The following is a 288,358-nucleotide window of genomic DNA, read 5'->3' on the forward strand; positions in this document are numbered from 1 at the left end:
ACAAAAATGTTAGCTAAATTACCACTATCACTATGTAGTTATTTTTCTGTCATGTTTGAAAATGTTTTCCACTTTGTATATTGAGTCACTTTGACTCTTGACTCTAAAGTTATTCCTGGACATAAACCTTCTATTTTCATTTCGTATATAGCTATACATATATATGATGCACTTAGAATAGACTTTAAAAACAGGAAGAACTATTACATTTTTATATTTGCTGTTTCAGGCTTCAAAAGGTGCTAAAAATTATCCATATGTTCTTTATTAACAAATCTTAAACAGTTCAAATAGTACCACCTTCAAATTGTGTATATACTATTTTTACACATTTAATATGTGTAAAATTATAATTATTCAATACAATTGTAATAGCTTTTAAAAATTTGAATTTTTAAAATTTCTATTAAAAGTATTGTAGTAAATGATTAATTCCAAGGGTGGGGAACCTGCAGCCTTAAGACTACATGTGGCATTGTAGGTCCTTAAGTGCAGCCTTTTGACTGAATCCAAATATTACAGAACAAATTCTTTTATTTTCATTAATTCATTTTTTCATCTTTTATATTTTCATTTTATTTTTGAAATGAATGTATTTAAAATGCCAAAGAATAAAATAAGTTTCAAGAAAATAATGTTCCCAGATTGACTGGCACAATTAGAACATTAATAAGCCATAAGGGCTAAATTTATGGCTGCTACGCTCATAATTTAGTTCTAACTTCCCCTGCCTGACTGGCACCACTACTGCATGAGGCTGGTTGGAGAGAGTTTATGGGAGTTGAGTACACCAGTCTGGCAGCAGCTTCTGACAATGATGCACTATGTTTCTGTTTGAAGTGGAATTTGTGAATAGTTGCACAGCTCGACAGTATTTTTGTAACAGCCAATCATGTCAAAGACCGAGAGTATGCCGAAGGAAGAAAACATTTTTTAATGAGTATTGAACATTGCAATATTATCTTGTTTCTGCTAAAGATAAGATGATTTGCTTGCTTTGGGGGACTGCAATATCAACATTAAAGAAATCCAATACTCATCAGCATTGTAACATTCATAAGGACTACAAATATTTTAAATTAGAGGGAGAGGCACAAAAGGTTGTATTGCAGAAATCAAAAGATGAAAAGCAAAAGCAAAACATTCTTTCAAGCAGCAATAAGACCTGGAAATGATGCTACTGAAGCAATGTATAAAGTAGTTTCTCTACTGGGGGGGGGGGGTGGAAAAGGGAAGCCAGTGTGTAATGTAGAAATTGTGACAGAATGCATTGTCTAAGTTGTAGGATGTTTAGACCACCATAATGTTTCAAAGTGCAAACAACTGTCTCTTTTAAGGGGAACAAAAACTGATCAGTAGCAAGAATTAGCCTTCAATTTAAGAGAACAACTTCAAAAGGAAAATATATATTATTCAATCTCTTTGGATGAATCAACAGATACTACTGACTCGGCACAGGTTTTAAACTTCATTTGGGTCATAACACAAGATTTTCTTTGCTACAAAGAGTTACTCGTTTTGGGCACTCTTGCAAACAGAACATGGGAAATAGATATCTGCAACAACTTTCAAGATAAATGTCATGAATTTGGACTGAATTTGGTAAATTTAGTGAATGTATATACAGACAGGGCACCTTCCATGACAGGAAAACATGAAAGGTTTATAGCACACATAAAAAAAGTATTAACAGATCCAGATGCTCTCATTTTTTTTCATTGTATCTTGAATCAGCAAAGTCTCTTCGCTAAAGCTATTTAAGTGACACTTTGCAACAAGTTATAAGTATTGTTAACTATATTTGTGCAAATGCAACATGGTATCATCAGTCTTTTAACATGCTAAGGTTGAATGATGAGGTACTCAGTGTGGATTTGCTGTATTATTCTAAAGTGTATTGGTTATCACAGGAACAGGTGTTAGCCAAAACTTTATCTGTGAGAGAACAGATAAATTTTATGAAGAACAGAATCAGCACTGTGAATTATTGAAAGAAGATTTCTATGGGAATGCAGGATTTCTGTGTGATATCACGTCAAATCAAAATGACTTGAATGTTTCTTTGTAATATAAAATTAAGTCTATATATGATATGTGGCAAAAAAATCTAAGCATTTTGAAAAAAGATATCTTTTTTCAAAACACTTCTTCAAAAGAAAATTTCGGATGAACATTTTCTCCAGTTAGCAAAGGTCATTGAGCAGGATAATATATATGAATCATTTGAAGAATACACAGCTGTTATAGACATATTAATTGGAGAATGCAATGAAAAGTTCACTGACTCTGAGAATCATGATATCGCACTCAAATTAGCATTTCAACCTCACCTAGTTGATATCACCAAGGCACCTAAAGAACTATAGATGGAACTGATTGAGCTCTCAGTAGAAGATATGTTAAAGTCATTTTTTCATGCTAAGAAAGGTCCAATTGAAATATGGAAAAATGCAGTAGAATACCCAATCCTTCAGCAATGTGGCTGAAAAATGCTTTCTTGCTTTTCAACCACTTATTGCTGTGAATCCTACCTAACCCAAATCAAGACATCCTTAAGGTCACAAATGACTGATACCCAACTAGAGGATCAGCTGAAACTGTGAACCTCCAGGCTGCAAACATTCAAATGCTTTCCAACAAAAAGCAGACACAACAAAGTCATTAAAAGGTTAGTTAACTTAAAAAATAACAAATAGTTTTCATTTTTTGAAATTATTAGCTCATAGTAGTTAGATTTTTACAAAATAATATATACATTTAAATCTTTCTCATTGAAGTTTCTTGAATGTGGCCTTACTTGATTACAGCTAAATTAATGCGGTCTTCCAATATGGAACTGTTTCCCACCCCTGGTTCATGAGAAAGGATCAAGTCATCTGTGAAAGCCATTAGAAATCCCTCTTTTTGCTTTCAACACTAGAAGGTCCTCAAAGTACTCAAGGAAAGATACATCTAACTAGAGTTTTCTTTATCTGAAGTGACACATTGTACCAAATAAATATATTTTGATAATGGTGAAAGTGCCTTCAAATATGTAGTTAATATTTTTTATGGTCCCCTGAGCAACACATACTTGTGCTTAATTTCCCCAAAATACTGTTAACTGAATGAAATAATCTATCTCTCAGTACAATGAAGCTGTGATAGATTACTCAGAAAAAATCGAATTGCCTAGGATAAACAATAAAGCCAAAAGCAATGGTTCCATTGATATGGTTGTGCTTCAGTATTCAAATCAGTGGTGATTATTAATCTAATACAACAATGTTAACTTTTACATATTTAACTTATTATTTTCCCAATATTTCCATGCAGTATAATTAGCCATTCTAGAGTCCCAAATTTGAAGCTTGTCAAGTGAGCCCAAGATAAACAAATTTTATACCACTTTCTTAAAAGTACATATAAAAATGGAACGAAAGTGGTAGAAAGGCATCAAAAAGAAAGTGACAGTATCATACTCGCCAAGTTCTAAGTGTCCCAAAAAGCACTGTACATACTAAGAGAAAATAAATAGATCATTGTACTTCATTACATGAGGTCAATCCAAGACAGCTCATTCATTTTCCTTCCCACAGAGGGTCTCTCTGCTTTACTAAGACTGATAAGAAAGGGAGATGTGAGCTGAGCTCACTCACACCTTTTCTCACTGTGTTAAGAACTCAGCACACGTTATTCAGATAAAATAGAAAGTATGCTAAAAGATTCATATGTATGCTGAAAGGATTAACCATTTCACTTACTCCTGCAACTAAAAAAGATGTGTGTATGTAGATGTCTGTGCATGTGTTTATGTTATAGTGGCATTTCCATATGTCAGTATTTATCACATATACTGCAATAAATTATATCATACTCTATTGCAGGGCATAGATGTGATCCTGTCTCAGAAGTTTGAGAAGCTGCATCTCAGAAACTCTTTGAAATGTGGTCCTTGCAAAAAATAATGACTCAAAAAATATAATGACTCAAGACAGGGCCTTTATAATGGTCCCTATTAAGGACTCCAATTCTGTAAACACTCTTTCCTTTTCTTCAGGTAGAAAGGAGGGCTACTTGCAGATCAAATTAGAGTTCACTGTAATTCCTAGTAGACCCTTATCTGAACTGTTAGAACTAGAAAGTATTTCAAAAATTGTGTGGTACAACTTTTTTATTGGTACAAAAAGAAATGCTGAGAAAGAGGTTACAGGCAATGGCCTAAGTCTGCTCCAGCTTATTGCTACAGTAAGGGCTACAAACAATGTCTTCTGGAGGCTGCTTCAGAGTATTTTCCACCATTCCAAAAATTGTTATTTCTTTATTAATATATTCTCTACCCTAAAAGGGTTCTTTGAGGGATCTCATTAAGCAGTAAATTTCTTTATTATAGTTAAAACTCAGTTAATATACACATATTCTATGCTTGCAAGAGCAATGTGATTTAGACAGTGTGGCCAAAAAACCAGTGGTTTGGGAATTGGAAGAATTAAGATTTTACCTTGACTTTGCCAGTAAATAACTTGACTTGATCTTCCTTGTGCTTGGCCTCAGTTTCCTCAGATGCAAAATTAAGGATCTATGTTAGATTACATTCATATCCATTCCAGTTTGCTTTATGTCAATATCTAAACTTTTCAAAGTCACAATTTGTTAAAGATAAAACTCTAACTAAAACTGAAAGTAGCTCAATCAAAATGCAAAAGTATTCTTGTGAAACTTAGATTGAGAATTTTTATATGATGATCATAATTATTTTAATAATTAGTCAGATATTTATGTGCTTTTAGTCAAAAATTTTTAGAGCAGTAAAATTAATCTTTCTTAAGAATTTTGATGATGTTTCAGTGAATCATGGGAACTTTTCCCTCATAAAATATCCATGGACATTCAGGAAAAAGATTGCCCTTAAATTTTCAGTCTTTGCACCTTAGAAATAATGCAAATAGTGAACTATAGCAAAAATATATAAATAAGGCCACAGTGTAAAAATCCCAATTCTAGAAATGTCCTGCTTATCTATTTAAAATATTTGAGATTGTTTGCAGTTTAAGCCTTAGCTCACTAAGCTTACAATACTACCTAAATTTTCTATTCACATGAAGATCACATGAAATCTTTATGTTCAAATGTTTTCGTGGGAATTTTATCTTTATTTGTATTTTTTGGTTATTAATAAAGGCATTTCATGTACGATTTTATACAAATCAGATTCCTGTTTCATTTAATTTATATAAAATAATCTTTTCTACTTGTCTAATTAAAAATATAAGCCACATTTTTGGGCTTCAAAATAATTGACTGAGATAGTTATAAAAAATATCCCTGACAGTTAATGTTGCAGGTTGCCTTTGATCAATGCAAGCCCCGTTGACTTGTAAATATACTAGTGCTGTAAGAATCAGATTAAATCATTTGTTCTTTAGCTATGTTTCAAAATTTCATTGTCTGATAAATTCGGGAAGTTGTTGCCATTTGTTATAAATCAAATTCTCTTGAACTGTGCTTTTAAAACTTTATTACAAGACCAGCTAAGAATATTTTGTCCATGTTTACTTTTATAGGTTTAAATTTTGGAAAATTTATTTCACTGTTGCTATGTAAAATTGAATTATACCACTGAATATACTCTTTCAAACTAAGCCAGCAATCCATGTTCAAGAAATTCTAATGCACACACGCAGTGTAATCACTGCTCTATAACTTAGTTTTCCTAAAGAAACATAAACTTCTTTACAATTTCTTCTGTCATGTGAAAGCCAGTCTGCTTCAGGAGAAACTTCTTGTTAAAAGTCCTTTCTATTCTTAATCGTCCTTTCTATTCTTAATCAGACAGTGCCTCTGTGTTTTAAATTCATTGCACTATAGCATTTAGTGCTCAGACAGAAAGAGTCCCATCTCATTGATTTGAGTCACACGAGTAAATGTGATTCAGTTCCATTTATGTCAGTGCACCTAAATCTTAATATGTAACACCTCCATTGTTTGTTCTTTGAATCAGTCTGTCAATCATGGCTACATATATCAACCAAAATGGTGAAGTTCAAGATTTAAGAATAAATGATTATTTTTATTTTTCACAAAAAAATTATCATGATTGTTTGTATTTCTTTACATTCATTTACAAAAACATTTCAAAAGAAAAATATAAAATATCCAATATAAATAAATAAGCAAAATTATCTAGAAAATTTTATTTATTCTCTGTTTCCCATGTAATCATATTAATATGGGTAAAATTTCAAGCAATGCTCTTTGCTTAGCATTTTTATCAGTTGCTAATCACTAGTATTCAGTAAGTACCTACTATGCTTCCAGTACAGTGATTAGGGCTGATATTTAATGGCTAAATAAAAAACCAATCTTCTTTTTTATAGGATTATGCAAATTATACTTGTTTTGCAAAATGGAGATTATAACCACTTTTATTGTTTACTCCAAATTAGATTATTTTAGACTAAACTCACAGAAAAAGGCTTTTCACACAAAGCAATCAGAAACCAAGATGCCAGAAAGAGGGGAACTTAGTGATCGATAGATAGAAGGTCATTATTAATTTTATGCCAAATAAATATTCCATTGACATATTAGATAAAATAATTCTGTAATGGGAAGAAAACACTGTGCTTGAAAGAAACCAAAACTAAAGAAGACCAATGACATTATTTCTTTTTGACCTAGCATACTTTCTAATGAACCATTCACACCTCATGAACAGAAATGCCTCAGCAAGCTCCACTTCTGTTTTATTATACCATTAATAAGTCCAACATATCTTAGACATTTTGAAGTAAGCAAAGAACACTATTGTGTTCTATTTCACTTTCTGAGGTTTTCACACCAAGAATTATCATTTTCATTTTGCCTGTTTTCTCAACTGACCTTGGTGTTAAATTCAATTATTTTTTAAAAAATCATATTAATAACAGCATGACCTGAGAAACCAATTTGTGTCCTCAGAACAAAGTGAGATAATGGAATCATAATCGACTGATGAGGACAGAAGCATATCATGAAATGCAGTTTCAGATTCTTATTTCTGAGACTTTCTCTATTTATCATATAAAAACCATCAATAGATAAGATATCACTAAGCTCAATTTTCAGGAATCTTTGAAGGCTGCCAAAAATGCAAAAACACTGATATTCGTAGTTATAATATCACACTAGAATAGCCTCTTCATGTTATTTAATGGGGAAACCATACTACCTACACTTTCTCTCTTTCTTTCAGGTCTCATTCTACTTTAATTTTCCAGTTTGCCATTTATTGAGTCAGTGATAACATATGTACCAAGATAATAGAGATGGCATTGAAATGCTTTGGTGGGGATTGGCCAAAAGAAAGGAGAAATGACTTTTAAATTGGACTGGGGACTCTAATATATATACATATATATTTAATTTCTTCTTTGTTGATTACTACTGCTGCTCAAGTAGAAATATTGTGGTTCTGTAAACAGCAACCTGCTAACTAACTCCTTACTTATTCTGCCAATTACCTTTTTGTGTATACTTGTAATTAAACCCATTCTGGGATTCATGTCAACCTTCTTGCACAGCGATCAATACTAAATTGTAACAAAGGGAAAGGGACGATCTCTGTTGTTAGTAGATTTTTGCCTGTACTTGTACAAATAAGATTAGAAGCAGTATGTAGAGCGAGCTGTGAGTACATGACATTTTCCCAATAACTGTTTTTCGTGATTTTGAAGTGTGCATGAAACTCCTGCCACCTTGGATTTCCTCAATTCCGGCTACATGTCATTGTGGATTCAGCTTTGGTGGTTCTTCAGCTCTCTGACACAAAGCAACAACTCTGGCACTCGCTGTCCCCACCACCCAAAATATCAATGTATTCCAAAAGAATTCCAGAAAGCTGGGAGCAAGATAGCCTCTTTCAATGCAAATGTTTAAGATTAGCATGAATTTACAGACACAATTTCAACTTTTTTTAATCACAAACCAGACATACTATAAGCTTGCTTAAAACATGAATTCAGACATCAATAGAGATAAATAGATGTCTGTCCATAAAATAAAATGTTATCATGTAATGCACTGAGAAATATCTTTATTATTATGTTTTTCATTTATGAAAACATTACATGTTACCAATAATTTGTTATTTGGAAAAAAAAGTAGTATTTACAGAAGGTATTGTAATGTCACAAATTTTCAGAAAATGAAATAGCTGGCATCATACTCAAGAAAGATTTATGATATTTCCTTGAACACTTCAAAAAAAAGTTGGAAAGTACAATAAAGTAGCTTCAGTTTTCAAACAACAGCTGTGTTAAAATACCAACTATGGCTATAGCATAGTGCATGAGGTCAGTACTCACATTACAATTATCAGAATGCATAGTTTACAAATCAAAAAACCTTTTACCATCTATATTAAATTATCTTGGGTTAAAAGTATAGTGTCAGCTCCCTGAACTTTCCATTTCCTTGCTTTTGTTGGTTTTTATAAGGCTAACCCTTAGAGGTAGGGATACTTAACATCTTCAATTACAAGGATTTACACTCTTTCCTCAGTGTCTAAGATTTATATTCATCAATGTTAAAGGATGTTAGATGTATAAATCTCTGTGGATCAAGATAAGAACATACACCCAAAAGAGATTCTAAATTACCCTTTATATTGACTATTAATGTCCTTGTTACCATGGCTGTATGATTTGAGTTCACATGCATACATATTAGAATGGTAAAATATTAGATGTCACATTTCTTTCATTGCTCTTGAAACAAGATAAAAGAAAAACATTAAATATGAAATTTGTACTTAAGCAAGTTTAAATCTTTGTCTTTCATCTGTGTCCTAGCATTTAATTACAGACACCATTGAACCACACTCAGGGCAAGAGTTGCACTTCTACCTGCAGTTACCTGGCAGAGAGGAGGATGGAATTACACATACAGCCATTCTGAGTTTGTTATCCCAGTGAATAACACCACTGAACATAAAACTTACCCAAAAGTTTCCAACTAGAAAAAACATGTTTTTTATATAGAAATAAGAAAAACAATTGCAGAACAATTTCTTGGGTTCTATTTCTAACAAGAAGAACTATAAAAAATACAATCCTTTTTATTTCACTATGTTCTTTCTTCATGCTAGCAAAATAAAATACTATTCCATTTTCAAGCCCAAACAGTAGCCACTTTTATCCCTTTTATGCTTCATAGATTTTCAGTATTATTATAATGGCTACAAGACACGATTGCTTCCCACAGAGTATAAAGTGGCTTAGTGGACATCATAACACACTTTTATGAGTAACTTAGATGTCTCTGTGTTTTCAGTTATACAAAATAATTTGAACTATCTATTCTTCCTTCATAGATTGTCAGATAAAATGCAGGACTTCTACTTAACTGAATTTCAGATAAATAGAGAATGAATTTATAGCATAAGGATGTTTCATTCAATTTTGGGGCCATTATGTATACTAAAAATAAATATTTGTTCACTTAAAATTCAAATTTAACTGAGTGTTCTGTATTTTCATTTGCTAAACCTGGCAACTCTATTCAATCACCTATAATTCTTGCCAGTGAAGTGAGATTTTGGGGTATTATCTTATAGTTTGATTTGGTTTGGTTTTGTTAATTTCTGTTGCAGTAGAATTCAATGCAAGTTTAAAATGTCATACAAAATCAAAAAACTAAAAGGACAAACCTGTTTAAATTATCAGAATCTTTTGGTTATCTGAAACAAGGACAGTGTTTAAAATAATGTCACTTTTCTACTTGAAAAGGACAGTACCATGTGGGAGAACGGAGAGCTCAGGGGACCGATAATGAGATACAGGCCTTTCATTGGTTTGAATATAGCCCTAGGTGGTAGCAACTGAAAGTTTTAGCCATCTGGTCCCTGATCAGTGGATGATGTGAAGCTGTTGATTTCACTTAAAAAAAAAAATCAAGGCAAATAACAAGTGTTCTAGAAGAAGTGTAATTTTACTGTCCACCACACCTCTATAACCTTGACCAAATCACTTCACTTCTCTCGCCCTCAAGTCCTCCATCTCTGCAAAAGAAAATATGATACTAGTCATCCGTCTCTCCATCCTTGAATTAAAAAATCTTCTGGTATTATAAGAAAAATTGAAGATAAAACATACTTTATGTATTTTTCCTTTCATTTCAACTGGGAAATAGCTACAGTTTTCTAATTTGTAGTAAATAGAAATAAACTATTCTGAATGTTTTCAAAAAAGTAACCATTGAGATTTTTCAAGACCCCATTGTACTCCCAAAGTTGAATGTCCAAATCAATCAACTTGGTATTTGGAAAGGCTCTTAGAAAAGCTATTGAATGAGAAGCATGGAAGTATTTGTACCAGTGGAGTCCAAGACCCTTACTTTCCTCTCGTATTTATTTTCAACACTCTCCCCTGTTCAATTATCTTTCATTTCAGTTATGATGAAAAGAGGTACATTGGGTTTACGTAAGGAAACCTGAATTTGATACCCAGACCTGTTATTCTATGCTGGGCAACCTTGAGAAAGTCATTTAAGCTTTCAGAAACTCTCAAATAAATAGTATAATTCTTGCAATTATTTGTTGCAAGGATCATTTTTTTCCCTTCAAACATTAAAAAGAATTCCAACTTCATGCCTCTCTTTTAAGAAAATTTATTTGGTAATATATGACAAAAGCCTTACAGTTTTCATCTCTGCTGTAGACAGGGTGATGAAGAAAGGGAAGCAAAAAGGAGAAAAATACAGAGACATGAAGAGCCTGCTGTTTTCAGGGAGCTGTGAGCAGTGCAGAGTAGACAAAGTTTGAGATACCAGGTGCAGTCAAGGATTAACCTCAAAGGACTGCCAAGGACCAGACCAAGGAGGGTATTGTATTCCATACTAGGGATTTTGTATTCTATTTTATAGACAATGACAAGGTTTTTAAGCAATAGAGGAACTGTCCAAATTGAGGTGGCTAGATGGGAACAGAGCAAGAATAGAGGCAAAGGGAACTTAGAAAGTCATGGCAATAATAAGGTCAAAAAGGGTGAGAGCTTGAATTAAAGCAGTAATGAAGATGAGAAAGGTGGGGATGGACATGAGAACAATTAATGAGATAGACTTAGCTAGACAGTGACAAGATGGAAGCATGCAGTAAGATAGAGAGAGAGAGAGAGAGAGAGAGAGAGATGTTCCCTAGGTTTATACCTTGGGTTACTATGTAGATAATGGTTTCATTAACAACATTTGGGAATTTATAAATAGGTCTAAGTTAGTAGGGAGAAGACAATATGTTTAGTTTTCAGCCTGTAGGATTTGCCACCATTGTAGGTATATAGGTGTTGTAGGTATTATAGGTATGTAGGTTACCCAATAGTCAGTAACAATTAACATGTGTAGAGTTTAGAGGACAAGACTGAGCTGCAGACATGGATTTAGGAGTTTAATTTGTCAAGGTTCTTAGTTATAGACCACAAAATCCATTCCAGACAGGATAAGCAAAAAGCGATCTATTATGGGTTATGGTGCACACGCAGAATTAGTAGTCTAAACTTCTAGAAACAATTCCCTGAATAACATCAAAAACTTGACCCACCAGTTAAGTTTCTACATCTGCTAAGATCAGGAAACAGTAGAACCAGAAAACTTCCGGTGTATCTATCAGATTCAGAAATATGCCAATTCTAATGAAATTTGTCATTTCAAAATAGATGCTCTTAGCTCTGCCTTTGGACATCCATAAAGTTAGGGACCAAATATCAAGGCCTCTGTCAAAGACATAGCAACTTTGCTTGACGGAAGATCGATGTAAACTTTTATCTCACATCTACCTTGCAACCCTCACATAGTGAATTTTCTTCACAGAAGTTAGAGCAAATGCCAAGGGTTGCAGTGGTATCTGGGAAACAGTTTTTAGCTTTCTGCCCTTTGATAAAGCTTCTTAAATAGTGGTTTGGAATGGTGTTCAGTAAGTTAATCTGTCACAAGGAAGCATAAAGACAAAAATGATGTTTAAGGAAATCATAGTAGATGTCAGAAAAAGACAATGTATGGTATTATAAGAGAAGCAAGCAAACAAGTGAAGAGAAGATAGCCAAGGACAGAAACCAAAAAAAATCTATATTTTAAAAGTATAAGAGAGGGAGTAAATAAAGAAAAAAAATCTCTGGAGTAAATGTAAAAAAAACGGAGGGAAAACCCAGAAGTATTGGTTATCAAAAAAAGAGACATTTTCAAAAAAGAAATTTTCAAGTGTTATGCTGTCTAGAGGTCATAAAAGAATCATTATATTTGCACCTCTGCTAGAAGAGTGTTGTCAGAGAGGTGAGAGCAGAAGCCAGATAGCAGGACATTAACAAAGTCAAGACAGCTTGACTCCAAAGAGGAGAGAGAAAAGACGACAGGTAGACAAAAGAGAATAAAAGAAGAGATAAGGACTTTCACAGGTGGAGAAAGACTTGAGTTTTGCTTTTCTGTCTATGTGAAAGATGCATATAAGAGAAAAAATTGAAAATATGACATAACAATGGAATCATTGAAGGGATCAGGTCCCACAAGAAACAGAAAGTGATCAACAGTGTAGAAAGGAAGACACTTCTTCCTCCGAAAACTAAATTCCAGTTAGCAGGAAGGAGGTAGAAGGAAGGCAAGAACATAGCTATGTGGCTGTATTCACAGCTGAAGAAGGCTGTAAAATCGAGTCTCTTGCTGAGTAGCCCAGCTAAAATTGTGGAATTAAACTTCTGCCACACCAGATTGGGCCAGGCATTTCATCTTCTATTGTATCTTTTTTCTTCTTGCTTGCTAAATTACAATCAATGTAAACCAAAAATGGAAAAAGGCCACCCACTTTTCCAATTTTAAGGTAAATATTTGTTACTATTCTTCCATTTCCCCAGAGAGGACTCTACTTGGGTTCTGTTTGGGTGGAGAGGGAGGGCCCCTCTACCTTTAATCAGCCCATATCCCAGAGCTGTCCCAATTTACTGAAGACAATTCCCAGCACCAAATTGTTCTTACAGTCGGGAAATTTTTCTTGAATACCAGGTCACTCTGTTTTATTTTTGGTATTATCTTCAATTACTTAGATCAATGATTCTGCGGCAGCACCACTGTTAGGTAGACAGCCTGGCCTGTTAGCGTGTTCCTCATTGCTCATCCCTTACAAAGCTCTCTGTGTCTAAATCCATCATCTATTTCTTCAATCAACTTCAGTTGCACATCTCTGGACTAGTTGATCTGTATGTTTTGGATCCTGGAGGGCCAAATGAATGGAGCTTTTCTCATTGGTATCACAATATTATGTTTCCTTCCATTGACATCGTGTCATTAACTTCATGGAAGCTTTCAGTTTTATTTAAAGTAACAAAATAAACATGCATGTCTAAATAAGTAATGTTAGATTTGATTCATCTTTATCATTTTTATGCTGTTATTGGAAATAGATTGCATCTGTATCAGATAAAGGTATATAAACATTCTGTATTATTCAGTTTTGATTTTACCCCATGGTTTCACTCAGTATTGATCATAACATATTATGATCAGTGATAATGTAATAGGACCAGTCATTTTTTTTTCTTCTTCTAAGGCTCATGGGGATAAGATACTGTCTCTGAGCCCAGCCTAACATCCATGTTGTCAGGGCGCAGCCTGCCTGACTGATGGCACATTAAATTACACTCTGCCAGGTCTAGAGATTTGATATCAACTCTCTGACACTGATCCTGATAGCATGACCCAATACCCAGTTGGATAATAGTTTTTATCTAATTGAGAAAGAGAACTAGATGTTTAAAATATCACAATTCTGAAATGAATTTTAATTCAACCAGAGGTACCTACGTGCATATAATTTAAAATATCACTGAAGAGGCTTGGTACCTAGGAGAACCTCTCACTAAAAGGGATTTCAAAGCCTGAAAAATCAGTATTTGTCACATTATTTCTCTTTAGACATAAACACTTGACAAATGGTATTTGCTCAATTTTTATTAATAGCTATAAGGCAAACACAAAGTAATGATGAAATTAGTAATAGCAGTATTAGTAGTTAATACATACAGCATTTCTATGTGTCAGGCATTTTCATATCTTCACACCATTCTTATAGACAATATTAGTATCTCATTGTAAATATGAGGAAACTGAGGCACAGAGAGAATAAGTAACCTGGCCAAGATTACATAGCTAGTGGCGGAGCTGTAAATCAAACACAATCTGGCTCCAAAATTTGTATCCTTAACCACTGTGCTATAGATGTCTAAAGATAAATATTTTTAACAAGCTAATCGTCTTTCCCTTGTGACCAGCGATTTTTAAGAAAAATACAGGCAGATAGATGCTAATGAAGGGGGCGGTTTGAGACAAGCATCCATACCACCAAGATGGCAAGAAAGATAAACAGGAGCTCAGGGTAAGACACCGTGAAAACCACTGAGCCTTCATCTTAGAAATATTAAACACCATCTGTCTCCCAACAATTTCTTGATCATTCTTTGGCATTTTTATATAAATGCTGTATTTTCAATTATTTCTAGCCTATACATCTTTATAATGACAATAACATTCCCTGTATTTATGATGTTTTTGTTAGGTCAATTATATTTCTTAGTTTCTGTTGCTTGCAACACCTCCCAGTTTAGCACAAGCTGCAACGTTCCCCAATGTGCTATTCACAGATTCTTTTTGAATCATTAATAAATGATAAATGTTAAAAATGATCAGTCCTAACACCACCTTTTGTTGCAACCTCCTGAACACCTCCTACAGTTTTGCTTCATTGCCACTTTATTCTTAAGCTTTATTTATGGTCCAAAAAGCTAGTTTGAATCCATATGACTATTTTCACATCAACTCTAAATTTGAATCAATTTAGCAAATAACACTTTTAAAGTGTGGCATCAATTTTTTTCCTATAACCAAAACATTAAATATCTATTTCACTTACTTTAGCCTATATTGGCATATCTTTTAAGTTGGAAAAGGGAGAAATAAAAAATGTTTGGTCAGTCATTCATAATATTTACTGAGTGCATACTATTTATATTAAAACATACGGCTAGGGGCTAATGAAAACAACATCCTTACGGTAGCATGAAAATATTGTAATATTTTACACTTACATTCAACTAAAAAGGCACTATGTCCTCAAAATGATGACCACCACCTAAACAAAATTGGTCATGTATAGTGACTTGAAATAAATAGGCTTAACACCACCACCTCATAGTATAAAATGGAGCAAGTAACTAACCACAAGTATTTGATACTGAAAATACTAATAATATATAAAAAAGAGTAGAATAGCAAAAATATGTTAGTTACATGTGATTAAAATGAATAAGGTGAGAAATAATGCTATGGTAATTCTAGCTACTTTAAATATCAATTAAAATTTCTATATAACTTTTTTCCTACTTTATTGAAGTTATTGATTCACAAAAGTTGTGTCAAGCCAATAGTTTTTAAAGCTCTATATTCCCTTTCCATTGTACCTTTTAGTAAGCCATTATTGTTTTCTTTTCTTATTATTGGTTTCACTAGAGTAAATTATTGGAAAATATTTTAGGAATACAAGTTTTTCATAAACAAGGATTTATACAAGTAAAATAAGAAAAGGGGATAATTATTTGGAAACAAAATATTTAAATCCCAATTCCAACAAGCCCCCAATATCAAAATCATTGTGATAATTACACTAAATACAAATGTTTACACTTTCTAGATATTAAAAAAGGCATATTGTATAATTTTAGAGGTCAAGGCCAATATTATAAGCAATTATGGGAGTTAAACTCAGAATCAATCCTACTATTCAATACTCTCACACTACCCTATCTTTTTTCTTCACTAACTATAGCACTGTCATAGTGAATGTTATTTCTCAAACTATTTGCTTAACGTCTGCTAGCCTTAAGAAAAGTATAGGACATTTTAGTGCTACCCCAGTTGTCTCAGAAACCAAAGATTGAATAAGCCATATAAAAGGGAAATGGCCATGATAGTATATACCATATTTTTTAAAGTACTAAAAAAAATCAGACTTTATATATTCATTCAGAGACTGAGAGCCCCACATGTAACATCAAGGAAGTACAGATAAGAAAGATGCAATGCTGAGCTCACTCCACCCGGGGGGATCTTCCAAACAACACTGTGTAGACCCTGGCAAAGGCCAAGACAGTTTTTTTTCACATAATCCCTGAGTTTAGAAGGTGAGGCAACAGGGTAAGAGAAGGTGCCCTCTCTCAATTCAGCAGAGCCACAGTGGAAAACTATGCCATCTAGCAATTGGGAATTGGAGCTGGGTATATCTGCCTCCCTTTCAATTAAAGACAGAAAAAAAGGATTTGACTAAGTAGACAGCATTTAGGTTCTGCCTGGTGGCAAATAGTTGGCATGAACAGTTCTCTTTATTATAGGGTGAGAAAATGAGAAACAAAAATATTGGTTGAATATATTAATATATAAGTTTTATCAAATATTATGTATAACATACAAATGTTAAAATTCTTATTAAAATTATAAGTAAATTAAAATCAAGTAATAAAAATTATAATTGGGAAAAACAATTATAACAAATGAAAAATAATTATTGCAGCAATATATAATATTACTCCAAAATATGCCAAAGAGCAAGACCAAATACTGCACAAGAGAAGAAATATAAATTAGGAAAAAATATTTAACTGAAATATAAGCAATAATGAGTTAGGATGTTTTTATGTTTCAAACCCCCACTAGTGACAATATTGAGAGTGAGGGGTCCCTTGTATTCTGATGGTAAGAGAGTTCATTGAAACAACACTTCTAGAAAGCAGTTTGGGGTAATGTATCACAAAATCCTTTAAAAAAAAAAGATGGAGTATCACCATTTGACCCAATAGTTTCTAATTATTGCAGTATCTGGAATATAGTATGAACATATTAATGAATTAATAAATTAATTTTTTAAGGATCCCAATTATTTCAGTGCCAATGTTAGGATTCACTACAACAAAGACTTCCCAGACCATTACTTAAGCAGCCACATAAAATTCATATTCATAATTTACCACATCATTGGGAAATCAGATAGTGACACATCAATACTTGTCATTCAGTGAATTCCCATGAAATTATCCTGCCATTAAGAGCACTAAGAGTGAAAACTTATCCAAATTTCATGAGGCTATGTCTACATCACATCACAACCAAACTATTGTTTTGGAAATTGATTTTCAGCTCTGTATTCTGAAAATAAAGTGAAACTCTTTAGGAATGAGATCTATTTAATACTTTAAAAATATCCGTTTTGATCTACACATTCTGACCCTAGAAAATTAATTCACTGTAAGTGGAGTTCTTTTTTCAGAGAGGGGATGTGGTAGTACTTTAAGAGATCCAGTCCTTTCGTTTGTGTGTCCACAAAAATTTTGTATTCAAGTACAATCTTTCAGAGGCCAGGCTTCATAGGTTTGACTTGTACCACAGTAAGAAGTTTAAAGATTAGTTGGGCTAATAACATTATTTCATAATTAACTTATTCTAATTATAAATTCAAATTTCTTTTAGAAATCTTATTCTACAATACATCAACTTGTTTTAGGGGAAATTTTTCTGAATGCGATTGTGAGCCATGCCATGTGGGAGATTCTTTGGGAAACAACTTCCAAATCAGTTCCCCTTAAGTTGAGGTTAAAAGAAATCTCAACTTTACCTTCCTAGGGAAATTACTATAGAAATAAAAAAAGTTAAATTGATGTTAAAAAGCATGAATGAAGACATTTGGTTAATTTGAGCAGATAATGAATTTTTAATATGAAATGTTTTGCCTACCTATTACACAAAGTGTTACCTTATCTAAGTTTCTTTGATTAAATGGCACCAGAGAGTGTTCAAATTGGTTTCTGGCCAGTTTCATTATAATTCTTCAGAACATTAGGAAATGTATTAGATATATTCTTTGACCTTTTGAGTAACATATTGAATTCTAGAATGAAACACAGTACAAGCAGCAATAATTTTCTTTCATATTATTTGAGCTATATCACATTTCATTTTTCTCCTTTTATCCTGATGAATCCTTAGAAAAATGAATGTCCTGTGTTTAAAAGAAATGTAGAAAGCATTTCTCTTGAAGATAGAACACTTACAAATCAATCTCCAAGTATCAGGCATAAAGGAGGGCCAGTCACTATGTGTAAGTGGCCAAAGTGTTAAAAGAGATGTGTGTAGGATATTTAGATCACTGCTTCTCCAACTTCAGAGTGCGTGGAAAACACCTGGGATCTTGCTAAAATGCAGAGACTGATTCAATAGGTCTGGGTTGGGACCCCAAATTTTTTCTGTTTCTAACAAACTCCCGTGTGATGTCAAAGCTCTTGATCAAAAGACCATACTTTGAAAATGACTATTTTCAATCATCCAGTTACTAAAATTCAACTATGTGTAAGCACTATCCAGACAACAGAATAGACAAGGATGAGGTTCTCATCTGCATCCTTGAGGTGGTACCCACGTCAGTACAAACAAGTCCCCATCAATCCTGGAGCAGCTCTCTGCGAACTTTTTCACAGGCTTTTCAGCACTCTGTTGCTCATGAATACTCTCACAGCCTGGATACATGAACGTTGCCACCATAGTCACTGTTAACAAGTACATATCCAGTTATTTCACGGTGCAGGAAATGGTGATAAGAACACAAATAGAAAAGGAGCAGGAGGAAGCCCCTGTTCTTGGGTTCTTAAGATGCAACTGCAGACATTGGTTCCTGTTGCAGACACAGGTTCTGCCTTGCAGTTTTTGAGATTCCATTGCACAAATGCACCAAAGAGGGCAGCTATTAATGAGAGACTGCTCATGCCCAGGGCCAGCTGACTGGGAATACAGCACTTGAGTGTAAAGAAGAAAATTATAATGGAAGGAGAATGATGCTGACAAGGAAGAAGGGACACAAAGGAGGTGACTGGATACAGATCTTAAAGAAATGGTGAGACACGGTTAAAAAAAAAATGGATCACTTCCCAAGTACGTCTTTATAATGCATGTGAGCTATTGTATTCTGTACTTTCTAGTACAATCTTACAAAGAGATACACCTTCCCGCAAGATCCTGCTTAAATAGCCTATTCATTCTACAACAAGGCAACTGTAAAAGGAGAGATTAAACAGACTTCTTATTAAATGGGCACTTAAAAACTATCAGCCTTTTTCCTGTACCAAAAGTGAGTGTCTTTGGAGCACATTAGACTTTTCTGAATGAGGGAAAGGATGATATGCAAGGTAGACAGAGACGGCAGTGAGTCAATATGCAGAAGGAGCCCAAGCCTTCAGAGAGAGGAACTGATCCCAGAGACTGAAATGAAGGAGACCAGGATGTGGACCAGAGAGGGCTGATATGAGTCCTTCACCAGAAAAGGGCCCTGAAGATGCAAGAAGCTGGATCTGTTAAGAGGAAATTAGGAGTTGAGTTTGCAGATCTGGGCTCCTTATGCAACATGATGGCTTATTTGGGTGGCTGAGGATGGACTTTTTATAGACCCAGACACCCTAGAACAGTGGTTTTACTGAAGGGAGAAGCGGCTGAACTTGGAATATGAACTAACTCGAGCTATAGCCCTGGCCCCCAGAGTGAGGCACCACTGTGTCCTGAGCCGCAGAGAGAAGCCATCGTTCCCGGAACTCTGCGGAACTATTCTCTACACACCACGTATCCTCAGGAGCAGTCACTCTAACTGCTCTTGTTTTTACCATACTGATATTTAAAAGCAAAATTTTACCTACCCATCCCTAATTAAATGTGCCCCTCAAGTTCTAAAACAAATTATAACATCAAGGGAAGGCATCAAAATGAAGATACTTGAACTTCCTACTACTAGGACATGCATAATAATTAGAAAAATCAAAATGGTAACAGTGTAATTATATAAGTATATGTAACTTATAATTCTTTCATCCACAAATATATAAGGAGTGGCAGGCATGGTACTAAGTGCAAAGATTAAGAGGAGAACAAGAGAAGCAAAGACCTTATTTTTATAAATTTTACTGCGTTGCGAGCCTATTCATAAAGCCGGTCCCATACGAGCTCCCAAGCATTTATGGCTACCTGAGCTGAGTAGCTGCTGGACAAGAGCTAACAGGCACCTCCTAATGCCATGTAGAGACAGGAGCCCTCAAGCACATTACAAGCTCTCTCCACTTAGGTAAATGGATTCTGCTAACCCTGAAAAAGGTGCTATTACATATAGGAGAACATAGACCCACAGTCACTGCTAGAGAGAAAAATGAGGCTGGGAGTATTAAGGTAGTCACATAGCTGGTAATCTTTCAACTTCATGCAATATATACACAATCTATTTTTAAAGAATCAACTGAAATCAGCATATTTGTTATTTATGAAAACACCGGAGGATAAAGAACACATGGAGAGACCAATTTGCCTTACAGCATGTTTTGTCCACACACAACTTTAGTGACTAAGATAAACTGTGCATATTAAACTCTTTCATAGTTACAAATATTTTTCTTTCTAAGGCTGCTGCCATCAAATGATATCAAATAATTAGTGAACTCAGAAGCAGGTTTCAAACACTTGTAAAATGTTGGCCACTAAAGCACTTAATGACTGGCAGATGCTCAAAACTAATACTACACTTCAAGCTACAATTTAACAAGTTTAAACTAAATAAGCACAGATTATCTTCTGGGGGTGGTGTGTCCAAAAGCAATTTGAGCCATGCAATTTTTCATTTTCTGTGTCTGGTTTATATTTTGAAAGCATATCAAGTAGCAGCAGATAAGGAGGCATTATATGTTCTTTGGGTAAAAGGTTTGTTACATGCCAAGTTTCCACTCAATCTAAATGACTTTTATAAAGGTGTGTACTTACAGATGGATATTTCTTTTACTATATTCAAACTCAAGATTTTGTCGTTCAAGCTAAACAGCATATGCCATTCTCCAAAGTATGCAATATATCGTTCAGAGATAGAAGTAGGAGTGGAAATAGAGGGGTGGAAAAATATGTAGAAAACTGTGGTGGATTTTCCAGACCCATGTACTATTAGCCTTGATAATGAGACCAACTATGATAAGAATTCATTTCCATTTCCAGTGATCCCCTACTATCAAACCAGCTGGAACCAACACTCCTTTCATTAAGTGACACATTCCAATCATCACCTCAGAGAAAACTTACAGAACATACATACAAGCGTAAGTGTCTCTCCTTGGCCTTCAAAATATTCCATGGCCATGAGATGTAAAGGCAGCATTAGTACACAGTAAGTAAAGCTTATTGACTTTAAAAGTCTGATGCTCTGCCGACTGAGCTATCCGGGCTCTTAAAGCTTATTGACTTTAAAGTGTACACATTCTGTGTAGACACAATGGTCAATACAACAAAATTAAGTAGTAAGCAATTGTTTAGTTGGTGGATTATAAATTTGGGTTTTGAAGAGTTGATCTAATGTACGTGGGTCTAGGTTTGCCCTCGTCAAAACGATGTTGGTGGTGGCCCCAGTACCCCAGTGTCCCATTTGCCTTTTTTCATACTCATGGTTTTAATTGGCACCCAGGACTATGACCTGTCTACACTGCCCTAGTCCATCTGCAATAGACAAGAGAGTAAAATGTATATTGATTTAGAGGATATACTTTCCAACCAAACATAACTGAGTTCAAATCCTGGTAGAGCAATGTTGATTGACATTGCGTCAGTCAGTTAGCCTTTCTGTGCCTCAATACCTCGTATGTACAAAGGGAATAATTATGCGTCAGTGGGTTGGTACGAGGATCAGATGGGATAATAGACATGAAGCACTTAGCATAGTGCTTGGTGAATAGTAGTACCTGAGGAGTGGTGACAGTTTTTTTATTACAGCTCATTCTAAGCAGACCAGTGCTGCTCACAAGACATGTATGTACACTCCCACTAATTTTCATTTCCTCCTAGGTTTTGTGCCATGTCTCCAAAATTCTATTCTCTGTTGACGGAAAAAGAAAACAAAAATGGTGATCAGAAAATATGCCATATTATGGTTTACATGTTAGCAGTCAGGATTAAAAGCCTTAAAAACGTGCATAATTTTGGATGCAGCCAATTCATTACTAGGAAATAAACATGGAGATCTGTAAAGATTTTCTGTAGTAGTGCTAATTTAAGCATATTTATAATAGTAAAGCTTTGCAAAACAATTAAATGTCCAACAATATATGCTACCCTAAATAAATATGAAACACACACAATGGCATACTCTGCAGCCATTAAAATGACATAGAGAAGAATGTTTAATGACACAAAAAGAGGCTTAATAAATAAATAATAAATGTACCATTTGAAATTAACTTCATTTCTAAGGAAATTTTAAAATTTTATTTTCTATTTTTTTCTTGTTTTCTCATATTAGCCCTGCTTTGCTAGTGGTTCAAATGTTTGCTTAGCTTGCCCACTGCAGAAACCCAGCACTGGGCATCCTGAATAGTAACTTAATAATGAACCTATGATCATAATTATTCAAGACTAGTATTTGGGGGAAGGTAAGAAGAGAAATCTCCCAACCTCGTTACACGCTGCTCAGACAGGCATTCACCTAAATGTTCGAATGTGAATGGACTGTGAGTGGAGAAATGGTCAAACAGGAAAGAAAGACTGAAAGTCATATCCCCCTTTCCTTTGCCAAAGCCGTCATTCAATCAGCCACTGGAAGGACAGTCTCTTCTGTCAAGCAGCTACCACCAAGGGGTCCTTAAGTGTTCCACTTTAATCCTGGAGTCCTTTGAGATCACCTGCTTTCATAATCTTTTAGCAATGCCACTGAAGAGTAACACAATATTATGAGGTCTTATGGTTATGAATTGATTCTTTGGGGCCTATCTGCCCATGTTTGAATCCCAGCCTCACAACTCACTCTTTGTAGGACTTCTCTATGCCTCAGTGTTCTCATGGGTAACACAGGGTAATGACAGTACTTACTTTATAGGTTATTGTAAGGAATAAGGCAGTCAACAGATATAAAACAGGAAGCATTGCCTAAAACATACTTAAACACTTAGAACAAATGGGTAACCACTGGAGAGGGCAAATGGGAAAATGGCAGGAATTTAGGCCCTTGAAGTAGGGAGGATTTAGATAATATAAGGCTTTCTGGAGTCTGCCATGGAGTTTGAATTTTTTTTCTAAACATAATATGAATCCATTGCAGATTGAGGGGTTAAATTCAGTCATAAATGCAAGGTAACTAGTATAATGCCTAGCATATTAAAAGTGTGGTTTAAATTATATTCTTAACACTGTGTGTGTGTGTGTGTGTGTGTGTGTGTGTGTATCACCACACTGGCCAGAAAATAATTACTTCAGATTATCCAAGACCAAGAACCTCTAGACCAAAGAGAAAATCAGTTGGTGGACTCTGAGCCACACCATGCAGAGCTGAAATGACTGATTGCTTTTTTTACAGCAATAAGACATGGAGTAGTCATTTATCTGAAGATTCAGAAGTTGGATTCAGGAAACCTGCCTATTTACGTAAGGTTTCTGCCAATCCTAGTACAAGCAAAGGTAAATTCCATAATGTGAATGTCTACTCTCTCAATATGAACGGCTCCACAGGATCAAAGAAAAAGTGTTCTCTCTCTTTCTACTCAGTCCTTGACCGCAAATGCCTTGGGAACAGACGGCGTTACTGCTTCTGGAAAGTTAAATGGCATTCCCATTTAACATAAATGCACCTTATTAAAAGGTAAAAGAATGGCTATTTAGACTTATGCCAGTTACTGATTTAAAAGAAACCGTGAGCCCAGGGCAATCTGAACCTGCTGCACACCAAGACTCACCACAGGCAAGCCGGTCAGAAAGCGCCATGAGTCTCCCAGGCTGGCACTGCTTTCAATGTGAGAGAAGTGGTTGCCAAGCTGGGGACTGTCAGGAGAGAACGTGCCCACTTGGATTGTAGACACAGCCCCTAGTTGCTTACAAAACCAAACTTGTGAAATTCAGAAAGAAAAGGCAAGTCTGAGTTGCAATGCTTAAAAAAAAAAAAAATACATGCAAACATTTTAGTATAAAAATTATAGCGGGTCTGCCTAGCATATAAAGTAGAATTTCAGAGTGTTTCATCCTGGAGGTTACAGAAGAGTTTAGCCTCAGGAACAACCTGACAAATAAAACTTAGCCCTTTGTATATGTGTATATATGAAGCAGGATTATGAATTACCAGCAGCTAGCAAAGTATGAGTACAACTGATTTCTGTTAATCTAAAGAGTAAACTTCAGTTGTAGAGAAATGTGAGCATTGAAGATATTGAAAAGACAAACAGATATATTATACAGATGAGGAGATTATGCAGAGATTATATTTATTGGTATGAAAATTAATCATGTTTTGTTAAGTATAAAAACAGGTTACAGATCAGCACATATATCATATCCCATTTTTAGAAAATACATCTCTTATAGATTTGCATGGGGGGATGTCTAGAAGGATACACACTAAATTAACTTCTCTTATATCACAGAAATGGCACATCTGATCCTATTTCCATTTTTTTCTCTGTTATATACAATTTTATAATAATATGCACACATATTGATATGATGCAGTTAAAATCACAAATATTTAGATCAGATCATAGATAGAGATGAATCTAAATTATCCAAAAATTTTGGAAATCCAAATTCCCAAAGCAAATCAACGGGTTCGCAATCAATTGAAATGCCCAATTGCAGCAGGAAAATATCTTGGAATCCGGGTATATGTCACACTGAATGCAGATTGCTTCATTGCATATTCCTGTGACTTGAGCCTAGCGCTGGAACTAGTGATGACTGAGCTGTCGGGCGGATAGCAGCTGGCTGGCTGGACGGCGTGCTCATCTGGCCGTCTTGAGGGAAATGCTGTTACTGACAAGGCTGGGACATGCACAGAGTGTGAGCCCAGGCAACAGATCTGGATCAAGGCCAGCAAGTCCTTCTTCCCCTGATATCCAGTGAATGCTAAATTAAAACTTGCTGAATGACTGACTATTTAACCAAGATGTAATTGGAGACACCTTAGACATTGCAACAGATGTCCCTCTCCTCCAGTGTGCCTCAGAGGGCTTCGTGATTTCACAGGCAGCTGCCCATGCATGACACAGTCACAGGCTTTGCATCCACATCTACACTCAACTCTCAATGGCTTAAGTCAAAGTCTGGTATCAATGGAACACTGTGATCATGTCCACATCTTGCAGAACCCCCCATTACAGCATTGCTTACATACGCAAGCTGCGTCAGGCCAACATTCACATGCACATTATTTAAAGTCATTTTTCCATACAGCAGACTTCTATCACGACACCTAGAGAAGCCTCATTTCAGGATTTCCAGAAAAATACATTAAATGTATAGCAATATTATGGTATTTTACTTACATTAATTTCTTTTAATTTCAAAAATATAAAATTAAAATACATTTTAAAAAAATAAAACAAAACAGAAGTATATAAAGAAGAGTAAAATGTCCCCATTCATCCAGGACTGCCACTATCCTGAATAGTGACTTTGTGTGACTTTAAGATAAGTACCCCTTTCTTAAGATAAAAACCAAAATTTTAAATTAGTGCTCTCTTACACAATCTTAACAACACACATGTTTAGGTGATGCTTGAGTGTGGTTTAGACAAGGAACGTCCATACCAACCTCTCCACGTCAGCGAGGACGTGTTGCTGTGGTCTCCCAAGTGTGGACTCTGACAGATATACGTTGACATCTGACCCATCCGATCTTCCTGCTCCCTCCCAATCCCCTTAGCCAGAGATAACAGCACTGGACACGTGGTTGAAATCATTTTTAATTTGAAAATCAGTGAGACACTCTCTTTTGTATAGGTAAAGTTCCACTAGATCTACATTAAGGAAAGATATATTCTTTCACACAATTCTTTGAAAGTCCAAATGCCACACTCCAGCTTTATACAGTTATGAATAAATAAGTAAATAATGAATAAGACTTTTCCTAAGAATCCAAATGTAGAAAGTCTGGCATTTAAATTTTTCTGAGCTCTAAGAGTTGGTAGCCAAAGTTTTGGATAAAAATCAAAGTAAAACAAGAACTACTGATTCACAAAGGCAGATGTTAGCACAGCTTGTACTTTCCCCACCTTTGCTGGAAACACACTCACAAACTCAAAGGAGACTTTTCCATTCTTTATTCAAATGGCATTAGGAAGATTTTGCAGTACATGTCTGTATCAAATTTGGTGTGAAAACTGTGTTTTATGGAACTTGTGAAAACTCACATTGGAGGCATCTTTCTAAACAGGACCACGTGGGGCACATTTGATACCCACCAGGTTCCTATACTTGATCTCTCTAAATGACAGCATATGGATTTCAGACCAAATTAAATAAAATGCTTAGGTCTTCTTCACATGCATTCTAAAATTCTATATTGGTATTTTAGGAGTACCAAAGCTTAACATTGCATTTCTGTATGAATAAAATGAACTCTGTATGAATAAAATAGATAACAAATATTTCGTTTTACCATTCATTCCACGAAAGCATCAGAAACTAGTTTCAGATATAGTTTACAAATATAAGAAATTACTGAAAGGGTTGATCCTAGATGGAATTTCAAAAGAGCTCCTTTTTTTCCTAGGCCTCCTCACTAACCTCCCACAGCCATTCTTTCCCTGATTCTCCTCTGCTCTTCCTCCTGTTCCTCTAACCCTTCTGCTCACCTGCTCTTTCTCAGACACTGAGGGCCCTGACTTATGCAAGCTAATTCAAAAAACTAATTCAGATGGAGGCAACCCTGATAAAACTGTCAAAAGGTGTTACTGCTCCAACAACATGTAATTACACTTATCAGTGTCCAAAACTGTTTATAACCAAAAAAGAGAAAGCCATGTTGGAAATTTGGGGTCTTCTGAACATCTATGAGGAGAGAGATTTAAGGGCAAAAGGCTTCTCAGCAGGCAGTAGTTTACCCTGTGCAGTCACACGCATATTTCACACCACCTTCGTGGACATATCTATATTTCCAGCCCAGGAAAGGCATTGCTGCTTAAAAATCACAGCCAGTAATTGATTTGCACATGGCAAACAAGAGTGGAGGAGCTTCATGCAGTAGACATGGGTCCTGCAAACACAGTGAGCGAATCAAGGCCGAGTTTCCTAGGTGGCACTCAGCAAAAATGAACCTACTCTTCACAAAGGCACAGCCAGACACACCATTTAGGCTAATAATTGAAATAGATTGGACTCCTTTTCTGATTCAAATCCTAAATTCATAGAAATTTGGCAACGCCACTCAGAGTGCTGGAGAAGCAATTTGCTAAATGACACCCCAGTGGCCTGGAAGCAGGAATGTTTCTCCCAAAGCCCCAAATTTCCATCTAGGTATTTCTTGACTCAGTACCTCTCATTAAGTAGAAATGATGGAAATACCAGTTACTCTTAGAACCCTAATATCAATATTTCCTGATTTACTTTGATTTTTATCCAAAACTTTGGCTACCAACTCTTAGAGTTCAGTAATGTAGGTGAGTTATAATTGAAAAATTCAAATGCCAGACTTTTCTACATTTGGACTCGTAGGAAAGGACTTATTCTTTATTTACCTATTTATTCATCACCCAAAAAATAAAATTCAACCCCCACATTGTACAGTCTCTCCATAGAGTAGAATTCAAGGAAGCAAAACTCAGCTGTCAAACAATTAAAAAGGAAATCCAATATTTATTTCAGACTGTAAAAAACATTAAAGGTGATCCAATTTTTAACTTACAAAAACACTCAGTCAAATCCCTTTTCCCAAAATCCATTTCTTTTGTAAACCACAGCCACTTCAGGCACCATCACCCTACAAATCTCTAGGGCTTTTTACATTTTTTATTTTGCTCTCTCGCCATTCCCTCCTCTCCTTTCTCTCCACCATATCCACTTTCTCTGCCCACCTTAGTGCCCACAGTTTCCATGCCACGTCTGTTCTTCTTTCAAGCTACCCTTTCCCCTGATCATGTATCCATACATATTCAGAAGCAAGGTTGGCAGAGGGTGGGCACACTCACAGATTAACAAGGAAAAAAAAAAAATCACATCCGTGTCCTCCATTTTTAAAATGCACAACTTCAGTGCAAAGAGAAACAGTCTCTCAGGGCAGAATTCAAATCGAGCTCTGTCTTCAAAGTTGCTCATTATGTATCAGTCCTTTGGTCCTAGATTGCATTACTACTGACATTTACATGACACTTTTCACTTTTCCAAGTACTTTCTTGTCTATCATTCAGTAATCCTGTGAGGAAGAAAGGTATACACATTGTCACCTTTGGAGAGACCAGGCAACACCTGCACAGAGAGGTTCTGTGACATTTAAGCAGACACAGACATTACCCTGGAATTCGTATTTCTGCCCAATGGGGCTGTCTTTTTCAGCTTAACCCTTGCATGGAAGTTCCTTTACTTTTTTGCCAGCTAATTATGTCCTAATGGCCACCAAAAAGAGGTCAGATAAGGACAGAACAAAGTGGCACCAAAGCTGATCTTGATTAAAAAATGATTGCTCTTGCTAGAAAGAAAGAAAGACTACTTGGAAATGTCATTGATAGAAAAATCATGTGCCAAGAGTAAACTGGAAGCAAATACTTAAGCAAATTTTGAGAATGTTTCATACAGTCGTCCCCCCTTATCTGTGGGGATATGTTCTAAGACCCAGAGTGCATGCCTGGAACCCTGGATAGTACTGCACCTGATATGTACTGCTTTTTCCTATACATACACACCTCTGATAATTTAATTCATAAATTAGGCACAAAAAGTGATTAATAAAAATAACTGAAAATAAAGTATCACAATTATAACAACATCCTATCATAAACGTTATGTGAGTATGGTCCCTCTCTCTCAAAATATCTTATTGTACTGTACTCACCTATTTTAGGACTTTAATTGACCTCGGGTAACTAAAACCATGAAAAGCAAAACCATGCAGAAGAGAGAACCACTGTCCAAGCAGGGCCAAATTGTGTATGACATAGCAAGGATGCTCAGGAGTACCAGATCTACTCAAGAAGAAAATGAGGGCTAGACAACAGGCAATATTAGACTAAGCCATGCCTGGCTAAAGGTTTTCCCCCCATCTCTAATGAGGAAAACATAGACAACCATATAAGAACTTGAGAGTATATTAATTTCATAAGTAACTCTACAGGTAACTAGCATTACCCTGCTGACTTTATTCTACAGTGTGAGTTCAACCATGGTACCTAATGCTTCTCTTATCATCAGAAAGCCTTGAGCTATGAATTCTTTAAATTACGTTTAGTGATATTTAGATAAGATGGACTCCTCCTTATTTAACATCCTTGCAGTTACAGTGGACAAACCAAAAAAGTATCGCCCCTTAAAGACTATTGCTTTCATGACTTTTATTCCTTGAGTTTGCTGCATGTGGCAGAGTAGTGACTAGAAAATGAAGTCATTCAACAAACACTCAGTGAAAACCCACTAAGCCTACTAAGCCCACTAAGCTGGGCCTTATGCTATGTGCTGGGGATGCAGACATCAGTCCCTGCACAGCTCAGTGATTTTAAAGACGGACATGAACGTAGGTAATTTATAGTCTGAATTTCTAACTGCTATTACTGAGCTATAAAGGCAATGTCACATAGTGAACAGAGTGCAGAGTGACAAGAAAGGGTGAAAAGTTTTTACAAAAGTCCCAAAAAAGATAGAATATCACCCCATTTTATTTTAACCATAGCACTTAGCACCAGCTTAAATTATTTTGTTCATTTTTAAGAATAATGTGTCGTCTCTTACTCCTAGATTTTAAGTTCCTTGATATAGAGCTGTCTTCTTCCATATGGTATCTTCACCATCTAGAATCAGTGCCTGATATGTACATAGCAGGAGCTTGTTACAGATTAAACTTTTTCACACACACACACACACACACACACATACACACACACACACACACACACACACACACACACACACACACACACACATATATATGTTGGAGCCTGAGCTCCCAGGACCTCAAAATATGACCTTATTTGGAGAAGGGGTCTTTCTGAAAGTAATCAAATTAAATTGAGAGCATCATGGCGGGCCCTAATTCAACATAACTTGTGAAAATGGGACATTTGGACACAGAGACAGACTCAGTCAAGAGAAGATGATGTGAAGAAACAGAGAAGATGGCTATCACAGGCCTCAGAAGGAACCAGCCCTCCAAGACCTTGATTTCAAACTTCCAGCCTCCAGAACTGTGAGACAATACATTTCTGTTGTTTAAGCCACCAAATTTTTGGTACCTCGTTATGGCTACCCTGGCAAACTAATACAGAGCCCATGGTATGTTTGTGAAATGAAGACAGAAGGGAGATGAACTAAATTAGAGGAGACATAGAGAAAATGGCAGACACAAAAGATAGTTCTGACTGGACCTTGTGATGAACTGAGTCTGAGAAACTATAAAGAATGAGGAATCTGGTACAACTGAATACCAATTTTTATAGGAAAGATTAATGATACAGAAGAGAAACAAGTTTCGACTACCTATGTGATTATCTATCTGGGCATGTTTCTAGGTGGTAGAAGGCTCAGTGTAGGGAGTTCAGCTCTAGATAAGCACTTGCACAATATCCACATGAATATATCCAGCAAGCGGTGGGGAATGCAGGTCTGGAGGCAGGAAGAGGAGAAACGTAGATTTAGGAGTCCTCCAGAAGTCCAAATTGTGTTTGACATCGTAAGTGCAAATGAGAATTACTAAGGAGACCACACAGGCTGGGAATAGAAGTGGATAAGATGTGGGTCTTTCTGGGGAAAAAAACTTAACTATTCATGGATGAGGAAAAGACATAAACAGCAATCAAAGAAGACCAGAAGGAAAAGCAGGGAAATGGGAGAAAATAATTTGTAAGGCTTATATGAAGAGGGATTTTCTAGAGGTTAGGGGTTATCAATCGTATCAAACCCTGAAGTTGGGTCATGAAGGATTGGGACTGCAAGTGTCCCTTTAGATTGGATCATATGTAGAGTATTCGAGTCAGAAGCCAGGGTGGGGATGCCTGAAGAGTGAAGGGACTTGAGGAAAGAGGAATCACATCTCTAAAACAGAATTCTGAGAGTGCTAAATATATTGGCTAATAAAGCCCATGGCCAATTCATCAAAGAACCTCAGAATACACAAAGCAATCCTTAACTATTGCATGGTGCTCAATCTGGGAGATTCACCTAAAGTTTATGAACAATTCCAAAATGCTTAAAAGATATTTTTCTAAGACAATGCTTCATCAACTTTAGTTCAATATGTGAAAATGTTACGGTAATGTCATTGGAAATTTGATTGTCAGCAGTATATGTATTTTGCTAATTTTTAATGAGAAATTTTATTTCTTAATGTGGATAATCTGATTTATCAGCAAAGTTTTTCAAAATATGAGGACTTTGAGCAGGACATTAGAGAGACAAAATTAAAAAGATTTATGATTGTAAAAGCATTTATAACATTTTTTACTAGCTTCAAAATAAATTATTTATTACTAATAAAATTTCCAATAATAATTTTAGATAGTATGCTCCATGAAGGCAGAAACCTCATCTGCTTAGCACACCGTTATTTTCACATAACTTGACACAGAACCCGACTCAAAATGGGTGGTGAATATTTTGGTGCTTAACTCAGTTACACTGTTCATTCATGTGTACAATCTTGAATAGATACAAATTCTTGAATAGATACAAATTCTTTTGTTTTAGAAAAAGTGAGACAAACAATTTGATATGTACTATATTAAAATTAATGTGTGTCCAGGCTTATCTACTCAAACATCAGAAAGTATAAATGAGTATTTGTAGAAATTTTATTGGCATGATATTCCAGATAAAGTTTGCTAAAGCAGAACAATGTGAATCTAATTCAATTTTGAAACTTCAAGTTTCAATAAACAAAATTAAATGTTACTGCAACAATATCATTCTCAGCACAGTATGACTTCTTATAGCATTGCAGAGAAAGATAACCAAATTTGAGGTCAAAGAAGGTTTGTTTTTATTTTAAGCTTCATATGAAATCATTTCACTTAATACACTTAAAATGAAGTTGGTTGTTTCAGTTGCCAGTTTTTTCCTTTGGCTCCAAACTTAGTAGAAGACTTTAATTTCCAACATCTTTGATTTCTACAAATATTAATTGTACAAAAAGGTAATTTAAATATAAATATGAAAGAAAATGGCTACAATTTAAATTTGATAAAGTTGTTCAAATTTCATCTGTATACCTCTAAAGTGTTTTCAAAAGTAGAGATTGGGAAAACAGTCCACTTACACATAAGAGAAGGGATAAAAACTATGGGTGCAAGGACAAAAAAAAAAACCTCATTTCATTCTCTCAATGTATATAGGTAAAAATACACTAGAACAGTGAGTATAGTTAATAACAATGGATATATTATAATTTAATGCTCCAAATTGATCCTGGAATTGTTTAACTTTTTTAATGCTTTCTTTTAAAATAAACTAATATGATTACCCCATTGAAAATTTTTAAAATGCAAAATTCTCATTCAATATCAAAAAAATATGGGGAAATATATTACAAATTAGACAAACTTATTTACGCCTTTAATAAACTTTGTTTAAATTGACAGGTACGAGTAATTCTCCTTTATCCACACTTTCACACTAACTCGTATTCTATCTTTTCTGTGCACAAACTAGTATTATAGCTTTTTCATGAATGGATGCATTAATAATAATATGGCCATTTATATTCAGACTCTAGCAAACCTCACCTTGAGGGACCTTTTGTCTCATTGACTTGATTCATTATTAGTCTAACTAACAGGCTTCCAGTTTCTCAGTATCAGTGTCCTATTTAGTTCTAATTTGTAACATCATAACCTTTGCTTAACCTCTCATTCAGGGAAGTCTTACAGTTCCTCTTCTAGACTGGAAAATTGCATAAATATTTAAATGTTAATTCAGAGAGTGTAAGAATGATGTCAAAATGTCCCTTAGAGCCAAAATTTCATTGGATTTGGAGTAGTAGCATTATGATATGATCTAGAAATCCAAAAAGTGTCAATTCTTCCCCTCTGGCTGAAATACTGTTTGTTCATGAAAGATTTTTAAAATACCTTGAAGGTCTGAGGTTGCTCCCCCTATAGTCCTTTTGTTTTAAAGACAAATGGGAACTTGTCAAACAGTTCAGAAAACTGTGCAAATAATTATGGAGATGCCAGTCAAGAAAGCTGCATTTCCTCACTTCTCAAAATGTGGCTTTGATAAGTCAAAAAACTTTTCAACCTGCTTATCTTGTACGTGACGCCCACAAAATCCCTGAACTAATCATAGCTTATGAAATCATGTTGTCAAAATAAAAAAATTATAAAGGTATATAAACTTGATATTAGATTAATTTCAGCAGTCATTCAAAGTAGTAATTTAAATACCGAATTTGAGATAAATGCTTCCAGTATTAGGTAGAGATCTATTTTAAAAGGGTAGTATGAGAATTCTTGGCATGCCAAGAGATCAAATTTAAAAGTACTATATATGAGAGTTTTAGATTTGGCAGGATCGCATACTCAAAAATAAATTGACATTCCACTTGAAAATTTATTCCAATAAAAATAATGTTGAACTCAACAATTTTCCTTTTTTGTACTAACATTTCATAGAGTAAGAACCTTTTGGTTTAAGAGGTAATTATTGCCTCTTCTTCAATTTTAAAGTGTTGTTTCTCTTCATGTCTCTTTCAGGGCCCTAGATTCTTATGGAGCTAATTATGGTTTGCAGGTTTGAGAACTTGTGGTTTCTGTCATGAATGTTCACTCTGTAATTCACGTTGGTTGGTACTCACCAAAGTCCACCATGTCAGAGTCGAATGACAAGAGTTCAGCTGACATAAGAAAGTGATAAGATAGTATCATATGGTACAGAATTGTTGCAGAAGGATGAAGAAAGTACACTGAGGATTTGATAAGCGTACACAGGACACTTCAAGGTTTAAAAGGAAGTTAGCCCAGGGTGGCTAATTAACACTCACTCAATCAGATGGCTTAGCAAAAACTAGAATTAAACAATATAGTTAACAAGACACAATCACCTAAAATATCTAGTTGTAGTTCTAAAGCAGGAACATAAGTGAAAAACTCAAATGCTATGTTGTTGCCTCTGCACTCAGTACTGGACCTATTTCAGAAATGAAGAAATTAAGACACAGATACTCTCAAGAACACATAACTATTAATAGACAGAGCTAAATCAGCTGCAGTCCTCTTGACAGTAAGTTCACTGCTATTCCCATCAGACCACTTATACTCATTGGATTTCATGGATTCAGAAACTTCCCAAAAATATTTAGGAGGCCACCATCGCACTACTAATGTTTATTTTGCCAAGCACATTAAAATAAAAACAAAAAGCCCACCTACAAAAACGAAGGCCATTTTACTTTTTCAATTAAATAAATTTTTTGTTGTGTTAGGTTCATTTTTTTTCCTTTGTGTATGTGTGTGTGATGTTACCACAAGTTGATGAAAAGTCTACCTCAGAATGGACTGGCCCAGAGATCCCTATTGAGGGGCCCTACTCTCTCTCTCCCACAGCTACTTCCCAGAACCATCCCAGAACCTAGGTTGGGATTTTATTAAAGTTGAATCATCTGCAGGTAAATTTTTGAACACTCTCTAGAACACATATCAAATACTTTTTATCCTAGGGCACATTTTACATTTTAATTTTTTAAAATTGGGATGTGTCTAAAAATTTTCATATTCATATTTAATACCATTTCTTTTTCTCCACAAAAGCTATATCTAATTCAGCAATGCATCTTACAATCATTGATATATATCATAGTCTTGCACAAATACTGTAGGTTTTGAGTGAACTGATATATAAGTTTAGACGAAAAATAAAAAAACATTTAACAAGTCCCAATCCGCAATCCCCAGTGACAGGAGAAAAACAGGCACTCAATAACTGCCTGTTACTTGGAAGTGAAATGAAGAGACAGATTTCTATGCCTCTCAAGATACTTTTGCAGGATTCTAATTTAGTAACCAACATCCTCTAAAAAATTGAAGGGTAACAAAAAGCAGTTTGAAGTTGAGGTTTAATTTATTTATTTTTGCCTATAAATAACTCTCTTATCTAAGGTATCGGGAAATGATGCGTTCTGGTTAATCAAATATTCTGGTTAATAGATTATTACCCTATTTAATTCCATGCGTATATCACTGATTATGAAAAATTAAACCACAATGAAATATACTTAGCACAGAAATTAGACCGAAGTAAAATATTATCTTTTCCTTGATAACTCAAAGTGCACTTCAAAGCCTCAAATTTACTATTGTGAAAAATCAGGTGCTGCAGTGTATGGATGATCCAGGTAACAGAGCTCTTTGCTTGACAGGATATCAAATAAACTATATTTTTTTCACATTTCATGGTCTTTAATAAATTAATCCAAAATAACATTACAATTATAAAGATTATCTGATCTCAAAAAATGAATTTTCTTCTAAAGTTGTTTTCTTCTCTACATGTTTTGCAGAGACATAATGATATATTTTTATCCAGTATTTTTCACTGCATATTGCATCATAAGTATTTTTCCATGTTTAGCAGCAAATTTTTAATATTTACAACTTTTAATAACTGAATGATATTCCTTCAGGTTGATTTATCATAATTTAGTAAAGCTTTTCTCAATATTTGGCCACTTTAGTTTTACTGAGATGAACATCTTACCTTGCTTTATATTTCTTCAAATCACTTATCACTATCTGGAATTATTTATTTGCTTGATGAATTATTTTTGTCTTTCCTACTAGACTGGAATTCCCACGAGGGCAGGAACTATGTGTATCTTGCTCATTGCTAAATCCCCAGAATATAAGACAATACCAAAAACATCATATTAGACTCATAAACATCTGTTGGGTACATAGATGAGTGGATAGTGCATATTTTTGTTTAGGAATAGTTCTCAAAAATGGGAATTTGGGCCTTGTTGTTTTTTTCTTCTAGTTGCATGAGTATACTGAAGTTATAAAGTCTACATAGTAAAGTAGAAATCCTGAGTGATTTTTATAAGGAGGCTTATAAAACTCAAAAGTTGGTAAAGAAAAGTGAGATGAGAAAGAATCAGAGTGAGGATGAACAAGCAGGATTCTGAGACTGATAGCGTAAGAGCCTGGGGACACAATAGTGAACGAAATGTAGGGGGACCAAGGGGATCAGAGAATGGGAATTATCAATGAAAATGGAGTATTTGGGAGATAATTTCTGAACAGAATTAAATAGTCTGGAAGAGGAAATGGGGTAGCCAGGATAGAGAATAGAAAATTGTCAGTAAATCAGCTTGATAATTCCCCAAACCAAGCTGATTGTCAGAATCTCCTAGAAACCATGTTTTGCTTCTAATAAAAATTACCCAGCTTCAGCCTTGGAAATTCTTATTCAGAATGGATGGATTTTGGCCAAATAATTTGTATTTTGAAAATACCCCGGGATAGTAAATTAAATTTGATACCATTTATAACACAAAGGGTATGTAACAAAAAGAAACATAATACTAATAGCTTTATGCTAGTATTGCTAATATTTTTATGAATTAGATAGTACCTGAATTGTGAGAATTTTTGTAAGTATTGGAGAATTCTCAAAAAATATGATATCTATTCCTGTGTCTAATTGCCCAAAATACTCCTAGTTCTTTTATTCAAACTCTATTATGTATATCAAGTGTTAATAATTAACTAAAGGAACACTGCCATAGAACAATTTCAATTAGTCTCTTCAGTATGTGATTTTCTGAGCTCTAATTTGAACACAATCAAGTGTATTTTATTCAATTGACAGAAAAGCTATGATGGTTATCACAGTCTGTCATCAAATTTGTATAGACTGATTGCTTTAAATGTGCAACTTCAGTTAAAGTCAAAGAGAATTATCCCAATAATGCCTTAGAAAAATCTGAAAATGTTAATATCAAGTGCCTTGTAGCCAAACTGCCCCACTATTTGGTTGTTTTTGTTATCGTGTCTTGAAATTCAAATCATCCAGGTTACCTACCATGAAATATGAATTCTTGCCCGGTTCAAAGTTGTTCTTAGTCACAGATTGCTTTTCATTTACCTTCTCTAAAGTATCTAATGGATGGGAATGTGATGGTCTAGCACTGAAATCTCCTAGAAAAAAGCTGCTTTCACACAATTTGCAGCTCTATTTTGTAGACCTAAACATTTGGCTTTGCCCTGAATAAACAAACCCCCAACCTCTTAGAACCTATAAGGTGCTATCAATTTTTTGAAAATGGGAATCAACCTTACATAAGAATTGTTTTGAAATGATGATAGAGTGTATGCTGAAAATTAATACTGAGGGTTTAGAAACATTTCAGGAAATATATAAAACCCCTGCTTTAAACTATTCCTAGCCATTGTCAGTCTCAGAAAGATTTTTTGCTGTCTCTTTCATAAAGCCTTGAGATTACTTAATTGGGTGAGTGAAAACATATTAAGTTCTATAGAGAGCGAGCAGTATAAGAATTTTTAAAGATTACTCTCTCAAAACAAGAAAATTTTTCTTCCATTCCTCTTTTCATTTCCTATTGGCAGAGTGACCATAAATAGGGGTCTTTATGTCTGAGTCTCAGTGATTCCATAAGTAAAATGGGTATAAGTTCATCTGCGCTACCTAGGCTGGGTTAGTATAATGAAGATCAAATGAGTGGACATGTTAGGATGATAAAAATGTAAAGAGATATTCAAATTTAAGAAATCTTTATTGTCATGTTCTATTAAGGCAACATAAATGTGTGTTTTATCGAATTTTTTAGTGTGTTTTCACAGTAGATTTGATAGTGGAGTTTCTATAAGAGATTCTGAAATATATCAAGACTGGTAATGAAAGTGCTTTCATTAAACATGTGTAGTTCATTAAGTTATTCCACATGGCTCCCAAATCATTAGTATCTTAAATGTAGCAAAGAAGATTGTGAACTAGTGGTGACAGACATAAATCTACTGCAGAGACAGGGTTACTTTCCAGGGAGTAAGTATGCCACTAGCTTTCACTATGACTATAAAACGCTTCTATTTATTTGTTTGTTTGTTTACCAAGAGTGTCCATTTAGTTTTGAAATCTCAAAGAGTTTCTTTCCAACCTTAGTTGAATCTTGTTTTCTTTTTTTTACAAAAACACATGGTGCAAATTGACTGTTAAACATCCACCTCTAGTTCATTTAGCAGAGAGCCCTGAATTACTGTCTTGGCAATAATGAATTTGCTTTCCAGATTAAATCAAACTAATTATATTCTGGTTACTTGACTGTGAAGTCATATGACACCACTCTTAATTTGTTTATGCCATATTACTCATTGGTTAAGAGAAGATCTACGCATATGTTGTTCAGTGGAGAAGGTCGTTGCCATTACACACACATTAGCATACTCATGATTCAAATATGTTGCTCCTGATGGTTTTATTCCCTCCTGTGAGCAAGGTTTGACTTGAGATGCTTATGTCAGTGATAACTCTTAACTGCATAATTCAAATATTATCATGTGCAAGCTTGTAGCCATTTGTATGCTATAAACTTAAGTTAAACTTTGTCAATACTGCTTTCTATTCATCTAAAATAGAAGAGAAAGAGAGACAAAGTAAATTTATCATAGCTAATATATGACATGAACATCTGCTCATAATAAGCTAGTCAAAATTAGTTTAAGTCTATCAGGCACAAGGAGAATTTAAATGGTCCAAGACAAGGTACCCAGGCTAATGAAGAGACTGCTATAAGAATATCACTGAGATTCTTCATTTTTTTTTATTATCTGCCGGCCATGGCCTTCTCTTCTCCCAACTCCTGGGTTGAAACTGTCCCAGTGACCTCTCACATGTCTCTCTCAACTCCTTAGGCTGGGTACAGGACATGGAATTTTTTTAAAAATATTCTTCTCACATTTACTTTCCTTTTCATTTTGACTTTTTTCCTCCTTTCTAATTTAATCCTATGCTCTCCTTGAACTTTACCACAGGATATTTCCCACCAATCCATCATTTTTAACAAAGGCTGCCCTATCAGACAGTGACAGTTTCTCATAATTTGAGGGGACAGCTTTAGCCAAGCAATCCTTCTTGCAACCTTCCTCTATTCATGTCACTTCTTCCATGGCTTCTATCCTAAGGCTATTTGAGAGCAACACAGAAGACTTTCAAATTAGCCCCATGAGGTTTCAAATCCTGACATTGCTTATTAATTGTTTGTGGCCTTGGATGAGTTACTTAACTCTTCTAAATCTCATTTAATCATGTGCAAAACAGAGATAACATTCACCTCATAAGATGGCAGTGAGGACTAAAAGTGCTCACGCATGTAAAAAGCATAAGCATAATATGTGATATATAATATGTACTGTATTGGTTGTTGTCATTGAATTTGAAGTTAACACTCTTTCACTCAATTTGTACCAGTTCTCTTCAACTAAGAATTCAGAAAGATTTCTTGTAATTTAACTCACTATCATTTCAAAAACTACTTCATGTGTATTAATCAGCTTCTGATGTATAACGAATCATCCTAAAGCTTAGTTACTTAAAACAATGATGAATAGTTATTGCTCTTTATTTCCCATGATTTTGTAGATTGGTCAGGTTGGTCTTCTGATCTAGACTCAACAGTGTAGAATGGTCGCACTCAGATGCTTGGGCCTCAGCTGCAATGGTTGGTTGTGAGGGCCTGGTTGGAACAGCCAGGGCCTTTCTCTGCCCATGTCCTTATCCTCCAGTGGGCAGCCCAAGTTTCTTCACATGGTGATGAAAAGATTCCCATTAACAGAAGAAGAGAAGCCCCAGTGCTCATGTCACATGAGTGTTACATCTTTAGGCACAGAGAAAACACTCAAAGAATACAATATTTGAACCCTGACAACCCTAGGTTAAGATTCAATTTCTACTACTAATTCACTGAATCATCTTGAGGAAGCTATTCAGCCTCTATGTAAATCAGTTTTCCTCACCTGCAAAGTACATCGCAGAACAAGGTTAGTGACAGAGTTAATAGACAACATATATAATTTGATCAATTCAGCACCTGGCAAGTGGTAAAATAAATGTTAGTTTCCTTCTACCACCACCTGCCCTTTGAGTTTGTTTTGCTATTACCACCAGCACAATTACTACTCCTCCACTACCCCACATAAAAAGCCCAAGGTAGCATAATGTTCCTTGCCTAAGAACTAAAGATTGCTATAGTTATGAGATTAAAAATGTGTATCCAGAATCATAAAATCCATATTTGTATACCTAGAATAAGAAATAATATCAGAACTGCCCCTACTTAGTTAATATTAAATTTTCCTATAATTATCAGCTATTGTAAAGCTAGGGCTTCCACAGGTAAAAATTAAGGGATTCATGGCACAATTAAATTAATCTAGTTTCTCCAGTGCCTTTAAATAAATTTTATAAACAAGCCAGAAAGACTATGAACCAAAGAATTGAGAAATATTTTCTATATTAGCACTCCTTAAAGATACATAAATCCTTATTTTAGATACATAAATCCTTATTTTAGATACATAAATCCTTATTTTAGAACATGTAGAGATGCATTTAAGAAATATGGAGAATTATTTACAGATAATATAAGGTTACTGGGGTATTTTCTGTTAATGGAGTATTTCAGAACTATGAAAATTAATAGCAAAGAAAACAAAGGTACAAATGAGTAAGACTAATATTAAGGATATTTAGATATCAGTAATAATAAAGAGAGTCAAATTGTCCATCATTTTTTTGTAAACACATATTTTAGCATCTAATGGGAAGAAAAATCACTTTCCAAACCAGAGATGTCTTCCTTCTCTTCCCATTCCCCTGCCCTGCTTCTCCTCCCAGGAGGAGGAAAAACTAATCCAATTGGCCACATCCAGGACACAATTTCACTGCATTTACTAGTGTGCAGAAACCTACAGGTTTCCAGTCAATGGAACTGGTACACAAAGCCAAGGCTCCTCAAGGCCATGTTATCTTCTCCTTCTCCTTCTCAATGAAGACTAGTCCCTTGGGAGTTCTCACCTATGTGAGACTCAGCAGCTGAGTAAGAATGCAATCAAGGCTCAGGTGATTAAAAGAAAACTATTTGGACCATGTGCCTGAGGCAAATGCTCAGGTAACTGCCTGAGACTCAGCTCACCGGAGAGCTCAGCTTTGCAGCACCAGACTGCTGACAGCCCACGCTGTCTTGTGTGTCATTGTTTCTTGTGTGCATAGCTTCTTCAAGAACTTCCTGAAAAGAAACTTACTGACAAGGTCTTAGGCATTTTCTGTTCCCTGACTACAACACTGAGTGCTACCACAATCCCTCCGGTATTTATCAATATGTATTATAGACAACATTTTGATACCTCTTTAATTAAAAACAATGACTTATTAAAACATTATCAGAATATCTCATGACAAACAATTGTCTAGTGCTTCTAGAACTCCACTCTCTTACCAAATGATTTCAAGTAGTCAAGAATTAAAAGAACATCCAGAGATAAGAATACCTGGTCTTCTGAAATATCAATGTAAAGATAAAAAATATAAATTGCTATCATGGAAAGCTGGAAGGAAGTTAAAATCCCAGATTTTCATAAATCCCAGCAGTGTAACTTTTTTAGTCAGAAAACAAGGTTTACTGTGGAAAAGGCAGATGAACCACCTCCACAGAGCACTGACCATGAACCAGGCACTACTGTAAGACTCAGCTGCATTATGTTGTCCTTTACTCCTCACAAGTCTGTGAGGCTGAGACAAGGTTTTGTGATCAACCCAGGATTGCACATGTAGGAAATGGAGAAATAAGGATTCAAACCAGGGGTGGTCTAATTCTAGAATCTAAACTTTCAATTACACCCCAGTGCTACCTCTAACGAATATATCTTTCAAAGGACAATACTTACTTAATCATTGAATATGTAAGGATCTTCTATGTGCAAAACAATCTGGTGGATACTGCATAAAATACATTGATGCATAAGCTCTGGTGCTTCATCAAGAGGTTGATAAACCTGTAGTGCAGTAAAGCATCACAAATACCTGACATCAAAAATGTACACAAATATGAGTAACGATAACTAAGTGATGTAAGGTATGGAAGCGGAAAAGGCTATTGTCTGACAGGAGGATCTTGGCTAAATCCTCTCCAGCGATTTCCTTCAACATACTAAAGAAAATCTTAGATCATGAGTTAGATTTTAGCACAACAGAAAAAATAAATGACAGGACTTTCTCTGTTCCACAGCTGCAGAGTTGTCAGAAACATGCTTTATCCTGATAGAAGTTAAAAAGCCAGCTAGTCACTTGAAATTTGGATGGTTCAGCATATGATGACCACATGTGTTTTGAAGTATTTAATAATCAAATGTAAATAAGTGAGTAAGATCAAACTCTTCACTAGCTACTTGGCTTTGATGAATTTTCATCACTTACTTCTGTTCTCTATAAATAGATTAGGCACAATGACTTCAATTCAGTACATAATTATTCCACATCTACTGTGTACAAAGCACGGGAGTAAGTCTGGCTGCATGGCAGTAGGGCACATGAAGGTAAAATAGATCAGTGACTGCCCCCGGGGAGATTATACACTAGTCTAGAAGGCTGGGAAGTAAATAGAGTCATTTTAAACATTACCAAAAAAGAGACAAAAAGATGTCTACACTTGAAATGGTTGGAACACCATCTGTCTGTGTTCCTTTAATCTGGGCTGAATACTTTAGTAATTGGTATTCATGAGGTCATATTCTCAGAGTTCTTTGAATTCCACAAAGAAAAACATGATGTGAACTTTAATAAGCATGACTCGAGTGATTTGTGTGAACAATAAGGATGATATTACACGTATAACTATTCTAATTTTCATAATTTTCTTGAGCCAAAGGAAATTTGTCATTATTTTTAACACAGTTGCTTTCCAAGAGTTTGTTTTTGTCTTTGCTCTGTCCTGTGAGTCACAGTTGCGCTATTATCACCTCATTAGTTCTTTCTGCTTCTTAGTCATTACTTCCCATTTGTTGTAAACATGTCTTAACCCTTCCTTTTTCCATGATATGATGGCATTTCTTTCCAAATTTGGTCTGTCAGAATGTTCCAGACACATTATTGTTATTGTTATCAAAATAATAACAGCTCTATTATAATAATATTACTTGAATTGTCTTTCCAAGTTTCTAATTTCCTAAATTTGTTCAAATGTTGCTATAACAAATCAGTTGAATAGGTGTTAACAATGGAAACTAAGTATCCAGGAAGGCAATCAACTATTAAAGAGAGTGCATTGGTTGTTGCAAAAGGCAGGACAAGTCATCACAGGTGACTAGCATTTCTCATTCTTAAATGCCTCATCCTCATGATTCTCTCAAAAATGTTAAAAATAAATTTACCAGTAGTACTAAAGACAAGCTATTCTCACTATGGTATGGTGACAAGCTCAGGAAATACGTAGGTAGGTAGATAGATAGGTAGATAGATAGATAGATAGATAGATAGATAGATAGATAGATAGAATGTAGAAGAGAAAGGGAAGAAATGATTACTGGTATTCTATGAAGGGAATATACCAAGGGAACTATAAGCAAGTTTTATAATTTAATAGACTAGCTATTCAAACTTCCCACTGAAACATGTATCAGGAAACAGCCTGGCCCGGGCCCTGGTACCTGCTATGACCTAGAAGACAAGAACTGTTTTTCCTGAGTTTCCTCTCTTTGCTTCCATAGATCCTTAAAAAAAGATTTCTCTAGACTAGCAAATAGTCTGTAAACAATAGTTTTACCACTCTAAACAACCTATCATTATAATAACTAAAGAAAAATAATTCAAATGATCTAATAAGACAAAGTAAGCATATCTTGGTTTTATTTCAGTATAGATCAGATCAATTGTTTAACATTTTTCTATTAATGATATCTTTGCAACTTATTGTCCTATCTCTAGTTTTTTAAAAAACGGTAAGGCTCTTGTATAGCCAACTGCTTTGGAGAGAGAATTCCTACAAACAGGTTTTTGGTTTTGGGGGGGTTTTTGTTTTTATTTTTGTTTTGTTTTTGTTTTGCAAGAAGGGAGAAAAATTATTTACATTTGAACCAACTTCTATATAGTCTAGCCAGCTGAGTTCTTAACAAAGTTCTCTGGGCTGGGTTTGAAGAAGCTCTCTCTAGCTAAGAGTGATCTTTTTTGTTCTTGTCTGTAAAAATCAGTCTGCAAGTAGACTCAGGCATTTCGTAAGGGTGATTATTGATCACCAAACTTTTTGTTTGTTTGTTCAAAGATAGAAGGGGGATCAGCTGTATTTCGATATCTTTTCTATGGCTGACATTCTAATAAGTCTGAAATGTATACTTTGGATGATTTTGCTAATAAAAGAACAAGGAAATAGACACATGAAGCATAGAAATGAAGCTCAGCTTGGGTTCAACTCCTTTTGTAGGGGCATTTACATCTTTGAATCATCACAAAATGGGAACATTTCAGAACATTTCAGGAAAATCTCTGGCCCAGAGGAAGCTAGTTGACATGACGTTTAGTAATCAGATTACCATATGCCTTGATGAAGATCAGCAGCAAAGCAATCCTGCTCTTTCCTTAGCCAATGATGAAGCCTTATATTAATAGAAGGTATGTTCTCAACTGTCAAAATGACTCATTCCTTTACCTAATGGCTTTGTGAAATCTAATGAAAAGCTAGCTACAAAAACCAAAAATAAAAACGAAACCCAAAACTACCCCTGAGCTTCATGATACATAGTAGCCTATAAAAATAGAAACCTAAGATAATCTTATAAGAATCCATCATTAGTTTTTCAGTTGAACTTACACTAGAAATAATATTGCTATGTGAAATTAATAAATAAAATCATATATTGTGCATAAATAGAGCACCAAAAATGATACATGTATAACAGTAAAGACACTTCTTTAGTGGGAGGAAAAAATGCTAAAACAAGATTTCCAAAGATACTTTTCTTTTCTTCCTCTAGGGCTCCAAACTTGTCTCAGCCACCAAATACACTTTTTAACCTCAGGGAAACAAGCTTGTGGATGGTGCAAGATTTATAATTATATCAGTACTCAGAAAAATTCCAGATTGTAGAATGGAAAACAAAACAAAAAAGCAAAACAAAGAAAACTACAGAAATCCAGCAAATTACAATCATTATGGATGTCAAAGGAACAGAGGTAATGGGGGGGCAGAATATATATATCTATATATACAAACACCTGCAAGTAGCAAAAATGTAACCTTAAAAAATAAAGCTATAATAAAGAAACCTAAATCACGGGAAAAAAATCACTGATTGTGAATATACCTGAATCAATACAAGCTCCAAGAGAGTAAAGCCTGAATATAATCTATGCATTATTCAGATATTTCTCCTGCCTGACATTTTTCCTAGATCCTTCTTTCTAGAGAAGGATTTAGGCCACCATTAGGAAAGAAAAATGACACCCATTTACTCAAAAATTTCACTAAATTTGGTTTATACTAAATAAGGTCAAGGAAAAGAATTAGCAAGAGGGAATTTTAAGATCCCCAAGGGAACATTTTGCTTAGGAAAGGAGTACCTGAGATCTAGCCCACTAATAACAGAAGTAATTAAAGTAGCACTTAAATCACTGAGTATCACAACAAAGAAAAACTGAAGATAGGTCTAAAGTTTAAAAAGTTTTTGACACCAATTAAGGATTGAAGATGCTCATTGTCATTATTTTGTTAATTTTCTTCTTTTCTGCTTAATTGAAATAAGCTTTTCTGTTTGGCCTTTGTCATAAGTTTACACTTAACCTCAATGCACTTAAACCAATCAATCTTCTTAGTCCTAAAACAGTTTACCAATGAACTGTGGACCAAAAACGTACTGAAATCACCTACTTGCCACAATAAACCTACCAGTCCAAAATTCTCATTATGATTTGTTTATGTAATTGTACACTTTCTAACATATTAAAACAAAACCCTTAAGTTTATAAATGGGGGAAATGCCTTGGAATTCTATAAGCAATGAACTTAACGAGATTAGAGCAATTACCATTTTGCCACAATACAAAGAGAATACAGTGAGGCAGAAAAACTGGTCACATATATTAAGGAGCTCCTAAGTACATGTTCTGATTGCAGCACAACTTCAAGAAGTCAGACCTGCACTCAGCTGATACTAGGACAGGAGAGACTTTTTTTAGGTTTGCTTCTGGAAAAATAAGATAAAATAGCTCCATTGCTTTTTAGAATAACAAACTTTCACATTTCCAGACAGATTACTCACTTTCAGTAGCCACAGATAATTAGATCTTCTCAATCTGCTAGATGCTTTAGAATTACCCAAATAGCGCCTGGAACAGGGTTCTCAAAGTTTCCCAGCAGCTGTAGCATTGCATGGGTATGTGCAAGAAACCCAATTTGGGGGCCCCACCTAGGTACACTGAATCAGAAACTCTTGGGGTGAGGTCCAGAAATCTCTGGTTCAATAAACCCAAATTATAGTAACATGCTCAGCTGAGTTAAGAGCTGAGTTAGGTGAGGCTTCGCTATTACTTCAATAAATGTCAGTTGGGAATTATCTTGGCTACTAATGAGTATAAGATAATTTGGTGTAAATAAACGTTAACATTCCAGCATTGTATTTGCTTTTGGTCCTAGGTAGCTATTTAGCTTCTTGTGTTACTTATGAACTAACCATAATTTAAGAGTTTAAAAGGAAAGTTTTCAGTGATAAATGGTGTCTGGCCCATCTAATCTTTTTATTATATATTTTTTCTTTCAATAAAGACCCCCAGATGTGTTGTTATTATGCTTAAATTAATAAGCATACACGGAAAATACTGAACAAGCATGTTACATAAATTTTGACTGAAATCAAAGGCCAGAGATAGATATAATATTTGTATCTTCAAATTATTCCTAAGCAAGAATAGGATGATTTCTGTTTAGTTTTACTTTGTTTTATAGGCATCACCCTAATAAAACAAGAAGCTACATCATGAAGAACATTAAAGAAATTATGTGTTTCCTAGGTGGCTTTTTCTCAGGACGTTTGCATAATCTTAAAATCCAAGAAATGTTGAAAAACATACTCTATAACAGGTTGTAGAATACTCAGTACATTTGCAGACGTGATTAAGAGTCTCCACCATCTGAACTATAGAGCAGGTTGTAGATCGCAGATATATCGCATCAGAGCTGCATATGCATCAAGACTGAGACGGGAGAGACTGTTCTAAGGTAGCGATTCTAAGGTAGTAATTGCTCTAATCTCATTAAGCCTCATTCTCAGAAGAATAGCATCAGCTTTGCCAATAAACTTATTAAAAATGCAAGTTCTATACCCCACACCTACTGTATCAGACACTTAGCGGATGGTGCCCAGCAATCTGTGTTTTACCAAGCCCTCCACCTGCTTTTGGTACACAATCAAAAATAAGAATCACTATTCCAGTGAAGTGACTATACATTCTTCTGTCTTTTAACACATAATGTAATTTTCTTATGAATTATGGTAATAACCTGTCTCAAAATAAAATGGTTGATTTACTCATTCATTCAGCCTGTGCCTATGATTCCTTCCCCTCCAGTAATCCCATTACACATACGCTCGATGCCTGAAGCCTCGGAAATGCAACAGGCCACTTACTGGAAGTCCATCGCTCCACAGGAGTGTGGCCAGTGAGAAGACCCAGTGGTCTTTGTAAGAACATGGAAAGCTAATTTGTTATGTGGTATTAAAATGTAATTTCCCTTTACTCTTCCTCAAATCTGTGGTAAAATGCAGCCTTGTGTTGGTGCCAGAATGATTTCCAGCATTTAGCAAAGTTAGAATTGGTAATAATGGCCTGTGCAGTGGAGAGAGAGCTTGGTCCATCTCTCTGCTAAGAAAAGAGTACAGCTTGTGAAAAATGACATTAACAGGATGTCATTGCAATATTTCAGATACAAGATAAGGGTGGCTACTCAAAAAGTCCCTTGGACACTCTCACTGGCCATCATCACCACAGAGCTGCAGAGTCTCCCTAGATGACCTCGTCTACCCCAAGTACCGTTCAGCCGCACTGCATGCCGGAGTGGAAGAATTGAGAGGCAAGGAAGAAACGCAGGAAATGAGATGAAAAGTTGTCCTGCTGTCATCCTGCCGTCATCCTGCCTCCACTCAACACGTGCTACCATGATATCTCGGAAAGATCTGTTTGCTGCTTCTTAAAAATCCCCAAGTATATACAGAGTACCATCTTTCTTCTTTTTGTTCGTGGTCAAGATATTTGTTTTAATAATAAGTGCTGCTTTTTTTGATTTGCAAGTAATTCTTGCTTCAGCAGCTACGCTGAAGTAGTCTGCTTTTATAGAAAGAGTGGTTCCATTAATTTTTTGTTTTTTCCTGAGATTGTATGAATGTTATGCATAAACATACACACACAAATGACATGTCTATGTTATGATATATACACATATATAATATAGCAAACATATATGATGGCCCCCTAAATATGCAGCCTTGTCCTGTCAGTGGAGCTATATTCTAGAATGATAATGTATTTAACTTCCTATATAATATTTTTATTTAGATGTATCAGAAGCGTCTCAAAATTATACTTGCTCTTCCTCAATCTTCAACTTAGTAAGTAACCCCACTATCCACTCAGTTGCTCAAATAAAACTCTCAGTGTTTTCCTTGATTCTTTTTTGTTACCCTTCTTTCCCCCACATCTAGTCCATCATCATGGACTAAAATTCCACGTGTAAAATGATATTCCTGAAAGTGTACAATTCTAATCCAAGCCAACTGTCATATTTCCCACAGATTGTTACAGTGGCATTCTAACAGGCCTCCTTTTTCTACTCTGGCTGCCTGCATCCCATTCTCCACCCAGCACCCAAAATGGTATTTTTAAGATATAATCAGATTGTGCCATAATTTCCAATCCACTTTGAATAACAACCAAAGTTTTCTCTTTGCCTTACAAAGAACTATGTGATCCAGTTCCTTTCTATCCCTCGGATACACTCTGCTCAGCTCATACTCCACCACGCTGCCCATCTCTTAACCTCTATACTCTAGACCTGCACAGCCCAATATAGTAGCCACTAGCCACATGTGGCTATTTCAATTTCAGTTTAGATTCATTAAACTTAAATAAGATTAACAATTCAATTCCTCAATTACTCCTGTTACATTTCAAGTGTTCAATAGGCACATGTGGTTAGTGGCTACCATATTGGACAGATCAGAGAAGATTTCTATAATCACACACAATTGTACTAGATAGTGCTGCTATAGACAAACTAGTTTTTTCTCCTTTGTTTCTTGATTATAACAGATGTGTTCCCAGCACCAAGTCTTTGTCCTTGGTCTTCCTTCTCCATGGGCTGCTCTCTCCAAATCTGTGTGTGTGGTTTTTCTTTATTGATATTTCTCCCTATCAGTTGGAGGAGAGAAAGTAATATCTCTTCCTCACCTCTTACAAGGCTCTTGGCTGAGATCCCTATAACAAAAGACAGATTAAAAGAGAAAAGACACATAATTTATTTACTATAAGTTTTACATAACATGAGATCCTTCAGAAATGAAGATCCAAAGAAATGGGAAAATCTGTGGGTTTTTCTTTTAATTCTTTCTAAGTGGAGAAATTTGTGTATTTTTATGGATAGTTGTGCAGAAGTATAATTAGAAGACAAAAGGTATGATCTAATGATAATAAACTGGGGATGGAGAAACTTAACAAGGCCTGTCTGTTCAGATTCTTCTTGGCATCCATATATGACATCCCCTGCCTCTGGGTATAGGGCTGGACACCTGTCTCATGAGAATCTTCAGGGAAGAAGAGAAAGAGAAGGTCAGAGAGTCGCCTTCCTAAGTTTTATGACCTGCTTCAGGGAATAAGGGCAAGGGGAAGGTGAGAGTGATCTTACTGATTCTGCTGTTTTCTCAAATGCCAAGGTGCCATGTTTGGTGTAGCATGTCCCGAACCTTATCACAATGTAAATGTCATCTTCCCAGGACACTCAATCCACAGTCACTACCCAGGCACTCCCTTTATAGTACCCAATTTAAATCTCTACACAGCAGCATTTATGGCTGTCTCACGTTTCTCTTGGTCTTTTTCTGTTTGTTGGCTATCTTCCATACAAGAATTCAGGCTCTGTTGCACCAAGATATCATCTGTCTTGTGTTCACTACTATATAACCTATACCTAAACTAGTGTCTGGCAAGTAATAGGTCCTTAATAAATACTTGTAGAGGAAGGGAGGCAAGGGGAATATGTGTTACTATTTAAAATTTACAGTATATATCATTTCAAATATATTAATATTTAGAAGAAAACATCTCACTGAAATAAAATGTAAGCACCTAATATGTACACAATATTGAATTCAGTAAGCTCATATTGAACTAAATTGGAAATCCAAGCTTATATTCCAGCTCTGCCTCTATTTTGGACAAATCTCTTTGCTTCTAGGAACCTCCATCTTATTTGTTAAAGAAGCAATTTTCACTGGAATTAAAAGATTTCTTACAGTTCCAAATTCTGTGTGTTTTATGAAGATATTGAACCCAAGAGAAACATGTAATACTTTTAATATGTCTAGAAAATACCTGTACCCTTTCTTATTATCATATTCAGTGAATATTTTAAGCGTATTTTAAATCATCATCATATTGCATGGTAACAAGCTGCCTAAATGTTCATGAAGTAAAATTTTAAAAAGCATATTTAATCACATAATATTAGAGAAAGTTTTGCTGTAAAGAAACTGAGCTAGTCATTAAAATGGAATTTAGGGACACATCTGCTCAAGGATATCAAATTTACCACAACCTAATTGATTGCTAAGCAATTGATCAGATGGAATTAGAACAATCAAGACCCTTCCATCAATCTGCTGTAGGTATGTCAATTCATATAGAATCAGCCCAAGACCAAGGTAAAAACTCCCCTATCTTTATGAGAACTCCCATTAGACATTTCTAAGTATGGAAACTACATCCTCATTTGATGGTTTGTTGTTCAAATAGAACAAGTTTACACAGTCGGGTTTGTATGTATCTGGTCTTCTTTGGAGACAGTTCTACTTAAAAGAAATAAATTCTCCAAGAAACCCACTTAGAAGGGCATCCAGGTCATGAAACTCAAAAAGAGCCCACTGTAGTACACTCCATGAAATTCATTTATATGGAGATTTTCTTAAGCAGTTATAAGCCAGGATTTTATCCTATTCATTTTCATATCATCTCCAGGACCTAAGACAGTACATTGTATAGTATATGAACCACAAATATTTCAGCAATCAATGTTTAGAGAAGAAATGATATAAAATAGCATACAATTGTCTTTTTAGATGAGATTACATAACTTTGATAAAACTCCTGGCCATTCACACAGCTTCTCTTAATTTTTCATATCCCTCTTAGGCACTCACGAGGGAGGCTCAGACTATTTTCAGAAAAGATGTGGGCAGCATCTTCCAGTGCAGTGTCTTCAAATGGAAACCCAGTGACAAGGTAACAATTATCTTCAAAAACAGGGAAAGGCCCACAGTGCCAAAGATAGCTTATTACTGGAGAAGCATTGTAATACTTGAGATTTACTGCTTATTAAAATGCAAAAGGCCATTACTTCCCCCAGAACAAAGTTTGTGAGCAGAGATGAACCTAGGAAGCTTTTAACCCATTTCCTGAATCATAAACAAAGAGCTCCATACACAGCAACTCTATGAGATGTAAAGGGGAGTATATTATATGATCCTTATTGGATTACTCAAAGCCTCAGCGAAGCTCCCTTCAGAAGTGATATAAATCAAAGCTAACTGCTTCCATAGAAAAGCAATCAAGTTTTCAAGAGAATATCTTTGTTCCCTGAGGTTTCACAGTAAGATTTAGATGCTTCTATTAGGACCTCTGCAATGGAGTATACTTAAGTAATTATAAAAATACAGCCTGGAAAAATACCTGAACAGACTCCCAAGGGAATTAAATAGATCTTTTGGTTTGAAGTTTCAGATACTTTGTATAAGTATTTACCCATCTACATTCTTAAAACACACACATACTCCTACCTTGACTATATTAAATTAGTATATTATACGGTGAGTTCTAAAATCCTTCACACTTCAATATTATTATTCAGTTTTAAATAAGTGCCTCTTATGTTCTTCTACAAAAAATGAACTTCTAATAGAGCTTAAATTGGGGGAAAAAATAAACCAAAAGAAAATGTATCTTTAGGAATGTGCAGAAGATGTTTAGGAAAATGAGATCGTTCCTTCTCCAGAATCTCCTATGTTAATTAAGATGGGGTTCCATAATCTTACTGAAAAATGTCTTTAAAATTAGGCAAAATAATATTGACATCCTAGCTAAAAATAATTTTCTGTAAAAGTCCTTGGGGCTCACGAGAAAGGCTTCGTTTTTCTTTCTACCTCTGCCTTGTTGTCAAATACTTAACAATGCTCTAGATTTAAAACACCTGCAAATCTTGTTCTCTTTTTGAAGCTGACTTTGGCCACTTGGAAGAGTAACAATCATATTCTAGAACTGCAAGTTCAGAGAACAGGCATTTATTTGTTGCTTACTCTGAGAATTTAGGCAAACCAAAATGCTTTCCAAATTTTACCTTTTTTAGAAAATATATCTGCAAAATCACATACAAATTTCTCCCTTGTAGGAAGTCTCTAAGAATGAATGATCATCCAGTTCAAAAGTATTAACTTGTCCTTTTGTGCCTAGTACTGTGCTAGATTATAGAAAATGCAATAGGCCACAAAGGCATAGTTTATGGCATCAAGGATCTTGTAGTTTACTGGGCTAAGAAAACATATAAAAATATGTGAATAATACAAGATCATAAATATGTGTTAAATTCTGTGGCAAGGTTATAAGTGTTATAAGAATTCAGAGACATGGAAAATCAATAGAGTTTATCAGAGTTGGAGAATTTTGTGAAGAAAGTGCACCTTAACTTGGAGGGAAGGATTTAGACTTGATGTGATAAATTATTCAGAGTAATTGTAGGTTTTTGAGCAGGGGAGTGACAGATGAAACCAACACTGGAGGAAAATTTATTGGGCATCAGTATGCAGGAAGTCTTAGGTGATAGAAGAGGGTATGCTAACTAGAAGCCTAACATAATACCTCAGGGACAAATGATAAAGGCCCAGGCTACAAGGTGGGTTGTGGGAATAGAAAATTGATATTTTGAAGAAAAAATTGATAGGTCCTCATAACTAAGTGGAAATAGTAGAGTGAGATTATTACTTAGAATATATATTACAAGAGTTAACAACAAGACACCCATAATAACACTGTATCAGTTTGTGTTCTCCTGAAAGCACAGCCTAAGACAAGGGCACGGATGCAAGTCATTTATTTGGAGAAAAGTCCCAGGAAAGAAAGAGTAAGAGGGTGGGAAGAGAGAAACAGGGTACTTGGAATGGGCTGGTTAGCAATGTGGATGAATAGTGCTCAGTCCCATGGAAACCATGACTAGCATGTTTCAGAGCTGTCCTGCCAGAAGCTCAGGCACTCACTTCTACACTCATCCACTCACTTCTACACCCTGGGTTAAGGGTTACTCCCAGGGGCATCATCTTTCCTGCATTTCTGAGTTGACCTGCCTATAGATTGAAGCCTTCTTTTGCTCAGAGATGTGGCCTGATGAGCAGCACTAACAATGGCACTCTACTACCACAGCTGCACTGAAATAGTTGGGGACGCAGGATGTCACATTGTAAGCCTCTGCTGTAATCTCATGCAATCAAACACCTAAAACAAGGATACCACGTTGACAGAAGCCAGGGAGACAGATGGACTTTAGCAATTAATCACTCAGGTTCTGGACTCAAAGGTCTTTGGATAGGAAATCAGTGCTCTCCTCTGTAAGACTTTAGGTAAATAACTTCACTTCCTCTAACTTTTTTAATTCCCTCTATTGCTAAGTGACGACAATAATATTACCTAACTGGTACCATTGTTATGAGAACTCAATGAGTTAATGCATATAAAATAATTAGCCCAGTGCAAAAACAGATCCCAAAAAACATCAAGTCATGGTAGTATTTTTTTAATTGGAATTCCTAGGGAAATTTGCAAAAAATAAATAAATCTGAATTAGTAGCAATTGTCAACATAGGACACCCAAAATTAAAATAAGCATTTTGTATGCATTCTTATTCCAGTGATAGGAATACTGATGGCCCTAATTAAGGTGCTTAATAAAGCACTGAGATAATACTAACATGTGTCTAATAGCTGAATATCTCCTCATTCAATTAAAATTATCACTTTTCTCAAACTGTAGTAAGGAATCACTCCATAGCCACTGCTCCCTGTCTCTGGCAAAGGTCTCTTTATAGCACTTTACTGGCAGTGAAACTGTGTTCCTTCCAACAATATGACTAGCTATCAGCACCAAGGAGAACAGCAGTTACTCTGTGAACACACACAGTCTCCCTGATGTGAGTTCTCTGAATTCCAGAGAAATATTCATTCCAGGTATGACAAATTCATGTCATTAGTTCCATCATGCACACCCACGTACAGCAGAGAGTACTAAGGGAACCAATTTTAAAGATAGCTAAAGATCAACTAAAGGACAATCTGCTTGCATAATTATAGTCAAATGTCCACCTCCTACTTTAGTCATTGTAAGTCTCAAAGTCAGTAAGTTCTGTGGAGGTACTACAGTAGTCCCACTGGAGGAATCGCAGAGAAATATTTATAGACTGATAAAATATTCATTCTAAAACATAGGTGCTTAAAATATTAGGTCCAGAAATGACCTCAAGGTCCAGACTTTTCATTATAAAACGAAGAAACAGAGATCCAACCATGGTAAATTATTTTTCCATAATCAGGCGCCGGTTCCAGGGCAAAATAAACCATACAGACCTCATACCAGCCAGGCAGGGCTCCTCCTGTTTCACCATACTGCCTCTCAGAGACCCCGTCCAAGTCCATGCCTCTGTCCATGCCCGTATCTCCATGTCCTATGGAGAGAAAAGTGGGGTAAGCTCATCATTTAGATTATTTATTAGGTGACATTGGAAGACATTTTTATGACAAAGATTTCCACACCCAATGTTTACCACTGATCAGCCTCACAGCATGCCTGGAAGATTGTCCACACGGGCAAGGTGAACTTCATTTACAATTACCTAAGTGAAGTGAGGTTTTCCACAAAGTAAAGAGGAAAATTAGGTGGGAGGGCAGGAAAGTAGAGGAAGATAGAAAATATATCTAATGGCAAAGTAGTAGAAGAAAGGAAGGAAATATAGAAGTGTCCAAATATGGTACCAGAGTAAGCAGATATAGCTTCTGTTTATTAAGGATTCTTTTTCTAATTATAAAAATAATAGATGATCATTTGGGATAATTTAGAAAAAGAATATAAAAAATAAATAAAAATCAAACATTATCCTGCTGCCTAACATTTTCTACTGCTAACAGTTTGTTGTATCTCCTTTTCTATTTCTTTAAAACTACAGACAAAATAATTTACAAATTGATGTCTAACTTTTCCACCTATTTTATGGTGTAAACATATTCCCATATCATTCTACAAAATTGTAGTAGATATATTCACTAAGGAGCATGGAGAAGTAAATTTCCTGAAAGAATATTTTTAAAGTATGCCATCTAATTAGAAATAAAGCTAAGTTTTCCTGTATAATACACTAGAAATGACTCTGCTTTTTGAGCTACTTAAATATTCTATCCCTCATTTATTGTTACTATTTAGATAAAATATAAAATAATATTTGTTCATCCTGAGTGATGACCAGAAAAGGAACATATCAACATCATCTCCCTGATTTTTTGCTATGAAAGATCATTATTCAAATGGTCCAATAAAGTCCCCATCTCTACCTGGTGTCTGAAATTCCTTTAGCAAGAAATAAGAATTTTTATTCTTTAACAAGAATCAAGATAAAAATAGCCCTAAGAGAAAAAATAATAATGCTATTTCACACTATGGTGCAAATGGCTAATAGCAGGGTCTTTTCTGAGAGCAGATGTGGAGCTGGGACATGATAACAAAATGTGATAAACTAAGTACCTCAAGGAAAGAGTAGACCTTCTCAAGGCACAAAGTATTATTAATAAAAGTTTGCTGCAAACAGAAATAGAGAATACTAAAGACAAGTCCTGACTAAGACAAGCCAGCCCTCCTTTTTTCATGTAAAGCATCACTGCAAGCCTCACCCAGAGTTCAGCAGCAACAGCATAAATGAATGTTACAGGATTGGCATTGAGGAGTTACAAGGAACTTTGGAGATTATCCAGCCTACTCATCTGGCTCAACTCAGACTCCTTGCCATAATTTCTTTGAAAGGTAATCATCCATATTTTCAGTTACAGAATTCACTACTTCAAAAAGTAGCTTATCCAGTTTTAGGCATGTCTAAATCTCAGATATTTATGAGTGAGTCAAAAATTTTGCTTCCATGACACTCACTCACTGATCTGAATTCCTCCCTCTAGAGACAAAAGAATGTGTACCCCCACCTGGCAGAAAGTCAATCCTTGAAATATTTAAAAGCAATTATTGTATGTCCCCTTTGTCTTTTCTGCTAACTACACATTCCTGGTTTCTCCACAATTCCTTCAATTGCATGGCCTTCCTCACCAGTTTTGTAATGTTAAACACCCTGCAGTTACCAATGAACTTCTTTCTACCAGTATCCAGAACTGTTCACATCACTCAAGGTGTCATCTGACCAACTCAAAATTCAGTAGCAATTACTCCTATCATCTTGAAATTATGTTAATACTTATTTGTTTTTTTCTCAGTATGATTTAACTTTGTTTTATGTGTTTCACATTAGTTTTAGAGTCATACTGCTATCTTCTTTGTTCACATTTTCTTAGGGTCATCTAATTCTCATTATATATTTCAAAATCTCTACAGCAATACTTACAACATGAATGAACTTCAAAACTATGATTCTAAATGAAAGAAGAAGCCAGATACAAAGGCCATATATTATATGATTCCATCTATATAAAAAATCCAGACTAGAAAAATCCATAAAGACAGTGATGATGGTTGCACAACATTGGAAATATTCTAAAAACCACTGAATTGAACACTTCAAAGTGGTTAAAATGGTCAGTTTTAAGTTAGGTGAATTTTATCTAAATTTTTAAAAAGTAAAGGAGAATGTAATACAGAAAAACAAGGATAAGGAGAGAAAATTTAACCAAGATATACTCCTAAAATAGAATACTATTTAGCCACGTAAAGGAATGAAGTACTAATACATGGTACAGTATGGATGAAACTTGAAAGCATCATGCTAAGTGAAAGAAGCCAGACACAAAAGGCCACATATTGTATGATTCTACGTATATGAAATACCCAGAGTAAGCATATCCGCAGAGACTGAAAATACATAATTACCAGAGAATCAGAAAAGGGTAGAGTTGGGAGTGACTGCTAACAGGTATGGGGTTTCTTTCTGGGGTAATGGAAAGAGTGTAAAACTAGAAAGTGGTGGTGGTTGTGAATGCATTAAAAATCAATGAATTGTATGCTTTAAAATGGTTAAGATGGTAAATTTTATGTTATGTGACTCTTATCCCAATAAAATATTAAGTGAAAAGATTTGGTGGTGGATGTTATTATCATTCCTTACTAGTTAGTACTAGAAGTCAAAAAAAATTATACATTTCTCTGTTAACAATCACCTCTTTGGTTCCACCCTGTTGGGATGACTTTGACTCTACTGTCACTGGAATCACTGTCCATATTTCCAGCTGTTTCCTGTTTCGGTTTCTACACATTATGCCTCTGCAGAGAGACATGCAGAATAAAACCACATCACAAAACAGTCCTGTCCATGGAGCTGGAGAAAAGCACATATTGTCTTTCTTCCTCTGCCCTCCAAAGCGTCATCTCCCAAGTTGAACCATAAATGGCAATAACAACAATAATCATGCCAATTGCTATTTCATAGGTTTCAAGTAATGATTAATCTCTGAATATTAACAGAAAAGTCATATTTTTATATATTCACTCCATATGTACATAGTAACTATTATGTCAAGCACTGTGAAATAGCAGAGTGAATAAGAAAGCTATGTTCTCTAAAATCTATTTTAATGATTTTATTTATATAATCATGTATTATTGCCACCTCGTGTTTTTATAGATAAGAACAAGAACAAAGTTAATAAAGTTGCTCATATTGCATCAGATTTCAAATTGGATGCACCAATGTGCCTACTACTTAGGCTTTTCTAGGCAAACCTGCAGAGTCATGTAACAGAAAAAAAAAATTGATTAAATGATTTTGACAACTTGGTCAAAACTTAGAGTAACAGTTAACCTAAATTTGTTTTATATTGGTTGTATAGAGTCACAAAACATTGTTATGCTATTAATATAAAAGACTAACATTTGTATTTATGGTTCTTTTACAAATGATATTTTTGAGAAAAGAATACTCATCAAGTTATTTTTAAGATTATTTCTGAACTAAAATCTTGTACAAATAGGAAAAAAAAAATTCTTTGATAAAATTAAAATCTAAAATAAAACATGTACCTAACAGTGATTCTAAATGTATGCAGTGTCAGGATATTTTTAATTTTATATCAATTACAAATGTTTCAAGTTCAAGGTCTTTTTTATTAATTGGCCATTTTTCAAGACTATATGTGGAAGTTAGAGTAATTTACAAGGATTTTCTTTCCTTGTGGCCAAGAAAATTTTAATAAGAGCATTATTTAAAGATTGCAGAACATAATTGTCATGACTAATTTTGACTTCTCTGACTAATTTCTTTCAGGATGGAAAGAGACTAGGTATCATTCATAATAGCAGAAGAAATAATATTTTACTTCTTTTTTAAAAAATTCATAACCATTTTGTCTTGCATATTTTTCTAAAATATGAGTGACTCATCATAAGACCTAGAAAATAATTGCTAATCCTAAGTAAATGTACACATAAATTTTGTTTTACTTACTGAATTTGATTAATAATCCCAACAATTTGACTTTAAAAAAATTTTTATATGTGTTCAAGCTATTTTTAGGTGCAAGATAACAGACTTCTTTTGATCTCACAACACAGCCACTGGGTACACTGAACAAGCTGCACTGACTTAGGAGTGAAAGCCTACTCTAGAGAAAGGAAAGGGAACTTAACATATCCTAAATATCCCCTATCATTTTCCACTGGAGTAGGCCAAACTATTCCTTATAACGTATCATGAAAAGGCTCTCTTTGACTTTAAATACACTAAAATTCAGCCTTGATCAGATGTTAAACATGAGGTCAATGACTTCTAGCCAATGAGGGGCTTTCTTGGGAGAGTGAACCTGAATCAATTACCATCAACTCAGAGGCTTCTCTTGGTGGAAGAAGGATGGAAATGTCTTTGTGTAGTAGATCATGTTTTTTAAAGACTGACAAAAAATAGTGAGAACTGGTGCATAAAATTGAAGGAGCCAGTTTATTAGTATGAAAATATTTACTAACATAAAAGCCAAGATAGAGAAATCAAGAACAACCAGGATTTCTGTTAGGTATCTTTTCCACTGAAATTATATATCTCATGTTTTATTCCTATCTAATCTAAAGAATCGTCAAATTTGTACAGGTATATTAAGGTTGCTGATATTTCTGAGTTTCCTAACCACTTACTTACCTCAGGGCTCTTTAGTAAAGTCTGTATGAAATAAAAAGGCAGAAATTTTGGCTCAAGGTCAATGGTCAGTCATTTATAAGTACAGTCATCTTTTGGTCACCAATAACTCTTTATACAGAAAAAATGTTAAATTCTAAGTTCATTAACTTATTAATTCAATCAACAAATATTGCTTGGGAAAATATCCTGTGTCAGGCTATGCATTTTAATCTCTGAGAGATTGAAAATAAAAAACAAAAAAAATACAAGGCATAATCATCACCATTGGGCATATTGCTTAGATGACATATATATATAAATGTTAACAAAAACATAGAAACTAAATAAAATGATATGATTTTAAAAATCAAGAAAGTAATATATGATAATGGGAGACCAGGAGAATAGATTATAATTTCTATAAGTTTATAGGAGATAGAGTTCAACTGAATAGACTGAAATTATTTAAGTGTAAGGAATTATCAAAAGATACTTAGTAGAAATGTCCAACAGGATTCAAAGATTTATATAATGAAAAAATGAGGAATCAACTTAAGAAAATAATTTGGAACTTAAACTCAGATGAGTAATTTGTACTTTATTTGAATAGAGCATTAGGATAATCCAGTCAGGAAGAAAAAAGCAGAGAATAAAAGTATGCATTATTAATAATAACTCAGAAAAGCTATAAGAATCAAGAGAAAGGGAGAGATTAATTAGCAATCTAAGTTTCTAAGACTGAACAACTTAAATTGCGATATCACAGATAAAAATAGATATAGAGGACAGAAAGTCAATAAGAACAGCAAGAGTTCAGTTTTACGCAGATTAGAATGTAGATAATGACAAAACACCTAGGTCTAAAATCAGTAGATATGTAATTATATGTGGTAGAAACTCAGAAAATATAGATATAAGTGCTTATAAGTGATAGCGAATGCTGTAAAAATAATATCTCTAAAGAACAAAAGAAAAAATATAGAAAGCTCAATACTTGAACCTTGAGAAATATGAGAAATTAGAGGTAGGAGTAATAAATTAGAGATAGCAAGGATAGACTCTTCTTTTTAGAAACTGGCTGAAAGGGAAAGAAAGAAATATTCTCATACTTCAGTCATGTATTTATGATAAGAACTTAGCAATACAGGCAATGACAAAACAGACCATGTAGAATGGGAAGTGGGGAGAACTACTTCAATTTGATATTCACCCTACAGTATCACAAAGGACGTGTTTAGGTCTTTAATATATACTGCCCCCAAAAGGTGAGGACTTGGAGATTGAATTAGGCAAATATAATATTTTAGAATTTTTAACCAGTAAGTCAGGCACAGTAAGAAATGGAGTTCAGTGGCAACTCAGTAACACACAACATCAAACAGTAACACACAACATCAAATATGTGGTAGCTTCAAGTTTCAAAGTGAACAGTGACCAAAATAGCTGTGATTGCTGGTCACATGCTTCTGCTATACTCTAGGGGTAAGCAATCTGGGACCCAATAAAACAATTTGAAGTTAAATCAAAGGTTTGGCTTCAACTAGAGTGTTTTTTGGTTTTTTTTTCCAATTGGGACTCACTAGTTATAGCATACAGTGTTGACTTGAAAGCCAAGGACTGTAGAAAACATCATGATAGCGAAATACCAAAATATCGTGCTCCTATTAACATAAATTCAAAATACACAAAGAAAAACTAACAAAAAAATTACAAGGAATGACAGACACAGCCACAATTATATTGGACTTGCAAAACAACATAAAGCAGTCCAACACACATGTAATTGAAATACCAGAAAAAGAGGAAAAAGATATTGATGCAGAAAAATATATCAAAAAATAGTGGCTGAAATTGCCCAAATGTTGGAAAAACCTGAACCCACAAATCCAGGAAGTTCAATACACCGTGAGAATAACAACCACAAAATAACTACATCTAGGCAAATAATAGTTATTTTTATAAAAACCATATATATAAACTAAGGAAAGGGAATTTCATAATTCTAAAGAGGTAATTTCTCAATGCTAAAAGGATCTGTTTAGCACACAGAATGAGAAAAAGAATGTGTTATAAACAAGGAGACAACAGTAAGAATAACAGTTGACCTCTCATAGGAAACAATGCAAGTCAAAGAAAGTGGAAGAAATCTTTAAAGTGCTTGGGAGAAAAGTCTCTCAGCATGGAATTCTATATCCAGTGAAAATATCTTTCAAAAACAAAATCAAAATTAAAACATTTTCAGATAAACACAAGTTGAGAAAATTTGTCACAAACAGAGAAGACCTGTACTACAAAAATGACAATGAAAGATATTCAGTTTGAAGGAAAACAATTACAATAAGATGAAGATTGTCAGAATGGTAAAAGTGTGGCAAATGTAAAAGTATTTTTCCTCATTTCCTTATTTCTTTGAAAAAATAGATAATTCAAAATATAAAATGTTATATGTTATGAGGTTTACAGCATATATAAAAGCAATTGTGGGTCAACAACAGCACAAAGGACAGGAGACAGGTAAATAGAAGTATAATATTATGAGTTTTTACACTTAAAATGATGTACTATTAATTCAGAGTAGTAGTATTTGATAAGTGAAGTGTGCCTATAGGAACCCTTAAAGGAGGTGGTAAAAAAAAGTTTCAAAAAATTAAAGTAAAAGCCAATTCAGAGTATAAAATGGAGTACAAAATAACACAATAAAAAATTTAAAAAAGAACAGAAAAGGAGGAAAAAGGTAATAAATAGTAAATGAGACAAAGAGGGGAAAAAAGATAGTACACTTAAATCCAGTCATACTAAATTGCAGTTAATGCATAGTAAAATTAGAGTAATTGTATGAAACCAATTAAGAGTCAGAAATTGTCATAAGAGTTTTTAAAAGTTATTTAAGGACATGGTGTTAATAGCCAAATTACTTTACATATACAGACACAGAAATACTTAAAATCAAAGAATGGAAGAAGATATACCATGTAGTCTATAAGCATAAGAAAGCTGAAGCAACTATACTAATACAGGCAAATAAAGATCAAGACAAAAAATACTATCAAAAGTAAAAATAATATTTCATAATGATAAAAGGGTATATTCACCATAAAAACAAAACCATCTTAATAGTGCTTGAAAACACATGGAACAAGGCCGGGCGTGGTGGCTCACGCCTGTAATCCTAACACTCTGGGAGGCCGAGGCGGGTGGATCTCTCGAGGTCAGGAGTTCGAGACCAGCCTGAGCAAGAGTGAGACCCCGTCTCTACTAAAAAAAATAGAAAGAAATTATCTGGCCAACTAAAATATATATAGAAAAAATTAGCCAGGCATGGTGGCACATGCCTGTAGTCCCAGCTACTCGGGAGGCTGAGGCAGGAGGATCGCTTAAGCCCAGGAGTTTGAGGTTGCTGTGAGCTAGGCTGACGCCACGGCACTCACTCTAGCCCGGGCAACAAAGCAACACTCTGTCTCAAAAAAAAAAAAAAGAAAAGAAAATACATGGAACAAGAACCTCAACAACCCAAAAGAAAAACAGATAAATTCCCAATTTTAATTAGAGATTTTAACATTCTATTGTCATTAACTGATAGAATAGGTAGACAAAAAAGTTAGTTAACGTATAATACTTAAAAAACATTATCAATCAATTTGACCTAACGTTCCAGAGGACGTCTATTGATACATAATGCACACACATTCTTTTCAGTCTGCATCAAAAATTCACCAACAGAGACCATAAGTTGGCCATAAACTAAATCATTATATTTTTAAAAGATTGAACTCATAGAGCATATTCTCTGACCCAATGGGATTAAAGTAGAAATTAATAATGAAAATATACCTAAAAATTTTCCAAATATTTAGAAATTAGAAAAGTACTTCTAAATAATCCATGAATCAAAGAAAAAAATCTCAAGATAAACTAAAAGATGTTTTCAAATGAATAATAATCTAAAAAAAAGAAAATCTGAGGAAAGAAATTTCATAGAAAATTTATTACAAAGGAATAAATATTATAAATCAAAGTTTCCAACTTAAGCAGCTGTGAAAAGAAGATCAAATTCAACTCAAGAAGAAAAAACTGAAGTAAATAATAAAGAAAATGGCTGAAATCAAATAGTGGAGAAAGTACAGAGAAAAAATACATAAAAACAATAGGTTGTTTTGAAGTGATTAATAAAACTGATAAAACCCTTACTAAACTGACACAAAAAGAAAACATGAATTATTAATTGTAGAAATAAGGGGCCTTCACTATTCTTACAGATATTAAAGAGATAAGGAAATATTATAAACAAATTTATGCCAATGAATTTGAGAAGTTAGAGGAGATGAACAAATTCTTTGAAAGATAAAAATTTTCAAAATATAAATTATCAAAACAGATACAAGAAAAAATAGAAAATCTGTACATTTCTGAATTTGTTGCAGAAAATGCTTTTGTAATGAAAGCATTTCTACAATGAAAATTTCAAGGCATAAAGGTTTAATAGGTGAATTCTATCAGACATTAAGGAAGAAATAATACCACTATTACACTTCAACTTTTTCAAAATATAGAGAAGGAAACAGTATTTCACAGCTAATAATCCTCATGCCAAAACATGACAAAGACATTATGGGAAAATGAATATAGGTACAAAACATCTTAATAAAATATTAGCAGATAAAATTCAGCTGAATATGAAAAACGTAACATCATATACCAAGTGAGCTTGATTCCAGAGCGCAAAGTAGTTAAAAATACAAAATAACAATAATAATAATCATCATCATCAATATAATTTACCACATTAACAGAGTAAAGGAAAAAAATATATACGCTTATCTCAATTGACAGAAAAATTATTTAACAGTATACAACAATTAATAATTAAGACTCTCAACAAGCCAAGAATAGAAGGGAAATTTCTGCAGTCAGGTAAAGAGCATCTATGAAAAATCTACAGTTAGCACCACACTTAATGATAAAATGATGAACATGTTCCTCCTAAGATCGAGAAAAAGCTAAGATGTTCACCCATATTACTTACCTATACAATAATAAGGTTACAGTGCAATAAGACCAGTAATAAAAACATAAGGTTCAAAAAGGAAGAAGCAAAATTCTAATTATTCACAGACAATATGATTGCTTACACAGCAAATTCTAGGTAAAATATTTTAAAAACACTAGAACTAATAAATTTAATAATGTCGAGCTAGGGAGGGGCAAGATGGCGGAGTGGAGGTGACCTCCTGGATTTGTGCTCCCGGAGAGGAAGGCGTGGATCTCCACCTGCCACAACGCTAGAGGATTGCTCCTCCACAGGAAGGGTGGGGTGAACCCACGGAGAATCACCGTGGGACACGGGGAACAGGAAAAAACAGAGGCGAGTGGGAAATCAGACGTAGATAATTTGGAGAGTGCGGGACGGAAAACAGACAGCGGAGTGCGGGACGGCCGTACCTGCCTCACCGGCGAGTGGGGCGGGTTCCGCCCCACAGCAAAGCGGCTTGATCTCCCCACTGACCCCCACATCCACTCGGTCAGGGATCTGGCTGAAATTGGTGCAGAATCACCGCGGGAGACGTGGAGCTCCGAGGACAGGTGACATAGGCCGGCGAGAGCTTGGACTCGGGCGGGTCTCCGCGGTGCCCTATCTCTTAAAGGGACAGACGCGGACCTGCACCGAGGCGAGGGGCCGCGAGCGTGAAATATTAAAGTGGGACTTTCTTGCTCTTTTCTTCCCCTACGGCGGCTTTCCGGCCAGGGAGCCGCTGTGGGCCCTGGCACCTGCCGAGCTCTGAACACTCTCCCCCAGCGCCTGCGACCCGCGGATGCGCGGTCGCCATCTCGGTTCCCACAGCTAAGCGGAAAGGACCCTGGACTCTGGCGGGTCTCCGCGGTGCCCGATCTCTTAAAGGGACAGATGCGGACCTGCACGAAGGCGAGGGGCCGCGAGCCTGAAATATTAAAGCGGGATTTTTTTTTTTTTAATCTCTCTCTTTCTTTCTTTCTTTCTCTTTTCTTTCTTGTTTTCTCTTTCTTCTTCTTGTTATTCATATTCTTTCTCTTTTTTTTTTTTTTCCTTTCTTTTTCTTTTCTCCTTTCCGGTGGCCCTCCAGCCCAGGAGCTACTGTATACTCCTGAATGCTCCAGACTCCCAGCTCTGATTCCTATCGGACCCTGAAAACTGCCCCCCAGTGCCAGTGATCTGCGGGTGGGCAGGAACAATAGTGCGGGCCAAAGTCTAACTGCGGCAGAGCCATAGGGTGTCAGGCGGCTCCCCAGGAGGCTCCATCCCCTGATCCATAGACCCTCTCCAGGTCCCCTTCCCAGGTGCGAACACTGAGTGCTTCCCCAGACGCAAGAGTGTGGAGCCCGGACCTTGGGAACACTGGGACAGTGTAGACCTTTGCCCGTGGGAGCTGCAGCAGCTGGGGCACTGAGGGAGTGAGGGCACTGCCTCCTCCGCCTAGCCAGTGTCTTTCCTGCGGAAAGAGACAGAAACCACACATCCAGAGAAAGAATCAAAAGACAGGGGGAAAAAAAGAAAAAGAGAGGGAGAAGAGGCTTTCTGCTTGCAAATAGTGTGAATCCTGCCTACTAACTGAAAGTCCACAACACAGTGATTTAACTTGCCAAACTGGTCTTAGGTCAAGCCAACCCTCTGGGGGTGGACCCATCAGAAGCAGTCCCCCAACTGAGATAGAAAAAAACTCTAAACAACACACAACACTCTCCCCCTATAGACAAAGGAAGCAACATACCTAGACTGTTTCACAGCCTAAGAACAGAGTACAAGACGTGCTGTTAAATAGGCTAAAGCTGTGAGAAAAGATCTAACAATAGAGCCAGATGGGAAGGGCTCAGCGGAAAAATATGGGGAGCACAAAAAACCAAATGGAAACCTCGCCCCCAAAGAGAAATACCAACTCTCCTCCAATTGGCACAAGCCAGTTTCAGAAGACCAACATGTTACCAGAAGAATTTCAGTCTTGGGTTATAAATAAGCTGAATGATATATAAGAAAAAATTGATATCAAACGCAAAGAAACCGCAAAAAAATTCCAGGATTTGGAAGAAAAATTCACTAAAGAAATAGAAATATTGAAGAAAAACCAAACTGAACTCCTAGAAATGAGGGATTTATTCAGGGAGCTACAAAACACAGTGGAAAGTCTCAAGAACAGGGTAGATCAAATAGAAGACAGAATCTCAGAGACTGAAGATAACTCTTTCCAATTAAATAAGACAGTCACAGAGACAGAGCAAAGAAATAAGAATAAAGATCAGAGTCTTCAAGAAATGTGGGATTATGTGAAGAAATCTAACGTGAGAGTTATAGGCATCCCTGAAGGTGAAGAAGATAATAAGCAAGGGCTGGATAAACTATTTGAAGACATAATAGAAGAAAATTTCCCAGGCCTTGCTAAAACTTTAGATATACAGGTTCAAGAAGCTCAAAGAACCCCTGGTAGATTCATAGCAAATAGGAAAACACCACGCCACGTAGTCGTCAGACTGACCAAAATATCCACTAAAGAGACCCTTCTTCGAGCTGTAAGGAGAAAGAAACAAGTAACATACAAAGGGAGACCCATTAGAATTACGCCAGATTTCTCAACTGAAACTTTACAAGCAAGAAGAAGTTGGGGCCCCATTCTCACTCTTCTGAAACAGAATAATGCCCAGCCTAGAATCTTGTACCCAGCTAAGCTAAGCTTTATATATGAAGGAGAAATTAAGACATTCTCAGATGAACAAGGACTGAGGGAATTCACCAAGACAAGACCACCCCTCCAAGAAGTACTCAAAAGAGAGTTACACACAGATCATCACAACAAAGGCCCACGAATGTAAAACCACCCAAAAGTTAAAGATCAAATTCTAGCCACCACAATGGCTCAAGAGAGAAAACATAGCAATGAAGTTCTACCCAATAAGATAAACAGAAATCTGTCCCAATTATCAGTTCTCTCACTAAATGTCAATGGCCTGAATTCCCCACTCAAGAGACATAGACTGGGCCAATGGATAAAAAAACACAAACCAAGTATCTGCTGCCTTCAGGAAACTCACTTAACCGGCAAAGATGCATTTAGACTGAAAATAAAAGGATGGAAATTGATATTTCAAGAAAATAGTAGCCAAAAGAAAGCTGGAGTGGCAGTTTTAATTTCCAATAACTTAGACTTTAAACCAACAAAAGTAATAAAAGACAAAGACAGTTACTACGTACTGGTGAAAGGCACAATTCAACAAGAAGACATAACCATACTTAATATATATGCACCCAATCTAGGCGCACCCAGATTCATAAAGCAAATCCTACTCGATCTAAATCAAATGATAGACAACAACACTTTAATAGTTGGAGACTTTAACACCCCACTGACAGCACAGGACAGATCCTGCAAGCAGAAAATAAGCAAAGACATAGTAGACTTAAACAGAATGCTAGAACAAATGGGCCTGACTGACATCTACAGGACATTCTACCCGAAATCCACTGAATATACATTCTTCTCATCAGCTCACGGGACATTTTCTAAGATTGACCATATCCTAGGTCATAAAGCAAGTCTTAAAAAAATTAAAAAAATAGAAATCATACCCTGCATCTTCTCAGATCAAAATGGAATAAAAATAATAATGAACCCTAACAGGAACTCTCATTCCTACTCAAAGTCAAGGAAGCTAAACAACCTTCTCCTGAATAACAATTTTGTAAAGGAAGAAATTAAGTCAGAAATCAAAACATTCTTTGAATTAAATGACAAAGGCAACACAACTTATCAAAATCTATGGGATGCAGCTAAAGCAGTCCTGAGAGGAAAATTCATTTCCATAAATGCCTATTTCAAGAAGACAGACAACTTACAAATAGACAACTTAATGAATAGACTCAAAGAGCTGGAGAAAGAAGAACAGACTGACACCAAACCCAGCAGAAGGCGAGAAATTATTAAGATCAAATCAGAATTAAATGAAAAAGACAACAAAAATACTATAAGGGAAATTAATAAAACAAAAAGTTGGTTCTTTGAAAAGATAAATAAAATAGACACACCACTGGCTAGACTAACCAAGAGCAGAAAAGAAAAATCTTTAATAACTTCCATCAGGAACATGAAAGGAGAAATCACAACCGAAGCCACAGAGATACATGACATTATCTATGAATATTACAAAAATCTTTATGCACACAAATTGGAAAATGAGGAGGAAATGGACAAATTTTTAGAAACACACAGCCTTCCCAAGCTCAATCAGGAAGAAACAGAATTCCTGAATAGACCAATATCAAGAACTGAAATTGAAACAGCAATAAAAAACCTTCCCAAAAAGAAAAGCCCTGGTCCAGATGGGTTCACACCTGAATTTTACCATACATACAAAGATGAACTGGTGCCCATCCTACATAAACTATTCTTCAATATTGAGAAGGATGGAATTCTCCCCAACACATTCTACCAAGCCAATATAGCATTGATACCAAAACCAGGAAAGGATGCAACAAAAAAAGAAAACTACAGACCAATTTCTCTCATGAACGTAGATGCAAAAATTCTCAATAAAATCCTAGCAAATCGTATCCAAGTGCTGATTAAAAAAATAATTCATCACAACCAAGTAGGCTTCATCCCAGAGATGCAGGGGTGGTTCAACATACGAAAATCTATAAATGTAATCAACCACGTAAATAGAAGCAAAAATAAAGACCACATGATCCTCTCAATAGATGTAGAAAAAGCATTTGACAAAATTCAACACCCTTTTATGATAAAAACACTTAACAACATAGGCATAAAGGGGACCTACCTAAAAATAATACAAGCCATATATGACAAACCCACAGCCAACATCATACTGAATGGGGAAAAATTGAAAGCATTCCCACTCAGAACTGGAACCAGACAAGGCTGCCCACTGTCCCCATTACTTTTCAACATAGTATTGGAAGTCCTTGCGAGAACTATCAGACAAGAGAGCAGAATCAAAGGTGTCCAAATAGGGACCGAAGAGATCAAACTCTCACTCTTCGCTGATGACATGATGTTGTATCTGGAAAACCCCAAGGACTCAACCAAGAGACTCCTGGAATTAATTAACGAATTCAGTAATGTCTCAGGTTACAAAGTCAATACACACAAATCAGAGGCATTCATATATGCCAATACCATTCAATCGGAGAACCAAATTAAGGACTCAATACCTTTCAAAATAGCAACAAAGTAAATAAAATATCTAGGAATATATTTAACTAAAGAGGTAAAGGACCTCTATAAAGAGAACTATGAAACGCTAAGGAAAGAAATTGCAGAACACGTAAATAAGTGGAAATCCATACCATGCATGGATTGGAAGAATTAACATTGTTAAAATGTCTATACTACTCAAAGTAATCTATAGATTCAATGCAATTCCTATTAAATTACCAACATCATTTTTCACAGATTTAGAAAAAATAATTATACACATTATATGGAATCAGAGAAGACCCCGTATAACAAAAGCAATCTTAAGCAATAAAAACAAAATGGGAGGTATTGATTTGTCAGACTTCAAACTATACTACAAAGCTGTGGTTCTTAAAACTGCTTGGTATTGGCACAAGGGCAGGGACACAGACCAGTGGAACAGAACAGAAAACCCAAATATAAAACCAGCCTCATATAACCATCTATTCTTTGACAAAATAGACAAAAACATACTCTGGGGACAAGAGTCCCTATTCAATAAATGGTGCTGGGAAAACTGGATAGCCACATGTAGAAGACTGAAACAGGACTCACAGATTTCACCTTTCACAAAAATCAAATCACGGTGGATAACAGATTTAAACCTTAAATGGGAAATGATTAGAATTCTAGAAGAAAATGTAGGAAAGACTCGTACAGACATTGGTCAGGGCAAAGAATTTATGAAGAAAACCCCTAAGGCAATCACAGCAACAACAAAAATAAACGAATGGGACCTGATTAAATTAAAAAGCTTCTGCACAGCCAAAGAAACAGTCACGAAAATAAACAGACAGCCTACAGAATGGGAAAAAATTTTCGCATACTACACATCAGATAAAAGACTGATAACAAGAATCTATTTAGAACTCAGGAAAATCAGCAAGAAAAAATCAAACAATCCTATCAAAAAATGGGCAAAGGACATGAATAGAAATTTTTCAAAAGAAGACATAAGAATGGCCAAAAAACGTATCAAAAAATGCTCAGCATCCCTAATCATCAGGGAAATGCAAATCAAAACCACAATGAGATACCACTTAACTCCGGTGAGAATGGCCTTTATCAAAAAATCCCAAAACAACACATGTTGGCGTGGATGCGGAGAGACAGGAACACTCATACACTGCTGGTGGGAATGCAAACTAGTGCAACCCCTATGGAAAGCAATATGGAGATACCTTAAACAGATTCAAGTAGACCTACCATTTGATCCAGCAATCCCATTATTGGGCATATGCCCAGAAGAACAAAAGTCATTCTTTAACAAAGACACCTGTACCCGAATGTTTATAGCAGCACAATTCACAATCGCAAAGTTGTGGAAACAACCCAAGTGCCCATCAATCCACGAATGGATTAGTAAACTGTGGTATATGTATACCATGGAGTACTACTCAGCTATAAGAAATAACGATGATACGACATCTCTTTGGTTCTCTTGGAGAGAGCTGGAACCCATTATACTAAGTGAAGTATCCAAAGAATGGAAAACCAAGCATCACATGTACTCACCAGAAAACTGGTTTCCCTGATCATCACCTAAATGTACATTGGGGAAGGATACCAATTGGATATCAGACAGGGATGGGGGGTGGGGGGAGGGGATGGGTGTATGCCTACATGACGAGTGCGTTGCACACCCTCTGGGGAATGGTCATGCTTGAAGGTGCAGACTCGGGGAGGTGGGGGGGGAGGGGATGGAGGTATGACTACATGATGAGTGCCAGGCGCACTGTCTGGAGAATGAGAACGGACGTGCTTGGGACTCTGACTCGGGGGGATGGGCGGGACATGGACAATGTATATAACCTGAACTTATGTACCCCCATGATGAGCTGAAATAAAAAAAAAAAAAAATAGAATCACAAAAAAATAAATAAATAAATAAAATAAATTTAATAATGTCATGGGATATAATGTCAATATTTTTAAATAAATTCTATTTCTGTGCACTAGTAAGAATTGGAAAATGTTACATTAAAAATATTTTGAATAACCTAGAGTAAATTTATACACACAGAGAGAGAAATAAATTCAATGAAAGTTTTACAAGACTTCAATATTAAATTTACAAAACTATGCTGAAAAAAATAAAGATAAAATTAAATTAAGAGATACACCATGAATGGAAAGACTCGGTATTTTTATGATGGCAATTTTCCTTCAATTGATGTATAGATACGTTGTCATCACAATCAGCATCCTAGCAGGCTTTTTTACATAATTGACAAATTGTTTCTAAAATTTATATGAAAATGCAAAGAACCTAGAGGAAAAACAATCAATCTTTAAAAAAGGAGAACAAATTAGAGAAGTTATACAACCTGATATCAATGTTTACTAAAACAAAGCTATCATAATCAAATCAGTGTGGTATTGGCCTAAGGATAGACAAGCAGATAAAAGAAATGGTATGAAAAGTCTAGAAATACACCTACACTTGACTTTTGACATATGTACCAAAGCAATTTAATGGAAAAGAGAAAGCTTTACAACAAAATGGTGCTGGGAAAAAAAGTGATGTGACCCCATCTCACACCATTTATAAATATCGATTCAGTTGAAATTATAGGAGTAAATACAAATACTAAAACTCTAATGCCTCTGGAAAGAAACAAAATATTCTCATGATCTTAGGTATGCGAAGTTTTTTAATACCAAACACAGAAAACACACTAACCATAAAAGAAAACAATCGATGAAATGGATTTCACCAAAATTAAGAACTTCTGCTCATCAAAATAAACCATTCAACAAGAGGAATGGCAAGTCATATATTGAATAAAATATTTGTAAAACCTATATTTGTAAGACAACCCTTATCTAGAATATATAAAGAATTTCAGCAACTTAATGATAATTAAAGACAAAAAAGCCAATTTAAGAATGGATAAATACTGAAATAGAAACTTTACTACAGGAGATTCAAAAATGTACAATAAGTCGTCAGTAAGTCCTGAATATTATTAGACATCAGGGAAATGCAAATTCAGTGCAGTAAGATGCCCCTATATACTCACAAGAATAGCTATTAAAATATTGAATACCTGAAATTTTGGCAAGGGTGAAGCAGAAATGGAGCGCTTCTACATAGCTGCTAGATATAAAAAACCGGTAGGACAACATTAGAAAACTATATTGAAGTTTCTTATATATAAAGTTAAAGATACAACTACCGTTTGACCCAGCAATTTCACTCCTAGCTATTTACCCAAAAGAAATAAAGATGATCTACAATACACAAGGCAGCCAAAAAACAAAAAACAAATAAAGCTGATATCCACAACCAAGATAGATATATTAATAGCAATGACCACCGTAGCTCTATTTTTTAGAGCCAAAAATGTTGTGCTAAATGTCCATTCACAATCAAGTTATGGTATATTCAAACTGCTACTACTCAAGAATAAGAATGCACAAGCTGATATTCACAACCATATGAATGAAACCAGACACAAAAGAGTACTACCATATGATTCCATTTATATAAAGTTTTAGAACAGCAAACTAAACTCTGGTGATAAAATCAGAACAGTGATTGCCTCTTTGGGCTGGAGAGGGGGATTGACTGGGAGAGGGACATAAGAATTTTCTTGGCTGATGAAAATATTCTAAATCATGATACATGGCTAACATAGATGTCTGCATTTGCCAAAACTCATCATACCATATACTTAAGATCTGTGCATTTTTTGTGTGTCAAATATGTTCCAACTTTTAAACAGGGGGGGAAATAAACTCTGATGAATATTACAAATCAAAATTTAATAGCTCACACCTTCTAAACATATATTAAACAAATAAACAAAAAAGAATAGTAAATTTTTACTCTGCCTTGTGTTCTTCCCTGATAGGACAATATAATTGATCCTTCATTTTCACTCAATGATCTGCCTCTAAGACTGGAAATTGCTAGAAAAGCTCTAAATTTTCTTAGTTCCTATCCACATTTAATGAAACAAACCTAGCCCAAGTTATCAGGTAAAACATATTTGAATTTCTTTTTAGTCAATCATTGTCTAATTTTCACACTATGTTCTGATGATAAACAAAAAGTTAGTTCCTCTTAATGCTAAGTTTCGTGCAAAGAAAATAGGTTTTAATAATTGAACATCTGACTTGTAAACTTCTGAACTTCTTTGGTTATCTGTTTACAAAGGCTACCTTAAACATTGACTGCAATTGTTTATCAGCATCTTTTGTTTTCCACATGCTCCTTCATATAGTTATTTGCAAAAATTTAGTAAATTGCAATTTCAAGTTTAGCTGTCTTTGGACACACAGATATGATTTAGGTTACCTTTGGAGGTTCCCTTTGATTATCTATTCCAAAAAAGCTAATTTTGACCTTCCATTTTATGGGCTTTGATTCCTAAAGTCAGAGTCCCTTTTATTCTTTCAATGGTACTTTCTTTGTATTCCATAGTCCAAGGTGTGTGAGGCTGGTGATGAGACCTTTTAATATAGAACTAACATTGCTCCGCTGTATAACAGGAACAAATTAGGGCATTCATCTAAAAAAAGCAAAGTACCTTGAATAGTGCAATCTCTGATGAAGAATGAGCAAAAATGGTACTTGAGTCCTCTAAATTAGAGCATTACTTCTTGTCCTTCAGAGGGAAAAAAATCAGAAGAACATTAGGCTGAACTAAATTGAATAGAAAAGCCAATAGCGAAGAATAAACTAGAAGGTGCTCAAATCAAGAGAATGCAGGCGAATGCTGCTGAGAACATAACAAGTTTCAAAGGTAGGATCCTTAAAAGCCAGGGATCTGAATCACATGACACACTATATTCAGTCCTGCCCAATCTAAGCTTCACAGTTTCTCAAGATAGAAAAGCTGTGTTATCAACTCAGACTGCAGAGGCCCAAGAGAAGCTCTTGAAGTCAGATGTTAAAATGGGGCGAGGACCTTAAGCAAAGTGAAGTAAAAAAATAAGAAAATTATCTCAATAATTCAGGTTAAAAAATTCTTTTTGCATGAAATAGCCATAAATTAAGGCAAAGGTAGATTTTCAGTTTATGATTTAAAAAAGAAATAGCAGTCAGATTAGAGTATTAATGAGTCCCCTCTGATTACTAGAATCTATGTTTATTGCTTCAAATATTTGAATATTTCAAGCAAAAGTGTTTGGGGCCTGGAATATTCAAACCACAATTTTTCATTTAACTTTGCATGTGTGGACACCATGTTAATGGTGATTTGTATTCCATTTGGGAACTGTTTTAGTTTGGTGGAAATGTCCCCAATGAATACTCTCTGTGGAAATCCAAGGCTATGATGCATTTACAGAGTTGGGCTAGGAATAAAATCCAGAGATTTGAGGAATATACATTTTCTGTGTTATCAAGGGATAAAAGCTATGATGCCAAGATTTTGAATTTAGAATTCAAATATTCTTTGCTTTCTAAAATATCTCCAAAACTGAGGTTTTGAGCATCAAGGGGCTTGGTTAAATAGACAAGCAACAGAATTTTTTTTTTATTCCTGGGTGAAATTAAGCCTCTCTTTAATAATTTGTAGAATTAAGTATCTCTCATGCAGAACTAATATAGAAGAATAAATATTATGATAATGTGTTTAATATAAATAATTTTATATTCAAAACAATAAAAATCCAGGTTAAATATAGAAAATACACAAAGCCAAGAAAAGAGACACTTTAAATCTTTTTTTATTGAAGTGCATATGTTTGAAAAACCATAAAACCAAATCACAATTAGGTCTTCCCTTAATAATAGGGCTAGGTAATCACAAATAGTTACTAGAGATGATAGAGGTATCTTTCAATTACCAAAGAAAACTTCTCGAAGGCAGGGACTCAACTTTGTTCCTATCTCCCACGGCATGTTTTTCACAAAAACTGCTCAATGCATGGTCTTATCTGAATAAAAGAGGGAGTAGATCCCAACTAGCAGCAAAGACACTTGGAGGGTTTCTCAAACATTCTCTCCAAAGAATAACTTGAAGTTCATATTAAAGATTCAGATTGGAGTGTGATGCCCCCAGACTCCCAAATCACAGTTTTTAGAGTGGAGCCAGACAATCCACTTAAGAAGCACCCTATTTGATTCTTAGGATCAAGCAAGCTGGGAAATAGTACAGTGTGAGATTAAACTGGAGGCATCTCAACAAGAAGAGACAAGTCTGCAAAATTCCAATCCAACATTTTAAGGGCTCCATAATTTGACCTCACCTTAACTTCCCCACATTATTTTCCTTAAAGCTGAAACAAAATCCTTTTGTGGCAGTCGGGTTGGTCTACTCAAGGAAAGCATAGTAGATGGAAAGAGTATGGCATTATGAAAAGTATACCTGGGTTTGAATCCTGGCTTTTATTAGCAATAGTTTTGTGATTCTGGCATCGTTAGTATCCTAGCTTGTTTCTACATACATGGGTTTGGCTATGATTAATGGCCAGGACAATCTACCCTGCACATAACACTTTAACTGAGAGAAAATGTCCTGGCTCTTATTGCAATGAAGGCAACTAATCAAGACTTGCCTTTTGCCTGAAGTCCAGCCAACTGCTGATTCTCCACTTCACTTTGTCCTAATGATGGGAGGATGTATCACATGCTTAGACTGGTCAATGCTTACCTTACCAGTGGTCAAACTTTCTAGTTTTGCTGAAACTATAAATGTGACTCAAATAAAGGGCCTGTTGCTATCTCCTTGTTCTATAAAGATATGTGTCACCTCAGCACTATGGCACCAATTTCTGATTTCCCAACATTCAGCCATTGAAATGCCTGAATGCCAGACTCAGAATGTCTAAGCAGTTTGTGACACAAGAAGCATTAACTGCCCATGAAACCCAAAAAGTCCCTGAGGCCATAGTTGGTGCCTTATAATTATAATGTTTCATACTTTAAATTATGTACCCACTTATTTAAATGTCACAAATTGAGATTCCTAACCTTTGCCATGAACATAAAAATTCAACCCAAATGTCTCTGAAGAAGAAATCCAATACTAAAATAGGAGCCTAATTATAGACCAACTGGACAGGAGTTAAGGCAAACCATTTATTTGGGTTGGTAATCCTTTGTGAATCATAAACAGATAGTGCTTGGCAAGAAAGTAAATGCACCTCCCTGAGATACATTGAAATGGGAATAATTACATTAATGGAGTTGTTTTGGGTAAAGTAGCTGGTATACACATCAACACATGTAGGAAATCTGCAATTGTTAGCCTCTATCCTTCTTTCCTTATCATACCCTGAGTATGCCTTGTCCCTTTCCCATTTTTGAAGCTTTGCTTATACAAAGCCCAACTCCTGGCCTTCCTCCATCAAGCCCAGTCAAATCAAATAAGCTCTAGAGGTCCAATTAAACCCCATAGCATGACCTCTCTGGTTTTGTCAATTCACTTTAGGCCACAAGAGTTTTTTTATATTCTAGGATTCATATAACAACAAATTAGACACTAATCAAATATTGATGTAAGTTTCTGTCTAACACATTGTATGTGTACATTATTCTACTGAATGAGCTTGTGAGTGAAGGGACAACATCATATGCTTCTGTATGTTTTCCAAATGCAAGTGCTGTGAAATGCACATAGTACAAAAATGTGAAATAAGAAGTAATCACTCTTATCCCATTCTAACTAGGACTGGAAATTTAATCAGAAAAGGGGAAACTCTTTAAATCCAGCTCAGATATTCCTTGTGACTTTACTAAATAACAGCTCTAATTTCACCAGCACCATTTTCTACGTTGAAAACCTTACAATGCGCATTTAAAAATTAGCAGCAGGCTACTGGGGCGGGGGTAGAGGTTGCTGCATGCACCCTTGCTGTAGGGAAGTGAATCAGCACATAGCAAAAGTTTTATGCGTGGTGCATTCCCTTTCATCCAGCAATTCCATTTTCAGAAATTTGCCCTAGTAAAGAATTCAAGCTGTGTATAAAAACCAACATCTAGGAAAGTTTTGTTTAAAATGGGAAAAATATGGAAAGAACCTAAAATATCCTCAGTATGGAATTGGTTAAATGAAATATCATGCCTCCATTTAAAATAATGTCAAAAAAGAAATACTTAATGACATGGGAAAATATTTATGGTATCATAGTGTGAGTAGCTGGTTATATAGAAACATTACATAATGTTCTAAATTTTTGCAAAAATAAATTGTACCTATGCATAGGAAATTGATGACATAGCCATAGAAAAATGACAACCACTGGTTTGAAGAATTATGGATGGAAATATTTCATCTTTGTGCTATTCTGTATATTCCAAATCTATAATTTTTTATGTCTTACTTTGACACTAAGATATTTTAAAAATTAAATTTCATTGAAGAAAATATAAATGAACTATAGAAGTTAAATTCTTCTAAATTTTTAGTTCCATAGTTCTATAGTTAACAGTATTATTTAACATGAATCAAAATAGTGAAATAAAATTGGTATAATTCAGACATTGAATTATCTAAATGTAATTTTAAAATTTTGAAGTAATGGAACTAATCTTCTTTAAAGGGATGATTTAATATATGACTAGAAAAAGTGACAGAAAATCAGAACATATATAAAGTGGTGTCAAAAAAAGAGCATAGTATTTCTCTATCTAACCTGTCACTTGGGATATTAAAGATCAAAGATTCCCACATGGGAATTGAAGTAAGTTAGTAGAAAGTCCCAGCATTGTGGTTAATATAGTCAATCCTTCTTCCCTGTTTTGTTGATATTTTTAGTTTTACAAGTCTGATAGATTAAAAAGTCAAAGGAAATAGGATAAGACAGGTTATAGACACTATAAAAATGCAGTTTATGCTACTATTTGATGTGAATTCAGCTTGTTAACACATTGATGAAACTAAAGATCATAACAAATAGAAACCAGTGAAAGTTCTTCCTCTGATACCTAGTTGTGTGGTCTGTCCTGATGAACGCCCAGGAAATTCTAGTGGCTGACTCTGAACATCAGTGTCTCCTTATTGTAGGGAAAAGCAATGCAGGTAGGATCACCTGAACAGATGGGTAGGGACAGCTACACCTATCCGAGAAATAAAGTGCAGTGGAGCTTTTTATTGGTGTCGCAAAGATAAAGGCCTAGATGGCAAATCAAGCCAAACAGAAAACTGACTATGAAAATCTGGTCATTGAGCTTCAGCAATTAGGAAGAAAATCTGAACAGAGAGACAAATTTGCTCTTTTGGGAGCACCCACACTCTCTTCAGCTGTTGCTGGATCACCAAATTGGCATGCAGTTCTACAAAAATCTGAGAAAGTCAGTCTAACACGATCCTGGAGGACAAGATCTTGAATCCAGGAAGAATAGAGTCATTTTCCTTTGAGGCATTTATGAGGCATGGATACACTATTCCAAAATCAAGAATCAATAAAGAGAAATGAAATCCACACACAACTGGGTGAAAATTTTTGAAAGAAAGAAAGAAAAGAAAGAAAGTGAGAAAGAGAGAAAGGGAGAGAGAAAGGGAGGAAGGGAGGAGAGAATGAAGGAAAAGAGAAAGAAAGAAAAGTATAGCACTAAAAAAGAAAATCTGCTTTGGGAAAATATTTACTGAAGAAGCAAATTTCCTATAGCTTCCTATAGTATTTCTGTTTGTACTCTCTTTTAAATTCAAGAACATATTTGCTCTCTGAAATAAAAGTGAACTATAAATTATAAAAAAGCAGGCTGAGTGCAGTGGCTCATTCCTGTAATCACAGCAAGTTGGGAGGCTGAGGTGGGAGGATCACTTGAGGCCAGGAGTTAGCAACCAGCATGGGCAACATAGCAAGACTTCAACTCTACAAAAAAATTTTAAAAATTAGATAGGTATTGTTGCGTACCCCTGTAGTCCCAGCTACTAGGGAGGCAGAGGTGGGAGATCGTTTAAGCTCAGGAGTTCAAGGTGGCAGTGTACTATGATCATGCCATTGCACTCCAGCCTGGGCAACACAGCAAGACTCTGTCTTCCCCCACCTAAAAAAAAGCAACTGGTTAAAAGGCAGCGGGAAATTTTTGAAAAAAAGGATAAAATAAAATAAAATGGGGTAAGAATGTAAGAAAACTAGTAATGCCTGAGCAGAATTAAAAATCGGTAAAGATATAGAAAGCGAAAACTACACTGAAATAGAAGAAAAACTTGGGCATGTAAGTAAAACCTGATTCACTGTCAATTACATTCTATGCACCAGGCAGTGTATGCTTTTCCTGCACTAATTAACCTATTTTTTTTTGACAACTTCATAAAGGAAGTACTATCATTATATCCAATAATAATCGAAAGCTGATGCTTAAAAAACAATAACAGAGCATATGGTAGACTGACATTGATGAAGTTTTCTTTCTACTAAATACTTAGAAATGCTTAATAGAAAACAAATTTTTAAAAGAAATAAAATATTCAGTTGTCTGTCAGAAATGGAGACAAAAATAAGGTAGAAACTAGGCAAACTCTCCTCACAGCATATAGGCTGAGGGAGACTGGGCATGGTGGCTGACACCCAGAATCCTAGTACTTTGGGAGGCTGAGGCTGGAGGATTGCTTGAGGCCAGGAGCTGGAGACCAACTTGTGAGAACTTTGTCTCTGCAAAAAATTTAAAAATTAGCTAGGCATGGTGGTGAATGCCTGTAGTCCCAGCTACTCAGAAAGCCGAGCCAGAAGGATCCCTTGAGCCCAGGAGTTTGAGTTTACACTGAGCTATGATTGCACCACTGCACTTTAGTGACAGAGTGAGACCCTGTCTCAAAAAAAAAAAAAAAAAAGAAACAATATAGGCTAAGTGCTGGCAGCTTAATCTCCAACACCCATTCAGGGACAGGAGACATGGCCTCTGGAAGTATGCACCAAGGTGATGGAACCAAGTCCCATATATACAGCATAGCACCTTGTTAACCAACCTAAGAAAAAATGGCCATTTGTGGAAAAGAAAAAAAAAAATCTGCAAAAAACATAACTCAGCACATGCCAAATGTGGCTATGAGATATTAACTTAAACCATCTGCATTGTATAGGAACTCTAACATAAGAAATAAAAACAAAAACTGGGTCGGGACTTTTGAAGCCCATAAATTTCTGTCAGTATCCAATATAAAACATTGTTGTGAGGCCACTCTTACATTCAAGCCTTCCAGGACAACCAACCATATGGGGTTGTCAGATAAAATACAAAGTTCCCAGTGATATTTGAATTTTAGAGAAGTAATGAATGAATACATTCCAAATATTGACTGTTGAAAGAGAAAAACCACACTAAGGTAAAAGAAAAACTTGCATGTGACGTACTTATACTAAAAAAATATATATATCTAACTAAACAAAAAGAAATAAGAGGTATAAAAATATCAGAAAGGAAAAAAAGAAAACTGTCTTTATTTTCAGACAATATGCCCAGCCTTTTTGTTTTAATCCATTGGGATTTGTCAGTTTGTTATTGCAGCATAATTTGGACTATTAAAATTAATACACAACATAAAGATGCTGTTTGGAAATATGGAAGCTTTCCATATTTACAAGAAGAGCTAAAAACAATAATTGCCAATTTTATATGAAAATCAGGATTTGGGGGCAAAAGAGTTAGAGAGATGAATTTTGGTTTTTGTTATATGCCATAGTATATCAATTGATTATTAACCATTTTTTGGTGGTGAGACAATCTCCCATGGGTCACTCATATGTTAACTCATCTTACAAGCAAGACACTGGCTGAACTGTACTGCAAACTATTGTAAAGGAAAAAATATTTCTTTTCTCATTCATTGTTAGGTTCATGACTGGGGCTCCTATAGCAAAAGACAGATTAACAAGAGAAAAACATACTATTTTATTTAAGTTTTACATGACACAAGAGTCTTCAGAAATGAAGATCCAAAGAAAGAGGAAAATCAGTGTATTTTTATGCTTAGGTTTGATGAAGTGTGGGCAGTAGTGCAGAAGTATGATTGGACAAAGGAGGTATGATCTAATGATAATAAACAGGGGGGAACTTAGCAAGACCTGTTTGTTCAGATTCTTCTCTATGTCCCTGTGTCTTCAGAGATAAAGATGTTCCTTATCTTTGTATATACGGTGGGTATCTCTTACCTGAAGGTCTTATGACCTACATTAGAGGAAGATCAGAGAATTATTTTTTTGGCCTGCTTCAGGGAAGAAGGGTGGGAGAAAGTCAGAGAAAACTTTCTGATTCTGTTTTCTTAAATGTCAAGGTGCCATATTTTGGGGTACCACATCTTGAACTCCATCTCTATCTTTTAAAAGATGTTATGTAACAAATAGCCTTGGCATATAGAGATAATATCTCCCCTATAAAGGGCAGGTTTGTTTATAGTCTTGGAAGATATAATTTCTCCCTCCAGAGCAAAGGGTAAGCATGCTTATTGCCCATTATAAAAGACTCACATACCCTAAGCTCAGGAATCCTTTTCATAATGCAACCAGCTACAAATATAGGTGCCATTTCCCTCTCTTTTTTTTGTCCTGTGGGATTTGAGGATCTAATAATTAGCACAAAAATAATTCTGAGACTCTGGCTACTGCTATTGTTATGAGTAATATATTGTTCATCTCTGACCCAGGAGTCTTGTACCTTGTACCAGCATCTATGAAACTGTGATGGGCTAACTTGTTAGCTTGTAAGCAGGGTAAAATATCAGACCCTTCCCAGTCCTCTATATTCTTATAATACTTTTTATTAATATTTTATGTATTTTTGAACCAAAAAGGTTAAAGTGGAAAGGTAAAATGTGAGAATTTAGCTCAGTTCAGAGGAGACTTTCTATAGATAAAAAAACAAAAGAAAGGCAAATAGAAAACAGACTTCTTTAATCACATGATATTCTTAACTAATCTACATTATCAAACACCGACAACAAAATTAAGAAACTTGAGACAAACTTGGAAAAACTATTTGTAATAATTTTTAAATAGCACTTATTTAATACATAAAAAGCACTTTCTAACATAATGTTTCAAGGATGAATATAACCCATTGGAATAAAGGGAAAAATACTAATAGCCAATTACCATGTAGAAAATGTTCAGACTAATTATTAAGGAAATGAATTTAAATTTAAGAGTATTGAGATGTTTTCTATATATTGGTGAAAAAAATAAAAGAAATGAATTTCATTAAAAGAGCAGAAAAAATAGTCCTTTCTATTGCTAAAATAAATTATTCAAAATATTTTGGTGATAAAATTGGAAATATTTACCAAAGTCTTAAAAAATTATTTTCATCTTTTGACTCAGTGATTCCAGTTCTCGGAACTCATATTAAAGAAATAAAGATGAAAATGAGCAAAAATTTACTTTCAAATATGTGGGTATTAAAATGTTAATTATAATAATACATTGTTAATGTTCAATAGGCAATTTGTTCAAGAATATGCTATAGCCACATAATTGTATATTCTTTAGCCATTAAGAATCACCCTATAAACTGATATTTTTGAAATGAAAAGTTATATATAGAAGTGAAAAAGAATTTTAAAAAATATTATATGTACAATGATTTCATTGTCACAGATGTAAAGTTTGCAAAATTATATGTACCAGGTTGCAACAAGTGCAAATTTTTTTAAGTGACATGGTAATCAGAGTATTATTCTCTTTTTTCACTGGTATTTATTTTCTAATTTATCAAAAATAGTCTACTGCTTTTATTATAAGAACATATTTTATTTTTAAAAACAAAATATAAACACGCTAATATCCCTTAGGGAATGTGTCCTAAAAAGTTAATGAGATGTACACACTGATCGAAGTGTGTGAAGATCCATAAACATTTTTCCTATCTGACAATAGGGGACTGATCATATTGTGTAACAACCTCATAATGAAACCCCAAGCAGACATTAGATACCATATTGTAGAAAAATATCATTATGTGGGAAAGTATTAACGACATATTAAGTAAAAGAAAATTATAAAGTAGTATGTAGAGTATGAAGCTGAAGGGGTGCAGGAAATTTCTTTCCCTTCACCCCAACAAAGCTAACATTTTTAATGTGCAACCACAGAAATATGCTAGAGGAAATGTATTAAATAGATATAGTAGGTTTCTGTGAATAACAAGATAATAAGTAATTTTAGATTTCTTCTCTTTGATTTTTACTTTTTCCAGATTTTCTACAATGAACATACATTGTTTCATATTATAACAGTAACATCATTACAGAGTCCAGCCATGGAATAAAGAGAACCAGAACCAAGGGGGTAGATATGAAGAGGAAAGCTAGGAGAAAATATAGTGGGAAATGTCCAGGAGAATTTATAGGATTTGATAATCTATTGGACCAAAAGGAATGGAAGGAAAAAAATGAAGAAATTGACTTGAGTAAACAATATCATTATTTTTTAAATTTGGGAATTCAGGGGAAGAAACAGGTTTTAAAGACAAGATTTTAAACTCCTGGGATTTTTAGTTTTTGTGGAACATGTAGACGGATGTTCCCAATAGGTAGGGAAAATGGTACAGAGTGCATGTGGTAAGTGTGGTAGAAGTATAAATCTGGAAGCCTGCAATATACTGGGTAGAATTAAAATCATTTAATACCTGTAACAGAAAGCCAAGAAGAGCACCTCAGAGAACCCCAACCAACAGTTTACCAGGTTGGCTGAAGCTGGCTGGCAGATACGGCTGCAAGCTAGTTAAGAAGGTGAACTTTGGAGCCAGACACACCTGAATGCAAGTCTGCCACTCACCACCTGTGCGCCCTTCAGTAAATTATTCGAACTCTCTAAGCTGCAGTTTCCTTGTTAGGTGATAATAATACCTGGCTCATGGAGTCCTAGAATGTCTTCACTGTGGCAGGAAATGGTAAATAAACAGTAGCTAATATTAGTTGTAGTCATTGGCCTCTTAGTGTTAGTAGATGTAAAAGTGAAGAAAAATAAGTGTTAGGTTCGTCTGTGTTGATGTTCCCTGGTCCCCTGGTGCTCAGTGTCAAGAATGAGTACTGGTACCAAGTGGAGCCAATAACAGAGTGATCAAAAACACAGACCCATTTTATACAGTTTATCACATAAGAAAAAATGAAAGTAAAGAAGGAAGCTACACAAAGTGAAAATACATTCCAGAGAGAGTGAAATGGGTCAGTCTCCCTGAGTGGAGAAAGACCCTGAAGGCTGAGCACGCTGCCTTTTATAAACCCATTAGTGTGTCCCGCCTTTCCCCTGGCAGGATTGGTTGCCGTTTTCTGCCTTGGGGGCTGATTGACAGGTTGGTGTTATATCATAGATCACATGACAGGTTACATTACAAGGTAGGTTATATAACTGTTTCCTTACTATGCAAGTGTCTTCCCCAGAATCCTTCATGAAGCTCCACCCATGTCATGCTAATTAGATGGTAATGGCCCTAGGTCAGTTAAAGGCTACTAAGAAGTTTTTACTATGTATGTTCCCACCAGGGAATTGTTCCTAGCTACAATTCAGTTTCTGCTCGTCATCCTTGGCCACTTCCTTGCCACCTGTTTACCCTCCATCAGACCTAACATAAGGAACTCTCAGAAAGGGAGGAAACACTGGGAAAAATGATGTCTTAAAAGACAAAGAGGGAGAATTTCAAGTCAATGGCAGTAGTCAACAGAATCAAATCCAAATAAGATGCAAACCAAATCCAATGGCCTCAGTATTTAGGAGGTCATTTGAGATGTTTGCCAAAATAATCATATCTCGCTTATAGTCATATTTCTTTTTTAAAAATGCTCTTAATAGTTACTACTGTTTCTTGACATTTCTTTTTGTGATTCATTCACTTTTAATTCATAAAGATATAGTGGGAATTTTACCAAGGTAAATTTAATCAATTATTAAAATAAAACAATATTTGCTGCTGGGCAACTATGAAGGAGCTAGGGTTTTACTTTTGGGGTTTATTGTGTTCCCTTTCCACCTAATATTACTGGGTAGATCTCCTTCACAATAGGGCTTTGCAATGTTTTCCGAAAGTCTTCAGAATTATTAGCCAGAAACACACTTGTTGTAGAAATACTACTCTTAAAAATACTGATACTGCCTCTACTCTATCAATCTCTCCATAGCACTCATGTCAAGAAAGAGAGAGATGGGAAGAAATGTCTATACAGGAAACTTCTTCATCTTCTTAATTTTTTTTTTCTTTTTTCTTTTTTTTTTGTAAGGCAGCATAGTTGGAAGCACCTTATGTCAAAAAGAGATTGAGTGAGAGAACATGTCACAAAACCAGAGCAAATTCTAAGGTATTTAAGGTAGGATAGGAAAGTCCAAGGACTAAAACTAGATAAGCAAGAGCAAAAGAACTACAACAACAAGAAAGGAATATTTGGGAGCATTGAAATTCAGCCAAGACTTGGCACTGCCGCTCAGAGAGTGTCCCCAGACCTTGTGGCATGGCAGCAAGTTGCTGAGGCGGGGGCCCAGGAATGCCTGGCGCTGCTAGCACAAAAGCTGTGCAAGCATCTTCAAAGTGAGAGAAAAGAAGGAGCACTTCCACGTGAGATGAGCTTTCCAAAGCTTTCATAACCGTAGTACTCACACTTTTCTGTGCTTCTTTGTCACTGGGGTTAGAGAGGCGTAGGAACTGAAAGCGGGAAAGCCAGACCAAATAGGAACACAAAAGTCCATTGTAAAAAGTATCATTTTCAGGCTGAGGCTGCATATAATACATTCATAGAAAGGGAGTACCAGCCTAATCATAATGGAAATGGTTATTTCACATTTAAGACCCTGAGAGAGTGTGAAAAGCTAATCCACATATGATTCACTTTTATTCCACACATTCTTAATTGAAGAGACAGAAAGATGCTATTCTTTAAAAAGTAAATTGTCCAGCTTAGAGAATCCATCTGAAAAATAGCAGCCGTTTATATTAAAATCAATGAAAAAAAAATCCATGTTCCATATGACTGAGTATGACTGCTCCTTGTCAAACCCCAGATAAAGCAGTAGAAAGGCAATATTCTCAGGTCTTTGAACTTGAAGGCAGCTGTAAAACCAAAAAAACCAGAAGTGGTTAGGGGGGGCAAAGGGGGAAATACAGGGAAACCCATGAAGTGTACAGAGTTTTATTCTGACTCCCACAGCCTCAGTTGTTAAATAAATAAATTCTGTTTGTTCCTTGCTTCAAATTTGGCACACACAGCAATTCTCTTACATTACAAATTTCCATGTTGATTTTGCTCTATAGTTTCTATTTCAAGTATATTTCTGAATTTTAAATTGTATGGATTATTACGAAGAACAACACTTTCCTTTCATTACAAGAGTATCCCCACAACATTATCAGAAAGTAATGTGAGAAATATGTAGCAACAATTGTATTTTTGGCACAATGGAACTCTATTAGAACGCCACAGGGCTTTTTTTCCAACTACAAATGTCTCCTTCTTTTCCTTTTTGCTGTCACTACATCTAAAATTCATTTTTGAAATATATATTATCCATTACAAGAGTTTTTGAGGTTGTATTTATTTATTAGTCATATATGTTTTCTTTCTTTCTTTTTCTGGTGTAGGAAGTCTTCCTTAAAGAACATTTTCTGGTATGTCCTTTTTTCTAAAGTGTTCTATTTTTTCCTAAAAGTAACCCTTTTATTGTGCTAATAAATAAAAATCCAAAGAGCTTTATTCAAGGGTTTTAGATATTTTAAAAATCTGTCCTATTGTAATAAGAAACCTTGGAGATTCATTGAAATAGCAGCAACGCACAAGTTTTTTTTTTTTTTATTATGAAAGATGTTTACGTGAAGAACAAAATAGACAAGAGAAAGTAACTGCTTCAGAATACTTGATGGGCACTTTAATCTTCTATTAATATGCAAATTTTGTTCTTTAGAACCCCAGCAAGAGATTTTTTTTTTCCATCAGGCTATTTGAAAGTAGTCTTATTCTCCCAAAGGTCCTTCTTGCATGAGTCTAAGTGAAACAGTGTTTTTATGCTAATTCCCAAGATGCTCTTGTATGCATCATTTTCTTTTGAAGTTATATGGAGTTTATTGAACCACATTTGTAAAACATTCCACAGTTGATTTCATTCTAAAGATCTCCTTTAATAGAACTGATTCCCCTGTTGATCTGTGTCATAGAAGAATGTTAAAGAAAATCAGTTCTAACAACATGGTAGAAATAAGAAAGGGCTTATGGACATAAACAAAGATACAAGCTTGTGAACGGAAAAAGGACAATTTTTGTTGAGTAATTAACCTCGTCAAGAATTTGAGCCCATTAGAAACTGCTCAATTGATATCACAATTACTAAGTACCACTTCATAAACATAAATCTCAACAATAATCACTAAGGTACATGCTTATAGTCTTGTGGCTTTTGAGGGGGGTATTTATTCACATTTAATTTCATTTCACTACCTTGCCTTCCCAAAAAAGGCTGTAATTATAACAACAATGCAATGACAATTCCCTTATTGATATAGAAATTAGGATGAATAATAAAGTTATTTGTATATAGTCATATTGTTCTCCACATACCAATGACTTCAGTTGACTAGTGCATATTAAAAAGAATTAAACATTTTACATCATTTCACCTCTTCTCATATTGCCAGAAAAGAAAGTCTCAAACAAAAAAAGTCTTAATATGGTGTCGACACTGCAGTCTAATTATTTTTCCCAAAGAATGGGCCTTTATTGTTTACCTACCTTGTTATAGGTATAAATAAATAATATCTGGGAAAATTTTGAGTGCGTAATGTTTCTGATGATTCTGATTTTTTAAATTTGTATATTTTTAGAAGTTATAACCCCTACCCACCCATTCTTTCTTCATAAATATTGACTCTTTATTTTTTTCTAATGTAAGAATTCTCTTCACATTGTTATGATCCAGACATAAAATTCTATCTCATCATACCTCTTTTTATTTTTTTATTACAAAATAGTAGCCTTTGCCTTCATCACCCAATCTATGTAAGTAAAAGTGGGTTGTAAGTGACATATATTGCCTTGAAAATTGAAATCACACTGAAAGAGAAGTTTTAACATGAAGGGGGAAAAATGCATGCTTTCACCTGACTTTGTGCCTTTTTAAATTATAGGCATACTTAAAGATATTGTAGGTTTGATTCTAGACCACCACAGTAAAGCAAATATAGCAATAAAATTATTAGTCATACAATTTTTTTGGTTTACCAGTGCATATAAAAGTTATGTGTACACATTACTTCAGCCTATTAAGTGTGCAGTAGTATTATGCCTAAAAAATGTATATACCTTAATTAAAAATACTTTATTGTTAAAAAATGCTAATAATCATCTGACCCTTCAGGGAGGCATAATCTTTTTGCTGTGGAGGGTCTTGCCTTGATGCTGATGGCTGCTGATGGATCAGGGTGGTGACTGCTAAACGTTGGGGTGGTTGTGACAATTTCTTAAAACAAGACAATAAAGTTTGCTGTATCAATTGGCTCTTCCTTTCACAAAAGATTTCTCTGTAGTATGCGTTGCTATCTGATAGCACTTTACCCACAGAACTTTCAAAATCAGAGTTAATCCTCTCCAATTTTGTCACTGCTTTATTAAGCAGTGACAAGTTTGTATAATATTGTAGATATTTTGTTGTAATTTCAACGACGTTCACAGCATCTTTACCAGGAGTACATTCTATCTCAAGAAACCATTTTCTTTGCTCATCCATAAGAAGGAACTCTTCACCCATTCAAGTTTTATCATGAGATAGCAGCAATTCAGTCAAATCTTCAGGCTCCACCTCTGGCTGTATTTCTCTTGCTGTTTCCACCACATATGCAGTTACTTCCACCACTGAGGTCTTAAAACCCTCAAAGTCGTCCATGAGTGTTGAAATCAACTTCTTTCAAATTCCTGTTAATATTGATATTTTGATCTCCTCCCATGAATCATTAATGTTCTTAATGGCATCTAGAATAATGAATCCTTTCCAGAAGGTATTCAATTCACTTGGTCCAGATTCATCAGAGGAATTACTATCTATGGCAGCTATAGCCTTATAACATGTATTTCTTAAATAATAAGACTTGAAAGTTAAAATTACTCTTTGGGTAGCAGAGTGGGTGTTGTGTTAACAGACATGAAAACAGCATTAATCTCCTTGTATATTTCCAACAGATCTCTTAGGTGACGGAGTGCATTGTTAACAGCAGTAATGTTTTTAAAGGAATCTTGTTATGAGCAGTAGGTCTCAACAGTGGGCTTAAATATTAGTAAACCATGCTGTGAACAGATGTGCTGTCATTCAGGATTTGTTGCTACATTTATAGATCACAGGCAGAATAGATTTAGTATGATTCTTTAGAGCCCTAGGATTTTCAGAACGGTAAATGAGCATTGGCTTCAACTTAAAGTCACCAGCTGCACTAGCCCCTAAAAACAGAGCCAGCCTGTCCTTTGAAGCTTTGAAGTCAGGCACTGACTCTTCTTTTTAGCTGTAAAATGGCATCTAAATGGCATCCTAAATGGCATCTCTTTTCAACAGAAGGCAATTGTGTCTACACTGAAAATCTGTGGTTTAATGGAGCCACTTTTCATCAATGATGTTAACTAGATCTTCTAGGTAACTTGCTACAGTTTCTGCATCAGCACTTGCTATTAATATTTCCCTTTGTACTTTTATATTATGGAGATGACTTGTTTTCTAAAACCTCATGAACTAACCTCTGTTAGCTTCCAACTTTTCTTCTGCAGCTTCCTCACCTCTCTCAGCCTTCACTGAAGAGAGTTAAGACCTTTCTCTTAATTAACCTTTGGCTCAGGAAATGTTGCAGCTGCTTTGGTCTTCCATCTAGACCACTCAAACTTTCTCCATATCAGCAATAAGGCTGTTTTGCTTTCTTACCATTAATGTGTTCAGTGGAGTAGCACTTTTACTTCCCATCAAGAACTTTTCCTTTGCGTTGCAAACTGTTTGGTACAAGAGGCTACATTTTGGCCTATCTCAGCTTTTGACATGGCTTTCTCACTAAGTTTAATCATTTCTAGCTTTTAATTTAAAGTGAGAGATGTGCAACTCTTCCTTTCACTTGAACACTTAGAGTCTATTATAGGGTTACTAACTGGCCTCATTTCAACATTGCTGGATCTCAGGCAATAGGAAGGCCCGAGGAGAGGGAGAGAGACTGGGTAATAGCTTGTCAGTGGAGCAATCAGAACATATACAGCATTTATCGATTAAGTTTGCCATTTTATATGGCACGGTTTGAGGCATCCCAAAACTATTACAATAGAACAACAAAGGTCACTGTTCACAGATCACCATAATATATATAGTAATAATGAAAATGCTTGAAATGTTATGAGAATTACCAAAATGTGACTACATGAGCACATGGTGTTAGAAAAATGGCACCAATAATCTTGCTCAATGCAGGGGTGCCACAAACCTGCAATTTATAAAAAATGCAGTATCTGTAAAGTAAATAAAGCAAAGTGCAATAAAACAAAGCATGGCTGTAATTATCCTTTGGCTAGAGAGTCTTTCTCCATCTCCTCCACTTGGAAAATTTCTTCAGGATCAAAGTCAAACACCTCCTTCTCTTAAGGAACTTTCCTTGATTCTTCCACCATCTTCCGGTAAAATGGATTATTCCATCTGTTAGAACAAATAAAACAACAATGGCAAAAAATCATTGTATCTGTCACATATCTCTACCCCAACAGTTAACACAGAGTTTTGTAATTTTTTGTTTATTTGCATGCCAATGTCTTCTAATAAACATATAGACATCTGTCTTTTTTATCTTTTTAATCCCCCAAACATAGTGAAGACTCAATACTTTACCTGCCTAGCCCAGTGTATGCACTTGTCTACTGACACTGAAAAAATTAAGATATGTGTAGGGTAAAGTTTCAGAGATGAGAGTTTATCCTGATCTCTGTGATGTTTTCAGATTAGGTTAATCCTAAATTCTAAAACATCTACTGGTGCTATTTTAAAATGAAAATCCCACTTTCAAATTGTAAATATTAGGTAGAGATCTAGAAGTGTTATTAGTTATACATTATGTTAATTAGACAGAAAAAATTCCCTAGAGCACTGAAACTTATAGCAAATCCTTCAAAAATTTGCTGGTTGAGATCTGGAGAACTAGCCTGACAACAACAACAACAAAAATCTCTTTCCTTAGCAATAACAACTGTGGTGTATTGATAACCGATACTTTAAATCTCTCTGCAGATTTAACAAACAGTACCTACTGTTTTGGAACCTAAATGTAGTGAAAAGCATGCGATTTTAGCAAGCAACAGGAACTAACACTAGTTACACACAAAAATTGATGGAGTGGGTTTGAGGATTGGTTTAGAAAGCACGGAGCTGACTGAGTTATTGCCACTTGGTGCAGCCAGGGCATTAGGGATAATAGCTGTGCAAACCCTGGATAGTTATAGATACCAGCTCAGCACAATCTAATCTCACCCAGAGAGAAATATTTATATTTAGGATAAAAGTTTTTTTTAAAGGCATAAAAAAGGGCCCACAATATACATTTGGAGGGAATCTATTTCATGAATAAGAGTAAAAAATGCTATCTTAAATGGATTACTCACAGGCATTAGAATCTAGTAGCTAGCAAGGCTACTAGCTGATACCCTGATCAAAATCTCATCATTACAACTGTGTTTCCTGAGATAAATCAGAGTGAAGAAACCAATACATTGTTCACAATAGCATCCCTGAGAAAGCCCCCATCACACAGATATGACTCGCTTGGGAATAAAAGATGTGTCTAATGTATTTAGCAACAATTAATACTGGCTGTTGTCATCATGTTTGAAGCTGAAGTAGCTGGCCTCTGTCAACCCTTAGTCTTCAAAGTTATGAATTTGTCATATTTAAGTTTTTCAACCATGACCAAATGTATTCCTTAAGGATATATGTTTCTGTAACTGAACTCTCTGAGAAAATTGGTGGGCCAGCTGAGTAAATTTTATTTTTCAATCGTCTTTTCCCAGCAAAACTAATCTTTGCTTTATGCACTAAGAGCCTCTGCAGGAAAAAGAAACCAGAGAAAATGAGTTAAATTCTTTCTCTCATTATGAAGTGATATGCATTAAAAATAAAATAATCAATGACCATAGTTTGAAATTATTTCTACAATCTTCAGCATTAGCTATATACCATTTCTGTTGTGTGTTTATTTCCAATGAAGCTCAAGATTAGAGAAAGGATGCTTAAACCTGTGGTCTGAGAGAAAAGGTAATTCTAAAGACATATTTAGAAGACAAACTTTGCATGCACTGGAATGCAAATAAGTGAATTCTTAAGGAGAAGCCCTATCAGAGTAAGAATTAACGCCAAAGTACAACAAATGACATGACATAGTGAGTCTTGTTTTGGTAACATCAAGCATATTATTTTACATAACACTGGTAAAAATACAACTGGGAATTTGTTAAGGTACTGAGTTAATGCTGTCATGTGTACCATAGGGAAATTTCTCAGTAAATGAGAAATTCTTCAGATAGCTTGTCATGTCCTCACTACCAACCAGAAAATTAAATTGCTATTCATGCTTCACAAAGTTCAACAGGGCAGTTACTGGGGTCAAATTTTCCAGGACCTTTGAAGCTAATTAGTATGAAATCAAAGGTTATTCTCTGGAACTCTAAGGAAGTTGCTGACTTGTCTCTATTTCTCTTTTCTGGCACTCTTGCCTGTAAGCTAAGGTATTTTACAAGACATTTTTCCATTTCCACCATTTAGATCCAATTGTAAGCCTACACTTCCAAAGCAATTCCAAATATTTAATACAAATCTGCTTTTTCTAATCTAAAACTCAAATGAACTTGATTTATAAAGGCTAATGGGCCATTTTTGAGACTTTGTACACATATGGGAAACTCTGCTTATAGGCTAGTAATTTATACTCACAGGTAACTAACTGCCAACTGTGCACAGAGGCCTAACTATTGTTTAGTATTACTACTATCAGACCATTTCATTAGCTCATCAAAACCACTGTTGAGATGATTCTTCAGAATTTTAGGGTCAGGGATGTAAGTTATTTTAATCCAACTAGAGAGGGATGATCTTGCAGACAGATGAGACTTTTAATCCATTTGACTCAGTTGTAACAAATTTATATTTAATATAGCCAAAATATATCGAGTGCATCGTGATTCTACCTTCGTAGTCACTACCTGTGATTACTGCCTCATTATTGCAATAATCTCCCACTCTGCCTGCTTCTACCCCTGCCTGCCTTCAATATGTTATTTGCCTGCTGTTGTCTGTGTCAAAATACAAATCCTCTAATCTTTCTCACCTTTCAAAAACCATTCTATAACTTATCATTGAACCCAGAATAAAAATCAAAGTTCCTTACATCAGTGCACCTTAAACTATGGTCCATGAACTGATGCCAATCTGTGATATGATCAGTGCAAAAATTAAGAGTAAGCATTTAGAAATGCATATACTAATTTGACAGTGCTGTGTCATCTCTCTATGTAATCAGTGAACTTGTTTTGTAGCAAAAGTATAGACCAGTTCTTGTGTTGGCAGACTCACAGGGTGAGCTGAGTGTGGCTCAGTGTGCACATGGTTTTTGACAATAGAACCGTGTGTTTGTCCACCATGAATCAGAAATTTACAAAAGAAAAAAAGAACAGTTCTTCACCACAAAGAGTTTGAGAAGCTCTGCTGTCTGCGATGTGGCACCAGCCCCTTGTCCAACCCCTCTTGGGCCTGGTCATTTTCTGTACTCTACCACAGGAGCCTTCCGACTTGCAAAATAATTAACCATCTTTCTCCCCTCAGCCCTTTGCACTTGCAGTTCTTTATGCCTATAATAATCTTCATGCCATCCCGTCTCCTGCTTTGATATATTCTTACTTCTAAGAGTTAGGTTTATACCTTCTTCTTGGAGAAATTCCACGTGCTTTTCCTTCCCAAATGTTCTTTTTCCAATTTCCTCTCTTGTTTTTAAGAACTGTCTGTTTCTTTTCATTTGCTTTGAAGGGCTTTTTTTCCCCCTGCTTTTTTCTTTTAATGCTCCTTTTTCCTCACCAGCTGTTTCCTGAGTCATGCTTCTGCGCATGAAGTGGCTTCTTTCTGATTTTTGTCTTTAGGGCGACACGTGCTCATTTCATTCTTTCGGTGTTCTGAAATATAGTGACCAAAAGACATATTACTCTTCTGCTTTTCCAAAGTTCAGCTCGTTTCACGTAGAAAATGAAGTAGTCTCCAAAGTTTGCCTTTGTTGTTCTGCCGGCGCGAAGTGGGAGTATCCAAAATGTCAAGAGTAAAACAATCCAGAGACTGTGGGGGAAAGAAAGCAGGCAAAGATTATTGTAGTGTAGTGAAAGCTAAAAAGGAAACTAATAAGAAGAAAAAATCACAGATCCAAACAAAACTGTATGATTCTAGCATCATTTAATAGCATGAAAAGCTGAATATATTTTTTTGGTTCTTCATTGCATAGCGATTGGATGTATATAATCATAACTCATCTAAAGTAAGGTTTTTTCCCAATTAAATCTACCATTTTGAAACCATCATAAGCATTAATAAACTCAAATATTTTATACTCGGATGAGAATTATTTAAATATCTCTCTTTTTAAAAACTTTAAGTGCTGTAATACTTGGGGACTATAATAAACAGTAGGAAATATACAATTAACCATTTTAAACTGTACAATTCAGTGACATTTAGTGCACATGCAATACTCTGCCACCACCACCTCCCTCTAGCTTCAAAACTTTTTGATTATCTCAGAAGAACACCATGAACACATTATCATTCCCTATTCCTGCCCCTCATCTCCCAGCAATCACTAATCTGTTTTCTCTCTCTTTTTGCCTACTCTGGATTTTTCATATTAAAGGAATCACATATATCCTTTTTACCTGACTTCTTTCACATAGCATAATGTTTTCAAGATTCATTCACACTGTGACATGCAGTATATACTTCACTCCTCTTCATGGCAGATTAATAATCCATTGCATGGATAAACCAGATTTATTTATCCATTTATCCATTGATGAACATTTAATTTATTTAATGGAGATAATAATAGTCCTATCTTATAGGGTAGTTATTAGGATTAATTAATATTTAGACAGCACATAAAATATTGCTTTTTTCCATGTTTCTTAAATAAAATGGATATAATTCTGTATTTCTAACTATATATATGTTATTCACATTTATAGGTTTACGGAAACTACTGGTCAAAAACATTCCAAATCATTAACAATATTTTCCTAAATGTTGTATTTGTGGGTGGTTTTTATTTTTTTCTGAGGGTTTTGAACTTTTTCAAATTTTAAATGAATGTATCGCTTTTATACAAAATATACAAAAATTAAAATTATTTTGTCAGTTACACTTAATCATTATTTTCATGCAATGTTTCCATTCATTTAGAATTTGTCTAACACGAAGAAATAGCTTAATATGTGTATCTTCACACGGAATTTAATGTCCTTTTTAAACTATACTTTTCTGCCTTTTGAGTGGCATCTGTCCTGTGTAAAATTTCTTCTCAATGTTCTCTGCAGTCTCTTGATTTCAATGTGTTACTGCAGTGGTAAAACTCGTGGTTTGGGAGCTCTCTTATCCAGAACCTCTAGTTTCCTCTAGCTTATTTAGAGTCCAAGAGGGAATGTTGGTGGTGCTCTGTAGACAGAGTCAGCAAGTTAAAAACTGCCATGACAAAGCCACACGGCAGTGGCTATCTTGAGCTATTTTTTTCCTAAAGGGACCACAACACTGACCCTAAACAGGCTTCTGTTGGTATCAGTTCCATCAATGTTGAAAACTGCAAGTGAGGCCTGCTGGCCATCAGTAGGAGAGTGAGAGAGAAGAGCAGTTGTCCTGGCTTTGTCTGTACAAGTGTAACCACATGACAGCCCGAAGCATACTCATCCTAAGCTCAGGTTGTAGAAATCCAATGTCAACAGTCTGGTGTCTTCTTTAGACAATAGCTTAGACATTGCACAATATCTTAGTCTACTGTAGAATGAAACTTAGACATAGAAAATAGATATTCTACTTTTCCTTTTATGACTGAACCTAGTTGTGTAAGTTGAAGAAAAGAGATAATAAACTTTAATAACTCATATCTTAACTAAATAGACAGAGTAAATTTTCTATCCCTTGACTGTGGGTCCAGAAAATAAATAAATGTCACCTCTTTATAATGTATGGCTTTCTGTGGTACCCATATTCAAACACTCTATTTTCCATTATAATGAACAGAACTAGCCAAAATGATGCTCTGTGATGCATGTAAAAATGAGTCAGTTGCACCATTTTTTCCCTGTTTTTCTACAGCATGTTTTGAAATATAAGGTATCAAAAATAATTTCTATCAATACCATTTGGGACTACTTTATAAAAAAAAATTCTGTATACTGTCCTCTGCATTTTTTTTCTAGCAATAAATATATTCCTACTGGACCTTAGAAACTATGGCTACTTTATTTTTTATTGAAACTATTATGAATAAAGGGTAGAGAAGAAACCACAAAGTTACTGGAACATTTTCATAAAACTAAAAAGTTATGTCAGTAACAATATCCCTAAAGAAAAACAGACTTCTTGAAAACAAGATGAAATAAAGTGAAGGGCCACTTTCAGATGAGACAAAATATCTCCTTAATTTCTTTTATTTTAATTAAAATGAATGAAAACAAATTGAGGTTAGAGAAATTATACCTTCCTGCACAGTCCTTCAGGCAAATCTACTAAATGACATCAGGCAAATCTGAGTAAAAGGTCTTGTGAATTACACTCCTGGATTTCATGACATGATCTCATATCTCACCAGTGCAGTGCCACATACGGCTGCAGGAAATTGCCCTGTCCTGTGCTACCACTGTGTCCTATTATTAGGAGCAATCTGACAATTCAAATGCACATTCTTTGCAAAAAAATACTATAAGATAAACAAACAATTCTTGGAGAAGAAAGAACATTAAGTACCTGGGGGAATACAGCTCTTGCTGATAAGCAGGGAGTTTATTTGAGGACATCAGTCACCTTTGGGGTTGCCATGTACAATAAGATTTATAATCCGGATACTCTCGGGTGGTAGTTTCAAAAGACACTGCTAATATACAGAAAGCATCCCAGCTCTCTAATGTTGGCAGCTACTGTTTAATGGTCAGCAGTGATTCTGTGATAATACTTGGAAGTGGGTGGGATTATAAAATTGTAGATGTTTTTAGAAAAACCTGCGAATGAAAATGAATCCAAGTGTTTCGTGTGAAGATGTTGAGCCATTTCTATCATGCATTCCTGTCTCATGGCAGAAAATTTTGAAGATTAAAAAATGCACGTATATTTCCTTTGTCTCTCTCTAAAAGAAAAAGAAAAAGAGGTTCAATGACTTTACCATATCCAAACGCCCCTGAAAAATCACTTGCTCTTATATCATGTATCATGTAATATTAGATATATTGAAAAAATTTTTTCATTTCAGTATGAATCTAATAAATAATTGTCAAAATCCAAGTATGGGGCAAACATAAGTTTCTATTTTGTCTAAAGTACATGTTTATAAAAGTTAATTAACATAACATATATGTCAAAGATTTAGGAAAAAATTCTGCTCTTTCACAGGAAGGGATGGATGTAAGGTGTTTGCTAGTGTGCAACTGCCACAGGTCAACTCAGTGAGCCCACAGAGTTGAGCACAGGTGTTCTTTCCCTGGCCCCAGTTATCATTCTCCGTACTGAAGCCAGAAGAAATTTCCTGAGCACGCTTGAGCTTGTGTTATTCCCCGGCTTAAAGATGGCTTTCAATCACACTGAAAATAAATTCAAATTCCTTTTTCTTGTCCATAGGATGAACGTCTCTGACCCCTGCCTACACTGTGAATTCATCTTACTGCTGTCCCCTCCGTGCACTGTGACGTAGCCACACTAGGCTTTCTGATCTGAGTGTTATTAGCTCCCACACACCTAAGGGCCTCCCAGTGCTGAGAGCCACCTAGTCATCCTCCTGTCACCTCACCCTGTTTTCTTCCCAGAATTTACTATCAACTGAAAATTCACTGTCTGTCCAATTTTCCCCTCCCCAACCAGATTTTAAGGATAGGAATTTTTGCCTATCTTACATAATTCTTGGTATAAAGTAGATTCTCAATATCTGTGTTAGAAATGACCATAAATAATAACAAATGAATTTTTATGACATTTTTCAGAAAATTTCTCAAATAAATATTTACTCGAGTATGAAACTGAACAGACACGGTTACAAAAAAAAAATGAAAGAAAGAAAGAGAGCGAGAGAGAGAACTGAATGAGGATGTCTTCTAATTGATTTTAAGAGACAGTCTTATGTTGTCAGTGAAAGTCAACACCCTTGCTAGGAAAAAGTACTGCGGAGAAAGCCAAAAAGGAAGCAAGGCCGAGACCAAGGGAGGAATATGACCAGGAAAATAGAAAACCAACAGCCTTCTGCTCCTAATCATACCTTAGGATCCTATAGACATGTCAGTGAGAACTGGAAATGTTTCCATAAACCAGTATTTTCCTAGATATTGAAAATATACAATATTTTACACAAAAAAATAGCATTATAGATTAATACATTTCCGAAGGAATATCAAGATATTAGTGGCTCAAAACACACATAGGGGACCGAGATGGAGGACTAGAAGCAGCCTGCATACCACCACCCTTGCAGAGAGGATCCACAGTGAGGAGTAGATGCCTGTCAGAGCGAGAGCACCGGCCATCCACAGAGAGGACGCGGGAGTGAAGGGAAGAAGAGGGAAGTGGACGGCCTGCTCAGCAGGACCGGAGGTATGTAGGGAACAGGGACAGAGGAAAGAGTCCGGGCTCCACGCTGCCTCTGAAGATACTGCAACCGGAGCAATGGAAGGGCCCCTGCACTGCAGCAGGCCTCCGACGACACAGAGCCCTGACTGGGGGCTGTGCACCTGCACTGCTGCAGAGAGAAGGCACGGCTGGCCTGCAAGGCCTGGGCGCTGTGGCCGGCGCTACGGTGACATGCCAAGCCCAGAACACCGCTTCTACCCAGGGGTCAGATCTGTGACTGCTGCCTCTCCCTTGCCACTGCTGTGGGGAGGGAGCAAGGAGTCCCAGTGCTCGCACGCACACCGTGGTCAGATAACATGCACCGCGATCACCTCCACCGCCGGGGCACCTGGGCAGTGCAGGAGACTGCAGGCCTGGCACCCGCTGCTGTGCCTGAGAGATCCCGCTCAACTGCGCCTCCCTCGGGACCCAGGCTGAGCATGCGCCCGTAGCCCTCAGTGCCCGCCGCCCGCGGTCAGGGTGGCAGGACCACTGCCGCCTCCGCCACCTGGGCGGTCCTGAGGGGAGCGAGGGCCAGCGCAGCTGCTGCCCGTAGATCTGGGTGGACCACACCACGAACCCACACCCTCCCACGCAGGCGCCCTGGGCACTGTGCCCAGAGCACTTTCTGACCCATGAACGCCTGATATCATGGCCATATAGGTCTGCAGATAAGAGCACCACGCCACCTGAGCCCTGCTTTGTCCCAGGGCCACTCCACCCGCCAGCCCAACCTGCCCCGCCTGTGCCCCACAACCCCTGGGCCCGCTCTGCACCAAGGGCCTGCTCTGCCCCATGCTCTGCACCGGGAGGCCTATTCCACCCTACAGAACAACTCCACCCACGTGCCTGCTAGGCAGTGCACATGAGCAGCACCCTGCGGGTGCCTTGCCCCTCCCATATGCCCCGCACCTCAGCCACCCAGTTATGTGCACGTGATCACTACACCCAGCGGGCCTCCTCCATCCCGCACTTTTGCCCTGTCCCATGGGCCAGTCCCACCTCGCACCTGTACCTTGCACCTCAAGCCAGGCTTGCCAGAGCAGCCCATAGACAACCACAGGGGAACAGGGGAGATGCAGCAGAGTAGCAGTATTAAAGGCTCACAGTTCATCCACTCCTCTCCTGCCTGGTTGTTTCCAGAGTAGGACCCAAGCACACCCTCTAGGGACCCATGCTTATCACCGCAAAGCTACAGAGGTCCCAGCAGAAGAGAGCATGTGTACTGTATGTGCTATTCATTTTGAGCTGAGAGAAGCAGCCCCAGATGAGAAGGAACCAGCATAAAACTCTAGCAACATAAATAAACAGGCTGTTTCAACATCCCAAAAGAATCCTAATAGCTCTCCAGTAATGAACTCCACCAAAAAGGAAATTGTTGAAATGACAGATAAGGAATTCAGATTATGGATAGCAAGTAAGATGAATGGAATGGAGGAGATGATAGAGAACCATCTCAAAGAAACCAAAAAAAATAATTCAGGACATGAGTGAAAAATTCACTAAAGAGGTAGATAACATTAGAATAGAGCTAACAAGTTAACAAAATGAAAGAAAGAGTAATTTAGGGAATTTCAAAATTTAGCAGAAAGCTTTAATACCAGACTAGACCAAGCAGAAGAAAGAATTTCAAATCTTGAAGACAAGAAATCTGAAGTAACCCAGTCAGTAGACAATGTAGAAAAACTGAACAAAGAAGTGTAAACAATCACTATAAGAAACATGGGATTATGCAAAGCAAGCTAGTATAACAATCATAGGTATGCCTGAGGGAGAAGAAAAAGCAATAAATATGGAAAACCTATTTGAGAGAATAATTGGGGAAAACTTCCCTGATATCACTAAAAATTGAGATATCCAGAGATATCAAACACCTGGGAGATTCACAGCAAATAGAACATTACCAAGACGTATCATCATTAGCCTGACTCATTTCAAAGTGAAGGAAAAAAATCCCACAAGCCGTGAGACAAAAGCAACAAGGAACTTACAAAAGGAAAACCCAGCACACTAACAGCAGACCTCTCAGCAGAGACCATTTAAGCCAGAAAGGCTTGGGGTCCCATTTTTAGTCTTAAATAGAATAACTGTCAGTCAGGATTTTTATTTCTGAAAAATTAAGTTTCTTGCCTTATGCTTAAGTATTTTATCCATCTCGAATTAATTTTTCGAAGTGGTGAGAGATATGGATCCTGTTTCAGTCTTCTGCATGTGGCTATCCAATTTTTCCAACACCGTTTATTGAATAGGAATTCTTTTCCCCAGTGTATATGTTGTCTGCTTTGTTGAAGATCACTTGGCTGTATGTGAATGGTTTTATAGCTGAGTTTTCTGTCCTGTTCCATTGGTCTATGTCTCTATTTTTGTGCCAATACCATGCTGTTTCGGTTACTATAGCCTTGTAGTATTGTCTGAAGTCTAGTAACGTGACACCTCCAGATTTGTTCCTGTTGCTTAAGATTGTTTTGGCTATTCAGGCTCTTTTCAGGTTCCAAACAAAGCACAGAATTATTTTTTCTGTATCTGTGAAATATGACATTGGTATTTTAATGGGGATTGCATTGAATCTGTAAATCACTTTGGGAGAACACTAGAAGAAAACGTTGGAAAATTTCTTCTAGATATGGGCCTAGGCAAAAAATATATGAAGAAGACCCCAAGGGCAATCACAGCAACAACAAAAATAAATAAATGGGACTTGACTAAATTAAAATGGTTCTGCACAGCCAAAGAAATAATCAACAGAACAAATAGACAAACTACAGAACAGAAAAAATATTCACAAGTTATACATCTAATAAAGGGTTAATAGCCAGAAGCTACAAATAACTCAAGTAAATCAGCAAAAAAAATCTAACAACTCCATCAAAACATGGGCAAAAGACATAAACAGAAGTTATTCAAAAGACCAAAAAATAGCCAATAAACATATGAAAAAATGCTCAACGTCACTAATCATCAGGAAAGCCCTGACTTTCAGCATGATACAACTCATCCACATAACAAGGAACACTTGCATACCCTAAATTTTTTGAAATAAAAAATAAATGTATTAAATTAAATTCAAATAAAACCACATAGGCCATATTATATGAATAGGTAAAGTTCTGTTTGAGGTCTCAAAATATAGTTTAGTCACATACCTATTTAGTATGCAAGTATAATGTTTATATATTTATATATTTTAAACTATATTGCTAATCTTAAATTTATTTTATTATTAAACATACAAACACATATATGTACACATAAGTAATATAAATTATGACTTTGAACAAATTACCATATCTGTATCTCAGTTTTCTCATCAGCAAAATACAGAAACAATACTGACCTCATAAGATTATTAAAAGTGTTAAATAACTTCATACTTGCAGAGTACCCAGAAGAGATCATTGAACAGAGTAAATAATAAAAATTAAATAACTATATATGAACAGATTTTGAAAATTTCATTAAATGTGTCTACCCTCTTTAGACTATAGCTGTTATACCATGCATACCAGTAATAAACATTCAGTAAATGTTTAATGCCTAACCAATCATAAGTATTTATATTGATCTGGAAAAGAGATCATGAAAACTCAAGAGCAAATGACTTAAAGAACAAATGAAGAGAGGTTAATCTAGTGCTAATAAAATGAATCCATTTATAAGATTAAGCTAATTCAACCCCAAGGGAAAAGAGCAATAATAGCATTAGTAAAATGCTTAACAGTTGACAAGCACTTTCATATACATTATCTCATTTAAGCCCCATAATTATACTTATGATAAAATATTATTTAAATGTTATTTAAAATGTTTATGGGATTTACTCATGATTACATTTCTAATAAATCCTGATGCCATTCCAATTCCTAGACAGGTGTTGCCTCATAACATTTTATATTTCCTTCCAGTCCACTAAAGAAAAAGCATAAGTACTATGATACTTTCATTTCATATTATTTTATTCTGTCAGTAATATTTATTGAGTACCTACTATGTGCCAAACATTAGTCCAGGTATAGGAGATGAAGTGGTTTTAAAAAAAAGTCTAAATGTCCTGCCTTAGTGGAGCTTACATTCTCTACAGTCTCGTGCAGTAAATAGACAGTTAAGAAGATAAGTAAAATACAGAGACTTTAGATGGGGGAACATGTTAAATAGAGTCAAATGAGCAGAAAAGGGTGCTGGGGAAATGACGTTGTTGCTACTTTAATAAAGGGCTCAACATCTTGTTTAGGAAAAGTCGCAAAATGAAGGGGATATTTGATCAAAGACTTGAAACTAGCTTTGTGAGCCATTGTGGATATCCTAAGGAAGTTCTCATAGGAGACTGTCTGGCATTTTTAAGAAATCAATAGACTGAAGCCAAAAGAGTGAGGAGTGAAGTAAGAGATAAAGTCAAAGGGTAATGAGAAGCCAGATCATTTAGGACCTTACAGGTCATGGCAAAACATTTGTTATTTTCCAAATGAGCTGGGAATGGAGAATAGCATGCAGAAGAGTATCATGATTTATTTCACTGTTTCCCAGGAATGACAACATGGCTACTCCTGCTGCTGAGTTGATTGGGATGAAGGGAAGTGGGGAGCAGGCAAGAGCAAAAGCAGAGAGATCAACATTAGAAGTCTACTGCAGTCACCCTGGGGAAAGACCATGATGGCTTGGTCCAAGGGATTAGCAGTGAAGGTGGTGAGAATAGTTGGATTCTTAATACACTTGAAAGGTGAAGTCAATAGAATTGGATAAAGAATGAGATATGGGGTACAAAGAAAGAGAAGAGCCAAGGATGATTTAGGCCTTATACCCTAAAAGAAAGAAGTTTCTATTAACGAAGATGGGGCAGTCTCCTGAGGAGTCAGGCTTAGGCAGGGATGTGCTTTATTTTAGACACGAAAAGTTGGAAATTCAAATTAGATAGTCAAGTGGAGGTGTTGAGTAGGCAATCAGATATCTAATTCTATGGTTCAGGAAAGAAGTTCAGGCTAAAATTATAAATTTAAGAGATATATTAATATATCCCAAAAATATATACATATGTGTGTGTATTTATTTATTTAAGACTGAGACTGGAAGAAAGCAGCAAAGAGATGAGAACAGAGAAGAGAACCGGGGCCAAAGACTGAGCTGTGGGACTTTCCATGTTAAATGGCAGGAGAGAAAAGGAATCAATAAGTTGTTTTAATTTGCCATTGATGTAAGCAAAATTTACTTTGAAGGAGAGTTTTCCTTCACATCATGTCAAATGCAAGTTAAGTGGGAGTTATCACCAATTTCAGTCAATTATAGACCCAAGAGATAACATCAGAGCACATGAAAATAGTGAAAGGCACAATTTTTCCTCTGTCCTAAGAGATCTTATCATGATCATGCTATCTTGGGAAGAAAGAGTCATATACATTTCCTTCACCCAAAAAATGAAGCCTGAATTTGTTCTAAATATGATTCTGTATTGCCTTAAATTTATTTAATTCATTTTGGAAGGCAATCTGAAGTAGAACATCAAGAAACTGGCCTCAGATTATTTTTTGGAAACAATCTTCACTACTATAACCCATAAACTTGCTACTTGCTACCCAAAATCTCTATTCAATCCCCTTTAGAATATTATTTTTATTTATAAGATCATCTGTTTATAATTAAAACATAATTCTGAAGAGATTAAGAGATGTGTTCTTTCTTTCCAATTTAAAAAGGATGAGGGCTTGAATGGTAGCAGTAACTGTAATACCTGTGAAAGTTATATTCTAGTGGTACCAACAGAAAAAAAGGTTAGAAAATTATGAGAAAGAACAGCTCTGCCAAAAGAACCAATGTGAAGATTTCATTTAAGAAAATAAGAAGTATCCCTTTGAATATAAGGTCTGTTTAAAGCATAGTATGATTTTTCTTTTAACCTGCTTCCTATTTAATCATTCAAGTTTAATAAAAACAGAAAAAGAACAGAAACAACCACATAAATGCAGTCTGAATGCTTTCCAGTGATTCATTCTGTAAGCAAATTCACCAATATATTTTTCTCTGTTATTTATATCAATGCTGAACAATTTATACTCAAAACACACTGCTCTTGCCACCTACAAACTGACAGAAACAAACCGAAAGATACAGATGATCTCTCCATATGATTGCCAGTCGGGCATTCATGAATGGGTCCTGAACGCTGCCCTGGGTGTAACTTTTTATAATATAGCCATATGTATGTCTCTCTTCAAGTTCAAGTTGCTATATTTATCACCAAACTAATAAAGTTCAAAAATGTAAAGATAATTGAGAATCAAACAGTCCTCTAAAAGAGAAAGTTTTCTAGTGTCTCAAGGTATCCCTTTATTTAACGATCTCATGAATATGTTGTCTAAAAGCAAAATCAAAGAATATTTGTCATTTTGCTTTGTTCCACAAAGTAAAGAATAATCAAGGAGATAAAAAACAAAATATTAAGTTTCCCAGAATTTATCAACACCAAAAAGTAAAATCTTATGTTTTAGTACAAACAAGGGAAAATATACAATTTTTTTTTTTCTAAATCAGCACAGACACATTTACCTTATAAAGACTGGGCCCCAGGGGAAGAACGCCACTCATTTCTCTTAAGTTATACAAGGAGTCAATGGCAGGTGTTAAGCATGAGATAGAAATGAAAAATCTTCAAAGCAATAACAGACACATGAAACACATCCCAAAGGAAAATAGGAGAGCCACAGAAAAGAAATAAAGGGAAGTGAATACAACCTCACGACTAGTGCAAATCCCTCAGGAATTCCCTTAATATGAACCATTAAAGCCATGTGTTTAACATTTGATAAATCTAAGTTCTTCTTTGTCAAATGGGGAAGCTGCAGGCCCAGTAAGCATTAACTCGATCCCATAAAAGGCATGACGTTGTCTGTCTTTGCATTTCACTGCAAAATGACTTTACAAACATGTGCATCCAAATCTTACTTCTCTGTTTCATTCTTGGAAGTTAAATAAATAGATGGCTTTCTGGTTTGAACATTAAGTTCAACGAATTCATTCTTCACAAAGTTGGTTATTGAAGTAAATCATGACCACGTCTACATAATGGAAACATCAGAACAACCTCCTCCATACCTTGCTCTGCACATCCTTTCTCACTCAATCACCATGGCCTGTCTAAAAAAGTTCAATGAGAACACAAGCTTCTCTGGTGTCTTCATAGCAGATATGTTGCCAAGCACGTTGCAGCCCAAGAGAGAAGCTGCCAGATATGAAGATAGAGAAGTGGGTAATAGGAACATGGTGTAGCAAGGAGATACAGAGTTTAGAAAATGAAGGTGGGGGGTTCTGTTCCAGACCTTTCATAGTCTTGGGTAAATCATAGTCTTACATTAGATTTCAGCTCTCCATCCATAAAATGAAATTATTAACTAACCAATTTCCAAGGACTTGCCACTTCTAACACTCTGTATTTCTAAATTATTCAAGCTGCTATTAAACACAGAGATAATCAATGAAGACTGTAAATTCCAGTGTGTTAGGCTGTTCGCCCTCCAGCCTGCCCAGGGGCTTGCTAGGTGCCAGGAGTCACCGTGATAAATTCTTAACAAGATATTTACTCATTTAATCCTCATAACAACTCTAGGAGAAAGGTATTATTATTCTCCCCCCATTTTACATATGAAGAAACAGAAAAGTTCGTTAGCCACAAACTGCATACTGAATCCAGTGTAATAATGCATAATAGCTCCATTCTCTGCCGCCTTCCAATCAGGCAGATAAACAAACAAGTCTGCCAGGGAGGAGAAAGCTCAACCAATCCCTTAGAAATAGCTCCATTAGTAAATACAGTCAGATTCTTATTCGGAGTCAAGAAAACAAAATTGATTCCACCAAACAAGGACAAACTGACATAGATTAAGTCTCCCATTTCCAATTGTTTTCCTCAGCTGCAGAAATTTTTGTAGAGATCCTGGAGATTGAAGTCCCCTGGTAATCCCATGACAAGTGAAGAGGTAACTGAAGTGAGACAAGAAGGCCACCTTAATGGGCTCCACACGTTAGAATTTTGGACTAAAACAGGAAAAGGAACTAACACTTACTCAGCGTTTCATATTGTTCAGTGGCCAGATCCGTGTCTCTGAATCCAAGCTCTTTCTCCTTTAACAATTAGACTTTTTCTCCTTCTCCCACTATAACGCCATCCATCAGCATGTAAAGCATCTCCTCAATTTAAAGTTTTGTACCATCAGGAACCATGTTCCTGATAAAGTTTTGAACCATCTATCCACGGTGTAAGTGCTCACAGTATTACTGTGCCTGGGATCTTTTCAGGATGCTCTCAATCTGACAACTGGCCTTGTGGAGGGTACTTCTCTTCCCAGAAACATTTTCAATCCAGAAGATTATTAGCCCGAGAGTTTATTTTTATTTTTAAGGATAGGATGTGATAACTACAATATTATTTTAAAGAACTCTTCCATTTCAAAAATGATCATTTAAGTAGAATTAATTATGACACAGTGTCAGATTTCACCACATCAGGAAGGTCAGGGACGAAAGCACACTTGAGAAATTATTGAAAAAAAGGTGTGTCTTTACTCAGAGAACAAGCTATGTAAACCTTGCCTTTATAAAACAGTCTGAGATTATAATCTGAAATTCAAAGAATCATGACAGTGCTTTTTGGAGGCTTTTAAAGTTAGTATCCCTTTCCTTTAAAATACTTCAGTGGGCTTTCCAAAATAGTAAGACAAGATGCTTTTACAGTGATTTATATGGTATTTTCCATCTTAACAGCTGGACTCTTTATGTTTGTAGTACTGCCATGTGGCACAGTGTTCAAAGCAATGGAGTTTTAGAAGTCCTGAAAACAGGATGTTCACTTAAGGACTCTATAGAACATATTACAAATTTAAAATATGAAAAAGAAAGGAATTCAGTTGCAAAGAGCCTGAAACCTGAATCCACAAGCTTTTCCAGTGCTTTTTAATGCAGTCAAAATGGGAAGAGAAATGTTCATTCTTCCAACTGTCAGCAAACATATGTATGCAGCTTAACTGGCTTCATAACCCCCTCAGGGCCTTTTCCCTGAGTTTAGCTTCATTTTCCTACAGGTTTTAAGAATCGGTAATGTTGTTAAGAAGTCCTTGTCTCTTGCAACAAATCTTTTATTTTCTTGGAAAAAAATATATATTTTAGATTAGTGCTCATACTCCTCAATGTATCCAGAACTCCTAATTTAACTACATATATTTTTCTAATACATACACAAAAATTGTAATGTAGGTTGAACAAATTGATACAAGTGCAAAAGTATATTTTGATCACAAAGAATAATCCTTTTATTTGTTAGAACAAGAGTTAAAAATATTTCATGACATAAAATACTAATTAAAATTATTGATGATAATAATAAATATTATTACAATTAACATCAAAGAATAAATTTCTTGGCTTTGACCGTTGCTTAACAACTAAAAGAAGTAACTTCTGGAATTAAAAGTAGAAAAAAGTCTCCTATGTGTACTGTTCTTAATATTAAAACTGTGTATAGAACAGATTATGTGAATACAAAATTAAAAATTAAACTACTTTTCACATTTGGGTTTAAAAATCCCAGAAGATCAAAAAATATCAGTATTAATATTCAAGTTTAATTATTTTCTTTATTCATGTTTAAGCATTTGTATCATGAACTATAAGACAAAGGAATCCACATATTTTATGGATTATATGTTAAAAATAATTATGTGATATAAAAAAATTCATTCAGAAATTCTCAAAATGTATGTACATTACTTTAAAGATTCAACAGCATACATAGAAGGCATCATCTAGCCAACGAATATATTTCAAAACTGTGTCTTTTTATAAAATGGTAGACACATGGCAGACTTAATCTGAAAACACTTACTACATCAACTTCAACTTTTTTCAAAATTAGTTATCATACTGTAATACAAGATAATGCATGAAAAAAGAACTGGAACAAGTGATCACTTATTCAAACACCCAATTTATGATTTGTATCTGGCATTTGCACATGTTAAAAGGAAAATCGAAACATAAAGAGACAAGATTCATATATACACACAAATAATAGGACACATCTAAAACAATTTTCTTCCCTCTTGCCTATGTTGTCTGTAACAATAGCATGCCAGTAGTCCAAGATAACTGTGACCTGACAACCAGTCCCAGTTCCAACTTTTATTTTCTCTACAACCACTCTGTAGATCAAGTAATCAAAATATAAAACAAAAACATTTTATATAACCTTTCATATATTAAGAGAAAGTTGTTATAGAGCTGATGGGAGAGAGGGATTGCTGTCACAGTATCCAAATCCTCTGGCACAATCTCAAGTTTCAAATTTACTGCAGTTCATGTATTCTTTCACTCTTTTTTTTACATATGTTTTTTATTTTTTTGTTCAAAACCATTACATTATATTCTAGATTTGGTACAGATGATGATCACTTAATTTCCACTCTCCTATATATACAATATAATTACTAATACAACATACAATAGAACTATTAATATATGTACTCAAAATTATGATCGGCCTCCTTTAATGCAGACTAAATAACCCCAGTCATTTTGTATTATCCTTTTACCTCTCATTTTCTAGCACTCCCATTATTTCCATTTTTCTCCTTTGTGCCCTTGTCAATTGATCAAAATATAGAGTTTACAAGTAGACAAAATGTTAGACTTTGAAGGCTTAGTCAAGTCTTGTTGGATATAGGGAAAGTCACTTTGCAGAGCCCTTAATTTTACATTCTTATTTATATATATTCAAGACCAAGAATCAATTACTTACAGACATTGCTGACTCATGGTTAGTTCTCAGGTCTTTTTAAGCCATAGTGCTCATGTCAATCATGCCCAATTTTATATTTGCAAAGCCATTGTGGGATTTCTTATATGTGGGACTTTAATGTCATTCTCTGAATATGAACATCTCCAATTATAATTCTTTGTTTTTAATTTGAGAATATTACAGGAGTACAAATGCTTTCGTGACATAAATTGCATTTGCACCACCTGACAAGCATGCCCGTCCCCCAGACAGTGTGCACCACATGTTAGGTATGGATTTACCCATCCTCTCTTCCCCCTCCCACCTGCCCAACACCCTGAGTATTACTTCCCATATGCGCACATTAGTGTTGATCAGTTAGTGCCAAATTGATGGTGAGTACATGTGGTGTTTGTTTTCCCATTCTTTTTTTTTTTTTTTTTTTTTTGAGACAGAGTCTCTCTCTGTTACCTGGGCTAGAGTGAGTGCTGTGGCGTCAGCCTAGCTCACAGCAACCTCAAACTCCTGGGCTCAAGCAATCCTCCTGCCTCAGCCTCCCAAGTAGCTGGGACTACAGGCATGCACCACCATGCCCGGCTAATTTTTTCTATATATATTTAGTTGTCCATATAATTTCTTTTTATTTTTAGTAGAGACGGGGTATCGCTCTTGCTCAGGCTGGTCTCGAACTCCTGAGCTCAAACGATCCACCCGCCTCGGCCTCCCAAGTGCTAGGATTACAAGCGTGAGCCACCGCGCCTGGCCTTGTTTTCCCATTCTTGTGATACTTCACTTAGAAGAATCGGTTCCAGCTCCATCCAGGATAATACAATAGGTAGTTCACCATTTTTTTATGGCTGAGTAGTACTCCATGGTATACATATATGACATTTTGTTAATCCAACCATGTATTGATGGACAGTTGGGTTGTTTCCACATCTTTGCCATTGTGAATTGTGCTGCTATAAACATTCCAGTGCAGATGTCTTTTTTATACAATGTCTTTTTTTCTTTTGGATAGACCCAGTAGTGGGATTGCTGGATCAAATGGTAGTTCTACTTTTAGCTCTTTGAGTTATTTCCATACTACTATTCATAGAGGTTATACTAATTTGCAGTCCCAGCAGCAGTGTATGAGTGTTTCTATCTCTCCACATTCATGCTGACATTTGTTGTTTTGAGACTTTTGGATAAAAGCCATTCTCATTGAAGATAAGTGATATCACATTGTGGTTTTGATTTGCATTTTCCTGATAATTAGAGATGTCAAGCATTTTTTCATATGTTTGTTGGCCATTATTCTATCTTCTTTTGAAAAGTTTCAGTTCATGTCCTTTGCCCACTTTTTGATGGGGTTGTTTGATTTTGTCTTTCTGGTTTTCCTGGGTTCTACACAGATTCTAGTTATCAGCCCTTTATCAGATGTGTAGCCTATGAATATTTTCTACCACTCTGTAGGCTGTCTATTCTCTCTAGTGTTAGTTTCTTTTGCTGTGCAGAACCTTTTTAATTTGAGCAGGTCCCATTTATTTATTTTTGTTGATGTGATTGCTTTTGGAGTCTTCTTCATAAATTCTTTGCCTAGACCAATGTATATAAATTTTTCCAACATTTGCTTCTAGAATTCTTATAGTTTCATCCCTTAGGTTAAGTTTGTTATACATCATGAGTTGACTTTTGTGAGAGGTGAGAGGTGTGGCTCTTGTTTCAGTCTTCTCCATATGGCTATACAATTTTCTGCACACCATTTATTGAATAAGGATTCTTTTCCCCAGTGTATGTTTTTGTCTGCTTTGTCAAAGATGAGATGGCTATATGAGGATGGTTTCATATCTCGGTTCTCAGTGATTTGTTCTATTCTCTGTTCTTGTGCCAGTACCATGCTATTTTGGTTACTACAGCCTTGTAGTATAGCTTGAAGTCTGGTAATTGATATCTCCCAATTTGTTCTTTTTGCTTAAGGTTACTTTAGCTATACAGAGTCTTCTTTGGTTCCCTACGAAGTATAGAATTATTTTTTTCAACAAATAATTATTGAACACCTCTGGTGTGTTGCATAGTGTCCTAGGCTCTACAGATGGAACAGTGGGCTCTATAGATGATGGCTCTACTTTTCTGACCCTATATTATAGTGTGGGGGAAACAGAAAATAGTCAACTAGCAAATAAATAAGATCATTTCAGGTAGTTGTAAGAGCTCTGAAGACATTAAAATAGGGAATTGTGATGAAGAATGATCATAGGGATACTGGTTAGGGGGATAGCAAAGATGTCTATGGAAAGGTTTATTTGAGTTGAAACATGGGTGACCAAAAAGTAGAGACATGTCAATATCTTAGTGACGTATTCTATGCAGCAGGGACAGCAAATATAAAGGCCTATATGCAAGGTGAACATGTTTAAGAAACGGAAAGAAGAAACAGAAATAAGGCTGTCAGAGCATAGGGATCAAGGCAGTGGGAATGAGGTTACAATATCATATGTGAGAAACAGGCTCGTGGGGCTGTAGCTGATGGTTGGACATACTATATGAATGGTTCTCCCTAAAGCTTCAAAGAACACTACTAAATAATATGCAGTAGAGTATATTCATTGAAGGTCCCATTTTGAAGGAAAAGTAGGAAATTCAGATTTAGTTATTATTATGTTAGAGTTGTTCTCCAATACCCCAGGTATGCAAACTTCTTGAGATCTTACACTAGACCACAGCATCAGGGAGACCCCAAAACTCCATGGGGACCTATTCATCTACCTACTACTGATAAACCTCTTGGCTCAGGGAAATTTTACAACTGATGACTCAAGAGTTCCTGTGCTGCACTTTGGGAGTAGGAATTTTTCATGGACAGAAACCCCATAGGATCCTGCCTCCTGAGTTGTTCCTATCTGAGTACTTTTAACTTCTTATATGCTTCAACTTCTTATATGGGTCAGAGGATAGACTAGTATCCTTCCTCCACTCTAAGGGAATGTCAATATCTTCTACTTGTTCATCCAGTGGACTAATAGTGAAGGTGCCATTTTCTTATATATTTTTACTTTAGTTTCTAATTATTAACTCCAGAAATTAAACCATTAAAACCAGAAGTTTCTGATATAGCGCTGAATGATACCTCAATATAAATACTGTAAATTCAAATATATCAAGGAAATTTCTTATTTCAATACATATTCCAAAGCCTTAAAATAGTCTCAGAACATGCTAATATAGATTATGTATAAATTATTACTTAAATATAAGATATTTTCTGTTTATGGCAAAGCCAATGAACCTTTTTAAAAATTACACCTAGATGTCAGTTATTATAATTTTTAAATATATTTTTCAAATTATGAAAGACATGCAATAATCATGCAGAAATTTTAGAAAATACAAAATAAGTAAGAAAATAGGAAACAAAGTGAATTCCAACAAATGGAGACAAGGATTGTTAACATTTTAGAAAGCATCAAAACCTCCATCTTTATATGTACAGAATATACATTGCATGATTGTACCATAAATTTTATAAATCTCTCTTTTTATTAAGTATAAACTTTATTTCCAATTTTTTCCTATTATAAAAAATAATGCAATTAAAATCATTGAATTAAAGTTATTTTGTATTATTTCATAAGAATTTCTAAAAGTGGAATTGCTAGACATTGACTTTATTTCCTTTTCTTAATATGTGTTGCTAAATAGCAATCTAAAAAGTGTTATTATAATTTATTCAAGTATCTACAGTATATGAGAATGGTCATATCATTTCTTCTGAAAAAAGACAATTAAATTTTTACTATCTGAACTTGATATGTGGTAAATGGTATGAGGATGTCTAATTTGGACTTCCTTACTAAACTATTTTCACATATTTCTATTGAAAGGTGCACCCTTCTGCCCTTCCCATTATCTTCCAGCCTAGAATACACATGTGATAGCCGAACAGACTGGGAAATGGCCTTAGTGATGGCCCATCCCAGTAAGAACAGTAAAGATGAAAGATAAAAGGAAACTAGAACAGGATCCATCACACCTCTTGGACTTCTTTCCTCTGTGCATCTTTATGGGAGCAAAAATAATAAAAAAAAACTTCTACCTTGCTTAACTTATTTTTATTTTAAGCCTTAGCAATTCACAGCAGAACACAATTCTTAGTTTATAGAACTTGAAAGGCTGACTATGACGTATCTATTTTAATTATTTTTAATTTTTTATATTTGATTTATCTATTTTTTAAATAATCACTTATAGTATGATTTTATTTTGTTCTAAAGGGGGGGGCAAATTTACACCAAGATGTTGATAGGGTGGTTCAATTATGTGTGATTTATTTAGTCTTTATATTTTTTACTGTTACCTGTTCATCTTTTATTTTTTCTAACACATTATTTCACTTAGGAAAACGTGTTATCTTTATAATATTCAACATTTTCTGCCCAAGAACATAGCACAGTTCTCCATGTGCTCCATTCTTCTTTAATACCCACCCACACAAATGAGTAGCTTGTTCACCTGTTCCTACCATGTATCTCATTAGGATCTTTCTTCGCTACATTACTTATATTAATATTAATGAGAAAGGAGTCTTTTTATCAAACATTATCTTCTATTTTTGTTGTATAGAAAGGCTGTTAATTTTTGTATATTTACTTTTTCTCTTTCAATTTTACAGAATTTAGAATTATAAACTTCTATAAATTATAAAGTTTTCAGCTGATGTAAGTAAATTATATAAAAATTGTAACTTTTCCTTCTTCAGCCAATCATTATATCTCTTATTTTTGTTTGAAATAATATTGTACTGGCTGGAATTTTTACAAAAAATGTCATAAAATAATACTCATATGCATGTTACATTTTTATTCATTTCAATGACAGTAACTCCACTGTTTTACAATTAAATATCATGTTGGCTCTGGGCCTAAAAAAGATAGACTTTAGTGTATTAATGAATATAGCCCTAGTTATCTACAGTTTAAAGGATATAGTTCTTAAAATAGTAGCTAATATTTATTTGACACTCTAACGCACAGTTAACATATTAGCTAAATTAACATATTTAATCCCCACAACAAACCTCTGAGGTTGATACTATTATTATTTGCATTTTACAAATGAGGAAACTGAAGCAAAGGCAGGTTATATGCCTACTAATATTTTATTAATCTACTAAATTCTCTATTAAAGAGACCTGTATTAAAATTCTCATCTGTTTTGTTTTGCTGTTGATGCAATTATCATACATGAGAGAACTAAAAATTTATTGCATTTTGGGGGTAAATCCTACTTGGTTTGGGTGAGTAATTCTGCCAGTGTTTCCTAGCACTGTACTCCATTTAGAATGTTGTGTCTATATTAACATGCAAGATTGTCCTTTAATTTTTTCTTGCGGATGTCCTCTTTTTTATGGTTTTGGTAGCAAGGTTATATTTGATTCATAACACAAATTAGATAGCTTTCGACCTTTTTTGCTGTCTCCTGATACAACTAATACTTTCTTAACACTTTACAAATGCAGTTTGGATTTCCTCTTTAATCCAAGTTATTTAGAAGAGTTATTTTAAATTTCATAGTGGACTTAAATAGAAATCAATTAACAAAAGTTCAGATGAACAAAAAGTTATTTGCTTGGTTGTTTAAGCTTTTGCTAATAAGGTCATCTATATTACATTATGAGCAGATAATACTGACTAAGTAAATATTATTTTCCAGAATAATTGAAATTTTTTAAAAGCCTCCGTTCACCCTTTGTAAACATGCCAAATAATCTATCTGTTTATAGGATCCTAACCTATATAATTTCCATATACACAGATTCATCTCATGTTGGATACTTATATTTAGTATAGTTATATATGCTTATAGAAAATGTCATACTTATTTATGGTAACATGAGCTTTTTATGATTTGATTTTTTATCCCATCACCTATCAGAGATTAAGAGACTTTTGTTAATGTCTATTGCAACAGCTGAATCTTTATAAAATTATCTATTTTTGTCCTTTTTTTATCTTTACATATTGTGATAGGATAGTATGAAAGAGTCATAAAATTCATGATTCTATAGTAATTGTAGAATGTTAATTTTATCAATTGAAAATTACCTCTTTGTCATATTTACTTCTTGGTTACCAACAAAGTTACTCTTTAACTTAAATTTTTATACTACAAAGCTGTGGTTCTTAAAACTGCCTGGTATTGGCACAAGGGCAGGGACACAGACCAGTGGAACAGAACAGAAAACCCAAATATAAAACCATCCTCATATAGCCATCTAATCTTTGACAAAATAGACAAAAACATACTCTGGGGACAAGAATCCCTATTCAATAAATGGTGCTGGGAAAACTGGATAGCCACGTGTAGAAGACTGAAATAGGACCCACAGATTTCACCTCTCACAAAAATCAAATCACGGTGGATAACAGATTTAAACCTTAAATGGGAAACGATTAGAATTCTAGAAGAAAATGTAGGAAAGACTCTTACAGAGAGGCAAAGAATTTATGAAGAAAACCCCTAAGGCAATCACAGCAACAACAAAAATAAACGAATGGGACCTGATTAAATTAAAAAGCTTCTGCACAGCCAAAGAAACAGTCACGAAAATAAACAGACAGCCTACAGAATGGGAAAAAATTTTCGCATACTACACATCAGATAAAAGACTGATAACAAGAATCTATTTAGAACTCAGGAAAATCAGCAAGAAAAAATCAAACAATCCTATCAAAAAATGGGCAAATGACATGAATAGAAATTTTTCAAAAGAAGATATAGAATGGCTAAAAAACGTATGAAAAAATGCTCAACATCCCTAATCATCAGGGAAATGCAAATCAAAACCACAATGAGATACCACTTAACTCCGGTGAGAATGGCCTTTATCAAAAAATCCCAAAACAACACATGTTGGCGTGGATGCGGAGAGACAGGAACACTCATACACTGCTGGTGGGAATGCAAACTAGTGCAACCCCTATGGAAAGCAATATGGAGATACCTTAAACAGATTCAAGTAGACCTACCATTTGATCCAGCAATCCCATTATTGGGCATATACCCAGAAGAACAAAAGTCATTCTTTAACAAAGACACCTGTACCCGAATGTTTATAGCAGCACAATTCACAATCGCAAAGTTGTGGAAACAACCCAAGTGCCCATCAATCCACAAATGGATTAGTAAACTGTGGTATATGTATACCATGGAGTACTACTCAGCTATAAGAAATAACGATGATACGACATCTCTTTGGTTCTCCTGGAGAGAGCTGGAACCCATTATATTAAGTGAAGTATCCAAAGAATGGAAAAACAAGCATCACATGTACTCACCAGAAAACTGGTTTCCCTGATCATCACCTAAATGCACATCGGGGAAGGATACCAATTGGATATCAGACTGAGATGGGGGGTGGGGGGAGGGGATGAGTGTATGCCTACATGATGAGTGTGTTGCACACCCTCTGGGGAATGGTCATGCTTGAAGGTGCTGACTCAGGGAGGTGGGGGGGGAGGGGATGGAGGTATGACTACATGGTGAGTGCCAGGCGCACTGTCTGGAGAATGGACACGCTTGAGGCTCTGACTCAGGGGGATGGGTGGGACATGGACAATGTATATAACCTGAACTTATGTACCCCCATGATGAGCTGAAATAAAAAATATATAAAAAATAAATAAATTTTTAACATTAATTTTAGACAGGTGTGTAATTTGGTTTTAGACTGATTATTTTAAATAGCATATAGTAGCATCTTGTTTTTTAATTCAACACTTGAGGTTTTAACTTTACATATCATTTAACCAGTTTATATATATTTTTAGATTATTGATATATCTGGAAAATTCTTTTTTATTTCTACATTTTTAAGTTTCTATATTTTGTTGATTTTTCCATTGTTTTCTATTCCATAATGAATGCACTATTTGACTTTTTCCATTTTTCTGCATTTTATATTTCTCTAAATATTGCTTAAATAAAAATAATCTCTTGACTTTCTCTAAATGGAGAAATTACTTTTACTTCTTCTCTGCCTCACTTATACTCTTAATTGTTAAAATATGATATTTACAAGTCATATTTCTGTTAAAATTAAATTTTCACATTGTATGTCTTCTTTGAACAAATTTTGAAATTTGTATTTATTTTATAAACATGTTCTCATATAATTGTATTTTATATGGGTTTTATTCCATCTTCATTCCTCTTTTCAAAATATTTTCCTATGAACTATTTCAAACATTCAGAAAAGAAATAATAATAGCTAATATTTCCAGAGCAATTATAATGTACCAGATGCTATTCTAAGTAGTTTAAAATAAAATTTTAATTCTCACAATAACTTTTGAGATATAAAATAATTTTATTTCCATTTTATAGAGAAGGAAACCAAGGCATAGAGAAGTTGTATCATTTGCAAAAAGTCATGCAGCTAAAACTGCAGAGCTCATGTTCAAATCTAAGCTTTCTGTCTCCTGTGCTACGCTCCCCACCCTGCCATTAAGCCTTCCATGGCAGGAGATATGGAAGCACCTCCATTCAAGAGTTTATACTGGCCAGGTGCGGTGGCTCACACCTGTAATCCTAGCACTCTGGGAGGCAGAGGCAGGTGGATTGTTTGAGCTCAGGAGTTCAAGACCAGCCTGAGCAAGAGTGAGACTCTGTCTCTACTAAAAAAGAATAGAAAGAAATTAGCTGGACAACTAAAAATATACAGAAAAAATTAGCTGGGTATGGTGACACATGCCTGTAGTCCCAGCTACTTGGGAGGCTGAGGCAGAAGGATTGCTTGAGCCCAGGAGTTTGAGGTTGCTGTGAGCTAGGCTGACGCCACGGCACTCCAGTCCCGGCAACAAAGTGAGACTTTGTCTCAAAAAAAAAAAAAAAGAGTTTATCCTATTCGTGATTCTTTTCATTTAAGATGTCTTTTTTATTTTCTAATGAACTTCTCTTTCATCATTTCTATTTGATTTTTTTTTAATTCTTTGGTATCCAAACTATACTTATTTCCAAGTTCCATATTTTTTTATATCATCTGCTTTGAATTACTCCTCAAATTATTGATTTTAATTTTATTGACTCTCTACCTTAGGTTAGTTTTCTTCATAGTTTTGGATTTTGTGGGGTTTTTAAAGATAATATAAATTGGCAAGTATTTTATTTTTGTAAATTCCCATGCATTCTCTCTCTCCTCCTCCTCACACTGCCCCCACCCCTATTTCATCTAGCACTTTTTGCCATCAAGAACCAGGCCCTTTCTGTTGAAGAGACTCTCACTGAGTATTTTTGGTGACCTCCAATGAGATTATGTTACAAAAGAAGTAGCAAGGAGCTTGGGGAACCTCTCATTGTCCACACAAACACTCATCTGTGTCCTAGAGCTTCAAACACTAAAATTCACAACAAACCACAGGGAGAATCCGAAAACTAGGGAAATTTGTGAATGCTAACTATTTGGCTGTTACAATGTAATTACCATTCCTTTTTCCCAAGACAAGATATAATTGAGTAGATTTGCTATTATCCAATATGAAACATCTAGTCTATGGGACAAGATACTCTTACCACTCTACTTTAGATTAAATCTATATATGGGCTAGGACGGTCTTCAGCTCCAGGATGGCTCAAGGACAAACTGTTGCTCTGAGCAATAACCAAAGTTACAGTAGATTTACAAGGCATGAGCCATAGCATCTGTTATATACAGAGATTACAATTCGATTCAGCAATCCCACTATTGGGTATCTACCCAAAGGAAAAGAAGACTTTGCATCAAAAGACACCTATACGCAAATGTTTACTGCAGCACAATTCACAATTGCAAAGATGTGGAATCAACCCAAATGGCCATCAATTCATGAGTGGGTTAATAAAATGTGGTATACATATACCATAGAGTACTACTCAGCCATAAAAAAGATGAAATAATACCTTTGCAACAATCTAGTTGGAAATGGAGACCATTCTCTTAGGTGAAGTAGCTCAAGAATAGAAACACAAACACCGCATGTACTCACTACTAAATTAGAACTATCCAAAGAACACACATCTGCACAGAGGAAAGTAAACTCAGTAGAAATTAACCAAGGAGAAGGGGGATAAGGAGAGGGGAATACACCAACCAATGGGTAATATGAAAACTATTTGAGTGACAGGCATAACTATAGCTGGGACTCAACATTACAAAAATGATCCATGTAACCTAAAACATTTGTACCTCCTTAATATTTTGAAATAAAAATAAATAAATAAATAAATCATAAATAAAAGATAAAAACAAAAAATAAATATAGAGATTACAGAGGTTGCTTTTCTTAAGGAAAAGTTATGAAGGTGTCAAGTTTTGTAAATACCTCTTGGCACACCTATCTGTTCCTGACTTTTAATTTTGATTCACATTTCAGTATATTTTACATATTTTTTTTAGTTTATATTTGTTTTGGACAGAGCCTGATTATTCTCTTCACTGTGCTGTGAATATACCCATCTATCCTATATTGCCCCTAGATTTAAAAAAATAAAGTTTGGGAATTTCTGGCCTATAGCAAATATTTATCACAGAGCTGATAATAGCCATTGTATTTATATTTTGAATCTACATATATTTATTACCTAAAATTCCACAAACAAAACTATGGTCCAAGAAAAATGAATGATTATATAATTTGCTGATAAATGTACTAGGAACTAAAAATGTTAGCATAAATATCAACTTTGACTTGAATCATCTAGATTGGCTAGGCCAGATGTCTGAACTTCCATGCGTAAGTGCCCAAATTTATAGCTCTAGCTGTGTGACATGAGGTACACATTTTCATAAAGGGCCACAGACTTTTATAGAGCAAGCAAATGATTCTCTTGAAGGAAAACTAAAGGTGCTTGTTTTATAAAAATAAATGTTAGGCCAAACGTTCATCCTTTATTATTTTCCCATAGGAGTTTTACAAGATGAGAATCTGGCATTTATTAGCAGGTCATTTGGGGGTCGGTGGCTGTGGGAACCCAGACTCTTTGTCTGCATTTTATCTTCACCATATGATTTTGGTATGAGCATTTAAGTCTCATAAAGTATAATATTCATGAATATTTAATAATTACATTTTTAAAATAACACAAATTAAATCACCTGTCTGTTATCCTGTTATATTACCAATAAAGACTCATTTAATTCTTAATTAGGGATTTTAAAAATATTTGTGGTTTGAGCACTCATTTAGTCATGGGTATGCATGTGTGTGCATGTGTATTGGGGGGGCATCTATGTCTGTATGCCAGTGTTCTGCAAAAGATTTCAACTATTGAGTATGATTTTATCTTTTGTTTCCTTAGTTGAATGCTTTGAATGTACAAGTAACTTTAGATTCCATGTAAAATTTTTAAATGCTTTTAAAATAAATAATACAACGTAGGTATAAAGTGTACTTGCTAAACCACCAGATAATCAGATAGATCTATACTAAAATATTTCCACTAAATTCGGAGAGTCAGCCAAGTCTACCAGGATAAACTAAATAGAAAGATAAGGCTATTGTTAGAAAATGATTCATCAAAGGTATGTAGAAAACATCTATTTGAACTTTGTGCTATGTACAATGCAACCGAAGAAGGCATGATTCCTGACTTATGATAGCTTTAACAAAAAATTCACAACAAGAGTATGAAGAAAATATTAAGGCAATTTCAAGGAAAACATGCAATGGCATCTTGATAAAAGCACAGGACTTAGGGTCAAAAGAGGAGTCTCTGACTTCTGGCTTTGGCACTTATTGTGCAATCTTGGGCAAGTCGCTTAACCTCTCTTGGTTCCAATTTTTTCTATCTTTTAAATGGTTCTTGGGATAATGTGTATAACACATGTCTGTAAATCTGCTTTTTGGCCCCTTGCTCACAGGGCCCCAGTCACACTGACCTCCTTGCTGTTCCTTAAAAACACCGAGCACCCTGGGGCATTTGGAGAGGCTCTTCCTGCTTCCTGGAATGATCTTTCCCCCGGTCTCTGTATGGACAGCTGCCTCTCCTCCTTCAAGTTTAGCTCAATATTCGCACTGAGGCCTGGAGCGCATGCCCACTCCCTAGCTCCACGGGACGTTTGGAAAGCAGGTAGCCGGAGCTTTCACCTTTCACATGGGAAACTGCCTCTGCCTCCATTCAAGACATGAAAGATGCAGAATTCCCTTGAGGAGAGAAAATATTAGCAAACTTTCATTACAAGCATCAAGATGCTCCAAAAATCTTCAGACAAGTATCACCCAACATGATGGGTAAATTCAGAAATTTCTAAGAAATGACTAACAGTCCATTACGAGTCACACAAATAATAATAAAACCTTAAGAGAATAGAAGAATCAGATGACAGGTCTTGAAAATGACTGTCTTCCCCGAGTGTTGCTCTAGTCAGTCACTCAGGAATAGTGGCCAGGAAGATTTGAGTTTCAAGAGAACGCTCTTGGCATTCACGGGGTCACATTGCTTTTACACACTTAGTTCTTACTTGTCCACCACTTCCCTACACATAATAGGTTGTACCATTGAAAAATATGTGAAACTAAACCAGGCCCATTAAAGTTCTTTCCTGGAGTAAATTAATTACTTTGTGAGTTTATGTTGGATAATATTTTAATTTGTTTGGATAATTGCAAAAAAAAAAATCTTACTAGACACACATTACATATTAAATACTTTGCTCTTGAAACATTATTTCTATTCTTTATACAGCCCTGCTGATTATGATTATCTCTATAAGTGAGGAAACTGAGGTTCAAGGGGATAAAAATAATTGTCATATGGAGTTACATTTTTTGTTCTGCAATTAGTCATTTATCTAGTACTTACTATGTGTTATCAAGTGCAAGCATATTTATCCTTCTTCACCAAATTTTTTCTATATTTTCTATATCAAGGGAGTACACCAAAAACTGTAAAGATGACCAGAAAGAGAGAAAATGAAAGAAAGCAGTTTGGTAAGATCAAATTCAGTTAGAATATTGTTTAAAAATTTAGCTTCCTCATTTTCCTTGACTCTATTTTTCCATTTTTGTTCTAATTTTTTAAGCTAATATCTACATAGACTTTGGTGCCTCAAACCCTTTCTGACAAGTTTATTTCAATAAGCTATTTGATTGCTAAACTATAAACTATGCAAGATATTAAATTATACTTTGTAAAAAAATACAATAAAAACATATAAATACAAGTTTCTCATTCTTGTGTGAAATAGGACAGGATAAAAAATTTTCTTATGTTCTGACAGGTAGTATGGTATCATGAGGGCACTGTTTTTGGAATCAGTACAGCTTTGATTTGAAATCACATGTCAAAACATATTTCCTTCTCTGTAAAAATGAAACAATACCAGCTTTTGTAAGGTCACTGCAAATATTCCATGAGACCACATATACAAAGCACCTAGCTCAATGCCTGACACCTCATGGGCGGTTATGGAGGTGTCTGGTTTGCTTCTGTGTGGCAATGCCCAGAGTCCCTGAACTATCATTCAGCAGCAGAGCCCCAAACACTACTGTGGTGCCTTTCCTGTTCCACTTAGACCCACTATCTGTTAACGTAGGACAGCCTGGCTCAGCTGTTGTTTTGTTTATGCCCAAAATCCTTTGCCTATTTTTTTGAGACTAGCATCCTAACATTCTTTGAGGCAGTACCCCTCCACCACTCTCAGTCCATGATGCGGATGCCCACTCCTTCTGGCTTCAGGAGAAGGTACATGCCCTAGCATGGCCAATAAGAGCCACGTGATTGATTAAAAAATGACCACAGGACCCACACTGGATCAGTGATTATAAGCCCAAGACTTTTGATGGAACATAGGAAAGAAACACTCTTTCCACTGAATTGCTAAAATGGTGGGATAAGTCTGGAGCCATTATGGGCTACCATGAAAGGAGAATTTACCTAAAAATTAAACAAATGGGAGTAAAGATGACGGGTAAAAACCGATATTTAACAGCATCTTTTAAGTTTCTGGACACACTTGTACCTGAAGACAAGTTACACCTCATCTTTTCATTTTTGTGGGTGAATCTATTACAGACAGCTTTCAAAATGACTCTCAATAGTCCAACTTTCTGCCTTTTTTTTTTTTTTTTAATGATACAGAGTCTTGCTCTGTTGTCCAGGCTAGAGTGCCGTGGTGTCAGCCTAGCTCACAGCAACCTCAAACTCCTGGGCTCAAGCAATCCTCTGGCCCCAGCCTTCCGAGTAGCTAAGACTACAGGCATGTACCACCATGCCCAGCTAATTTTTTCTATGTTTAGTTGCCCAGCTAATTTCTTTCTTTTTTTTTTTTTTTTTTTTTTTTTAGTAGAGACAGAGTCTTGCTCCTGCTCAGTCTGGCCTCCAACTCCTGACCTCGAGCTATCCTCCAGCCTCCGCCTCCACCTCCCAGAGTGCCAGGGTTACAGGCGTGAGCCACCGTGCCCAGCTGATAGTGCAACTTTCTGGTATTCATGCCTTTGTGTAACCCCTTTCCTTGAGTGTGGGATAGGGACTTACTTCTAATGAACAGAATGAGGCAAAAGTGATGGAATGTCAATTCTATAATTAGGATACAAAAGACTGTGACTTCTGTCTTACTGGTATACTCTTTATTTATTGCCTTGTTGGCTTGCACATTTTGAAGACGCAAGCTGCCATGTGCGTAGGGTCCCATGGTGAGGAACAAGGGTGTCTCCAGCCAACAGCAAGGAAGGAACTCGAGGCCAGGCCGGTGGCTCATGCCTGTAATCCTAGCACTCTGGGAGGTCGAGGAAGGAGGATGGCTTGAGATCAGGAGTTCAAGACCAACCTGAGCAAGAGTGAGACCTCTGTCTCTACTAAAAATAGAAAAATTAGCCGAGCATGGTGGTGCATGCCTGTAGTCCCTACTACTCGGGAGGCTGAAGCAGGAGGATCGCTTGAGCCCAGGAGTTTGAGGTTGCAATGAGCTGTGATGAAGGAACTGCACTCTACCCAGGGCTACAGAGTGACACTCTGTCTAAAAAACAAGGAAGGAACTGGGGCACTCAGTCCAATAGTGCCCCTAGGAACTGAATGCTGCCAACAACCACTGGTCTTGGAAGTGGATTCTTCACCATTCTAGCCTTTAGATGAGCCTGCCGACACCTAACTGACACCTTGACTGCAGCCTTGTGAGAGAACAAGAAGCAGAGGATCCAGCTAAGCTATGCTCAGATTCCCAATCCCCAGAAACTCTGGGATTAAAAAAAAAAAAGTGTGTCCTTTTTAAAAGCTAAGTTTTGGGGCAATCTGTCACACAGCGATGTGTAACTAATACAATCCATTTAAGTCATTTGGAATTGGACTTCTGGATCTAACATCCAACAGATTCCTGACAATTAACTTAGGAAATACTTTTCCATAGAATAAGAAAGAAACAGCAAGATGAACAGCATTAAGAAAAGGCAAACTTTCAGTAACACACTCAGTGGCCTTGAAACTATCTAAAAAAGTGACACAGAGTGAATTTTTTCCCCAAGTACTTTTTTCTCCATTTTCATTTTAACCACAAAGGAAGTAACCTCTAAATTAAAAAAAAAAAAAAAGTCTTCAAAAGTTTAGGAATAGCTTAAATGCACTTAACAGTTAAGTACTTTAAAAACTTTCATGAAAATGTGTAGGAGCTATCAAAGATGAAAAATTCTCCCAGAAGAGTTTAAAGAAAAAGAAACTCAAACATTATTTTTCCCTTAGGAGTATTGAAAGTGTAAGTAGGAGAAAGACAGAACAAGTTTCAGAGATACAAAATGGAAATTCAGGGGTTTTTTCTTTCCTTATAGAATCAGAAAATCACTACATAATAGACTGAAAATAACTTGTTTGAAGTTAGGGACATTTTGATGTAGGGAACATTTATCAAAAGACTGAGTACAAATGACAAAGTAGAAATAGTACCTCGGCTGAAACATGTAGATGAAGCAGATGTTTATAAGCAAGCTATAAGTTGTTATTTCAAGTCCTTAGCACCAAGAGAGATCTTAGAAATCTTAGAAATGTTCCAATTCGATCTAATTCATATTATAGGTGAGGGAACTGAGGCCCAGAACTCTTATAGTACTTTCTAAAGCTCATGCAGTTAGTACATACAGAGCAACGGTTGCTTTTATGTCTTTGAACTCCAAGTCCATTTCTTTTAGAAATCATTACCGCTAATATATTGCAGATATTTATAACTGAGAGTGACCTAGGAGAACCGAAGTGGAGTAAACAGAACTCCTCACATTCTCCCATCACATGTTCTCGGCCTTGCTGTCACAAACTGTCCTAACAAACAATCTCAAGGAGGAGGCCGCATGCAGAACCAGCCCCAACCTCCGGAGCTGGGATTCAGTTTGGAAGCACCGATAACAAAATAACAATTGTTTGTTACCGGGCCATTATGACAGATTGGTGCCAATTCTGACTTACGAGGGCCCATGCCATACTGGTTGTTAGCAAGTTATTTTGAATATTACCCTTCCCTCATCCCTGCTTGTCTCAGTCATCACAAGAAGCCCTAAACCTCAGGTCATCCCTTATGACCAAGATTCTCCTCTTCATAAGGTTCTGTACAGCTGCTGGTCTGGCCCACTTTTTGACTCCTCCATTACTGCAGAGACCTTTCATTGTAATGTCTAGAACTCATAGTCTTCCACTAGTAAAATGACTTCTCTCCTAAATTTCTCCACCCAAATTCCTTCCCAACCTTAATTCCATTATCACCTCGATGAAAATAAGAACATCATTTTTGCTCCTCTAATACCCCAACCAGATCATTACTCCTCCCTCCTAAAAAAATCAAAGCAAATCACCTGGCTATTCTAAAGCACATACCATCAGATTATAACGTCCTCCACCTCCTGCCACAGTCATCTTGCATCCTCCTGATCATCCCTGCCGTGGTTTGGATGTATGTGTCCCTTCAAAGCCCATATGTTGACACTTAGTCCCCAATGTGATAGTATAATAATAAGAGTGGGTGCTTTTAGAGGGTCATGAAGGTGGAAACCTCAAGAATGGGATTAATGGCCTTATGAAAGAAGTGTGAAGGTGCTGCCTCTCTCTCTTTTGCCTTTTCTGTCTCTTTCTCCATGTGAGGACACAGCCTTCATTCCTGCCAGAGGATGCAACAGGAAACCACCATCTTGGAAGCAGATAGCAGCCCTCACCAAACACAGAATCTGCTGGCACCTTTACCTTAGACTTCCCAACCTTAAAAACTATGAGTAATATATTTTGATGATTTATAAATTACCCAGTCTGTGGTGTTTTGTTATAGTGACACAAACAAACTAAGTCTCCCTCGTTCACTGAAGACCTGAGCCATGGGATTATTGTCTTTTTCTCCACACTCTTACTGTAATCTTCTTCTGCGATTTCACTGTTTGTGTACAGGAACCATCCAGGTATTTCAGTTCATTGAACTCACATCAAATTTTCTAGTCTCCAGCCAACCTCTGCCACCCAGCCTCATGGTCATACCTTAGAACCTATAATCATCAATAACATTCCACCTCTTAAGTCCCAACCACTTATTATCTTTTCCATTTATCTGCAGAAATGCCCCAGCTCCAATGATTCTTTGACTCCAATGGGTCCCACAATGAGCTGACCATAACATGTTATCAGCAGTCACTTCCTCTTAAAACAACCTTACCTCCCTAATAAAACAGCCTAAAATTCCATGGTCCATCGTTTTAATTATAATCCCTCCCCTGCACATACCGTCGACTGCTTTGATCCTTTTACTTTCTATCCTACACATCTAACGATAAACAATTTGGAAGAACTAATTTTACCACTTATTCTTTGCTTGCTCAAGCATCTGAACAAGACTAGAAAAAAACACAGTCATGTTGATCGATGGCACTTAAAATTTATGACTACAAATTTCAATTCAGTTAGATTCTTGAACATTGCATTCTCCTGATCAATTTACTTTCTTACCCTCCACGAGGTTTATTTCACATGTTCTCCTCCTCCTCCTTAGAACTGTCCAAATCGTCTCCCTGTTCATTGTGTTTGCTTCTCATTTCACTAAAAAAAAAAAAGATTAAAATAATCAGAAGGATAGATTTCAAATATGTGCACTACTAAATTTATTAATACATAAGTATCTGTACCTAAATATAAGATTTTTAGGCCAGATGTGCTAGCTCATGCCTGTTGATCCCAGCACTTTGGAAGGCTGAGGCAGGAGGATTGCTTGTGACCAGGAGTTTGAGATCAGCCTGAGTGACATAGCAAGACCCTGTCTCTACAAAAAAATAGAAAAATTAGCCAGGCCTGGTGGCACACACCTGCAGTCTTAGCTACTTAGGAGGCTGAAGCAAGAGGACTGCATGAACCCAGGAGTGTGAGGTTGCAGTGAGCTATGATGACGTCACTGCACTCTAGCCCAGGCAATAGAGGAAGACCCTGTCTCAAAAATAAATAAATAAAAGATTTTACTTTAAATGAATTGTTCATACTCCTAACAAAGTATAGTTCCTACACTTATCCTTTGGGTCCCATCCTCTATTTTCTATTTAAGAATTTTGTTCCTATATTTATCCCCTGTACCTCTGAAGCATCATCATTTTCCTCTCTCTCCTGGATCATTTTATTTAGCATGTAAGCAAACTGAAATAGCTCCATCTTCAAAAAAAAAAAAAGCCTGACTGCATAGCCTATACACCATTTATCAGTCCCTTTTATTTGCAAAACTCCTTTAAAACTCTTTAAAAGAGCTATCCATACTCTCTGGCACAACTATCTCACTTCCCTTTCTCTCTTTGCTCCAAAATGGCTCCATCCTCAAAACTCTTCTCAAGCTGCACTAATCAAGGTCACTGTGTTCTTCCATATTGCCTAATGCAATGGAGGTCAAGTTTTTGTCCTTATTTTACTCTGTCAGCAGCATTTAACATTGTTGATTATCTTCTCCTTGTAGAAATAGTTTTTCAACAGGCTTCCAAGACAACACAATTTCTTGATTTTTCTCCTACTTCAGGGCCAACTCCTTTTCAGTCTCATTTGCCCAGTTCCTTTTCTCTTATTCACAGCTATATGTTAGAGTGCTTTGGGCTCTCTTCTTATCTCTCCTCTCCCCACACTCAGATCACAGGGGTTCTCAACCAGTCCCATATCTTCAAATGACACATACGGCTGGGGAATTCCCAAAAATATATTTCCAGCCTAGAACTCTCCTCTAAACTCCTGGAATGCAGATTTAGCTGATTTCTACTCTTCCTTTTACTTGTCTATTAGGTATCTTAAAGTTAACATACTCACACCCAACTCTTAATTTCTTCACCCTATAAGTGAGTCAATTTTTACCATTTTGGTAAATGATACCACAACCATGTAGGTAATTGTGAAATGTTTAAGTTTTACAAATCCATATAAATCAGAGATGCTGCATGGACTAGCTATTGTATGGTGCTTCATTGAATCAGAGAGAGAGAATATAATTTAATACCCAACAATAACTAAACTGGATGTTTCTGCTTCTGTCTATGATACAGTAACATGGATCAGATTCCCTCCTGCCAAGAACTATAATAGCTGGACAGAAATTTAAAATTGTAGTTGAAAGCATTGGAGATAAATACCATCGGGACTGGAGGGTACAAGATTCTAGAGAAAAGAGAATGTATTGAAGTGAGCCCAAATCCATTGTAGTCTTTTCTCAAGCATTTGCTAAATCAAGGTATGGGACATAAAAGCTAGCCAGGAAGTTGGTAGCACACTCATTTGGTGGCAAAAATTGGAATTAGGGCTATGAAGGGAGCAGTACCCAAAAGGCCAATGTTCCAGAGAAAAAGGGAACTCCAGAGATGTGAGCATGACTTTCTACACGAAATTTCCCCACAAGTCACTTGCCAGATCCTAAGCTATGAATCTTCAAAGAGAGGGTCATCAACTCAAGCAATATGAGGCTAATAAGAGGCTATAAAGCTAAACAGAGATGCTGGCAGTTTTAGAAAGCTAGGGAGATAAAAATCGAAGTTTAGTACTCATAAACAAAAAGGGACTCTTATAGTCACCCCAGGCTTTCACTGAGACTCTGAAGGGCTCAACACACCACAAGTAAGGGAAAATCAAGCCCCCGAATCCAGCTCCAGCTGAGTCAATGTGATTTTCCCATACTATATACGCCCACCAAAAGAAAATCAAGTCCTCTCCGAAGGAAGATATCATCTAAGATCTTCTAAGATTTGTCTTAGACAATGTTTGACAATAAGTAGAAAAATTACCAGGAAGGCCAGGAAATAAGACCTGAAAGGACTGAAAACCAAGAGAAAAAATAACAGAGATCTGATCTAGGTATTGGAGCTATCAGATATAAATTTTAAGACAACTATAATTATATGCTCAAACAAAATAGATAAAAAGATGGAAGATTTCTACAGAGAACTTGAATCTATATAAGATCATGAAATGGACGTTTTAGATGTGAAAAATACCACAACTAAAATTAATTTAGTAGATGTGTTTAACAGCAGAGGAGATACATTAGAAAATGGGTTTCTTAAACTGGAAGAGGAGTGAGTAGAAAACATCCACATTACAGCACAGGTAGAAAAAATATGGAAAATAGAGAAAAGTTCAAAGGGACATAGTTAAATAGTAAAAATCTCTAATGTGTGCATTTTGGTCACCAGAAGGATAAGAGAGGGAATAAATCAGACAAAATGTTTGAAAAGCATTACTGATGATTGTTTACAATTGATGAAAGTAACAAGCCACAGATTCATGAAATTCTACCAACCACAAGCAGGATAAAGCACCTCCAGGCACAAGATAGTGAAACTGATGAGAAACAAAGATAAAGGGAAATTGTTAAAAGCAATCAGAGAAGGGCAGCATCACCTAAAAAGAGGGAATCTATGGAAGACAGAGGAAAATGGGAAACTGATTTAAAGGGAAGAAAAAAAAATTGCTAACTTAGAATTCTATAACTAGAGAACATGACTTTCAGAAATAATGGTGAATTTAAATCATTTTCAGACATACTAAAGTTGAGAAAATTCACTGTAGGAGACCTAACCAAAAATGATACTGAAGGGAGTTCTTTGGGATAAAGGCAAACGAAACCAGATTGAAGCATAGGTAATGCTGGAAGGAAAGCAGACCATCAAAAAGGTAAATGTAGTAGTATATCCAAATGAAATCTTGACTGTTTAAGACAACAATAGTACTACTGTGCTGAGTTTAAAATACAGAGATAAGTAAATGTTTGGCAACAATATCGCAAAAGGCAGATGGTGCAACGAGTAATAAATGCAGCTAAACTGGTCTGGGTCCTTTACATTGTCCAGAAGGTGACAAAAATATTCTGAAGCAGATTTGAATAATTGAAAGATGCCTGTGGTAAACTCAATGGTAGCCCCTAAAATAATAATAAAATTCCTAATAGAAGCGGAAAATGGAATAAGGAAAAACTTGATTAGACCAAGAGAAGGCAAGAGAAGAGAAGGAAGGAACACAAAACAGATGGGATAAATCTTTACAGGATAGATTTAAACCCAAGTCTTTACTGGAGTCTCTTGAAAAATATCAAATGATTTCCAATTTATAAGCTCCAGTAAATTTCCTACTTTCCTCTTCCCCCATAGGCCTCTCCATCTGCCACACACCCGCAGCTGTGCTAAGGCTCTGCCCTCTCTCCATCAACTCCCAAACCATCTCTCTAACAACTTCACCTTTGAAGTTGTGAATTATGAACAGACGTTAAATAATATATGAACAGATAAAAACAAAACCACCATAGTAGTAGAAGTGCAGAAGGAAAAGGAAAAGCAAAACTTAATTTACAACTCTGCCCACCCCCAGGAGTCCCCTTCCCCCTTGTGACATAAACACTGCATTTTTGGTTCGTTTACTTTTGGCAGGTAGTAACTGCCCCCCTGCACCTTCACTCTGATTCTGCTAAACAAAGGAGAGCTCTCAACCTGAACCAAGAGGTAAGAATTCTCTTTCCTTAAGAAGTGGGGGAAAAAGAGGAAGATTGCGAATATTTATAATGTAATGCCATTTTATACCTGCCCTGTTCCCATAGTATCTTTTTCATTTCTATTCCCCAAAGCCTACTTCTATGTTCCCAATACTATGAAATTAGCAATATAAGCAGCAGCCTGTAGCAAGTTCATAGAATTTCATAATTTAAAAAAAAAGAGGAAACTCCTTTTACCCATGTTTTTTTAAAAAAAAGTGAAAGAAGTAACTAAAATTACAGTGTTTAAAGTCATTTTTAGCTAGAAGAGTTGTAATATTCCCAACACAAAAGAATCATAAGTGCTTGAGGTGATGGATATCCCAATTGCCCTGATTTGATCATTACACATTGTATGCATGTATCAAAATATCACATGTACCTCCAAAATATGTACAAATATGACATTTCAATTTAAAAAATTAAAAATAAAGTAAAATAAGTCATTTTTTTATATTCCCTGACCTGTGACCTCCAGAAAGCACTGACTTTCAATCAGACTCCTAGGTGGGATCTGGGCTTTGCCGGTTGACTTGCTTCATGACCTTGAGCAAAGTGGTCCCACATTTCTGAACCTCACTTTCTTCATCTGCAAAATGGAGACAATAAAACAATGGATGTGAGGACTAGAAAAAAAGACTTGCAAAATACTATGCCTAGATTGTAATATGTGTTCAATAAATGGTAGCTCCTCTTCTTGTGTATAAGTTGGTCAGTGTTTATTTTCATAACTGAACTAACTGGATATGATTTTTAGAATTCATTTGTGAGGTCCGGGTTAGCAAAGCTCACACAATCCTGGCTCCTCCTCCATCTGTCTGCCAACTGACATTCTTTGTTGCTAATCTAAGATCAAGCCATATGTTCTCCGTATGGGAGACTCTTTCCTGCCCAGGTGGGGAAGCAGACGCAATGATCTAATAAGTCTTTTCTGTCTCACTAGGGCAAGTCTTGGGAAAACTTCCAAACACTGAGAGGTTCTGATGAGACACCACAAGCTTGGGTGACTATGTTGTTCATCAATTTTTTTTTTTTTTTTGCTTTCTTTTTTCCTCCCAAGATCCCAAAACCATGTTTCAATTCTGTCATTACCTGTTTCCTCGTCTCTGTTTAGTCTAGCAGACAGGTCGAGACTCTGAAAAAAATTTCAACATGGGATGTCTGTGTGGTGTCAAAGGCTGTAGAAATGAAAAGTGTGCATTAAGAGCTGGAGAACGGAGTTAAGAGTCAGGCTCCGATCTACAAATCCCGAACCTGCAGCATCCCAGCCAAAAGAAATATGCCACTTTGGAAAGGAATGCTAAAGGTAGTCATAGAGACAGTGTCACTGAGTGGTTAGAGTTTAATGCCAGCATACTGAATCAGAAATAAAACATATGAACAGGAGTTTTAAAAAAGAAGAAAAACAAGGACCATAGTAGTAGAAAGTGCAGAAGAATGTGCAGAAGGAAAGCAAAATTACATTCAGAACAGCATAAAAAAGAGGAAACATCAAATTGAGAAATAAATATTTACCTCTTAATAATAAATACTCTTATTCACTGAGTCATAAATGTAACCTTAGAACATTAACGTGACAGATTGTGAGAGAAATCTCTGAGACACCCTTGCTATTTTGACAGTTCTATAAAACAAAAATGAGGCTTTCGTTTCTACTTTCCTGATATTACACTCTTTTCATTATTTTGAAAATAATGAAAAGCTCATGTTTAAATAATTCTATGAAGTTAATTTAATTAATAGCTCAATTCAGCAAAATTTGGGACTTGTTAACAGTCAAAGCCATTAAGTTCAGATTGGGTTTCAGTAACTAAATTGGCCCCTTGTCTGTCCAGTTGCTTTCTACTTTCCAAATTTTTAACTTAATTTGCATTATTGTAGACCACATGTATGACCTAGGTAAACTACTTTAAATCTCTGAGCCTCAATTTCCACATCCACAACAAAGCAATTAAAATCTCTGCCAGGTAATTGTCTCATAGGGAGTGTAATAGTAAAGGCATTTTTTTCAAAGTGTTTTACCTCTTCTAAGGAATTACACTAAGAAATTTATTATCATACAGAACAAGGAGGGATTTATATATCCATCTAATTGGCCCCCTGCAAAGAGTATAACAGGCCTTGACCTCAAACCTGGCTCTAAATATGAACCTGGTTTAGATCTGTGTTCTATATGCTAACCGGTCATACCATCACTACCTATCTTCACCCAATAAACAACACCTTCAGAAAGGACTGAAAATCAGTGTCAGTTGCTCAGATGGAGACACTATAGTTCATCAAAAACTTTACCTTCCTGCATGCACGAGCCTGTCCAAGGAAGCTTCCCATCATTATCCCAGCTCTTTCCACCATACACTAAGTTGCATTTTGCTACCACGTCAAAAAAATACACAATTAACGAGAGAATATAATTAGTGTTTATGCTATGTCCAGACCATCTTGACGCTTCTCACGGGTAGAGACAGGTAGTGCATGTTCAAAACTTGCATGGCATCTAGGAAGCATGCCATGATCTTAATACTTTTTGTTTTCACATCTCCGAAAAGAAAATTCAACAGACATGTGCCTGCAACAGGTTCGGCAGCATGCCTTTGGATTTATCTGAAGCTCTGTTTTTTAAGGAAAGTATTCATATGACTGCTCATGACTGTGGTAACAAAAATTACTTCTGCATTAGGTAGGGAGCTCAGTATATTTACCATGTACATGAACTTGCTTAGTTCTAGCCAGCAGGGCTCTACCAGGATAAAAAAAAAAAATTACAGAGATCTGATATTATATTAAAGTACTTCATTTCTTTCCCAAATTAGTTCTCCTTCTGGAAGATAATGCTGGATAGTTATCCATGTAATACTTTCATTATAACAGAATGGCGAAGAATTGCATTAGCCTCTAAAGAGATATGAACTGGAAAGGTCATTTTTGTGATAATGGAATTCATCAAGGAGACTGAGGAGACACTAGGAAAGATTCACAAAAGATGTCTTTTTTTTTTCATTCTGTCTGAATTTTTTTTTTCTGATTACCGAAAGAACTTAGTTCTTCATAAAAAGTATACTTTTTAATTCACCTGGAGCCATGCTTTTAGTTTATCATTGGTCTCACTAAAAAGACATTAGGCATTTGGTCTAACTGAGAATTACACTGGGTCATCAAGAGGACCTGAATATTTAACATTCAGCAAAGAGGGTTCTCCATCATGCTTGATTTCTAACCATTTATATCCCAAAAATAGCTTTTCTTTTCCAGACATGAGAGTAGTTCTTTGTGGGGATGTCCCAATCCCTAGGGTTCTAAATTTACCTCAAATCTTTCAGGTTCTATATTTAAGATAAGTCCTAAACCTTAGATAGAAGGCTGCATCTCTCTTCCAACTTAAAAAATTTCAAATATTATCGAAGTCAACATAAGTATGTCTTGTAGAGATTTCATGGAGCTCTTATAAATTATTTATTAGAAACACAGGTCACTTTGAAAGTCTCCAGGGTTTTCTTAGTCATTGACAAAGTTCAGTTACATTTTACTAAATACTGAACAATTTATAAATACTTGCTATAGATTCTCCACTCTCCTCTCCGCACGTCTAACCTGCGACTATTCCCTCACTCCCAACCTCTGTTGAAATTTACTAGCTATGTGACCATGAGGAAACAATTTAACTTATTTGACTCTCAGTTTCTTCACCTTAAAATGGGAAGGATAATTTCTGCCTGATCTATCTCATAGGTATTAGGGTAAATTAAATGAGATCATGTGTACAAAACTTAACGGTATGCCAATATTTTTAGTTCTGATTTTTCCTTATTTTTTTTTTATTTCTTTTGAGGTCATAACCCCATCAAACCCATCTCTAAACCCGTTACATCTTGATAAAATAAACCATGAGACACATGTCCTTCCCACTCTCACACCCTTAGGTCAAAGGAAAGTTCTTCTCTGCACGTTGGGGGAAAAAAATTCCATAGGCCTTGCTGCTGTGGACAGGGTGGACCTGTTAAGCCCTGAAGCTGCCAGCCTGATTGGGAGCCCCTGTAACGTAAAAGCAGCACCAGAGATATCCACGGTCCGTGTCACGGTAGGTTCATGGGGGTAAGGGGTGGAAAAAGAGATGCTGATGAACACAGACTTCTATCATCTATCCCCTTCTCAGTTATAATCAATTCTCAAAGACAGAGACAATTTTAATGTAACATTCTAGAAATGTCCAGCATGTTTCACAGGACCAACTGCTCTGCCATCATTGTTTGCTACCCTGTGCTGAGAATCATTTGCCGTGGGCTCCTTTCTGGCCACCAGCCAACAAAATGGAGTCACCTTCTTATATTCCAAAGTTTCCTTAGGAAGCCATTTGTTTACAACCTCCAAATCATTTGTCCATGGGAACAATAGAGTAAGTAATGCTTATGTCTTCACACAAGCCTAACATGTTTATGTTTAACCTGAAATGCCACACATATGGTGAAAATGAGAGCAAAACAGGGCAAGCAATGAAATAACAAAACTGAACAAAACAAAAATAAATTAATTGCATCCTGGATCTTGAGGAATAGTAGTTTTACTTAGAGAGCAGAAATACATTTAGAGTTTCAGAAATTCTGAAAGAAAACTCAAGATAGTTTCCAGGACCCTCAGGTTTTGTGTGTCAATTCTGAAATTTTTTTTTCAAGTAAAGGCTACATAATTTTTTGATGGTGATGTGGCCACTCACGCTTAGCTATGATTACAGTGATTTGAGGGCTCACAATTGAGACATACACAAGGAAAGAGAGGAAAAGGAGGCAGAGGGAAGAAGTTTTGCAAAAGGATCTAGGCAAAAATTACAAGACAAGGGAGAAAATAAGTTAAAATGAATGTATGATGCTAAAAAAAAAATACACCCAAAGTGGCATTGACTGTGATCTGAAATGAACAAAAACAAAATATTAACCAAGATACTTATGAACTAGCAAAGATAGATTCAAATCATGACAAGCACCAGCTACAAGAAAACAGCAGCCTTTACAGAAATTTCTTTCGGCAGGCTAGGAATGACGGGTCAGTACTGGGAGGGCAGGGAAAAGGGCCCAGCAGCAAATTGAGTGCAAGTGCAGGGCATTTGCAAGTCAGGTGCTCATAACTTGGAGAGTGCCTGCACTTTAAGGAATAACATCTATGCGGAAAACTTGAAAAGCCGACTGAGTGCCCATAAATATATGTATATGGAAATAGATGTTGAAAAGTTAGGATGCTCCCACACATTTTAAAAAATCTTTTACACAAAAGGAACAGTAAGCATTCAGAAAGAGCTAAGTAGAACAGAGTGCAAACGTATTAACCATTAGGCCAATAATAGCATCTGGCATAGTCGGTTGTCATGAAATGTCTTGATAAATTTCAGCGGTGAATAAAAGGATATTACCATGTGATAACTGATGGTTTTATATCACTCTCTGACTGGCCTACAAGTTGCTGAAACAGCAAATCATTTTATGAGCACTCTAACAAGCAAGCACTAGAAGAATACCTTTCAGTATTGAGATTTTAAGAGTAGATACGGACTACCTTGCGTACCTTCTATGCTTGACACAGTTTCCCATCAAGAGGGCTGTAGCTCAAACAGCACGGGGCCATTATGCATCAGAGAATGTGATAGGGAAGCCAGGGCACTCTAACAAAGAGAGAAGAAAGAAAGCAGATGTTATGGCTTCGGTCTGCCCGTAGCAGTAGCAGAAACACCATTCTAATGTCATGACAATCCTAATGTCTGCAAGTCATTTCATTTGCGTTTTTTGACAAGGTTGATATTTAACAGTTGGCATATTAGTCAAATATTATATACAATAGTAAGAAGCAGTCATTGAGAATCTTTCTCCCAAGATTACTAAATATTAATAAAATATTTAGTCCAATATGGCTGATGATTTATGTTTACTAAGTTGCACTGTCACTATTTTGCAAGCAAATTTTTATTGTCTTTATGAAAAGAATAAGGATCATGTTTAACAATTAAATTCAGCCTAGTGTGTTTTACAAAATTTACATTCTAGCTATTAGGGTTTCAATAGACACACAAAACCCATCACAGAGCAAGGTGGAAGGATACTTTTTAAATATCTATCCCTATAAACAAACATAAGTCTTATTATTACAAATAATGAAATAACTAGTTATTGTGCTTTTAGGAAATCATGTCTTATAGAAAAAAACACTGATGATAAAGTAATGTGAGTGATTATTATTACTGCTATCACTGATACAAATTAATATTAAATTTATGATAGTAAAAATCATAATTTGTTTGGTTGCTACTATGGGCTATGCACTGCACCTTTTCTTGTAACATTTTTATTTCTCATAACCACCCTGTGCAAAAGGTATTAGCACATTTTTTCGCATGAGGGAACTAATTTGTAATAGAGAATAACTGGCCTAATGTTACTTGCTCAGAGTGAAGTTTCAAATCCAGATCTGCCTGAATTCAAAGCCTGCACTTTTTCTCTCATGCCATAGATATGTACAGATAAGATTTGCTTTGAGGTTCTATTAAACTACTTAGCTCATAAAAACTAGAAAAGTGGAAAGCTGAATTATTTGTTTATTCTGTCTATAAAGATAACCAATTTTAAGCAGACAGAGGGTAGCCTCTGCATAAAATGATCAGAACAACCTAGAGTAACTGCTGTTTCTAACCTTGAACTCCTGGTGCTACCATGCCTACCGCAGAACAAGTGGCATAATCTTGCCATTCCTTAGACCACGTGGTCCAGTGGCTCTGGAAAGATCAGGAAACAAATTCTGACTTTGCCAATTCCCAGCTATGTATCTGGGAATGCATTGTTTTAACATCTCTGAATTTCAATGTTCTCATCAAAAAGCAAGGAAAATCAGCACAGCCTTTCAGAGTTGTCACAGTTAGGAATATGTATAAAAAGTACCTCAACAGTGGTTGGGAAAAATTAGTAGAATAATGAACTGGGACTTCTGTTATTCTTTCTAAAGCCACAACTCTTGTGGAGGCTGAGGGCCAAATGCTAAGAAATGACCTCAGCTGGAAATGCCCATGCTGTGTGAGAGCTTTAGCCTCTGCTAAAGCTCACTCAGAAAGAAAAGGAAAAAGAGGCTTAAGGCCACGGTGGGACTCCCCTACTAGCAAATGAGGACAAGCTGGCCAACTTCTTCTGGCCTGCTCAGATTGTTGGAGCTGGAAAAAGTTGGCAGTTTGAGCTGTCAGCTTGTGCTGCCCCTGTGTTAACTGGCTTCCCCAGGTGGCTGTGGGTGTTTTCTCCCTGAACAGAGTTTTAACCAACACCCCAAGCAGAGCTGCAGACCCTTGTTGTATCAGCAAATCCATCACTAAACTAGTTGTCCCTTCCTCATATTTTAATTTTCTAAATATTATAGGTTATTAAATATGAACTGTCTGATTTCCTTAAGTTGATATCTCTGACATTTCATTTTGACACTTCTTGTTTTATTTTTATTGTGAAGGTACATCCTTAGTCTTGCAAACACATGTTTTGGCTTATGATTATCTTTCAAATTTTTTTAGAGCAATTTTTGTAAAACCATGCATAAGTCAAAAATTCATGTTGTTTTTGAATATGTGTTCTGTCATAGAACAAATGCAGTGCAGACAGTTCTAAATGTCAACAAAATATTTGGAAAGGATGTAGCTAAGGAATGCACATTACGTGGATGGTTTGAGAAATTCCATTCTGGTGATTTTAATCTTGAAAATGAGCCATGTGGGTGACCTGAGACCAAGGTAGATAAGGAGCTAAAAGCTATAGTGGAAGTGACTCCATCTCAACCTACACGTGAATTAGCAGCAAGGTTTGACGTTACTGTTCCAACAATATTGGACCATTTGAAACAAATCGGAAAGGTAAAGAAGCTGGATATATGGGTTCCACGTGAATTAAGTGAGCATCGGAAGAGAAATTGTCTCAAGCTTGTCTTTCTTTGCTGTCACGACATAAAGGCGAACATTTTCTACACCGTATTGTTATGTGTGATGAAGAATGGATTTTTTTGACATTTGCAAGTGTTGAGGACAATGGTTGGATAAAGATGAAGTGCCGAAACACAGTCCAAAACCAAATATTCATCAAAAAAAGCTAATGGTGTCTGTTTGGTGATCCAGCGCTGGTATTATCCACTACAGCTTCATGAAACCTCGTCAGTGGATTACTTCAGATGTCTGCTGCAATCAATTGGATAAAATGATGAGGATGCTTGCGATTAAATGATTAAGCTGCCAAGACTGGTCAATGGAGACAGGCGAATCTTCTTGCAGGACAACTTTGGACCACACGTTGCACAAACACCACTGCTCAAACTACAGCAGCTAGACTTGGAAACTCTCTGTCATCCACCATACTCACCAGACCAACTGACTATCACTTCTTCCAGGCTTTGGACCACTTTTTGCAAGGAAAAATATTCAATTCTCAACAAGCTGTAGAAAATGCTATTTCATTGCCACTTGCTTTCCAGTCTTCTTCGCTGCTGGTATAAATAAGCTACCGTTAAGATGGCAAAACTGTGTTGATAGTTTAGGCACATACTTTGATTAATTTCACTGCTTCTTGTTTGAGATGTAATAAACTACAATTTTGATTTGAAATCAGACATTTCATATTTGATGACCTAATACTATAAACTTAATTAATGTGGTTAGAACACGTCTTGTGTATAAAACTATATCTTCCTGCAACTCAGAGAATTATCTTTGTTTGAATCTTCTAAACTGTAAATAGTCTTACTATTTCTAAACCAAAGTTTTCAAATTAACCTTTCAGCTAATATTTTCCCATGGTAACACAGGAAATAAGACAATAAAGAAAATCAGAATTGTAACACCCATATGCTCCTCATAACTTCCCTGAGGCTAGTCACTTTTGAAAAGAATTAACAGTTTATAAATAGTGAAAATATTATAACAAAGCCATTGCATATTCCTGGTTTTATTCTCAGAATGGGATTAGCTTCAAGGTTTATTCCACAACCCAGCCAGTTTGGAAACTACAAAAAAGTTTTATAAGTAAAAATCAAAGTGATGGAAAAAATCTATCTCAACACAGAAAACCTATGTCATATTTTAAAGAGATGGGGGTCACCTGTCAAAGCTGATGCCTAAGTGAGCCTACATGAATAGCAGGTACCAGTGGTGGAGTATGTAAAACATTGTTATCAGATTGAGGTGACTGAAACGCTGGTCTTAGCTCTGCCTTCTAAGAGATCTGCCTTTCCCTGTAATGTTTGGCTGCTGAGAAAATTCCTAAATCTCTAAGTACCTTAAATTGAGTTTTCCTCAGTTGTAAGAGAGAAGAGTTGGGAAATTGCTATCTGCCTGTACTTTGCTGGAAGCTTCTTCAAACCATGCACATTTTTAAAATGAGAAACTAAGATGTAGAAATTTTGAATAAATTAAGCTAAAATAAAGACAGTAAACCCTGCCCTATTTTCTTAGAAGTTTGTTCTGGAGAGAAAGAGAAAATGTGCGCAAAATCTTTTGGAAAAGTTAAAAGATGTATTAGTATGCAAAAGTTTGCTTCTATTAAGAAGAGAAATGATCTTGAATCATAAAGAGAAGGTTTCAAGATAGATTTTTTAAATGATGCTGAAATATACTTTGAGGAAAGGATGTGGGAATTTCTAAAAAGAAAATTATTGAAAGCTATTTCTTGGTGTGGTTTAAGTGCTAGCTGAAGATAAGTTGAACTATATGACTTCCTGAAATTCCTCTGAGCCTAGAGTCTTTGAAATCTAACCCGGGAGCTTTCAGACCTCACAGTTCTTTTCTTCATTTATTGATTTCCTTGAAAAACATTTGCTGAGCATCTACTATGTGCTAGGTCCTGTACCAAAGTGCTGGGCCATGCAGTGAAGGGCATGGTGCCTTAAGACAAGGCCCCTAACCCTGACCTGCGGGCTCTCCCACAGAGAGGGAGCTTGCCTGGAGGACAGGGCAGAATTGAAATGAGGAAGTAAGCACAGCTGTCTTCATTGTGCTGGCACCAGCCTGCCCTGCAGCTGGCTCACCAGCCTTTCTTTCCCTCTCAGTGACTGGCCTGTCTTGCAGGGTGCCGGACTCCAATCTCCCTCACTCCCCACTCCCACACCCCCGCATACAAGCCTAAGATAGGAGGCCATGGAGTCTTACCACCTGCATTCTTAACACATGTTTAAGTCATAGCCATTCTATTTAGGGAAACAGGATTAAACTTTAAAATACGATATTTATTAATACACATTATTGATTCTATAACGATAAAGTATAGGAAATAAGGCCAAAGGAAGAGAAGATATTTAGTCCAGATGTGGAAAACAGTTGATGAGAGATATAATTCTTGGTACCCTTTAAATCACACCGCTATAACCTGTGTTCTTATAAAGCCAGCCCTTTGTCTATTGCCCTTTCTCCTCAGGGTGCCAAAACTAAGTGCCACACAGCCGAGGCTCCGTAGATCATCTGCCTGAGCGTCTCATACCGGTCCTCTACATCACCTTGAATGCATGTCAATTTTTTAACGCTGTGTAGATTTCTGTTTCAGTGTAAGCAGTTTTACTTCTTTTGGGGATCCTAAAAGTATGCGCTTCCATGATTTAAGTTGAAGTTATCTCAGAAGAAAGAAAATATACGGAGCAATAAAAAAAGGTGTTGTTGAAATTCTGTTCGCCCCTTGCCTCGTCAACTGCCACCCAGTTCAAACTACACATAGACGTAGCCTGAGTCCTTACCATTTGAATGGCAAGTTAAAAATGCAATCAGACCTCTGGATGTTTGTTTCCAAGTACCCAAGTGTTTGGCATTATGTAGACAAATATATGGATGATGACCAGGTTGTTCAAATGGTGGTTTATGAAGATGCCTTCTCATTACCCAAAGTATTCCACAAAGGGCAAAATATCTTCACCTCAGCTTTCCTGTAGAGACGATGTAAAAGGTGATTTGGAGGGAAGATAAAGGAGCCTATCTCCCTGTGTAGTATCAGATACTAGCCCAGAATAAATGCTTTTGGCTAGTCCAATAGGTAAAATTATCTTCTTCTCAATTTCAACGTCTGGCATTTCTCCACTGTAGCTGACCTCATAATGTTCTATTCCCTGAAAGGCATTTCTTTCCTCCTTCAGCTTTCTCCATTAGCCAGGCAAATGTGGATAGAACTGGTCCTGCAAACGTAAGTTTCTTAAAAGCGAAAATGAATATAAAGCTTTAGTTCATTCACATTAATTTTTAAAACTTCTACATTTGGATGAAATTAGCCCTATTTGCAGCATAAAACTGACAAGTCCATACAGACTTTTAACACCCCATTAATCTTACTTTGTTAGACTGGGGTATACAGCAGCCAAAAACTGGAAATTTGATTAGCTGGTCCCATGCATTGACTATCTCATTGGTATGGCATTTTAAAATATTTTCCAGATATACAAAACCACGTTAGTTGTGTTTTTCAAGATCTATAGGGGCTGAGCAAAAAACATTACCAAACAATCTCTCCATGAAGTAGTTGCAATTCAGCTACCAAAAAATTGATTTTCTCTTAGGATTTTTTTTTCACTGATAAATAATAATTTGAAGAGAACTATGCAGGCTGAACTTTGATTTGTGGTAACCTTTTAGCACAGGGCATTTTTTCCCTAATCCTCTAGATTTATCAGGATCTGGTAAATTTTTTTCCAGTGGCAATTTGATGATAATTTTCAATTTTATACAGTACTCTGGGGTTCTCAGAAAATCCGACTGATGGACATGAATCCAATTGGAGTCATTTTGAAATGGATAGTCAATTTATTGGATTAGTTGATAAGGTGGTGAAAATCTCTTCTAATCAGATGGATACCTTTAATGAATCAAAAAGGGCTTTTTCATCCATCTTTAACTCATTAAAGCCTTTGTAAATCTCATGGAATGACTTAATGGTACATTTATGTCCCTTTCTTCTGTTGTGATTTTTTAACAGCTTAGTAAATTGTACATAGAGAAAACCGTGTATCACAGCACAAATGCTTCAGTGCAGAAGCTAATGCAGCCCCCTTGCTCCTGGGGAGCTGGCCATCCAAGCTGAAATCAGGAGGACACCCAAACTAATCTATTTTAGATTCTCTGAGACCAGAAATATAAGTTGTAATGCACAAGGGCATTTTCTCCCTGAGGTTTCACCTGAGATTTCCATCTCTCCTCTTCTCTTCACATTAAGCAAAAAGAATGGAAGCGTGGCCCGAGGCAAAGCAAGGCCTTTTCCTCTTAACTCCTGAATAGTGTCACAGTTGGTGAAAGCAGCTGATTTAACAGAGTGACTTACAACAGATATATTCACCTGAGGATTCTTTCAGCTTCTCGGCAAAATGACTGGGCAGTTAAAGGCATATGAACTTTTTTGCTATCCTGTTCTTTAACTGATATTCACTAAATATTTCTACATAAACCAGTGTTACCAACATCTATTTCCATTCTGTTGGTATTAAAATCAGCCACTTTTTCTCCTGTGGTAGCCTGGAATATAACCTTTCTGTCCCTGAGAAACCTCTGTTATGCTCTAAGAAATTCAGCTCAACAATCAACCTCATTACAGTTACTTAACAACGTGGATATGTTCAGAGAAATATATCATTAGGCGATTTCCTCATTGTGTGACGATCACAGAGGGTCTGTACACAAACCTAGGTGGTACAGCCCACTCCAGACCTAGGCTATATGGTATTGCCTATTGCTCTTAGGCTACAAACCAGCACAGCTTGTTAGTGCACCAAACACTGTAGCCAATTGAAACCCAATGGTAAGTATTTGTGTATCTAAACATAGAAAAGGGACGGTAAAAATATGGTATCATATAATCTTATGGGACTTCTATCTTATATGCAGTCCTACATTGATTGAAACATTGTTATTCGGCATGTGACCGTATTCTTAAAAGGTATCTACTTTCACTTCAAATGGGAATGGGGAGACAACATCTAATTTAATTGTTTTTCAGTGTTTCAGGCCACTTCCCAAAACATATAGGTCACGATGGCCCCTGAGAGCCTCTCATCTGACCTATCAGCACCTCATTCAGCTTCGACTCAAAGACAAAGTCACCAAATACCAGACTAATGGTGATGACTATTTTTAATCACAAAAGGTGTACAGCTATTCTCTTATAATACAAAAACATCCATCAATCGTATGACATTTTGAACATATGTCATTCTAAAATTTGCAAAGTTTTAAAGTTAGCTCCTTTTAAGCATAAGATTCTTTTCTTATCATTTGCATTTCAGAAAATAAACCTGATCATGCCAGAAAGCACAGGTTTCAAATTTGCAAATGCCTATGAAAGTTGGCGGAGTGAGTTTTTATAAGAAAATCATAAATTTATATGACTCATATATTTTATATTTCTTCATATGTACTTAGCCAAAACCATTGTATATTCTTAATAACCAATGCACCACATTATTTGCATTTTTAAATATAGAATTTGAGACTGAGTTTTAACTTGTTTCCTTGGTTCACACATCTCATGACTTACTTGAGAAAAGTTACATGAACTGTAGCTGAGGAGTTTCACATATTCTCCTCATCTCAAGTGCTGTCTCTGCAGGGAATAATTTCCTGTGGGAAGTAACCGTAGGAGTATCTCCGCTGTTCCACGGAAAAGTAAGAACAGCTGCAAATTTTTAAGAATAACCTATATAGAAAAACGTCAAACTAGGGGCATTTCTACCTTTCCCCTGACTAAACAGAGCCATGACTCTTTAAGCACTTACTAAAAGGGAATTTATTAACCCGGATGATGTCTCAAAAACAGGCCAGATATAACGATAAGATAGGCAACCGTATTTTTCTCAGCACTATAGGAAAAGCTATTGAATACCATTTATCACAACTGAATTAAATGATTAACGAGATGTATATTTCCTTTTTTTTCTCTTTTCATTCTTCTTCTTCTTTTTCTTCTTTCACCTCCTCCTCCTTTCTCTCTCTCTCTCATTCTCTCTTTCTTTCTTTAAATCAGTAATCACATACCAAAGTTACAATACCTTCTGTGTTTCTCGTATACATCAAAATTATGTGAAAAGGGATGCTTGTCCCACTGTGTTAAGTGGAAAAAAATTGAATATGTATATTATATAATTTATCTGTATATAACCATAATATACATGTATCTATATACATATATGTATATAATATTATGTATATATAATAACTGATATTATATTTATGTATGTATAAGTTTAAAAATATATAATATTGACTTTATATACATACATTAATTCCTGAATTTCTCTCATTTGATTGTTAGTCATACTAAAATGAAAAGAATAATTTATAAAATATATATGTAATATTTTGTAAGATAACTTTAGTTCCTTTGTTCTTAACATTGAAACGTGATGGGGGCAGTGTTTGTTTAGGCAAGAATTGCTCTGTTACGTGGTAAATTGTCAAATAGCACCTAAATTATACCCCTGGGAATTTCTAAACTGTACTTAGAATTTTGAGTATTCTATTAGGAGAACATCTGTAAATAGTCTGGTACATGAGCTCACTTGCAAACATATTGGTATGTTGCAATCCATATTGGTATTCCAGATAATCACCCCAGAAGTTTTTGAAAAAATTATTTTGAAATCAGACAGCATAGCAAGGCTGTAGGTGTGAAAATTAAACACAAATGGAGATGAGGTCATTACTTATACACTGATACACTGACTTTTTAAAAATTCTTTTGTGTCTGTTTTTGTTGGAGTCATGTTTATGTTGTCATTCTCTTTTGAAAGATGAAAAAACAGTTGATTCTAAATATTGTACTGTACTTTGAACAGCATTGTCAGAGCCAGGGCAAGAATTTCACTTTTATACGACATTATAATGTTGAATATTTTCCCTGAAATGGAAGTATGATGAGAATGAAAAATGTCAATGTAATGGAAAGATTCAAGGTTTCACAGGTTTTTTTAAATCTGAAAATAAAGAGAAAAATCCAGGGAAATAATCTGAAAGACCGTGTATATTGCACTGATTTCTCTCGTTCCTCAGTATATCTGTCCTCTTCAGAATGTCCCTAACCTCAATGAACAAAATAGGATCATCAATTTCTTTTTGAAACTGAACCACAAAAACAGATTATTAGATATACAAAGAAGACATTACACAAATCATTAAGTTTTCACTAGTATGTTATAATGTAGAACAGAAACAATTGAAGGGAAATGTGAAAATAAGGACAAAGGTTGGAGGAATAATATATACAAAACTGAAATGTGAGCACTACACCTAACCAAAGAGAACAGCAATTATGGAGCTAAGCATTAGTAGTAGAATCACACTATATTAAAGGAGAGGCCAAAGTTTGCCCCATTTTACTTGAGGGTGACATCTAGAAAACTGGAGAATTAATTGGATCTTGTGGCTTTGGTCAGTTTCACTGAGATATGGTCTCTGAGCACATAAAACTTCATTATTAACCCAATCACTGAAAGGGTCTTCCCAAGACCTAAATTAAATACCATCAGCAAATTAGTCTAAAGAAAGAATGATTAATACTTCAGTAGTCCAATGGTGCTACTTTTGGCATAGTTTAACTGTGGATTAAATTTAGGAACCATGTATCAATGTCTTTTCTGTGTTCTTGATAGTGTTTAGTGCTCAGGAACAGAAGGCACTCAAACACTTTTTGACTTACACCTAGAAGAACTTTAGACAAAGGAGGAAAAGGCTGAGTGGAATCTGGATAAACATTTCATGGTGTGATCACAAATTTAAAGCCAATGTGAAAATGTTTGGCAAAAAAAAAAAAAACTCACAAAAGAATAATTTTAATGGCAAAGAAGTAACTGAGAAGTCAATATCAAGATGGAAAATATTGTAAAAATAGTTTACTGTGCCTAGAGAATATTTCTTTCACTTGAGGAAAAATATATTTGAATGTTTAAGTGGTGTTGAAATTGTAAAATGGTGTCTAAACTAAACTGAAAAATTTGTAACCAAGTACTAGCAATTCAAAATAGTATTTGTACTGATAATGATTTGTATAACATATCTAACATTAAAGAAAAAATAAGAGGATGACCTGACACAGAACAAGAAAAAGAACAAGTTAGTTCTATATAATTTTCTAAGTAAAATAATTTAAAGGACTCTATTCTTTTATATCAGAAGTTTGATGATTTTTGCTCCAAAAGCCTTATAACTGATCATGATATTTTCCTTACATTTATCCAATAAGTGAGTAAATGTAGATCAATACTAATGCAAGGAATAATCTCTTTATGTTAAAAGATGAGGTAAATAGTAAATGAGGCAAAGAAAAAAATACTTGAGCAATATCAGACATATTGTCTCTTCATCCAGTCTTCATAAAGTAGCACACCTAAAACTATTTGTAATTGATAAAAAGACTTGGAAAATATTTTAAATATAATATAATATAAATATAATATAATAATTCACTAAAAGGAGACATATTGATCTGTTATGAAACACTCTTGGCAAAAACCATTTCTCAAGACATGGTCAGATGCAAGGAAACATACAGACAGCCCCTGACCAAAGCTATTGAAGTTGTGCTGTCTTCTTTATTGAACAAAGCTGCAGGAAGGGAACTGGAGACTGGCAAATGATGAAAATATTTTTTATGTCATATTCTTAGTAAAACTTAAGAGTGTTTCATTTACAACCTCAAAACCTATACCACCATTACATGAGTACCCACGGAGTCGGGAAACAAAGCCATATAACTTTGAGGTATTTTAAAGAAAGTGTCAAAAAGGTTAATCCAATTCTACACTAAAGCACTCCCTCAGGTCTCCAAAGTAAAGTTTAAAATGTATAATCTAGTCTCCTGTGTCTGTTAATCCTTTGCACTTATGATTAGTTCCTGTTTACGTTAGCAAATAAAAAAGATTTAATGTAGGTCAAAGGTTCTCTGAGCTTGTTTCCCTTTTTAAAAAAATCAATATCTCAAGGAAACATAACATGGCTTTTGGAGGAACTGGATCATCTCTCAATAGTAATATAATAATAAATAATAATAATGTAGCCTGGATTTCCCAGTTACAGCAACTGGATTAGCCAAAAACTCAAAAAAAAAAAAAATCAAAATTAGCAGTTTACAGGGTCAAACAAATTTAGCTTTCTTTGAGATTTGGACCAGCATCTGAGGCTTGAAACTAGGCTTCTTAATTGAATATTAAGAACTATCACTCAAGTGTGGGGAAAACAGTGATGATTATGTAATAGCTTTCTATTGAGATTATTCTTGGCTAGCATGTGGACTATTTCACATCACACTTCACAAGTTTTGATACTTCTGACATCTTAATCTAAAGTAGATACTGTTTAAAATCCTGTGATCACTAAAGTGCTCTAAAATATGAGCTATTTAAATATGTATTTCCTGGCAATTAATGCCTACTGGTGACAGTGACCAAATGTTTCATTACAGGATAGTAAATGAAAAGAAGCCATAGCTGAAGGGGAACATATGAGAATTAACCTGAACTTTTTCCCCTGTAACCTTTCATGTTGCCACAGAATAAACAGATTTAACACAGTAGTTCTTTAATCTTCTTTAAAAGCATGATGATGGGAAATTTCCTACATAAAATATTGGATTTTAAATATTCTTATGAATCAAATTCAATATCCAATTCAGGAATTGCCTGAAAGGTTGTCAAATTTACAGATAAAAGGTCAAATTAGTTTGCATAGTATTAAGTTATTTTCTCATCTGACTATATGATTTTTTAGACATAGACATTGTTTTTGAAAGTTAACAGAAAACAGAATATTGGCTCAGAAAGAGTAAAGCTTAACTCATTACATCTGGAAAGAAGAAATATCAATTCTCTGAGTTAATGCTATTTCTATTTTAATTAACTACTTGAAAAACTTAAGATGGTTACAAACACAACACGCATATACAGCAAGATTACTACAACATAAGCAAATAATTTAACCTTGGAAAAAATACACCAAAGAATAGAAAAAATACATCAAATTACTCTGTGTTGAGTAATGAGAATATCAGTGATTTTGTTTCTCTTCTTTTGTTTTACTTCTCAATACTTGATAAATATGAATTATTTTAAAGGACAAGTATGTTATAAATATAAGAAACTGCTTCTTACATCAGAAATAATTTCAGTTTTTACTGTTGCTTTTCAAGAAATGTGAGAACCACCTTAAACTGATGTTTTGTTTCTGCAGAAAAAATGCAAGTATTTAACAAGTGCAGTTTAGTAGGGAAGACAATTCCTCATGTACATTGCCTTAATTTAGGAGTTCTAAGGTTCAAATCACAAATTAAATGGCTTCCAGAAACATATTTAATATACACAAGATTAATTCTGTGTTTCAATTTACTTCTCCAAGTATGTTATCTTTTCAGCGGTAAATGTTGGCCTCTTTTCAGTAAACAGTGCATTTGGCAAGAACTGGAGCATTTTCTCAGCTATGCAAGTGATGATTAATGATTCAGTGCTCAACAGCATCATGATCATTTTCACTGGTTCCCTGGTTTAAATATATATATTTATATTTTCCTTCTGCAAATTCATATATGTAAAAGAAAAACATCCAGTTAAGATCACATGGTATAGAGAAGAGAATGCATTTCAATGTAAGTAACTCATCATCTTGAATCAACTCTTTTTCCCCCACTTCCCCCAGTTCATGGAAAGTAGAATATTACATTACTACATTCTGATGTGCATGGCACTTTTTTAAGTAGCTAAAAAATAAGGATAACCCCTCCTCTGGTATAAATAATGTTCATGTACGTACCCATAGAAGCAATAATTTTCCATAAACCAACACATTCTAAGAATGTGAACACACGTGAGAACATAGAAATATGTAAAATACTAACAATATTCATCACCATCTATTGGACCAGGTGCTTATAAATACAATTCATTGTGGTTTTTCTACATCTCTGAGAATAGGAGTTTCTGTGCCCACTTTATAGATGAAGAAACTGAGACTCACTCCAGAACTTACCAAATTTCACAGCCCATGAGAGGTGGTCTGGGGATTTGAAATGTGTCCTGTCTGATTTCAGGCCCCAGGGCTTTCTGCCATGCTGTGGTGCCACCTTCATATTGCTAAAAGGGGCTACTCATGGCCTGGATTAAGTGGCAGGCCTGGGTTAGAGCCTTGAAACAACCTCGTTTTTGTCACTGAGATGTTCATTTGTTCTATAGCACAGCAAGTTTGAAGAGAAAAATCTTCCCTAAGTAAAAGAAAACTGAATGTTTGTCAATGGGTAGAGATTGAATAAAATGGGGTATACCCTACAGGTTGACTGGCAAGGATTTCTTTAAGAGATTTTGAAGAGAAAGAAGCAAATTTCTTCCCTAAGCTTTGAGTCACTATAGACTGAGGCGAAGCCACCTCAGGAAATCTTCATATCTAAAGAAAGGGAGCTATTGAGAACGTTTTGGCCAGCACCCTCTTTCAATATTGAGATCAGCTATTAGAAAATAGCTTAAGGTACTATTATATAATTATTTCTACCTCTCTACCATTTTAAAAAAAAATTGACCTTCAAAGGAAAAAGAGACCATTAGGGGGTAAATATGTTTTCAATAGACATATATTTCTCACAAACACATATACTTATTTTTTCCATTGGTTGGTTAATGAGTAGATTGATTGGTTTAGCTCTCTTAAGGGTGTTTGGTTTGTCAATAGATTGGAGATTTTTATTACCCCAAAGAGCCTGGAGGAAATTCATCCTAAGCATTTAATTTTCACAATAAATTACAGTTTTATTATTCTTCCTGTATAATTTAAAAAATTCAAACAGTGTAAACAAGGTAAACAGGGCAATACATAAGTAAAAGAAATACATACCTTATGCTTCTGTAACTCTAAGATAACCATTATTAACATTCTAGTGACCAAACTTCCTTGTATTACTTTATGCATAAAGATAGATAAGTAGGTAGATAAGTAGACAGATAGGTAGAGAGAATTTTACATAAATGGAATCATAGCAAGCATGTAGTGTTTTTTTTAATAATCATTAATATTTACTTTTGTTGACCTTCCACTGATATCCACAAAACTGCCTCTCACTGCCATCTCTAGATAATTTATATTAGGGACTTGTTTACCTTTTCCATATTTTCTCCATTCTTATAAAATCATTTGCAATAATACGTGGGGATTTTGCAACTCTTTTACAAAAATCAAATCAGATAATTTTGTGTCATTGCTTTTTCCCCTTAAAAATATCTAGGAATCCTCTTCAAGTCAGTTGTCTTAACATAATTTATCTTTTTTAATAGTAATAGCTGAGTAATGTACTATAGTGTTAGAAGTATAAAGTTTTGTTTCCAAATGATCATCACCTCATGTGATGATCATTTTTTGCAAGTAGTATTAAAAGGAATATCCTTGTGCATCTCTATGTTAGATACATAAGACCTTACTTTATTTTTTAAATCTTACTGCATATATTTAAGGAATACAACATGATGTTCTAAGATACATATATGTAGTAAAATGATTACTACAGTGGAACAAATGAACACATCTGTCATTTCACATAGTTACCCATTTTCTGCCCTGTGACAAGAGCTCTACTCATTTAGCAAAATCCTGAATACACTTTATTATTAACTATAGTCCTCAGGTTTTACATTATATCTTTCAATTTGTTCATCCTACATGTTTGCTATTCTTTGACCTATCTCTGCCCATTCCCTCCCCTTTACCCTGGCCTTGCCAATCACTATTTTATTCTCTAATTCTATATATTTAACCTATTATTTTGATAGAGTCCACATTTATGAGATCATGTAATATTTTCCTTCCTATGTCTGGCTTATTTCACTTAGCATAATGTCCTCTAGGTCTGTCCATGTTGTGGCAAATGGTAGGATCTCCTTTTGAAGGCTGAATAATATTCCTGTGTGTGTGTGTGTGTGTGTACACACACTACCGTTTCTTTATCTATTTGCCCACTGATGGACACTTAAGTTGTTTCCATATCTTGGCTATTGTGAATAGTGATGCAATGAATATGGAAGTGCAGATATCTTTACAAGGTGGTGATTTCATTCTCTCTGGGTATCTGCCCAGAAGAGGGATTGCTGGGTCATATGGCGGTTCTATTTTTTAATTTCTTTAGGAACTGTCATACTGTTTTCCATAATGGCTACACCAATCTACATTCCTACCAACAGTGTACAAGAGTTCCCTTTTCTCCACACCCCTGTCCACACTTGTTTTCTCTTGTCTTTTGATAATAGCCTTATAGGTGTGATGTGATATCTCATAATGGTTTTGATTTGCATTTCCCTGATCATTAATGATGTTGAGCACTGTTTCATGTACATGTTAGCCATTTTTATGTCATCTTTGGAAAATGTCTATTCAAGTCCTTTTTCCATTTTTTTAATCAGGTTATGTGTTTTCTTGCTATTGTGTTGTATGAGTTCTTTATAAATCTTGGTTATTAACCCCTTAGCTGATAAATGGTTACAAATATTTTTTCCCAATATGTAAGTTGGCTTTTCATTTTGTTGATTGTTTTCTTTGCTGTGAAGAAGTTTTTAGATTGATTTAATCCCATTTATGTATTTTTGCTTTTGTAGCCTGAGGCTTTGGTGTGATATCGAAGAAATCATTGTCAAGGTGTCAGAGAGATTTCCTCCTATGTTTTCTTCTAGAAGTTTTATAGTTTCAGGTCTTATGTCTAGGTCTTTTATCCAGTTTGAGTTGATTTTTGTATATAGTATAAGATAAGGGTCCAATTTCATTCTTTTTCATGTGGAAACCATTTTCCCAGCACCATCTTTTTGCCATTATGTCTTTTGGTGTCCTTGTCAAAAATTAGTTGACCATATATGTTTGGTTTTATTTCTGGGCTCTCTATTCTGTTCCACTGATCTATGTGTTTGTTATTATGTTAGCACCATACTGTTTTGATTACTATAGCTTTGCGATGTAATTCTAAATTAGGAACTGTGATCCCTACAACATTGTTCTGAGGACAGCTTTGGCTAGGCCTTACTTTAATATTAATAGGATAAGTTTTCAGAAGTAGATTACAGAGTCAAAAGATATGTATATATGTTAACTATACTAGATTTTACCTGACAGATTTTTTAAAGCCTGTAAAAAGCTCCATTTAACATAGATATGTTAAATGACAATGCGATATATATTGCTTTGCCATAATAGAAAGTAAGGGATATTAAAAAGCAGTTTTCTTTCATTCAATCATATAGTCAATGAGTACCTAGATGCCAGATACAAAACCAGTCTATCACTTCATTTTGATCACTAGCAATAAAAATTAAAATTGGTAGATCCATGAATCTTCCACATAGTTTTAATAACTACTTTGCAACGACTCCCAAAAATTTTCCCTGGAGGGTGTTTGAGAATCACCCTTTTCACATGGAATGGTTGGTTGGTTGACTGGTTTATTTTCTGTCTACTCTACTTCCCCAATTCACAGAATCACTGTCAATATGCATCCCTATTATCAATGGGCAAATACTATATTCTTCAGGTGTGTTGGAACAGAAAAAAGAATAAAAGCGAATGCTGCCACCATTAATCTACCTAACCAAATTCACTGTAAGTTATTGTCTGATTTAAAGATCTATAGAGTGGTTTTGTCCCAGAAATCACATGACGTGGTTTCCTGTCTATATTCATACCATTATTTTAGAAATGTTTACTAAATTTAGCTAATCAGGCTTTCTAAAATAAACTAACTTTAAAACAATTGGTAAATTCAGCCCAAGCTAAAATGTACCACTTAAAATACAGATAACAGGTTTGCTAAGGTACCTTAATAGAAGTTAAACGTAGTTGCACCCCAGAATTCAATAAAGAAAATATGAAGAATCCACATGACTTACATATTGTTCTGTCTGATCATATCATATAAAGGTATTTTGAATTTTATTTTTAACTGACACAGAGGAGAAAATGCTTTATTAATTGAGGAAAGAAATCTTTGAATAGGAATAGCATTGACTTTTAAATTATTGGCCTTATCTTGCTCTTTTATGTATGCTCAGAATAGTGACAGCATTTTCAACAGTGTTCCAAAAGCCATTTAGCTTACAAAGTGGAATTATTGTGATACAGTACACTTAATGCATTTCTTCTTCATAGCATCTTATTTCATAAAAATCAATTGGATTTTATGCCTTGCATAGAAGGCCCTTCTTCCACAATGAAGTCAGAGTTATTATAGGTAAGCTGGCCAGATATGATCTAATGCACTAGAACCTTTCTATAGTATTTATTGTTGTACAGAATGCAGTGTAAGGCACTCCAGCACACTACAATAAGTAGCACTTTCTCTAGCACATCCATTGTAGGAACTCTTTATAGGAAGCTATTAATATTACAAAGGTAGGCAAGAATGTCTTGAAGTTTTTCCAGAGAGTAGTTTACTGAAGTAACAAAAAAGCTGTCCTAATACAAGTTTGCACATAAATTGCACCTAGCACAGTGCCATGGTAGGCATTCAAGAGACATTTGTTGAATAAATGAAGGCAGTTCTCTAACATGTGCAATTATGACACAAGAGTAAGACACCAACAGACACAAGCAACAGATACAAGTTCCATTGATCTAGGTAAGAAGATAATACTGGATTTACATGCAAATAATCAGAGTGGGGGGACCAGAAGCATATTTCAAATTAGAGGACAAACTTCTGTGCCCTTTGGGAGCCCAGTTGCCAATGAGATCTCAGATTAAAATTCCTTCTGGTTCTTCTAAAAAAAATTGTTTTCTTGCATCCTCAGGGGGCTTTATAAATTCCTCACTTCTTTCACATCTTGTGCAGACCCAGTCTCCACAAAGACCCTGCTCACTAAATGACAGTGATTGGTAACAACCATAGTGCATTCCTGACCATTTACTGAAGTAAAGAATAAAAAAATTTTCTTCAATTTTCATCTCCCATTATTAATGGGCCTGGGCTTCAAACCCTCTAGAGGGTTATTCCTGCAGCATGAATTAGCAAAGCTTCAGTACATGCTAATTTCCTTTAAATTTCCGTAAAAGTAAATTAAAATATTCTAAAAGGTATTTCTTCCAAACCAATGACCAAAAATAAATACAGGCATACTTGACAGATATTGTGGTTTTGGTTCTAGACCACAGCAATAGAGTGAGTATAGTAATAACATGAATCACACAAATTTTTTCATTTCCCAGTGCATATAAAATTATGTTTATACTTTATCATAATATATCAAGTGTGTAATAACATTATATCTGTAAAAACAGTGTGCACACCTTAATTTAAAAATATTTTATTGGTAAAAATTGCTAAGGATCATCTGACCCCTCGTAGCATAATAATCTTTTAGCTTATGAGGGTCTTGCCTCAGTGTTGATGGGTTGATGGCTGCTGACTGAATAAGGTGGTGGTTGCTGAACATTGAGGTGGTTGTGACAATTTCTTAAAACAAGACAATAGAGCTTGCTGCATCAATTGTCTCTTCCTTCCACAAAAGATTTCTCCATAGCATGTAATGCTATTTGACAGCATTTTACCCACAGGAAAACTTCTTTCAAAATCAAAGTTAATCCTCTCCAACTTTGCCACTGCTTTATCAACTAAGTTTATGTAATATTCTAGATCTTTTGTTGTCATTTCAACAATGTTCACAGTATCTTTACCACGAGTATATTCTATCTCAAGAAACCATTTTCTTTTCTCATCTATAAGAAGCAAGTCCTCATTAATTCAAGTTTTGTCACCAGATAGCAGCAGCTCAGTCGAATCTTCAGGCTCCACTTCTGACTGTATTTCTCTTGCTATATCCAACACATCTGCAGTTACCTTCTCCACTGAAGTCTTGACTCCCTCAAAGTCATCCATGAAGGTTGACATCAACTTCTTCCAAACTCCTGTTAACGTTGACATTGTGATCTCCTCCGGTCAATCATGATTGTTCTTAATAGCATCTAGAAGGATGAATCCTTTCCAGAAGGTTTTCAATTCACTTTGCCCAGATCCATAAGAAGAATTACTATCTATGGCAGCTATGGCCTTATAAAATTTTATTTCTTAAATAATAAGACTTGGAGTCAAAATTACTCCTTGACCCATGGGCTGCAGAATGGATGTGGTGTTAGCAGATGTGAAACCAACATTAATCCCTTATACATCTTCATCAGAACTTTTGGGTGACTAGCTGCATTGTCAATGAGCAGTAATATTTTGAAAGAAATCTTTTGTCTAAGCAGTAGGTCTCAACAGTGGGCTCACGCCTGTAATCCTAGCCCTCTGGGAGGCCGAGGCGGGTGGATCGCTCGAGGTCAGGAGTTCGAGACCAGCCTGAGTGAGACCCCGTCTCTACTAAAAAAAATAGAAATAAATTATCTGGACAATTAAAAATATATATAGAAAAAATAAGCCAGGCATGGTGGCGCATGCCTGTAGTCCCAGCTACTTGGGAGGCTGAGGCAGTAGGATTCCTTAAGCCCAGGAGTTTGAGGTTGCTGTGAGCTAGGCTGATGCCACGGCACTCACTCTAGCCTGGGCAACAAAGCGAGACTCTGTCTCAAAACAAATAAAAAAATAAAAATAGTAATAATAATATCCATCTTTTGTTTCATAATTCCTTTTCTTCTTATTTGGGTTAAAAGTTGTTCCCTTCTTTTCCCCATATTTCCCAGATGAAAATACTTTCCCTAGATTTTTTGTAAGGTTGTTCTTGTTTTATTCTTGACATTGAAGTTTTTACCCCAGCTGGAAATTAGTTTTTACATGCTGTGAGATGGGGATCCTAATTTATTTTTTTGTCTACCAAATAGATGGGTTGCTGAGCAAAAACCACTCTTTTCACTATGAATTAAAATGTCATTATAGCCTATATTTAATTTTTATACACATTGGGATCTTTTTTTAGATTCATTTTTCTGTTCTATAATGTGCTTATTTATATCTATACCAATACCATATCAATTTGAATTGAGGTATGTTATGCTATGATCTATTATTTTATAAGGTCAGTCTCCTTCTTATCCTACTCTGTTTATAGGGCAAGAAAATATTATTTTCTTTTATAATTTTCTTGATTATCTTCAGGTATTTCTTCTTCCATGTAATTTTAATGTAATTTACCCAGTTCAAAAAGAATCTGTTGAGATTTTAATTAGTAATTTGGTAAATTTTTTTTTATAATATCAGGTTATTTCCATCCAAGTAAATCATCTTCCATCTATGGAGACATACTTTATGCCCTATGTATCCTACATATGTCCTTCAATGTGATTTCATGGCTTTCCTTCTATAGGTCTAGTTCCTTTGTTGTTAAATTACTTCCTAAGAATTTTATCTTTTTTTCCTAGTATTGCTAATAATATATTTTTGTTATATCCATTTCCAGGATCTTATTGTTAATATAGAAAACACTCATAATTTTGTACTTCTATCTTTTATCCAAACAGTTTACCACATATTATCATTAATTCTATTGGATTTTCTTTCACCAGAGTTTCTTAGGTGTATTCACATTTATTTCTACTTTTTCAATACGTACATCAATTATTTAATTTTATTATCTCAAAGTTTTACCCAGAACAACCAAAGACCCTGATTAATAATACAGCAATGGCAGATATCTTTGTTTCATTCTTAATTTTATTGTAATGATTTTTGCCACTTAGAAAAATATTTTTAATAAATAACCTTTTTTATCTTTAAGCAGCTTCTTTTATTAATATTTAACCTAGTGGTTTTCAAAAACTAGCTGACAAATTTAAGCACATCATTTTTATTTTCTATTTCTGTAATAATGTTGTTTCTTTAATTTGTTGTGATAAGTCATTCTAATTCCTAATATTTAATCACATTTGCATTTCTGGAATAAACCTTGTCTCATATAAATGCATTATTCTTTTTTCATATTGTTGAATTCTCCTTGCCAATATATAATTTAGCATATTTGTGTCTCTATTTTTTAAAGTGAAATTAGACTATATAGCTTTTCTTTATAATCTTTATGAGATTTATTACTAAAATTATACCAACTCCAAAAAATTACTACCAAAGTGTCTTATTTTTTCCATGGAATGAAACAGTTTAAATAGCATGAGAAAGTTAAACTTATAAAAATTGAATAGAATCCATCTATAAGTCTATCTGATATTGGTGACTTTTTCAAAGGTGGCTCTATAACCACTATTTAAGATCTTTTATGGTAAAAGTTCTGAGTATTCTTTGTGGATTGCTATTTTTTGGGTTGCTATAATCTACATTTTTATAGAAAGCCATTTGTTTCCTCTAAGTTTTCAAAAAGTTTTCCCAAAAAATTATAGTTTCTCTACAATTTCTTTTATCTTTCCTCTCATTCTATTTCTTTCCCATAGCTAATTTTGTATAATTTTCCTCTATCTCTTTTTTCATCAATTTCATAATTAAAACTCTAGTAAATCTCTTTAGTTGATTATTTCATAAAACCATCTTTTTTGATGAATTTCATCACTACTACTATTTTTTCTGCTTATTCAGCAATTTCAGATTCATCTTTTATCTCTGTACTTCCTTTGGGCTAATTATTCCATTCTTTTGTCAATTTCTTAAGATGAGTATTGGTTATTTTATTATTGTTGCTCATTATTGTGATTTATAATATGGAATATAATAAGGATATACATTTTCTTCTAATCTTGTAGGCAGTGAAGTAAGGTTCTATACCCCCTGCTTTCTAGAGTTAGTAATGTCAATTTTTATTTCCTCTTTGCTGTAAGAATCAACTAGCTGTGTGTTTCTTAATTACCAAGTAATTAAATTGGGTTATTGTATTTAGTATTTAATTTATTTTATTAAAGGATATGATCCTTAAATACTTTAGTTTGTTTTTACTTGTAGGGGTTTTTTTAAAAAAAACCCAGTATCTAGTCAATCTTTATAAATATTCCATGGATAAATAAACAAAAACTGATATTTTCTTTTGAAAAATATACTTTACTACTAAAACAAGGATATTTGTCATAGATTTCAAATTCTCTATAACATCCTATATTTTTGTTGACTATATCTGTTCAGTTGGAAAGGGGTGTTTCATTACATTTTATCTATTCTTAGTCTATTTAAATTTTAGTCCATTAAATTACACCTTATCTGATGGTATTGTCCCTTCTATATTCCTTTGAATACATTTGCATGATTTTTTAAATGTATCCTTTTATTTTATACCTTTCCTTTATTATTTTAAGAGTATTTCTTATAGGACTTTCTTTTAAAACTGATGTTAGAGTCACCATTTTAATAAGAGCATTTAGCATGTTTCACGTTTGATAAAACAAGGCCTACATTTGATTTTATTCCTTCCATTTTACTTTGTGTATATGTTTATGTTATTCCCTCTTTTCTCTTGATCGAATTGTTCCCTTTGTCCTTATAGTTAATTTGGAAGTTCTACCTTTTCAATATTTTAATTGTTACCTTTTCTTTCCTGGTACTTATGTTAAGATGTATTTTCCTCTACTACAATTAGAAAAAGAGATGTGAATAACTTTTCCAGCCAAGATAATCTATTCTCTATATAAATAATTCTCACAAATATCAATAAGACGAAGTCATAAAATACTTTTATTCTTTCATAAATATAAATATCTGTCTTTTACTCCAAAAAGTGAATGCTATTTTTACTAGGTATAAGATTTTAGGATTACAGTTCTTTGCTCTCATAGTGATGCCTATAAAAAGTATAATTTGAGGACATTATCTTAACTAAAATAAGCCAGGAACAGAAAATTAAGCACCATGTGTTCCCACTTATATGTGGAAACTAAAAAAGTTGATTTCATAGAAGTAAAAAGTAAAGGGTAGGGGAAAGGGAGGAATAAGAAGACATTTGTTAAAGAATACAAAATTACAGCTAGATAGAAGGAATAAGTTCTAGTGCTACTATTGTGGGATGACTATAGTTAATAATAATATATTATATGTTTTCAAATAGCTTGAAGGAGGATTGAATGCTTCCAATACAAAGAAATGATAAATGTTTGAGATGATGGACATGTTAACTATCCTGATAATCAGACTCTACATTATATGTATCAAAACATCACTGTGTACCCCATAAATGTGTACCATTATTATATGTCCATTAACAATAAAATATAATGTCAAAAAAGAACGTAAAGCTTTTTTTCAGATGATATGTTCTTTATTTGAAGCATCTTACAAGTTTATTTTTCTTTATTTTTGGGTCTTGGAAATTTTATTATAATACACCTATATATATTTTTTCTCAGCAGATCTGACTGAAACCCAAAGTGCCCTATCAGCATGCAATTACTTATCCTTCCTTAGCCTCCAGAAAATTTTATGTTGTTTGTTATTGTCTTTCCTTCACCTGCTGCTTTGATTTCTTCTGGAATTCCTAATATTAACATATTAAATATTTAGTTTATATCCTCCAAATCTATTGTCCAGTTTTCTTATGCTTTTCATCTGTTTATATTTCTGTCTGTGCTTTAAAATATTTCTTCCACTTTTTTTCTAGGTGGCTAATTTAGGTTTCATCAGTGATTAAATTCATCTTCAGTTTATCTATTAGCTTTCATTTTGGTTTGAAAATGAGGTCTTTTATTTCCAGAAATTCTTTTATGCTGTGTACATGTCTTCATACATATTCTCAATTTTTGTTGTATAAGTCTTTTCCATTGGCTACTTTTTTTGCTTATCTTCTCTGTGATTTGTGCGCAACATTTTTCAGCTCACTATGACTCAGGTATGGTTGTTCATATCCTAAGTTATATCAGTCCCAAAAGAAATGAAAGGCAAACCATTTTCTACCACCATGGGCAGGGAGGAGAGCAGCAAGTAGGTTGCCATTCCCCCACTAAGGCATTGGGATGGAATCTCCCTCATCTCCTGTCTCCTCACATGTTCCTTATCTCAAAAATAAGGTGATAACAGTTTACCACTCAATAACTCCTCATATTCTTGTTGGCCAACAAGACCAAGCCAACTTCCGTGGTCTGATGACAATTCTAACCTTTATGTCTTCTAAACTCTCTGAAGGTCAAGCTCTTCCCAGTATCTACTGTGTACCAATTCTTGACCTGAGGCTTTCTGACTCTAGTGTCCAGGTTGGTGCCCGACACACAGGAAAGAAAATTCTATGCTGCTTCTACCCCCTGAGTCTCCTCTGTCTGATTCATACTCACCTGTCTACGATCCCAGAAACTACTTCCCCAGAGACATAGACAAACTGAAGCTGGGCAAGAAAGACAGATGATGTGTATTCAGACAGCTATATTTCCAGATCCTCTTCAGAGGTCAAAATAGTAAATAAGCTTATTCTGTATTCATTACATCATATAATATTAGAAATAAATCACTTAAAAATGTGGTTATCAATGTCTTTCCTCCTTGTCTTAACTTGGAAAAATTCTTTCAAACAAATTCACCTGTCTCCCTCTCTCATTTTCCCCAGAATTCTCCATCACTCCTTTCTTAGTACATCCAGGGCGCTCCTCGACTGCTGTAGCATTTATCAGATTATCATAATGAATTATGTACATATCTGTCTTTGAGACAGAGGAAAGTGTCATTCATCCCTAAACCCAAAGCAGTTATTGCAGCACTTAGAGTTTAAGTATGCAACAAATTGTTGAATTAGTTAGTTGCATTTGCTATGAAAGACTCATACCTTAAAAATCTAGCTTTGAAAAATATTTTCTTTAGAAAAGTTTAAAATTTAGCTTTGAAAAATATTATCTACAGTGCTAGGAAATCACATTTGAGGGAGGAAGAAGCATTTTCCAAAAGGAAAGAAACTAATAAATGTATTCCACATCAATTAATAACATTAATAATAGAGATGTTGAGCATTTTTTCCTATGTTTGTTGACCATTAGTCTGTCTTCTTTTGAAAAGTTTCTGTTCATGTCCTTTGCCCACTTTTTAATGTGGTTGTTTGATGTTTTTCTTGCTGATTTTCCTGAGTTTTCTATATAGATTCTAGTTATCAGCCCTTTATCGGATATGTAGCATGCGAATATTTTCTCCCATTCTGTAGGTTGTCTGTTTACTCTCATGGTAGTTTCATTGGTTTTTTAATTTGATCAGATTCCATTTATTTATTTTTTTGTTGCTGTGATTGCCTTTAAATGCAAATCAAAACCACAATGTGATATCACTTGATTCCAGTGAGAATGGCCTTTATCAAAAAGTCCCAAAACAATAAATGTTGGCATGGATGCAGAGAAATAGGAACACTGCTGGTGGGACTGCAAACTAGTACAACCTCTGTGGAATGTAATATGGAGATACCTCAATGAGCTACAAGTAGAACTACAGTTGGTCCAGCAATCCCATTACTGGGCATATACCCAAAGGAACAAAAGACATTCTATAAAAAAGACATCTGCAGTAGAATGTTTAATAGCAGCACAATCACAATTGCAAAGATGTGGAAACAACCCAAGTGACCATCAATACATGAGTGGATTAACAAAATGTGGTCTATGCATACCATGGAGTTCTACTCAGCCACAAAAAACAATGGTGATCTAGCACCTCTTGTGTTATCCTGGATAGAGCTGGACCCATTCTACTAAGTGAAGCATCACAAGAATGGAAAAACAAGCACCACATGTACTCACCACCAAATTGGCATTAGCTGAACAACACTTATGTTCACATATAGCAATAACATTCATCGGGTGTTGGGCAGGTTGGAGGGGGAGAAGGGGATGGATATATTCACACCTAATGGGTGCAGTGCACACCGTCTGGGGGATGGACACGCTTGAACCTCTGACTCGGGTGGGGCAAAGGCAATATATGTAACCTAAGCATTTGTACCCCTGTAATATGCTGAAATAAAAAAATAAATTAAAAAAGAATAATAATAACAATATATTGTCAAAAATGTTACTTGAATTAATTTTTCCTTAATTTAGAGCAATGGACTGGTTAAAGCACAAAACCTGCCTTTTTAAATAGATAAATGATAAACTAAATCACCAACTTCAATGTCTGATTAAAAACATTTTTCCAGAAACAGTGATTTTATAATCTCAACTTTATCAACAGGAGTATGTATTGGAAAACAAACAGCTAATGCCAAGGCCTACGCTGTAGCCATTGGAAAGGATTTTTCTCTGATGGACTTCGGAGTCACGCACAATGGGGCTCACATCTGATTATCTCATTACTAGCAATGTGGATTTGAGAAAGTTATTTAACTCTCTGAATTTCAGTTTCTTTATGTATAAGATGTGATTAATACTATCCACCTTACAAGGTTCTCATAAGGATCAAATGTGATAGCCAATCAAAGTATTTGATGCTGATTATTAATATGTTGCTTATTTTTACTCTAGTTATTAATATTACTAGATGTTAATCAAGATTAATTAAGATAGAATTAAGATTAGTTAACCAATCTTCTATTTAGGATAAAAGCCAATAATGTTGAGCCAGGAACTGCATTGGAAATAATTCTGGGATAATGAAAAAAGCAAAGTGAATTATTGAACTGGAGAACTTAAAATAAAACAATAATAATCTGTTGTGCTAAATTTTGATGACAAGAATGCACAGATTTTGCTTATTATCAAGGCAAACATCAAGAGAAAATGAATTTAGGTATATTGTTTGCATGTAATTAGGTGATCTAGAATCACACATATATCTTTAACTTTCATAATCTTTACATCAATTACAAAATGTTTACCACTTCTCTGAACATGTTTAAATGTGAAAATCTCCATCAGACATTAAAAATTGCCACAAAAAATCCTGAATAGAATATGTTTTGATCTGATGAATATTTTCTTCCTAAACACACACACTCATTCTCTCTCTTTTTCAATTGCTTCCTCTCAAAGATAAGCTTGCTTACCTTCTCATAAAACTGAATGATTTTTTTTCAAAACAAATAATTGAAAATATGAAGAGAATATTTTACAGTTGTCCAACTCATTTGAAAAGTAGATAATCAAGAAGAATAATTTAAGCCCTGGAAAGCTATTCAATTCTATTTGTTAAGTACCCACTCCATGTAAGCTGTGAAAAATGGTTTATGAACTATAAAACAAACCCTCAATATGTCCTCAGTATTTTTCCAGGATGATATAATTTCAGGATTGTTTAAAGAAGTGGTCTCCAAATATCTTTATGTAGTACTTTTGCAAGACATGTATAGTTTAATTAGTTGATACAGATACAAATGTAATACTATATTGTGTATATGTTTAAGGTAATATAAATGTGTTTTTAAATGATGAAATAAAATAAATATAAATAAAGCTAACATTTTCCTGTACTTCTATGGTTCATCTTCTGCCTTCCAGACCTTGTAGGCCAGAGGCCTAGATAAGGAAAAAAGACTAAGTGAACATCTGATATCCTTTCTGGCTAAAGAATTCTTTGTCTTTCTGCCTTTAAAAGCATTTTCCTCAACTGTTTCAAGATGTCATCTCCCAGAGATAGAATGTAGCAACACTAAACATCATGGGAAAAAAAAAAAAAAGCTTTCTGTTCTGTCCAGATTCTATCCAGATTTTACAAATGAATTGCAACATATAAGCTGATACTATTATATGCTGGCAAATATGGGTAGGTTATTACCTGACAGCAAATATAAAGATATCAAATTATAAAAATTATCCTAGTATATCTTAAAATATTTCCATATCAAATACATTAAAGAAATTATATCCAAACTGAAATCTATTATTAGTCCCTAAACTTAAGAGTATATTAGTTTTGTGAATTCCATTTAACACTGACCATTTCTGTAATACTTAAGATAAAGTGAATAATGATTTTCTTTAAAAAAAAGTAGAAGGTGCTGAATTACATTGCACAAAATACAGCACAGAATAATTTATAGTCTTCAAACCACTATATTAGGCTTCAAAGTCAAGACCTTTAAAACATGAGTCAGGGTTCTGTGATTTTATTTTCCTTGCTTGTTTGTGTCATTTGAGTTGGCTACAGGCTCAACCAGATGACAAAATGTTCGGTGGTTTGCAGTGTAAAAGTTTATCTTCACAAGCAAAAGGGCTTTAGCTAAAACCTCTCATTGTCTTTAAATAAGAGCTTAAGAAATACAGCAGAATCTTTAGACTGAAGCTAAATAAGATTTTGTGGATTTGTATTGCCCTATATTCACAGATTTAGCATATATTACCATAAAACAGAAGTAGAATTTCTCTAACTTGGAATATTCCTGATTAATTCTCCCAAATGCCTTTACAACAGTAGATGAACATTTCTAGTCAGTAGTTTAAAATGGTTCAAAATAACTCTCAGAATCACATCTTAAGTGATTCCAACTCATTAAGATGAGAAGTAGTTGTTAATCAGACAGCTAGGAGAGGGCTTCCAGAGTAAATCTTTTCAGTGATTTGATAGAAAAAAACGCTGACCGGTGAGAATCAAAATTGTTACTTACATATGTAGTTTCTGAAAGAAGGAAAACTGAAAGGGAAAGCAGCTCTGCACTATTGTAGAAAGTCTTCCCTCTCGACCACAGGCTAAGAGAAAGAGCTACAGTCCGCAAGTGGGTGCTCCAGGAAAATTATTTCTCTAACAGATTTGACACATCTTGCAATGGATTCACACTGCCTTGGCAAGCAAATGGATTAGCTTTGATGGTGTTGCCAATAAAGCCACAGTCTTTTGTTGCTGCACAAACACATTTCTCTCTTTCTTTTTATGGCCTCCAGCAAACTACACATGTTACTTTTGTTTGGGTAATTTACTGTCTTGGAAGAGGAAGTATGAAACTACTTTTCAGAGAAAACCATTGAAACTCCTTGGCTGGCAGCATCAGAAATATCACCACAAAGCTTTCTCTGATCAAATGGAAATACTCAGAGGGGGAAAAAAGTAACCTTCTTAAATTCAACCAGCAAAAGTCCCCCAAAACCCTTCTTCATCAAGCTTGATTTTTACAAGCCATCTGTTTCCCAATAGACCATATTTTTTGCCTTAAACATCCCTCTTCATGCACCTTCCAAACATACTCCCCATTATTTATCTACCTGATTAATAAAGATCTCTGAAATGAGAACATTAACTCACTTCACAGCCTCTCCACACTGTCATATTGTCTCTTCTTAATTAAAAACATTAAGATTTAAAATTTATACTCTATTTTTTTTTGGCATTTCTTGATACTCAACTACTGCTTTAGTTAACATCATAGCTTCCTTGTTTGATAGCTTGTTCTTTTGCTTTTGGTGTTCACATTTTTTTTCATATTTTAGAATATATTTTTACCTAATGAGAATCTACTGCTTCCATAGCCTGGAAATGAGATAGTAAATAAGCAATTCATGGTGTATACAAAACATTTTTCCATTGTTTCAAAGGAGCAGTTGTGATGCTCTTTTATCTATACAGTGAATTTAATTAAATTTTTAATTTAATGTGCAGTGATTTTTAAAAGTATTCTTTTAAAAGTAAAATAATATTAGATTAACCCAAAGGATTTTAAAAAAGAAATTTTAACTCTCTCATTCTAGTATTGGTTGGAATTAAAAACAAACTTTGAAATTATTTTCAGATGCTCAACTTCAAGAGTCATTAGGGAAATACAAATCTAAACCACAATGAGATGCCACTTCACACCCATTAGGATGACTATTATAAAAAAAAAAAAAGGAAAGAAAGAAAGAAGGAAAGAAGGAAGGAAGGAAGGAAGGAAGGAAAGAAGGAAGGAAAGGAGGGAGGGAGGGAGGGGAAAGAAGAAAGAAAAGAAGGAAAGAAAGAAGGAGAGAGAGAAAGAAAACGAAAGAGAAAAGAAAGAAAGAAGAAAAAAAGAAAGAAAGAAAAAAGAAAGAGAGAGAGAGAGAGAGAAAGAAAGAAAGTAATTGGCTGCAGATGGAGGTTGGATCCCTGGCATATTGCTGGTGGGAATGTAAAATGATACCACCTCTGTGGTGTATAGCCTCTGCATGGTGGTTCCTCCAAAAATTAAATACAGAATTACCATATGATCTAGCGATTCCATTGCTGGGTATATACACAAAAGTATTGACAGTGGAGACTCAAACAGATATTTGTACACCAGTATTCATAGCATCATCATTCACAAAAACCAAAAGGAAAAGGACAGATGAATGGTTAAACAAAATGTAACAAATGCGTACAAATAATATTATTCAGCCTTAAAAAGGAATGAAATTCTGATATATGCTCTAACATGGATGAAGCTTGAAGACATTATTCTAAGTGAAATAAGCCAGGCACAAAAGGACAAACAGTATGATTCCACTTATGTGAGGTCATTTATCGAGATGAAAAGTAGAATGGTGGTTGCCAGGGGCTGGGGAGAGAGGGAAGGGAACAGTTGTTTGATGGGTATGAAGTTTCAGTTTGAGAAGATGAAAAAGGTCCTGAGCTGGTTGGTGGAAATGGCTGCACAGCCACGGAATGTATTTAAGGCCACTGAACTGTAACCATTTAAAAAATGAGTAAAATAGTAATTTTTTTTTGTATATTTTACCACAATAAACAATTATTATTTTCTTTTCAAAAATAGATTCGTTTCTTAACAAATATTGAGTTAAATAAATATCAGATATTCACATTATTTTGAAATTATTTTGTCCATTTATCCCAGGAAGTTAGCAAGTTAATTAACCTCATAATCTAAGATGTTAACAAAATTCCAATGTTCTATTCTGGGCTTGAAAGCATTAGTGGATACTTGGGACCTAATAAATCGGAACTTTATCCGATGCCTGTGCCAGAGCAACAATCTTTAAAAGCTAAAGCTCTTAATGAGTCAGGCACTCCAAAGATGGCTCAGGAAACCTGACACCAAAACCCCATTTTGGATCTTGTAGAATTATCTCCATCAAGGATAGATAAATAATAGGATGCTTATCTTCATGTCTGGAGAAAGACTAGGGACTATTATTGTTGAAGCTCTGAGGCTCATTTACAGGGGTTCAGACAAGAATTAAAGCCTCTGTTATACAAGGAGGTAAATACCCCCCTAACCAAGATATTTTAGAAACTTCTCTTAAATGTGTACATAGCCTACTTTTCCAAAATGCATTTAGGTGACTGATCTGAACCACATAACTCAGACATCAAAACATTTTGTCTAGCTTATTTACTTCTCTTTACCACTCTGGATTCTTCTCTTTCTTTTCTTTTTACGCTCCTTGTTTATTTTTCATTTTGTTTTGCTTTGTTTGGGGAAGAAGTTAGGAAACCATAATGTTAAGTTGGTTTAAAATTGATCTCAAAAAAATAAGTTCTGCCACTTCAAACCATGTTTAAACCATGTTTAAATGTGCAGAAGTTTTCAGCTATTTATAATGAATTGATAGTCATAAACCGCAAAAATAAGCAGCATCTAAGCTATTTTAAAATGACCACATGTCCCAGGGTGTTTTTTGGTTCTGTCTGTGGTGGTTATAAGTTGCTGTTATTGCCATTATAGGAAAGAAATTCATTTTCATTACAATAAATACTCCTTACATTCACTTTGTAAGAAAAGAGAAAGGGAATTTTTTATTTTTCCTTGTTTCATCTCCTTAGAATGTAAGCAACTATAAAACTAAAAATTTATATTGTGTACATTCTCTTAAGAGAAAAGTACAATGAAAAGTAAATCGAGAACGATGGGAAGGCAAATACCATGTGGCCACCATGCTGCTGTTTTTCAGCATTGTAGACTTGCCTTGTGTAGCACTCATATACCGACACACACACACACACACACACACACACACACACACACGCTTTTTAATTATCCTTACTTCAAGAATTGTATGTTTATATTAAGAAAACCATTCTTGACTTCAGATGGTGCTGTAAAGTTTCAATGAATCTAGAAAAATCATGTTTTTCTGTATTTTGTTTTCAGGTATGCATGCACATCCATATAATGCTTGAACAGGGAAAATCCACTTTTATAGATTCAAAAAACCAAATTACCAGATTGTTTTATATTTATTAATATCTGAAAGATGTATTTTCAATTTTTATTCTTATTTTTTTTACCATGTAATAACTATATGAATTTAGGTTTCCTGATAGCTAAGAATAAGAAAGCTATAATTTTCATGTTGTCTAGGTATTTTCAAAGGCTGTCTACAAATCCACCTGTAGGTACAACTTGATCAGAACTGTTCCAGGCAGATGTCTCTTTATTCCACTTGTAACCTAGAGAATGGCTCTGTTTCTCTGGCCTGCAGAAGGCATTCTGCATGTCACTTATGTCAAACATTGTCTTCCGAGAGCTACACTCACCGCTTGTTCTTGGGGAACTCATCCCAAGGATATAACTGCTTCAAATGTTTTATCCTGTTAAACTTGGGGCCAATCCTACTGGTGACTGCTTCAACCAGCTTCTGCTCCGAGTACTGTACAGATTATTCTGGGCTTTGTCTGGGGGAAATTAATTATTTTGACGGTTACCTGTGTAGGGGTGTAGGGTCCTCAGTTCAGCTGATTTTCACTGTCAATGTGGAATTTACTCATTATACTTTCCTGCTGCTGTCACCCCCATTTGATATCCAGGCTTTCTATGGATTCATCGTTATTTTTCTATGTCTTCTATTGTTTAACAGAATTTAGGAAAAGAGGAGAGAAGATATTAAATCATGTTAATTGAGAGCCTACCTCAGTCAGGGTCCAGGCAAGAAGAACACGTTCAAACAGGGGGATTGAGGAGGCTTAACTACAAACACGAGAGCATGTGTAGTAAGGGATGATTACACTCCTGGGGCTAGCAAGAGTAGGAGCTGTCACCTTCACTTCCTGGGCTGAAAGGGAGGAAGGGGGAAAGGATCTGTAGTTGAAAGAGCTATGAAAGGAGCTATGGCTTTCAGCAAAAGAACCCAGTCAACCAGCGACCTCCCAACAGGGAGAAGGTGAAGAAATAAATGGCTTCATCTCATTATCCTTAACCTTTGCAATCGCCATTTGCTGACTGCCCTTAAACAAATCTGACCTGGAAGCCCGAAGGCAGTTTGTGTCATTGGAGAGGTCAGCCTCCCGGGGCATCGAGAAGACAAGGAGGGTAGAGACTGGTTCTTAAAGGGCAAACATAAATTATCCAGCCTTTGGAGCTTCTCTGTTAGACTCCTAATCCATTTTTGGTAATATTTTTATGAATGAGTATATTCGTGAGTATGCCTAAAGATAGGGAGAGAAATTGAGATAGGGACACAGAACAAATATGCACAACAATGAATACTTACATATCCCCCGGTATGTGCCAGGCACTGTTTGAAGCACTTTTTAATGTATCGATTCATTTATCCCCACAGCAACCTCATGAAGTAGGTACTATTATAATTCCACTTTCCCGATGAGGAAGCTGAAATATGGAGAGTTTAAGGAACTTGCCCAAATAGTAAGTGGAAGAGAAGGGGCTTGCCACCTACTGGGGCCAATCTGCAGAGCCAGAGCCTTGTGTGTGTGTATCTGGCACGTGCATTCACACAAAACCAAACATGAACCTATCCTCCCTTTTTTCATTAGAAACTCAATTATTAATTCCTCACCTCCACGTGCCTCACCTGCTCTGCTTTACTTACATTACTTGCTTATACTCTGAAGTGAATTTGAGGCTAGAGACCCACTGATCTAATGGAAAGCGTGGGAGGCACGAACCTCACAGGCATTGTTTCTCCCTAGCCAAGTCTTTTGCTAACTCGGTGGAGGTTTTAGATTCACCTCCCTTAGCAAATACCTCAAGGGCAGCTATTCTATGTTGCAAATTTTGGAAGACATGTCCCATAAAAGATAGCTTAGATTACTTTCTAGGTTCCTGACAACAAATCTCTTACTTTTTCAGTCATTTCAAAGGCAACTCAAGACAACTTGAGAATTGCATCTTCTTAGTACTTTTTTCTGCACCTGGAAGCTCCTTATTCCAAGGGAGCCAACTAAATAGCAAGCACATTTTCTATATAGAAGAAACACAGAACTGAGAAACTGGCTTCATGATATAAAAAGAATTGAGATTTCCTTCATATGTTTCTAAAAATAAGGAAGGAATTTTTATTTCAAACATACTCAGTTTATAGATTTGAATTTAGCCAAAGGAAAAGAATTAGAACATATTATAACCAAATTGCTCTCTTCTATGAATTCCTGAAGGATCTGCAAAACAAAGTATTATCCTTAATTTTACATAAGGAGTACAGACGGCTTTATATTCCCATAATATGTAAGTTAAGCCAAAGAAATAAAACAATCTCCTATTCCTTCCCCTAATTTTGCATAGTATATTTTGTTCTGCCTTTAATATGGACTCTAGGGAGCTAAACAGTGGGTGGTACTTGGTTTTATTCTGTATACAGTATTATTAGGCATTATGAAATGTTTTATTATTTTCAAATGAAGTAGTAAAAAATTATTTAAAATTAAACCAAATATATGGCAGAATTTAAGATAACAACACAATTTTTCATGGGAAATTCCCACTGATATAAATGATGTCTGGATTGTAATCCATCTCAGACATGATGCAAAGTAACCATCGTGGAACTGGGTTGGTTATATGCTAAATCAATGGAGATAATTGCTGGGGAAGGTAAGACAATAATATTAGAATTGTAGATCATCATGATTAATACTGCAAAGCACTCTGCCTAATACAGTGGCTTTTCCTGTTGTGACTACTGAAAAATTTTAGATGTATTTCTCAACTTATCAAAAGAAAACTTTTACCAATGTACAATCAAAATTTTAAATATCCACCTGTTCTAGCTGAAACTATGTATTCTCTCCCATGATGGCCTATCATTACAGATACTTACTGAAAGCAATTGACAGCACAATCATAAGGAAACCATTTCCCATAGGGCTTCTACAAACGCACATAGGAAATCAATTTCTATAGTCACAGGAGAGAAAAACACAGACATCCTGACTGGGAAACTATCCTGCTGTGGTTTTGCCTCATACTTCTCAACAGTTGTGTAAATACTAAAAGGACAAATTCATTTTACAAACAATCTTATCATCAACCCAATAAGACACATTCACCTCAAGTTAATAAGGAAATCAATTTGGATCCCTCTGGGGGGAATTAAAAACAGAATTAAGTATTAAAGAACATGCTTATACATTTGGGAGAAATGGTTTTATGGGATTAAAGTTGGACGTTTCAATGCTAGTATTTGACTGGGGGAGGGGAACAGAAATAAAGGGAATAAAGATAGCAAGACTTAAACCGTTCCTGTTTTTTTTCTTTCTTTTTAATGATGAGGGATATGGTTTTTAACCTATGATTCCTTTGTTTGTGCACCCACCCGTATAACATTGTGCCTCAGGAGTAATTGCAAAGGCACAGATATTGATTTGCTCCCTTTAAAAGAAAAGATGATGTTCTTTCTTGCATTTAGCCAAAAAGAGAAGGGAAATTATTGTAAATGTATTCTATTCTGCTCTAACATTTTTTAATTAAGCTACTTTTCCTTTTATGGTTACAGTACTTAGATTAATCAAGACCAAAACAGCTGCAGCAAAGAATCTATCGGTTCTTTATTCTAGCATAGAAATATAAGCCTCCAAAAATAGTAGACTACTAACATGTTCTTTTACGAAAAAGCCTTTGATAATTACTTGCAATGGTTAAACATTTCTTTCAACCTTTTACTCTATTAATGTGGATGTCATATTTCTACCTTTAATAATAATTTCAGTTACTCATTTGTACCTCCTCAGATTCAGATAATTCTTCATCCCTATTTGACTTATTACCTTCTGCTTCTTCCACTAAAGATAGACCATGTTTAATGACAATATTATGTAAAATACCACCCGGCAGAAAATTCTTGCTTGCGTTAGGAGGGCAGAGATACAATGTTTCACCAGATTTGCCTAGACATTAAAATCTCAATTTTAGGATAATATCCAGAATTACCTCAATAATCATTCTGGTAAAAAAAAATGATTCTCTTTATTATTTTTTCAGTAGCAGAGTTATTCAAGGTGGAACTAAAAAGAGACTGTTAACTTGAAAATCAACAATCTGGAGTCCATAGTTGAGTTTTGAGAAAAAAAATTAAAGTTACAAACAGACATCATTTTATAAAATTACTCAAAAGCCAAATTCTCCCAATTTATAAAAAGCATTGCATTTCTGAAGCAGATTGTCTTAAGATGAATGAATCATGACACGATCCTGGGTACTTAGCTATGACATCTGTTAGGTGGTAAATTGCATCGCGCGCCACATGCATAATGAAGGAGAGAACAGTTTTTAGTTCTTAGAGTGTTCCTCATGTGGAGATGTGCAAATTGAGGCAGGGAAACTCAGGCCAGATGGAAGAGCTGCGATGCTGGAGAGACTGCCTTTAACTTAGTAGTGGTGCTAGGTGTCTCTTAAAAAAATATATAATCCAGTGAGGTCTCCAGGGAAATGTATTTATAAGCTGTTCACTATTCCAAATGATGGCGAACGAATATATTTTGTGAGACTTCTGCTGTTACCTTGAAGAATCAGTTTCAAAATGTACAATATGCATACTAATTTATTCCTCACAATGAGGCATGTAGAAAACACTTCAGAGTTAGTATAATAATAGTAAATATGCATTTGCATAGAAGAATAAATTAATTAACATAGCAAACTACTTTGGAGATTAAAGACTGACTTTGTGTTTTCTAAATGACCAAATACTGTATTTCCTAATTTGTTTAATTGGATAACTATTGAGAGATTTGCTATGTTGAGATAGGAAATAACCCACCACATTCCAGTATTTAACAAGCTAAATATCATCTTTAAAACTTACTAAAAGGAGTGTATAGCATGCCTCACATATAATATATATATGTGTGCAAATATATGTTTCTGTGACCTATATAAACACATATTTATGCACTTGTGCATTTACATTTAGTTTATTGATTAATCTTTATACTGACAAAGTCTATTAAAAAACATGAAGACTTTGATCTTCAGGGAACTAGATGAAGAAAAGGTATATTGCAAAGTCTTCCTCTTTAGCATGCACATCAACTCCTACTTTGAGTTGCTCTCAGGGGAGACTTTGTTGTCAGTCATACTGTTATCCACATTCCCAAGTTTTAATTCAGCTAACTCGGTGGTCATAGGATAGGACAAATTTAAACACTTCAGTGTATCCCAGTAGTTTGAAAAATCTAAAAGACTCGGAAATTACTTAGTGGGAATTCCGAGTATCAATTTTCTTTCCAACTACCTTACAGTGGGCAACTTATTTAACACCTCAATTTTCTTTCTCTGTTCCATTCAGTGGGGCACAGTACCTGGCAGTTTGCCAGTCCCGGTGATGGATTCTTTGCAAATTCAAAGCACCAAGCATGATTTACGCTCTCAGAACCTTAAAAAGCAGATGCGCTTACACAGTTTCAAGTTGTCACTGCCTGTTCTCAAAGTTGGCACTTACAGAATACAGACACAATTTGTATTTCTCAAGTAGGATGGCGGGCAGCGCTGTGAAGTCTAGGCAACTCTCTATATTCTTTGAGGCAAAATTAATGATACAGAGACTGTTTTTTTCAGGTATATAATTCTTCACTCAAGTACGGCTTGAATTTCTATCACATGGAATTTAAGGAAAAGCCTCAGAATCTAGAGGTTAAAAGTTATTTATCACTCTAGAGCCAAAAAAGAAAAATCAGAGTGAACTTTTATGATACGAAACAAAAAATTTTTCATTTCATATTCATGACATTAGTTTTAAAACATCTGTTTCACCATAAAAATTGTACATTCTAACTAAAAACCATTTCAAATATACAGAAGTGTATATTTAGAAAATAATTACCTGAGACACATCAGCCAAACATAACCACTGTAAATATTTTGATATATTTTCTTTTTTTTAATCTAATCGTGAGTGTTTTTCCCCAAAGCTTTAATCATAATGCTCATTGGAATTTGTGTTTTCTCCCTTATTATATAATAATCATGTCATTATTATCACTTATTTCTCTTAAGCAATGATAAGTTCTACATAATAATCTATTACATAAGTACATTCATAGGTATCTACTTCCTTATTATTGAATATTTGCATAGAATAAATATTTTCCTTCATAAATATTGCTACTCTTAATACTTTTATTGATGGAATTTTTATTTCATATATACATTATTTTCTTAGGAGAGAGAATATAATTTACATGTGGATCAAAAGATAATAACATCTATAAGTTTGGTATATATTATTATATTGCTTTCTAAAATTGCCACCAACGATGTGTAAAAATGTCCATTTCACTCTTGCCAATCACATAGTTTCTCAGTATCTTTAAGAACTTTTTTTCAGTCAATAGATTAAATGTGGCATATCATTTTAATTTGTGTTTATTTCTAGTGAAATTGAGCATCATTATTCCAGATATATGTTTGTGGTTCTAATTTCTCTTTAATGTAGTTTTTCATGCATTGGTCCATTTTCTTAAGTCATAACGTTATTTTGTATAGTTTAATATAATAATATCATTTTAATAAATTAATATGTTTAATATGAGATCTTTTATAACCAATATTAACCTTGCTTTTTTACAATCTCTCTCATATGCTTTCAAAAAGTGTTGTCTTTTAAATAGATTATTTTATGGGAAAATATTCATCTTTACCAAAATTTACCAGCTTTCTTTACTTTGTGTAGCTTTTGAAAGTTCTTTCCTCTTAAGATTGTAATTAAGTAATCATTTCTAGATGGATTCTTTTTTTGTTGCTGCTACTGCTGTGGTAGTGATGGTGATGGTGGATGTTTGGCCTTTTGATTATTTGATTTTTAATATTTAACACTCCAATTCACTTGAAGTTATTTTAGGTGATAAAGTTGAATGTATAAATTGACTTTTCTCCAAAGAGCTAATCAATTGTCACAAGTCCATCATGCAATTAAATTCTAAATGATTACATGCAGGCTTGGCTTATATTTATTGCAATGAGAAATTTCAGAATGAAGAGGTTACCACATCAAATGTAAAGCTCTGCCCTGGTTTGGGCATTCATGGAGCCAGAAGCCTAACGACACAGGTATCCCTGCACTTTGTAGCTATGGAAGACTCCCCTGCCCCTTCTTCTGGTACCAGTCGAAACTTTATTCTCTCTGATTTGTGTCAATCACTATTTTGATTTTACACAAATGTGTCAGTTGGCACAATAATCACTCAACTTATGAATAACCATTAAAAAATTCATATCTTATTAATGAGAGAGAAACCTTTTGGCAAAGCATTTCAGTGATGTCTGTCAAACTTAAACATGCATATATTTTTGACCCAGAAATGCGTTTATTAGAATACATTCTAAAGATACACATCTAAAAGGGCACACTAATGTAATCACAAGGATGTTCCCTGGAACGCAGTTGGTAACGGCGAATAATCTAAATAGAAATAAATTAAATGTCAGTCAGTGGGGAACTGTTTACTCAAACTATTGAGTTTCAAAATAGCACACCATGTAGCCAGTAGAAAAGAATGAGGTGGAGCTGAATATGGTGACATGAAAAGCTCTCCAAAGAGTACTATTAAATTGAAAACACAGACAGCCAAAGATTTAGTTTAATATACTTTCTTTTACATTCATGATGATGTAAAAGGTACAGATGTGTCTATCTATATCCATATAGATATAGACATGGAAATTGATATGAATATCCATGTAGATGTAGCTATACATATAGAGATATGGCTAAGAATATGGATATGGCCATAGATACAGATGTGTATTTATATACAGATACAGAGACAGAGATGAAGATAGACACAGCGACAGAGATCATCTTCATTTTCCAGAATTCTGAAGATCAGCACATCCCGGTACTCATACCCTTGACTTTTTTGCATTTCTTTGCTCCTTACAGTCTCGTCCTTAATTATCTCATCCAGACTCTTGACTTTAAATACAACTATATGCTGACAACGGCAAAATGGAAGTCTCAAACTGATCTTCTACCCTGAATCTTGTTCAGTTGTTTATTCAAGAAATACAGAATCAAAGTAGTGAAAATTCACTGGTAAAATAATCATCCTGGCCTTTATCAAGCTGAACTTCATATATTTCACCATACGTTTCACGTAGTCACTTAACCAGCATAACAAAATTAAAATGTCCAACACTGAACTCCTGGCTGTTCTCACACCAACCTCTCCTCCCCTATATTTCCTCATTGCATTAAGTGGAATTGCCATTTTTCCAGTTACTCAGACAAATACTCTGTTTTTCATCCTTGACTCCACTTTTCCCTTTACCTCCTATCCCACACTATACAGAGCCAATCGTACAATTAATAAGAAATGAATATGATATTTTCTTTCTCTATATGTGTTGAAATTATTCATATTATTTTCAATTCTAAAATATTAGTGATATCCATCTAGCCTGATAACTAATCACAGAGGGAAAGACGGCTGATCAATAAATGTTTTTATGGGTACATAATTTTCATCCACATCAAATCTCTTAGTACTTAAGGCAATGTTAGTTCTAGCTTTAGTTCAACAATTGTATGTCACACAAATCTGAAGATGCTTTTTTGAATAATAGGAGTGTCAGCTGACCACAAATGTTTTGTTGTTTATAATAGCAAACACTGCTTCCTATTCTCATATATAAAGAAAAAATATTAAAGGGGTAAGGGTCTATCTCCTATTTAGTCTAATTCCCAGATAGTCTAATATGCATCAGTTTTCTAAATCAGAGCCCTCTGGAAAAAGTATTAACTTTTCCAGGCCAGAGAAATGTATAAAACTGAGCATGAAGAAATAAAGAAAAATCTGATTGAAATGTCAGCAGAACACTCAGGTGGTTGATCAATTTGTCTATAGACCGACAAGAAAATTCATCAAAGTACTCTCTGCTCTCTCACTCACTCTCTGTCTCTTTCTCTCTCTCCCTCACAGACACACACCTATGCATACATATTTCCTTCATGTACAGATGAGCATATGAACAACTGCTTATGAAATGTCCTCACTTTCACATAAAGACCTACTGAGCAGAAATAAATATCACCTATAAGTAAAATCCCACCAATACCAATCAAAATGAGTCTATCATTCTGGACCATTTAAGCCACACTGAGCAACATGGTTCTAAGCAAATACAGACAGTTGAAGTAGGAAGTCAGAAACAGGGAGGATAGAAGAAGCATTTCCAGAATTTACTGAAATGAAGCTTCCAAAAACACCAAGTGGCCAGCTTAAGAACCCAGCAGCTGCACATCTATTAGCCATTTTCATGTGAATTATGAATGCAGCAAGCAAGTCAAAAGTAGTGGCGAACACTTAAGCTAGAGTTATAGTCACTAATCAAAGGCTTGCCTTCACCTGGGCTCAGCAGGAACTGTGCTTTCTTCCTTTATCGGTTTTTACTTGCAAGCTAACAGAACACAATTAACCAAGACGAAGCACAATTAACCAGAAAAAGCCATCAAACAATAAGTTATTCGGGCAAATGCCATGCCAATGTATTTCATGCTTGGTTCCCTGTATAGCAGATGATTTCATAGCCTTTCTATTAAGAAGAACAAGGATGTACGACACTCGTCTTTCTTTCCCTCCCTACTCTTGCCAATCCTCCTGCCTCTTTGAACTCTCTTTGAATTTCTTTGTTGATTTCTGTCCCTCGGATAACCAATTAAGTGTGTACAAAACTCAAGTACAGTCGGTAGGTCCTCTGTGCATGCAGAATAAGATCTGAACTTCTCCTTCTAAAATTCAAAGTCTTTCACAATTCAACCGCTTTGGGTCTCTTCACTAATCTCCCCTCTCTGTGAATAGCTGCATGGAGATGAAATGCCCAGGGACATGTGGGGACAAATAAAAGGGTGTTTTCAAGTGAATGGTGAGGGAGCTCTTTCATGCTTTCTGAATACACTATCAAAATGTCAGAAAGATGTTTCATGAGATGCAAGGCATGGGTTTTAAAACCTTGTCATTTCAGTTACTAATTTTCAGCTAAAACGTGAGTGAGAAAAGTCCTAGAAAGCCCCATCTCCCAGGCTTTCAGGAAACAGTTATGTTTCCTGCTCACCAGTATGACATTTGTTAACAAAACAGAATATGTTGGAAAGAAAAGCTAGTCTTTAATCACCCTCTATTTGATTTAAAACATATTCTTCACCAAAGAACTCAAGCTTACTTCTTAATCTCCATCACTTTAAAAATACAAGATAACAGCTTTTCATCAGTAGCATCCATTTTATCTGTATTCTTGTCATAGTTCCCCTGAGATGTCTCAAATTTATTTTATTAAGACCCTCCTAGGCCTTTCTGTAATATGCAATAAGGGTATATTTACATCACACTCCCACTGCACAAATCAGTACAACATAAGTAAATTATTCCAAAAACTTTCTCAGAGTCTGGCTCCTTGGCTACAAACCATGTGTATCACAGTTTTTACAAAAACACATACCACTTCCTCAATAGAATAGGGAGGCTCCATCTGTGTGATTCTATTCAACTATTGTACAGCATGGAACACGTATTTATGAATCATTTGTCCAACAGACCTCAGTGGATCCTTAACACCTGCTGTGTAAAACATATCTTCAGGCATATGATGAAAATATTTCAAAACTCACGAGAAACCAAAACAAAGCAGCTCTTTTTAAGTCTGACACAGCAAAATAATAAAGTTAGTTAAAATGTCTTCCTGAGATGGACTTGAAAACAAGCCAATACCACTCGCAAAATATGATAGTGAGGAGACCCCAAGAAAACTAAAAGGGGCAACTACTACTAAAACTCAGGCTGCAAAGGAATCAGTGGTCTGTCTGCTTCAGAGTAACTGCCCTGGTCAAGCACCCTCTTCTCTTCTGACATCTGCCTGCCCATTCATTTTCAAGCCCTTGCTCACACTTTTAAGGAAATCTTGCCATTTTTGTCTTTGGCCTTTGTTCTCCCTTCAGTTGACTGTTTATTCTAAAAGTAATGCAAAATGTGAACATAATATTGAAGAGTTGTGCTGATACCAAAAAAAATGTTAAAATCATAGTCTCACTCTCTTTTTGTTATAAATAGATGGCTGGTCCAAATAGCATCTATCCACACAACTGTCTCTCAACCTGAGTTGTTTTGGTTCATTCACATCTCCTGCGTTTCTGGCTACAGCATTACCCACTCAACACTGAAATAGCTAATCATTTCACAGACAGCTATCTGGACTGATCTGTAGATAGAGGACTAAACAACTGGGTTGTCTGCTATCTCCCCCTGCATTTTCCCCTGCATTGATCAAATAATCCTGAATCACTGTGCAGCAGCCTTCTTTCTCACCTATTGACTCGTGCTCATTTTCTTCTCTACAGACTCTATTTCATTTCCTCTTTATCTGACTCAGCCTCATTTTCACTTTATTGTAGGTAGCAAGTCAATTTTTAGTCACGGGGTTATCAGTAAAGATTATCAGGGTGGACATCTGTCTCCCACACCAAAAAAAAAAACAAAAAGCACTAGCAGATTAGATGTATAGGGACATATTACACACACACACACACACACACACACACACACACACACGTGCACTACCACCCAAACAAATCCGTTGGCTGTCACTCTGGACCCCTGCTAGCCATTTAACTTTGAAAACCAGTGGCCTCCAGGTCAAAGGGTACAAGAATAGCAACAGAAAAAAGTAATAAATAAGTTCTTCTGACCACAGAGATGTTATCACCAACAGCAGTGTGATCACTAAAGACACAAAATAATAAAAGCTTAATTCTTCTTACTCTATACAGAGAGAACACTCTAAAACATTTTAAAGCTCTCAAACAGAATACTGTATTTTCTTTGAAAGAAGAGAAAGAAAAGAAAAGAATTAGTCACCTTTGTTATTTAGAATTTAAAGTAGTTTGGAAGTGTTAAAATTCCATAAAAGTGTTGACTGCTAATGTTTGAAATTGAGAAAGAATGACATGATACTCCAGTCTTAAAAACTGTAAATGTTTATACGTAGCCCATGACTACATCCCCATAGTGATAAAAATTTGATGGTAATTGAATTGAGAGATTATGTTGCTATTTCCTGTACTTGGAATTAACATTAATATCTTTATGAATTATCTAAAAGAGGCATTACAGAGTGAAATGCTCAAGTTTGAAAACAGAACAGCTATTTCAATAAGTAAAATCCCATCCAAATGGAGATACGCTAATGCAGTGATTCTCATCTGGGGATAATTTTGCCCTCAGGTGATATTGGCAATATCTAGAGACATTTTTGTTCGTTGCAACTTGGAGGATGTGACTAGTATCTAGTGGGGAAAGACCAGGGATGCTGTTAAATATCCTACCATGAACAGGGCAGTCCGCCTCCCTGCAACAAAGAATTATCCAGCCCCAAATGACAATTGTGCCAAGATCGAGGAACTCTGCTCTAAGAAGAAAGCATCCAAGGCCCAGGGAGGAGTCTTCACTTTAAAACGAACAAAGGTAAAATGAGAAAATAAAAACCCACAAAACTATATTTACAGTAAGTTCAGAGCTACCAGTTGTTACTTAGGGAAGGATATTCTACAACTTTAGAAATGGAAGGGACATGAGAGGTTATCTAATCTAAACTTCACCGAACAGGGCTTGGCCCAGCTGAGAAGGTAAACTGTGTGCTTCCCCACAGTCTGCAAACTCCTGACTGATGGAGAATGGGGAAGAACAGTGGATGGACTTGATTTTTAGCAACTGACACAGCCCAAGAATCCCATGGGGGCCCTGAAGAACTGTTGTTTGAAATGGTCAGTTTAATGAGATCAGGATGGTCCAATCTGGACAGCAAAGGGTAGGAAAGTATATTACTGAAGGTGATACTAATAACACAATTAAGGAAAACAGGGGTGAACATACATTTATTCACCAAATATTATTGTACAAGAATTCAGATAAACCCTTAGAGCTTAAAAGTAACAAACTTAGGGGAAAATATCCTACACCTCTTTTATACAAATAGCACATTTATGAAATTTGTTGCTCTCAAGAGGAGGCTTAGATTTTAAAAATTAATGGCTTCCAAAGATTCTGTACAAATTTGTGGAAGAGAAATTCACAGCAGCATCCCGAAGGAAACCAAGCTATTTGGAATTGTATCTGGCTGGTTCTGGGAGTTAAAGCCAAAATGGAGTCTACTAAAACCATGTAGTTCACAGAAATGATGACAAGAACGAAGAACCAGGCTAAAGACTATCTTCAGGAAATAGTACAGAACCATGCTTCAAGACTGAGTGGCCAAGGGGACTAGCCCAACACCGATCAGCTCTGCTGCCACTTTTCCACCAGGAGCGCTGCTGCATGGCCACCAGCTCAGGCACAGTAAGTGAGGTCAGGCTGTGACTTCAAGCAGTAAAGGCTGTTTCTCAATGGCACCACTTGCCCATCACAGTTTGCAGGCAACTTTGCACTGCAGTGTCTCCACTGTGGGACCAAGGCTAATAGAAGCCAGTATCTGGAATTTTACTGTTCACTGAGGCAGAAAGAAAGAGTTCCACGGGGTCTCACACCAGCCATTAAACACTCCGAGCCAGCAGCGACACCATCACTTTCTCTCACAACTCGTTAGTCAGGATTAGCCACCTGTTTTCACCCAACAATAAGGAGGCCAGGAAGTGTACCTACCACATCTGAAAGGCAAAGTAGTAATGACCACAACAAGCACCTCGACTCCAACCCGATGTCCCTCTGCCCTGGAACCCCATTCAGCCTACACTAATTACTGTCACCAGCAAAGAGAGAGAGAGAGCAATCTCTGTCCCTTTTTTCATGTGACGCTAACTCCTGGTCTGCCATAGGTGAGTCTGGCAGAGCTCGGGGTCAGATGTGTATGCTGTAGCATTTCCAGCTCCCATAGGCTAAGACTGGCCCCTTCAAGACTACTAAAGAGGAGCCAAACATTAAAATTCCATAAAAATTTAGATTCTGGATAACCAAAAATGTAATAAATTCCCACCCAGGAAAGCGACTTTTGAGATATTCATGTTCTCACCACCTATGTCTCTTCAAGCTACTGTTTACGTATTGTCTTGATAAGTCAGACCAATAAGTCCTAGCCTACCTTTCTGGATTCCCAGTCAAAGGTGCCCAGCACAGCAATGACACGGAGAAAATAAAGTGCGTGGGAAAGAGGCATTGGGTTTTAAAACACCAAGAAGAATAAAGGAAAAGGGGGCCTAAAGTGACGGTGTCAAATTAATATTGGGTCTCCTAAGAACAGAGCACCCGAGAGAGGGCTCAGGGCAAAGATGAGAAAATTATAAAAGGCCAGTTTATATTTGTGGAAATGATCTCTGCAATGGCCAGAGGCAATCTGCAACTTGCACCTTGGTGCTGCTCAGGAATATTGAGAGCTGCCCAGAGGCCGAGCTAAATTGTACTCTTGACACGCCCAGAAGCAGTCATTCTCGTCATCAATCCAGATGATTTTTATCCCCCTCTGGTTCTCCAGGTTTGTTTTGTTTTGTTTTTTAATTCCTTTTCTTGACTCTCTCCACTTTTTTAATAGAAAAGAGAATGTAAAACATGAGAAGATGAAAGCTGAAATTTAAATAGTCTACTGGATTAACTCAAGAAACAAATTACATATGGTCAAATACTTCACATTACCTAAGTGTGAATGGATTTTGTCTTTGAAGTTTTTCACTGAAAGGGGTTCTTCTAATCACAGAACTTCCTATCAGTAATAAGAAAGTTATATTTTATTATATGAAACTTTCATAAGTACATACATTATAAGTACCTGACGTGACTGTTGTTATCCCTCTTATTCAAATATGGAATTAATAGTCTTTTTAAACCGTGAGCTTCTTTCCACTGATATAACTTTTGTTTTATAGACTCCAATATGTGCGTTAGAAAAATCTTACGCACCTGCAATTTTTTCAATTCACTTGGTCAAAGAAAGTTTTGAGAGTAATCTTTTTCAATAAAGTATTTGCATTTATTAAAGAGGTGGCTTAAATTGAAAAAGAAAAGAATTACTTGTTTCCTACAATGAAGGCATATTTTTTCATTCTTAGCGTATATATATATATGTATATACACACACACACAAATATGTGTGTGTTTGTATATGTATGGATGGATGACACATTCATCCATATAGGGTAAAATATATATATACACATGTATAAATATTTGTGGATTTACTATGCTTTATTATTTATTATATGGGATCTGGGTGGCCATGTGCCCTTCAGGTCTGAGGCACTTACCTCCTCAAATGCCAGGAGAGTTGGCAGGTGGCTCTCTCAACTAAGAGACTCTCAGAGAACTGCTCACAGCCAGAGAGAGCTAGCTTACAAAAATCACATCCCTTCCTCTCCTATCACAACCCTCCACTAATGACTGTTTCACACAAAGGTATAAAGGGCCAGTCTCCTTACTGCAATTCAAGACATTTTAGAAGGACCAACCCAGCTCCAGATCTCCCTGCATGGTCTGCTGAGATCTTTATTATGACTACATCACACCTGCACCACACTGTCTTCTCTCATCCCAACCCTACTTCCTCTGCTCTCTGGTGTTGATCTCCGAAGAGCCTCCTTTTCCTGAACATCTTCAAAATCTCTTTCCTAGGGAACCTGAACTAAGACAAAATAAGTATTTTGGCATATCATCACCAACTTTTCACTGGGCGAGTTACTTAACATTTGAATGCTTCTGTTTTCTCATCTATAAAATGAAGAAAACTAAAAGTGCCTACCTCACAGAATTATCCTTATAATGAAAGTGATAATACATTTAAAGATTTTAGAATAGCATCTAGCATGTAATAACAGCATTCAGTAAAATATTAGACATTATTATCATTGTGATGGATACTTAAGTCTTTCAAATGAATGAGCTATATTGTACTTAGTCAATTTACTTAGATGTTTTGATAAAACACTATTTTGATATGTATTCAGCTGTAAAATTTTATTTGAATAATGTTTTGCACATTTGAAATCAGTTCATAGAAAACATTTACAGAAGCAAAATTAATATGTTAAAAGTTATATATATTTTAATAATAACATTTATTTCATAATCATAAAATCAATAAATGTCCATTATAGAAATGTCTTAAAGTACAAAAAGTAGAAAGTGACAAAGAAAAAAATGAAAATTCTATAATTTTTGTGATATTCAAATTGTAAATATTTCTATATATTGATAGGATACAATCCTTAAGAAATTTTGCTAATGATAAAAACAAGCTGGATAAAATTATATTGAAAATTTTAGAGTCTATATTTTTTTAAAGAGGTTATATTGCACAGACTCAAGTTTGTACATACATAGAACATCTCTGGAAATATTCATAAGAAAGAGATAACCATCATTACTTTCAAGGAGAATATGTGACAGCCTGGGAGACAGACTTGCTTTTCACTATATACTCTATTAAATTATTCTTTGAATATTATAATGTGCTCATATTAACTGTTTTCATAAAGTCAAGGAACAATTTTAAACATTTTATGAAGTTAGGTTCAGAGAAAAAACATAATAAATAAAAGATAAAATAAATAAATTTTATTGATATTACAGTGCACTATAATGCACCCAGAAACTCCTGGGGACACTAACATTTCTGAATTCTTGCCAGCATCCAAAATTCACAAGTTATCAATTTTTGCTAATTTTATAGGCCAAACAATACCTCACTAACATTTTAATTTACCTTTCTCAGATTTTGGAACTGAACTACTTTAAAAATATGTGTTAAACAATTATATTTAATGATTTGGGGGGGGCAGGACTTTTGGCCATGGTAATGTGAAGTGATCAATGAATCCTCCTGATAGTTTGGATATTTGTACTCACCAAATCTCATGTTGAAATTTGAGCTCCAATGTTGGAGATAGAGCCTAGTATGAGGTGTTTGCCTCAAAAGGGCGAATCTCTTATAAATGGCTTGGTGTCCTCCCCATGGTAACGAGTGAGTTCTTGCTCTATTAGTTCACAGGAGAGCTAGTTGTTAAAAAGAACCTAGCACTTTCCCTCTGTCTCTTGGTCCTTCTCTCATCATGTGACACACCTGCTCCCCCTTCACCTTCCACCTTGACTGGAGGCTCCCAGAAGCAGATGCTGGTGCATGCTTCCTGTACAGCCTGCAGAACCATGAGCCAAATAAATCTCTTTTCCTTATAAATGACCCAACCTCAGATATTCATTTATAGCAATGCAAATGGACTAATATTCCTCCTCACAAAAAATAATAAAACAGGAAAATATTTTCAAAAGCAACCCTTTCAGGACTCTGAAAAGTGACCAAACAACATCCTGAGACATTTTTTTTTTTATGAAGAATTGTTGAAACTCTAGGTCAGAATGGTGGGAGTCTGAAGTTTTCCTGCCTGGAGCTGCTCCTGTTCTCCTTACTAGATGGGCTCATAGCAGAATTGAGATGACAGAAGAAAATTCCAGTGAACTTGAAGATAAATTGATCGAAATTACCCAATTTGAAGAATAGAGAGAGAAAGAATTGAAGAAAAATGAACAGTTCTTGAGTGAACTCTGGAGCAACATCAAATATACCAATATACATACGATAAGATGTTTCAGAAGAGGAGAGAAAGACGTAGAAAAAAATAGTCAAATAAATAATGGCCTAAACAACTCAAATTTGATGAAGAACATTAATAAACAGAATTAAGAAGCTCAAAAAACTCCAAGTAGGATAAACAAAGAGATCCATACCTAGACAAATCACAGTTTAATTGCTAAAAGCCAAAAATTACATTAAATGTGACTGGATTAAGTACTTCAATCAAAAGGCAAAAATTATTAGACTGAATAAAAAGCAAGACCCAACTTTATACTTTCTACAAGAGACACACTTCAGTTTCAAAGATACAATGAGATGTAAGTAAAAGGGTGAAAAAAGATCTCCCATGCAAATGGAACTACAAGAGAGCTAAAGTAGCTATATTAATACCAAACACAATAGGCATTAAGGCAAAAAAATATCATTAGAAATAAAGGGAGGCCACGAAGTATAGGGGGGAGGAGGAGATGAAGAGAGGTTGATTAATGGGTACAAATATACATTTGGATAGTAGAAATAAGACCTGGTGTTTGATAGATCAGTAGAATGACTATAGTTAACATTAATCTTAGCCGGGCATGCATACGCCTATAGTCCCAGCTACTTCGAAGGCTGAGGCAGAAGGATAGCTTGAGCCCAGGAGTTTGAGGTTGCTGTGAGCTAGGCTGATGCCACAGCACGCTAGCCCAGGCAACAGAGCGAGATCCTGTCTCAAAAAAAAAATTGTACATTTCAAAATAGCTGAAACAGAATAATTTGAATGTTCCTAGCATAAAGAAAAGATAAATATTTAAAATGATGGAAATCCCAATTATCCTGATTTGATTACATAAATATATCAAATTATCACATGTACTATAAAAATTATCACATGTGCAGCTACTAGGTATCAATAAAAATAAATAAATAAAACCTAAAAAGACAGAGAGAAATAAAGGGAGATATTTCATAATGACAAAGGGATCAATGCAGCAGGAAAAAAAACCAATTATAAATGTATACACGCCTAGAAAAAAATGGTCCCAAAAGTACCTGAAGCAAAAACTGACAGAATTGAAAGGAAAATAGATAATTTGACAATTATATTTGGAGATTTCAACACTACATTCTCAATCATTGATAAAACTACTAAGTATAAAATCAGTACATGAAAAAGATTTTAACATCTATCAATAGAATAACAGCTTGAACAGCCTAACTATTCTATGCTACAGAACACTTCATCCAACAAAGCAAAACATATATCTTTACAAGCACACATGAAACATTTTCCAGGCTATACCACAAAACAATTCTCAATAAATTTAATTGTTTGTAAATTATCTATTCATATCTTTGGCTCATTTATCCAATATGATTGTAATATTTATCACTTTGAGTAAATTCTTTATGTAATAATTATATTACGCTTTTGACTTCTCATATTTGCTGCATGTATTTTTCTAATTTTTTCCTGTTTTGTGTTTTGGTTTTGGGGTTTTTTGGTCTTCTCAGAATTACTGACATTCTTCTTTGCTGGTTCTATATTTATCTGCTTAGAAATTCTCTCCCACTTCAGAGGGTTGATAAAATTAACTTCTATTATTTTCAAACTCTTTTTAAATTTTTTTCAAGACATGTTTTTATTATTTAAACATTTAATTTACCTGGAATATGTGAACATTTGAAGTAAAGATCTGAGTATTTTCCCCACTGTTAGTTGATTTTTTCATAATTTTTCTAAATTTTCCCAATTAGTTTAATTCTAATAATCTTTTATTTATCCATTGATTTGTGAGCTTTTCTTTAAAAAATTTCAAGTTCTAAGACTAAAACTTGTAAATGATCAATAATTCTCAATTAATTTATAAACTTAAATGCAATGCCACTATTGAAACCTTTGTAATATTTTATTTTAAAATTTGACAGAATGATTATAAATTTTCACTGGAGAAAAGAATTTTTAAATAAAATTATAAAGAATTTTCAGAGGAAATATTCTTTCACATAAATATCTCTGTATAAAAAAAGAACATTATAATTCAGTTGATTACACATCTGTATCTACAAATACCAGATGACAGAGAATCTATGAGGTATCCTATTTGATAAACTAAGCTATGATGACTAACAAAAAAAAATGGTAAGAGTTACAGAAGATAAAACATAATACAGATAAACTTTAAGCAAAAAGGAATAAATTTTTGATCTAGAGAGTTGGAAAAGTAATCAGTAGGAATAACAGCCTCTTAAATAGTAAAAATAATTGATCTATTGCTGGGCAGTCTTGAAGATCAAAGAGAGAATTACAGAATATTTTCAAAGGATGACTACATTAGCTATTTTTCAGACATCAAATAAACATTTTCAAATTCAACAGCATACAAAGCACAAATTATTTACAGATTTGGATCCTAATTATATACTTCTGCCAGAAGAAATAAAATACAACTAATACAACACGCTTGTTTTTTAAAAATTAAGTAAATAAGAGAAATAAAGAGAGAAAATACTATACACATTGTGTGGAGATCACTCATTGGACATATTTAATTCAATTCAATCAATCCAAGGATTTTACTTACCAGGTTTAGAATCTGAGACTATAAATTTAGGTTCAGGATCATAAATCTTTACTACTTAAAAATTACATTCTTCCAAGAATGCCACATCAGACATTGTAGGGCATTACAAAAGAAACCATTTGCAGAAAACCTTTTGTATCACCTAGATATTGTCTTAGACTTTCAGATGCACATGCCTCAATTAAAACCTAAAGTGAAAACAGGAATTGCTTGGATGCATGAAGACTAGTGATATAACTAAGAACTTCTCAGGAGATAGCGGGATGAAGATTCTAGCTGGCCTGCTAATCCCTCTGCAAGCACTATCACAACTCTCATGCAATGGACTGAATGTTTGGGTTCCCCAAAATTCATATGTTGGAATCCTAACTCCAAGTGTGATGGTACTAGGAGGTAGGGCCTTTGGGTGGTAATTAGGTCATGAGTTGGAGTTTTCATGAATGGGATCAGCCATCTGATGATACTCTCTTCTCACATTACTCATCTCTACTCCTGCCACAATCCTGCTCAAAGCCTACTTCAGAGATCCATTCTGCTGTTTGCACCCTGAATATATAAGGACATTGCTTCAAACTTTCCTATTACTGAACAACATATCTTTGCCTTTAGCACAAATTTAAAGAAATGTTTAAAACTAAAAATAATAAAAAAATTGTTGGTGAGAAAAAAGAAAGTTTATTTAACAGTGACACCAACATTAAGAAATTATAACTATACACACCAAATTTGAATCTTTCTAAAAGTATGTGGATTTCACATTACTAGATATTAGAAAGATACCTTTTTGAAGTTAGTTAATACTTCACTTAACTAGAAGTGTTTTCACCTCTTTCTTTCCTTAGGGCACACTGAAATCTACCTGACCACAGAATTTATCTTAGATTCTTCTAAAGTCAAACTGTATTAAGGAATAATATGAAGTAGAATAATTGTTAATATACTATAAAATATGCAAATTATTATTAAATAGCAGAAGATAGCTCAACACTTGAAACTGTTAGTTCAGACCATGCTTATTTTCCTATTACCTTCAGTTACTTAAAGGCTGTCTTGGGTGATTCTGCCCAAGGACTCAGTTGAAGACAAAGAATCCAAGTAAGTTTATAAATTCTATAAAAAGTATTAAATGCCTTCTCTACCCTTATTCCTGATCAGTTTAGCTATGAAACTGGCATTAGACTTCTCTATTACATTTAAACCACAGATATTAATATGCTCTTATAATATCCTATGTTAATGGAAAAAAAAAAAACAAACTCTGTAAAATAATTTAAAAGGGTTTATTCTGAGCCGAATGTGAGTGACCAGCCCAGAGCACATGGCCTCAGGAGGTCCTGAGAAAATGTGCCCAAGGTAGCTGGGTTACAGTCATATAGGTCATAACAAAGCTTTGGTTTTTATTTTCAGTGATCTGGGAAGCTATAAAAGGGTTTTGATAGAAGAGGGCCATGAAGTGATACATCTTTTAAAATGATCACTCAAGCTAATAAAGGGGAACAAGGGCAGAAGCAGGGAGATCACTTAGGAGATTATTTCAATAATCCAGGAAAAAATGATATAAAGTAGACCATGGTAGTAGCAGAGGAGAGGCCAGATTCCAGCATATAGAAGGCAGAGTCGAGAGGATTTGTAGTCAGTTCAACTTGGGGTATTAGAGAAAGACAAGAGTCGTGGATGATGTCAATATTTGAGAATAAGAGATGAAGAAGACTATAGGAGGCATAAATTTGGGCAAGGAAGGATATGATGGGGAGTTTGTTTTGGATGTGTAAATTTTGAATATGTAAAGGTAGATACACATGTGGAGTAAGCTATCAAAAATGTAAGTTTGGAGTTGAAAGCTAATACGTTAATATTTAATTAAGGTCTCCAAAGTTGTTCAATATCATCTCAATTATGTAGTTGATTTTGCAGTAATAACCAGTGTCAACATCTTACTGACAGGCATTCAGATTATCATAAAGATTACCAGGAGTTAAAATATTACAAATATATTACCCTTCAAATGGTTTGAAAAGCTATCAGGTTATTTTAAGCTAGCTTCACAGGGTGGCTGAACTTTAATAAAGCCACCATATACTAGAGATTAATCCTCAGTTTGGAAGTTTTGGTAGACTTCCTAGGAGAAATCAGCCCATGTTTGTAACTGGATGAGATATTTTCTATGAAGACTGCACAAATAACTGATCTCAATTGTTTTTTTTTTTTTAATCTTTTGTTAGAACCAACTCAAGGTAGGAAAATTGTTTGACTTGTCTCTATATTCTGAGAAACCTCCAAGTACAATAATATGTCATTTAATAATTTCTGTTTCAGAAGATTAATAACAATCAGTTCTAAAGAAAATTGTAGAAATCCCCATTATAAGTATTTTATTCACATTTTGCCACATTACTTGGCTCTCTCTATTGAAGTTTTCTCAATCTCAAGAACAAATGAATTCTACATAAGAAAAATCTCTACAAAAGCCAACATTTGGGCATGAACCAGGGAAGATAATAGCAATTACTAAAACACAACTGGAAGGAAATGGATAGTGTACATGGCTGCCTAAAACTTTAAGACTACTCACTCATAAAACAAGAACTAATTGATCATCTATCATATGTTCACTGTAACAATAAATCTGAAGTTATTCCAAAATGGAATGTTTCCTAAATTCTTTCAACAATATCAAAAAATAGATATATCAAATCCTTCTCAAGCTCAAATTCTCCTTACATGAAAATCAAGTAAGTAGATGTGAATCATGAGTGATTTTTCCTGGAGAGAATATAAGAAGGAGGGAACAGAGGGTAGAGGAGAGAAATAGGATGTAAAAATGAGTGGAAGATCATGTTGAATACATGAAAAGCTTTTTTCAACTCTGGTAATTATGAGTCATTCCAGCTCCGTGGAGCCACAAAGGACTTGAACAGGGAGTCAACCAGTTTGAGTCATAGTTATAAAGGCTGATCAGCCATTTGTATGAAATATCAAACATAAAAAGAAACACTTCTTAATGTGCATATTAACTGGAACAAAGAAATACACAATTACAAATGATCTGATTAAAGAAGAGTGGCATCCATTGTTTTCAGCAAACAGATGATTTATAGGTATTAATAGTACAGGACACCTATTACTAAGTAAGATACAATGAAACCTGACATCTTTACTGCTTTACTTTGGTGAAAGTGAAAACTATTAATATGTGCTTTCATAGTTTCACTGAAAACACATGTACGTCAAAGTTTTACCATCACATAGGCCCAGAGAACTTCATCTCCAACCACAGGGATTTTTAGAAACAGAAGTCTCAAGACTGAGGAGGAATTGGTTCAGCAGATAATATCACAGGACACAGAAATAGAGAGATATTCTTTTAAAATGAGATGCCAAATAAAAAATTTAATCTAAAGTCAATTTTTTTCATATATAATACTAGGCAAAAAGAATTTTCAGTTTCCAATATAGATCAAAAGCAATTAATAAGAAGAAGAAAATGTGTGGAAATATTTTGAAGGAGTGCAGTGAATATAAAAAAAAAAAAAAAAGAAAGAAATTCTAGGAGTGGCAGTTAAAAAACAGAAGTCTTGGATGTGCAGGATGACCAAAAGAAGATAAGACCCAGCTGTTTCGGTGTTCACTTAAGATCAAAAGAGGAAACGTGGGCTTTGTTATTTTCAAAAAATAGCCACTATAATTTGAACCATGCCAAATTCTTTGCCATGTAAAATTCTCTGTTTAACACATGTCTATTTCTCTTTGTTAATTACACACCTACTACTATGAAATATTTTACTGTTGAAAATATTCAATTAGGTAACACTAAATCTGAAAGTTAGAAACTCACAAAAAAACACATTTAAAATTCTCATACATTAGTTTAATCATATACTTTCAACAATGCTGTGAAATGTGATAAACTTTAAAATCCAGTAATTGTTAATATCACATGACATAGTCTCCTATTATATGTTGAAATATATGATGTCATGCTATACCATTAATTTTTTACCCTCAATTTTTTTAATATTAAGAAAAATTAATTACATATATTTACTAATCTGCCAGATTTGCTTTTTGATTTTAGCTCCTCACTGCTGGATTTTGTATTTGGATGCTACAGCCAACAAAATGAGACAGTAGATATCAAAGTCAGGGACCACTTTTGAAGACAATGCATATTATAGTGCCAAATAAAGCATACCCTACTTCTCCCTGTACATTTATCTGAGGAAAGTATCATTTTTAGCAGTCTCAACTGTTGCAATGTTTATAAGTAATATCTATAATATCTGTGAATCCAATCTGTATAAAATTGGAATCAACCTATGAATTCCAGATTCCACTGAGTGAGAAGTTGTTCCCTTCTTTAAAAGATAATAATATGGGATTTCCACTTCCAAATATGAAAGATTAACTTCTATCAGATTTGCCCACACATGATATAGAACTATAAAACTGAGTAAAATACATGAAGTGACTGTTATCTGACATTGGAGGATAGGTAGAACAAGATAGTAATCTTTGACAGAAAAAGCCATAAGAGGTGAGCTCCATGATCACCTAGGCTTTCTGTCTAGGGGCAATTCCCTAATGCAGCATACACAATTGGAGACAAACAGAAAGGAAGCAGGCCCACTTAGCTGAGGAGGCAAGTTCAGAGTTTAGGGCTGCCGAAACAGGTGGAATTTACAGGACAAGGTAGTAGAGAAAATAGAGGCAGGAGAAGAGTAGTCTCAGAAAACTGTGTGGGGTCCTTGGATCAAGGACTGCATTGTACATTTGGTTGTAAGACTCTGAGAAGTCTAACAAATAGTATTTCTTACAAGATTGGGAGAAACAAAGATAACAGAGGTTACACAGTATGGAAAATACTTTAATTCTAGTCCAGCCAGAAATGAGATAACCTATCATGATCCTGGGCCTTCAGCTTAACTACTAGAAAATCCATATCTTAACAGCAAGGACCACGCCCTAACAAAGCTTAAGCCAAGCCTTGATAGGATCTAAAAGACTCCTGGTAAGTTATTAAATTGCCAAAGTAAAACTATTTAAGAAAGAATACATAATTCATGTTATTTATGATATATCACCCACAGAGGTCCAAAAGCAATCTAAATTTTTTTAAATGTGAAAAATCAGAAAAAGATGACCCATGATAAAGAAATAAATCAGTGAATAGAAAAAGACTCCAGGATGATTCAAATATTAAAATTAATAGACAATTTCTTTAGATAAGACATTCAAAGACTTAAAAGAAAATATCATCTTAATGAGTGAAGAGATGGGGAATCTCAGAAGAGAAAGGAAACTAGAAGGAGGAGGAGCAGGAGGAGCAAATTGAAATCTGGAATTTAAAAGTATAAAATCTGAAATGAAAATTTCACTTTAATGAGTTTGACAGCAGGTTGGAGATGGCAGAAGAAAAAGTCAGTAACCTTGATTTTCATTGATTAAAATCATCCAGTCTGAATAACAGAGAGAAAAAAATAGAAGAAAAATCAACAGCTCTTCAATGACCTATGGGAAAATATCAAGCAGTCAAATATATCAGCTCAAATTGTCCATGAGAAGCTGAATAGATACATAAATTGTGGGATAGTCTCACAATAAGATATTACTCAGCAATAAAAACAAAAAAACTACTGATACAACTTGGGAGAATTCCATACAGCAAAGCAAGGCAGAAACAAAGACCATCAGAACATCTTCTGAATCCATTTATGTGGAGTTCAAAGAGAGGCAAAATTAATTGATGGGATATAAATCAGATCCTTGGTTGCCTGGAGTGAAAAGTGGTGTGAAAATCAACTGCAAAGAAGCAGGAAAGAACTTTTAGGGTGATGGAAAAGTTCTATGTATTGATTGGAATGATAAGTTGCATGGATGTACATATTTTTGAATCTTTATTGTAATTTATTTTAAAGTGCATACGTTTGTTGTAAAAAATTATATCTTAATAAGTTTGACTTTTTAAAAAAACTAATAATAGTGCAAACTCAGGACATTTGTAAAAACATTTATTGATTCAAGAGTACAAGAAAAGGAGACGTAGTGATCAAATCTTCATTTAAAAGACTTTAAAACACAGATATGTACAAATAAATTAGCAATCAGTGACAAAGAAGACAGAGAACTTAAAAAGAGAATTCACACATCAATGAAACATGGAAGGTTTTTTTTTAGTTATAGACTACAAATTGTTAATAACAAAATAGCAAAATGAAGAAGAAAACATAGATTTCAAATCATCTCTCATTCTTAAATCCATGCTGATTCAAGAGAAAATCAAGCCAAGCAATATACAAACAAAATTGAAGTGGATTTATAACTCAGGTATATTTTCTAATTAGGTCGGCCCTCCTATATAAGTTTGCTATAAAACTGAAATTATATCAAAAATTCCCATCTCATCATATAAAGTACAAATAGTAATACTAAAACTGTCAGAAAAGATATAGTAACTACTATCACTGTGGAGACAAGTGAATATTTTCTGATTATCCATTAATTATGGATTAAATTACGAATTATTGTTAAATGCAATGAAATATCTTGGGACTAGAGAGAAATCATAAATTCTACTCTCATATTTGTGCCAATTTATATCATTTATGAGGGTAAATGATATAACTTAGATTTCTTGATCTATCATGCACAGAACTTTACTAATCATATAGACTTAACAGAAAAGATCTAACTCTTTATTAACCACATATTGTATCTGCATATAAAAACTTATTTCCCAAGATTTTCAAAAATGGTGGTAAACTTTATTTTCTATGACACATAAATGTCTAGGCTTCATAGAATATAAACTTAGAAGGACTCAAGAAGACTCCAAAAGATCATAAAACACTGAACTCTAGTTTTTTTGAACTGGTTAAAAATCAAGATAATTTTAACCTATTTTATGCCATGTGGTACTTTGCAATATTTGAAAATAACTTACCTTTAAGTTCCAGAAGATTTCAACATGAAAGCCTTCTACAAAGCTAGGCTTTATAAAAATAATTCTCAGCATATTGATTTGGAATCAACAAAAATGGTTTACAAATAACTTTACTTCAAGGTGAACTCAATTCATAGAATCTTCCTATTTGAAAGCTGGTGAAGCAAAAATAAAGTCTGAACTATGACGTTGTCATGACAATGTGTGCAAAGGCTGGTCCATAATCTCTATTCGATAACTGATATTTAGAAATAATTTTAACAACACTAAAATACTCCGTGTTGTAAGGTAAAATAAAAATTTCATCAAATATATCTATTTACTCCTCTGGTTAAGCTAACTTTCTTTTCCAAAGCTAATTAACAAAGCTCAAATAACTCACTCAGCTCAGGTTATATAAATGCATACCCTGGTATAGTTTGCATATATTTAGCAGTGGGTGATTGTTTCTTCACTGAGTTTAGAAAAAACTCAAATTTTAATCTATGTAAAATAAGGGCAGATAATCTGATTTGACATATCTTGAGAAACCTGGAGGCTACAGGAACCCCACTGGGCCAATAGATGATTACTTAATAAAGGGAAAGCAGCCTGACACCAAGGTGAGCAATAATTAAACCTGTAGTGAAATTCTCCCATAGAATTCAATAAAGTGGCACATTGTTAGCAGAACAATGTTTCTTCAAATGGCATTGATGGGTTAACCTCAAAGTGAGCAGAGATTCTGATCAGGGAAAAATGGAGACACTCATGTAATAAATTTACTGTTTCCTGGATCATCTTCTATACAGGCAATGTATAGGATACTCAACATATTGGACTCCTACCACTTTTCACAACTGATGCAAAGAGGTGTTAGGAGCTACATCTCCAATTCATTTGTTCATTCATTTCAATAATCTGTTTTGTTTTGTGTTGTGCATAAAGTGCTAAAAGCTAGAAATCTAAGGATGACTAAAACAACATCTCTATCATGAAGGGACTTCTAATATTACAGAAAAGCCATTCATATAAAGAGGTAAATACATATCAGACTGTAAAGGCCTGCAGGGAAGAAAACTCTAATTCAGCCTAAAAGGGTTAGAAACATATGAAAGAGATGACATTGAGAAGGAATCTTGAAGAATTACTAGATGTTTGTCAAATGGGGAAAGACATCTCAGGCAGAGAGAAGTAAATGTGAAAAACGCGTGGAGTTATGAAAATGAACGACAACTCATGAAGCCATAAGACCATCAGTTTGGCCTTTGGGCAGTGGAATGGGGGGATGGGGCGGCAGGTAATGACAATTCAACCAGGCAGGTAAGGAAGGATCAACTTATAAATGTCTTTGATTTTCATGAAGACTTTTTTCCTGTGGGCAACAAAAAGATCCTCAACTGAGCAGGACATGATTGCAGGTTTTCATGGCTTTCAGGAGTCAGTGAACGATTTTTTCAGAGTCACATACAATTGCAAGGTGCCGGGGTATCAACAGAGAAGGAAAAAATATATTAATACTTCACAATCACAAAATTTAGTACTAATTACTGGGCTCTACGTTATATGTAATGGTGCTTCTCCCCAATGGGGGAGGGAAAACTACTAGAAATATTTATATAAACATTGAAGATGGAGAGGTGGGGTGAGATGAGAGGCTGAGAGACTAGAGGGGATTACACCTTTGGTGAACAGCAGGACACCAAGTTTACTGAAGACTTTTCCACCCTCCACAAGCCCAGGCATGGTGACAAATATGGAATAGTGGGGTGAACTAGTAAGCCCCAGGAGATTTGGCACCTGCCAGAAGAGTGCCATGAGAGGCTGGAGTGCCAGCTTTCTCCCATCCAGACGCTTCCTCCCTTGCACCTGCCCTCTCCACCGCAACCAAGAAAACAGATTGAGCTCAGCCTGACCAGGGGCTGCAGCCCCTCCCCCAACCATTACAACTGTGATTGTCATCAGAGCTGAGAAGTTTCCAAAGGGCCATTTCTCTCCCTGCAGGCACACATCCCAGGCTGAGGTCTCCACAGAGACTGAGACCCACATCTCTTCCCCTTAAGGAATTGTAGTGGAACAGACATGTACAATTTGGGAACTTCCTTCCCTCTGGCATTTCACAGGGCTGCATGCCAGTGGCCCAGATAAGCAAGCCCATCCTGGTGCACACCAGACTTGAGAGTGGTGCATGGGAACCCAGGAGAGAAGTCTGGGAGGTGGATTCAGGTGGCAAGGGGGAGAAGTCTGGGAGCTGGATTCATGGATATATTTGACAGGAGAGCGTGGTGGGGTGCTGAAGAACAGGGATCTGGGAGTGCACAACTCCCCCACCACCACCACTACCCACTAGAGAACCACCATATTAGATAAGGGAGTGGCATTTGGAGAGGAATAACCCAGCCCCTGGTTCCATAGCAGCCAAACACCTCGCACTTTGCCAAGCTCACTGAGCAGGTGCTCCAACCCCTCCCCCACTCGTTACAATAGGAAGTGCAACCTGAGCCGAGAAGTTGGCAAGCAGCTGTTTCTCTCTGGGGGGGGGGGGGGGTGCGTGCTACAGGCAGAGGTCCCCACAAATAGTGGGACCCACTCCTCTCCCTCTGAGGACTTGTAGTGAAACAGACACAATTTTGGAAGTCCCTACCCTCCAGCATTTCACAGAGACACATGCTAGTGGGTCAGAAACACGGATGGAGAGGTTTGAGAGCTGGGCTCGGGTGTTGAGAAAGCACACATGGACTGAACTGATGGGAGTGTGCTGTAGGGGTCCAAGGAGCACCCACCCCTCCTCACAGAAAAACTCTGCTACTGGATAAGGGCAGAAATATCCGAGCTTTGGGCCTCAGCACTCAAGCGTTTAGGCCCCTCCCCTGTGAACAGCCCGCCAAGTTTGGACAGCTGGTGCTGACCCTCATATCAGCGTCTCCCCCTACTGGCTGGAAAAGCAACTTTTGAGCCCCACTGAGGCTTTTCAAAGCCTCTCAGGATCTTGTGACCTAGCCACAAACTGCATTGCTCCTCTCCTGACCTGCATGGTGGTGGAGATCAAGCAACCACCTACAAGCTGCAGGGTCTCTCCTAAAGCTTAGGGCACTCAAGTACCCACCAGGGGGATAAACTTTACCACAAGCACAAAAGAACATCTCAGTAGCTGGCTCTTTCACACAAACATGAAACAATGACAGGGAACACAACTCTATAGCTCATCATAGCATCATCCAACTCAAGCAAACAGGGCATGGCTGATTCATACTCACAATTTCCACACCCTATATTGGAGATCAAGCTGGGGGATCCAACACAGTTCACACAGTTGGAAAGAGGTGAAGACAGCAGGACAGAAGCAACCTCAGAGGATCATAAAACATTGTGGAACACATCAGAGGCAACTCAGGACCAGCACTCTTCTCTCTGGTATGGTCTGGGATTGATCTTCAGGAACCCGGAAACAGGCCCAAAAGCCAGGCCTAGTACCACCAGGACACAAGAGAGGCCAGATGAGAAGTAATCAGCAAAAAAACTCCAGAAGTATAAAAAAAAATCAAAAGTGAAAGGTCACCCCAAAAGGAAAGGAACAACTCTCTATCAATGGATATCAACCAAAACAAAAATATCAAAATGACAAATAACGAATTTTAAATTTGGATTATAAGGAAGTTCAATGAAATACAAGAGAAAATAGAAAACCAACAAAAGAAACCACAAAACCGATACAGAAAATGAATAAAAAAACTCACTAAAGAAATTGAATTATTATAAAAATCAAATACAATTTCTGGAAAGGAAAAATTCATTCAAGGAAATCCAAAGCACAGTGGAAAGTTTTAATAATAGGCTAGACCAGACAGAAGAAATAATCTCAGAGCTTCAAGACAACACCTTTGAATTAAATAAGTCAGTCAAAGGTAAAGAACAAAGAAATATGAGGAATGAATAAAGCCTACAAGAAATATGGGATTCTGTAAAGAAGCCAAACATAAGAATCATAAGCATCCCTGAAGGTGAAGAAGAAAACACACAAGGGTTGGAAAACCTATTTGAGGGAATAATGGAGGAAAACTTCCCTGGTCTTGCTAGAAATTTAAATATCCAGGTATAAGAAGCTCAACAAACACCTGGTAGATTCATTGCAAATAGGCAATCACCAAGAAACACAGTCATCATACTGTCCAAAGTTAACATGAAGGAGGAACTCCTGCAAGCCATAAGGTGAAAATATCAGGTAACTTACAAAGGAAAACACATCAGACTAACTGCAGACTTCTCAATTGAGACCTTACAAGCCAGAAGGGATTAGGGTCCCATCCTCAGTCCTCTTAAATAGAATAATGGCCAGCCTAGAATTTTGTATGCTACAAAACTAACTATATGAGGGAGAAATAAAGAATTTTTTAGACAAGAAAACAATGGGAGAATATTTCAAGACCAGACCTGCCCTGCAGAAAGTATTCAGATCTGCATTATACACTGATCAGCACAATAGAAATCCACTGGTGTCAAACCACCCAAATCAAAAGATCAACAACCATATATAATAAAGCTCAAGAGATTTTAAAAAAAAAAAAAAAGGTTCCACCCAAAAGGATGAACAGAAACACATCTTGCTTATCAATTCTTTCAATAAATGTGAACAGCTTCAATTCTGTACTCAGGAGAAACAGGCTGGCTGAAAGAACAAAAAAATACAAGCCAAGTATCTGCTGTCTCCAGGAAACACATCTAACCCAAAAGGACTCATTCAGATTCAAGGTGAAGGAATGGGAAAAAAAAAATTCAATGCAAATGGAAATCAAAAGAAAGTTGGTGTAGGCATGCTCATATTAGATAGCATAGACATCAAATCAACAAGAGTAAAGAAAGATAAAGATGGTCATTATATAATGGTAAAGGGACCAGTTAAACAAAAACACATAACAACCCTAAATATTATTGCACCTAACACAGGTGTGCCCAGATTCATAAAGCAAAACCTACAACATGTAAACAAATTAATAAACAATAACATGATAGCTGAGGACATCAACATCCTGCTACCAGAACTGTACAGATCCTCCATGCAAACAATGAAACATTGGCCATAAACAAAGAAACAGTGGCCATAAGTGAGAATTTAGAGTAAATGGGCCTAACAGTCATTTACAGAACATTCTACCCCCGAAATACTGAATATACATCAGCATGGGGAACATGCTCTAAGATCAATCACAAGTTAGGCCGCAAAACGTGTCTCAACAAATTTTAAAAAATAGAAATTATACTATGTATCTTCTCAGACCACAGTAGAATAAAATTAGAAATAAACTTCAACAGAAACACTAAGTTCTACACGAATCCATGCTAAATGATTATTGGAACAAGGAGGAAATTAAGATGGAAATCAAAAGAATCTTCAAACTAAATGACAGACGGATAAAACTTATCAAAATCTATGGCATCCAACAACCCCAGCAAAAGAAAAGAAATAACCGTGATAAGAGCACAATTAAATGAAACCAATAACAAAAGAACTACATAGAAGATAAATGAAACAAAAACTTGATTATTTGGAAAGATAAACAAAATTGACATGCGTCTCACTAGACTAACCAGAAGCAGAAAAGAAAGGACTCTAATAAACTCAATCAGAAATGAAAAAGGAGAAATTACAACTGATACCATGGAAAAACAAAATATCATTTATGAATACTATAAAAATCTCTATGCACATAAACTTGAAAACATGGAGGAAATGAACAAATTCTTAGAAACACACAGCCTCCCCAGGCTCAATCAGGAAGAAATAGGATTCCTCAACAAACCAATATCAAGCACCAAACTGAAGGAGCAATAAAAAACTTTCCTAAAAAAAAAAGTCCTGCACCAGATGTTTCACACCTGAATTTTACCAGATCTACAAAGAAATGGTGCCTAACCCTCAGAAATTATCACACAACAGCAAGAAGGAAGGAATCCTCCCAACACGTTCTATGAAGCCAACATCACCCTGGTACCAAAACCAGGAAAAGATGTAACAAAAAAAGGAAACTACAGACCAATAGCGCTTATGAATATAGATGCAAAAAATCTCAACAAAATCCTATCAAACCAAATTTAGCTGCTAATCAAAAAAATAATCCATCATGACCAAGTGGGCTTCTCCCAGAAATGCAGGGATGGTTCAACATACACAAATCTATAAATGTAATTCACCACATACATAGAAGTAAAAACAAAGATCATATGATTCTCTCAATAGAGACAGAAAAAGCATTCAACAAAATTCAGCACCTTTTTATGATAAGAATGCTTAACAAAATAGGCATAGATGGGACTAACCTCAAATTATAAAAGCCATATTGACAAACCCACAGCCAATATCATACTGAATGGGGAAAAAGTAAAAGCATTCCAACTTAGAACTGGATCCAGACAAGGTTGCCCTCTATCACCAATTCTATTCAACATAGTGCTAGAAGTCCTAGCCAGAACAATCAGGCAAGAGAAGGAAATCAAACATATCCAAATACGGAAAGAAGAGGCCAAACTATCACTCTTTGCTGACTATATGATCTTACATCTAGAAAACTCCAAAGATTCTGCCATGAGGCTACTGGAATTGATAAATAAATTCAGCAAAGTCTCAATACAAAATCAATGTACACAAATCAGTAGCATTCATATATGCCAACTACAGTCAAACTGAGAACCAAATCAAAGATTCAATACCCTTCATAATAGCAACAAGGAAAATTAAATACCTAAGAATGTATTTAACTAAAGAAGTGAAAGACTTCTACAGGGAGAACTATGAAACACCAAGGAAGGAAACAGCAGAAGACAGAAACAGATGAAAAACCATACAATACTCATGGGTTGGCAGAATCAACATTGTTAAAATGTCTATACTACCAAAAGTGAATTACAGATTCAATGCAATCCCTATGAAAATACAAACATCATTTTTTGCAGATCTATAAAAAATAATTCTATGCCTCATATAGAACCAGAAAAAAACCCATATAGCCAAAGCAACCTTAAGCAAAAAGACCAAATTGAGAGGCATCAATTTACCAGACTTCAGGCTATACTACAAGGCTATAGTAACTAAAACAGCATGGTACTGGCACAAGAACAGAGACATTGACCAATGGAACAGAACTAAGAACCCAGATATAAAACCACCCCATATAGCTATCTGATCTTTGGCAAAGCAGACAAAAATATACACTGGGTAGAAGAATTACTATTCAATAAATGCTTCTGAGAAATATTAGATAGCCACATGTAGAAGATTGAAACAGGATCCATATCTCTTACAACTCACTAAAATTAATTCAAGATGGATAACTGACTTAAACCTAAGACATGAAACCATAAGAATTCTAGAATAAAATTTTGGGAAAACTCCTCTTATAGATATTGGCCTAGGCAAAGAATTTATGAAGAATACCTCAAGGGCAATGATAGCAACAACAAAAATAAGTAAATGGGACTTTATTAAATTGGAAAGCTTCTGCACAGCCACAGAAACAATCAACAGAGCAAATAGTCAACCTACAGAATGGGAGACAATATTTGCATGATATACATCTAATAAGAGCTAATAACCAGAATCTACAAAAAACTCAAGCCAAACAGCAAGAAAAAAATCAAACAACCCCATTAAAAACTGGGCAAAAGACATGAATAGAAGCTTTTCAAAAATAGATAGACTAATGGCCAATAAACATGAAAAAATGTTCAAGGTTACTAATCAGGGAAATGCAAATCAAAACCACAATGAGATATCAGCTAACCCCAGTGAGAATGTCTTTTATTAAAAAGTCCTAAAACAACAGATGCTGGCATGGGTGTAGAAAAGAACACTTATACACTGTTGGTGGGACTGCAAACTAGTACAACTTCTGTGGAAAATAATACAGAAATTCCTCAAAGAACTAAAAGTAGAAATACTATTTGATCTAGCAAATGGTAGCACTATCACTACTGGGTATTTATCCAAGGGAAACAAAAATCATTTTATCAAAAAGACACTTGCACTCAAATGTTTACTGAAGCACAATTCACTTATTTTAAAGATGTGGAATCAACCCATGTGCCCATCAATTCCTGATTGGATTAATAAAGTATGGTGTATGTATACGATGGAGTTCTACTCAGCAATAATATAATGAATTAATACCTTTTGTAACAATCTGGATGGAACTGTAGACCATTCTCCTTAATGAAGTATTGCAAGGATGGAAAAATAAACACCACATTTACTCACTATTAAATTGGAACTAACCAAATAGCACTCATGTGCACATATGGAAATAAAACTAAACAGAAATTAAGCAGTTGGGATTGGGGTGAAAGGGATGGGTGAAATGAAATATAACAGGTACAGTGTACACTATCTGTGTGATGGACACACTTAAAACCTTGTCTCAAGCAGTATAAAAGCAATTCATGTAACCAAGACATTTATACCCTTGGAATATTCTAAAATAAAAATAACTACAAAAATTATATTTACCACAGCTGAGGCAGAGACTAAGAATTCTGATTTATTAAAAGTATCTATCTTATGGGAATCTTTGTGTGACTGGAATTTAATAAATTTGAAAAATTATATGTAAAAATATTAGCATGGAATTTCTGAGTTACTTTACCCCAAGAAAAGGGGAAAAAAAGGATATGTCTCCATGCTCCTATATTTACAGAAGTATGGGCTCAATGAGTTCCTCTGAAGTGGAAATAATACCTCTGAGGAGATCCACCCTGTGAGCCCCAGTTGAAACCAGAGACAGTTTCTGCCCCCAAGAGGCTCTTCTGCAAAGCTAAAACGGGTTGGAACAGGAGGTGGGGGGGGACAGTGTGAACGGTGGGAGTTCTCCACTTTCCTCTAGAGAAAGGTCAGCTATGCACCCTCACACCCATCCTCCATGCCTCTCAGGACACAACAAATGTTCAAAATCTATTTAGAAAGATTTCTTATTTCAACTGAATTAAAGGGCTCAATCTTAATTGAAATGTAAGAGTTAGAGTATGTGCTTAGCCCTATGATTTTTTTTTATAAGCTGATATAATGACGATGATGTAAGATCATCTGGAATAAAGACAAAAGTTACATCAAGCTTGAAAATTATATTCCTAAGCCATACTTATGATAACAGGTTCAAGCAAGTTCTTAATTCTCATTAGCAGTTCTTGATCTAACGAGGATTGCTCAGCTCCTCAGCAAATGCCATGCTTCTGCTAAGTAGCTCACTCCCATTCCTCTGCTCAGGCCCAAGGCTCTCACACAGAGGGTTCCTAATGGCCTGCAGCCCAATCTTAAACTCACCACATCGCTGCAGTATGTCATATTCCATCAGGAGCTACTGTGCAAATAACATATTTCCATTTTTAAAGTCTGAAAAATGTCACAAAAAGCTTTTGGCATTTACATGACTCAGACTTACACCCTCTAATTCTCTGTGCAGCTAATTTCTTATGTTCGATACATATCCACCACAGGAAACCAGGAATAACGATTCCAGGAAACGCTGAAATTCGACAGCCCAGCTATTAGCATTCACAAGTCTAAAGAGTAGGGATTTAAATGACACTATTGACAGTTATTTCTTATATAACGAAAATCAGGACTGTCAACATGTGAGACATTAAAAAATATTCGGTAATTTTAGTTATAGCCAGTAGGGGTTTTTAATGCATTCCTGAGAACTAGCAAAAATCTACAAAGATGTGCACCAAGGGGACCTAATAGATCAGAAGAGTGAAATTATACTCAACGTGGGTAAAACAGCTTGTTGTATGTTCTCCAACTACTGATCTTATCTCTCATAATCATGCCCCATGCTTTGTTTAATGTTGGACCACACTCACTATGACAGGAAATTCACGCTTGCATTTTATGAGGCTCAGCATGCAAAATCTACATGCTATGTTTCCATTTCTTCTGTCTCACTTTACATAGATTGGGCTTTTATGTTTCTACTGAATACCATTTGTTGTTTTATTTTCCACTGCTTAATATATAAGGGCTTACCAAAGGAAATGGAGGGACCAGGGGCAGGTCTATCTTAGCCCCAGGAAGAGATTCAAATACGCTCTGAAAATCTGTTCATTTAAATTTAGCTGAATTGTCTGTATTGCCTCAAATGGGAAAAATGTGCACGATTCATAACTGCTCATTGTTGAAGTATCTGACGTGAGATAAAAATGGCACACGCTCCCAAATAGTATGATATGCAGCTTGCTAACAGAAATGAAGTTAGTAACAAGTAACGTTTATTTTTCTCTTAAAAGTGTAGCAATGGTCACAGCTGTCTGCAAACTTAGATCTCTAATTCATTGGCTGATTCTCACACAATTGATTAGCCAGTTAATTATTATTAGAATGTACAGTTGAATAAGCTGGCCTTTGATTTTGTCTCCAAACTGTTCAGCTAACTAGACTCATCTACAGAACAATTACCTAGTGTTCTACTGATGCTACCCCTGCAAAAATGAAGAGATGATGATAAGTATGGCAGAAGTCTATTCTAGAGGAAGTGCCTTTATATTTCTTGGTCCACATGTAGGGTAGAATTCTTCGGTGATATTTTTATAATACTAGATCATTAACTTAATCATTAGTTAATTTCAATGTTTCCAAATTATCCAGATTTCCTATTTAAAATCAGATTCTAATAAGGTAATTTCCTATAAGGAAGACTCAGCAGAAAACTCGGGACAGGACTGAAGTAGAAGATTTTCCTTAAAATGATGAACAGATTAGACATCTTTGATAGAAACAAATGTATTTTAAATGACTGGGTGTGCATTTATAATAAATACTAATTGGATATAGTCCTTCTAGGTGGCTTTTGTATTCAAATTTATCCTGACTTTTTTCTGAAAAAATTACTTTATAACCACTAGACCCCATGTAAGGTATTGCCTCAATAGTATCTACTCAGCTGTGATGTTGAAGCTTTTACAGAGTTGCCTCAATCAAATGATGCTCTCAAAGAAATATTAAAAGGTCACAATGAAAAGCACTGAATACATCTCTGTCATACATATATATTCATAACAGAATATGTATTTGATAATTTTATTAGTTTTGTTTTAATAAATTATATTTATATATACATACATATATTTGATAATTTCATTGATTTTTAACTGAATTTTAGGATCAGAAAGAATTTAAGAACCTATTTTATCCCAGTGGGAAATGGTTTAAGGAACATAAACACTGAAAATGTCCTATGCACCCCTTCCTAACTCTTGAAATAATTACCACCCCCATTGGTTGACATGCATTTCCCATTTAATAAATATGTACTGAGTAACTTACATCTTCACAGCCCTTGGTAAGGGTAGAAAGGTTTATAAGAATATTTAAGGCTTCATTGAGAGTATTGTTCTAATATCCATTCACTGATCCATTCATACATTCAGCAAACATTTATTGCATTAGGAGACAGATACTACATAATGCTGATAAAGGAATAAAAAGAAGACTCTACCCATGTAGTATGTGCCAGATACCCCAACAATGGAGTGGGAAATGCACTCATCCCACAAGGAAGGGAGGTAGTGGAGAAAGGAGAGAAGGGGCTTAGAAAGCTTTATAAAGAGGGCTACATTTAACCAAGGCCATCAAAAGCGAATAGATTCCAAGGTAGGAAGGGCAGTAGGAGAAACCAGAGCAAATGGAACAGCATGAAGGGCACAGGGCTGAAAATGCATTAGAGGAGTGTGGGTTCTCCAGTTTCTTGAATTTGGGAGCAGAAGAAGTGCTTGAATTAAATTCATTGCAACTTCTTTCCTTCTGTTCAAAGCAGAAGTCACAAACTTATGCCCCTGGGATCATTTTCCACCCTGGACATGTTATGTTTGACCTAGGCAATGTTTGAATTCATAGACAATATTTCAACATGGGAAGAATTCACAAAAAATCAGCTGTGGAGCTTTTTTTGTAAAAGTCAGTGTTTAGCAAATCTGGGCCAGAATGTCTAAGTAGAAATAATCTCCTGGAGATGAGCAATGATTGCTTTGCTTCTAGAAGCCTGCACTTTCCATTTTACCACAATCCTCACCTGGGCATTTTCACTCATTAATGTTACCTGACAGGCCCAGGCTGGTGTTTTATTTGAGACACCTGATTTAAGGTTTTAATACTCAGGAAAAAGCAATCAACTCTGGGAGGAAAAAAGTGGAATGTAGCTCTAAACTGTTAATCAGTCATTTGTCATTAATACTTCAGGCGTGGAGGAAGGACTGGAGAGCAACATGGATTAGAGGAATGGAAAACAGAGCACAAGGTCATTAAGTGCTCAGTTTTGTGGAGGGTTTGGTAGACTTAGAAAGAAGAAGGAATAAAGGAAGCAGAACTTCACAATTACATACTTTTACTATGGTCAATCAAAAAATAAATATTCACATCAAACTAGAAAGCCATTTTAGCTCAAACACTAGCTGGAACACTGACCTTAATTTTTGACTGTGCTGATTTATTTCTACTTTCCATGTTTACAAGCCTGTAAGTGTAATGGTTGAATTCTAAGCCTCTCTCAGGGTTCTCCTGAAAAGTTATTGGCCCTGTGCCCAATCTCTGAATTCCAACCATGGACATTATCCCCAGGTAATTAAAATGTTCACTTAAAAAAAAAATCCAAGTATCACATAGCATTGTTAACCTTTTTCTCAAATAATGTATGAGATGTCAGAATTATCTGTAATGCCTTGGGGCTTTTTTGAAGAGTGAATATCTTTGCACACACTGTCAGCATACATGTAGGAATAATTATCATCATTAACCTGAGTCTTATTAAGCTGCCTGCTTATTAATATGTATTGCCATTCACTGTAAGTGTTAAGTCGTGGCAGAAAAACAAAGAGATAGCTGAATAAAGATGGCATCCTAGGCTTCAGTAACATTATTAAAATATTTAGAAAGTGAAGCTAATGAGTTCACCTTTCTTCTCCAACACAAATGTTCCTAACCTTTGAAAAGAACATGTCAGCTAAATAAGATTATATAATACATAAAGGGAAGGAAGAGGGATGCTTGAAAAAGAGCCAGATATCGTGTTATTGTTCATTCACAAAAGACAATGGATAAAATCAATGACTTGATCAAAATGCTTGAGAATAACTGAATTCCAGATTCCAAATGTGACATTTGGAGACCATGTGTTAAGAACTCACAAACCAAAAGCAGATGAAACATTTGCACTAGCTTTCCAGCAGACCTTTAAAGCATTTTCCAAACTCTAGGAGGCAAATCCTGCAGAGGAAAGTGCTGGTCCTTAACAACCATAGGGGATTACTGCTAAATGTCAGGGCCAGCCGTGGAATGGGGCCTTGGAATGGATGGATGGCATCAGGACCAGTTTAGGCAGCATGATTAGGGTTCTTCAGGGCCCGGGTGTTCTGAGCCACAAAAAAATCAGGACTCTATCAAAGGCTGTATGTAAGAAGTATAAACCTGTTCCAGTGAACTACACGGAAAATTGGAGAAGTCTCCAAAACTGAAAATCTTTCACAGCAAATGGAAGCATATTTCAAACAGCCATATTTCAAAGAAAAAGTTACACTTGAGATACTCTATCTTTCATTTATTAACTTCCAGATGCATTTTGAGGTACCAATTCTCATCTGAAAATTGTGCATGGACCTCATTTTTCCATTACATCTACTGAGAAAGAGAGAATAAGGACAGCAGGATGAACTGATGGCCTCATGGCTACACCACCCTTTACCCTACCCACCCTCTACACCTCCACTCCCTACTTATGCACATCTACAGTTGTTCTAGATTTAGTTACAAGGGTGGATCCAGGTTTTGTGGAGACTGAGCCGTATATCATTTGGGTAGTTCTATTTCGGAGGAAAAGGTTACAGCATAATGAATACAAAATTAGGCATGAACATGAATATTTGTTTGGAGGATGAGAAGAATCACAGCAAAATCAATCTTAAAAAGCTGAAAAATATCACAAACATTACAAAATCCATAAAAATAATACATAAGACTCTTATTTAATAAACTCTCTGACCCACTCCTACAGTACTTTTCTTCCATTTTTGGCTTCATTTTCTTTGATCACCTCTTCATATGACAATTCTGTAATTTATTTTATAAAAACAATACAAAGATAATTCAATCTTTCTAACCTAGCTGTTAGAATTTTGATTTTATTCATAATAGTTGAGATGCATAAAACATAAAACTTTTTTCCGCATTCAGAACAATTTATTTACTTCCTTTTTTTTATTTCAGCTTATTATGGAGGTACAAAAGTTCAGGTTATGTATATTGCCCATGCGCCCCCCATCCCCTTGAGTCAGAGCTTCAAGCATGTCCATTCCCAGACAGTGCACATTGCACTCATTATGTAGGTATACACCCATCCCCTTCCCCCTCCCCCCACATCTGTCCGATACCCAATTGGTGTTATTCCCAAATGTGCACTTAGGTGATGATCAGGGAAACCAGTTTGCTGGTGAGTACATGTGGTGCTTATTTTTCCATTTTTGGGATACTTCACTTAATAGAATGGGTTCCAACTCTCTCCAGGAGAACAAAAGAGATTCTATATCACCGTTATTTCTTATAACTGAGTAATACTCTATGGTATACATATACCCCATTTTACTAATCCACTCATGTATTGATGGGCATTTGGGTTGTTCCCACATCTTTGCAATTATGAATTGTGCTGCTATAAACATTTGGGTGCAGGTGTCTTTGTCATAGAATGTTTTTTGTTCTTTTGGGTAGATGCCCATTAATGGGATTGCTGGATCAAATGGTAGGTCTACTTGTATCTGTTTAAGCTATTTCCATATTGCTTTCCACAGGGGTTGCACTAGTTTGCAGTCCCACCAGCAATGTATGAGTGTTCCTGTCTCTCTGCATCTACGCCAACATGTATTGTTTTGGGACTTTTTGATAAAGGCCATTCTCACTGGAGTTAATTGATATCTCATTGTGGTTTTGATTTTCATTTCCCTGATGATTAGAGATGTTGAGCATTTTTTCACGTTTGTTAGCCATTCTTATATCTTCTTTTGAAAAATTTCTATTCATGTCCTTTGCCCACATATTGACAGGGTCGTTTGATTTTTTTCTTACTGATTTTCCTGAGTTCTAACTAGATTCTTGTTATCAGTCCTTTATCTGATGTGTAGCATGTGAAAATATTTTCCCCTTCTGTAGGTTGTCTGTTTATTCTCGTGACTGTTTCTTTGGCTGTGCAGAAGCTTTTTAATTTAATTAGGTCCCATTTATTTATTTTTGTTGTTGCTGTGATTGCCTTAGGGGTCTTCTTCATAAATTCTTTGCCTAGGCCAATGTCTGAAAGAGTCTTTCCTACATCTTCTTCTAGAATTCTAATAGTTTCACACCTAAGGTTTAAGTCTGTTATCCACCGTGATTTGATTTTTGTGAGAGGTGAAAGGTGTGGGTCCTGTTTCAGTCTTCTACATGTGGCTATCCAGTTTTCCCAGCACCATTTATTGAATAAGGATTCTTTTCCCCAGAGTATGTTTTTGTCTGCTTTGTCAAAGATTAAATGGTTATATGAGGATGGTTTTATATTTGGATTTTCTGTTCTGTTCCACTGGTCTGTATCTCAGCACTTGTGCCAATACTAAGCGGTTTGAAGAACCACAGCCTTGTAGTATAGTTTGAAGTCTGGCAAATTAATACCTCCCATTTTGTTTTTATTGCTTAAATTTGATTTTGCTAAACGGGGTCTTCTCTGGTTCCATACAAAGCATAAAATTATTTTTTCTATATCTGTGAAAAATGATGTTGGTAATTTAATAGAGATTGCATTGAATCTGTAGATCACTTTGGGTAGTATAGACATTTTAACAATGTTGATTCTTCTGATCGATGAGCATGGTATGGTTTTCCACCTATTTACATGCTCTGCGATTTCCTTCCTCAGTGTTTTGTAGTTCTCCCTGTAGAGGTCCTTTACCTTCTCAGTTAAATATATTCCTAGGTATTTTATTTTATTTGTTGCTATTTTGAAGGGTATTGAGTCCTTAATTTGGTTCTCCATTTGACTGTTATTGGCATATATGAATGCCTCTGATTTGTATGTATTGATTTTTGTATCCTGAGACTCTACTGAATTCATTGATCAATTCCAGGAGTCTCTTGGTTGAATCCTTGGGGTTTTATAGATATAACATCATATCATCAGCAAAGAGTGAGAGTTTGATCGCTTCTTTCCCTATTTGGACTCCCTTGATTCTGCTCTCTTGCCTGATAGCTCTCACAAGGACTTCCAATACTATGTTGAAAAGTAATGGGGACAGTGGGCAGCCTTGTCTGGTTCCAGTTCTAAGTGGGAATGCTTTCAATTTTTCCCCATTCAGTATGATGTTGGCTGTGGGTGTCATATAGGGCTTGTATCATTTTTAGATAGGCCCCGTCTATGCCTATTTTGTTAAGCGTTCTTATCATAAAAGGGTGTTGAATTTTTTCAAATGCTTTTTCTGCATCTATTGAGAGGTGCTTCTATTTATAGATTTGAGTATGTCAAACCATCCCTGCATCTCTGGGATAAAGCCCACTTGGTCATGAAGGATTATTTTTTCGATGAGCACTTGGATTCAATTTGCTAGGATTTTATTGAGAATTTTTGCATCTATATTCATAAGGGATATTGGTCTGTAGTTGTCTTTTTTTGTTGCATCTTTCCTGGTTTTGGTATCAATGTTATGTTGGCTTAGTAAAATGTGTTGGGGAGAATTCCATCCTTCTGGATGTTGGAGAATAGTTTAAAAACATAAAACTTTAACACAGATATAATTGCCATTTGTAAAAGAAGTTTCTGTACAATAACACAGAAATTCTGATAAATTCTATTTTGCAAAATTTTCATCAAAAAAACAAAAATAACGTAGAATACATCTTGAATTTTATAAGATGCATTACTGAGTGGATTCATGTTAGGAAAGAGCTTCCATTTTAACTGGGTATTGATGTTAATTGAATCCTCCACTGACAATTTTAAACATCTGATGTTTGGAAATATTTTCTACAAGCTTGCTTCTGAATTTATATTCTTCAAACCTTATTTCTTGTCCTCTACCCATATATTTCTGGTGCTGAATGCTGTAAGATACATTCTTATCATGCATGATAGGGCATCTGGGCCTATGCACCTGGATGAATTAGTGCAATGGATATTTGGAGTATACCACCTGACACCTACTAACTTAATTGAGAGGAGATCGAAACCATGTAAATATACATCACTAAACCCAAGTTTAGTGAACCCGCAATTCAGTTTCCCCTTGGCCTGCTCTAAGACATGACCCCCACCTCTCTAAGACCATCTGACCGAAAAAAAAAAGAAGAAGAAGAGGAAGAAGTTGTGACTGAAGAGAAGCAACAATGAACAGAAACATCAGTATGGATCAATTGCAATTAAAATATTACTTTAGCAAATTTTAGAAAATTGTACGACCCTGTGGGCACATTGCTAGGGCCTTCCTACTACCTTGGAAATAGCTTGAGTTTAATTAGCTTCAAGGTGAAGTTCTGATGTCAAAATCTCTGGTTAATTCTGTGAGTTACCTGAATGTGAATGAAGTTGTCTATAGAAACTAAAAACTATTGCAATTGATCACTGTATCCAAATAATACAAGATTGTTATCAAGCCAAAAAGCCAAAAAGCCTAGGCAAATTATTTATTCTAACTCCATATAACCAATATTTTGTTTAGATATTTTGGTGTTAACATAAAACTTCTGTGAGCTAGGTTTAGGAGACATATTCACTTTTCATTTATTCATTTATCCAGTATATCTAATTCACACTTTATTCATTTATTCAACATATTTATTCACATGTTTATTGAGTCCCTACAATATGGCCAGCATTGTTCTAGGTGGTGATTAAATTACTTCAGTGAACAAAACTGACAAAATTCTCAGCCTTCATCATCTTCTATTCTACCAAGATACTCTAGTTGTGTCACATGAGAATTTTTTTCCAAAAATAAGAAATTTTTGAACATCAAATAATTATTTGTATTAATCAGATATTAGATGCAAGAAATGGTAAAACAGTGCTTATATTTGGCAAATCTATGTAAAGAATGTATGGGTGATTATAAGTATTTATGTAAGTACTGACCAATGTAAAAGAAGTAAAATGTGTTATTTTTTCAAGGGCAATAAAAGATTTTCAAAGGTAATTTTGACAATATGCAACTTTCCAATTCTTGTCTTAGTCATGACTTAAGTACTTACCCTTTTGGGAAAGATACTCTCCTGTAACTTTGGTACTAGAAATAAGAAATTACGTCTACAAGCTCTTACAAAATAGAGTTACTTAGGTATTGGGGAAATAACTCACTGTTTTTAAGGATCAATATGCTATATTACAAAGAGTACTAGAAGTGTAGGACATGATACCAAAGTTTAAGTTCCAGTATCGACACTAAGTGACCATTCACAAGATGATGATTTCTGTGATTTTGATAGAAGTTAGTTTAGATTTTCTATTTCAGTAAGTAAGCTCAATAGAATGTACTTAAATATCTTCAACAATTTGATTTATATTGGTGAAAAATCTCTTAAAACTTCATTGCATAGTTTGCACATCACAGAAGTAGCTTTAATAATGACTACTCACAATTGTTCTAGATACATTATGAATTTTACATTTAAACTGGTCTTCATTTTAATGTGCTCCAAAATAAAATTTATATTATTACTCTGTAATAAATACCTTATATTATTATTCATATTCAATATTCAGAAAATGTCAATATCTGTAATTCAGTAGTCTTTTGAGTAGTTGAAAATCAGATTCATTTCATCCTCTTGATATTTTATAACAAATCAACCACTAGCATTCTTGAAAGCTAAGCTTAGCGGGCAATTTTTAAAATTCTAAATTTTTAAAATTCCTGACAAACATCATTATTTTTGTAAAATTGAATGTTGGCAAGAAGAGTCCTAGGAAACCTCTGCAGAAACCTAAGTCCAGGTGTGTAGACTTATGAAGTACACACTAGATTTAATATTTTACCCAGAATTGTTAAGAGCTTCTCAGTTGATATTAATGAAGCCGTCATATCTTCCTGTTCTATCTCTTCATCTACAAGAGGACTAAAATTTTACCTACCTCCAAGAAATTGGCATTGATAAGTGAGAAATCACCCAAGCCTCCCATGGCAAACATTATACCCTGGAAATAAATTAGGCACATCTGGAAGAAACATTAAAACTCTTTGAGGCCACTGGGGTAAAGCTGCAATCATTTGTTAGTAAACGATACTCTAGCAGCATAGATGAATGCATATTTAAGAACCCATCTTACTCCCTAAGAGAAACTGAAACTTTGGAAGATTCCCACTAAATAGTCAAAATATAATGAGATTTTAAATCACATTTGGAATAGATCTTTTCACTTTCTGGCTCCATAGTGATACATTTTTTTTTGTACATCAACAATACTTAGATTATCTTCAGAAGTCAGGAAATTAAGTCTCTGTTTTCATGTCCTTTAATACCTACACCAGAAGCTCTTTGAATTCTTACTGTTTTCTATTGCTACTGGTTTTGTGGTAATTATAAAATCAGGTAATCTGAGCCATTCTCAGATTTTTTTTTAAATATTTTAGATTGTTTCCACTGCTAATATTTCAGGCTTTCCATTTGAAGCCTAAGGATGCCCACTTAATTTGTCACAATTTTAAAAATAATAACAGAAAAGAGAAGTGAGTCATGTCATTTAAATTATTTTCAGTACATTGACAAATTGACTGCTAATGACACTGGGAAGATGTCTGGGCAGTTTCCTGTTGCTGCTGTTCTTAGCAGCAAGTGTCCTGGGTCACTGTGAAATCTACCACAGAAGGAAAAGAGTGGGGAGTCAAAATCGATTCCATTTCAGAACACTGATACCTCGAAACTACTCCCAGCTTACCCTTAGGTTTTCCCTCATTTTTTCAATGTGATCACAATAGCAAAGATAAAATAGATAAACAGACAAAAAAATAATCCCAGCAAAGGTGTTCCAACTGTGAATGGGACAGGCAATGACCCAGCCATGACCTTCTTTTTTTCATTGAATGAGAGGCAGTCAAGTTATTTGGTAGAGTCATAATAATACGGAATGCTGCTTTTTACAAGCACACCTTATGAAAGCATTTATTATTCTGTATGTTTTTTCACATTGTTCCAGCTAGAAAAATAATGATAATTAGCTATAGGAAAGTATCCCCTGGCTCAGAGTACCCACTGCCATTCTTGTCTTCTGCCAGTCACTGGACTTTTAACTGAAAACATTTTCATGCCCTGTGAGTGACAGTTTTTAAATTAACAACACCTTCACGCTATTCAGAAAGGAGCACAGGAAGAGAAACACACCAGCACGCTTCTCACTAGGAAGTTGGATCATGTTGTCATTCAAAAGAGAGAACTATGGAACTCGCATGCCCCACAGGCTTCAAGAAATACATCATTTCTCACTTTCTAGCCCTTCCCTGCTATAACTCACAGCTTAACGCAAGACACTCACAGGCTTCTACACATGAAATTTGGCACAGTTTCCTACAATATTGAGTTTGCCTATTTTGTGCTGTCAACCTGCTGAAGACCAAAATTCCTCTCAGAGCCCAAAATATAAAGAGTATCAATATATTTTTTCCCTTTAACTTTCATGACTTCGGCCTCTGACAGACCCTTAATTTATTATAACTACTACAGGGAGCTACATTTTAGCATCAAGTACTGTAAGTCAGCTCCAGACACACAAGCCTGCCAACTCTAATTTATTTGGAATGAGATGAGATTCAATCATTTATTTTCCCACTGAGAAGATTTGTGCAGCCTTTTAAAGTGAAAGAACTCGATATACCTTTAGAAGCTGTTTAGAGTTTATTGAAATGTTATTGACAATCATGCTTCGAGGAACAAGTGAATATAGCATAGACTAGAATAATAAGGTATACCCAAACCAGAGTCAAAAACATCTTTTATTCCTCTGGCATTTACCTCACTGACCCAGTCAATGACCTAGAAAAGCTGACCACTGAGAAGTGTCAACCTGCTTTCTCCTGGGAGATAGGAGAGGGTGTTGGGGAGGTAGAGTTGATCAAAAATAAAAGCAGCAGATAAAATGAAAAATAAAATTTTTAAGACTGATAGACTAAAAAGATATTTAGAATTTCCCAAAATACTTATATCACCAGACTATTATTTAAAGTAACATTTTTCAATAAAATTCAAATCAAAACTCAAATATCTATTGAGTTGCTAAAAATCATAAAACAAAACTCTGTACTAGAAGATACGAGTACAAGAGTTTATAATATATTTGAGGAAGACATGAGAAGCACAAAATAAGTAACATTTTAAACAATAGGGAAAAAAATCAGAAATTATGTATAAATAATATATGAATTTGATAATAAATACAAGAGAAATTGAGAAGGAAAAGAAAGCTATAAAATCTAAGGCAGAAAATGTAGAATTTGAGAAAAGGCAAAAAAAAAGAAATATATATAAAATTTTGGTGAATTCCTTTTAAAAAAAAGTGTTCCCAAAGTTCAGAGACCACAACTCTTACCATCTTTCTCTTTAAGAGGGCTTAAAAAATAAACTACAGAAGAAAAAACTCTTTGATTGGAGAGACCATTGAGATCAGACTGCTAGCAAAATATACAGGTAGAAAGTGAAAGAAATCACTGGTGAACATAGATGCAAAAATCCTACACAAAATATTAGCAAAATGAATCCTCCAAAGTGTAAAAAAAAATTAGATCATGTTTACCTGGGTTTATTCCAGGAATTCAAGGATGGTTTAACATCAGAAAATATTTTATTAAAATTTACTCATATTCACAATTTAAATCTGAAAGCCATATGTTTATCTTAACTCATACAGAAAAGTATTTAATTTAATAAAAGTATTTTATTTAATAAAACTTGGTTCTCAATTACCAAAAAAACTCATAATCAAGCATTTCTAGTTGGATAAAATGTAGCTAATGAAAATTTGCAGCAAATATCATATCATACTTAATAGTGAAACTTTAGCAAAATTTCTACTAAATTCAGGAATAAAACAAGAATGCTGATTATCACTATTTGAATTCAACACTGCATTTAGAGTTTATAATCAGGGAAATATGACAAGGAAAAATGAGAAGTACAAGGGTTGGGAAGGGAGAAATTAACTTTCAATATTTACAGATGATATGATTATCTTCTAGACTGTACAGTTCAATGAAACAAGTTATTATAATTATTGAATTTATCAAGTCATTAGATTTATGATTACTAAACTAAAATGTTCATTCCTACACAATAATAACAAACAAAATGTAATATTTTAAAAACACACTATTTATAAATGCCACAAAAAATGTAAAGATGTGTAGGACAAAATATGCCTTCGTTTTACGGAATAAATTATGAAACTATTCAACTAAAGTAGAGAAGAAATTAATAAATCAAAAGAGAAATGATAATATTATCATAGATATCAATAACAGGGTATCATTAAGATGTCAAATCCTCACACACTAACCCATAAATTTAGTGCAATTCCAATCCCAAAAATTTTTTTCTGGGACTTGAAAGTTTAATTATAGAATATATATATACATGAATAGAAGCTCAAGAGTAGCCAGAACAGTTAGTGATTGCCTTTCTAAGTATCAAGACATATTACAAAGCTATGGGAATTAAGACACTCTAATTTGGGGGGACAAAGATAGGGTAAGACAAAAGAAGAAAACATACAGAAACAGATTTTTTAATGTGTGGAAACTTGAAATACAACAGAGATGACATTTCAGATCAATGGCAATGGAATGGATTATTTAATAGATGGTCTTGAGACAATTAGCTATTCATATGTAATTTTTAATAATTAATTTCTACTTAAAAACACATATGGCCAGGTGCAGTGGCTATGCCTATAATCCCAGTGACTCAGGATGCTGAGGCAGGAGGGTCAATTGCAGCCAGGAGTTTGAGACTAGCCTGGGCACCACAGCAAGACCATGTCTCTAAAAAAAGTAATAATACCAAAAAAAAAAAAAAAAGGCCCAGCATGGAGGCTCATGCCTATAATCCCAGCACTTTGGGAGGCCAATGTGGGTGGATCATTTGAGGCTAGGAGTTTAAGACCAGCCAGGTAAATATAAGGAGACCCCATCTCTATTTTTAAAAATTATCTTTTTAAGAAAAATTTTAAAAACACGCACACAGACAAGATGGATAAAGACCTGGATAAAAAGAAAACTTGGAAAAAATGTATGATCAGTGGGAAATAGGGTATAAGATGGGATATTTTTAACATGATACATATACAAATGGACAAAGAAAATATTATAAAGGTCTGTTCATCAAAAGATATCATTAAATACATTTTTGGTCAATTTATTTTTGCTAAGACTGTCATGACAAGTCAATAGAGGAAAAAGTTTTTTTTTCAACAAATGATGTTGGGATAACTGGATACCCATAAGCAAAAGAATGAAGTTAGACCCCTAGCTTATGTCTTATGCCAAAAAAAAACTCAAAATAGATCAAAAACCAAAATGTAAGAGCTACAACTGTAAAAGTCTTAGAAGAAAACATAAGCATAAATCTTTGTGAATTAAACAATAGTTTCTTAGTACGAAAGAAAAAAATGGATAAACTGGATGTCATCAAAATTAAAAACTTTTGTGCTTCAAAAGGCATCATAAAGAAGGTGAACAAACAACCCACAGAATGAGGGGGAAAACACACTTTAGCAAACTATATACCCCGTAAGGGACTTGTATCCAATATATATAAGAAACACTTAAAATTCAACAATAAAAAGACAAATAACCCAATTAAAAATTGGCCAAAAGATCTGAATAGACATTTCTCTAAAGAAGATATACAAATGGCCATAAAGCATGTGAAAGGATGATAAACAACATTAATTATTAAGGAAATACAAGACAAAACTAAATGAGATACCACTTCACACCCACTAAGATGACTATTATTAAAAAGACAGACAGTAACAAATATTGGCTAGAAAATGGTGAAATTACAACCCTCATACATTGTTGTTAGGAATTTCAAATGGTGTATCCACTTTGGAAAACAATTTAACAGTTCCTCAAAAAGTTCAACATAAAGTTACCATAATAATTTCGCTAAGTATATATCCAAGGGAATTGAACATGTACCTCCACAAAAAAAATTTGCACATAATTTTTTTAAAAAGCAGAAACAACTCAAATGTCCATCATTTGATGAGTGGATAAACAAATGTAGTATATTTATACCATGGAATATTATTTAGCTGCAAAAAGGAATGAAGTACTAATACATGCTACAATTTGGGTGAACCTTAAAAACATCATGCTAAGTGAGAGAAGCCGGACACAAACTGCTGCATATTATGTAATATCTTTTATATGAAATGTCCAGAACAGGCAAATCCATAGAGATGGAAAATATTAATAGATTAGTGGTGTCTGGAGTTAAGGGAAGGGGGGAAATGGAGAGTGGCTCCTAGTGACATAGAGATTATTTTTAGAGTGATACAAATTTTCTGGAGTTAGTGATGATGGTTGTACAACTTTGTTAATAAACTAAACACCACTGAAACGTACACTTTATTTTTTTAGTTGACAGAAAAAATTGTATTGAATTGTGTACTTTAAAAAGGTCACTTTTTAGGCCAGATGCAATTGCTCACACCTGTAATCCTGGCACTCTGGGAGGCCAAGGCAGGAGGATTGGTTGAGGTCAGGAGTTTGAGACCAGCCTGAGCAAGAGTGAGAACCCATCTGTACAAAAAATAGAAAACTTAGCCAGGTGTGGTGGCACACACCTCTATTCCTACTTGGGAGGCTGATGCAGGAGGATTGCTTGAGCCCAGGAGTTTGAGGTTGCTGTGAGCTATGATGACACCACTGCACTCCAGCCCAGGCAACAGAGTGAGAATTTGTCTCAAAAAGAAAAGGGGAGTAGGAGAGGAGGGTGACTATATAGTATGTGGTATCTCAATTTTTAAAAAAAAGAAAAGATTAAACCACACATGCTATTAGACAAAGCAATCTCACTTTTGGGGATTCACCCTGCAGAAATAATAGTACCAGAAATTAATGATCTGTACGTGAGAATGCTGTACGTGAGACAGCACTGTTTGTATTATCAAAAAAATAGAGAACCACCATAAGGGCAAAGGAAGAATGCTCAAATAAATATGGTTCATAGATATAAGGAAACATTATGGTTTTTTAAAAATTGAAAATCATTTTTACTGTTTTTTCTATAATCAGTGTATGTATATAGTACAAAACTAGGTACAGATAAGGTTTTTAAAAGAAAAAGATTGTTAATTCCAGCACCCAGAGGTATCATTTTGGTGTGTGTCATCTCAAGTCTTTTTCTATGTGTGTGTGTATGTACGTATGCATACATGCATATGTATGTGTGTATATATACATAGGCATACACTTGTTTTTCCACTAAAAAAGATCATTTAAAAAAAATAAGGTTAAAAGCATCAAATAATAAGACACAGATCAGGAGAAGGTATAGGCAACACATGTAACTAACGAATTATTAGTATTCATAATTTAAAATTTTTCCAAATTATTATAATAAGAAAAAGGTAAATACCACAATGAAAATTGAGCAAAAATTATGAGATAATCAATTCACAGAAAAGGAAGTATGAATAATCAATCAGTACATAAAAAATAGGTTCATCCTTTTGTGGAATATGAAAAGTACCACTTAAAACATCAGTGAAATCACATTTCACACTAATCAGATTGAGGAAAAAAATTATCTGACAATATCAAGAGTTGACAACAATATAGAAAAAAGTAGCAACTCTTTCACAGCTAGAGAGGATGTAAATTGGTATTAATACAATTGATTTGAAAAACAATTCAACAACTGCTAGCAAAGTTGAGGATGGAAAATCCTATGACCCAGCAATTCCACTTTTAATTATATATCCTAACAAAAAGTGCATGAATGATAACGGGTACCAATACAAGACTGTTTATGGATGCATTGTTCATAATACCAAAAAAATTGAAATAGCTTATGTCCATGTGCAGGAGAAGAGATGAATGATGGTTTATTTATTCAAGGTACTGAAATACATATGCCCACATAGATGAATCTAAAATATTTATATTAAACAATGAACAGAAATGTACATCCAATTTAGTACCATATACCTAAAACTTAAACCACATTTATGATGTAAAATTAAGGAGAAGTGCATGAAAATTTTAAATCCCAATTCAGGAGAGTGGTTTCCTCAGAGGAGGATATAGGTTGAAGTAGATGTAATCAAAGGGGAAACTTTGTAGCTTTATTGTTTAGATAATGTATTATTTCTTAAATTGTGTGGTAGGTGCATTTGGTATACCAATTTTATTCATTTATGAATGTCTTAACTATTTCTAATTAAATTTTTTAAATATATATATTAAAGTGGGTTCTTGTGTTTTTGATATAAATCTCAGATTAGAAGATTGAAACTTTCTATCCACATTATTTTCTGTGATCTATATGAAAATAATTTTAGAATAGAATGATTGTGAATTAAAAATCTATTGGCATTTGACTGCAATGCAATCTGTTGGCAAGCTGAAAATTTGATTGTGCTGTTGATAACATTTTTATTGTTATAAAAATATGTATTATGTTATGCTCATTATTCAAGGTAATCACTGATTTGTGCAGTTCTCCCTAGTTTAAAAATTCTTATTCAATCTCTTCAGTCGACCAAGGACATTTGGGGAAATGCTACTAATACTCTGATGTTCCTAGTCAAAGTTCAATATCCTATGAAAAAGAATAGAGAATAGAAGAACCTCGGTATCATGGGCTGAGGTTTTGAACTGAACCATTTAGCTAATATTATTATTAGTATATTATTAGTCAGAGAGATCCTGATTGCCCCCATGCCTTAAATGAGCAAACTGAGCCAATCTCTACTGAAGTTTCTATCTTTCAACTTGCTCACCAAGTTCTCAAATTTCTGCGGAAATACAGGAGTGTCAGCAGACTTAATTTTGCTAATAAAAAATGTAAAGTTGGTTATTATTTTCATTTGCTGGTTGAGTACATTCATGTGCCTGACATAGAGTCGGAAACTATGATTTCTGAAAATATTAATATTCTGGTCTCAGAAAACAAAATCTTGTGAAGTAATAAAAAAAAAAATAATGAAACAGAAGTGAACATTTCCAGAGAAAACATAAGAGTGCTGATCACAGAGTTTGAGGTGCCATTTACTAGAGAAGATAGGGAGTTCACAAACTGTGTTTACACACAGTCACTGGATTTTCTGAATATCTTAATGGATATTTTAAAAAATAGATGATATTGGTTTGATGACATGAGCCACATGGGGTCATGGAAATTGACAAAGAAACATATTCAGCAATTTGTCCACTTACACTTAAAAATAAAAAATATATCATTGCTTTTGAAAATCATATCCATAATCCCTTTGTGAATCTCTAATTACCTTTTTTTCTTCTGAAAAAAAAAAATATTGCATGGAACTTAGGCTAAAATATCCTGTATAGTTACACTCAGGGTCAGGTGAATGGCAGAACAATGACAGGGAATCTTTCAGTTCAATCTGTTTATGAAAATTGTGTGTTGTGCTCAGAAGAGCTACGTGGTGTGCCAAATCAGGCTTACAGTACTGTTAGAATCTCTCTGCCAGCAGTATGCTTAAGGATTTTTTTTTTTCAGTTGCCCAGCCTCTTCTAGGATGGAAAGAGACACGTTTACATAAACCCTATTTTTCTGCCCTCTCCTAGATCAGATATTCTTTATATGCAAATCAACTAAAAAGCATGATCTGTTTCACTTGTCTTTTGCTCTACACATACTCGTTTTCCCTTAGGCAGGATTTGGGTAAATCATGTCTTAGCAAAACTGAGTCTTTAAAAACTTAAAAAAAAAAAAAAAAAATGAAGGCACGTGCCTTTTTCAATTCCATTTCATCAAATTTGCTGACATCTGGCTGAACGTTTAATTTAAAAATGGGGTAACAACCTTATACTGTTGTCAAAAATCTCTATACCATTCATAAAGTTATGTGGGAATATTTTTATTTTAATTTTCTTGGCAGTTGAACAAAGCATCACTCTTAAATTTAGTTAGTGAGTGTGATCTTTATACCTCATTACTCTTACTCCAATTTAATTATTGTACTATAATGAGTGAAGGACTCATAGGCGCAATATTTCAGGCAAATGCAACCATTTTTGAATCTCACAAAGAACTACCTTCTTGGTTGTTGACATTAAGCACTCATGACAACTCATTAGAAAAAGAAATATACCCAAGGAAACTTTGCAAAGTTAGTGACTCAGAGCACTCATCCCTTGAAATTTTAAACTAACTAGTTTCAATTTTTCCTGCAGTATTAACATCACAGATTATTGTTGCTATTTCCATTTTTGACCCTTATCATAATATGTGTCACCAAGCGTTTTTCCCTAACTTTCATTTTTTTTCTACATAAGCAAATTAAGGTGCAAAACTGAGATAATTATCCAAGTCATTCGAGCCAAAAATTGCTTTTGCATAAAATATACACAAATATCAAAATAATGGACTCTAGATCTACACTTATGAATCATCTAGCTATTAGAGGCCAGACTGTCCCATATCGGTCATGTTTTTCTCACCCTTTTCATTGAAATAATCATTTAATAACTGGAGGGGTTTTGCTCTAAATCAATTGATCCATGTTCCAGGTTTCAAGCTACAGCATAGATAAAGAAGTTATTAAATGTTGAGGTCAAAGAGACTAGTTGAATTAGTAAATGGATAAACAGCTTTTAGCATTAATTATCCTAATAGTCTGTGCACAGAGACCTGGGCACTCACTGGCAAATTGAAACTGTCAGTTCACACCTTGAATTTTTTCCTCCACTCCGAAGAAAGCAATAATTTTTTAAATAAATAAATTAAAAGATGCAACCTGGCTGAAAATGATGACAAGGATTCATACACCAGAAACAAGTTCAGAAGTAGAGGCTGAATCTAAGGGCCTGCTCGGTTTTCAGCAATGAAACAAGGAGAGGCATCGTTAGACTGGGATGCTGGCCAGTGAACGGATGCTGACAGAACTCTCCACTGCATGAGGCTACACTTAAATAAAGCTGTGAACTTTCAGAGGTTGGAAAACCAAAGGACTTCTCCCTGTTAGGCCCCAGGCTGTGTGGCTCACCAATTCAGTGTTGGACCTAGGTCAGCACCCCAGGGCAGGGAAAGTCACCCTAAAACTGTAGAACCTGGAGTAATGAGAATGGAGAGGGAGAGAAGGCAGGTGGGCAGGGAGGGTGATCGCCCAAGATAAATTTAGGAAGAATCACTACAAAGCCCCTAGGGATTAGCACTGGGAAAGAAAGTGACACAATCAATAATTGAGAGACTCATTTACTACCAAGAAAACAGAATTTTTTTAAAAAATTCAAAATTACTGTAATAATAGTCTTTGAGCTCCTTATAAAAATAATTTTGGCTTTTAAAACTGAAAATGAATGAATGAAACCAAAATAGACATAAACGAACCAAGAACAGGTGAATAAAGAATAGAAACAATTAGAAAGTTAAGAAAAAAAAGTGTCTGACTAACTTTTTTTAAAACTTTTGTATTAACACAAAGAGAGAGTGGATTACTTACAAGATAGGACTAACCAAGCCGCTCAGAATGCAGGAGAAGATTGATGTGGTCTAGCAAATGTGAATGGAAGATAAACTGCATTTGAAAAGATAATAGCTGAGAACTTTCCACAATTTAAAATGCAAAAAAAAGCATACATAAAAAATAGTTCCAACCTAGACACAGCATAGTGAAATGGCAGAACAGTAAGGATAAAGAGAAATACTAACAATTCAACAAGAAAAGACAGATAACTTTTAAAAAGAATGAAAATTGACACAGCCTTTACCTGAAAAAGTACATAGGATGGTTAAATATCCCTTTCAGTTTTTTAGTTAATTTTTGTACACATCCTACAGACAATTGTATATGTTAATGAAGCTAGTTTTGTTTCGATTTTGTAGCTAATAAACACACATAAGAATAGCATTGATATTGTTATAAACATTAACAACAAATGTTTCACAACAGCTATAGTAATTTAGAGTTGAATAAAGAATGCTGAATATTCTTCCTCAAAGTTAGCAATATTTTAAGTCTATATCTGAACTATGGTCATTAGAAACCCAAAATATAACAGTTTAGAATGCACAGTAGTCTGCAGGTGAGCTTGTGTGATATAAAATTAACAATATTAGTGATTCACCAATACAAGCCAACCATGGACTGTATTAGAGCTACAGCCTAATCACAGTATAGTTAGAGATAAGAAACTATTTCCAGGCAAATATTCAGATGTGTATAAATTTGGAAGATGAGGAGAATTACCACCTTAGATTTGAATGCTCCCTGTTTTAAAGTTAGTTTTTTAAAAATTATGATGGCCCTTACTTCCCCACTTCTAGAACTTGGAACCGTGAACAACCACACTCTTCAGCTAGTAATAGATGCTTCATAATTTCTTCCCTAAGATAGGATAACCATGATTAAAGTTCTCCTCTTGAAAAAACTACTCTGCACCCACTAATGAATAGTTTCTTAATATGACTAATTATTAAAGTAACTTTATTGGGAGGAGGAAAGAGTTGTTTTTTTTGGAATGATAAAACAGCTCTGGAGATGGGTGCTGGTGATGGTTACAAAACAGGGCGAATGTACTTAAAATGTCCACTTAAATCGTTAAATTGGCAAGTTTTATGTTATGCGTATTATGTCACAATAAAAAAAATATTTTCACTTTAGGGGAAAAGGTAACTTTATCCATGTTTTAAAAGAATAAGGAAATCGGTAGTGCCTATTGCATTCAAGGAAATGACTGTTCATCTTCTTAGATAAAATTCAGGATGAGACATTTGCCTTATAAGTTCCTAGTCCGTGACAATCTCGATTGATGCTTTCAGTCATGCCACTTTGTCGCAGTCCGAGTGGCACTTCACCAACAGGAAATTCACCTCAGATCAGTTCGTGTCACCAGTCTTGCTACAGCTCTAGCTTCTCTGCTCCAAGTTAAACTGAAAACGGCCCTGTCATTTCTTTTAACCTTTGAGTGTGAGGCAATTCTGAGAACTCTCACAGCAATTTCTTGTTCCTCCTGGGCACCATGCTATAACTAGGCTTAATCATAGAAATCTAGGGTTGAGGAACCTTCAAAAGCACTGTGAACTCTCCCACACTGGCCGCAGTCACTCACAAACCATCCCAGCAAACCACAGAGGTTGTGTTGCCTTTTAAAGCTCCCTCTCACAATTCCATCCTTTGGGATTTTCTCCTCCTCAAAACACCAACTTCAAATCTAAATCTATCAACCTTCGTGTTAGTATACATTTCCTGGGTGGAGGAGGGGCTGGGTGAAAACCTACCTAACGGGTACAGTGAGCACTATCTGGGTGATGGGCACACTTATAACCCTGACTCAACCATAACAAAAGTGTTCCATGTAACCAAAAACATTTGTACCCCCATAATATTTTGAAACAATAAAAAATAAATATATATATATATATATATATATATATATATATATATACACATTTCCCCTTGCACTTCCTAAAGTGGAAAAAATTGATCACCTTCTACACTAACTTTTTACATCCACTTTTTGAAGGCCATTACTAAATCAAAATCAGATCCCAGCTGTCTCCTCCAGAGCAAAATCACCCTTATTCTTGGAACTTCCCCGCGTAAGGTTGGATTTCCACTCTTTTAATAAAGTTTGTGACCATGTTTAATTATCTTCCAAATTCCTTAAATTTCCCTTGAGTTATAGAGAGAAGAGCACTCAAATAAGGTATTTTATTAATTTTTACAATTTTTGACATTCTAGACCATGCTATCCGTATTTTATAAGAAAGGGTCTGCTGCAGACATATATAGCTTAAGATTCACTGTGTCTCTAAGATCACCACCACTACATCTACTGTCAGTATTTATATTTGCCAGTCATTCTTCTCATTTGTATTGATTATATTCAGCCAATTCTCCCTAATTTTACCATTAAGAATCGTCCTTTTCCAGCCGATACCAACTAACTTATAAATATGACACTGCTCTCAAAGAAGAAGATGCTGGCAATAACATTTACTGATCCCACATGCAGGTAAAGATAGCTTTTCTAAAAAGAGAAAAAAGAAAGATGCTGATGTATCTTAATATCTTGATTAATTGTAACTTTTAAAAATAATACACTGCCAATAATTATCCAAAATGATAGATACTCTCAATACATGTTTTTTGTGTTATCAACTCACTACTCATTTTTTAGATCAGGTTACTAAGTAGAGACACATTGAGGATGTATCTCACATCAAGATATTTTATTACAATAGTTCAGCATCTATTTTATTAAGCCCCTTTACTTCCCTTAAAAGGAAAAAGCTATGGAGAAGTCAAAACTCTCCGTTATGCAGGTAGTGTGAAATGCACCCTCTAGTTCCGTCAAATTATAGAAGATCAGCCGTGTGCATCCAGGAGTAGGGATGGTTTGCTGAGGCATTCAGGCCCAGCAAACAAGGGCAAAGCATGATGATCACCATAATAGTGACAATTTCAATAGAAGAAATGCTTCAAAAATTAGTGTTTTCCAGCAGGCGCAACCCGCGGCTCCACAACCTGCAGCTTATACATAGTCTCTGACCTGTTCTGGGCTGTAAACATCCTCAGTTAGGAACAGCACACACTCAGTGCCAAGCAAGACCAACACGATTCCTGAGCAATGATGAATAGGAGGAAAGAGGGGAACAGGGCACCCTCGCCACGGCAAACCTGCTCTGCCCAGTCCCCCAAGGTGATGAAATGTGTGACTGTCACCAGACTTAGTAATACTGTTATAATTGGGATGTACAGGGAATAGATGCCAGCTGCAGGAACAGTATGTGCTTTGACAAGGAGTGTGTTGGAAGTGACTGCCAGCCTGTGCCTGCTGCCAATTCCACTCAGCTACAAATAGAAATGACGATGCACAGTGGGCCACAGCTCTCGTATAGCCTTCACCAGCCACTGCTTCAGGACCAGGCGGCAGCTAGAATTCAGAGCGGTCATGGCAGTCTTCAAATTAGTTACACATCACAGAGCGGCACCACTCAAAGGATATCCGCAGTTCACCTGCCTTGGCATAAACAGAAAAGCTTCCTGTAAAATGCAGTTTCATCCCCTCCCCAGACCTACTGAATCAGAATCTCTGTGGACAAGGCCCAGGAATCTGCATTTTGAAATTTCCCCTGGTTTTCTTATGAGCACAGGTTTGAGAGCTTAGGTTAAGCAAGTCAAGTAAGAGATACCAAAAGTACAAATTACAAAACTATGTAAAGTAGGGGAAGATAATATCACCTTGCATTCTTATCACGCTTTGCAATTTACCAAGTACTTTTATATGTAACCTCATTTCTGCACAACTATATTTTACAGAAAAGACAATACCTAGGAGATCTGAGTTGCTCAAGATTAGAAATACAGTAAAAAAAAAAAAAAAAGATCAAGAATAGAGCAAAGATATTTTAATGATGTCTAGAGCTCTTTCCACTCTATTGTTCTGACTCATAGTCATAATAATTATGACATGACTAACAATAAAGGGAATAAAAATGATAGCAGCCTTCCTATGTGCCAAACATTGTACTAAGATTTTACATTCGTTACCACATCTAATCTCCATAACAACATGTAAGATATTATACTTCCAGTTTTACAATTGAGGAAATTAAGACTCCAGAAAATTAGATTGCCTAAGATCATAGAGCAAGTAATTATTGGTGCCTAGATCCAATCGTGTTCTGCCTGATTTTAAAGCAGGTGTGCTAACCTCTTTGCTCTGCAAGCCTCCTTAGTGTGACTCATTCAATCTACCTGCAACGTTACACTATTGTTCAAAGATTAAACCTGGCCTCCCTTTCTCTCAATAACCAGCAAGCTCAGATGAAGTAAATGAATTTCTTGATGATTTCTTCACCACTGTGTCCCTGTATGTTCATTCATTAGCAATGTTTTGAATTCCTATTCAGTGCGATACATTGTGTTTGGTAATGGAAATACAAACAGGAGTAAAACAAAGTTGTGGTTCCTGTTCTCATGGAATTTACACTATTGTGTAAATCTAGGGCTATACCTTTTCACTTTAGGTCCTATATCCACTGACAAGAACTGATCTAGAGATTTCCCCATTTCTCCATCTTTGTAAATAAAGTATCCTGATGTTCCTACTCTCTTGACCTTGGTCAACCTCTCTCCTGGCAAGTCTTGGCAAATCTGATTCCTTCATTCCTAATGGCTCCTGGTGGGCTCAGGTGCTACATTCACAATGGACTAAGATCATCAAATCGGTCAAGACTTTTTCAGCTCCAAAACAGAAAACCCAATATAAATTTTCTTATACAAATAAAGAGAACATTTTTGACTCATTAACTAAAAAAATCTAGACATTTTCTAGGTACATCTGGATTTGGGTAGTCAAGCAATGTTGCCAGGAGCTATCCCATCATTTCTGGCTTCTGCTTTCCTATATCAGCTTTTTTTCTTTGTGGATTCTTCTAGCACAGTAATAGGATACATGCCAGCAGCTTAAACTTCACCTCCTACCCTATTTTAAATACAAAGGAAAGAATTTCTCCTTTCCAGAAGTTTCAACAAGAGTTCCAGGCTTGAGTGTCATTGACTTGGCCTGGTCACATAAAATATTAATAGCCCTTTGGTGAGGTTTAGATCAGAGGCCCCTAAAAGAGGAGTTTGGCCCCACCAAAACTGCCTAGACTAGAGGTTAGCAAGAGATGTTTCCCCAAAGACAAAACAGGGTGCTAGCACCAGAAATAGATTCTGGGCAGATGAAAGCAGTAGATGTACATTAAAGTAATTTAATAGGGACTTTAAGACAATATCTTAATCTAGAGTAGCATTGTAGAAAAAAATCTAGTACTAAAAGGAGAAAAATGGAGGGGGAGGAAGGTAGGGAGAGAAATGGAATAAATATTTTATTTCTTTCAAATATCATGAAATAGGCTACTATTATTTCATTTATGCAGAAGAATAGCCCTTCCACGTGGAAAAATAGGTCTTGGGTGACCCTAATAAACTGAATCCTACTAGAAGGATCAAATTGACCTCAACAGAAGTGTTTTGTAGGGGTCTTTTGATTAATATCATCATTATAATTTTAATTTGGGAAACAGAAGAAAAGTTCAATTCAATCAAATATTCAGATGCTTTGAAAACCACAATTACTGGGTCCTTTCAGGCAACTGCTCTGCTATTCCTTCAAATGTCTGTACCCAAATCTCATGTTGAAATTTGATCCCCAGTGTTGGAGGTAGGGTATTTGGGTTATGGGGGCAGATCCCTCATGAATGGCTTGGTGCTGTCCTTGTGGTAATGAATGAGTTCCTGAGAGAGCTGGTTGTTTAAAAGAGTCTGGTGCCTTCCTCCCCTCTCTCTTTCCTCTGCTCTTGCCATGTGATTTCTGCACAGGCCTGGCTCCCCTTCGCCTTCCACCATGAGCAGAAGCAGCCTGAAGCCCTCACCAGAAGCTGAGCTGATGCTGGCACCATCCTTCTTGTGGAGCCTACAAAACCATGAGTCAAATAAACCTCTTTTCTTTATAAATTAACCAGCTTCACGTAGTCCTTTATAGCAACACAAACAGACTAAGACATGCTGCAATCCTTTTTTTTCTATTTCTATTTCTTTGTCCATGGCATTTTGGGGAGGCATGGCTCATACATTCATTTTGTCTCTAGATAGTAGTATGACCTTGGAAAAGTTATGTAATTTAACCTCTTTGTAAAATAAAGATAGGAAAAGAGAACTATCTCCTAAAGTTGTGACAAGTAAGTGAGCTAATTTTAAAAGAACATTTAGGATAACGGCTGCCACATACTAGGCATGGTAACTATTATACTTATTTAAAAAGCATCCTTACCTCCTGAAGATGGCGGAGTGGAGGTGACCTCCTGGATTTGTGCTCCCGGAGAGGAAGGCGTCGATCTCGACCTGCCACAACGCTAGAGGATTGCTCCTCCACAGGAACGGTGGGGTGAACCCACGGAGAATCACCGTGGGACACGGGGAACAGGAAAAAACAGAGGCGAGTGGGAAATCAGACCGAGATAATTTGGAGAGTGCGGGACGGAAAACAGACAGCGGAGTGCGGGACGGCCGTGCCTGCCTCACCGGCGAGTGGGCGGGTTCAGCCCCACAGCAAAGCCGCTTGATCTCCCCACTGTCCCCCACATCCACTCGGTCAGGGATCTGACTGAAATCGGTGCAGAATCACCGCGGGAGACGTGGAGCTCCGAGGACAGGTGACATAGGCGGGAGAGAGCTTGGACTCGGTCGGGTCTCCGCGGTGCCCTGTCTCTTAAAGGGACAGACGCGGACCTGCACCGAGGCGAGGGGCCGCGAGTGTGAAATATTAAAGCGGGACTTTTTTGCTCTTTTCTCCCCCTGCGGCGGCTTTCCGGCCGGGGAGCCGCTGTGGGCCCTGGCGCCTGCCGAGCTCTGAACGCTCACGCGCGGTCGCCATCTCGGTTCCCACAGCTAAACGGAAAGGACCTGGGACTCTGGCGGGTCTCCGGTGCCCTATCTCTTAAAGGGACAGACGTGGACCTGCACCGAGGCGAGGGGCCGCGAGCGTGAAATATTAAAGCGGGACTTTTTTTTTTTAATCTCTCTCTTTCTTTCTTTCTTTCTTTTTTCTTTCTTGTTTTCTCTTTCTTCTTCTTGTTATTCATATTGTTTCTCTTTTTTTCTTTTTTCCTTTCTTTTTCTTTTCTCCTTTCCGGTGTCCCTCCAGCCCAGGAGCTACTGTAAACTCCTGAGTGCTCCAGACCCCCAGCTCTGATTCCTATCGGACCCTGAAAACTGCCCCCCAGTGCCAGTGATCTGCGGGTGGGCAGGAACAATTGTGCGGGCCAAGGTCTAACTGCTGCAGAGCCATAGGGTGCAAGGCGGCTCCCCAGGAGGCTCCATCCCCTGATCCATAGACCCTCTCCAGGTCCCCTTCCCAGGTGTGAACACTGAGTGCTTCCCCAGACGCAAGAGTGTGGAGCCCGGACCTTGGGAACACTGGGACAGTGTAGACCTTTGCCCGTGGGAGCTGCAGCAGCTGGGGCACTGAGGGAGTGAGGGCACTGCCTCCTCCGCCTAGCCAGTGTCTTTCCTGCAGAAAGAGACAGAAACCACACATCCAGAGGAAGAACCAAAAGACAGGGGGGAAAAAAAAAAAAAAAGAAAAAGAGAGGGAGAAGAGGCTTTCTGCTTGCAAACAGTGTGAATCCTGCCTACTAACTGAGAGTCCACAACACAGTGACTTAGCTTGCCAAACTGGTCTTAGGTCAAGCCAACGCTCTGGGGGTGGACCCATCAGAAGCAGTCCCCCAACTGAGATAGAAAAAACTCTAAACAACACACAACAGTCTCCCCCTCTAGACAAAGGAAGCAACATACCTAGACTGTTTCACAGCCTAAGAACAGAGTACAAGACGTGCTTTTAAATAGACTAAAGCTGTGAGAAAAGATCTAACAATAGAGCCAGATGGGAAGGGCTCAGCGGAAAAATATGGGGAGCACAAAAAACCAAATGGAAACCTCGCCCCCAAAGAGAAATACCAACTCTCCTCCAATTGCCACAAGCCAGTTTCAGAATACCAACATGTTACCAGAAGAATTTCAGTCTTGGGTTATAAATAAGCTGAATGATATACAAGAAAAAATTGATATCCAACGCAAAGAAACCACAAAAAAATTCCAGGATTTGGAAGAAAAATTCACTAAAGAAATAGAAATAATGAAGAAAAACCAAACTGAACTCCTAGAAATGAGGGATTTATTCAGGGAGCTACAAAACACAGTGGAAAGTCTCAAGAACAGGGTAGATCAAATAGAAGACAGAATCTCAGAGATCGAAGATAACTCTTTCCAGTTAAATAAGACAGTCACAGAGATAGAGCAAAGAAATAAGAATAAAGATCAGAGTCTTCAAGAAATGTGGGATTATGTGAAGAAACCTAACGTGAGAGTTATAGGCATCCCTGAAGGTGAAGAAGATAATAAGCAAGGGCTGGATAAACTATTTGAAGATATAATAGAAGAAAATTTCCCAGGCCTTGCTAAAACTTTAGATATACAGGTTCAAGAAGCTCAAAGAAACCCTGGTAGATTCATAGCAAATAGGAAAACACCACGCCACGTAGTCGTCACACTGACCAAAATATCCACTAAAGAGACCCTTCTTCGAGCTGTAAGGAGAAAGAAACAAGTAACATACAAAGGGAGACCCATTAGAATTACACCAGATTTCTCAACTGAAACTTTACAAGCAAGAAGAAGTTGGGGCCCCATTCTCACTCTTCTGAAACAGAATAATTCCCAGCCTAGAATCTTGTACCCAGCTAAGCTAAGCTTTATATATGAAGGAGAAATTAAGACATTCTCAGATAAGCAAGGACTGAGGGAATTCACCAAGACAAGACCAGCCCTCCAAGAAGTACTCAAAAGAGAGTTACACACGGATCATCACAACAAAGACCCACGAATGTAAAACCACCTAAGAGCTAAAGATCAAATTCTAGCCACCACAATGGCTCAAGAGAGAAAACATAGCAATGAAGTTCTACCCAATAAGATAAACAGAAATCTGTCCCAATTATCAGTTCTCTCACTAAATGTCAATGGCCTGAATTCCCCACTCAAGAGACATAGACTGGGCCAATGGATAAAAAAACACAAACCAAGTATCTGCTGCCTTCAGGAAACTCACTTAACCGGCAAAGATGCATTTAGACTGAAAATAAAAGGATGGAAATTGATATTTCAAGAAAATGGTAGCCAAAAGAAAGCTGGTGTGGCAGTTTTAATATCCAATAACTTAGTCTTTAAACCAACAAAAGTAATAAAACACAAAGATGGTTACTACATACTGGTGAAAGGCACAATTCAACAAGAAGACATAACCATACTTAATATATATGCACCCAATCTAGGCGCACCCAGATTCATAAAGCAAATCCTACTCGATCTAAACCAAATAATAGACAACAACACTTTAATAGTTGGAGACTTTACCACCCCACTGACAGCACAGGACAGATCCTCCAAGCAGAAAATAAGCAAAGACATAGTAGACTTAAACAGAATGCTAGAACAAATGGGTCTGACTGACATCTACAGGACATTCTACCTGAAATCCACTGAATATACATTCTTCTCATCAGCTCACGGGACATTCTCTAAGATTGACCATATCCTAGGACATAAAGCAAGTCTTAAAAAAATTTAAAACAAAGAAATCATACCCTGCATCTTCTCAGATCACAATGGAATAAAAGTAATAATGAACCCTAATAGGAACTCTCATTCCTACTCAAAATCATGGAAGCTAAACAACCTTCTCCTGAATAACAATTTTGTAAAGGAAGAAATTAAGTCAGAAATCAAAACATTCTTTGAATTAAATGACAAAGGTGACACAACTTACCAAAATCTATGGGATGCAGCTAAAGCAGTCCTGAGAGGAAAATTCATTTCCATAAATGCCTATTTCAAAAAGACAGACAACTTACAAATAGACAACTTAATGAATAGACTCAAAGAGCTGGAGAAAGAAGAACAGACTGAAACCAAACCCAGCAGAAGGCGAGAAATTATTAAGATCAAATCAGAATTAAATGAAAAGGACAACAAAAACACTATAAGGGAAATTAATAAAACAAAAAGTTGGTTCTTTGAAAAGATAAATAAAATAGACACACCACTGGCTAGACTAACCAAGAGCAGAAAAGAAAAATCTTTAATAACTTCCATCAGGAACGTGAAAGGAGAAATCACAACCGAAGCCACAGAGATACATGACATTATCTATGAATATTACAAAAATCTTTATGCACACAAATTGGAAAATGAGGAGGAAATGGACAAATTTTTAGAAACACACAGCCTTCCCAAGCTCAATCAGGAAGAAATAGAATTCCTGAATAGACCAATATCAAGAACTGAAATTGAAACAGCAATAAAAAACCTTCCCAAAAAGAAAAGCCCTGGTCCAGATGGATTCACACCTGAATTTTACCATATAGACAAAGATGAACTGGTGCCCATCCTACATAAACTATTCTTCAATATTGAGAAGGATGGAATTCTCCCCAACACATTCTACCAAGCCAATATAACATTGATACCAAAACCAGGAAAGGATGCAACAAAAAAAGAAAACTACAGACCAATTTCTCTCATGAACGTAGATGCAAAAATTCTCAATAAAATCCTAGCAAATCGTATCCAAGTGTTTATTAAAAAAATAATTCATCACGACCAAGTAGGCTTCATCCCAGAGATGCAGGAGTGGTTCAACATACGAAAATCTATAAATGTAATTAACCACATAAATAGAAGCAAAAATAAAGACCATATGATCCTCTCAATAGATGCAGAAAAAGCATTTAACAAAATTCAACACCCTTTTATGATAAAAACACTTAGCAACATAGGCATAAATGGGACCTACCTAAAAATGATACAAGCCATATATGACAAACCCACAGCCAACATCATACTGAATGGGGAAAAATTGAAAGCATTCCCCCTCAGAACTGGAACCAGACAAGGCTGCCCACTGTCCCCATTACTTTTCAACATAGTATTGGAAGTCCTTGCGAGAGCTATCAGACAAGAGAGCAGAATCAAAGGTGTCCAAATAGGGACAGAAGAGATCAAACTCTCACTCTTCGCTGATGACATGATGTTGTATCTGGAAAACCCCAAGGACTCAACCAAGAGACTCCTGGAATTAATTAACGAATTCAGTAATGTCTCAGGTTACAAAGTCAATACACACAAATCAGAGGCATTCATATATGCCAATACCATTCAATCAGAGAACCAAATTAAGGACTCAATACCTTTCAAAATAGCAACAAAGTAAATAAAATATCTAGGAATATATTTAACTAAAGAGGTAAAGGACCTCTATAAAGAGAACTATGAAACGCTAAGGAAAGAAATTGCAGAACACGTAAATAAGTGGAAATCCATACCATGCTCATGGATTGGAAGAATTAACATTGTTAAAATGTCTATACTACCCAAAGTAATCTATAGATTCAATGCAATTCCTATTAAATTACCAACATCATTTTTCACAGATTTAGAAAAAATAATTATACACTTTGTATGGAATCAGAGAAGACCCCGTATAGCAAAAGCAATCTTAAGCAATAAAAACAAAATGGGAGGTATTGATTTTCCAGACTTCAAACTATACTACAAAGCTGTGGTTCTTAAAACTGCTTGGTATTGGCATAAGGGCAGGGACACAGACCAGTGGAACAGAACAGAAAACCCAAATATAAAACCATCCTCATATAACTATCTAATCTTTGACAAAATAGACAAAAACATACTCTGGGGACAAGAGTCCCTATTCAATAAATGGTGCTGGGAAAACTGGATAGCCACATGTAGAAGACTGAAACAGGACCCACAGATTTCACCTCTCACAAAAATCAAATCACGGTGGATAACAGATTTAAACCTTAAATGGGAAATGATTAGAATTCTAGAAGAAAATGTAGGAAAGACTCTTACAGACATTGGTCTAGGCAAAGAATTTATGAAGAAAACCCCTAAGGCAATCGCAGCAACAACAAAAATAAATGAATGAGACCTGATTAAATTAAAAAGCTTCTGCACAGCCAAAGAAACAGTCATGAAAATAAACAGACAGCCTACAGAATGGGAAAAAATTTTCACATACTACACATCAGATAAAAGACTGATAACAAGAATCTATTTAGAACTCAGGAAAATCAGCAAGAAAAAATCAAACAATCCTATCAAAAAATGGGCAAATGACATGAATAGAAATTTTTCAAAAGAAGACATAAGAATGGCCAAAAAAAGTATCAAAAAATGCTCAACATCCCTAATCATCAGGGAAATGCAAATCAAAACCACAATGAGATACCACTTAACTCCGGTGAGAATGGCCTTTATCAAAAAATCCCAAAACAACACATGTTGGCGTGGATGCGGAGAGACAGGAACACTCATACACTGCTGGTGGGAATGCAAACTAGTGCAACCCCTATGGAAAGCAATATGGAGATACCTTAAACAGATTCAAGTAGACCTACCATTTGATCCAGCAATCCCATTATTGGGCATATACCCAGAAGAACAAAAGTCATTCTTTAACAAAGACACCTGTACCTGAATGTTTATAGCAGCACAATTCACAATTGCAAAGATGTGGAAACAACCCAAGTGCCCATCGATCCACGAATGGATTAGTAAACTGTGGTATATGTATACCATGGAGTACTACTCAGCTATAAGAAATAACGATGATACGACATCTCTTTGGTTCTCCTGGAGAGAGCTGGAACCCATTATATTAAGTGAAGTATCCAAAGAATGGAAAAACAAGCATCACATGTACTCACCAGAAAACTGCTTTCCCTGATCATCACCTACATGTACATCGGGGAAGGATACCAATTGGATATCAGACTGGGATGGGGGTGGGGGGAGGGGATGGGTGTATGCCTACATGACGAGTGCGTTGCACACCCTCTGGGGAATGGTCATGCTTGAAGGTGCAGACCCGGGGAGGTGGGGGGGGGGAGGGGATGGAGGTATGACTACATGATGAGTGCCAGGCGCACTGTCTGGAGAATGAGAACGGATGCGCTTGGGACTCTGACTCGGGGGGATGGGCGGGACATGGACAATGTATATGACCTGAACTTATGTACCCCCATGATGAGCTGAAATAAATAAATAAATAAATAAATAAAAATAAAAAGCATCCTTGGTGATATTTACCAAACAACTTGGTACTAGACCTGTTTAGGGCAGCCATTGAGTTATGGAAATATTTAGATTTTTCCATGGATTACATTTATTCAGATATTTTATTAATAACTCTTCTATTTGGTAAGAACTTGAGGTCATCAAAAACATTAATCTTTGTATCTCCCCTGACAAAACCTAGCATTCTGTAAATTAACTGCTAATTTGTAATTTGAAACGTTTCTTCACAGAGTAAAGAGACAACTTGTAGAATGGGAGAAAATATTTGCAAACTATTCATCCAACAAGTGACTAATATCCAGAATCTACAAGGATCTCAAACAACTCAACAGCAAAAACACAAATAATTCCATTATAAAGACAGCAAAATATCTGAATAGACATTTCTCAAAGAAGATAAATAGCCAACAAATATATGAAAAATGCTCAATATCACTAATCATCAGGCAAATGCTACTCAAAACCACAAGATACCACCTCATCCCAGTTAAAATGGTTACAATCAAAAAGACAAAAAAATAACAACTGCTGGCAAGGATGCAAAGAAAAGGGGACTGATACACTGCTGTTGGGAATGTAAATTAGTACAGCCATTATGGAAAACAGTTTGGAGATCTCTCAAAAAAACAAAAATAGAACTACCATACAATCCAGCAGTCCCACTACTAGGTATTTATCCAAAGGAAAGGAAATTAGTATATCAATAGGATACCTACACCCACATGTTTATTGCAGCACTATTCACAATAGCTAAGCTATGGAATCAACCTAAATGTCCATCAACAGACAAATGGATAAAGAAAATGTGGTATATATACATCATGAAATACTATTCACCCATAAAAAAGAATGAAATCCTGTCATTCACAGCAACATGGATGAGTCTGGAGGACATTATGTTAAGCAAAGTAAGCCAGGCACAGAAAGATACATACCACTTGTGGGAGCTAAAAACATTTGAGCTCATGGAAGTAGAGAGTAGAATTGTGGGTACTAGAGGCTGGGAAGGGTAGAAGAAAGGGGAAGATAAGGAGAAGTTGGCTCATGGATACAAAATTGCAGCTTTTTTTTAATTTTTACAAAATTACAAAGTTTCCTTAATTCAGTTTTCATTGTTGAATGAATGCATAAAACAAATTTAAAAATGAACTCATCTCTTCCATTTTCACCATCTCAAATTGTCTTTCCTTAACATTCCTGTATTTTCTGAAGAAAAATATCCACTAATATAAAAGCATTACCCCTCACTGCAATAAGTAGATTTCCAAAGATTATTCCTAGAATGGGTAAAGCCTTACTCCTAAGGAAAAAAATAATTGATTGATAGAATTTCAAAGACAAGGAAAAGGAAAAGGAAGGAAAAGGAAGTATTTTGGATCAGTGAACATTGCTTGCTACCATGAAATCAGCCAGCTTAATTTGCCTTTTCACATCAGCAAACTTAAAGACTATATTATTCCTTCTTGCTCCTCACAGCACCCTTAAAGCAAAACTAGATGTTTGTGTGTGCTTGTTTCCCCTCAAATCTCACCACACAGACTTACTTCTACTGCATGTGTGCTTAGGGGCAGCTCTTGTCCCTATTAGATAGCTCTCCACATTTACCTCCAAAAGTGCATGAATGGGAATGAAAGTAGCCAGTTCTCTAGAATAACATCTGAGGCACCCTGTGAGTACTGACATGCTGCAGAATGGCTACAGAAGACCAGCTGGGCACAGCCATACGACTGCATAGACTTCTGCAGAGAGCAGTATGTGCTGGAAAGTGTAGCCAAGGTCTGCATCTACATGCTCACACTGGAGTCACAGGACTTGTGCTACTGCCAGAGGGCTTCCTAAGTAGGGAGGAGATTGAGCAGGTGTTCATTTTGGAAAAGTCCCTCCCCTCCTCTGACAAAGAGATTAAGACCTAGCTCCATGTAAGAACAGCTATCTGAATCTCTCCTTCTCATCCATTTAGAACACAACACTGCAGCAAATTCTTTCCTCCTAGTCTCCATGATTTTCTACCTATTATCATTTTTATACCCTCTGTGCTTAACAGGTTAATGGAGCTTTCATCCCTTGTAATGCCACCAGAAATACAATGTTATCTATCATAAATTTCGCCAAAATGCACATTCCAGCCAGCATTCTTAGTAATCATTCCCTTAGTAGAGTTTGCTGAAGCATTGATCATAAGCTTCGCGCCTGGGAAACCTGACCCCCTGGGAGGGTCAATCCCTGTGCATGGAGCCACAATTAGAGCTTATTCTCATAAAATGAGTGGAGACATTAAAAAGACTATCGAATTGCTTGAAATATATGTTTGTGTGGTCAAAATATACATATTTTTAAATATGTATATAAAATTAATAATCAGATACCTTCTCACAAGTTCAAATATTCTTTCCTGTGTCATCAAGTACCTTTGCAATATTCTAGACACTACGAGTAAATCTTTTTGTCTGCTTTATTATTTCTGGAACTGACTACTCAACCAGTTAATGGTCCCAAACTATCTTTATTGTAACATTTCATTCCCTTTAGTTTTTTTTCTTTAGGTATACGTGTGTGTGTGTGTGTGTGTGTGTGTGTGTGTGTGTGTGTTTTCTTTTTTAAAGACAGGGTCTCACTCTTTCACTCAGGCTGGAGTGCAGTAGCAGCTCCAACTCCTTGGCTCAAGCAATCGTCCTGCCTCAGCCTCCTGAGTAGCTAGGACTACAGGCATGCACCACCACACCTAGCTAATTTTTCTTTTTTTTTTAGAGATGAGGTCTCACTGCATTGTCCAGGCTGATCTTGAACTCCTAGCTTTAAGTGATTCTCCTGCCTTGGACTGCCAAAGCGCTGGGATAACAGGCATGAGCCACCACACCCAAACTTCTTTAAATAATTTTTTTAAATCTATTTACAGCTTAAGTTTACAGTCTACCTGGGATATTTACCTAGATGGAATCATAATTTTTTCATTAATTTTGATTAGATAAATTAAACACATCATGCTATTTTGTTCATCAAGTTTACCAGTAATATCTCCTGTTTAATTGTTTAAAATATAAAACTTAAAAATGATTACATATCCAATAATAAGAAATTTTTTAAAGCACTATTATTTTTAATTAGCTCTACAGTTCAGAAAAGTGAAAACTAATCAAGATCTTCTCTTTAATAGTAATTTTATATAATGACTGTTTAAAGGCTATAGGAAACATGAAAATGTATTTCTTAACATTTTAAGCTATCTGAATAGAGTCAGATGGATAATGTTTAAACTCACATGTTTTTATGAGGGTTACCATTTACCTGATACCAAGCTGTAATTTCAGGTCCAAAATGCAGTTCTGAAATTCTTTTTTAAAAAGTCCTTCACTCATTAGAGCCACAACTTCTCCAGATAGGTACAACAAAATTGACATGCAGGAAAGCAAGATAATATTTTATTCATTTTTGAGAATTTCAGGGCATTCCTTGGATACTTCTTTAATACTGTTAGATTTATCCCAAGGAATAAAATGCAAAATAATGACACATATAATTTGCTTTTGAAGTACCGATGTGAATCACAAAACATTCCCATGTTAAGTGGAGTGTGCTTGCTCAGCACTTTATATGCCAGTGCAGCTTTCTCTGGGTTCATTACATCGTTGCTTAGGTTTTGAAAACATTATTAATATTACACAAGTCAACCCTTGTGCAACAGTGATGAGAACTGTAGAAAAAAACATGCTAAGATGAGATTGCTCCACTGGGCATGGTATACCTATTATGTCACATCAATTAAGTCATTTCTGAAACAAGAGGTATTTGTTTGAACTAAAATAGGTGTTATTCTTAACTGGCATTGTAAATTCTGAACTTGAATCTTATAGTGAGCATTTCTTATCATAGCTAAAAGGATGGGAGTGTTTTCATCCATCACAAGAGAATCTGTGCCTGGTAATATTTGAGGAGTCTCTTCTTATTAGGTTGAGGATGATTTAAGGGAGGACTGCTTCATACTCACATGTTTATCTTAAGCCATCACATAGGTTCAGTTCTGTTTTCTATTTTCATGAGTCCTCTTTCACTGAGAAAAGTAGCATAAAACTGGCAATATTATCACAGCAACATAAATTATACATATCTTTAAAAATTAAAAGAATCAGACAAAAGTGTAACATGACCATACAGTTATTATAGTTTATTTACTTTGCCTTTTTCACCTTTCAAATTCCTAGTAATGTGAATATTAGAATTTAAAATTATAAAAATGCAGGAAAGAATTCAGAACAGTAACTTAAGGGGTAATTACTACTGTAATAAAAAATAAAATAAGAGTCTGACATCCAATTAACAGTGCCTAGTGAAAAGGAAAATATCATCCATGACACACTCAAATTTGGTGGTTCTTATAACAAAATATAGCAACAATAACAGCTCATTATTTTTGATGACATCTATAGTTTGGTAGCACTAAGAGCAAATCAATTCAAGAAGAATACATTAAACTCAATTTAAAGAAAAAAATTACCAAACACCAACAGTTCAATGTAAACTGCTATATTTTGTTTCCTTGTTCCTTAAAAAATGTTTCAAAGAATAATATATTATTTATACAATAATTTTTAGTACAATTTGCAGTCCTAATTTTATATAGTATTAAACTAGTATTTGGAATTTGAAGTTTGATTTATAAAGTACCTATCCTGTATTTCAGCTAAACATATTTCAAACAGGTTCGTGATTGAAATACAAAAAGAGTGAAAGAAAAGAGAAAGAAATACCTCTAAGTAAAATTTTATCATAAAATTCTTTCTTCAATCAACTGCCACCTAGTTAGACAAATTCACAAAGTAGAGTTGGAAATAATCAGTCTCTGATGCTTCCTGCCCTTCACTTACTCTTTCTGTCAAACATATCAGTTATTATAAAGACAGAGGATTCCTCGCATTCTAACCTTAGTCCTTGAACCTTTTATGACTTTTCCTTCTCCAATGTTTATAAATCTGCTTAAGGTCACTCAAAACAACTTTGCCACTTACTAGCTGTGTGCCATTTGAAAGCTGCTTAACTTCGCTCCCTGTCAGTTTCCTCACTTATAAAATAGGAATAATAATAACAGTAGTAGTACCGGCCAGGCGCGGTGGCTCACGCCTGTAATCCTAGCCCTCTGGGAGGCCGAAGCGGGTGGATCGCTCAAGATCAGGAGTTCGAGACCAGCCTGAGCGAGACCCCGTCTCTACTAAAAATAGAAATAAAAATTATCTGGACAACTAAAAATATATATAGAAAAAATTAGCTGGGCATGGTGGCGCATGCCTGTAGTCCCAGCTACTCGGGAGGCTGAGGCAGGAGGATTGCTTAAGCCCAGGAGTTTGAGGTTGCTGTGAGCTAGGCTGATGCCATGGCACTCACTCTAGCCCAGGCAACGAAGTGAGACTCTGTCTCAAAAATAATAATAATAATAATAATAGTAGTACCATCACAGAGCTATTGCAAGAACTGGATCAACAAATGAGTTGATACAGTAGCTGACACAGGTAAATGCTTAATAGATATCAGCTACTACTATCTTTATCTATGTGGATGATGGATTCTGTGTCATTCTTAGGTAAATTTTTAAATAATCATAACTTTTCTTAAACTTTTCAACTTTTCTATTTTTTTTCCCATGCCTTACCTTCCATGCTACATGTCCCACCAGAGTTGGCAAGGGACTGTTTCACACCATCAGGGACTCTGGTTGGAAAACATAGCCAAGCAAACAGGTGAGTATCAATATGTTTATCACAATCTGCCCTTCTGAGCTCCAAACATTCTCCCTTCTCCCTTTGTTACCTTCCTTCCACACATGGGTTCCATTTGAGCCCTCCTCAAGGGAAAAAGCCAAAAGCCCATCTGCTTGGCATCCTCATCAAAGCCCTTTATCTGTGAGGGGTGCTGGATTATCTCTAAATCACTGTCAAACATGAATCCATCTGCCCCACACTCCTTCAGTGCACAGTGATAGAACAGTAGCCACAGTAAAAGTCCTATTGAAGAATAGCGTGCTTGAGAGACACGTAGAACCCACTGGCCTCCGGCAATTCTGAAATCCCACTAGGCAACCATTATGAAAGCTTTCAGTCATGGGTATGAGATATTCCTTGATTAAGCCCTAATTCCACACCTTGGGAAGGTCTCCCTGGCTCCATCCTTTAAGAGTTTTTTCGGCCGGGCGCGGTGGCTCATGCCTGTAATCCTAGCACTCTGGGAGGCCGAGGCGGGTGGATTGCTCGAGGTCAGGAGTTCAAGACCAGCCTGAGCAAGAGTGAGACCCCGTCTCTACTAAAAATAGAAAGAAATTATCTGCCCAACTAAAATATATATATAAAAAAAAAAATTAGCCGGGCATGGTGGCACATGCCTGTAGTCCCAGCTACTCGGGAGGCTGAGGCAGTAGGATTGCTTGAGCCCAGGAGTCTGAGGTTGCTGTGAGCTAGGCTGACGCCACGGCACTCACTCTAGCCCGGGCAACAAAGCGACACTCTGTCTCAAAAAAAAAAAAAAAAGAGTTTTTTCAGTCCTCTTTGGCTGCAACTGAAGTGGTCATTAGAATAAGCCTCACTGGGGCTACAAAGAGTCCTCACTCATCTCCACATGAAAACAGTGGAGTCTCAAGACTTGTTCCAAATCTTGAGACCTTCAGTCTAGGCTCATGAATTCTTTAGCAGTGTGATTTCATCAAAAAATTGATAGGTTTCTTTGATGAGATGCCCACAGGTCATTTCAAGACCTGGTCTCATTGCTTTCTTTCCCCTTTTTTCTTTCTCAACACCACCACCACCGCCCACCCTCCCTCTTATTTCTCTTCCAATTTAAATGGCACTCTTTGAGACTGCAGGCCATACGCCTAGTCTGATATTCTCCTAGAGGCAATTTAATCAGTAGAAAGACTTTACTGGGGATTTGACCACCGCAGGCTGGATATAGAGGACTCTCATGACCTATGGGATTATGGATCCACGAGATGATAGAAGCCTAGATCCCTCAGTCACTACATGGAAGAAAGCTGCCTACGTATAAGAAAAACCTGCATCAGACCACTCCATGGGTAAGAATTAACTTCTTTTGTATTTAGCCATTGAAATTTAAAGGTTTATTTCTTCTTGCAGCTGGCAATTGCCCAACTTATACAATCAACTATTCAGAAACATTTCAAAAATACGATTATATTTTATTGATATAATGGGTGAAATTGTCTTCATTTATTTAAAATTCAATGGATAGCAACTGAGATAGTATTTTTGTAGAGTATATGTAAGGCATCCATTAATGAAGGAAATAAAAATTCATTATAACTGGGATTGCCAAGAAATGGAATGTATTTGCTGTTCACTTAGTTTTCTGTTGATCAGATAAAAAATGGAATCATAATAGACATTTCTAAAATAAAAACAAAGTTTGATAGTATACAACATATAAAATTTAATAGCTAAAATGAGCTTAAACCATATATGAAACAAAAAAAGTCACATGAAACAAATATCAATATATGCTTTCCAAGATTGACCAGCATGTAAAGATTGAACATAATGATTTTTTAATTTAGGTTGGTGCAAAAGTAATTGTGGTTTTAGCATTGTTGACATTTGCCATTTGATACTGGAATACATTGTTAAATAAATATGGTTATGTTATAAATCATTTTAATGTATATTTTTTGCTTTTTTTCTTGCTAATGACTTATAACTTGCTGTTTATTTTATATTTATTTTAGACTATGGAAATGATGTTAGACAAAAAGCAAATTCGAGTGATTTTCTTATTCAAGTTCAAAATGGGTCATAAAGCAACAGAGACAACTCTCAACATCAACATTGCATTTGGCCCAGGAACTGCTAACAAACATACAGTGCAGTGGTGGTTCAAGAAGTTTTGGAAAAGAAAAAAAGACATTCTATTAAAAAGACTTGAATGTTTATAGCAGCACAATTCACAATTGCAAAGATGTGGAAACAACCCAAGTGCCCATCAATACATGAGTGGATTAATAAAATATGGTATATGTATACCATGGAGTTCTACTCAGCCACAAAAAACAATAGTGATATAGCACCTCTTGTGTTATCTTGGATAGAGCTGGCACCCATTCTGCTAAGTGAAGTATCACAGGAATGGAAAAACAAGCACCACATGTACTCACCATCAAATTGGTATTATCTGATCAACACTTAATGTGTGCATATAGTAGTAATGTTCATCAGGTGTCAGGCAGGTGGGAGGCAGGAGGAGGGGATGGGTATATACACACCTAATGGATGCAGCGTGCACTGTCTGGGGGATGGACACGCTTGAAGCTCTGATTTGGGTGAGCCAAAGGCAATATATGTAACCTAAACATTTATACCTCTGTAATATGCTGAAATAAAAATTAAACAACAACAAAAAAGAAGTTTTGCAAAGTAGACAAGAGCCTTGAAGATGAGGAGTGCAGTGGCTGGCCATGGGAAGCTGACAATGACCAACTGAGAACAATCATCAAAGCTGATCCTCTTACAACTACAGGAGAAGACCAAAGCCAAAGACCTCAGCGTAGACCATTTTACATCAGCATTTGAAGCAAATTGGAAAGGTGAAAAAGCTCGATAAGTGGGTGCCTCATGAGCTGGCCAAAAAATAAAAAATAAAAAATCATCGTTTCAAAATGTCATCTCTTCTTGTATGCAACAACAAACCATTTCTCAATGGGATTGTCATGCGCCACGAAAAGTGGATTTTATATGGCAACCACAACCAGATTGGTGGTTGGATTGGACTGAGAAGAAGCTCCAAAGCACTTCCCAAAGCCAAACTTGCACCAAAAAGAGGTCATGGTCACAGTTTAGTGATCTGCTGCTGGTCTGATCCACTACAGCTTTCTGAATCCTGGCAAAACCATTACATCTGAGAAGTCTGCTCAGCAAATTGATGAGATGCACCAAAAACTGCAATGCCTGCAGCTGGCATTGGTCAACAGGAAGGGCCCAATTCTTCTTCATGACAATACCCGACCGCATGTCGCACAACCAACACTTCAAAAGTTGAATCAATTGGGCTACGATGTTTTGCCTCAACCACCCTATTCACCTGACCTCTCACCAACCAACTACGACTTCTTCAAGCATCTTGACAACTTTTTGCAGGGAAAATGCTTCCACAGCCAGCAGGATACAGAAAAAGCTTTCCAAGAGTTGTCGAATCCCCAAGCACAGATTTTTATGCTCCAGGAATAAACACTTATCTCTCGTTGGCAAAAATATGTTGATTTTAATGGTTCCTATTTTGATTAATAAAGATGTGTTTGAGCCTAGTTATAATGATTTAAAATTCATGGTCCAAAACCTCGATCACTTTTGCACCAACCTAATAACAGCAATGATTGCCACTAGGCCTTGGTTTTAGCCTTTGAATTATTGATGATGTTAGGGTATGGATATACAGCATTTTTGTGGGTGTTACACACTTATTGTGTATAGATACAACAGGTTGTTGCTGCATGTGAACTTAAAAGAAATAAATCCAAATTAGCTTTTAAATGTAGAGTATAACAAACAATATTGATGTGTTCCAGGTTTACCACTAGGACACTGACAGAAACCTTTGTTTTCCCTTTAATTATTCCATATTTATCCCTTTAGCAAATTGCTAACAGTACTTCCAATATTTTTCCTTTTTGTTATAAACAATTTAGGCAAATGTTTCTGTATGTATATTTGTATTCTTGTATATGTATAGAAAACTATTTAGAAGGATACCTTCAAATATCTGAAAAATGGTTTACTGTGGGAAATTGGATACAAACAGAGGTTAAGATAAGAAGTCTTTCTTTTTTTCCTTCCTACAATAGCATATTGTGTAATTTTTGTAACTCTGTGAATGATTCACTCTTATAAATGTTTTTAATAGAGAAAGTTGTTAAAACCGAATGATGGAATCTGGAAAAGCTTTATTTGCGTTAAGTGCCTTGAATAATGCTCTGTCTGAGGTAGGCTCTCAGTAAACAGTTGTTAAGTGAATAAATCAAGTTATTACATTCAGAGCATATTGGTACATGAGATAAAGGAGGAGTTACTAATGTTAGATTTCACCCACAAAGAGATCTGAGTTGTGATAGAATTGACAGCTGACAGTTGCTTTCCAGGAACAAATCATAAAAAAGCTTTGTTCATATTGTTCTTGAAAGGCTAATAATAAAATTAAATTAGCTATTGCCAAAATAGTTTTAATTATATATTTAATCATTGGTGGAAGGATTTTTTTTTACATTCCTTCAAAAATACTAAAGATCTGAAGGTTTTAAAAATGGAGAATATCCAATCCCATTCAATTTGACACATTAAAAAAGGTTTCAATCTACCATCTTAACATCTTTCAAATAAATTGTCAAAGAAAAAGCAGTGTGCTGTTAAACGGAGAAGGCTTCTCGTGAATGCTATCACAGTGAAGAGCCAGCTTGTATGTTAAGTTGGAAATACATGTTGGTTAAGCCCATATAGATCATAAGGGGAGAGGCACATTCTAGATAAACTAAGTGGGGTTTTAATAAAGATAAACAGGGAAAAAATGAAATCATAAAAAACATTCAGCAATCACAAAATGAGCCCATGGAGTATTGAAACAAACTCCACCTTCATGTTGTATCAATTTTGACTTTAACATAAAGTCTTTCCTAGAAAGTACCAGCACTTGACAACAAATTATCTGAAAAGTAAATTCTTGTTTTAGGCCTCCTCGTGATGTGTTCACTTGGAAAACATAAATTTGGGGAGTAAGCAGTTTCAAGGAGAAAAAAGTCGTGCTCAAATCATGTCAAAACATTATTTGCAGCTCCTTCTCATCAACCTATTTATAGTTTTCCTGATCCATTAGTTATGTATATGGGCATATAAATCTTTGTATTTCCCTTGTTTCTAATGGAGAATCTTAGAAGTGTAATTTCTCAGAAGCATTACTGCTGTTTGATTTGATTATGTGCATTTTTAATTGGTAAGATCTTGAATTTTTACATTGTATTTAGCACATCTGATGTTGCTTATTTTTTACTTATTTGCTTCTAAGCTCTAGCACTTGATTTATTAGTATTAAACTACCTGTATGCCAATGTTTCTCAAAGAGCATTCTGCCAACCATCTGCAGTCAGGAGCTTGCTCAAAAAACAGATTTTTGTGACCCAATAAGACATCCAGAATCATTGCTTCTGGGAGGTGAAACCTAGCAATTTGTATTTTGAAAAAGATGTTCCATGAACATTTAAATCTAAGAACCACTGCATTTGCAGTGACTAAGTACATTTGCAGAGGAATCTTTAGCTAAAGGGAAGAGAGAGAGCTAGGAGAGAAGGCAGTGGAAAAGGGAGGGAAATCGGAGCACTTGATTCTGCCTTCAGGCAACCTTCCCAGAGTACAGAAACCCTTCCGGCCACTCCCTCTTTCCAGTGAGATTGGTTCTTTCATATTCAAATTTACCTTGGGAGTACTAGCTGCTAGGTAGAGTCTCTTCTGCCCCAGCCTGGAGTAGGTGGAGTATGAGAAAACTAGCCAGTCAACAGTGGAAACCAGGTGTCAGCAGTAGAAAGAAAAGGCAAAGAAGCAGCCTTTCAACACCTAAATTCAGGACCTTTCTCTAGAAATTTAAGTATCCCATTTTACAATCCAGTGGCAAGAGAATTAAGTTTAGTTCTGCCTATGGTGTCTCACAGACTTAAAAAAAATCGTCCCATATTGGCTAAAGAATAGACAAATAGATCAATGCACCAGAATAGAGAGCCCAGACATAAACTCATAGAAATAAAGTCAACTGATTTTTGAAAAAGGAGCAAAGGCAATACAATAGAGAAAAGATAGTCTTTTCAACAAATGGTGCTGGAATAACTGAACATATACACACACAAAAAAAAAAAAAAAAAAAAGTTAATCTAGACACAGATCTTACACCCATCACAAAATTTAACTCAAAATGGACCACAGACCTAAATGTAAAATACAAAACTATAAAACTCCGAGAGGATAACGTAACAGAAAAATCTACATGACCTTGGGTATGGCAAGAATCATTCAAATACACCACCAAAGGCATGATCTATGAAATAAATAACTGATAAGCTGTACATCATAAAAATTAAAAACTTCTGCTCTGCAAAACACTATGTGAAAGGAATGAGAAGACAAACCACAGAATGGTAGAAAATATTTGCAAAACATACATCTGACAAAAGTCTGTTATCCAAAACATACAAAAAACTCTTAAAACTCAACAATAAGAAAGCAGAAACCACATTTCAAAAAGGGCAAAAGACTCAAAAAAAAAAAAAAACCTCATCAAGAAAGATATAAGGGGCCAGGTAAGGTGACTCACACCTGTAATCCTAGCACTTTGGGAGGACGAGGCAGGAGGATTGCTTCAAGCCAGGAGTTCAAGACCAGCCTGAGCAAGAGCAACACTCTGTCGCTTAAAAAAATAAAAAAATTAGCCAGATGTGGTGGTGCGTGCCCATAGTCCCAGCTACTTGGGAGGCTGAGGCAGGAGGAGTGCTTGAGCCCAGGAATTTGAGGCTGCAATAAGCTATGATGATGCTATTGCACTCTAGCCCAGTCAATAGAGTGAGACCCTGTGTCAAAAAAAAAAAAAGAAAGATGATATAAGGATGGCAGATAAGGATATGAAAAGATGTTAAACATATATGTCATTAGATACTTGCCAATCAAAACAATGAGATACCACTACATACCTATTAGAATGGCTAAAATCTAAAACGCTGACCACACCAAATGCTGGCAAGGATGTGGAACAACAGGAGGTCTCATTCATTGCTCGTGGCAATGCAAAATTGTACAGCTACTTTGGAGAACAGTTTGGTGGTTTCTTATATTACAAAACTAAACATACTATCACCATACAATCCAGCAATCATGCTGCTTGGCATTTACCTAAAGGAGCTGAAAATTTATGTTCACACCAAGACCTGCCTGTGGATGTTTACACCAGCTTTATTTATAATTGCCAAAACCTGGAAGCAACCAAGAAGTCTCTTAGTAGGTGTATGGATAAATAAACCATGGTACATGCAGACAATTGAATATTATTCAGTGCTAAAAAGAAATGAGTTATCAAGCCATGAAAAGACATGGAGGAAACTTAAATGCATATTACTAAGTGGAAGAAGCCAATCTGAAAAGGCTGCATACTATTAATACATATTAGTAATTCCAACTATATGATATTCTGGAAAAGGTAAAGCTATGGAGACATTAAAAAGATCAATGAATTGCCGGGGGTTAAGGGAGAGGGAAGGATGAATAGGCAGGGTACAGACGGTTTTTAGGGCAGTGTAAATATTCTATGATATTTGGTATAGTATATAATGATATCATAATGGTGGATATAATATCATTATATATTTGTCTAAACCCATAGAATGTGCAACACCAAGAGTGAAACCTGATGTAAACTAGGGACTTTGGGTGATAATGATGTATAGATATAGGTTCAACAACTGTCACAAATGTACCACTCTAGTGGGGGATGTAGATAGTGGGGAGGTTGTACATGCGCAGGGACAGGGGGTATAAGGGAAATCTCTGTACTTTCATCTCAATTTTGCTGTGAACCTAAAACAGCTCTAAAAAAAATAGAGTCTATTTTTTAAAAGGCAAAGTAGGGACTGAATATGGAAAGGGAAAAAAAAACCCAGAATCTTCTTTAAATGATTTTCTTAAACTCCTAAAATAAGGCACTTCAGACATTTAAACATAGGACTTTCCAAGTATTCGATTAACATGGATTAATCAGTTAGTTCTTTCTCAGCCTAGAATAAATTTCTGTTATCAAATTGACAGCAACCAGATTAGGAGGGCCCTAAATCATGTGATTAAAACATCATTTTCGTTCAGAAGAAAATTCCATTTTTTCTTCTCAGGAGTTGAGGTTTGTGTTTATTAAAACAGCTTCAAGTTTCACCTAAATCAGCCGAACAATGTTGTATATAAACTATTTTGCCATTCTCAGATTCAAATTTCCTCAGTGCAAATACCACCCCACCCTACCCTAATTTCTCTCATTCTGAACCTTAATGCTGCCTATTTTAGCTAAAATAGAATTAAGTGCTAACAAATTCAACACTTTGGGTCAGAATTCCTGGGAACTAATGCTTTCTGCACTGAGACAAGGGAGTGTCTGAGTTCACTGTCTGTTACCACCGAAATCCAGTAGGTCCTAAGGGAGTTGCCACACATGTCTATTTATAGGCTGTGCTCAGTATAGCAACTTTCTGGTACTTTCATTCACTTGATAAGTGGAATGTATTTGGTATGTTCTAATGAGTCTCAGACATTCTAGCATGATGAGCTGAAAAGCAGAGGACCTTTGTAAACCTGATCATATTTAAGAAGACATTGTTATAAAAAGTGGTAGATTGTAACTACATTATAAAGCATTTCTCTATTTACCTCATTAATATCCACCCAGTTTTCAGTTCCAGTTTCCAGAATTAAGCTTTTGTGTGTGTGTGTGTGTGTGTGTGTGTGTGTGAGGAAAAGGAAAGAGAAGTTTATTAATTTGCCAGCAATGAGGAGGTTGGCAGACTCCCGTCTCAAAGTACCAATGTCAGAATTAAGCTTTTATAATTTCGGTCATTTTGTACTAGAAGAAACTCCAAAGATGGTCCTAACTCTATTTTTAACTTGCCAGTGCTTTTTCTTGAAAGGCCAGTTACATATGCACTCAATTAACTCCACACTCAATTTTGTTTTGGGGTTTTTTTTTTTTATTTTTTAGTTTCCATTTACTTCAAAGGACATTGTAACCATCCAGATTATCTTAACCATACAGTTCTTTAACTTCCCCGGGAGAAAATCTCTATCAATACAGTTTCAGATTTCATTATAGCATAGTTCATGTTTTTCTTCTTTGCAGAAAACTCTTAAAATATTAGCAGTTTTAAGAAAATAGGGGAAAATAGAAACTTCCTCTCATTCTCTTTCTCAATTTGAGGATTGAAAGCCACTCTGCTGAAATCCTCCCACTATCATGTCCCCCACTGTCCACAATCTCTCCCCTATTGAAACTCTAGCCATCCTATAAAACACTTCCCTACAAAACTTTCTGGATTGCCCCCAAGCAGATGTGGTCTCACCCTTTCCTGAACCCCACGGTGCTTTTAACTCTCCTTATGACACTTCTCACATTCTGTCTCATATTAATTCTGTTGCCATATTGCCTGTTCCTTACTAAAAAGACCTTCTTTGAAAGCTGGGGTGGGGTCACAGTCATCTTTGGCCTTCTTTGCCTCGTGCTTTGGACATGTTAAGAAAGCATCAATTATGTGTTTAACCAACTTGGTCTTTCAGGTTTTGGGGGGAAGAGACATTTAAAATATAAAAATAGTCTTGAATAATTTCAAACTCTTAATCATATACATCAAAATATTTTTGTTCGTATATTTCATTTCCTTGCCCACCGTGGCATGATACTGTCACGATACGTCCCCCTGATGACCTCAGCTACTACCTATAAACCAATTACTTCCAAATCTTTATTTCTGGCCTCTAAAGATTACCTTGCAACGACCTGTTGAATTAATGCATCAGAGGAAAGTTAATTTGCTTTCATATTTCTTTGTCTTTAAGAGAGATGTTAATGAAATTTAACACACACACACGCACACAAGCACACTACATTAGGACATTTCATTGTTTTTTCTTAGGAAAAAATCTAGTCTCTCTAAAAGAAGTTAATTAATAGATAACAAACATAAAATAGAATTGAGAAAACTGCAATTTAGTCCAGTCTGTCACAGATTTGTTGTGAAGCCCTCTACAAGCCATTTAATTGTTGGTGAACCTCATCTTCCAGCTAGGAGCAGTTTGCATCACCTGCAGCACTTGCCTGCTTTACAGCATTGTGCGTCTCAAATGAGAGAGTTGTGGCAGGTCACCAGAAACAACACAGAATTGGTGGAAGGGGGTGGGAAGATAAGTGGTTCAGGACACCAGCTGTGGTATCAGACTTCCTGCTTCGAATCATGATGCAGCCTCTTGCTCCCCGGCCTCATCTATAAAATGGGAGGATAACAGAACATATCTGTAGAGCTCTTAGGGGCAGTGAATGAGAAAATCATTGAAAAGCACTGAGCAGTATGTCTATTATTCCTCTAATGCTGTGGTTTCGATAATGAATTTGTTGAAACCTTTTAATTTCTCAAAGAACTTTAATCTATATCACACGGCCCAAGCAAACAATTAATATATAAATTTCCTAGAAGAACCTAAGCACTTAAACCGTTTTATAGAAAAGGATCTGTCTGTGTATATTTAACTGTTACGTCATACACCCAGAATCTCTTTAAATAATGGTTAAGTGTGAAAAAGGTACATCTGTCTTCAATACACAGCATTCAAAAGCAAATATGATTTTTAGCCCCGTGAGTGAAACTTGACTTTCAACATATTTCTATATTCCAATTCATGAAACAACTGTCCTCTAGATCCCCAATCCATTGACTTCCAAGAGGGTTTAACTTTCTTATTGCATGTTAATTGCTCAGCTCCTGTGACAATCCACTGAGAGAGAGCAGCCTATAATGTATAATGCAAAGCACTGTACATTTTTGGTTAGCAAACTCCAGAGCAAAAAAATCTTCTGGTCGCCTATTTTGACAATTCTTATAATTTGCGGTGATGTTTTCATTACAGTGTGTCACACAGGAAGCCACAAAAGGATTAGACATAGACCAACTCATCCACATTTCTTCCAGCCAGTAATCACATTGCTGCCCGCCAACGTCCTTAACTTCCTTAGTGCCAGCTCTTCCATTTACTGTACAGTATGGCTCCTAAACTCATCATGAAATAGATGCGCCACATAGGCAAAAAATGCCATTATCTGCATTCTATTAGGCTCTGTGATTTGATCTTTCAGAAATAGCTGAACCCACAACAAGATGAATGTCGGGTAAGACAAAAATATGCCAGTGGAATTTTGGAAACCACAGGGAAACTCTATAGGATTTATTAGGAAAGAAGAGGGCAAGAAAGAAGTGACCTGGGGAAGAAAACATAGATCCTATAAAATTGGATCCATGCTATACCCTCCTTATGGTCTCACAGGGTAGATTTTGAAAATCCAGAATCATGTGCACTTTATCCAAACTTAAATTTTTTTTAAAAAAGTAGCTTTATTGGACTAATAAAAACCAGGTAATATGCTTGCTGACACAATGGAAAGGCCATATTGGAAACTTTATATTTGATGATTTTTTTTCTCTAGTTCCTGAATTACTTTTTTGTAGGTATTAAAGGTGCCTAATGCTCTAAAGAACAGCAAAACCATTTTAAAACTTTGAGTCCACTCATCAATTAAAGAAGCTATTGGCAATATTTCCTTTTATTAACAATATTTCATTTCAGTCATTTTATTTGATGCTATGAAGCATTTGACAGGGTAGAGAATTTCTTTTTAAAATTTTTCCTTTCTTGACATTCAAAATGGGTCTCCTGGTTCAACTCCAGACTCCCCTGATACTCTTCCACCATGTCTGTCTTCCTCTACCTGCCTTTTAATAAAAAATTTTATTTTACCCTCTTCTTGCTCTGACTCTGAGTAATCTCATTCACTTCCATAGCTTTAACTATTAGCTATAAATCAATAATATCAAAATGCTGCTTTCTAGCCCTAACCTCTGTCCTGAACCTCACACTCAAATTTTTAACTGCTGAACAGTCATCTACAAAGATGCCCCATTATTCATGAATTCAGCTATCAATTAGATTAATTAAAAATAGTGTGAACTTACATTTTTATATGTGTTTTGTTATATATTATATTATTATTTTTATACAGTAATTATTCATTTACCTGCGTATGTCCCCCATTACAAGGAGAATTTTGAGTGCAATGAGCTTTTTTTTTAATTCATCTTGCATCACTACCATCACTGCCATCTTGCAATGAACCTTTTTTTATTGATGTTGCATCACTAGAAGAGTGCGTAGCACAAAGGAAAAATTCCCTCAGTGTTGACAAATGGATGAATCAATTACACAATTCATAAGGCTGACTTTATTATCTTCACCTTTTTTACTGTTACAATTCTTTCGTTAGAAAGATACACAATTATAATCTTCCCCCACTTACGCTTCATTCCTTGTATAAGACACATGTCTCTAAAGCTCACAGCACAGGTTTTATCATTGGCGAATTTTGTTCAGTGGCTTTGGGAGGGTGATGATGTGTGTTGTCATAAGATTCTCAGTGTCATGGCTTAGAGTACAGAACAGCAACTGATTAATTTCTTGTTACTGTCTCAAGCGAGCAAAAATATAAGGTGTTTGAGCCCTTCAACAAGCTGCAACCTCCCACAAACCCTTTGCATCCAGCCTCCCCGTGTAGGTGTGGAATTCACAGAGATGACATGATTGAGCCTTCTGATTCCTTTCCTCATCCCACCCAAGAGATATGTTTCTAGGCTGCTGCTTTCGATGCTACATGTCCTCAATATTTTTCCTGTAACCCCAGTTTTGATACTCAAGATTTAACGATATTTGTATAATGTGCTTGTTACTACCAATTATTTATGTAATGTATTTTAAGCATCATTTAGAGCATTTGGGGGGAATGTTAATGAATAAAATTTTTGCTATGGAGATCTGGGACAATTTCTCAGTGATTTACAATCTTATGAAAATAGTTTCCCCAATTTTAGCCATTTCTTTATAGGTTGCAGTTCCGTGCAACTGTTATTCATTCAATAAATATTGCACAATGGGTACACACCAAACACCGTTTGATACAGCAGTAAAAAATATTTTTTTAAAAAAATCTCACCCTCATGAAGCTTAAAGTCTAGTGAGTAAGACAAACAATAAACAAAGTACTTAAGAAAAAAGCAAGTAGATTAAACACTGAAAAGTGGTGAGCATCAAAATTAGGAAAGAAAGGGAAAAAGAAGAGACATGCTTACATTTTAGATAGGGTAACCAGAGAAGGCCTCTCTGCAAATATGCATTTGAGTCAAGACCTGAAAAAAGTAAGGGAGTGAACCATGCAGATATCTGAAAGACAGCATTCTCAACAAAGAGAAAAGCAAGTGCAAAGGGCCTGAGGCAGAAGTACGCCCAGTATATTAGAGGACATACAAGGAAGCCAGTGAAGCTGGAGCTAAGGGAGACAGGTGGCAGGTAATGGGTTTGAGGGGTTAGGGGTGTGTGTATGGGGTGAGGAGAACAGGGGAGATGACAGATTGGAGATCATGTGAGAATTTTGGCTTTACTCTGAGAAAGTTGGGAAGCTATTGAAAGATATTGAGAAGAAGAGAGGCTTATCCTTCTGTTTTAGCAGGAAAATTTTGGCTGCTGCATTAAGAACAGACTGTAGAAAAGCAGGTGGAAACAGGGAAATCAGAGAGCATTGCAATAACCCAGGCAAGAGAAGATGCTGGCTTGGTCTAGAGTAGTAGAGAGGACATCAATGAGAAGCAGTTGGATTCTGGATATTCTTTGAGCGTGAAGGCAATTTTTTTCCTAGATTAGATGTGATATATAATAATCTGGATATATAGTACCAACTTCCTAACTCCAGCATCTATAATGACAATTTATGCAGCATTATTGAATCTTTCTTAAATCTTCCACTCATTTTTACAACCAGTCTGTCACAAAATTCTACCTAGTCCAACTCTAAGACATTTCCAAATCCTCCTGCCCCTCCTGCCATTCCCTCCTGCCATGCTGACCACTCTACTTAATGACCCTCATTATTTGTTCCCCAACAATTGCTATAATCTTTTAATGGGTCTCAGGTTTCCGGTTTCTCCCATCTCTAATCCATCATCCTACAGGCTACCAGAATTGTCTTTCCAAATCATAGACCTGACTGTGTCCCTCCTTTGTTTAAAATCTTCACTGGAGCGACACTGCTACAGGACAAGTCCCTGAGGCCCTACCTTTCCCACCTCATCAGCCAGAAATCCAGCCACAATGACGAATATCCATTCCACAAGCCTTCCATGCTCGCATTCCCATTTGCCTTTGCTCATTCTGTACCCTCTGTTTGAAATTCACTTGCTTTAACAGCACTTCCTCTCAGACTCATCCACACAGGTCTGAAAAAACTCCATGAACCCCAGCCCTGTGTCCCCATGACACTTGTTTACAAACACAACAGGGCAGCTATGACTCTGTATTGTGGCTGTGGTAGGACCATCTCCCATTCTATCCACTTTATTTGATGCTTGGTACATAACGGATGCTGAACACATATGACAGATGTCAAAGCATATGCTAAATCCAAAATGTGTCTTATGCCTTTCCAAGTTTCCTTTGTCCAGGGCTCACACTAGGCCAGCCCAATGACTACCCCTTTAAAATTAGATGACAGCAATATCTACCTATATAAATCTACAACAGCCACACAGAGGGATGCCCCCAGGAAGGAGCCTAAAAAGGTCTGTGCAAGTGGCCCTTCCTCATTCCTTATCATTTTTGATAACCTGAATCATTTGTCAGTGTTAAACAAATTACTTAACAAACTCTTTTCCTTAAACTGCCATCACATTCCTCTTTCCTTTTATCTGTTAATGGTTATTTTTCTGCCTTCTTTACTATTCCTGTTTCTCTCTTAACAGTAGGATCCTCATACACTACCAGCACACTTCTCATCTGCCACTACTATCAGTTTCTTTGCAGACATTAATGATTCAAACACCTAAAGCTGCACCCTGAGCTCTCACCTGGTCTCCTGCCCTGTATTTCCAGCCCCCACATGGCTCATACGCCAACGACATCCACTGTGTCCACTTCATCCTCGTTACAGCTTCAGCTCCTCTTTCAATTATCCCTTTCAGTCTGAGGTATCTACCATTCTAATTTCTCAGCTTAAAATATTGAGGTTATCTTTGTCTCTTTCTTTTAATTCTTCCTTTATATCTAAAGTAATAAATATTTCTTCAGAATTCTTGTGTTCTTTATTGCTTCAACTCCAGAGTCAGCTGTTATCACTCTCTCTGGGCAGGAGCAGCCCAGCTGGCCTTATTGACCCCAGAATCTTCCCCTTCCTGTCTGTTTTGCCTATGGCTGAAAAACTAATTCACATGATGATGCTAGCTGCCGTTTGCAGGTAAATCCCAAGACTCAATGGTTTAACACACACACACTCAGGTTACACTTCAATACAGGTGTTACTTACTGGTCAAATAATCTCCATTCAGAAATTCAGACTCTTTCTACCTTGTGCTTCCACTCACCTCTATGTCCTCAGGGTGCCTCCATTAAGCCAGCAGGTACCCTCTTCTTGATCACAGGGGCAATGAGGTGACACACATCACTTCCACTCAGATTTCACCAGCCAAAGCTCAACCACATAGCCTCACATAAACAAATGAAGACTGGAAAATTAGCCTAGCCATGTCCAGGAAGAGCAGAAAATGAATTTTAGCAAATGCAGAGCAGTCTCTGCCACACTCCTCTTTCGAAATCAGGACTCAGACCCTTGCCCAAGGACAAGTTTTAAAAAAGGGAAGTCCCAATCTAAGTGTCAAGCCCTTGTCATATTATGATGCCACTGGTGTTTGGGAGAAGGATAAATCCTGGAGTCCTACCCAGTTTATGCTGTGAAGAGAGATGAGTTTTCTATTTCCGGATCTGCCCCTGAAGAATGGTAAGTCTTCCCAATTTTTAAGAGATTGTTGAGCTGATGAGAGCAACTACTATCTGGGTCAGTGGCAATGTAGATATTTTCATTTAACATCACAGGACACTGAAGGAAAAACAGCCCTCCCTGCTCAATGCTGCTAAGAAAAACACCAGTCTATTGACTCTTACCTGTGGCCAATTAACCTGATACTTCATTTCCAAGCTTGTCATCGTGGCTGCCTTGACACTCAGTAACATTAGTAAGACCAACTGCTCCCAAATCAGCCATGCAATGTTATTTTCACTCTGAGTAAGATGACAGATATAATCAGGTTAGCACAGCCATAGTTTTATTATTTCTATTCAACTAAGTTAATACAGGAATATTGTTGAGGATTTAGGCCCAAATTTTAAAACTAGATAAATCCTATTCCTGTAGACTTCATGAATCTGCTTTCCCTTTCATAGAAAAACAAAAGCACAAATTCCATCTATCCATCACTTATAAAAAGGAGGAATTATATCACTGTTAGCCAAAGACATACATAGTGTAGCAGGGGATGTGTCCCAGCTTGTAGATGCTTCAACCTGTCAATGCTCTCTGCCTTGCCCCACCCTCTCCTTGCCACATCAACTCCAGAATGCAGCCAGGACAATGGAAGTTGAGAGGAGGTATTCTGAAGTTGAAGTGACATACAGCCACACGATCACTCAATTGAACAAACAGAGTTACAGTTTTTACAAACTAGAAGGTTGTCACCCAAAATGACACCTGCCCTTTTGCTCATTGGACAGTCCATGCATGTAATTTAATAGCTCCTCCAATTGTTAGCAAGAAAAGAGCAGGTGGTAAAGTCAGCTACAGCCTGAATTCCAAATAGCAGGAATGTTTTAGTATTGAGTTCTGTGGTTTGTGTGGCATCACGAATAAGAATGAAAAGATAATAATTATAAGCACTAAAGAGAAGAAAAACAAATACATTCCTATTTCTTTGCTTTGCTGAGGCATTCTTTATTATTTTTCGGTGGGGGCAGAGGGTTAAGAACCAAGGTGATTTCCCTAATTATACATTCCAGAAGGAAATGTGATGCTGAACATTTAGGATGCATAGGCCAAGATCTGTGTAGATACTGTACATGCATATACATGCCAAATATTTGAAATTAGTCTTGCAAATAAACTGAAATTCACACACAGCCTGCACTCATACCTGTTGACTAAAGTTCCCAAGGTTGCAGTAAGTGAGGTACCAGAAACACTATGTCTGATTTATAAAGTACAAATAAATCATTCATTTATTCAACAAGTGCTTTACTGAATGTCTATCATGTTGCTTGTGGGCAGTTTTTACCATTTACCCAAACTAGGCACTACTCTAACAGTGGGAAGATAGTGGTGCCCATAACAGCAAAATTGCTACCTTAATGGAGCTTAAATACTCAAGTTGGGGGGCAGACAATAGACAAAAGAAATAATAAAATATAGAGTATATTAATAAATGATAATTGCTCTGCAGAAAAATAATGCAGTCAAATTTCTTAGTCCAGTTTCACTCAATATAAGAAGATAGTGTAAGGGGTTACAGCTGCAAAGAGGATAGTCAAAGACTTTGAAGTGAGATGGTGAATTTTACCAATATTTGGGAGCAATATATTTAAAGCAGAGAGAAAAACCAGTGCAAATGCCCTGAGAAAGGAGTGTGCCTGATACACTCAAGGGAAAGCAAGGAAGCTGGAGAAAGAGTGAGCAATGGAGAGAAGTCAGAAGAGTAGGAGGGAAAGTGGCCAAGATTGTGCAGTTTTGTAGGCAATTTTTTTTTTAACTTGGCTTTGGTGTGAGTGAGATGGGGGCTGCTGGATATAAACAGAGGCATGACGTGATCTAAGTTATGTTTTAAGTGGATCACTCCGAGTGCTATGTTGAGAATAGACCTGAGGGAGCAAACCGGGAGCAGTAAAGCCATTTAGGAGGCAGTTGCAAGAATGAAGACGAGAGATGATGGTCACTTGGACCTGGATGGCAGCAGAGTGGGTAGTGAGAAGTGATAAGATCTGGAAACAATAATTTGAAGATGGAATTGATGTGGTACATGAGGAAAAAAAGAGGAACTAAGAATGATTTCAGGTTTTCTAAAGTTATATTGTTCATTTTTGTTTTTCCTTTTGCTTTTTCAGCAACTAAAGATAGGGAAAACTGTGGGTAAAGCAGGTTTTAGGAGAAAAACTAACTGTTCATTTTTTGGTATGATTCACTCGATGCATCTATTAGGCATCTAAGTGGAGATGTTAATAGGCAATTGAATATATGTATTTATAATTGAGGTCTAGTTTGTAGAAATATATTTGCACTGAATGTAAATGTGATTTTGAAAAGAGATCCCAAGAAAATGAGTTCAGATAAAGAAGAGGAAAATCCTAAGAAATGGGCCTTGGAACACTTCAATATTAAGAAGATGGGAAGATAAACAGGAACTGGAATGAGAGAAACTAAGAGAAGTAGCCAATGTGGCAGGAAGAACGTCAGAGGCTAAGTGCAAAACTGATTTCAAAAAAAGAGAGTCATTTCTATGTCCAATACTATTGATAGCTATTAATGACTACAACAGATTACTATAGGCAAATTACTTGGTTAGTATCTACTCTAACTTGATGTAGTCTGCAATTCATACTATAGCTGATATTAGCAACGAGAAAATAGAAGTGCCCAGGAATGCTAATAATAATAATGACAATAATAATATGCTACATTATATTCTTACTATGTGCCAGGCATTTTACTAAGAATTTTACAATCACTAATACTCTCAAAAACCCTACTAAATAAAGACTTCCCCCATTTAAAAGACATCCTAAGGCTCAGAGAATTTGTGATTTCCATGAGTTCACACAAGTCTTAAGAAAAAGAACTGGGAAACAATCAACAGAGCAAATAGACAACCTACAAAATGGGAGAAAATATTCGCAAGGTACTCACCCAGTAAAGGGCTAATATCCAGAATTTACAAAGAACTTGAGCAAATCAGCAAGAAAAAAACAAACAACCCTATTAAAAAGTGGGCAAAAGACATGAACAGAAGCTTCTCAAAAGAAGATAGACAAATGGACAATAAACATATGAAAAAATGCTCACTGTTACTAACCAGAAGGGAAATGCAAATTAAAACCACAATGAGATGTCACCTCACCCCTGTTAGAATAGCTTTTATTAAAAAGTCCAAAAACAATAGATACTGACATGGATGTATAGAGAAAAGAAGGTTTAGACACTGTTAGTGGAGACTGCAAATTAGCACAACTGTTATGAAAAACAGCATGGAGATTCCTCAAAGAACTAAAAGTGACCTACCATTCAATCCAGCAATCCTACTATTGAGTATCTACCCAAAGGAAAAGAAGACTTTTCACCAAAAAAGCACATGCATTCGAATGTTTGTTGCAACACAATTCACAACTGCAAAGACATGGAATCAACCCAAGTGTCCATCAGTTCATGAGTAGATTAATAAAATGTGGTATATGTATACCATGGAGTACTACTCAGCTATAAAAAGATGAATTAATACCTTTTGCAACAATCTGGATGGAACTGGAGACCATTCTCCTAAATAAATATCTCAAGAATGGAAAAACAAACACCACATGTACTCACTATTAACTTGAAATCAACCAATGAACACACATGCACAGAGGGAAGTAAAATTCAGTGGAAATCAAGCAGGAGGGTGAAGGAGGAGAGGAGGGGCAAAAACCTACTTAATAGAGAGAACTCTATTTGGGTGGTGGACACACCTATAGCCAGGACTCAAGCATTACAAAAGAAGTGATCCATGTAGTCTAAAACATTTGTACCTCTGGAATATTTTGAAATTAAAAAAAGGAACTGAGACATAGAACAGATTAACGGTGTATCCTGTGCTTATAACCATTATGCCACAGTGATGACATTTCACTACATTGCGGTCTTCATTATTCTGAATTTCTAACTTTTAAAGAGCTTTAATGACTTTGAGAAAGGATGTTATGTGAAAGACAAGAAAAATAACAGGCCGGGCGCGGTGGCTCATGCCTGTATCCTAGCACTCTGGGAGGCCGAGGCGGGCGGATTGTTTGAGCTCAGGAGTTCAAGACCAGCCTGAGCAAGAGCGAGACCCCGTCTCTACTAAAAATAGAAAGAAATTATATGGACAGCTAAAAATATATATATAGAAAAATTAGCCAGGCATGTGGTGCATGCCTCTAGTCCCAGCTACTCGGGAGGCTGAGGCAGAAGGATCGCTTGAGCCCAGGAGTTTGAGGCTCCTGTGAGCTAGGCTGACGCCATGGCACTCTAGCCAGGGCAACAGAGTGAGACTCTGTCTCAAAAAAAATAAAAATAAAAATAGCAAATGCATACTTAATGATAAAATTTCCTCAAAATTATACTAATTACTGTAACCAAATATAACTGGTCACCCTCATAGACCATTTTCTACAAGGTGTTGCATTCAAAGATATAAAAATGCAATTTCAGAAATCTTGAGGATAATGTAGATCTTTCTCACAGTTTCTTAAAAATAAAGTATGGGAGTGACAGAGACAGTGGATACATAGCATTCAACATAAAATATTTTCTAAATATTTTATTTGATGTATTTCCCTCACCCCAAAATTTATAACTGCCTTTCTCATAACAATCCACTGTGATACTCTGTTCTCTAAAACTCTGATGAATAAGCAGAATAGCATAGTTAAAAGTTAAAACTCTGATGCCAGGCTGAGATGCCCAGTTCTACTGTGGGATCTTAACTGCTCTGTGCCTCAGTTTCCCCATTTACGAAATGAAATCATTATAGTATCTCACCCTAGGGTTATTGTATGAGTTAAATAAGTTTTTGTATTTAAGCATTTAGAACAGTGCCTGACATGTGGCAGGTGCAAAATAAGTGTTAGCTATTATGTATTGTGACAGCATCTCTCTGGTTATATCTTGGCAGTATTCCACAAAGACTAGCAATATCCCTGTATGTGCTTCCCAGGGACTTTTCCTACTCAGGTTACAGTACCTCACGCTCCGTTCACTTCCCCATCCTTTACTGAGCTGAGCAGGATTCCCTGGGCACTGTGACCCCTGGAAGCTCCCCTTGGCAAGTCCAGGGGCAAAGCTTGTTATGCTTCCTGACATGATACCAGCCTCCTCCAGCATCTGTCTCTGGTGACATCAATTTAAAAGCGGTATTCACTCAATTTTTTTTCCCACAAGGAGCCAACAACCACTAGAAACCCCTTACTAAAACAGCTAAAGCAAAGGCAGGGCTTTCTCTTGCCCGCACTCACCCCCCCAAATTTCTGAGCAGCCTCGTGTTCTAAGATCTTCAAAACACCGAGGAATGAGTGGCTAATGATCGCCATGCCACCCTTGAAACAAACAAGAGGGCAAAGTCTCCAACCTGATCATAACCAGCTTCTTCAGGGTTTGCAACCTGGAGACCTTATTAGTTGAGGGGTCAGAGTCCGTGAAACCGAAGCATCCCCAAATCACTCGAGCTGCCCATGTCATGCCAGCACCTCAGGCTTTAGTTGTTTGTGTGCCTGGAGGTTTGCAAGAGTTGCCTCTTTTTCCTCCAAAAAGAATCATGATGGCTGTTTGGTTTGGAAATAAGATCCAAAACGTTGCCTGTACACAGTGAATCTGCTTCAACCAGTTCTGATTGACCACGCTTCAATCTACTGCCCCCTGGTGGATGGAGCGCAGTTGCGGTTGCTTTCATCTGCACACTGAGGTCTATTTTCTTCTCATTGATTCATAGTTGTCAATTCAAAACTAAGCCATTCTCCCTGGCAGTTCCTGGTGAGTTTGAATCTATGAATGACCTGAATGCCTGTAGACCCTCCCTTAGTTGGTGGCATTTCCCTTCTCTGAGGCTATTTATCTTTGTTCCATTTCAGTGGCATTTCTAACTGCTTTTATAGACCAGGACTCCAGTCCCTGGCATAATATCTCCTACTAATTTCTCAAGTTTCTAGGAGAGCTGGCCTCTACCCTTGGGCTCAAAGCCTGCTTAATTCCAGTCCCACAGTTTCAGCCAAGTCCCCAGAGATTTGTTCTTGTCCAGTGAGGTAAGGCAAAAGCATTGAACTAGCCCAAGCATGGCTGTCACTGACCTCTTCTCCCTTTCCAAGAACAACTCCAATTTCCTCAGTAAATTGGTGTCCATGGAGTCTGTTAAAAATCAATTTTCAGCCCGTTTATTCACAAGGGAATTTTTAAGACTTCCTTTGTTGACCCTCAGCCATTAATCTCAAACCAATCAACATGATGCTACGGAACACAAACTGATAGCACCAGATCTACCCCAACCAGAGAACTGTTTCCTAGCAAGCCAGAGGCAGCCACCATCTTTCCTGATAAGAATAGAGCTGTTACAAGGACTACCTTAACTTTTTCTCACCTGAGAGCTTTGTCTTTAAAAAGCAATCCTTAAGCAGTTGTAGTCTGGCCAAGAAATAAAGACACAGGGAGTGATCTGAATTATACATAATACAAGAAAATTGTTCTCTCTTTTCACCTCCAATTTCTCCCCTAGAAACTCACTGCTCTAGCCCCATGACCTTAACTCCTAGCTGTTGGTTACTCTTCCTTACTTTATTGTTTTCTTATTGATGTCTCATGACCTTCTTACTATAGTAAGTGAGACCATCCTGAGACCTGATTCCATAGGAGAAAAAAGATTGAGTTCATTCAGTCAGCTCTTCTTCTCTGGATAATTTTGGCAAATCCATCTTCTAACAACATGCTGTTGATTCCAAGTTATGCCTGGACATTGTGTGTGAACATTGATACCAATCAGTTCTTCCCATTTTTGATCCAGTTGTAGAACTATGTGGCTTACCCCTAAATGTCTCCCAAACCTCTGCATCTATCCTTCCCTACTAATGGATATATTCTATGGAAAGATCCATATAATACAAGGAACACTCCTTTGTGTCCATATTTTATGAAATTGCATAATGCCACTTCTTTTTCTTCAGTTGAAAGAACCATGCAGTCCAAACTTTGTGGTACTAATTTCCATATAATTTTAAAATATGGATGATCATAGTGAAGGTGCACTTTTAGCTTAGGGCTAAGGTAATGATTTGAACCCTGAATCCCAGATGAGCATCCCTAAATGCATTCCAAATATAGTTGAATCTCACTGGACCAGTCTTTACATAGCATTGCATTCAATGAAATGGCAGTCTGACCACAGAAGGCCTGAGGTAGTATGTAGATCTTGATTATGAATTGCTTTTAATGGGTAATATGGAGAATTTACACAAAGCTTCACAGAAATCTTTCTCAAAATTATTCTTGGCCATCTCTCATTAACCCCATGGATGTTGCCTCTCACTATCTGCATGCTCACTTCCTGCCATGCTTCTCTCCCTCCCTTCCACCCATGTGGCTTGCACACCTGGGGCTCCGGGCAAGTGAATCTCCACACTGTCTGCACCCCCAAAGAACAGAGTTTTCCTTCTTCTCAGAACACTTTTCTTAGAACAATGAGCTCTCAAAGGAATTCTTTTGCATACAAATACGAATTCTCCACCTTGTTAAACTTCCAGTTTATAAAGTGTACAATCATTCACCTACCACCCAACTACTGAAATTGTTCTGCAAATAGAAATTATTTTCAATCACTTCCTCTGGACTTCCCTTTCTGATTTTAAGCTACAAAATCAATGTATTAAATAAGATGGCCCTGGATGGAGGAAAAAAAATCATACGGAATAGTTGGCAACAGCCATGTTCTTATCATTGGAAGTATGAATGAATACAAAAGCTATTTAAATGCATAGACAATATTGGAGTAATGATAATTATAGCTTGCTTAAGATATATATGTGTGTGTGTGTGTGTGTGTGTGTGTGTGTGTGTGTGTGTGTGTGTGTGTATTTTACCAAAGCAGAGATTCTCTTGCTCTTTTGGTATCCATATTGCAATTTGTTCGCTTACTTCTACACATTTGGGAATACCTATGCCAGGTGCTATATTCCTGACTCTGTAGAGGATTTCATGGCCCTGAGGACCAATTTTCAGAGACCAATGCATCTTGTTGGACTAGGTCTGAGAGACTAGGTTATGAGAAGAATACTAAGGACTTTGATGGATTGTAACTAAAACTGAACTGTGCTGAAAAGTTATAAATCATCAACTTTCCTCAGGCTTAGATGGGACTGATACTAGAAAGATTATCAAAGTCACCAAGCTGTCCTGAGTCCTAAAAAATACATTATAAAGGGCATCATCTACCAAAAATGTAAACAAGTGTAATACACATTCCAGGCATATGAAGTTCAGGCACTAATCATCTCAGATAAATGATAAACAAATGATGAGTTACATGTAAATCAACAGTGTTGCCAAAACATTGCCCTTTTAATCCCAGATAAATGATGAAGTTTATAAAAGGAGATCTCTGAGGGTCATGGAGGATTGTTTAAACATACATGGAGAGTGGTTTAAGTGCTAATCCATTGCCATTTATGTAAACTGCATTTCTATCATCAGTCTTTGCTGCATAAAATTGCCTCATCATTTTATAAATCCATAGACCTAGTTGAGACTAGTCCCTGCTGAAAACAAATTTTTCACATTATGCTTGAAAGTTTTAAACTCCCTTCTACATACACATTGTGACACAGTTTGAAAACCTCGGCTCAAGAAACGACAAAGTTTAAAACACTTCACAGCTTTCGTGGAGTGTCACTCTCTATTCAACTCTAAAAGATCTAACGATACAGAAATGCTTCCATATCAAGATGTTTCACAAGGTACTTTATAAATGACTGGATTCTACTGAAAGCTGCTACACATCTGCTTTGCTTTACCAATGAAGAACACAAACATGTTGATGATTTCAATCCAAACCCTTTTTGCAAGCAAGAAGGAAATGCAGAATGTTCAGCTAATTGCTAAGAGGAAATCCATATGTGTTATTTGCTTTCCATGAAAGGACAGGTCCTCTTGCTATTTAATTGATGAAATGTTGTACACAAAACTGACAGTGATTAATACCATTCTAAGATACCATTTTAAGAGCTGTAAGTGTAATGCTTTCGAATATGTTCTTTGACATTTACATTGCTATTTGCTAGGTATAAAATCCAGTTCTTGCCTTAAGCATTTATATTGGGGGGAAAATGTTAAGTAATTTCAAATGGCAATATCTTCCTGGAGAGCCAATCTTTAAAAAGCCAGGAACCGATTACTTTTTGCCCCAGATTTCCTTGTTAAAAACAAACAAATATTGTGCTACAAATTCATCTAGAAATATTTATCAAGCACTCGGAGGATATTTTATGTGGTTTCCCCGTGACGTGCCTCTTCCCACAAAGAGACTAGATGGGCATAGAATGCCCCAAATCTAAGGGACAGGGAGGAAAATGAATGACTTCTCAGCAGGCTCTTCCACCCATGGTCCTCTCCTGACAAACACACATAGAACTCATTTGAGGATCTGCTCTCCAGTGAGCTCCTAGACAACACTCAACGGCTCTCACATTTCCTTGTTGGATGCAATCGCAAAAGGAGGTAAGGTTGAAGCCTGGGTTTTCTTTTGTAATTTCTAACATAGGAAAGGATATGAAGGGCTTGTTTTTTTCTTCAAAAAATTCACAGTTCATTATACTTAAGCTTTCTCCTGTCCTATGACCACTCAGACCCTCCCCTGACCCTAGAGCATTACTGCCATCCCCAATCACTCATATTTAACAGAGATAACAAAGTTTCTTTTGCATCTGCCTTAGACATTATTCCTGATACCACAAGTATGCAGACACCAGAATTTTACAAAAATAAACCACACCCAATAAATAAATCCAACAGGCCCTATTGCCTGAGTTCCTTGCTAAGAGGACAATGTAGCTTCCTGCACCTCACATAAACATGAAGGCAGGCAACACAAATGCAAATATGCAAGTATTCTTAGGCACCAAGCAGTTAACAGGAGAAGAAACAAGATGACAAGGTGACAATGTTAAAGGTTCCTAATGCTACCTTTAAGAAAGCAAAATTGCAAAGATGATGAGTGGCAACTCACACTGGCCTCAGTGTCTTGGAGACTGTGGTGAACCTGCCCAGTCTAAAAGGGCCAGTAGTTACTGAGTTCCATGCAAATATTTTGCAAGCAAGAATACAAGTTTAGAATTGCCAGACTTTTCATTTTCCCCAGGAGCTGGAAATCAAGATTTTTATGTGATATTTTCAATGTATAAGTAATGACAATTCAATTGAAAGAAAAAAAAAAACTAGCTATTTGGTGGATTATATATATTCAGGACAAACAAAATCCAATCTGTGGCCCAGATCAGGGCCAAAGGCTAAGAGTTTGCACCTCTAGTCCTGACAATGCTCAAAAAAGGTATGTTTCATTTTTCTGATTTTAATTCAAGTATGAGATGCACTACAACTTAAACTAAGGTTTTGATGCTGCGACGCTTCAGAAAACTAAACCTGGAGTTCTTCTGCTATTCAATTCTGCCCTGATGTCTCCTGTCAGAGCCAGATTCTGTAAAAGCCTAAAGGAAGTGAATTCTCTTGTCAGTTATCATTTATCTTGAATGCTGGAGGATGGAATCCATGATATTCAATGTAAACAGCAATAACCAACTACAGATCGGTTCAACTTCCATCCACTAATCTCTTCAACTATCCAGAAGTTCTTCAAGACAGAGAACAAATCATAAGGAAAGATGAAAGATGACAATAAAAACCAAAAATGGCAGGGAAGGCCCAGCAAGCATTTTGAAGATTAGAGGAACAGAAGGATTAATCTAGAGACAAAAAAAGCAGTGATATGCTGGCAATTTAAGCCATCGAACAACTGAGCAGCATTAATGGTGTTACAGTGCTTTCGTGGGCCACTGACCAACTGAAACTTCCTCCTCCTCTTGATGTCGAGGCATATACGACTCTGTTTATGAACCACAGTGTTTTTGTGTTTCCTCCTATATCCTGCTTTACTGTCTTGGGGTCCCCAATGCCAACACATGCACGAACCCCCTCACCCCACACGCACTCTGAGCTCAAGGACTGAGCAATAGGCTTTCCAAAAGCCTATGGACAGACGTCTTCTATGCCAGTCTCAGCTCTATTCTGAACACGCTGAGCAGGGGAAAAGTAAACTCCTCCATTCAAACCCTATCCTCGCTAATGGGAGGGCCAGAGGCTGCCAGCTGTCTTCGACAGATCAGTATCAAACCAAATAGCTATAGGCCAAGCAATTTAAAAAAAAAGAAAAAAAAAAAAACCTGGAGACCAAGAGACTCATTCCCGCTGGTGCAAACTGAAGCAGGCATGTGGGTAACATGAGCAGGACGTGCTGGCAGCCCGCAGTCTTTTTGAAGTGAAGAGCAAACAAGTTGAGGATTTTTATAATGCGGGCTTTGTCCGGTAATTCAGCCAGAAGCTTTACCAATACAGCTGCTTCCAAAAACTAAAACACATGGGGCCCAAAGCATCGCAACTTAAAGCAAACAAGATTCGCAGCCAGGACCAGCATTCCCAACAGCTGAAGGGTAGACACGCTCTGCCGCTAAAAATAAAGCAGTGGCTGGATCCTCGATGTCTCCCAGACAGACCGAAAGTAAATGACGTTGGGCAATTATAAACCGTAAAAAGAGCCACTAAAAGAGACTATGATCAGTGTTTGAAGCTGCAGGGACAAAGAGCTCTCTCAGGGTGCAATGTGAGGGTCAGAGGGGCAGCTGGGAAAGAGGGATGTCAGTTATGAAAATAATGCTTAAAAGGAAAAGATAAAGAGCTTACAATTACTTTCTTTCTTGCAAAATATATAGCAACTATTACCCTCTACTACCCTTACTCCCTAAGTGTGTGGGGGGGTATATATATTTATACGCACACATATATACTTCTATATTTATGTACATATACACATGTTTATATTAAAATCCTATAAAGGTTAAAAGGCTACCTATCTCCGTTTTTTTTTATTCCTCCTCACACATCTGTTGATTCCTCTAGCCCCTTTTCCACAGGTCACATCCCCTCATTGCAATACGAGCCTTTACCCCAGTTGAACTTGGACCTTCAGGGGCACAAACAGTTAAAGACGCCTTATCATTTCTGTTGAAGAGAATATGTTCCTGTCATATCACTCAATCACAGATATCACAAATAAATAAATCAAAACATTGCCAAATGTTATACTGTGATTGCCCAAGGCCCAAACTGCTAGAGAACAACGAGGCTAAGAAAGTGCTCGAGTTCCTTCTGCAAAATAGAGCAGTATTCTCTCTCCTCGAAAGGAGAAACTCCTCACTCTTGAGCTCTCAACAGGTGGCCCAAAAAAGCCTTCAGTCTACTGGGCAACTAAGCGACAGGTGTTAAGGGATAGGTAGCCTAGGAGGACTTGTGGGGCCATGTCAGCCTAAAGTGCATTCTTCAAGCTGGGGGTGTAATTTGTGTTCCTACATCTATACGATAGATTCCCCATTACAGTAATTATTATGAATTATAGATAAGCACTCTGTGTGTAATGTTCTGCTCTCCATTTCCTACAAATCAAATTACTGAGGGTTATATTGGATTGTGGACATATTTAGAAAATCCTTTTATGGTTGTTTGTTAACTTTCCTTTTGCCGAGAGGCTCCAATCTCTCCTTTGACCAGCTGGCCCTGAAGTGCCCGCCTTGTAAAGGAGCATGCGCTGCAGAGAGGGGCTGGGGCCGGGCAGGCACTGGCCGGGCCCCCGGAATCACCAGACAGACCAACAAAGAGCCAATAAAGCCATCCTGACGGGGAAATAGTTAGGCGTCCTAAATTTGGGCACGTGGTAGATGCCCAGGAATGACTTACTGAACGTCTACACTGGATATGATTCCAGGGAGGCAGCCGAGAGAGACAGGCTCTGCTGAAGCAAGGCTTCTAAACTGGACGCCCAGACAAGAACAGCTCCCTTCCGCCAGTGCTCCATGGGGGGTACCATGGGTGCCATTGTGGGTGGAGGAAGGGAGTGTTCCCACAAATTAAGTTATCTCTACACATTGTTCCTATTATGAAGGATTAATCCCAAATTATTTCAACTCTTTGATCAGCTTAGCAACTCTGATTCTGGGGACCTTTGTAGCCCTCTAGGTCACAATGGTGGGTTCTGTGCATGAGTGAAGATTGGAAGCCTGCCAGTAACCTGTAAAATTGTCAAATCTCGGGAGTTGCAAAGGCCAGGACTGCAGAGAGAAAACTCCAGACTCCCACCCACCATCGCCTGCCTTTCCTATGATCTTCACACTCAGATATAAGGTACCCCCATCAAAACTTCTGTCCTCTGCCCAGGACTCTTTCATAGGTGAGAGCTAGTTGTCACATGACATAAATCTTGCCATAATGTTAATGACCGACAAAGATGTCCTATGATAAAAATAGCTAGCATTTACCAAACACCTACTGTGTGCCAGGGACTGCTGTGTATGTGTCATTTCATTTCATCTTCTCGACACCTAATGAGGTAAATAGTATTATTTATCATTCCCATCTGACAAGTATGGAAATTTAGGCAGGGAAATTGAATGCCACTGTCTTAAGTTTGCCCTTGAGAAGTGGATTTAAACCCAAGCAGTGTGGCTCTACAACTGGCACACCTAACTGTCTTCCAAATAGCAGCTCAAATCTGTAGTGTACGAATGGACAGTATCTGTGTTATTCTCTAAATATCTTTATCTTGGGCAGTGGCCCTTGGATCCTCCTTGTCCCTTATCTGTAAAACTAAGGGGTTAAACTCCTTAATAGTTTTCAAGATTTGGTCAAGCTCCTGTTGGGCCTATTTGGGGTAGAAGTGGAGATTGAGAATAGCAAGGCTCTATTTCCTCATTTCAATTTCAACCCCAATACTCCTGCTTCTATCCTTTTATATATTATATTTGGGCATAAAATTTCTTTGGCAGGATATTTAGAAACCTTCAAACACTTTGAAATCTGCTGATCTAGAAGAGAGATCATAAACTCCTGACCCTTGGTCCAAATACAGCCTGCAGATTTTTTTGTATGGCCCCAAAGAGTTTTGTTTTATTTTGCTTTGTTTTAATTTGAATTACATAGCAGCATTTAACATTTAGGGTATTTTACATAAAAATTGAGCCTCTTCTGAAAAATTAGTTGTGTGAACACCGGGTAGCCTTCCCACCTAGCAACCATTGTGTGACTCTGTGAATAGCTCTCTAGATCTGCTGTCCCCAACCCCCCAACCCCCCATCGCCACCCCTTGGGCCTCGGACCCTGTTATGGACCAGGCCACAGAGTTTCACTTTCACTCCCCTCCCACCCCCTACCCCCGTCCGTGGAAAAATTGTCTTCCATGAAACCGGTCCCTGGTGCCAAAAAGGTTGGGGACCGCTGCTCTAGATGGTCCGTGCATTCTGCAGCTTACCAGAGCTGCTGCCCAGCCCACCGCCTTCAACACTAACCTCGCCTGACCCCTGTAGATATTTGAGTTAACAGTCCCTAGTCTAGATTATCTTGACATTCACTCCTCATCCTGAATGTAACCCCAACCAAACTGTAAACTTCTAAAGACTTTGCTTCATGTATACTCAATATTCCTCAGAGCTTCCTACCTCTCTATGCCCTTCATCTCTGCTCCCATCTTAGCGGGAGCCCACACAACCGAAAAGTGTTCGATACATAATAGAGGTTCAATAGCTGCTCTTTATGTTGGAAAATGGATTTCTATATTACGCCACTCAGGATTATTTACATTTTATAGAAGAATCTTGAGCCCCCCCGTTTCTCAGCCCAAAAGAATGCATTTCTAATGATATACTTCACCGTGCAGTGTGTCAGGCAAGCCTGGAAGAAATGCGGGGGTAGATTGAGTCTGTGGCTGGGCTCAGCAGCTCATGCCTGTAATCCTGGCACTTCGGCAGGAGGATCACTTGAGGCTAGGAGTTGGAGACCAACCTGAGCAACATAGCAGGACCCTATCTCTACAAAAATTTAAAAAGAGAAAAATTAGCCGGGCATGGTGGTGCACACCTGTAGTCCCAGCTACTTGGGAGGCTGAGGCAGGAGGATCGCTTTGAGTCCAGGAATTTGAGGTTTCAGTGAGTGGTGATGATGCCACTGCACTCTAGCCCAGGCGACAGAGCAAGACTCTGTCTCAAAAAATAAATAAATAAATAAATAAATAAATAAATAAATAAAAGGATTCTGTTAGTAAAGCAATTTGTTTCCAATAAATAGAGGTTCACTCTGGTTACCTTGATTAATTAGAGCTTATTATAAGGATATTCAAGGACACCAGACAAACAGGAGCACCATGGGACACCTTAAACCCCTCAGAGTCTGGTATATCTGGGAATAAGAAAAATCCAGCATCGCTCCAGTGACCACTAACCTTACTGGCCCTTTATCAGCAGGACTCTGTGGATCTCTTGCCTTTGCGGTGACTCAGCTCCTTTCAGACTGCACCTATTCCTCCCACTAGCACCAGTTCGCCATCTTACCCTCTCCTCACTGCCATTCCTGTTTCAGTTTCTGCTTACTCATAAAATCTGGTTACTTACCCCATCAGTTTATTCATCTTTCTTGCTGCCACAAGGCCTCCTCTTGTGGTTCTTTTTAGCTTATACTCCCTTCCAAAACCAACTAATTGACTCCTTCCCCACTTGCCCTAGTTCAAATTCCTGAATGAGGACATCTGATCCAACTAATCACCATTTTGCCTATTTGGGCAGTTTTTCATGCCAAACCATCTCATAAGACGCTGGTCAGCCCAAGGATCAGTTAGGGATAGGACCACCCTGGTCCAGTTTGATAGGTCGGGAAGCAGGGGGCCCATGGCCACCCAGGGCGGCTCCCACAGCCCACTTGTGGGTAGGGCACTTTCTCTGGGATGCAGGCTACGGGCATGGCAGGCGATGTGATGGACCTTTGGACTTCACTTCAAGTTGTGCCAGCACCTCTATCTTTAAGGGTGGTTTCCTTCTGAAACATAAACCAAAGCTACTACTACTATACTGCTGTAATGTTCCTGTTCATGTGGGCCTTAAGCAGGAGACATCAAAGGACCTCTATGGTTTGTTCATGTTCTTTGGTGACAACTTACTCTCACTAAATAAGATAATCCTTCACATGCATAGACCTCAATGGGTTGTTGGACATTTCAACTCATTCTTTTTACATGTTATTACTTAGGCTTAAATTTCAGTGAATTATATTGACCCCCAGACCTGTTCATCAAGTTCATTTCTGTGGTTTCAAATACCACCTGTGTTAATGAATCCCAGCAGTATAAGCCCAGACCATCTCCACCAAAATAAATATCCCATAATCATTTTCTGTTTCTTCAATGTCACTAAAACTCACCAGGTGCAAACCAATTTTATTTGCCTTTTCCCCAATTAACTGACTCTTCTGCAGCCACCCAGTTGCCTGAATGATAAATGTGGATGTCCCCCTTTACTTTTGCCTCTCCCAGATCCATATCTGATCAACAATTGCCATTCCTGGCCTGACACAGTGGCTCATGCCTATAATCCTAACACTTTGGGAGGCGAAGGCAGAAGGATCACTTGAGGCCAGGAGTTTGAGACTGGCCTGGGCAATATAGTGAGACCCTGTCTCTACAGAAAAAAAAAATGTTAAATAAAAAAAAATAATTGCCATTCCTATTGAATATTGCTTCCCATATACCTCTTAACTTCGTCTCTACTGCTTCACCTTCACTGCCAGAGTGAATTGCTGTTAATTCCTCAGAAGCAATATTCTTTGTCACTTCTAGTCTTTTGTATAACAAAGCTATTCCCTCTGACTAGAACACTGTCCTTCTATTCATTAGCCTCCATCCAAACCCTAAACTCCTTTTGTCTGGCTAATTCCTATGCATCCTTCAAGTCTCAGGTTAGGGTCACTTCCTCCAGGAAGACCTCACTGGCCCAGTTCTGGGGTAGATACCTCTCCTGTGTATCCTTCCATCCTATTTCTTACAACATGGCGTTTGGAACTACCTGCTGTTTCCTCTGTATCCCCAATGGCACTGTTTTCTGAGACAGGGACCAAATCTGCCTTCTTTAAATCTGTAATCCTTAATATTTTGAAATTAAATGAAATAAAAAATTAAAAGTGAAAAAATTTAAAAAAAAATTCTGTGTTCCTGGTGCCCAACACAGTAATTGACACATAGCAGTTACTTGATAAATGTTTGCTAAGAGAATAAATGCCTTACTCTGCAAGACCTGTATACTTTTCATATATTTTTCTTCAAAATGCACCCAGAGAATAACGTTGTGATGTTGACAAAATTTCAAAGACAATTGAAAACAGTCAAAGACATGCATAACCCCAAACACAAAACAGAATGACAAACATACAAATAAAAAGATGCAAAAGTAAAATGAAGATGCAAGTCACACAGAGTCATGTAAATCACTAATATAAGCAGAATACAAATTCTGTACTTAAATGTGTTTCCCAACCCATATTTCTAAGGACAGTAGCACACCATGCCCCTGAGAAATACATAATATTTTTTTCCATTGTTCATACACTAATTCATACTTCTGAAACTCAGATATTCAGATAACAAATAACCAAATGTTGGAAGGAAAGTTACAAATTATAGTCATATGTCACAGTCCAAGCAAATGGCAGCCAAATTTCCTTGTATAAATTGCAGAATTCTCTTATGATTTCACAAGATGTATTGAAAAGGAAAACAGTAAAAAGAAAATTCATTTTTTACTCAGCTAATATAGTATATGGGTAAAAGGTTCATGTTTAAACTGTTACAGATGAGTGAGTTTTTCCAGAAACACAATTTTAACAAAGCATAATACCACTGAGATATTAAAACTAAATTTACATTTTTTTAAATTAGGTTAACACCCTCAGAGCAAATCATGCTAATATCAGAGGTTTTAAATAATGTTACTTAGCTAGCAACAGGAAAACAGATTCCAAAAGAAGACAATGGAAGAACAGAGCTAGTCAAAAGAATCTTTAGGAACAAAAATGACTTATAATGGACCAAAACTGTAAACTAATACTGAAGAAATTTTTATGTGGGTGACCTTTTGTGCTTTGGATGATTTTGCTGTGATGGCTACTGCTGTTACTTATCAGTGAGTCTGAAGTTGTCACTTTGAGAGTGAGACACAACAGTGAAAAATCCATGTTTTTCAGGTCAGACTGTTACATTTTATTACTAAAAATGAATACAACATTCAAAGTCAAAATTGTGTTTATTTAAGAAATGGCAATTAATTATTGCTAATCCTCATCATCCTTCCAACATTTTCACTTGAGAACTCAGAGCGAAATGCTGATGGGGGACCAGCTCAAAGAGAACAGGTACAGAGCAGGAATCTGCAGCCTGAGGCTTCTCTGGAGGAGAAGTGCATAAACACAACAGTTTTGCCTTGGGCCAATTCAAGGGTAATTATTTGTAGGTAGATGAGGTTTCACCCCCACCCCCTACCCCAGCCCAACTCTCCAGGTCAGGAAGAGCCCCCGGCCCTGACACTACAGGTCCCTAAGCACCCTGTTCATCAGCTTCTGAAAGAACAAATCCTCCAGTAGCTCCTACTTAAATGCTACCCGTATTCTGATCATTCAAGGATGTAGGTTTTGTCATTTGCATATGGTTTTGCCCTGATCTCAAGTTCAAAAAAATAAAGTGTATTTTGCCGCAGCCTCATGTAGAAACTATAAACGCTTCCAGAATAAAAATAAACTTGTTCTGGCAAGGCCATTTGGGGATTATTAGTTGGCATCTTTTGGCTGTCGTCAGAAATAAGTGAGCATCCATTCGAAGCAATCCTTGTAACATTATCTCTGTTTGCATTGTTCTTATGCTTGTAAGTGCTTTTGGAATCCACGCTAGTAGTCTTCTCTTAAGAGATCCAGGATCTCTTTTTTGTTTATTTTTTTTTTCCTAAATCAAGGAAAGCAAAATTCTGAAAGTAACATATTTCCATAGACTATATGAGGGACATGAAAAAAATGCAAGTATAAGTCCTTGTGAAACATATTTGTGATGAGTGGAATTAGACCTCTTCCTAGTGTTCCAGCGACTATCAAAACAGATGTGTGGTATCTGGGTCTGTCAGGTGCCTCTTTAAAGCCTTACATGGTTGGCTTGTCCTTGTTCAGCTCAGAGTCATTTAAAAAATACTTTGAGAGCTAGCCATGAGAATTACAAATCATTTTTCAAAGGTATGTACAGCTCTGCAAATTACAATGAGTTTACAGGTGCAGTCTTATTCTGTGTAACCTAGAGATGAAAGAGTTATCAAGGACACTGATGCTCATTGCTGCATCGATGAAATCTTCATGAATTCAAAATTCGTGGCAATGATCTCTTTTATGGAAATAGATCTATGAGGCTGTCAAGCAGATGGAGTCTGATTGCCTCCTAAGAGAGGAGGCCCTGTAAAGTAGTAAAAGGGCTCCGACAGCAGGGGGTGGCAGGGGCAGAAAGTAGGGACAACAATCCTCGCTCCCTGGATGACTTGCTGGAAGTTGGAGGGACAAAATGTGGCAGACGCTCTGCTGGCACTTACTCATACATCAGCTCACTGAAAGCTCAGAGCCACCTAACAGGATGCCATTCTTTTCTCTGATTTAAAGCTGAGGAAGCTTAAATGCAAAAAGGTTAAGTGACTTGACCAAGATCACAAAGTTCACAAAGACCATAGCAAGATTTTCATTCAAAAAGGACCTGAGAATTTAGTTGTAATTTTTAAGTTTGTCTTCACATAGGTGTATGTTATTTTAAATAGGACCTGTGTTATGTGTTTTTATTTTTGTTTGTTTTTTATTTCAGAACATTATGGGGGCACAACACTTTGGTTACGTATATTGCCTTTGCACCGCCCAAGTCTGAGCTATAAGTGTGCCCAACCCCCAGACATCATGCACCGCACCCATTAGGTATGAATTTACCCGTCTCCTCCTCCCGCCTCCCACCTGCCCGACACCCTGTGAATGTTACTACTATATGTGCATATGCATGTTGATCAGTTAGTGCCAATGTAATGGCGAGTACCTGTGGTGCTTGTTTTCCATTCTTGTGATGCATCTCTTAGCAGAATGAGCTCCAAGACCATCCAGGATAGCACAACTAAATTCTCACCATCCAATAATGAAAATCCAACAGCAAAAAACAATTTATATTTACAAGAATGTGAGGAAGTCACCACCCTGCTATAAGTATAATAGATATATTATGTATTTAATAAATAGGTAAAAAGATAAAAACCTCTCAAAAATAGAAATAAAATTAAATTTATGTATATATAACAGTTATAACATCCATCACAAAACTTTCTAGGAAAAGCACATTTTCAAATCTGCAACTATTTGAGAACAATTTAAAATACAGTAGTAATTGTACAGCCAATATTTTCAAAATAAACCAGTAAAATTTATGGTATTAATATATATTAATCTTAAAAAAAAAAGGAACTGAGAAGGAAGAGGCGGTTGCCCTTAATGCTTCAAACACACACAAACACACACACACACACACCTCATATAAAATCAACACATTAGCAGGGTTCAGAGTCTGATTATCAGCCCATTCGTCCCATCTGCATGCACTTTTCAACCATGTGTTGTCCTATTTCAGGAACCACATTCTTCCTTCTACCAGTCAAGCCTTTCCTAAATGTCCATGTGAACCTGATTTTCTCATTAGAAGATCACCCTGGATTAGTTAGTGGTTTCCCAAAGCTGACCCTGCTGATGGATACTGGGTTCGTTCATGTGAGTTTCTCATTCTCTTTAACCCCCTCTTCCTTCAGCTTCCCTCTTCCCTTGCAAGCACCACTGCCCGTGCTGCTCCTGCCCCATGCTGGTGTAGCTAAGCACTGTTAATGAAAACCCAGGAACCCAGCTGACCTGGTCTAATAAATTCTATATTGTCACACTGCCCTGCTTACTGCAAAGCAACATAACTACTCCTCCCTGACCGCAGAGGCCCTCAGATCAATATCTCAGGTCTCAACCCCTAATCCTCTTTCTTATGACATATTTTGCGCTGTGTACAAAATAATCTCCTTGGTGATCTGCCAAGATCTAAAACTGATTATGAAAAAAAATGAGCCCAGTGTCCTCTCCCCCAAACCCTTGCCCCATTTCAACTTGTCTACTATGGTCAGGGGCACCATTACCCGTCTGGGCACCCAGCAATAGAACTGTGGAGTCATACTCGGTCCTCCCTCACCTATCCCTCAGGCCCAACACCGTTTCTACCAGTTCATCCTTTCTAATTTGGGGTCCATGTATTCATACCTCCTCCTCTTGTTCCCACAGCTAAACCATAACCACCAGCATTCATACTGGAAACCTACAAACAAGTCTTTCTATTTTCAGATTCTCCTGAGCTCATCTACCCACAGGAAGAACTGCTGTTTCCTCACACAAAACCTTCAACATGATAAAGAGACCCTTCATTGCCTGGCATTCATCTACTTCTCCAGCCTCATACCACTTGTCCTCTTGTTCACCATCCTTTTTCTTCCTTTCGTATCTTCTAACTTGACATGCTCTTTCTACCTCAGAGACTTGGAACATTCTGTCACTTTTCCTGGAATGTTCTCTGCTCCACACTGGCCAATATCCACTCAGCAGCTTCCTCCAGCCTTCATTCTAGTAAGCTTCCCTTATTGCACCCTGGACTCATCTTTTATCGCCCTTACCGTGATCTATAGGTATCTGGATAAATGAATACTCCCCATTGTTCCTTTAAGTAAACGGAAGAGCATTTGTAATAGTGCAGAGATGAGAAAGACAGTGGCCCATTTGTGACACTGGCAATAGTCCCATATAGCTAAGATAGAGACAGTAAGAGGTACCATGGCACTCGGGGGTGAAGAGGCAGGCGAGGCCACATTGTGGCGCAAGCCACAAGCCATAGTAAGAAGTTTGGGTGTTAACCTACCAACAGAGGAAAGGGAAGTAACATGATCAGACTTGCATTTATGGGAGATCATTCTAAGTAAAAGATAAAAAATGGACTGAAGAGGACAAGAATGATGACAGAAAGACAAATTTGGAGATTCTTGCAGGTGGTTTGACTAGGAACACAGTTGTGAGGGTAGAGAAAGGCAGATAGTTAACAAAAGTATTTCTGCAGTAAAATTGATAGGACTTACCTATTCATCAGGGATAGGAGTGAGTGTGTGGAGGTGTTAAAAGTGAATCATAAATTTCTTCCTTGAGCAATGGAGGGATGGTATTGCCCCATACTGAGAGAGGCAGAGTGGAAGAGGAGCACGGGGGAGTGTATTGATCAGTTTTGTGTTAAATAGGTTGAGTTTCAGAATCTTCCAGAGAAGTCAAGTCAGTAGGCTATTGAACATACTGGGTTGTATATGCAAATTTGTGAATATCCAACATATGAGAGGTATTTGAAGCCTTGATGTAACCCAGGGATGTAGAAAGAGTGTAAAATGAGAAGAAGAGATTGCCTAAGACATTCTCCTTGCCTGTATTGCCCAAAAAACAATCTTTCTGCCAAGTCTTATCCCTTCAAAACATTCAAAACCTTACTCAAAACTCATATTTTCCATAAATGCTTCCCAGATTCACAATGTCTTTGTCCTATCATTCCAATAACACTCGTTACCTTTGGAAAAGTTATCATTGGCTACACATATGCTTATAGGATCCTTCTCACGTCAATATTATGTTGCAAGCTCCCAGAGGACAGGCCTTATGTTTCTTCTTTCATTAAATATATGCACTATTCATTCCATTGATATTCTTAATAAGCCAAACCTATATCTGCTGGTAATATATAGCTAGTTGTATTTCATAAATTTTGAGGTTCCTGTTCACAGAGCAATTTTAGCAATTTATGTAAATATTTTTGTTTGGGCCAAGTTATGTATATAACTAAAGAAGATATAATCATATGGTTTAGTGAAAATAGAGGGTTAGAATTATAGCTAGCCAACACACTGACCAAAGAAGAACATTAAGGCAAAAATGCTATTGGAACATAAAGCCAGCCAAGATTTTCCATTATCATGTCCAATTCCATCCCATTGACATGTTTAGGTGCCTTGAAGTGGCATTTACAACCCTATCTCTGATCTTACATAAGTTGGCCTATACTGGTCTATACTTAACTGGCCTTACCCAGCCAGTTAAGCTTCCCTGAGAATTGACAGCTGACAAAAAGCATTACCCACAAAATGATACTGAGCACCCTTATTAGCAGAGCACCCTCACTAGAGCAGTGCCCACTGGTGGCTTGGCAGAGAGTGAGGGCTCCGAGCTGCTGATGGCAGTCTACCAGGAAAGCCTTCCACGGAAAACACTGGGTTCCAGTTCATTTTCTCAGACTTCCCCTGAGCTGGGTCACTGGAAACAGCAAAAGGAAGAATGGGTAGATATAAAAGTTCTTGATCAGATTTCCATATCACCCAATCACCAAGTCAATTAATGAACATTTCTTTTTGTGTGGCACATAAGAGGCTGTCAAAAAATATTTGTTGAATGATTCAAAGAATGATATTAATAGGAATTGAGTGCATAAATGGGTGCTAGTCCATGTACTCTGTGTTTGAGCCTTTGTAAAAAGCATCAGGATTTTTTTTCATCAATATGCTAAAGATGAAATTCAATTTCAAAGAAATTCAAAGAAGTTGGTTAACCTGCTCAAGTCATACTGCTAGTAAACAACAAACTGAGAATTTGAACACAGATCAAAAATTTAACTCCAAGCATGATTTTCAATATTGGCATGGGGAGCTTACTGTTCTAACATGTTAGACAAATATACTGAATAAGAGAACTTCAATAGTTAGAAGTATAAAAGGCTCACTCTGATCTTTGAGCTACTCAGCACTGATCATTGTACCCACAGATCATGTAAGAGTCTTTGCCAACCCCCATTTCATGATAAGCACAATTTCTCTAAGCCCCTTCTCCCCACAGATGATGTTCTATACAAATTTATATGAGGCTAACCAGTTGAATAAAACTGTAAAGTCAGCCCAGATCAGTGACTCAGATTTCAATTTTCCATCTGTTTCAAGTGAGTCACATCCTACAGATTCAGGGTCAACCTTATGTGAGTGCACAGTAAGCAATTTCATATCCTAGATTGGCTTTAATTAAAAAGGAACAGCCTAAAAATATCTTCCCCCTCAGTTCTACCATTAGTGCTCCATGCTCAGGTATTCTTTGAAAACAAAATATCTCCTTAGAGAAACTATTACATTAAGTTTCTGACCAATTAAAATGAATAAGTTTATCCAGTTACTTTCCTATGAGTTCAAGGAGGGACACAGCAGCATCTATCACGTGAATTATGGTGTCTTGATTCCTATTACAATGTCTTGGTTTACGGAGTTGTTAGGCCCACATGTAAGTGCTGCTGTCTACTGCCTACTAATCCCATGGACTTTTTAGGTTACTTAATCTCTGTGACCCTCAGTTTTCTTACTTGTACAATTAGCAAAACACTAACCTTATATTCCTGTAAGTATTAAATAGTGATATTTATTAATGTTTCATTATAACTATGGCTAAATCTATTTACACTTCCCCTTAAGCACAGTGAAAAGTGGAACCTGTTTCATAATGATATTTGATACATTTATGTTAAGGAAGAAAAATTCTCCAAAAGTAGAAAATCACTGATATAAAAGGACAGAGAAAAATGCAAACGTGCCTTTCTCTCAGCAAATAAGTGGTAATTTTTTTTTTATGGCAATGATGAGTACTAGAACACAGTGACCTATATTCTGATTAGCAATGTCAGAATTTTGTACGCATAACACTTCTAATGTTTTTAACGACGTGAGCATTCTTACAGGTTGCTGAAAAATTCACCACCAAAATAGCTAGCCTTCCAGAACTTAGAAATTTTTAAGGAAGTCTTTAATATCGGAATCTTCACCACCATGTTAATTTCCTAGAGTTGCTGTAACAAATTACCACAGAGTTTATGGCTTAAAATAACAGAAATTTATTCCCTCACAGTTCTGGAAGCCGAAGTCCAAAATCAAGGTGTCAGCAAGACCACACTTTCTCTGGAGGCTCCAGTGGAGAGTTCTCCCTTGCTTCCAGCTTCTGGTGGCTTTTGGCTTTCCCTATGGCTGCATCACTCCAGTTTCTGCCTCCATTTTCACATGACCTTCTCCTGTGTCTATCGGTCTTCCCTTCTCTGTCTCTTAGAGGATTCTTATCTTTGGATTTAGGGCCCACCTGGATAATCCAGGAAGATCTCATCTCAAGAGTCTTAACTACATCTGCAAAGACCCTTTTTTCATATAGAAGCATATTCACAGGTTCTGAGACTTAGGCCATGGATATACCCTTTAGGAACCACCATGTCAACTCACTATAGCCACTAACACATTATATTATAATCTTGTAATTTCAAAAATAATAAAAAAATTATTTTAAAAGCAGCAGCTCTTATGTATTAAGTCTATATTCATTCTTTCATCTATTTAATACCGACCAAATGCCCTCTTCATGCAGACAGTGTGTTAGGCAATGGACAAAGCATGGTGAATCAAGCAGCCATGGTCCTACCTTCAAGGAGTTACTTGGTACTCAGGAATACAAAAAAAAAAAATCCTTTGTCTTATTTTTAATAAGCACTGAATTTCAAAATCCAGGAGGAAAAGCTGTAAAGCTTCTATTCCTTAGCAAATTAAGCCATTTAATATGTTAGCTTCAGCTATAGCATGCATTTCTATTTTTATTAAAAATTTTAATGAGTATAAATGCTTCTATCCTAGAGAGTTTTAAGAATTAATGTTTATATTGTACTTTGGAATCATTGGATAAAAGGTGCTGCATAAATGCAATGCATTATTATTAAGTGTTATTAAAGTAAATTGAAAGCAAAGCAAGTAATAAAAATTTCCCTGTGGCAAAAGTCTGAGGTCCATATATGGTTCTATAGTGTTTAGATCATATTTAACTGTGAAAGCACCAACATTAACAAGAAAATGTTTTTGCTGCAGTTTGAAATCAACAATGAATATGTGCTGTTTGGCATTCGGTTTTTAATTACATATCACATTTCATAGTAGATGTGGAACTTATATACCACAAAATTTTACATCACTTAACAGGTGCCAAGATTATAAAAATTAATATACTTTTTATTTCATAGAACTCACACATCTAAAGTTTCATTTGGTAACAGTAATATTAAGGATATATTGAAGGAAATGAATTTTTTTAATTTCAAACAACCATCAAACCTTCCAGTTCTACACTCATATTTTCAATTAGTTCCTAATTATTCACATTAAATGATATGCTGAAATACATACATAAAGAAAGAAACAAATAAAAATAAAAAAGAAGTGAATAATGGAGCACATCCATCAATCTGGTTCTCAGATCTTTTGAATTACAATAATCAAGAGATTGGCTAGTGAGGTACAAGTCAGGAGAAAAAGAAGGGAATATCTAGAGACTATATTTATCTAATAGAAAAGATTGAGGGGGAGAGGAAAAAGGATAGCCAAGGTGGAGGTGAGGAGGGAGTCTAGAATTTATGACGTGGGATGTTCTATAACAGCTTCAGGGTAGCAAAAGAACTGGAGAATTTAGAAAGGATTTTGGAGAAACCTAACCTAGGGACCCCCTTTAATGCACTATGAAGGAGGTAGGCAGACATTGAGATTCATTTTTAATTGTATTTGTTGGCTGAACATTCTTTTTCTAATTTGACTCTGTGTGGAAATTGTGCT

This window comes from Lemur catta, chromosome 12 (assembly GCF_020740605.2).
Source record: "Lemur catta isolate mLemCat1 chromosome 12, mLemCat1.pri, whole genome shotgun sequence".
Taxonomy (NCBI): Eukaryota; Metazoa; Chordata; class Mammalia; order Primates; family Lemuridae; genus Lemur; species Lemur catta.